The sequence below is a fragment of the Lynx rufus genome, unplaced genomic scaffold (genome assembly GCF_022079265.1).
Source record: "Lynx rufus isolate CCGP_SWC_20201006 ecotype Redwood Valley unplaced genomic scaffold, mLynRuf1.p SCAF_29, whole genome shotgun sequence".
In the NCBI taxonomy this organism is placed as follows: Eukaryota; Metazoa; Chordata; class Mammalia; order Carnivora; family Felidae; genus Lynx; species Lynx rufus.
In genome coordinates this window covers 7,967,006-8,249,074 of record NW_025814844.1, presented here as the reverse complement: position 1 = coordinate 8,249,074, position 282,069 = coordinate 7,967,006, and the positions used below count along the sequence as shown (strand labels likewise).

Genomic DNA, 282,069 nt, shown 5'->3' with positions numbered 1-282,069 from the left:
CTGCGCGGGTTTCTCTGGTATATTGATGCCTTCTCATTTGGGGGTGTGTTTGTTCCCCGAAGCGGTCTTCCTTTATCAGAAGATTCCCCTGAAAATTGTAAGGCTCGTATTATTATCTACTTCTCTAAAAGCTCCCAGAAGTAGGAGTACTAGCATACTCCCATCGGGTAGTTCTTTGGATCTTTAAAAATTTTTTAATTGTACCCTTTACAATTACACTTTATTTGGGAAACTGGAAAAAGGCTTATTTTGGCAAGACTTACCCATAGAACGGAGCCCCAAAGGATAAAATGTCAGGGATTAACAAGTTCTAGAAATAAGTCCACAAAAGCATTAGCTTCGAAGAAAATTTGAAGGTGTAACTAAATCATGGTTTCGCTACCTGCCACTATTGCCCTTTGAGGCCCGCTAGTTCTGTGTCGTGGGGGACTCTTCTGGGCGTGGGAGGCTGGTTAGCAGCCTCCCTGGTCTTTACCCACTCAACGCCAGTAGCACGGCCCCTTCTCCCTCAGTTGTGACAACCAAAGTATTTCCAGACAAATGTCCCCTGTGGGACAAAACCGCCCCTTGCTGAGAATCACTGAAATGCATCTCTTTCATGCATGTGATATCTGTCTGGTGGTATAGTATTCTACTCATGTTCTATTTGTTTCCAGAGAGCAAAGAGCCATATAGATTACTTTCCTTGATGTTATTTTTGTCTTTTTTTTTTTTTTTTTAAGAAAAAGCTTATAAGCTTTGGGAAAGAAGAAAAAAGAAATTTAGATCTGTTTTGCATTCAGAGCCTCTACCATTAGGCTGGAAAATGTAAAAGCGGGCCATTCTGCCCTGTGTTTCTGGAAAGGCTCAAAAGGAAAGTACATTTGCAAAGTATTTTTCACAAGAGGCTTTGTGAACAGCTGTAACTATGAAAGCCCCAGATACTGTTAAGAGGATGATGGGCAGGTCTTACGGATTAATCTGTGAAACTCGAAAGGAGAGATGTAATTACTATTTTAGAAAAATCACTTCACTGTCTGTGGAGACCTCATAGATGTAATGACTGTCACGCAGGGCACTGTACAAAACCATTAACAAACTTATTCCTTCCCTCCAGGAGCGTGGAGTCCCAAATGGATGAAATCATGCACCTATAGTCCGTCCTTCCATGTCCCGCCCTCCTCCTTTGCTGACCGGAAGGGTGTTCACCAATATTCACTTTGGACAGCCTGCTCTGCCTGAGGACAGAATTTGAGATTCTTCTTCCACTTCCACAAGGTCAGGGTCTGGGCTGCTGGGCAGGAGCAGTGGAATGACACAGCTTCTGTACTATCAAAGGCATTAAAAGGTGTTTTATCAGCTCTACATTAGTGGTTAGACCTTTCCCACTCCATCAGAGTAGATGATTGGGATTTGGTACTAGGCATGTCTAATGTTTCCTAACTGCTCTGTTACTGGTGGTAGGGAGAAAAAAATCCTGAATATTAAGCACCCACCTTGCCAATTATAATCTCTAATACAATGGCATCCACTTTGGCAATGCTGATATCCAGAACGAGGCCATTCTCTGAGGCGGTATGAAAATCCAGCGTTGATGTTTACATCCCACTGGACGTTGTAGCTTTTCTTGACAGGCACCTAACAAAGATAACCCTGAGATGAAGTAAATGTAGCTTTTGAAGAAGACACACCCAATCACTGGGGCTGAGCCAGACTAGAGCAAGAACTGACATATCTTTTCTCCTCTATTGCCAAGTAAGCATTTGGTACCCAGCAGAGGTTAGCATTTTTGACAAGTGCCAATCGTCAATTCCAGGACAATATTATTCAAAGTGTGGTCTGCAGGGGTGCCTGGGTGGCTCAGTTGGGTAAGCATCCAATTCTTGGTTTTTGGCTCTGTTTGTGGGATCGAGCCCCACATCGGGCTCTGGGCTGACAGCTAGGAGTCTGCTTGGGATTCTCTCTCTTCCCCTCTCTCTTTGCCCCTTCCCAACCCCCTCGCTCTCTCGCTCTCTCTCTCTCTCACTCTCTTTCAACAGATAAAGTTAAAAACAACAACAGCAACAAAGTCCAACACAATGTAGGCAGAAAGAACAGGAGGAAGCTTTAAGAAATGTGTATGTAATAATGTGATATATTTCCCCAAAGCGCCAGGACATGATTGATGAACTCAACTCATTGAATAGGGTACAGAGCAGTTTGGGTGGAACTTGAGTGGTACATGCATGTGACAGGGGCACAGGAGGACCGCCTCACGCTCCATATCGTTTTAAGATTTGTCAGCTATAATCCAACATCGTTGTTATAATCATTTTGACTTTTAATTACGACTTTTAATGTAAATACACACATATTTGGTAGCTGTACTAGGCAAGTAAATTTGTCTGACAAAGTGCTAAAACCATAATGTGATTTATGGAAAAGTACTAATGAGTCGTGAATGAAACGGATCCTTAAGTGACATTTACTTACCAAACAAATCCAAAACAAAAAAGAAGTCTTTGAGAAAGAGAGTTTTGAATCAAGAGGCTGACAGAGCAGATGTTCCGTATTACACTATAAGCATTAAAGCTTTTGGGGGCTTCACAGAAAATTGCTCCTCAGGTTGCTAAAACTAAAAATCCGCTGATAATTACTGGAAGATTAGCAAATGATTGCATCAGAGATGCTTGCTTAGAAGCATTAGGTGAAACACAGGAAAAAAATGGGGCTCAAGAATCACTTTCCAATCACATGTGTTCAGAAACCGGCTGTTAAGAATTAAGACCAACCATAAAATACATAATGTTGCCTGTTTTTCACTGCAACTCGGCAGCCACACAGATCTTGCTAAAATGAATTAATTTGAACACAATAGTAAAATGGTAGGATTCTCCCCGCCCCTCTCCCCACCCCCACCTAGCTTTATTGCTAAAAACAACCAACTCTGTACTGAAGAAAACCATGAAGGATTACATTGTCAACAAATGTGCTTGGAGTTTAAGTTTTGAGTAGGAACATGCTCTGATGGGACCCCTGCAATGAGAGAAAAGCACTTTTGTAAGAGTTACCCAGATGGAGAGCTTGCAACTGACCATAATCAGTCTCGAACTCCCTTCATGGAGAAACGTCTTGCTATGAAAAATGTCAGCTTCACTAAAAAGTATGCTTAGTTGATGCAGCAAAAACTAATGTAAATTGAAGATTATTATAAAAGTGTAAAATTAAAATTATAAATTAAAATTATAAAAAATGTAATAATATGGAAGTTGAATCATAACAGGTACCACATGCTGAATTAGGATCTTTATGGAGCAAGAAAGTTGTGTTAAGAATGTCTGAACTGTAAGGCAAATTCGTGTCATAGGTTTCTACAAAATAAGAAGCTAATTTGGTTCTAATTTTTTAAAGTGTACATTAGATAGTCTCGCTTATTTGCTGCTATCTTCAGTATTTTAATGGTTTTTATACTTCCATGCAAAGAAGTATGGCAACATGTTTTGCCAGTAAATATCTGATTGAAAGGGAAAAATAAAAGCTTGGAAGAATATACCTTTACAGATTTTTGACATGTTCCATCACTTAATAATGACTGTCAGTGAAGTAGGTGATGAACTTAATATTGCCAGTCGGCAAAGTTACATCTTACAAGTTTGACAAAATGCTTTAAATTTTATCTTTTCATTACAAGAACAGGCATATGTAAGAAAATCATGGTTCTGCCTTTTACTGAAAGGTGATTTCAATAAAAGGTAGTTGAAATATAACTATGAAATAAATTGTGGAACTAGTTGATGGACTGAAAATGAGTTGTGAAAATTTTCATTTTGGATCTAAGTTAAAAATGAGTATCTTGAACTTGCTGAAATTAATCTCCTCTTACACTGCAATCAACATACCTCTATGAGATTAGTTTCTCTAATGAGCTTTCAAAAAAAATTTTTTTAATGTTTATTTTTGAGAGAGAGACAGTGTGTGAGTAGGGGAGGGATAGAGAGAGAGGGAGACACAGAATCTGAAGCAGGCTCCAGGCTCTGAGCTGTCAGCACAGAGCCCGATGCGAGTCTCGAACTCACAAACCATGAGATCATGACCTGAGCCGAAGTCAGATGCTTAGCCAACTGAGCCACCCAGGTGCCCCAAACCCAAATTAATTTTAGATAAATTAGCAAGAAGTAAACACATTTGTGGAATGAAAAAAATGCTACAAGCATAGTAGGGATTCTTTGTCACATCTGTATCCATACTTTCAATGAATGTGCACTGGTTTTAAAATTCTTTTTTTCCTGTTTTATTTATTCTTATGGTTAATAAAATGCAGGTTCATTCTGTGGTCTTTAATTCAGAAAACTGGGTATGTATTATGTCTGTTTTTTCATTTCATTTTTCTAGTAAATCATTTTTATAGTATTTTACGAAAAGATCAGTCCACTACAGATAGGAAATTTTTAAAAATTAAAACTGGTCTTTCATTATAGACAATTTGAGAGACAAATTGCTTAATATTACGTCTTCCCACAACTCTCCTCTATGCCCTTTTTAATCTAGGTCAAGTTTTCATCTCTTTGTTTCTAGGCACCTCCCCTCAATCTTTTCCCCCCCACCTCAAGGGATATTTACATGTTGACAGGACTCTTTTATAGGTAAAAAGGCTACTTAAGGCTGAGAAATTAAGCTATAATAACGAAAAGCCTGTAGGTAGAGTCGATTATTGGAATCAGCAAATCTCACTGTTGGAGTTAGAGGAAATATAGCTCAGTATCTTGCCTAAATTTGGAGTTGTTTCTATAAAATACTGATAACAACAACAAAACCCACAGGATTTAGGTTTTATAGTGCAGTGCTGAGAGAATAGACTCTGGGGTCAGTCTGAATACATTGAGGCCTGGATTCTGCTCCAACCTGCTGAAAAGCCTTGGGCAAATTACTTAACTTCTCTGATAGCAGCCAGAGTCTCTTCATTTGTAAAACCAGAGACAGTTGATGTAAGGATGAAATGAGACTGCATGTGGAAAACCCCTTCATATTCTCAGCTGGGAGTCAGTAATTGTTAGCTCTTGTCACCCTTACTGTGCAAAGCATTTTCACAGCGGCCATCAAAGTCAACCTCCGCCACAGCTATGAGGTAGCAGGGAAAATATCCTTATCAACATTTCAGAAGTGAGGAAATGCAGCCTTGTAGAAATAAATGACCAACTCAAAACCAGAAGCAGAGACACTTCTCATTTCCAAAACCATGCTCTTTCCACCATGGGGCTCATCCTTCCCTGCCAGTGATGGCCTAATCCCAGGAATGGGGTGTTCTGTCAGCTCAATCCTTACCTCCCCAGTCACGTCTAAATTGGTCTCCTCGCAGCTTCCATCTGTTGGGTCTGGCCGTGCCCTCTGAAGCAAGAGAATAAAAAACGTATAGGACACCTCGAATCCCAGAGAGCTTGTCTGCTCCCAACTCCACACTAAACGGCTGGAGCCTCCTGCCGGAGGGGCCACAGCCCAGGCTCCCCACCACCCTCAGCTGCCCCCATCTGCCCCCATCTGGAGACTGGGCGTCCTTTTGCTGCCCACAACCTCTCCCCAAGTTCCCGAGTCTCTGAGAAACTCCCACTAAGAGATCAGGGGGCCCGTTCCAGCGCTGCCTGCACACACTCCTGTCCTCTCTTGATCGCTTTATCTAAGGCCACTCTGGGTAAATAGAATTATTTTTACTCCGCTCTCCAATCTACTGAAAGAGAGATTATGAAAGGATGACAACTAGCTTCACCAGCAATCCCGCTGATGCCTCAGCAATCATGTTCGACACCTCTTGGTGAAAAACCACTGTTTGAAGCTTCTCTCCCCCGCACCTCTCAGGACTCGCAGTGGTCTGGCCTCTCTCTTTAGGGAATAACCACGTTGAAGCAGACCTTGATTGTAGCTTGGGGTGGCTGCGGTTCCCTGCTTTCTACAGAATCGGACACAAGCTTGATATGAATGACCCTGACCCCAGGTGTGAGCCCCAAATTTCACAACCCTCCCAACCGCCGCGCCAACGGCCACCAACCACCGCGCCAACGGCCACCAACCGCTGCAGGTCGACCCGCCCACTCCGCTCAGCTGTCACGCCCACAGCCAGGCTGGCCCCGCCCCCGCCGGCACTGTTTCCCCCGCTCTCTGACCCCGCCCCTCTGGTGCATATAGGCCCCTCCCACTCCCTCACCCGCCAGGCCGATGGCCAGGCAGACTCCACCCTCGCCGGGCGCTATGGTTCCCAAGCCGCGCTCCACGCCCAAGTCCCGCCCTAGCCCTCAGCTGGCGCTGCCTTTCTCCTCATGGCCGGTGTTGGCCAGCCTGCCCGCCATTAACAGCCGGATGGGCCTGAGAGTCGACGCTTCCAGTGCCTGGGCGCGTCCTTGTCCTCGCCTCACCACGGTGGCCCAAACGGCGTGGCTCTGAAGGACTCTGCCCCGTGTTTTCCCGCTCTGTGTGCTTAAAGAGAGAACGAGTGTGCGGGCCGAGAGAACGCCGAAACTGCAGAACCCCGCGGGGCCGCATATTCCTTCAAGAGTCCGAGGAAGCCGACCCGAGGGACGGGCGCAGGGCTGGCTGTGGCGTGGTCGCTGCCGTCGCGCCCCCGGCCGGATCGTGTGACTCCTGAGACCCGGGACCAGGTGAGCAGGCGGACGGGTCGGGGGACGGTGGTACCCCGGCCGCCAGCGGGGCCAGACGGTGGTTCCCGCCCGTGGGTACGGTTCCCGCCGAGGACCATTCAGGGCCTGACAGTGCCGGGGCCGCGGCTGGTGGTGTGAGGGGCAGGCCGGGCTCCGGGAGCCGGGGAGGGGCTTGGGGTGAGGCTGGGCGTCCGTGATGAAACCCGCATCAAAGCGCAGCCACTTCCCAGGCCGAGTGTGGGCCGCCCACTTCCTGCAAGAGCCACGGTGCATGCGGTAGGAATGGTGTGTGTCGTCGAGTGCCTGGGGCAAGTGGGTGAGCCATCCACAGCAGCCGCCCCGGCGTACACAGCCCCCCGCTGCCCAGTGGCCGAATCATTAGATTCGCGCGGTGGCCTAGGCCGGTTAACCTGGGCCCCGTAGACATGGAAACTCCATGGAAGTAAGTTGGAAAAAGCGAGGTGGGAATTGGAGACAGAATTGCCAGAAAGAACTTTCATGTTTGTCGGGATGTGTGGTGCTTTCCCGCCCTCCTCATTTTAGAATCTCATTTGCACAATCTGCCCAGCAACCTTTTAGTCTACCCCCCCCCCCGCAACTCCCGCCTCTTCCCCCTCCACACCCCCCCCCCCCCCCGCCATGCCAGGCATAGTACTTCCTGGTCATCGTTCAGAAATCAACACTTAGCATCGCTTTCTCAAAGGAAGCCTACTCTGTCCCCCCAGAGTACCAGTTAGATCAGGTCCTCCTTTCATAGGCTTGTGTATGTAGTACCCATCTTAGTCCCTCTGGCTCCTGTGGCAAAAATGCCGCAGACTGGGTGGCTTATAAACAACAGAAAGTTACTTCTCATTTCTGGAGGCTGGAAGTCCAAGGTGAAGTGCCATCATGGTTAGTGATGTCCCTGTTGTAGGTGGCTGACTTCACCTTATGTCCTCGAATGGTTGAAGAAGGCAAGGGCCTACCTGCTCACTACTCCCCCTTCCCGGTTCCCCCTGGGGGGGGGCTGTTTTTTTTTATAAGGACACTAGTCTCATTGATGAAGGCTCCACCATGATGACATAATTACCTCCCAAAGGCCCCCACCTCTTAATACCATCACTTTGGGTTAGCTTTAAGGGTATATGTTGGAGGGACACATTCTCTATTTTGTTAGTGCTCTTCAGAGTTTGTCATCATGATGTTTTGAGATTTCTTTTTAAAACTTGATGTCTCACTTATCCCACACCCCACACACAGGAGAGAAAACTCCATGACAGTGGGGGCAAATAACCTGTTTTGCTTAAGGTGGAGTCCCTAACATCTAACCCAGTGGCTGGCATGGGGTAGTTGCTTGTTAAATATTTATTGAATGAATGAATGTAGTCTTTAACACCTTGAAAGTATAATGATAATCTTGTGACTGCTTTTTTTTTTTTTTTCTGTTGTTTATTATCTACATCTGATGATCCCGGAGAGCCATTTATGGACTAAACAAAACTCCCCCAGGAGTATCTTGATTAATGTTGCTTAAAGAAAACTTTGTCAGCTGTGATTAAGGAGCTAGGTTGATGTTTCCAAAGGTCTTAGAACAATGTTCAGGTTACTTATGCTCTCTGTTACTAGGTGTGAAACACTTCATGAAGGATTTTGACACTGAACCTTCCTTCTCTGTAAGATGGGAAAACTTACACTTTTCCTGCTTGCTGCATGAAACCGTTATGGTAAAATGAGATTATATACATAAGAGCATTTTGAAAATTCTGGAACTCTGAACTCTAGAAATTTAAAGAAATATTTTGTTATTATTCTTTTTCAGTAATTGATCCAGGCCCCACTTCTCTACATTATGGTTTGTTTACAGGTTATGTTACTCATAGAACATGAAAACGTTCTCCTTCCTTTTAAATTTTGGTTTCTTTTTTTTTTTTTAAGTTTTTATTTACTTTGAGAGAGAGAGAGAGAACAGAGGAGGAGCAGAGAGAGTGAATCCCAAGCTCCTTCCACACTGTCAGCACCGAGCCAGATGTGGGGCTCAAACTCAGAACCGTGAGATCATGACCAGGCCGAAAATCAAGATTCAGATACTTAACCAACTGAATCACCCAGGTACCCGGGTTTCTTCTTAAAGGTACTTGCAGATGCACCCAATCTTTTTATTGTCTGTGCCAGAGCTAAGCTCTTAATGTTTTATTGGCATGCTATATTAGCATGAAGTGTAATGCGCATTTCCTTTTGTTAGTTACCCCTGGAAGGCAAAAAACAAAAACACAGGTATAAAATGTGCCATTCTTGACTAATTGACACATAATATTTAAAAGCAATTGCAACTTGAAAGTTTCTGCAGAATGCTGACCAATGTTCACCTGATAAAACCCATGAGAAACCTTTACAATCAGGCATAAGTGTTACATTTTTTCTCATTTACATGATATATATAGTACCTGTAGATTTTTCACAAGCCTTACTTCTCCTTTTTTTATACACATTTCCTTACTTTATAATCTTTTAAATGAATATGTGTGTATTTATATATAAGTATACAATCTCATGCTTAGTATGGTAATTAACAGCAAGGGAATAGGGAGAAGTATACAGATAGGAAAACCTCTATTGAAGTTTCGCTCTGGCACCTGCCAGCTGTATAAGTAAGTGCAAGTTAATTTCTATAAATGTCTCAGTCTAAAGCTGCAAGGGTGAAGGATGGCCAGGTAGAAAGTACTGATGTCCCAGAGAAAAGGAGGGGGTGGGGTCTGGGATCTACATGGCTTACACAAGTTAGGGCTGGGAGTTTGTTTGCACTGGCATAGAAGAGGTTAAATAGTGGTAAGAGAAAAAGTAAAAAAAAAAAAAAAGGTCACTGTTGGCTAACCATTCAGCGGGTGGGAGAAACTGGAACCAATAGGAATTAGGCTAAGGTCTGGGTAAAAATAGCTGATGCTAGCGGCGCCTGGGTGGCTCAGTTGGTTAAGCCGCCGACTTCGGCTCAGGTCACCGTCTCACGGTCCGTGAGTTCGAGCCCCGCGTCGGGCTCTGTGCTGACAGCTTGGAGCCTGGAGCCTGTTTCAGATTCTGTGTCTCCCTCTCTCTGACCCTCCCCTGCTCATGCTCTGTCTCTCCCTGTCTCAAAAATAAAAATTAAAAAAAAAACGTTAAAAAAAAAATAGCTGATGCTATTTTCCTAACAAAGACATCAGAACTTGTGGACAAGTACAAAGGAATTTATGTGGATAGTATTACTAAATATATAATTTGTGGTTGGAGAAAATACGGTACTTACAGTAGCTACAGTATGGGAATGATCATCGGGGTAGGCTTGAGGAGACGGCCTTGGTGGTCATCTTCTCCCTTGTCCTTGTACTAATAATACTGCCATATGTTTGCCTTGAGCATCTGTTTCTTTTGAGAATTCACTTATGATTTTCTCATAGTTTTCTTTTCCCAGATACTCTTTAGCCTTTAAATATCCAGAACTTTCTCATACTTCTAAAGCCTGCCCTTCCATGTCTTTATCGTAATAAGACTTTTCTCCTTTAAGCCTCGACTGAGAAATTATATCATCCATGAAAGAACTGAAGTAAGAATTGATGAAGTGTGGAGATGACATCAGAGGTTCACAGTTTAGATGATTGTTTTGTTATATAGGGATATAACTTAAGAATAGTCATATGGAAGAGATGGAGAGAGCAAGTGCCCTCTCCAGACATGCCACTCTCCCCTGCTCTCCACATGTTCACCAATCCAGAAACTCCCCAATTTAAATGTTAATCTCATCCAAGAACACCCTCATTGAAACACCCAGAGTAATAATTGGCCAAATATCTGGGCACACTGTAGCCCAGTCAAATTGACATGTAAAATTAACCATGAAAGCGCCTGAATGTTGTCAAATACTTTCCTGTGTCAATTGAGATGGCGTTATTTTTTCCCTTCGTTCGGTTAATGGGGTATGATATATTGATTGACTTTCATATGTTGATCCCTTCTTGCAATCCAGGAGTAAAGGCTACTTGATCAGGTTGTATAAACCTTTAATATATTGTTGAATCCAGTTTAAAGTTAGTATTTTGTTGAGGATTATTGTATCAATATCGGTAAGGGTTATTGCTCTGTAATTTTCTTGTAGTATCTTTGGCTTTTATATCAGGGTAATGCTGGCCTCTTGGAATGAGTTAAGAAGTGTTACCTCCTCTTCTATTTTTTAACTGTGTGGTTGGTCAAAGAAATGGTAGAAACACAAAACACAACAGGCGCCGTGCCAGAACTAATGATTCCTCAAAGGAGTCATTTCTGATTTTTGCAATCACATATATTGTATCAACAGCTTTTAATTAAGAGTCACTGCCTAAGATTGGGGAAATGACAAAGTTTAAGATGAACAGTAATGCAATTGATAGGGAGCTCTTTGCAATGCAAGAGATACCCTAAAGTAAACCATGATTAATTGCCAGTTGTATAAGATGCAATAATTCAGAAGTAGAGGAGAAAATTAGAAGTGGGCTGGGAGGAATTCACAGAAGAAGAAGAATTTATAATTTCATATGCAGAGAGATAGCAGCTCTAAATTAATGGTGGAAAAGTAGAACAGGCAAGAATAATGAAGAGAGAATGAACCAAGACATATTCATGGACAGCAAAGAACCCATTTGGGCTGGACAGAGGGTTCAGGAGGTAAGGAGTTTGAGATGGTTCTCTACAGGTTGTAGAGGGCTGGAGCTCTAGGAGGGTGGAACTTACCTCATAGAGCTGCCTGAGAGGCTAGAAGAGGCTAAGTGATACGGTCAAGGAGTATTTTTATCAGTGTGAGGTGGCTGCACAGAGCAGAGTCCTTGAGCTGAAAGAGATTGATGCCAAGGTCATAGGACAGATGAAGTCAGGAGGGCATGATTTGGTCTGTTTTTTCACTGCCCTAGTGCCAGTGCCTTTTGTATAGTTGGTGCTTGATATTTATTGAATGAATGAAAAAAGACATAAACTGCAATGTAAATAAAGATGAAAATGCAAAGAACATTTTGAAGGAAGGAACAGTAGTACTGAGTGACTGGTTGGAGAGGAGTATCAAGAGTATCTTAATATTTCAGGGGACCTGAGTGGCTCAGTCGGTTAAGTGTCCACTTTTGGCTCAGGTCATGATCTCACGGTTTGTGGGTTTGAGCCCTGCGATGGGCCCTGTGCTGACAGCTTGGAGCAGGGAGCCTGTTACGGATTCTGTGTCTCCCTCTCTCTCTGTCCCTCCCCTGCTCGCGCTCTGTCTCTCTCAAAAATGAACAAATATTAACAAAAATTTTTTTTAATAAAAAGATTATCTTAACATTTCTAACAATGGGAGGAGACTTTATGACCTACTGAGAGAATGACAGTAGCACCAGTAAAAATTGGGAAATCCAGAAGTGAAACCAATTAGGAGAGCTAGAGGTGGGGAGGATATAGGCCCATTTAGACAAGGTGAGTTTGAGGCACTGGGTGACTTATCCAAGTAGAAAGGTCTAGTAGACAACAGAAACTGGATTTTGAAGAAGCGAGGACTATGAATATTGATTTTTTTAACCTTTCAGAATACTTTGAATCTAGGTTATATTTTAAACTTTAGGCATAGATCAGATCTAACTTAAAAACAGTAAACAGAAAAATAAAGTCAGTGTTGGAAATTTGAGGAGCATCCACATTTAGGTGATTGGAAGTGAAATATATTGAAATTTATGTGTGAAAAACACACCCTGAATGACTACAGAGTGTTGTTACAGCAAAAATAGAATTTTAGTATACATGATTAAAAACATATAATACTAAGAGTGATAGTGATTGATGATCTGAAATGACTGAAATGAGTTCCCAATGATTGAAGATCAGACTTGTAAGAGAATAAAAAATAACTAAAATCAAGAACCATATTTTATTTTCCTGTGGAAAAGTGCCCACATAGCAATAAATATTCTTTTACCCAGCCTTGTATTTACCTCTATCCCAACCCACTCCTTCCAAAATTCTCAGGATTCATCCCCTGGCATAGTCTCCTGGTTTCTGCATGGGTCTGTTAGGTCCAAGTAGAATTCTATTTATTTTAAAAATTTTCTTCCAGAGTGTTTTGAGTTAAATCACACAAGCCTTTTATCTGTTCTTACCTGCTGTTTGTATCAGTTTAAAATGACTACCCTGAGGCTTAGCCATGTACTTAATTAAAAATTCATTTCTCATTGCTTCATAGGTAGGAAATTAATTGGAGAAATCTGAAACACATGGAAATTTGTAGATAATAAACACAATTTCCAATTACCAAGTCAGCACTAATCACAAAATATTTCACTTAATGAAGAACTGTGAACCCTCAGTTCCCTGGTCACTCATGGCATGTGAAAACATTCCCTGTAAGAATATCCACATTCTGCTGTGCCCAGTGTTATCTGCATGCTTTGAGGTATCAAGTTCAAATGTCCACATGGAATTTGGATTGGGCCTGTTGTTAATAGCTAAATAGACTAAAGGGAGAGGAGTGGGGGATGTCACATTTTGGGGCTTTTTTTCCTTTCATTACACTTTTATTTTTTTTGAAGTATACTTAACATACAGTTTTATATTAGTTTCAGATGTACAATAAAATGATTCAACAATTCTGTACATTATCAGTGTTCATCAAGATAAGAACTAGACTTTATTTCACCCATCCTCCCCACCCCTCTCTTCTGGCAGTCACCATGTTCTCTGTATTTAAGAGTCTGTTTTTGGTTTGTCTCGATTTTTCTTCATTTGCTTGCTTTCTTAAATTGCACATATGAGTAAAATCACATGATATTTGTCTTCCTTTATCTGACTTATTTCACTTGGTGTAATACCCTCTAGGTCTATCCATGTTTTCACAAATGACAAGAGCTCATTCTTTTTTTTATGGCTGAGTAATATTCCATTATATATATAATATATTAATTATATATATTATTTATAATTAATTGTTATAATTATAATACACACACACCAGGGATTGCATTAAATCTGCACATTACTTTGGGTAGTATGGGCATTTTAACAGTATTTGTCCTTTTAATCCATAAGCATGAAATATATTTCCATTTTTTATGTGTCGTCAGCAATTTCATCAGTGTTTTATACATTTTACAGTATAGGTCTTTCACCTCCTTGGTTAAGTTTATTCCTGGGTATTGTTTTCTTGCAAATGGGATTGTTTTCTTAATTTCTTTTTCTGCTACTTCCTTATTAGTGTAAAGAAATGCAAGAGATTTCTGTATATTGATTTCGTATCCTGTGATTTTACTGAATTCATTTATCAATTCTAGTAGTTTTTTGCTGGAGCCTTTAGGGTTTTCTAGATATAGTATGATGACAGCTGCAAATAGTGACGGTTTAATTTCTCCCTTATGAATTTGGATGTCTTTTATTACTTTTTCTTGTCTAATTGCTGTGGCTAGGGTTCCAGTACTATGTTGAATGAAACTGGTAAGAGTGGACACCCTTGTCTTGTTTCTGATCTTAGCAGAAAAGCTCTGTTTTTTACAATTGCTTATGATGTTAGCTGTGAGTTTTTTATATACGGCCTTTATTATGTTGACGAATGTTTCTTCTAAACCCACTTTGTCAGGGTGCCTGGATGGCTCATTTGGTTATGTGTCCAACTTCAGCTTGGGTCATGATCTCACGCGGTTCATGAGTTCGAACCCCACCTCAAGCTCTCTGCTATAAGTACAGAGCCTGCTTCATTCAGATCCTCTGTCCTCCTGTCTCTCTGCCCCTTCCCTGCTGATTTTCTGCAAGCTCTCTCTCTCAAATAAATAAACTTAAAAAAATAAAGTTTATGTATTTATTTTGAGAGGGATAAAGAGTGTGTGCATGCAAGTGGGGGAGGGGCAGAGAGAAAGGGAGAAAGAGAATTCTAAGCAGGCTCTGTGCTGACAGCCCAGAGCATGATGTGGGGCTCAAACCCATGAACTGTGAGATCATGACCTGAGCTGAAATCAAGAGTCAGATGCTTAAATGACTGAGCCACACAGACACCCCTGGAGACTTTTTATCATAAAGATATGTTATATTTTGTCAAATGTTTTTTCTGCATCTATTGAGATGATCATATGACTTTTATCTTTTCTCTTGTTGATGTGATTGATTTGCAAATATTGATTGTGGTGAATGATTTAAAACAAATTTTTCAATATTTATTTTTGCAGAGAGAGAGAGAGAGAGAGCATGAGTGGGGGAGGGACAGAGAGAGAGGAGACACAGAATCTGAAGCAGGCTCCAGGCTCTGAGTTGTCAGCACAGAGCCAATCATGGGGCTCGAACACAAGAACTGTGAGGTTATGACCTGAGCTGAAGTCGGACACTCAATTGACTGAGCCACCCAGGCACCCCGGTGAATGATTTTTTTAATGTAATATTGGATTCGGTTTGCTAATATTTTGTTGGGGATTTTTGCATCTATCTATATTCATCAGAGATATTGGCCTGTAGTTTCACTTTTTGTAGTATTTTTGTATGGTTTGGGTATCAGGGTAATGCTGATTTGTAGGATGAATTTGGAAGCTTTCCTTCCTCCCATTTTGTGGAATAGTTTAGGAAAATAAGTATTAACTCTTATTTAAATGTTTGGTAGAATTTACCTGTGAATACATCTGGTTTTGGACTTTCGTTTGTTGGGAGTTTTTTGATTACTGATTCAATTTCATTGCTAGTAATTGATCTTTTCAAATTTTCTATTTCTTATTCAGCTTTGGAAGATTGCATGTTTCTAGGAATTATTCATTTGTTACAGATTGTCCTTTGCTATTTCTGTGGTGTCAGTTATTTCTACTTCTTAATTTCAGATTTTGAGTCCTTTCTTTTCTTTTTTTTTTTTGATGAGCTAGCTGAAGGTTTATCAATTTTGTTGATATTTTCAGAGAACCAGTTCCTCATTTCAGTGGTCTTTTTAATTGGTTTTGTTCTCTTGCTGATTTCTGTTCTAATATTTATTATTTCCTTCCTTCTGCTGGCTTTGGGCTTCATTTATTTTTCTAGCTCCTTTGGGTTTAAGGTTAGGTTTTTATTTGAGATTTTTCTTCTTGAAGTAGACTTATATTGCTGTAATATTCCATCTTAAAAGAGATTTTGCTGCATTTCAAAGATTTTGGACCATTATGTTTTATTTTAATTTGTCTCCATGAATTTTTTTATTTCCTCTTTGATTTCTTTCTTGACCCATTTGCTGTTTAGTAGCATCTTGTTTAGCCTCCATGTGTTTATGGTTTTTGCAGTTTTTTTTTCTTCGACTGATTTCTAGTTTCATACCATTCTGATAGGAAAAAAATGCATAATATGATTTCAGTCTTTTTCAATATATTGAGTCTTTTTTTGTGGCTTAATACATGGTCCATTCTGGAAAATGTTCCGTGTGTACTAGGAAAGAATATATTATGTTGGTTTTGGATGGAATATTGTGACTATGTCTGGAAGGTGTATCTGGTTTCATGTTATTCAAATGCACTGTTTCCTTGTTGACTTTTTGTGTAGATGATTATCCATTGAGGTAAGTGGACAGTTAAATTGCCTACTACTATTGTATTACTGTCAACTTCTTCCTTTATGTCTATTAATAGTTGCTTTATATATTTAGGTGCTCTCATGTTAGATACATAGATATTTACAATTTTTATATCCTCTTGTATTGTTCCTTTTATGATTATATAGTGTCCTTATTCTCTCTTGTTACAGTCTTTGTTGGAAGTCTATTTTGTCTGATATGTATTACTACCCTGGCTTTCTTTTCACTTCCATTTACATGGTAAGTGTTATTCTCTCACTTCACTTTCAGTCCACATGTGTCTTTAGGTTTGAAGTGAGCCTCTTGTAGATGGGTGTTTTTTGGTTTCTTTGTTTTACTTTTTTTGAAATTAAAAAAGTTTATTTTTGAGAAGGGGGAGGGGCAAAGAGAGAGGGAGACAGAGGATCCCAAATGGGCTCTGCGCTGAGGGCAAAGAGCCCAACGTGTGGCTCAAACTCATGAACCATGAGATCATGCCCTGAGCTGAAGTCAGATGCTCAACCAGCTGAATCACCCAGGTGCCCCGCCTGGGTCTTGCTTTTTTATCCATTCAGTTACTGTATGTCTTGATGGAACATTTAGTCCACTTACATTTAAAGTAATTATTAATAAGTATGCACTTATTGCCATTTTTTAGTTGTTTTATAATTGTTTTTGTAGTTCTCTGTTCCTTTCTTCTTCCCTTGCTCTCTTCCCTTGGGGTTTGATGGCTTTCTTTGGTGTTATGCTTGGATTTTTTTCTTGTTTAGTTTTGTGTGTCTAATATAGTTTTTTGAATTGTGGTTACCGCTAGATTTATATATAACATGCGTATAGCAGTCTATGTTAAGTCGATCATTGCTTATGCTTGAACCCATTCTAAAAGCACTAAATTTTATGTATATGATACACTTTATATGTTTTTATTTTGTGAATCCCTTGACTGATTTTTGTAGATGTGATTGATTTTACTGATTTTTGTGCTTTAACCTCTATACTGGTTTTGTAAGTGATTAATTACTAGTTTGATTATATATTTTCATTCAACTGTGAAATTTTTTCCTTTCAGAATTTTCTTATCTCTTGATAATGGCCTTTTCTTTCCACTCCAAGAATTCCCTTGAACTTTTTTTTTGTAAGATTGATTTAGTGGTGATGAGCTCCTTTAACTTTTGTTTGTCTGGGAAATTCTTTATCTCTACTTCTATTCTGAATGATAGACTCGATGGGTAGAATATTCTTGGTTGCACCTTTTTTTTTTTCCTTTTTCTTTTGATCCTTTGAATATATGATGCCCCTCCCTTCTGGCTTGCAAAGTTGCTGCTAAAAAATCAGCTGATAGGCTGATGGGGTTTCCCTTGTATGTAACTGTTTTCTTTTCTCTTGCTGCTTTAAAATTTTTCTCTTTATCATTACTTTTTGCCGTTTTAATTATATGTCTTGGTGTGGTCCTCGTTGGGTTAATTTTGTTGAGGGATCTCTGTGAACTCTGAATCTGGATATCTGATTCCTTCCCCAAATTAGGAATTTTTTAGCTATTATTTCCTCAAATAAATTTTCTGCTGTCTTCTCTCTCCCTTCTCCTTCTGAGATTCCTATAATGTGAATGGTATTACTCTTGATGATGTCTCTGAATTCCCTTAACCTGTTCTCTTTTTTTCTTTTTGCTGTTCAGCTTAATTGCTTCCCAACACTTTGTCTTCCAGATCTCGGATCCATTCTTCTGCCTTCTCAATCTGCTGTTCCCTCTAGTGTATTTTTTATTTTGCTTATTGAGTTCTTCGTAAGTTCTGACTGGTTCTTTTGTATATTTTCTATCTCTTGAAAGATCTCACTGAGATCTTCCACTCAAGTCAGTGAATATCTTTATGACCATTACTTTGAATTTTTTAATAAGGTTTATTGCCTTTAGCTCTTTTGCTGAGCTTTTGTCTGGTTCTTTTATTTGGGACATATTCTTATGTCCTCACTTGCTAACTCTCTGTTTGTTTCTATGTATTAGGGAAGTCAGTTATGTCTCCTGATCTTGAAAGTAGTGGCCTTGTAAAGGAGAAGGCCTGTGCGCTGCAGGGCAATGCCCCTTGTTCACCTGAACCATGTGCTTTAGGGGTGTTCCCTATGTTGCTTGTTGTGCCTTACTGTTTTGGTTGATCCATATTTGTCTCCAGTCCAGTTGGTTGCAATGGCCCACTTTGCCTGAGCAGGGTTTGGTCCCTGTGCTGTTAATGGGTCAATGTGGGACTGCCTTGGGCTTGTAGTCAGACAGTGTCAATGGTCAGACCAGATGCCTTCCCTCAGCCGCTTGGCTGGGGCTGCAGTTCATCAACCTGCAGGGAGCGTTCCCTGTGTTGTCCCCTGGGGAGCTTTTGTCGGTGGGTGGGATGGCCATCGGACTAGATTCCTACTTCTCAGTTTGGGACTGACGGGCAGGGCGCTCTTTCTGTGCTGCCAGCTATAAGGTTCTGCTGCTGTGACTGTTGGTACACTGGTGTGTGTGGTTATTTTCTCCTCTTCTCAGGGCAGGGGTTGCTTTGGAGGAATGGCTGCCAGCTGAGGTGAGTTGGATGGGGTGGATTTGCAGGTACATGAAGGGGCAGGGCCCCAGGTACTAGCAAGATAGGTGGACAGGGTTTGTGCTAATTCCCATAAGTGTCCTGTTATCTAGGCTAGGAGAGAAATGGTGCCCACCGGCACTTTTGTTCTTGGAGTGGTTTTCTGAAGAGCCCTGCACCTCCAGTGCACATTCTGATATTAGTAAATGATTCTCCTCCTTGCATACCCCGGGCGCTTTTTAGACTGCTACTTCTGTGCTGTATCTCAGTGGGGTTATCTGTTAAGCTGTCTCTTTAAGGGTGGGACTCAGTTTCTTATAGCCCTCCAGCTCTCCCAGAGCTAAGCCCACTGGTTTTTAAAGTATGATTGTAAAAACTCTCAAGAGTTTTACTCTCAAGAGTAAAAACTCTCAAATGTTATGTGGACTCATCTTCCCAGTATCTGTTCCCTGTGCCTGGGGTACCTGGTATGGGGTCTGATCCTCTCACTTCTCCGTACTTGTGACGTCCCTCCCGTTTGTGGTTAGTCTTACCTGGGGTTTGATTCCCAACTGTGTCTCTGCCCCTCCTACCTTTTGCAGTGTGGTCTTCTCTCTGATTAACTCTGGAAAGTAGTTCTGCCAGGTTTCGGGTCATTTTGAGAGTTAGTTGTGCTGCTGTGTTTTTAATCTTGGCGTGTCCATGGAACTAGGTAAGCTCAGGATCCCCCTACTCCTCCATCTTCCTAGAACCTGTGAGAACTGATTTTAAACCTGTGAAACTTCTAGAAGAAAACCTATGGTCATGGGAAAAAGATGGAGTCATTCCTGTTCCCCCAGTATAAAGGTGGCTCTGTGCTGGTTGGAGAATCTTCAGAAAGAGCAAGGAAAGAGGCATAGGGGCAGCTGTCTGGCTCCTGGGCTTCTCAAGACACTTGAAGGGTCAGCTGCATCACTGGGCTTCAGGATGCTTTTCGTATTCATTCCACATCAGCAGCACCCAGATCGACAATAATTAACTAAGAAATTCATTTCTTAGTTATTTTTTACAGTTTTATTGAGATATAGTAAGTAAAATTAAATACCAGATGGTTAAGGTGATTATGTATATATACACACACCTATGAAGCCTTCTACTACAGACAAGAGAGTCAGTACTATCCCCCCAAAGTTCCTTCATGCCCGCATACAATCTATTCTCTACACCTTAACCCCAGGCATTTTCTAGCATTTTATGTAGATGATATCATACAGTATGTAATTTGAGTAAGGCTTTTTTCATTCAGTATATTTCTGAGATTTAGCCATGTTGATATATCAGTAGTTTATTCATTGCTATTTCTATGCAGTCCATTATATGAATATACTATGGTTTATTCTACTGATGGACATCTAGAATGTTTCCAGTTTGGGGCTACTGCAAATAAAGCTCCTAAAAACATTTATCTAAACAAGTCTTGGTCTGTCTATTTGGTAAATAGCAAGAACAGAATAGCTGGTATGTATGGTAGGTCTATATTTAATTTTTTAAAGAAATTACTAAACAGTTCCATAGAAGTTATACCATTTCACATTTCCACTGGCAAGGTACAAGAGCTCCAGTTGCTCAAATTCTTGGTGGCACTTTCAGTGTTTTAGAACGTATGTGGTTGGATCTTGTTGTGTTTTTCTTCTTATTATTAAAGTAAAATATTTATTGTGAAAATTAGAATTTACATATAAGGAAATAAATTAAAATATACCTGTACTCTTACCTTCCAGAGTTAACTACAGCTAACTTTTGGGTGTTTATGCATTAGTCAGTGTGATGTGAAAAATAATTATGAGATCTGATGGTATTTAGTTGGGACAGATTAGCAGTCACCTACTGGGTGAAGAGTTGTCATATGGAATAAGGGTAGACATATTCTGTGAGGCTGCAAAGAACCACAGCAAGAAGCAGGAGTTACTGATGAGAGCAATCCAGCAAGGGAATGGAGCTGCCAACACCATGAGGTGCTCCTCAATATTATAAATAACTAAGTCTTGATTGGCAAACATTTGTCAAGAAAGCTATGGGTGGGGCGGCCTGGGTGGCTCAGTCGGTTGAGCGTCAGACTTCAGCTCAGGTCACGATCTCGCGGTCCGTGAGTTCGAGCCCCGCGTCGGGCTCTGGACTGATGGCTCAGAGCCTGGAGCCTGCTTCCATTCTGTGTCTCCCCCTCTCTCTGCCCCTCCCCCGTTCATGCTCTGTCTCTCTCTGTCTCAAAAATAAATAAAACGTTAAAAAAAATTTAAAAAAAAAAAAAAAGAAAGCTATGGGAGAAAATGCCTATGTTGGAGGAGAGGTGAAGCTAAATGACTTCTAAAATTCTTCCTAAATCTCACATTATATGATTAAGAAGTACTTGCTGGATATACACATTAGATTCACAGCCCTTATAAGACAGTTTGTGTTGTTCTATTTTTGTTTTTTTTGTTTTTTTGAGTATAGTTCAAACACAGTATTACAGTAGTTTGAGGTGTATAACAGTAGTGATTTGATAAGCTTCTACATTATGCTTGTTACAAGTGTAGCTACCATCTGTCACTATAGAACACTATTCCAGTACCATCATCTGCATTCCCTATTCCGTACCTTTTATTCCTGTGACTTGTTCATTCCTTAATCGGAAGCCTGTGTCTCCCACTCCCCTTAGCCCATTTTGCCCTTCCCCGCTTTCCTCTGACAACCATCAGTATGTTCTCTGCATCTATCTCTGTATCTACATAGGTCTGATTTTGCTTTTTGTTTCTTCATTTTTTTAACGTTTCTTAGATTCACATTTAAATGAAAAACATAAGGTATTTGCTTTCCTCTGACTTATTTCACTTAGCATAATACTCTGTAAGTCCATCCATGTTGTCACAAATGGCAAGATCGTATCATTTTTTATGGATGAGTAATATTCCAGTGTGTGTGTGTGTGTGTGTGTGTGTGTGTATAACACATTTCTTTAAAAATTTTTTTAATATTTATTTTGAGATAGAGTGAGAAGGGGACGGGAGAAAGAGAGAGGGAGACACAGAATCCGAAGCAGGTTCCAGGCTCTGAGTTCTCAGCCCAGAGCCTGACGTGGGGCTCAAACCCACAAACTGTGAGATCATGACCAGAGCTGAAGTTGGAAGCATGACCTGAGCTGAAGTTGGTACCACCCAGGCGCCCCTTATACCATATATTCTTCTATCTGTGGACGCTCAGGTTGCTTCCATGTCTTGGCTGTTGTAAATAATGCTGCAATAAACATGGGTGCATATATCTTATGAATTACTTTTTTGTGTTTGTTTGTTTTCTTTGGGTAAATACCCAGCAGTGAAATTACTGGATCATACGATAATTCTGTTTTTAATTTTTTGAGGAAACTCGTACTGTTTTCCACAGTGGCTGCACTAATTTACATTCCTACCAATAGTGCGTGAGGGTTCCTTTTTCTCCACATCCTTGCCAACACTTGTTATTTCTTGCGTTTTTGAGTGTAGCCATTCTAACAGGTGTAAAGTGATATCTCATTGTGGTTTTGGTTTGTTTGCCCTGATGATTAGCAGTGTTGAGCATCTTTTCGTGTGTCTGTTGGCCATCTGTATGCCTTCTTTGGAAAAATGCTTATTCAGGTCCTCTGCCCATTTCAATCAGATTATTTGTTGTTTTTTTAGGTTTTTTTTGTTTGTTTTTTGTTTGTGTGTTTGTTTGGTGTTGACTTGTATGAGTTCTCTATTTTGGATACTAACCCTTTACTGGATATATCATTTGGCAGATATCTTCTCCCATTCAGTAGGATGACTTTTTGTTTTGTTGATGGCTTCACTGTGCAAAATCTTTTTATTTTGATATAGTCCCAATAGTTTAATTTTGCTTGTGTTTTGCTTGCCTGTTTCTATGGCTGATGTCAAAGGAATTACTGCTTATGTTTCCTTCTAGAACTTTTATGGTTTCAAGTCTCACATTTGGGTCTTTAATCCACTTCAAGTGTATTTTTGTGTATGGTATAAGAAAGTGGTCTAGTTTCATTCTTTTGCGTATTACTTCTCTCTTGCTACTTGTAAAATTCTCTTTATCTTTAACCTTGACATTTTGTTTATTATGTGTTATGGTGTGACCCTCCTTGGGTTCATTTTGTTTGGAACTCTTTGTGCTTTCTGACCCTGGATGTCTGTTTCCTTTGCTAGGTTAGGATAGTTTTCAGCTATCATTTCTTCAAATAAATTTGAAGAAATTTGCTCCTTTCTTGGTCTTCTTCTTCTAGGACCTCTATAATGTAAATGTTTGCTTGATATTGTTCAAGAGATCCCTTAACCTGTCCTTATTTTTTTAATGTGATTTTCTCTTTATTCAGCTGGGATGAATTCAGCTTTCCATTACCCTGTCTTTCTGATTGCAGATCTGTTCTTCATCTGCTAATCTATTGATTCCCCGTGGTATTTTTTCTTTCAGTTACTAATTTCAATTCTGATTGGTTCTTTTTTATATTTTCCATCTCTTTGTTGAAGTCCTGAGTTGCACTCTTCTCTCCAGTCCAGCGAGAATCTTTAAGATTATTTATTTATTTATTTATTTATTTATTTATTTAGAGATTGAAAGGGAGAGAGAGAGGACACAAATCAGTAAGCGAGGACACAAATCAGCCCCACCTGAAGTGGGGCTTGTGTTTACCCGAAGCAGGGCTCGTGTTCATCTGAAGCAGGACTTATGCTCACCCAAAGCAGAGCTTGAGCTCACCTGAAGTGGGGCTTAAGGTCACCCAGTGTGGGGCTTGAACTCATGAACTGTGAGATCATGACCTGAGCCAAAGTCAGATGCTTAGCAACTAAAGTTTTGTCTTGTTCTTTCATTGGGAGCATATTCCTCTGTCTCCCCATTTTGTTTGACTTTCTGTGTTTGTTTCTATGAATTAGGCACAAGAGCTACTTCTCCTGAGTGTGAAAGAATCATCTTGTGTATGGTTGTCCCCTGTGTAGATTGTGTGTGCCTGGTGACTTTGGCTGTCTGGCTGGAGCTGTGGCTGGTGTATACTAGGGGTCATGTGGCAGTTTGTGCTGGGCTGTCTTTGTGGTATGGCTGGAGCCGAAGTGGGCATAGTCTGCAGTTGGTCCTAAGGATCTCTGCAGAGGGCACCCCAAAAGGACAGCTGTAGCTTGTACCCATGGGCAAGCCAATGGGTCCTGGGTGTCTAGATGCAGAGAGTGCCCTGGCAGGACAGGTATTGTTGAAGTGGATGCAGGTGGGGAACTCTTGGGGTTTACATGAAGAGGGAGCCCTGGCAGGACAGCTGAGGCTGAAGTGAATCCAAGGCAAGAGGTTGCATATAGCTCTAGCTGCAGAGGGCGCCCTGGCAGGATGGCTGAAGCTGAAGTCATCAGGGCTTGGTGTGGTTCCTGGGCTCTCTGTAAACAAAGTGCTCTGGCAGGACAGCTGAATCTGAAAGTGGGTACAATTTGGGCTGTCCTGAGGCTCTAGACACAGAGGGCATCTTGGCAGGGTAGTTGAAGCTGAAGTTGGTGTAAGCTGGGATGTTGTAGGGCTCTCTATACTGAGGGTGACCTGGCAGGGCAGTGGGAGCTGAGGCAGGTTGACAGCTGGGAAGTTCTAGGGCTCTCCATGCGGTGGGCACCTTGGCAGGATAGCTACCGCTGAAGTGGGTGTAGGCTTGAGGGGTCCTAGGGCTCTAAACATAGAGGACACCCAGGCAGCACAGCTACAGCTGAAGTGGGTGCAAGTGGGAGGTCCTGGGGCTCTACGTGCAGAGGCCACCTTGGCAGGATAGCAGAACTAAAGTGGATATAAGTTGCGACATCCCGGATCTCTCCATGAAGAGCATGTTGTGGCGGGAGCTGAGGCTGAGTGTGGGCCAGGGGATTCTGGGGTGTTCCACACAGGGGTTGTCCTGGCTGGAAAGCTGTAGCTGGAGTGGGTGTGAGCTGGTGTTGTCCCTGGGCTCTGTGTGTAGCGGGTACCCTGGAAGGGCAGCTGAAGCTGAGGTGGGTGCAGGTGAGGGTATCCTGGGTTCCCTGGCACGGCAGTTGGAACTGAGGTGGGCACAGGCTGGAGGTTCTCGGGGCATTCCACACAAGGGGCACCTTGGTGGGGTGACTGGAGCCAAAGCACACATCAGCAGTGAGGTCCCAGAGTGCACTGTGCCAGAGGCGCCCTGCCCTAGCAAGATGTCTGAAGCCAGTGTGGTAGGAGTCTGAAGTGTTCTGCAGTGCTTTGTACCTGTGTCACACTGGAATGACCACTGGAGCTTAGTGAGTGCCGACCCAGGGGTTTCCCCATGTGCACTGCCCTCGGGCTGCCTTGGAGGGGAGGGTGGGGCTGGTACAGGGTAGGGACCTAGTGCTCACTGAGGCGGCAGGCCAGCTAAGGCCTTCAGACCCTGCTGCAGTCCATCCTCTCAAGGTAGAGGAGGAATGTAAATCCTAGCGCTCACCAGCTCCTGAAACTTAGAGTTCCAGCAGCTTCCCGGACATTTGGCAGGGTTCTAGGGCTGGATCTTTTACGTACTAGTTGCTCTTTGAAACTGTGGCTTCTTTTTTTCTTTTTCTGTGCCCTAGGGCAGACAGATCTGCTCAGTGTCCATCAGTGCTATTCTTCTCCACTGCAGTTAACATCTTTGTTGGCAGTAGGGTTCCCTTTGTTTCCTTGTTTCTGTCTCTCTTGCCCTTCTCTATCTTCTGTTGTACTGAAGCTGTTAAGTCAGCCTTTAGTTCTTCAGGAAGAAAATACTCCATAAATAGGTGTAGATTGGTGTGTCTGTAGAAGACATGAGTTCAGGTTTTTTCTATGTTGCCATCTTGGACTGTAACTCAGATCTCATTTTGGTTTTAATTTGCATATCCCTAATGACTAATGATGTTGAACATCTTTTCTTCTGCATGTTGGCCATTCATATTTTTTTCTTTTGTGAAATATCTGTTCAAATAAGGTTGTTTATAATATTATTATTGCATTGTAAGAGTTTTTTAAAAATATGTTCTGATGTTAGAGCAGAACTGGTCTTGATTAATTCTGTCTGTTTTCTTTCATCTGAGAATGTCTTTTTTTCACTTTTATTCTTGAAAGATATTTTCACTGGATGTAGAATTCTCGGTTGAGTAAGCTTTTTTACTGCATTAAAAATGTGGTTCTGCTGTTTTCTGGCCTTCATGGTTTCTTTTGAGAACTTCATGGATATTTGAATCATTGTTCCCCTATGTGTAATGTGTGTGTGTTTTTTTTCTCTTCCAGCTATTAGTTGTTATGCTTTGAGACATTGTTTTCTTTGAGCTTGTTCTGTATGGAACTTGCTAAGTGTCTGGAATCTGTAAGTGTATGTATGCCTTTCACTACATTGAGGGAGTACTTTGCTATTCTTGCTAAAGATATTTTATCTATTCCAATCTCTTTTCTTCCTGTGGGACTCTAATTATACTATACTAAATCTTTAGATGTTATCTACGCACTGTTTTATTTTCAATCTTTTATCTCTGGTAGGTTGGAAAATTTATCTTATTGTATATTCAAGTTACTGATTCTTTCTTTTATCATCTCTATTCTGATATTGAGTCCATCCAGTCATTGTTTTTTAAATTTCAGATATTGCATTTTTCAGTTCACTTTCAATTGATTCCTTTTTAGCTTTCCATTTCTCTGTTGAGAATTTGTATCATTTCATTCATTTCAAATGTGTTTTCCCTGACCTTATGAAGCAAAGCTACTTTAATGTCTTTGATAATTCTGTCTTAGAGATTGGCATTTGTTGAATGTTATTTTCCTTTAAGAATTAATCCTGTTTTCCTAGTGGTGTGTACTTTGAGAGATTTTGAATTGTATCTTGGACATTACAAATGTCATGTATTGTAGACCCTGGGTCCTGTTGTAAGCTTCTGAAGAATTGTTGGTGTTAAAATTAACTGGGTTTTGTTCAGACCCTAAGTTCTATCCCATTTTCTGTTGTTATATCAATTTAAAAAAACACACATATGCATATCTTTCCACTTGACTTTGGAGATCGCTTTAAGTGTCAGCATTATTCACTTACTCAGTCACTTTATCAGTTTAGGATTCCTCTCCCCATCCCCCCGCCATTTATTTCAATTCCAATATAACACTTAATGAAAGGGGAAAAAGTGTTCTCTTTTAGGTTTGCCTACTAAGAAGTGCTTTCTTCAGTTCACTTCTGATCTCTCCTGAAATAGCAAAAGCTTTGCATAGAGTCTTCCAATATTGGACATTTTTTTTCCCAGTCAGCCTTAATTAATCCTGCCAGATCATTCCTACTTTTTCTTTGGTCCTTTTCACTTATATTTCTTCTTAAATTCCATGTTCAACTTAATCAAGCTTCAAGGGTGCAGAATTACATTTAAATCACACAGTATTGGGGCACCTGGGTGTTTTATTCGGTTAAGTGTCTGACTTTAGCTCAGGTCATGATCTCACCGTTCGTGAATTCAAGCCCCGCCTTGGGAGCTGTGCTGGTAGGTCAGAGCCTGGAGCCTGCTTCAGATTGTGTGTCTCCATCTCTCTTTCTGCCTCCCACCCCCCACTCGCTCGCTCGCTCTCTCTCTCTCTCTCAAAAATAAGCATTAGAAAAAAAAAATTTTTTTTAATCACACAGTATTAACCAGACTCACTGACTTCCTACCTGCACCTAATTCTGCTTACTTTTCTAGTCTGGTTGCAGAGCCTCAAATCTAACCTCTGGTGTCTCTGTTCCTCACAAGCTCCCACCTGCGTCCTCAACTGATGTTCTTTCCCTAATTGTTCTCTTCTGACCACCTAATAGAGACATAACTCTGTTAGTTATGCATTCTTCAATTTTTACCAAAGCGTTTACTGCTTTTTGTTTATAACAGATCATCTCATTTGGATTTTGAACACATGCTAAAAATTAAATTATTCATGAGATGCTTGATGCTTATAATGGTTCTGGCTAATACAAACTGCCAAAAACTTTACCCTTTCATAGCTATGAAATTCTTGTAATTATGTAAGCAGACCACAGCTCTTCAATATTCAAACTGGAGTTTGTGCTTTAATACTTTATAGCTAAGTAATACATACTACATGTACTGTGAGAAGAAAATATTTCTAAATTGTGTTACAAAAAAAATTTCCATTATGTTCCCATGCAAGGCCTTGCTTCTGAAGGCTGCTATAGGTCCTGTTGCTCAACACTGAAAAAGTTTGAAAGGAACATGGGCTATGTATTTGAAAAAATCCTGGTAGTGTTGACATTTCAGGATATATTAAGCTGAAAATTGCACTACGTATTATGAAAAGTGTTAAGCTTCAAGAACTTCTTTTGGAAATATCTTGCAAAAGAGACTTATCTGCCATTTGTTTTATGTTTATTAGATGGTACAGGGGAATTACATTTGTAAAGTCTCGATATTTGTACAAAGAAATACGCTGCTGAGATACTTTTAGAAAAAATGATAAACTAATGTTCAATAATTATTTGCTAATATTCTTCCACAGGTCCTAATTATGTTAGCTCTGGGAGAAATTCCCAAGAAATGTCAAACACAATATAGACCTGCCCAGAAGCTTTAAAACAACTAGAGGATCACTGAGGAGCACACTGAGGGGAAAATGGATTGTAACCAAGAGCCATTAAAAACAATGACAGGTGGGGCGCCTGGGTGGCGCAGTCGGTTAAGCGTCCGACTTCAGCCAGGTCACGATCTCGCGGTCCGTGAGTTCGAGCCCCGCGTCAGGCTCTGGGCGGATGGCTCGGAGCCTGGAGCCTGTTTCCGATTCTGTGTCTCCCTCTCTCTCTGCCCCTCCCCCGTTCATGCTCTGTCTCTCTCTGTCCCAAAAATAAATAAAAACGTTGGAAAAACAATGACCGGTCCCTAACCAGAGCAGTCACTGCTGCAGAGGGCAGTCTAGGAAGACATCAGAGACATCAGAGACATCAAGTCTATGTAACTGCATAGACTTGAAATTTATGTGACATTTTTGGCATTTGAAAACATTATAAAATAATAACTTGATAGAGAAATCTTAAGGCTTTAACATAATACCTAACTAAAACTGGTTACCACAGGTGTTAGGAGATAGGCCCATATTCACTTTGCTTTTCAGTGTAGTCAAACCTAAGAAAAAGCCCTGATACTTTCTGCTCAGGCTGTTAATGCTTTTTAGACATTTGGAACTGCACTAGAGATATTCTGCCATTAGGAACAAGTGATTCAGAGGCTGATACAGGAATAATTAAGGTTGTAGTTGTGCAAGAGTCCTGGGGTGGGGGCAGGGCAGAAATGCCTCCAGTCATAGTTCCAAGCAAGAGAGAAAAGCCATGTAACAGTGTGTTACCTGGAGGGAGTTTATTATGGCCGAGGAGCAAGCATAAGGATTTTGGTGGGATTTTAAAATATGTAATCAGCCATTAAAGAGTTTCTGCTACTGGTGAAGAAAGGAGAGCCACCAAGTAGCACCATCATTATAAGAAATCTAGTGAGACTTCCTTATTTCTGCATCACTAATTCCCTCCTATTTAAAAAAATACGTATTACCCATAGAAAACGAAACATGTGGTGAGAGAAACCAGTTGCAGAATCCAGAAGACAGAATCCATCCATTCTCTCAATAGCTATTTTATGGAAGAAACGCCCTCAAAACTCAGCAATGCTTTTTAGAAAATACTTATGAACATTGCCCAATGCGAATTTCTTAGCTAGTTTTCCTTCCTTGTAGTCCTAAGGTCAATCTTGATGTTTCCTCAGCTGGGACTCTGGTGGTCTTGGGCACACCTTGGAGGCAGCAGCGCGTAAACCCTCAGCTCATTGGCCAGCTCTGTCCTCACCTTGTCCCAGTTTCTCTTCATCCAACCAGCTAAGACACCCTGCTTCAGATGTTCTCACCGTTTTCTCAAACTCGGTGCATTCAGAGCGTAAGCTTATGATTTCTCTCAACTTATCTCCTGTTCATGGAACCTGCACTCGCAGTGCTCCAGGCTCCCTGCTGAGCCTCATAATCTCTTAGTGGCTAAAGCTAACATGGAGCCTCTAACAATCCTGGGCCGTTCTTTTGTCCTTCTTCACCGCCCTGGTTGTCCGCTACCACTTAGTCTTGCTCAACCGGCTGTGCAGGCTGCATCTCCAGCCAGTTTGTGATTCCAAATGCACTGTCTCCGAACTGAGGGTTGGTGGACCGGAGGTGGGCGGGGCATGGGCTAAATGGTGGTGGGCGCTGGGTGTTATATGTAAGTGGTGAATCATTAAATTCTGCTCCTGAAGCCAATATTGCACTGTATGTTAACTAGAATTTTCCAATAAAAATTTGGAAAACAAAAAGTTCAGATGGTGGTTAAGAGTTTTTAGCAATAAAGTATTTTTAAATTAAAAAAATACATATATACATACATATATAATGAACAAAAAGCACACCGTCTCATCCCAGCATTCCCCTGAGAGAAAACCCTGATGCTTCACAGGGCATCTCCTTCCTTACCTGCTTGACTTGTGGGCTGATGATGATCGGGCCCCATCCACTCTGTTCTCTCTTCACACCTGTTCCCATTGCTCCCAGCAGTCTCCTTTCTTTACTAGACCCATGTATCAAGGTCCCATACTCCCTGCTCTACACCCAACCACCACCATGCATGTGAAAGCAATTTGTAAATTGGGCTCCAGCCCACAAATGCGTCTGTTGTGCATTCCGCCAAGCCTACTTACAGCTATTAAACCTTCCCAGACTGTCCATAGGACTCCAGTCTGTCCCCTGGTACCACAATTTAGCCTTTGATTTCTAGTGTTCTAAAGTGAAAATACAGATGCCTTCTGGGCTCGGAAATTCTAATAGAGCATTTTATCTGTTTTCCTCTCAATTTCTGGTTTGGACACTAAATTATTACTTAATTCATAAGCCTGTGTTGATACATTGTTGTCATATTCAGCTGTGTGTATATCATCCCTGATTACAGTGCATCATTTTAGAGATGGTTGTATAGACAAACAGTACAGGAAGATCAGTAGTGTATTATATAAATTGGGCCTTCTAAGGTTATACCAGCATATTGAATGAGTTGGTTAGTTTTTTTGTTTGTTTGTTTCTGATGGTTAGTAAAACTTGCCTTTAAACCAACTGATTATTGGCCTTTTTTTATGGGCATGTGTGACCAAGGATTAAATTTCACCAAAGTTAATGTTACTAGCTTACCCAGGCATTTTCTTTTCTTTTGAGTCAATTTTAGTATTTCCTAAATATGTACTTCTTTGATATTGGTTCCATAATCCCATTTTACAGATGAAAAAATTGAGGCTTAAAAACAGTCCTGGATGCTTGGGAAAAAGTATGGTGGTTCCTCAAAAAATTAAAAGTAGATTTACCAGGGCGCCTGGGTGGCTCATTCGGCTGAGCATCCAACTTCGGCTCAGGTCATCATCACAACAGTTCATGAGTTCGAGCCATGCGTCGGGCTCTCTTGTCATCACAGAGGCTGCTTCAGATCCTCTGTCTCCCTCTCTCTCTCTCTGCCCCTCCCCTGCTCTCTCATGCACGCTCTCGCTCTCAAAAATAAACATTAAATGATCCAGTAATTCCACTTCTGGCAATATACCCAAAAGAATTGAAAGTAGAGACTTGCACAAATATTTATATACACATTGTCACGAAAGCCAAAAGATGGAAACATTGCCAGCACCCACTGATGGATGAATGGATAAACAAAACATGGTCTGTCCACACAGTGGAACACTCCTCAGCATTACAAAGGGAAGAAGTCTGACCCGTGCCACAACATAGCTGGGCCTGTAGGACGTCACGCTAAGTGAAATAAGCCAGTCACAGAACGACAGGTACTGAATGATTCCAGTTATATGAGGTAATTAGAGTAGTCAGACTCCTACAGAGAGTAGGATGGTAGCTGCCAGGGGCTGGGGTGAGGGAGAATGGGGAGTTAGTGTTTAACGGGTACAGAGTTTGTTTTGTGAGATGAAACGAGTCCTGGAGCCAGAAGGTGATGATGGTTGCACAACAGTGTGACTGTACTTACTACCACGGACCTGTACACTTAAAAGTGGTTGAAGTGATAAATTTTACATTAGCCATATTTTACCGCAATTAAAAAAACGCAGTGATGGATGAAGAGGCAAACTGAGCAAATGCTTGGGCTCCCAAAAATAGGTTTTGAAAAAAATCTGAAATTTCAATAAAAGTATTGTGGAAAAATATGATCTTCAGTGAACTTTTTTGCATATCTTTAAACTATAGATTTTTTTTTTTTTTAATCATGTGGTAGTGAGTGAGGGAAGGAGTAGGCCTTTGGGACTTTATAAAGTGGGGTTGCCAAATTTACCAAATAAATATAGGATGTCATGCAATAGTTAGGACATATTCTTACTAAACGTGGTTCATTGTTTATCCGAAATTTGAATTTAACCGAGTGTCCTGCTATATTTTATCTGGCAACCTAACTCCAAAGACCTGAATTCTGCCTTGCTGAGAGAGGTTAAGGAACCAACATAAAGCCCTGAGGTGAGGCACAGCCAGGTGTCTGATCTGGAGCCCAGGTTCTTTACCATCAAGGGGAGACCTCTAAACCCCGGATGTACTACTCTGCACTCAGTGGAAGCCCTAAGGGGAGAGAAGTGGATTTTCCCGAGGGGATCTTTTAGGAGAGGCCTTGTGAATAGTTCGAACGATGAAAGGCCCAAACCCTGTTTCAGCTCTATTAATAAATGGTGAGGGCGAATGGGAAGGAGGGAGAGAGGGGAGAGGGGGGAAAGGGAATAAACCCTATCCAAGTCTGTAGTGTGCTCTCTGTAGTGGTTTGGATCATTTCCTCCTCCAACATGGTGAACCAAATTCTAGAATGTCCATGCCTTCGTCTCCACTGTAGAGGGTTTCCACAGAAACAAGAACAGAAGGGCCACTCTCGGCATGGTGAGGGGCCCTTGTGCATTTTTGTGCTGAAATGGCTAATGCCTCTTTCCTAATCCAGCTGTCCAAGGAGCTGCCTTGAGACTGCACTTGTCCGCATTCCTTCGGTTGCCAGTTGCTACAGAACAAACAGCTCTGCCACAGTTGGCTGTCACCTTTCTCTAGTATCTTCACACAGATATTAAATTGGGAGGGAATTACGGATTTCAGAGACATCAGCCAGGAGGTACAGATGGCTGCCAGTGTTCAGAGACATGAGCGAGGCACAGAAGAGAGACAGGGACAGGACCACAGTTGCCTTCCTTGTTTATCAAATTACAACCTCTCACAGGAATAGAAGTTGAATCTGTCACTTTCTGTATTGGAAAAGTAGGTCATTGCTAAGTGAGGTAGAGACCTCTTTTCCAGTAAGAATTTGAAAAAAGAAATCATTTTCCTGAAGTGTTTGAGATAGCAGCCATTTTGACCACAGCCATGGCCACAGAACAGAACTAAAATACGTTTGTAGGGAATCAAATAAGACCTCAAAAATTTGGGTTTAAAACTCCTCAGTTCATTTAAAGAATATACAGGTGTGGCTTAAAATTTTTTTCTTTTAAAATTATACACATTCTTCCAGAAAAAGTAGCAGATTGGGGCGCCTGGGTGACTCAGTCTGTTGAGCGTCCAACTTTGGCTCAACTCGTGATCTCGCAGTTCTTGAGTTCGAGCCCCACATCAGGCTCCGTGCTGACAGCTTGGAGCCTGGAGCCTGCTTCAGATTCTGTGTCTCCATCTCTCTCTGCCCTTCCCCCGGTTGCACTCTTTCTCTCTCTCAAAAATAAATAAACATTAAAAATATTTTAAAAATCAAAAGCAAAAACAAAAACAAAATGTAGCTGATCAAGGGGAAAGAATTACACACACACACACACACACACACACACGTTTATTTATTTATATACGTGTGTGTGTGTGTGTGTGTGTGTGTGTGTGTGTGTGTATATATATATATATACATTTTTTTTTTTTTTGGTCCCGACAAATGTTCTTTTAGTTCAGGCCCTGATTAAACAATAGTCTGTCTAAAGGAGGTTCCATCTCCTTCCTTTGCTCCCTTTGTCCTCTTTGTCCCCTATGACTCTCTAGGGCCTGTTTAAAGTCTTCTGCAGCAAACAGCTGGTGCCCTCTGCTGAAATGTAACCAATAGCATTGCTGGTCTGTTGTAGAAATCAGAGCTTAAAAATTTTGGTAAAGAAATGAAAATATTCATTCTTTGTTCTAATCTATTATAGGCTATAGAGATACTTTATTTTTTAATTTATTCTTTTTTACTGAGTCAAAAAATCATTATTTTCTAGGGTTAAAATTAACTTTCTAGAGTGGATGTGCCAGAATGCTAGTCTGTTTAGACATTTGTATAAGCTTTAGACACTTTGAAAATAGAGTTCTTTTTCTCTTAAAAATAGGATCTGGGGCGCCTGGGTGGTTTAGTCAGTTAAGCGTCTGACTCTTGGTTTCGGCTTTGGTAATGATCTCATGGTTTCATGAGTCTAAGCCCCATGTCAGGCTCTGTGCTAGCAGCACAGAGCCTGCTTGGGATTCCCTATCTCCCTCTCTCTGCGTCTCCCCCACTCATGCTGTCTCCGTCTCCCTCAAAAATAAATAAACGTAAAAAGAAAAGAAAAGAAACAGGATCTTATTGGATTGGTTGAAAATGGTTTTTTTTTTCCCCCAGCTCTTCAAATTAAGATGGATGCAGTCAACATTCCTTTGTTTTACTATTCAGTCTTTAAGGGCAGTTTTTCAAACCAATTGAAGTACAGTCGATGTTAGTGTTCCATCAGTTTCAGGTGTACCACATAGTGATTGGATAGTGTACGTTGTGCTGTGCTCACTACACGTGGAGCTACCATCTGGCACCACACAGCACTATTACAGTACCTCTGACTATTTTCTCTACGCTGTTATTTTTTTTTCAATATATGAAATTTATTGTCAAATTGGTTTCCATACAACACCCAGTGCTCATCCCAAAAGGGGCCCTCCTCAATACCCATCCCCCACCCTCCCCTCCCTCCCACTCCCCATCAACCCTCAGTTTGTTCTCAGTTTTTAAGAGTCTCTTATGCTTTGGCTCTCTCCCACTCTAACCTCTTTTTTTTTTTTTTCCTTACCCTCCCCCATGGGTTTCTGTTAAGTTTCTCAGGATCCACATAAGAGTGAAAACATATGGTATCTGTCTTTCCCTGTATGGCTTATTTCACTTAGCATTACACTCTCCAGTTCCATCCATGTTGCTTCAAAGGGTCATATTTCATTCTTTCTCATTGCCACGTAGTACTCCATTGTGTATATAAACCACAATTTCTTTATCCATTCATCAGTTGATAGACATTTAGGCTCTTTCCATAATTTGGCTATTGTTGAGAGTGCTGCTATAAACATTGGGGTACAAGTGCCCCTATGCATCAGTACTCCTGTATTCCTTGGGTAAATTCCTAGCAGTGCTATTGCTGGGTCATAGGGTAGGTCTATTTTTAATTTTCTGAGGAACATCCACACTGCTTTCCAGAGCGGCTGCACCAATTTGCATTCCCACCAACAGTGCAAGAGGGTTCCCGTTTCTCCACATCCTCTCCAGCATCTATAGTCTCCTGATTTGTTCATTTTGGCCACTCTGACTGGCGTGAGGTGATATCTGAGTGTGGTTTTGATTTGTATTTCCCTGATAAGGAGCAACGTTGAGCATCTTTTCATGTGCCTGTTGGCCATCCGGATGTCTTCTTTAGAGAAGTGTCTATTCATGTTTTCTGCCCATTTCTTCACTGGGTTATTTGTTTTTCGGGTGTGGAGTTTGGTGAGCTCTTTATAGATTTTGGATACTAGCCCTTTGTCTGATATGTCATTTGCAAATACCTTTTCCCATTCCATTGGTTGCCTTTTAGTTTTGTTGGCTGTTTTCTTTGCTGTGCAGAAGCTTTTTATCTTCATAAGGTCCCAGTAATTCATTTTTGCTTTTAATTCCCTTGCCTTTGGGGATGTGTCGAGTAAGAGATTGCTACCACTGAGGTCAGAGAGGTCTTTTCCTGCTTTCTCCTCTAGGGTTTTGATGGTTTCCTGTCTCATATTCAGGTCCTTTATCCATTTTGAGTTTATTTTTGTGAATGGTGTGAGAAAGTGGTCTAGTTTCAACCTTCTGCATGTTGCTGTCCAGTTCTCCCAGCACCATTTGTTAAAGAGAGTGTCTTTTTTCCATTGGATGTTCTTTCCTGCTTTGTCAAAGATGAGTTGGCCATACGTTTGTGGGTCTAGTTCTGGGGTTTCTATTCTATTCCATTGGTCTATGTGTCTGTTTTTTGCCAATACCATGCTGTCTTGATGATTATAGCTTTGTAGTAGAGGCTAAAGTCTGGGATTGTGATGCCTCCTGCTTTGGTCTTCTCCTTCAAAATTACTTTGGCTATTCGGGGCCTTTTGTGGTTCCATATGAATTTTAGGATTGCTTGTTCTAGTTTCGAGAAGAATTCTGGTGCTATTTTGATTGGGATTGCATTGAATGTGTAGATAGCTTTGGGTAGTATTGATATTTTGACAATATTTATTCTTCCAATCCATGAGCAGGGAATGTCTTTCCATTTCTTTATATCTTCTTCAATTACCTTCATAAGCTTTCTATAGTTTTCAGCATGCAGATCTTTTACATCTTTGGTTAGATTTATTCCTAGGTATTTTATGCTTCTTGGTGCAATTGTGAATGGGATCAGTTTCTTTATTTGTCTTTCTGTTGCTTCATTGTTAGTGTATAAGAATGCAACTGATTTCTGTACATTGATTTTGTATCCTGCGACTTTGCTGAATTCATGTATCAGTTCTAGCAGACTTTTGGTGGAGTCTATCGGATTTTCCATGTATACTATCATGTCATCTGCAAAAAGCGAAAGCTTGACTTCATCTTTGCCAATTTTGATGCCTTTGATTTCCTTTTGTTCTCTGATTGCTGATGCTAGAACTTCCAACACTATGTTAAACAACAGCGGTGAGAGTGGACACCCCTGTCGTTTTCCTGATCTCAGGGAAAAAGCTCTCAGTTTTTCCCCATTGAGTATGATGTTAGCTGTGGGCTTTTCATAAATGGCTTTTATGATGTTTAAGTATGTTCCTTCTATCCCGACTTTCTCAAGGGTTTTTATTAAGAAAGGGTGCTGAATTTTGTCAAAGGCCTTTTCTGCATCGATTGACAGGATCATATGGTTCTTATCTTTTCTTTTATTAATGTGATGTATCACGTTGATTGATTTGCGAATGTTGAACCAGCCCTGCATCCCAGGAATGAATCCCACTTGATCATGGTTAATAATTCTTTTTATATGCTGTTGAATTCGATTTGGTAGTATCTTATTGAGAATTTTTGCATCCATATTCATCAGGGTTATTGGCCTGTAGTTCTCTTTTTTTACTGGGTCTCTGTCTGGTTTAGGAATCAAAGTAATACTGGCTTCATAGAATGAGTCTGGAAGTTTTCCTTCCCTTTCTATTTCTTGGAATAGCTTGAGAAGGATAGGTATTATCTCTGCTTTAAACGTCTGGTAGAACTCCCCTGGGAAGCCATCTGGTCCTGGACTCTTATTTGTTGGGAGATTTTTGATGACTGATTCAATTTCTTCGCTGGTTATGGGTCTGTTCAAGCTTTCTATTTCCTCCTGATTGAGTTTTGGAAGAGTGTGGGTGTTCAGGAATTTGTCCATTTCTTCCAGGTTGTCCAATTTGATGGCATATAATTTTTCATCGTATTCCCTGATAATTGTTTGTATCTCTGAGGGATTGGTTGTAATAATTCCATTTTCATTCGTGATTTTATCTATTTGGGTCATCTCCCTTTTCTTTTTGAGAAGCCTGGCTAGAGGTTTGTCAATTTTGTTTATTTTTTCAAAACACCAACTCTTGGTTTCATTGATCTGCTCTACAGTTTTTTTAGATTCTATATTGTTTATTTCTGCTCTGATCTTTATTATTTCTCTTCTTCTGCTGGGTTTAGGCTGCCTTTGCTGTTCTGCTTCTATTTCCTTTAGGTGTGCTGTTAGATTTTGTATTTGGGATTTTTCTTGTTTCTTGAAATAGGCCTGGATTGCAATGTATTTTCCTCTCAGGACTGCCTTCGCTGCGTCCCAAAGCGTTTGGATTGTTGTATTTTCATTTTCATTTGTTTCCCTATATTTTTTAATTTCTTCTCTAATTGCCTGGTTGACCCATTCATTCTTTAGTAGGGTGTTCTTTAACCTCCATGCTTTTGGAGGTTGTCCAGACTTTTTCCTGTGGTTGATTTCAAGCTTCATAGCATTGTGGTCTGAAAGTATGCATGGTATGATTTCAATTCTTGTATACTTATGAAGGGCTGTTTTGTGACCCAGTATATGATCTATCTTGGAGAATGTTCCATGTGCACTCGAGAAGAAAATATATTCTGTTGCTTTGGGATGCAGAGTTCTAAATATATCTGTCAAGTCCATCTGATCCAATGTATCATTCAGGGCCCTTGTTTCTTTATTGACCATGTGTCTAGATGATCTGTCCATTTCTGTAAGTGGAGTGTTAAAGTCCCCTGCAATTACCACATTCTTATCAATAAGGTTGCTTATGTTTATGAGTAATTGTTGTATATATTTGGGGGCTCCCGTATTTGGCACATAGACATTTATAATTGTTACCTCTTCCTGATGGATAGACCCTGTAATTATTATATAATGCCCTTCTTCATCTCTTGTTACAGTTTTTAATTTAAAGTCTAGTTTGTCTGATATAAGTATGGCTACTCCAGCTTTCTTCTGGCTTCCAGTATCATGATAAATAGTTCTCCATCCCCTCACTCTCAATCTGAAGGTGTCCTCAGGTCTAAAATGAGTCTCTTATAGACAGCAAATAGATGGGTCTTGTTTTTTTTTTATCCATTCTGATACCCTATGTCTTTTGGTTGGCTCATTTAGTCCATTTACATTCAGTGTTATTATAGAAAGATATGGGTTTAGAGTCATTGTGATGTCTGTGTTTTATGCTTGTAGCGATGTCTCTGGTACTTTGTCTCACAGGATCCCCCTTAGGATCTCTTGTAGGGCTGGTTTAGTGGTCACGAATTCCTTCAGTTTTTGTTTGTTTGGGAAGACCTTTATCTCTCCTTCTATTCTAAATGACAGACTTGCTGGATAAAGGATTCTCGGCTGCATATTTTTCCTGTTCAACACATTGAAGATCTCCTGCCAATCCTTTCTGGCCTGCCAAGTTTCAAAAGGGAGATCAGTCACGAGTCTCATAGGTCTCCCTTTACATGTTAGGGCACGTTTATCCTTGCTGCTTTCAGAATTTTCTCTTTATCCCTGTATTTTGCCAGTTTCACTATGACATGTCGTGCAGAAGATCGATTCAAGTTACGTCTGAAGGGAGTTCTCTGTGCCTCTTGGATTTCAATGCCTTTTTCCTTCCCCAGTTCAGGGAAGTTCTCAGCTATGATTTCTTCAAGTACCCCTTCAGCACCTTTCCCTCTCTCTTCCTCCTCTGGGATACCAATTATGCGTATATTATTTCTTTTTAGTGTATCACTTAGTTCTCTAATTTTCCCCTCATACTCCTGGATTTTTTTATCTCTCTTTTTCTCAGCTTCCTCTTTTTCCATAATTTTATCTTCTAGTTCACCTATTCTCTCCTCTGCCTCTTCAATCCGAGCCGTGGTTGTTTCCATTTTATTTTGCATCTCGTTTAAAGCGGTTTTCAGCTCCTACTGACTGTTCCTTAGTCCCTTGATCTCTGTAGCAATAGATTCTCTGCTGTCCTCTATACTGTTTTCAAGCCCAGCGATTAATTTTATGACTATTATTCTAAATTCACTTTCTGTTATATTATTTAAATCCTTTTTGATCAGTTCATTAGCTGTTGTTATTTCCTGGAGATTCTTTTGAGGGGAATTCTTCCGTTTGGTCATTTTGGATAGTCCCTGGAGTGGTGCGGACCTGCAGGGCACTTCCCCTGTGCTGTGGTGTATAACTGGAGTTGGTGGGCGGGGCCGCAGTCTGACCTGATGTCTGCCCCCAGCCCACCGCTGGGGCCACAGTCAGACTGGTGTGTGCCTTCTCTTCCCCTCTCCTAGGGGCGGGATTCACTGTGGGGTGGGGTGGCGTGGCCCATCTGGGCTACTTGCACACTGCCAGGCTTGTGGTGCTGGGGATCTGGCGTATTAGCTGGGGTGGATCGGCAAGGTGCACAGGGGCGGGAGGGGCAGGCTCAGCTAGCTTTTCCTTCGGAGATCCGCTTCGGGAGGGGCCCTGCGGCACCAGGAGGGAGTCAGACCCACCGGAGGGATGGATCCGCAGAAGCACAGCTTTGGGTGTTTGCGAGGTGCAAGCAAGTTCCCTGGCAGGAACCGGTTCCCTTTGGGATTTTGCCTGGGGGATGGGCGAGGGAGATGGCGCTGGCGAGCACCTTTGTTCCCCGCCAAGCTGAGCTCTGTCGTCCGGGGCTCCACAACTCTCCCTCCCATTGTCCTCCAGCCCTCCCATTCTCCGAGCAGAGCTGTTAACTTATGACCTCCCAGACGCTAAGTCGGGCTTGCTGTCGGAACACACTCCGTCCATCCGGCCCCTCCGCTTTTGCCAGCCAGACTCGGGGGCTCTGCTTGGCCGGCAAGCCGCCCCTCCGCCCTGGCTCCCTCCCGCCAGTCCGTGGAGCGCGCACCGCCTTGCCGCCCTTCCTACCCTCTTCTGTGGGCCTCTCGTCTGCGCTTGGCTCCGGAGACTCCGTTCTGCTAATCCTCTGGCGGTTTTCTGGGTTATTTAGGCAGGTGTAGGTGGAATCTAAGTGATCAGCAGGACGCGCGGTGAGCCCAGCGTCTTCCTACGCCGCCATCTTCTGTCCTACGCTGTTATTTTTTATCCCCATTATTCATTCCATAGATGGAAGTCTGCACCTCCCACCCCCCTTCACCCATTTTCCCATTGCCCCGCCTCACTCCCCTCTGGCCCTCATTAGTTCGTTCTCTGTAGGTATGGGTCTGGTTTTGCTTTTTTTCATTTTATATGTATGCTGTCCACTTTTTCATCCATTTATTTATTGATGGTCACTGGGGTTGCTTCCATATCTTGGCTATTGTAAATAATACTGTAGTAAACATAGGAGTGTATATATCTTTTCGAATTAGTGTTTTTGTTTTCTTTGGGTAAATACCCTGTAGTGGAATTAGTGGGTCATATGTTCTATTTTTAATTAAAATTTTTTTTTATGTTTATTTATTTTTGAGAGAGAATGTGAGCAGGGGAGGGGTAGAGAGAGAGGGAGACACAGAATCCGAAGCAGGCTCAGGCTCTGAGGTGTCAACCCAGGGCCCAATGTGGGGCTCGAACTAATGGACAGTGAGATCATGACCTGAGCTGAAGTCGGATGCTTAACCCACTGAGCCACCAGGCACCCTTATTTTTAATTTTTTTGAGGAACCTCCATACTGTTTTTCACACTGGCTGCACCAGTTTACATTCCCATCAGTAGTGCATAAGGGTTCCTTTTTCTCCACATCCTTACCAACACTTATTTCTTGTCCTTTTGATTCTAACCATCCTGACAAGTATAAGGTTATCTCTCATTGTGGTTTTAATTTGCATTTTCCTAATGGCTAGTGATGTTGAGCATCTTTGCTTGTGTCTGTTGGCCATCTGTAAGTCTCCTTTGGAAAATGTGTGGTCCCTTGCCCATTTTATTTGGGTATTCTGGTGTTGAGTTGTATAAGTTCTTTATGTATTTTGTATATTAACTCCTTATAAAATGTATCATTTGCAAATATCTTCTCCCATCCAGTAGGTTGCCTTTTTGTTTTGTTGATTGTTTCCTCCACTGTGTAGAAGCCTTTTATTGTGGTGTACTCCAAATTTATTTTTGCTTTTTTTGCCCTCACCTAAGGAGACATATCTAGAAAAATGTTTCCGTGGCTGATGTCAAAGAAATTGTTGCTTATGTTCTTTTCAAGGAGTTTTATGGTTTCAGGTCTCACATTTAGGTTTTAATCCATTTTGACTTTATTTTTGTGTATGGTGTAAGAAAGTGGTCCATTTCATTCTTTTGCTGTCCAGGGTCCCCAGAACTATTTGTTAAAGAGATTGTCTTTCCCCATTGTATATTGTTGACTCCATTATTGTAGATTAAATGGGCTTTCTTCTTTTCTTAGTTCCTTTAGGAGTGAGGTTAGATTATTTGAGAATTTTCTTGTTTCTTGAGGTAGGTCTGTACTACCATAAATTTCACTCTTAGAACGGTTTTCAGTTTCTCAAATGAAAATCGAAACACAACAGTTCAAAATCTTTAGGAACTGTTGTGTTTTCATTTTCATTTCAATGTCCTCTTTGAATTCTTTGTTAACCCATTTACTGTTTAGTAGTAGTATGTTGTTTAGCCTCCATGTGTTTGTGTTTTGTGGTGTGCGTGTGTGTGTTATGTGTGTGTGGTTGATTTCCTGTTTCATACAATTGTGGAAAGGATACACAATACAATTCTAATCTTAAATTTATTGAGACTTGTTTTGTAACCTAACATATCCTAATAGTGTTCCGTGTGCACTTGAAAAAAATGTGTATTCTCTGGTTTTGAATGGAATGTTCTATACATACCTGGTTTGTCTTGTTAGTATGTCATTCAAAGACACTATTTTCTTACTGGTTTTCTGCCTGGATATTCTTTCCTTTTATGTAAATGGAGTATTGAAGTCCCCTGCTATTATTGTATTACTGTCAATTTCTCCTTTTATATTTATGTATTTAGGTTTTTCAGTGTTGGGTACATAGATATTTATGTATCCTCTTGTTGGATTGACTCCTTTATCATAATGTATTGCCTTTATCTGTCTCTTATCGTAGTTTTTGTTTTAAAGTCCATCTTGTCTGGTGTGAGTGTTGCTTCCCCCCTACCCCCCCACCCCCATATTCACATGGTATATCTTTTTCCATCCCTTTACTTTCCGTCTGTATTGTCTTTAGGTTTGAAGTGAGTCTCTTTAGGCACCATATAGATGGGTCTTGCTTTTTTATCCATTCTGCTTCTGTATGTCTTTTGATTAGAGCATTTAGTCCATTTAATTTAAAGTAACTATTGTGAGGTGTGTACTTACCGCTATTTTGTTAATTGTTTTCAGTGGTCTTTGTAATTCTCTGTCCATTCTACTCTTGCTCTCTCTTCTTGCAGTTGAGGACTTTCTGTAGTGTCATATTTGGCTTTATTTCTCTTTATGTGTTATGTTTTGGGGTTTGGGTTGCCATGAGGCTCATGTATAGGGTCCTAAGAATACAGCAGTGTATGTTGAGTTGATGGTTATCTAAGTATGAACACATCCTAAATGAACTTTTTTACTCCCTCTACCTTTTATGTATATGCTGTCATATTTTTACATCTTTTTATTCATAATTTTCTTCTGTGACCTTTTGTTTTCCACTTAAAGAAGTCCCTTTAACGGTTCTTATAAGACATGTTTAGTGTCAATGAACTTTAACTTTTGAGTGGGAAACTATTTCTCTGTCTCTGAATTCTAAATGATAATCTTTCTGGGTAGAGTATTCTTGGTTATAGGCTTCTGTCTTTCAGCTGTTTGAATATGTCATTCCACTCCCTTCTAGCCTACAAAGTGGTTACTGAAAAATCAGCTGGCAGCCCTATAGGGTTTCCCTTGTATATAACAGTTTGCTTTTCTCTTGCTGCTTTGAAATTGTCTGTTTATCTTTAACCTTTGACATTTTAATTTTGTGTTTAGTTGTGTACCTTCTTGTGTTCATTTTGTTTGGAACTCTGTACTTTCAGAACCTGGATATCCGTTACTTCCCCAGGTTGGGGAAGTTTTCAGCTATTATTTATTCAAATAAGTTTTCTGCTCCTTTCTCTCTCTGTCATCTTCTTGGGCCCCTATAATGTAAACGTTTCCTTGATGTTGTCCAAGAGATCCCTTAACCTACCTTCCTTTTTTAAAATACTGTTTTCTTTTTTCCGTTCTGCCAGAGTGCTTTTCATTACCCTGTTTTCCAGACTGCTGATATCTTCTGCATCTACTAATCTATGGACTCCCTAGAGTGTATTTTTTATTTCAGTTATTAATTTCAATTCTGATTCTTTTTTATGTTTGCCGTCTCTTTGTTGAAGTTTTCACTGAGTTCTTCCACTCTTCTCCAGTCTGGTGAGCATCTTTATGAATATTACTTTACACTCTATCATGTGTATTGTTTATCTCCATTTCATTTAGTTCTTTCTCTGAGTTTGTGTCTTGTTCTTTCATTGGGAGCATATGCCCCTGTCTTCTCATTTTACTTGACTTTCTGTGTGTGATCCTCTGAAATAGGCGGAGCAGCACTTCTAAACTTGAAGGAGTGGTCTTGTGTATGGTCATCTCCCGTGTAGAATGTGTGTGTCTTTATGGCTTTGGCCGGCTGGCTGGAGCTGTGTCTGGTGCAGGCTGGGGATCACATGGCACTCTGTGCTAGGGGTGCCTGGTGTGATGGCTGGAGCTGGCATGGGTATGGGCTGGGCTGTCCTAGAGTACTCCATGCACCCTGGAAGGACAGCTGAAGCTGAAGTGGATGTGGGCTGGGGTGTCTCAGGGCTCTCCGTGCAGTGGGCACTCTGGTGGGGCAGCTGTAGCTGAAGCAGGCCAGAGGGACCTGGGGTGCTCCATGTATGGGGCATCTGGGCAGGAGATCTGTAGCTGATGGTGGGTATTGACTCAGGCAGTTCCAGGGCTCTCTGGCCAGAAGGTATCCTTGAGGACAGGTGAAGTCACAGTGGGTACAAGCACAGGGAGTGACCTAGTGTGGCGATTAGAACTGGCACAGGTCAGGGAATCCTGGGACATTCTGCCCCGGGGCTGCCCTGGTGATGTGGCTGGAACCCCACGGCAGGCAGGGGCTTCGGGTTCCTGGTCACTCTGAATATTGGCCACCTTGGTGGGGTGGCTGGAGCCAAAGCAGCATGAGCGAGGAAGTCCCAGCATCCTCTTCACCAGGGTGCCCTGGCAAGCAGTCTGGAGCCGAAGTGGTATAGGCATGGAGTATTCTGGGGTGCTTTGTGCCTGTGTCACCTTGATGGGATGGCTGGAGCTATAGTGAGCATTGACAAGGGGTGTTCTAGTGTGTGCTGTTTCGGGGCCTCTTTGGTGGAATGGCTGGGATGGTGTGGGCTAGTGGCCCAGCACTCAGGCAGTAGGACAGCTCTGGTGCCTGGACCTTCTTCCCATCCACACTATCAAGGTAGATGGGGAACGTAAACCATGGCACTTGCCAGCCCCTCCAACCTAGAAAGAGTTCCAGCATCTCCCCCACTGTCTGGTGGTTTTAGGGCTGGCTCTTTTGTATTCTGTTTGCTCTTTTATACCATGGCTTTTTTTGTGTGTGCTCCAGGGAACCCAGTACTAACGTGGCAGGCCAGCTAAGGCACCAAACCCTGCTCCTGCCTGTGCTATCAAGGTGTTCGGGGGAGTGTAAACCATGGTACTTGCCAGCCCTTCCGACCCAGAGAGAGTTCCAGCAGCTCTCCTGTTTGGTGGACTTACAAGGTAGGATCTCTTAGATACTAGTTGCTCTTTTAAACGACGGCTTTTTTCTGTGCTGTAGAGCAGACGGATCAGCTCATGGTCCCTCAATGCTATCCTTCCCCACTGCAATTCACAGGGCTGGGGGTTCCTTTTGTTACCATGTCCCCATCTCTCTGGCCATTCTTTATGTGCTCTGTGCCACAGAAGCCATCCAGCCAGCCCTCAGTTCTTTAGGAGGAACTGCTCTATAAATAGGTATAGATTGTGGAGGAGGTGAATTCAGGGTCTTCCTACATCACTATTTTGGACCAGACTCCATATTTATATAAAATTCAAAATGTAAAACATGAAAAACTGTCAGGTAATCAACAGAATATTCAGTGTTTACAAAGAAAAAGTGAGCCACTTAATTCAATTTAAACTTTAAACTATTTAATAGAGGTATTTGTTGTACACATGGTTTTAGTTTAATATAAGTACAAAATTTCTCTCTGGAAACACTTAACCTGAGTTGAAAATGAAATCAGAACTGAAGAGAGATTTTAATTCACAAAAACAATTCTCCTCCAAATATAAACAATGATTCCCAACTGGGGAGTTGCTCTGAAATTCAGGGTTCAGACCCAGGACAGGAATGAGGGAAAACTCCTTGTAGATCAAAAGCTCTGCTGAAGTCATAGGATTGCACTTGTGGGCCCTTAATCAGAGTGAGCTTTCTCAAGCACCCCCGGAAGGAGGTCTGGCTGCTCAGGCAGTTTTGCTTTACGTCAGCTGTTAAGAGAGAAGTCTTGCTTAATTTTGTTAAATGACATGACTAGCACAATAGGAGCAAAAGTAATTATCAAGTAGTTTCTTCATCACAATTAGAACACTGTTCTCCCACATATGTTGCTTCTGTGATAAGTCAATGAAAACTTTTAATATATGGTAATTTTAAGGTATAGTTATGACTTAAAAGTCATCAAAGAGATGTTTATTTCGTTATTTGTAAAAATCACTGGGAACATCCGAAATGCAGAATTCAAATCCAGAATCGATGTCAGAGGATAAGATCATGTTTCTTTGTCCTCTAAAATGGTTACCTGCCCTAAAATGACTTCCTACTCTGGGGGGTCATCTAAGATGACTTGCCTCGGTAAAGTCATCTCGCTTACTTGACATTGCATCCGGTGTTCTCAGAGTCTTACCTAACGATGAATTTACTTGTGTAGATTATTTTAACTTTTCCAAGAACTTCTAGGTATTTGAGATAGACTTTCTAAAATGTAAAGGATTTGTCACCCAAACCATGTATTTTTCTCAATCCCTATTCTGTATCCAGCTAAACTGACAGAGCTGCTTAAAAGTGAATGGGCAAAGCAGAAACCCATACGTACCAGGGTAGCCGCCCACATAAATGGGATTGTTGGTGTCTGCTGAGGTGGACTGGGTGTGTGGACTTTCAGCGTGAGCTGCATTCCCATCAACAATCAGAACCAAGCGGTGTTTGCTTTTCTGAGCTTGAAGTGTGTGCCATCTTCCATCGCACAGAGTACTGGTAGCTTTGGGTTTATATGTGGCTGTTATCCGACCAGCACCATTGTTAACATGAAACAAGATCTAAACAAACAAGACACAAATACCTTGGTGAATTTTTCTATGTTTAAGGAACACCATTCATTTATATAATGCTCTTGGAGTAGATAAATCCCCCCATTCTGCTAAAAAGGAGGGCAAGCTATGAAAAACAATGATTTTGAAAAATAACCTCATAAAGGATGCAGGTTTCATCACTCCCGAAACTACAGAAAGGATCAATGACCACCTCCATGGGAAGAAGCCCAAGCAATTGCCCTCAAATCAGTACCTTTTTCAGGCCTGCAGGAGCTGATGGGTTTAGAGGGTCAGTTTGTAGCAGATGGCTAGCACCTATGAAGGACCATTTACCGACTCTCTTGTGACAGACTATAGGTGCCCTACCACAGCAAGTTGTAACACACAAAAAAATCTAAGACTTGCAAAAGTTAGCAGGGAATACTTGTAAGAATACTGTTGTAGAGGTGACTCCATGTATTTCGAGGTCAACTGTGATAAATTAAAGATGTACACTATAGACCCTCGGGCAACAGCTAAGAAAAGTTTTAAAGGAAAAATAAGCCAATAGTAGAGGTAAAATATACATCAGAAATTACATTTTTGGCAACTGTTACACTTCTAATAATGTTTCTCAGATGTCATATAAAAATACGCACATGATACAGAATTTTTCAAAATTCTTTTGAAGTCCAGATGAGGAAGCCTTTGGCTATAAGCCACAGTGTAGAGGGGCAAGCGGTATGATGTAGAGGCAGCTTTGTTTAGACATGAAGATGAAACAAGGGGGGAGAAGAGGTGAAGGACAAGAGGTGGATCTGATTTTCTTACATCCTCCTCACCCCCATTCTAGGATGTCCTCGCGGCCGGAAACCCAGTGGGGAAGAAGCAGAAGTACTAGAAATAGGCAAATGAGATTGCAAATAAAATTGGGAAAAATCTAGAGCACAGAGCCTTGTTCCTTCCTTGCAGGAGGCAGTAGCTTAAAAAGAGTCAAGCATCTTAGTTTCAGAGCAACACAAGTTGACCACAGTGCAAGAGAAATGGTGAAAAGTGTAGTTAGGTAGAGAGGATTTAAGAGACGCCTTTCATCCCCATGGCCTGGCAACAACTCCCCAGTTCTCCTGTGATCCTCTGGGGGACGTAGGAGGTGACTGAAGAGACAGCAGTGCCCCTGACCGGGATGGGAAGCTTGATCTGCAAGGGATGTTGGCCTAATAATCTCCAGGATAAGTTCCCACAACCTGGTGATGGCTGAAACTCCAGACCACTCGTTACAACTTGCCAGGGACAACTGGCCTAGTGCACAAAAGACAGAGGCTATGCCTAAGGACCAGGAATGCCAAGCCACACCTCAGCTATTGTCAAGAGAGAACTTACAGAAAAGAAAGGACAAGGAAGACTCTCTTCCCTCACATCTTGCTTGCACCTAGAGGCAGTTTTCAAGCAAAAGAGACTAAGGTATCCTAATTGTTAAGTTCATTTTGTTCTGAACATGGGAAAGACTGGCGACTGAAAAGCAAGAGCAGAATAGTTACAGAAAAAAAAAATATATATATTTTGAATTAAAAAAATTAGACTGTGGTATATCCATCACATGGAATACTCTGCAATAATAAAAAAAGAAAAATGAACCATTGATAAACACAACAGCCCAGATCAATGCCAGGAAATGAGGCTGAGTGTACAAAGCCAATCTCAAGAGGACATATACTGTATCATATCATTTATATAATACTCATGAAATAACAGAGAGCTGGAGAACAGATCAGTGGTTGCCCAGGGCTAGGGAGAGAGTTGGTGTGGATATGAAGGGGTGGGTTGAGAGAGCCTTGAGGTACAATTAAGTATCTTGACTATGAGGGTGGATACATAAAGCTAAACAAAATTGTGTAGAGCTACACACACACATGTACATGTATAACTAACTCAGCTGAAAAAAAACTCTGGATTATGCCAATGTCAATTTCATGGATTTGATGTTGTGTAAGAGTTATGCAGGGACACCTGGGTAGCTCAGTCGGGTAAGCATTCAACCTTGGTTCAGGTCACAATCTCGCAGTTCATGAGTTTGAGCCCTGCATTGGGCTCTCTGCTGACAGCTGAGAGCCTAGAGCCTGCTTCGGATTCTGTGTCTCCCTCTCTCTCTGCCCCTCTATTTCTCTCAAAAATAAGTAAACATTAAAAAAAAATTTTTTTAAGAGTTATGCAGAGCGTCTGGGTGACTCAGTTGGGGAGCTGACTTCGGCTCAGGTCATGATCTCACAGTTCATGGGTTCGACCCCCATGTCAGATTCTGTGCTCAGAGCTTGGGGCCTGCTTCCAGATTGTGTGTCTCCCTCTCTCACTCTCTGCCCTTCCCTCACTTGCAGTCTGCCTCTCTCTCTCAAAAATAAATACGAAAAAAAACTTTTTTAAATTAAAAAAAAGTTATGCAGATGCTAACACGGGGGAACCCTCCTTATATATTTTACTATAACTTGCTATCAATATGTAATTGCTTCCAAATAAAATGTTAACAAATATTAGGGAAGGGAGAGCATCAGGTTGGCAATTTTCAGATGCCTCTGGAGAAAAGATTTCTGTTGTAGTAAGATTGCAATTTTGCTTTAAGTTTAATTTCATTTTTGTCATTTTTAATCTTTTTCAGATTAATTAAACCTTTTCTCTTTTCCACTGAAATGATCATTGGAAGTTTGGATCTAGGTATTTCTTGTTTTTTTGTTTTTTAATTTTTTTAATGTTTGTTTATATTTGAGAGAGAAAAATAGTACACAAGCAGGGGAGGGGCAGAGAGAGATGGAGACAGAATCTGAAGCAGGCTCTGAGCTGTCAGCACAGAGCCCGATGCGGGGCTCGAAGCCAGGAGCCATGAGTTCATGACCTGAGCCAAAGTCAGATGCTTAACTGACTGAACCACCCAGGCACCCCTGGATCTAGGTATTTCTACTGTTTCTCAATTGCTCTGTCTCTGGCACTGGGATAAAGGAGAACCCCATCAAGATCAAGCACTTACCTTGCCATTCACAATCTCTAATCCGATGGCATCTACTTTGGCGCTGCTGATCCCCAGGAGGACACCATTCTCAGAGGTGGTACGAAATTCCAGTGTTATATTTACATCTGATCGGACTTTGTAGCCTTCCTTGACTGAAAAATACAAGGATAACCCCAAGTTAGGGGTGAGCCTGGCCCAGGAGGGTTCAGAGTCGGAGAGGCCGTGGGCTGGCTGGCTGGTTGGTTGGCTGTGCATTTTGGTTCCTAGCTCAGGAGGCCTGGTGCTAGCTCTTTCTCTGGATCCAGCACCATCCTCAGCTTCCTCATCTGTAAGATGAAGTGATGCTATTCAAGACCTACCAGGGCTGAGCCAGACCAGAGCCCAGGCAGGCACATCCTCTCTTCTAGAGAGACATAGGGAAAAAACCAAAAGGGATTTGATATAATCCTATAATCATATAATCATATAATCCCTTCATCATCTATCCGGCAATAGTCTACTTTATTTTCCCAATATCTACATGCTGGGTATGGTGTCATTTACTGAGCATATTCATATCCACACTAGGTTTTTTTACTTGAGGATTTAATTAAATGTATATTTTATTCAAGTGATAGAAAAGCTGAGAAACCAAACTGGGGCTACATAGCAGATGGTTGTTCAGCCCAGGGTTAGAGGAAAATTGGGAGAAGGCCGTGTTACCAGAGCTTCTTGGAAGCACAAGAGTGAAGGAGAGAAGTGTGCTAGCTTTTCCTTTCCTCCCACCCGCCCCTAATCTTCCACCAGGACCTCCCTGGAAGCCAGAGAAATGCGGTTCCCTGTGGTAGAAACCAGAACAGAGGCCAAGAGGAGCAGGGTTGTGAGTGCAAACAGCAAATCAGATGGAGAGGGAAGGCCAGATACATCATTACAAAGGCTTAGTTCTAGGCCGTGAGGAATTTATATTTGAAGGCATTTTAGACATTTAAATTCCTCTACTTAGGATCAGTATTGTCAACAGTCTCAATGGAGTCAATTTCTTCATCAAATCTGACTTGCATTTGGCTGGCTGGTCTAGATATTTTATGTTGATTTTTGTCAAAGGCCTTTATTAACTTGGGCAGAGAGAATGTGGCTCACATAAATTTAGGGAAAGTACAGACAAAACCAGTACCACATGTCTGCCCTCTGCCTGAAGTTGCCGCTCTCCTGGTGGGAACAAGCCTGCAGCAGGCCATCTGGATAGCATGAGGGGGAGAAGGCTTTTACATTAGAAGTTGAGAAATTAGAATAAACTCGAACACTTAACTAAAATGGTCTTGCTGCAGCCTTGTTCAGGGGGTCCTGTCCTATCAGGACATATCACTGGATCCATTTCAGAGTGCAGGCTAAATAAACCCAAAGATTTCTTTTGAGATCATTGATAATACATACCAAGAGCTGCGTATCCACTGCCTTCAAAGAACGTTCCTTCCTGGGCCACTGCATAGCACCTGCTTACTGCAAATGCAGACACTGGGCTGCTTTTGTCCAGCTGTTTGCCATTCAGTATCACCTCCCCAATGCAGGCGGGGACACTGTGGGTGATCTAAACCAAGTGACATGAGAATAGATGCTCTAAGTAGAACAAGAAGGGCAAGGGTAAAATGTTCCTATGCTCAACAAACACGTTAAAATGTTAACTTTTGGTTTTTAAAATCGAATTTCCACAATAGTTTACATAAACATCTAACGGAATGCTACTAGCTAGGAGTATCTTGGCTAGTAATGCAGTAAAGGTGTTTTCCATCATTTTGATTAAGTAGTGTAGAAATCAAGATGCTGAGTTTTCTAATCTGCAAATACAAATCTACTGGACTTTCCTGCATTGTACCAGAGCTAAATGGCTGGGGAAGGGGAAACGTTCATTAACTAACAGGTAGGAAAGGCTGGCTGAGCTTCAAGGGGAAGCCCCAACACAATTTAGGGATGCAGTTTAAAAGGTGTGCATCATGCAGCCAAGCTCCAGTTTCAAACAAGATAATTCAACATAAACTTTTTCTCTTACAAATAAAACCACAAAAGCACAACCACAATAAAGGTAAGACGGGCTCCAAACAGAAAACACAGCTTACGTTTCCAATGTTCCTGGCTCTGTACTCAGAGGGAAGACCTCCTAGGTACAGCTTTCCTTCCACATCCAACATGGTACCATCTCCCACAGCTGTCACCGTGGGGGATTCCTGGCCATCAACTGTCATGAAGCCCTTTCTTTTAAAGTGCTCTGTCTTGACCTAGAGCAAAATGAGAATATCCACAGTTTTAAAGGAATCTGAGAAAACTGTAACAGATGTTGTTTGCAGCATCTGTTCATTATAGCTGTAACAACCTGAATGAGATCCTAAAGGATGGCTCTGATTTTTACACAGTTGGTGTTGAGGAGACCAAGCCTGGCAGGAGGCTGGAGCAGGCACAGGCAAAGCGCACGTTAGAATGGGAAGAACCCCTGAGGCCTAGTTATAAGAAAGCAAATGCCATGACCTAAGGGTTGGCCCACTCATGCCACAGGTAGGCTTGATTTACTTCTCATCAAGGCGAGAACGCTTCTGGTACCTTTCATTCATTCCACCAATGTTAGCTGCTGAGTGCCTTTCAGGATGCAGAAAAGGTCCCTGCCTACAAGAAGCTTATATCTATAGAGGAGATAGTGGACACAAAGCAAGCTAGAAACCAAAGGGGATCACTTCATGACAGTGAACTGGAATGGATACAAGGGATGGATGGAATAAACCTTAGCACGAGGGATTCACCAGCTTCCTGAGGGCATACCGTGTGCCACCTGCCATCACTGATCACTGCAGGGTGGGAGACCTTTGTTCTGCCTTTCCCAAGATCAAACATGAAGTGAAGGTGGCCCCCATGCAGCTGGAGCGTGGCATAATCAACTTGGTTCTGATGAGCCATGTAGTAAATCAGACCGCTGGAGGCAAATGTCCGGATACTTAGCTGAACTGAGAGCCTGGAGGAAAACAAGAGCTCAGGCCTCAGAAAGAAACTTTCACATGTAAAAATAACCTCAAAGAGAGAATCTAATAACTGTTTCAACCTGTGTATTTAACATCTCAGCAGAGTCATTCATTATTCTTTCATTCATTCATCCATCTGTTCACCCAACTAATAGTTACCACATACAGATGTCTGCCAGGGACTGTTCTAGATGCTGAGGCTGGAGCACTAAACAAAGAGGAATGTCCTTTCTCCCGCAAAACTAATACTAGAAATCTATCTGAGATAAAATTGGGTCATGAGAGGCCAACTGGTGGTTTTATTAAAGAGGGCAGGCAGCTCTGAAAAGGTGCTGTTTCAGCTGAGCTCTGAATGGCAGGAGCAAGCCCCACAAAGCTCAGCACTTTGTTTGCAGACAGTGCCGAGTATGCTAAAACAATGGGGTGGATTTGGGTGGACAGCCAGGAACCCCCTACCGGGGCTCCATGGGAGACAGCACCACACAGCAGTGGAGGGAAGGCTGCATCTGGGTATCCTCCCGCAGAAGAAAGCACAACACTAAAGCACTCTGGGACAGGGAGTGTTAAATATCAAGGCAATTTGTGGCACAAGTGTTTGCTCCTCTTGTTAACACTGATGAGGAAGAGGGTGATGGCTCTGAGAGAGGTGATGGGCTCCAGAGGCAAGCAAGATGGGGAGCAGGACCCTTCCTCTGTGGTGCAGGGGAAGAGGTACAAGGGTGGGGGACAAAGGCAGCAGGGGTGCTCTTTTGGGTAATGGACAGATGAGAGTTCTCTGTTCACTGAGGCAGTCATCAACTGGGGCATGAAGAGAGGCTGTGGGAATGCACAGAGTTTTGAGATAAGAGAAGCTATAAAAATTTTTTTAAAAATGAACATAATAGAGAATAGTATTGGCTACTTATGTAGTCTGGAGGTTCCATCTCAAATCAGTGGCCATGGCTTTCAAGTCAAACCAGGTAAGAAAGAGATACGTACTTCTGCAGACTTGACCACCAATGTGGATTCTGGTACAGATTAGTAAGTATGAATTTTTCCTGGGGCCGTGGTGGAAGTTTACAAAGGAGCACCTGTAATAATGGCACTGTGCCCATCTGTGTTGGGGGTAAACTATTCTAGGGGAGCTGTAGAAGGAGGGTTTGTGAGAAAGCATGACAGGTTCAAGGTCTTGATGCAGTTGAGGAGCTGTTGGAATGGAAGGTAACAGTAGATATGAGGAGGACGGGGTTAATAGGATGCTTCAGGTAGAGATTCTGGTTGGAAGTGGGATGGATATTTACAAAGTAGGCAAGGGTGTGTGTGACCGTGGGGAGAATGTGGCTGAGGAAAAGCCCTCTGACAGGAGCCAGAAGACTTGGAAGGTCCAGTGTGGGGTGGCCGAATTCATGGAAAATGATGGCCCAAGTTATGGAACAAAGACACTGAGGCAAGGTCTGAAGACGGTGCCATAGGGGCAGTGATCACAGGTGGCCATAACACCAGGTGCAGTCTGAAGGATTCAGAGGAGAGGAGGAATGTGGAATCCCCAGGCCTCATCTGTGGGATGTGAGCTAGCTTTGTCAAGGAAGAGCCCTTGGGGACAAGCAGGTGTGAGGGCAAGAAGGAATGCGCAGATTGGTGTGGGTGTGGCACCAGGGAGTTTGAAAGGCACAGTGAAAGAGTTTGGGTGGACAATTTGATCAGATTAGTAAATGCTTACAACAGAATGGGGTTGAAAGTCCAGAGGATGATAGATCTAGAGGACTTGAGATTCTAGAACAAGATGATTTAGAGAGATTCCCTACCTATGTGCTTTTCTATATTCATACAGAGGCAGCAGCTAGCCTTCATCAAGAAGGGGTAAGGACAAACCACAGAACCCCACTGGACCACATTTTAAGCATCTGGTTTGCACAAAGGCTGCATTCCTGTCTCTGCCTTTTCACCACTGCCATTTGGTTGCATGTTGAATACTCCATAATAACATACAAGAAGCTTCTGAAAAGACTCATTGCTGAAGAATACCTCCTGGATTCATTTATCGGTGAGACATCTAATAAAGACTTTAGAACAACACCCACCTCTTTCTGACAGCCAGCTGATTGAAGGGCAACACAAAATGGCTGCTTTGCATGAGGCCAAACTGGTGAGCGTTGGGGATGTACTCTGGGGCTCTGTCCACAGCACACTGCCCCTGTAAGACACGCAGATGGACTCTCAGCCACACAGAGCCAGGGCCCCCACTAACATGTCCCAAGTTTTCCATGAAAAAAATATCTCAGAAGCAACTGGATCAGAACACCAATAGCCACAAATACATGTCTGCGCTGACTGATTCTCTGCTTTAAGTAATTTACTTGCTATGTCTTTATCTGAGAAGGCAGTTAGAGCTTCTGTCTTTCACCTCAGTCCCACTCAAGTTTGCTTAAAAGTCCCATGACTATTCATCAGGCCAAAGGGGCAGAGGCCTTGCTGCTGCCCTCCCCTGCCTCCCACCCCAGGCAAGGGCTGGAGGGGATCAGTAGCAGCACATGTACCAGGAGACTGGAAGTGCCCACAAGTGACCAGCAGGGGCTTGAGCCTGACTTCTCCAATTCCTCCCAGACAGAGCAAGTCCAGCTGAGAGGAGCGAGGCTGAAAGGGGGGCTGCTGGGGAACCTGCAGGTTGCCTGGCCGCACCCTCCACACAGTGGCTCTGAACCACGTGAGGCTTCAGACTCACTTTTCGGCTTGGGGTAGGTGGACGCTACCAGGGGAGCTGTCCTGAGCTCAAAGATTGGTCCTGCTTGGAAGGTGCTGCTTTTTGTATGACTGAACCACCATCTAATCAGAGTGCATGCTTTCAACCAAGGAAACAGAGAAATCAGAAAAGGGAAAATGGAAACTAAGAACTGCCATTAAAAATATTTGGCCATGGGGCGCCTGGGTGGCTCAGTCGGTTGAGCGTCCAACCTCGGCTCAAGTCATGATCTCGTGGTTCATGAGTTCGAGCCCCGTGTCAGGCTCTGTGCTGACAGCTCAGAGCCTGAAGCCTGCTTCAGATTCTGTGTTTCCCTCTCTCTCTCTCTGCCCCTCCCCTCCTCACACTGTGTCTCTCTCAAAAATAAACATTGAAAACTTTTTTTTGAAAAGTACTTGGTCAAAATTGGCTTTTCCTAGATGAATCAAAAATTTTTTTTTTTAAGCAATAATGGAATGTTCAATGGCTTTTACATGACTTATTTTCTGTTTCTGACTCAACCCGAAGTCACGATGAGTCCTTATAGAAACTCTGCTACAAATCTTGCTGTACGGCAGTCAGATGAAGATGGCTGTCAGGGCCTGTGGTCTGTAAATGCTGTGCCGTGTCATCAGAGAACTATTCGCCACCCTGCCCCTGCTCTGCTTTTCATCACAGGGATGAACCTTGTGACCGTTCCTAGAGTTCTTTGAAAAATGGCTTCCTCGGGGCGCCTGGGTGGCTCATTTGGTTAAGCATCAGACTGGTAATTTTGGCTCAGGTGATGATAGCATGGTTCGTGGGATTGAGCCCCATGTCAGGCTCTGTGTTGAGCATGGAGCCTGCTTGGGATTCTCCCTCTCTCTCTTTGCCCCTCCCCCCCCCAACAGACACATACACACTCTGTCTCCAAAATAAAGAAAAAGTAAAAATGGCTTCCATCTAGGGGTTTGGAGGGTGGGTCAATGGAAAAGGCTGGAGTGTTTCTCCCTCCCTTCCAGCTCCAGGTGGCCTCCCTGACAGCACCTTTCTTCTCTGTGCCCCAGTACTCACCAGGAGACCCTCTCTGCTCAGACTCACTCCCCCTGTTCCTGGTAGCACCACCTTCTCCCGTGGCACTGTTGTTCCATTGTGCTCCTTCAGCTTTCCCAACACCTTTGTAACAAGGTCCCCGCTTTTGTTCTGAGGTACTTGACTGATACAATTAAAGAAAGCCCCTCTTACTAGACTTGGTAAAGGCTGAGGCTCTGGCGGGAGCTCGCTGTCCTCTCCATGAAGAGCCAGCTTCGGCCTTTCTGAAAGCAAGCAGGTGTCCAAATCTACTTGTTCATAACCAACCGCACTCGTGAAATCCAAATGTCTAGATACAAAGTGTTTATAAAATTAATTAAGATACTATGTACAAGCCAACACAGGAGCCAAAGTCATTTGATTATTGAACACTACAGTCTTATGAAAAACCATTAATGTATAAGTCTTAGTGAAACCAAATTGACCATCTTCCAGTGACTAGAAGTCTGTAAGTCTTATATATTCCCTCATTTGATTCTTCGACCCACCCCACTCCAGCCCCTCCCCGTGTCGTCCTCCTGGCCATCGCTGAGCATCCCTCAAGATTTGGCTCAAATGCAGCCTTGGCCGGGGTAAGAGAATGAGTCTGTCTCTGGCTCTCACACGACTACACACTGGCCTCAGTTAAACACTGATTTCTTTCTTAGAGATTTACACTTGCCAGGAAGTCCTGACCTACACTTTTCATATTCCCTTCACTCTGCAGCCCTTGCAACATGTCCTGTCTGCGTCTACCCTCTTGGCACCTTCTGAGGACGTGGCTGTGAACAGCACAGAAGCATTTCTGCCCTATGGAATTCTCAGCCTCAGGGCTTTCAGTAGTAAGATGCTGAATCAGTTTATTTATAAACAGAGAACTGGGCAAATAAATCAACTGTACAAATAAGTTGTACAAACCAAGGCTCTGACATGATAATCGTGCTGAAACCCAGTGTAATGTTTTATTCTTCCAAAGTCCAAGGACTCCTAAGAGGTTCTTTTACAGGGGACACTGCGACCATCAGAGATCCAAGCCGTTGTTTAAGGTCTCAAGGCAAATGGGCAGTTCAGGCAGGAGGGAGCTTGCTTGTCCTGGGCAGATTCTGGCTCCGCACCCCCACCTGCAAGTTGTAGCCCCGCTTTTGTGCCACCAGCGTTCTTATGCAGGCAGGAGGCAAGTGAAGAAGAAATAAATACCCATGGGCATGTGGGCATGTGTCTGTTCTCTTACTCAGAATGAGCTCCACAGGGAAAACAGACTTCCCGTTCTTAATTAGGCACTAATTGTTTCAGGAGGAGCCATTAAACCGAAGCTGCAAGAAACCCCACCATAAAGGTTCCTTTAAAGCAGTGAGCTCAAGACAGCAAGAAACTTGCATCACAAAATCTCTATGTTCCCTGAAGTGCATGTCAAAAGTGTATTTGACCTCTGATGTTTGTTGATAGTCTGTGGAACTGATGTTCATTTTTTTTTTTTTTTAATATATGATTACCAGATATATCCACTATTCTAATCCAGTAGAAACCATTTGGGAGACCTTTGCAATAGAATAGGGCTCACTTGTTATTCAGAAACTTGTAGGATTTTAGGTAATCTCAAACAGCAAAATTAGATAGCAAGTCAGGGTCAGTACTCAGCTTTAAAAAATTAGGAAGTGCAAAAACATGTTAAGAGCAGTTACACTTACTCCATGTTAAAGATCAGGTTTTTGATACAGCCGTGAAATGATCTTCCCATCTTGAGCACTGATGTCCCCTCACCCTCTGGAACTCCCCCTATGTACAGGCTGGATACATTTATTGTCCTGCTTTCTGCTGATGGGCCCAACTTCATTTCTACAGGATTTGTCTCATCCATTTGGACAGTGATAACGCTAAAAGGTCAAAGGAGAAAAGAAAAGCTTTTAAATGTAATGAAACATAACTATTTTAATACATAATTTCACAAGTTCTTACTGAATGACAGAAGTTCCCTGAAGACAAATTTTAACGACACTAAGTGAATAAAAAGGTGAGTCTTAAAAATTAACACTTACAATTGAACATCCTCCCAAAATGAATCACGTTATTAAATACTATTGAGTTCAATTCACTTGGGGAGAGTATTATTCTTTTACTTTACCTGTGATAAAATGTCCAGCATGCTTTTGAAACATTTGGTCTACCGCTTTGAAGGGATATATGTAGGAATGCTGATACAACACTATTTACTATTTTACTATTTGTTTTCTGTTTACTGTGTTCCTATTTACTGTTTGACATTATTATTTAGTATTGATATAATGCTGTCTACTCACACTATGGTACTATCTGCCACAGAATTAATCTGATGTAAAACATTTTATACTGGGCCCCAGAAAAGAGCAGGGTTAAGGTTTTTTAATTGCAAAAATTCCACAAATATCTTATTACCAAGCAGATGAAATTACTTTTGAGGGAGGTTTTCTAGAAGGGCTCCAGAGTTATTCTGGAGCTGTAAAATCTCTGAATTTACCTGACTTCATCCTAGTCATCCCAATCATTTTACTGCAAAGAGTATCCTAACATGGTTCCTACTGTCGGTCACCAGGGCCTTGTATGTGAATACCTCCCAGTCCTCATCAGAGAGATGGAATGCTCTTGCCCGTCACCATATGTGCCCTTGGGAGCACGCAGGACAGCTCTTCTCAGGTTTGCTCCATCCCCAGAGTTAACGTGCACTTCAATGTGGCCTTCAATCAGCATGATGGAAAAGAAGGGCTGGGAAGGTTGCTGAGAGATTTCCAACAGAAAAAATATTGCCACGTGATTTTTAAAATTATTATGAAGACAATATGAGAGTATTAACAAGCAACTTATTAAGAATATCACCATCTAACACAACTTTTAAATTTTGTATATGAGTTTCTAATCTCTGTTCATATGATTTACATTCTGCTTTATGCTCTTATCATTAACCCTATCATAGATTTCCCTTTCTACTTCATACTTTTTATTGCCACCATATGTACTAACAGATACATATACTGTAAATCATTGACCGATTTATTGTTAAAAATTTAGTTTCCAATTTTTCTTACCATACATAGTACTTTTGTTTTTTGCCTGTGAACACTTTTTTTTTTTTTTTTTTTTTTTTGGCCTAACATTTCTAAAAGTGGGTTTAAAAGGTGGAAGAGTTTGGAAATTATTAAAGCTTTGAGAATTATTTTGCACATTGAAAATTGGTCCACCAGCAGAACGGGAGTGTGAGTGTTTCACAATGCCCTTGTGAGCATTCTGTTTTGCTGAACAAGCAGCAAACTATGATTTGCAAATGGTCCTATTAAGATTGGTGGAGGCAGGGCACCTGGGTGGCTCAGTCGGTTAAGTGTCCAACTTCCACTGAGGTCATGATCTTACAGTTTGTGGGTTCAAGCCCCACATCGGGCTTTATGACGACAGCTCAGAGCCTGGAGCCTGCTTCAGATTCTGTCTCTCTTTCTGCCCCTCCCCCACTCGTGCTCTCTCTCAAAAATAAAGTAACATTAAAAAAAAAATTTAAGACTGGTGGAGGCAAACAGTCTATTGGTTCCTCAAAAAGTTAAACATAGAATTATCATGTGACCTATCAATTCCACTCCTAGGTATATACCCAAAAGAACTGAAAGCAGGTAGTCAAATACTTTGATGTAAATGTTCATAGCAGCATTATTAACAATAGCTAAAAGGTAGAAACAACCCCAAATGTCCATCAGTGAATAAGTTATGTACATATAATGGAATAGCAATTCAGCCATAAAAAGGAAGTACTGACACATCCCACGATGTGGACAAACCTCAAAAACATGCTAAATGGAAGACACAAAAGATCACATGCTGTTTGAGCCCATTTATATAAAATACAGATCATCAGGAAATTCAGAGATACAGAAGGAAGACCGCTGGCCACCAGGGACTGGGCTGCTGAGGGGACAGGAAGGGCCCGCTTGACCGCACAGGCTATTATTTGGGTGATAAAAATGTTTTGGAACTAGATAGAGGAGGTGGCCTCACCACATTGTGAAAGCACTAAATGCTAACTGTTCACTGTAAAATGGTTACTTTTATGTTCTGTGAATTTCATCTCAACTAGGAAAAAAAGAAAAAGATTGGTGGGGCCCATAAACCACTCTGTCATGGTTAGACCTTCGCCAAGTGGCTCATGAGGCACTAGGAGTCTACACACTGGTGTTCCAGTCCTGGCTCAGACATATATCAGCTGTGTGACCTTCAGCAGGTTAACAAGGTTCTCTGAAACTTTTTCCTCCTCAGCAAAAGTAGGATAAGCAGCATTCACCCTGCAGTGTGGCTGTGATCATCACACAGCAATGTCTACAAATAATCTTGCACAAAAGAGGACAGTATGCCGTGACCTCTACTTCATTAAGACCGTAAATTAGCATTCTGTAAAGCCTCTTCGAATTACGTGATATATGCAAGTTTGAGCAAAAGAAAGGGTAAATCTATGCTTTTAAAATGGAATATAAATATGGAAACCCATCAACTTTTCTCTCTTCTACAGCTGCCCCACTGTGCTGATCACAGGCCACATTTCTCTTTCTGCTGACTTCAATCCTATTTGTAGATAAGGAAAATTGTGCTCCATGGAGCAGCACACTAAAAAACTCTACAGAACTGAAGGATTTACTTTCTTAGCCTTAGAATAAAGAGTAGCCACCTAACATGTGGAAAAAAAGCTCTGAATGAGCTTGAAAAGAATGAGGGGTAGACAGCAAGTATCTGCCTTCTCAGTAGTTAGACAAGAAAAATGACTGTGTACCACAAAGAGGTCACTGATTCATAGGGGAAGACATTCAGCGATAGTAACTGCTACTTATTAAAATGCACACTTATAAACGACTGGCCACACTGCTACGATAATGTTCACGACCAAGTCATTTTCCAACTAGTGCTTCTTGAGCTTGTGGCTGAATAACAATAGCATTTGAGCTACTCACCCCGTGGGCCTGCCGATGACCCTGCTTCTCCCCATGCCTGCCCAGGGCAGCCAGGATGATGCCACTGCTGTTCTTGGTGGCAAATGTTGCCAACAGTTCCGATTCTGGCAACAAAGACCTGGGTGACAATTCAACGTAGCCACCTTTCAAGAAGCTAACAGTTCGGATAGGCTGGTTAAAAAGGAGGCAAAAAGAACACCATCAGGACTCCTAAGCACTGAATCGCCCATGGTGGGGTTTACCGCTGGTCTCCCCATCATCTCTTTTCCATCCATCTCACTGTGTTAGATTTTACTACCTTATTATGTCAGTAAGTCAGTGGACATTTGCAAAAACTCATTCAAATATTAATAAAAGGCTTCCCACCTCCAGTATACAGCCTTTTCTCACTCCATAGGAATTTCTGAGTAAATCAAAGGTTGATCTGGATATTTCCAGGTTTTTGATACAGCCCACATAGCTTTTGCTGGTGACACCTTTCCTGTAAGGGAAGGGCACAAGAACAACAACATTTGGATTTTATAACTCCATTTTTGAAAGAAGGAATAAAAATAGACCTACAGGTAAAGAAGATCTGCTTCTATGTGTCATTCTGCAGAAATGTCTAAGTCTCCCACTAAAAAGGATATTGATGGTGAAGATTTTAGGTCTAATGAAGGCTCTCCTTAGGACCAAGGGAAGGGGTTGAATTTAGGGAGTTTGACTAAATGGCTACCTAGACAAAAATGCATCATATTTTAAGGGAAAGTACTGTAGTCACTGCAATTTAAATATACTCATTAAAACAGGCCAATGATAAGAAAGACAGTACACAGTCATAAGGAAACAATAGCACATAGATTGAAATCCAAATCAGTACTATATTTTTCTCTTTTTTTGTTATTTATTTTTAGAGAGTGTGTGTGCACATGCGAGCAGCAGAGAGGGAGCAGGAGAATCCCAAGTAGGCTCCTCACTGTCAGCAGAGAGCCTGACGTGAGGCTTGATCTCACAAACTGTGAGATCATGACCTGAGTCAAAATCAAGAGTTGGGTGCTGAACCAACTGAGCCACCCAGGTGCCCCACTACCATATTTTTCTTAATAGAAGTTGCCATACTGCTGGTTGGGGTGAGGTTGTAATATGATCAGTCTCTCATTTCCAAAATATGGAGATGACTGAACATCTCTAAGTTATATTCTGAAGCATCAGCTAGTCACAGGAGAACTCTGAAGTCACATGGTTTCCAGCTAGAGTCACGTCTCACTTTCCCTCTGTGTTGAGTAGTGAGCTGCAGACCATTAGGCAACTACAAGATTTAGGGCAGATTTTAACTTTTCTGGATATGTTTCTTCCTTTGTAATTGAAGAGGCTGGTCTTGATAGATACCCAGGTCCCTTCTAGCATAAAAGTCTGTTATTTGGAATGTCTTCCTGGAAAGGGGGATCTTTTCTCCATTGTCTGCACAGTGTCCATCTCAGTAGAGTACAGATGAACTGCAGCACAGCTTGTTGCTACAGGAGCACCCACCCTGCTGCCACCATGTGAGGAAACGATATCTGGAATCGGGAATTAGGAGACTGGCTTCCAATCCTGGCTCCATCCTGGCAGAGGGGTAAGACCTGGGACAAGTGACCAACTCCCCCTGAAGTTTAAGTGTAATTCATTTCAAGATGGGGTGTGGGGGGAGGGGGACTGTGACTGGTGACTGTGGTGGTAAGCTGTGTCCCTTGGAACTTTCAGAAATTTCTGGCAAAGAAGAGGGGTGAGGAGTGAATCTGGACTGCTCAGCTTAACAGCAACCAGTGTGGACGCACTTCCGTGCCACTGATTAGGAGTGCATATAAAAACTCAGCTGTAGTTAGTGCGGTAGTAGTAGGGTAGTAGCTGTGCTACTAACTTCTTTGAAGACCACTGGGCTCGGTGAATCAGTTTGGACATTTGGTAGTCCCACTCCCCAGAATCTATCTTGCCTCGACTGCTGGCCTTTGGTATAGGAGGTTTTTGTTTTTAATGGTGTGAAAGAAACTTCAGGCTTCATTTGTCCAGTCCAAAATGACACAACTAAGAACAAAGACCCACAGAGATCTTATGTAAATTATTAAAGTTACAAAGCTAAACATGAATCAGTGTTACAAAAGGATCTCATTGCCTTCTGTGCCACCTTTCTTCCAACTTCCTGATGCTAGTGTTTCAACTTTCACATACGTTATTCATTCTCATCACACAAAGGAGAAATGCAGACAGCATGATTTTTTTTTTTTTTTGCCCTGAAAAAGATTCTACTATTCTGAAATGTTTAGAAGGAACAACTTATGATGGAAAGTGGGGTCTAGGAATACTGTACCATATTAAGTAACAATTAGTAACAATCACTAGATGTTCTAAAGGCAACAAATAGAAAATCATTAATTTTACTGCAGGAGGATTTCTTTACATCCCAATTAGTAGACACACAGTGGTTTGAATCAAGGCAGACGTTAGGGATTAAAATTTGTCCCCCACAAAAGATGATGAAGTCCTAACCCCCAGTACCTGTGAATGTGACCTTATTTGGAAATAAGGTCTTTTTAGATGTAATCAAGTTAAGATGAGGTCATTAGGATAGGTCCTAATCCAATATGACCATTGTCATTATAAAAAGGGAAATTTAGGGGCACCTGGGTGGCTCAGTTGGTTACGTGTCTAGCTCTTGATTTTGGCTCAGGTCATGATCTCGTGATTCATGAGATCGAGCCCCACGCCAGGGTCTGTGCTGACAACATAGAGCCTGCTTCGGATTATCTCTCCCTGTCTCTCTGCTCACATCCAAAAATAAATTTAAAAAGGGAAATTTGGTCACAGAGACATACACAGAGGGAAGACAGTGTAATAAGAAACAAAGAGAAAGCCATCCACAAGCTGAGTAATGCCTGAAACTCCCAGAAGCTAGGAGAGAGGCATGGAACAGATTCTTTCTCACAACCCTCAGACAGAAGCAATTTTGCCGACACCTTGATTTTGGACTTGTAGCCTCCACAGTTGTTTAAGTCCCCTGGCTTGTGGCACCTTATTATGGCAGCCCTGGGAAACTGACACATTTGGCAATTACAGGCATGACAAATGGGCAATGTGATATACCTTACAATTCTTGACCTAGGTAATCCACCCACATAAATTGGATCTTTATCTAGACGATTGAGGTCAGAAGATGCTCCCGGAGTTTCACCTTGCTTCGTTTCTTTATAACTGGTGTTATATGCATCAATAACTGCTAGGAGTCCTAAAATGAGATCAAATAGAAGAGACAAGAAAATGAAAATCACTTTCTGCATTAAAGTAAAACCAAAGTTCATTTATAAAGACATACTCTTTCACATTCTGCACATTTGACCAGGGAGTGTTCTTGACTATTAAATCCTCTGTACAAAAGTCAGTGAATCCAGAATATACAAAACTAAAATGACAGCAGTATGTGTGTGGCAGAAAAGAGAATGGCTTTGATCCTTGATTCCAATTCAGCATTTAATATTAAGTAATGCACCTGGAAACCATAGAAAAATAGAATTATAACGTTTCTCCAGCAAAATGTGAATCCTGGTGTTTAGCATTTCAAAGAAAAAAATGGCTTTCTATTAGAGTATCATTCAAGAATAAAGGAGCCACAAAGTACATAAAGACTGCTGATTTTGGAAGGATTTCTATTTCTATGAGGGTGACCAGTATCTCCTTGCCCTTCTGTGCACTTAACTTGCTTTCGGTTTCTCTGGAAGGCGATTTTATACCAGGTTCCGTTGTTATAGCGTCTGTCTGTAATAAGAGCAAGAGGCCCTGAACCCAGGTCAACTGTAACTCTAACTCTGCCACGCACCAGCTCGATGGATACAAAGTCTTTCTGTGAAGAAGAGAAAAGAGTTACCCAGGGCTATGTCATTCTTACGGATCCCCTTTCCCTCCCAAGGCAAGGATGGCAGAAGTCTTCCAAAGTCAAACTCAGAAAACTGGATCTGGCCTAACAGAGGTCTCTGTTAGGAAACTAAAGTGTCCGGGAAGACTTTCTAGAATACTACACTAATATAAAGGAGAGAAATGCATTGTTGCCCAAATCCAGAACTCAGTAAGAGAAATGGAATCTTTGTATCTTTTTCATTGAGATTACATGGACCAGTCCTAAAAATAAAATTAGAAGATCCAGAAAGATCACATGCACAATAGGATAAAAATAACATGAAATTCCTGTCGATGGAATTCAAAGGCCACAGTGATCGCAGTGAATGTGGAGCAAGATATATGAAAGTCAAAATTTAATAACAAATGTTACTGCTCTCTACAATGATTGGAAGCCTGTTTTCTTTCTACTTGGTACTCTACTGTATTTTCCAAAGGTTCTTTGGTGAATTTATAATACATTTCTTAAAACGGGGAAATAGTATGGCATACATATGTATACATTATATTTGCATATACTCATGAAGCAGTCATTAAACATAAATATCCTCCTAGCAATCTGACTGTATATACACGGTGGAGTCTGCTGTCCCATAAAGCCTCTTACAGTGCCATTTGAAGCAAGGTAGAGAAGAAGCCCGTTGGGTGAAAAGGTACTAAAAAGCATAATTATCTGAGTCACGGTAGCCCGGAGCGTCTTCTCCACAACCGAATAACCACTCCCATCAAAATGGAAGGACGAGTCTTCGTTCTGGGGGCTGCAAAGCAGAGCAGATGAAATACAATCTATTCTCAGGAAGGCAGTTAAGGAGAAGAAATACCTTTACTGAGTTCTCTCCCTCACAAAAACTGGTAGAGCTATTATTTCCATAATCTGATAAGAAGCATAAATCATATCTTAAAATATGCTTGCCATGAGATTATGCAAAACAAATGCCAGTTGCTTTATATGGAAAGGAAAATGTAGGCAGTGTTGACTGTAGTAAAAAGGAATGTCTTCAAAGGATGGATAACTGCTCTAAATATTTCTACTTATCAAGTAGACTCTTTGTTCCAATGTCCTTTAATGTAACTGTCCTTTCTTAATTCCAAAGCTTTCAGAGTAATTTTTATATTAGCATGTTATCACCCTCTGCTGGTTTTAACTAATACATCAGCTAAACTGGAGTAATGATGGAAAACAAATCTACATCAATGTAGCAGGACCACTGTGCAAAAAAAAAAAAATCACTGACATATATATATATATATATATATATAAAATAAAATATATAATATATATATATATATATATACACATATAAATCTGCAGGATGAACTTAGAACAAAGTTATTTAATACAGACCTCAGTACTTCTCAGGTGAGTGTTTTCTGGTCTTCCCCACACCTCAAAAGGCTAACTTTATTCACGCTTTAATTACAAAGTAAGTTTATCTGGAACATGTCCTAATAGGTTTCAAAAATGTTTCTGGGCTTCAGAGTGAAACTCGGACTTTGGTGTGTTTGGGGTAGGAATTTGTACTCCTCCCAGTGGAATAAGCAAACTCAGTGCCGTATCTCCAGGCAGGACAAGTAACCAAACGGTGACACTGTTTCCATCCACAGAACAAACATAGCGGTGCTTTGTGAAACCTGAGGTTTCAAACTGATAGCTTCCCACAGTCCAGTTTTTTCTAAAGATTGCTGTCTTTCGACCTCTTTCAGGAAGTGTATATAACTTAAAGGAAATGCACTCTGCGTAAAGAAACTATAGACAGATACCATATGGTTTCACTCTTATGTGGATCCTGAGAAACTTAACAGAAACCCATGGGGGAGGGGAAGGAAAAAAAAAGAGGTTAGAGAGGGCGAGAGCCAAAGCATAAGAGACTCTTAAGAACTGAGAACAAACTGAGGGTTGATGGGGGGTGGGGGTGGGTGGGTGATGGGTATTGAGGAGGACACCTGTTGGGATGAGCACTGGGTGTTGTATGGAAACCAATTTAACAATAAACTCCATATATTGAAAAAAAAAAAAAACATCCGACTTCGGCTCAGAAAAAAAAAAAAAAGAAACTATGGCTTAATTCTGTTATTTAATTCCTAAAGCTGTGACTTCCTACAAGCATGTTCCATTGCTCTAGCTCTTGGCTGATCAGTTTCATGGGGTTAAGGATGCGGACTCTAGAACCAGATTGCTGGGGTTCAAATCCCAGTCCTTCAATTTACTAGCTGTGCGAACTCGGAAAAGTTACCTAATGTCTCTGCGCTTCATTCTTTTCATCTATAAAATAAGGAAAACAATAGCTCTCAGGAAGGCTGTGCATGATTTAATACATGTCAAGTTCTTTAGACAGTGCTTGGCACTTATATGTTCAGTACATTTAGCTCTGATGATTCTGCTTTGTTCAGAGGTCCCTGAAGGGCTGCCATTTTGCCTCTTAAAACCTGAACCTCAAAATTAAGTACCTTTTCAAAGAGCACACCCAAGAAAATAGTGAAACCAGGTTTCAAACAGAACTCCAGAAATCTGTCTTGTTCCGCTGCACACACCCTCTCCTTCCCCAGAACTCCTGAGTTCTCTGTTCTCAAGAATGTGGACTCTCTACTTCTGGCTTCTCTCCATCAGCAGGGCCTGCCCCAATGAGGCAGCACAAAGAGGGGTGCATTCAAATGAACCAACTTGTGAATGCACGTCTTCGGAGGTTCTTGACCCGGGGTCAGTGACACACTTCTGGGGCTTGTCCCCTTGTGGGTCAGGCTTCCATTCTATAACCATGAGGCCCAGGCGCCTGATCGCAGGTGGGCCACAGGAAGGCAGCTCCAGGCCCCTGCCCAGACAAGAGGCCCCGGGACAAATGAAAGCAGGGTTGGCAAGAGCACTTTACGGAAAGCTCTGTTCCAGACCCAGCAATTCCAGGTGAGAGTCCTGTAGTCAGGCAGGCCTAGAGAGACACTCTCCCTCCCCAGCCCTCAGCCCTGTGAGCCTTAAAGAATGACTAGGCCTCTGGTCCGAGCTCTCACTCATGACAGGGGTAATACCTACTGTGGTACCATCAGCACTCTGGGCAGCTGTTACGAGAGTGAGTGGGGTAGCACCTGGGCCCAGGCCTAAGATGCTGCTTCACCTGTCACCTCCTCCTGCCACAGCACAGAGTACTTTCTCTGTGCTTTCATATGGCTCTATCTCCTATACACTAGGAGATGTTGGAGGAGGTGATGAACTCACGTGACTGACGTTGACCTTGCCAGCACCTAGAAGAGTGCCCTGAACGCAGGCGACTGACCTGTCCCAAAAGTCAGCTACACAGCCTATCACAACATCCACTCATAACTAATACAAGAATAAAGTCCTGTTAATCAAATAAAAAGGGGTTTTTTTTCCATATTTAGGTGAAAACTGTTAGAATCCATGGTTTCTTTTGTAATATCCTTTAAGAATTTAAGAGATTGTTCATAATTATTAACATACATTGATAGCATATAAAGAAGTGTAAATATTCAAGGAGGAATAAAACAAAAAATTCAATTCATTTAAGTTGGTAATATAAGTAAAAGGGGTGCCTGGGTGGCCCAGTCGGTTAAGCGGCCGACTTCGGCTCAGGTCATGATCTCGCCATCCGTGAGTTCGAGCCCCGCGTCAGGATCTGTGCTGACAGCTCAGAGCCTGGAGCCTGTTTCAGATTCTGTGTCTCCCCTTCTCTGACCCTCCCCTGTTCATGCTCTGTCTCTCCCTGTCTCAAAAATAAAAATAAAACGTTAAAAAAAATTTTTAATAAAAAAATAAAAAATAAATTAAAAAAATATAAGTCAAAGTTACAGGTAAATGTTTCTATTGAGAAAATTATCTTTTTAAATCTAAAGGACATCAGTTGACCACACTAATGATTTAAAATGGCAGGTTACACGCAGAGGTGCAAAGCACACTGAATTCTAATCACTGGTCTGCTAAAATTGATTCATTTACTAGAATTAGTTTGTTAATTCTTTGAGCTCAAGTCTTTGTCTAATAGGGTAGGGATGGTTGCCTAAAATGAAGGCAATTCAGTTTACAAATACAGACAGCATCAGCTGTGTCTGTCTCAGCACTTTCCATGGTATGTGTTCTGTGGAACACCAGCAACTCTGGAATGCTGCTTTTTAGAGAGTTTGGGATCAAGTGAGTTTGGGAATGGTGCAACTCCAGCCCATCCCAAGGACAAGGTTACTGCACATTCGCACATTAGGGGCTCTGGATGCCTCACAATCAGGAAATGTACTTAATCATTTAACGCACTGTTTCCCAAACATTTATGGTCAGGACACATCTGACACCCCCACTTTAAAAAAGTATTTATTAATATCCTATCAAACTAATATTCTTTAAAAAAAACACACACACACTCAACATACTTTAGAAGTGGTAGTCAGTATAAGAATAGCCAGTTGATTTGTTCAGTGCCCAGAAAAACATTTAATCAAAACTTTGAGCTAATGAGTCAGTCTGACCCTAAGATTCAGCTGGGTGGTCAGCCTTCCAGCAAAAAAGCCAGTTCCAGAACATGCGTTGGGAGGGTGGTGGCACCTGCCAGTCCCTCCCGAGTTTGGAGCAACCTTCCTCTTTCCCCGGAGGTCCAGGTTGGGTAGACATGCAGTGGGAGGGCAGATCTCAGAAGAAAACGAGTGGCCACATAGAAAATTGACTTCCTCTCCAACAAAAGAAAAGAGCTAGCAATCATCAGATTCACTCATTGCTACAGTTTAAGGTCAGCGGTTTTAAGATAACCCTGAAAATGGCAGGTGAAATTGGGGATACTGTAACAGCTAAAGCACAGGGGGACATTTTCCATATTAGAAATTTTCCATCTCTGTTAAGACTTTCCTTTCTACAAGTAAGATTAATGATCTGGGGTCAATGTGGGGCCCAGAGGTCCAGGGGCCAGAACATTTTTCAAGTTCGAATAACTATTGCTGGGGAAATGTCCCTGCTAGAGAAAAAGCACGAGGAAAATGTGATGGGGAGTTCTCTGCTCCCAGAGTTCTAGAGCTGGTGCCATTACCTCAGTAGGTAATATCATTTTTTATTATATTTGCCAATTACAGAACCTCTGGTTTTCACATGCTTATTGTCAAGAAAATAACTGAGACATTTATCTAAAAAGCAGTGGATTATCACTGCAGAAAGATCAGAGGGAAACAGTCTCAAATTCATTATTTTCACATACATCATGCTAGGTGTTCATCACCCCACTTTTGGGAGGTAAGACAAACATGATTACCATTTTCCTTTTCTGAAAGAAGAAATCAAATCTCCACAAAGTAAGTGACTTACTACAAAGTCACCAAGAGGGATTTTGGTAGGAGAGGGAGCCTGAGTAAGTTAGATTCCAAAGCTATTTTTTTTTTTTTTTTTTTTTTTTCAGAAGGCTCCAATAACCAAGCTTCTGGTCATGACTTTGAAAGCAAGCTGAGTCAGGGGAAAGTAGCAAAGAAAAGGCTCAAACCACAAAATCCCAAGCTCTGAGCCCTAAGAGAAAACAGATCTGACAGTAACAAAATGAAAACTCGCCCACAAGTTTCCAAATGTAATGGGAGTTGCTTCCAACTGATCTTGTCACAGCTCACTGTTAATTACAGATATCTATCTAGACAGAGCAGCCCATTAGATGACAGAATCCTATCAGATGTTTCATTTCTCTAATGGCAAAGGCAATCTATTGTCTTAATTACTGAAGTGCTAGAAAACAGGTCTTGTACATTTACGAAACTGCAATTACCTTTTTAGAAAGTAATGCAGGGAGTGTTGAGCTCAGTGGGCTTGTTATTAAATGCCTGCTGTTACATTAATACCTGCAAGACGATTTTAGGTAGTTGTTCTCCATTGCCAAATGCATTTAATTTCTAGAATTTTAGAATTTAAGAATAGGAAAGTACTTATCCATAAAATCTGGCAGCACAAAGAAAATTCTTATCCTTGGAGGTATTTTCAAAGTAAAGACACACAGGGATTTACCGAAGACTTTGCTGTGGCTCTCTGAGACAGAAGGTTGTTGGAGAGGATGTCTGATGCTTCTCAATTTTATGATCCATGATGAAAAAGCATATGGCACAGTGAAAACAGTACTTTTTAGAGGTTAAAAATGATACCCAAGCTTCTATTAGGACCTACATCACATCCTTAGCGGTGAGATGTCCGATATCACAGACTCTGTACCACCCATGATGTGCTCGTGAATCCTCTAAGCAGCTGCCAGATGTTAATAACATACTGTGTGTTAGATTATAGGGCATGTTACCTTCCGAAGCAGCCGTGGCACTTGCCCTCCCGTTCAACATAGTTCCACAGGCCGATGGACTGTCCGTTCAAGAAGGCCTCTCCCATGCAGCCTTTAAAATGAGTAACCTTCACAGCAGGAGACTTCTAATATAAACAAGCAAAACAAGCACAGCCCACACGTATCAGAAGGAAAGGAATAAATTCTCTATGCACGAAACTCCTTCCTAGGAGCTCAAATCTAACAGATCCAAATTTTGAGAAAGCAACATCCAGAAAAAAGGCCAGGTTGGAATCACTGAATTTCCTTCTGATTATTAAGTAGGATCCTAGAATGAGTGACAACCTGACAGGATCTTAAAGATCACCTCGGTTACCAGGATCCCTGGAGAGAAGCCCCTTTCACAGACGAGGAAACAGAGGCTCAGAGCATGTCAGGTGTGAGGGTCTGGCTGGAAGGAGACCCTTACTCTCATTTCAGAGCACTGAACCAAGTAAGTCCAGGTGACTGAACTTTATTCGGTAAAGGGATAACAGGTATAATAAAATACATACCATAGGCTCCTGTGCTAAACACTAATTAGCATTATTCTACCACGAGAGTTTAGAATAGCAATAAGGGAAACTACAGAAATTAAGGTGGAATATTGAATTTCCTGTTTGAGTATTGGAAAAGAAATTCAAATGGCAAAATGAACCACTGGCTTCTTTTCCATTTATGCTATTTATCCAGCAAGATCGTTTGCTTTCTAAAACCAGCCCACTCTGCAAATTTACTGTCATTAAGCAAAATGATAGAAACAAAAAATATTCATCTGCCTAAGAGATATTCAATAACTTGAACATTAATTTTATATACAGGTAAAAGCAATCAGTCCTGTACAGATGAACATTCTGAATGTTACCTTGATCTGTCCTCCAAGCCCTCCAACAAACATTAGTGTTGAATTGTTTATATCCAGAACTTTAGCTGTTCCAGGGGATTTACTTGTTTTTGTTGATGGCTTTTGAGTTGCACTCATTTCCTTTACACTCAATGAACCAATGTTTCCAAATCTATAAGGGTCACAAAGAATTGCAAAAAGAATACTTTCAGAATTCAAGCCCCTCCACGTACATACACATCTGTTTATAACATAGCCTCTAGGTGTTTCTCCCCACAGTCCCTCAGCGGCTCCCACTGGTCTCCCTCTCCCAGTCTTGCCCACTTTGCCCCCAGTTTACTCCCAAGCTCTTGTGAAGTAGGTAGTAGGTCTTCTTAATCATATACATTTCCTCGTGCTTAAGACAGTTCTAGATAATAAGTTAAATTATATACAATAAAACCTTGGTTTGCAAGCATCATTGTTCCAGAAACATGCTTGTAATCCAAAAGCACTGGTATATCAAAGCGAATTCAAGAACCATCAGCCCAGTTGTGATCATGTCATGTTCAGTGTCACATACTACTCGTATTACAAGATGTCACTCATTTATCAAGTTCAAATTTATTAGAAATGTTTGTTCATCTTGTGGAACACTTGCAGAATAAGTTACTCGCAATGCAAGGTTTTAGTGTATCTGAAACAGTCCACTGCCTTCAGTATTACTCTGTATCTATAAATAACAAAGCAAAAGACAAAAATTTCCAGCCATAACACACCATCAACAATACACTATAATATTATAGAAACGCAAAATGATACACCTAAAGCTCCTTAAAAGGAGTTACCTCTGGAGAGGGGCTTTACAAGGGAGAGTTTTGCTTTGGGTCTGAATTTTAAGAAACCACATTCTCCACCTGGATCCTTGTGTTCTGTCCTCTATGTGTGCACACCACACCCACCAACCACGTGGCATTTCTACCCTGCTGCCTCCCACCCCTCTCTACAAGGAAGAACACAATTTACTAGGTTGGCTGCCTCAGATTTAGACCAAACGTCCTAAAAGTAACAAAAACTTTTAACTTTTACTTCTTTTGATTGTTGACTTTGGTAACAGTTTACTTCTGTAATAATAATAATAATAATAATAATAAGTCCTTATTTCTGTAATGTAAACCAACTATATTTGGCTGCAGTCTGACTTCCCAGAAGTTTCAAAGACAATTACATAAGGTGACAAACACATTACAAACTTATAAGGTACAGTTTTAAGAAAAGAGATGCTTGGAGAGCACTTTCTCCACTACCTGGTTACATAGATACTGTGCCATTTGTTGTCGTCAGCTCGGAAGTCTGGAAATTCCAACCGTGTAGACCCGGAGCCCATATCCCAGAGAAAGGCCACCTTCCCTCGCCGCATCTCCACTGCCAGGAAATCAGACTGGGGTGCAGGCATGAGTTGGGATGAGTTTATGTGCCAGACTGTTTGCATGAGTCCCTACAGCATTTTCTCTACTCTTAAAAACAAACAAACAAAAAACCCTGTCTTTTGTCTTTAAATGTTCCTCTCCCTGGAGCTGGAGCATGACTCAGAGCACGGGAGACAGTAGCCACTGTTGGACATGAGTGCCCCACCACCCTGGCCCACCAGCATGGCCTTCCACAATGCCTTCCGTAAAGTTCCCCCAAGAAATCTCCCGGGGGGTCACCAGCAGCCTACAAGGAGCATGAGGGAAGGCACTGTACTTATCTGCTCAATCTGAAAAGGCAATACATGAACATGAAACACACAGCAAGATAGAAGCCATGAAATCCCACATCACGGACCTGCATGTGTTCGGCACCTCAGCTCCAAAGAAGATGTTTTAGAATTTGTGCTTGTTAATATTTTCTGCTCTAACACCCCTCCAAAGGTTCTGACCCACACATTCCCACTGGTATACCCAAAGGTATCCATGGTCTTCCACAGGGGACTTGCCTTCTGGGAACTACCAGAATGGTGGGTTGAAGAGCTTGGGGGAGGCTGGATAATTCTGATATGCCCCTTAGGGTGCACTCCTCCACTCCTGGTAAACACCACCAAGATCGATTTTACAGACCCAATGCTAGACTCAGTGGCTGAACAGGCTGCAGAAGACATAGGAAATTCTACCCCATAGCTAGCAATTAAGATGGCCGAGGGGAGAGCCTCTCTCCTCAATACCACGGTCCTCCTCGTAGGCATTCAGTTTTGTACTGGGTGTTTTAATCTGATGCCACCAGTTCAGCAAATGCTTATTAGTTTCCTTAGAAGAATTAGTGATTTCACCAAGGCCCTATTTTTTTTTCCATAAAAGAAAAAAAAAAAAAACAACAACCCTGCCGATTCAGAAAATACACATGTTCATAAGAGATTCATTGTTGCTTTCGGCAGGTACACACTCACACTGGTGCTGCTCCCGAGGTAGAAGAGAAGGTTATCGGGTTCACTTGTCTTAACATTTAGTGTTAAGGTGTTATAGTTAGTAGAAGAAATCTGAGGCTGGTAGGCCCGGACACAATCTCTGTCTGCAGACACAGCGACTTTAATCTGTAAAAGGAAAGGGGAAGTGTTCTAATCACTTAGTGACTCACGCTGGCAGCATGCCAAGAGTTCAAAAGTGCTGCTTCCTAACAGACTTTCACTGTTTGGCAGGTTTCCTCTCTTGATGATACGTCACGTTTTGGGTTTCATAAAGTGAGAAATCCGGTGGTGATGAAAATTAGTTTATTTGGTGAACTATTTAACTACTAAAAAATCACTCTTGAAGTTTTAAGAGTATCTTATGTTGGAAAGAGTCTCACTCATGTGAGATTTAATTCCTTAACACAAGGAGCTTCTCCAGATCACCTTGGCATCTTTACACCACGTGGGGAGGATATTTGATAGTCGTCTGACAAATAAATGAAGGGATAATCTATTTATACATTCAGCAAATACTCATAGAGAGATTTTTGTCCTTACTACATATTTAAGTATTTGCATATATTTCTTATATTAATTTTAAAGATTATGGGTTTGTATTAACCAGAGCATTTGGAAATATCTATCAGGCTTGCATTTATTTGGTAACTTTAATTGAAATAAATAGAAACCAGAGCCCAGGTCAACCTACAGCCCTTTTCCAATCACAAGGCCACCCGAAGGAAGGAGAATTCAAGATTCCAGAACTTTTTCTTAACTAGAAGGGTTCAGGCAGAAGAGCATGAGACCAGAGGTCACATTTATCCTCTATAAATCCCCAGTAGTGTGACAACTGCATATTTTGTTGAAAGTATTATTATTTCCCTGAAATGCCTCTCCTTTAGAGCACAACCAGTGCCATGTGCTATGGATGCCTGTAAAACATTTTCTCACGTTCGTACTTTTCCAGCTATCAAGTGTTTTTTGCATTTAGTGACCTGGATTTGTGTGTGTTTAGAGTGTTTTGTTGGACTCCTGGAGGATGAGGCTTATAGTGTGCAAACGTTCTGAAAAGTACTCGGATTATTAACACCAGGTTGGTTAAATGATGGCAATAATACCATACTCAGCTATTGAAACTTAGATGTAAACACTTTGACCACGTTACCAGCTGGCTAATAGTTATAAATTGATACATCTAGGCTACAATTATAAATCTCCATACAGACATGAGATCTCTTTGCTAACAACATTTTGAAACATGTTGAATAAAGCAAAAAAAAAAAAAAAACACAGAAAATGAGACTAATTAAGTAGTATATTTAAATATACTGTCTGGGGCAGGAAAGAAGGTATTTTTGAGACACGGCATAGGCACATACATGAAAGTCATAAGTTGACACTGAAAAAATATATGTATGTATTTAGGTAAATATACTTAACATAAAGTTTTAAATATACTGCAGACAAGGCTGTGAGAAATCTGAGATATAAGAGCTGAGTCAGTGGAAGTCCAGGGGACCAGTGTGACAGTCACCTCCTCCCCAGGAGTTCCCCGAGTCCTGGAGTTATCAAGAGCTCCAGCTATGGGATGGCCACATCCCCAAGAGCCACAGAAGCCCACACTCACAGAAGCTGCTTGTTTCCGGGCCTGGCTGATCAGCAGTTTGATTTCTGATAGGTTTCTGCTCAGGTTCTCTTCTAATATCTTCAAAGGCTTCAACCGATCAAATAAAAGGCTGGCCTGTGTTTCTGCATCTTTAACTCTTCTTCCAGCTAGCAGAGCTAACAAGTTCAAGGTGGCAAAGAGGTTGGTGGTAGGGCGGAAACCAGAGAAATTAGTTCTTCATTACCAGTGCACTGGATCAAATAGAATATTCTAGTAATCAAATCCTTGAAATTTTGCTAACTACAGTTGACCTTTGAACAACGCAGGGGTTGAGGCACTCAAACCCTATGCTGTTGCAAATCTGTAAAACTTTGGACTCCCCCAAAACTTAACTAGGAATAGCCTACAGTTGACTGGAAGCCTTACCGATAACACAGATAATCAAATAGCACGTTTTATATGTTACCTATATTTTATACTGTATTCTTACAGTAAAGTAAGAATAAATAAAGTAAGCTGAGGAAAATGTTATTATGAAAATCATAAGGAAAATATATTTTCAGTACCTATATTTATCAAGTCTGTATAGTGGACCCACACAGTTGAAATCTGTTGTTCAAAGGTCAACTGTATATGAAAAATGCACCAGCAACAGGCACTACCCAAGGCCCTTCTCTTTCTTTATAAATGCAAATCTAGATATCAGTGCATTTTTATTCTTTAAGAATTCTGTTTGTGAACAAGACACCATTGTGCACCTGGCCAGTTCGAAATCTCACGATGCAGACTCTCCTAATGGGAAGGGAGACTGTAACGTACTGGTCATTGAAGAGTCCTGCAGAAGTGTGTTTGTTTCTTGTAAGGCGGCATTAACCCTGGACAAGCCAGTTGATGTATTCAACAGCTCCTTGCTCAATCCCACAACCTTCTTTAGGGTGCTTGCAGCGCTCCGATTTGCAGATGAGGCCAGCTCTTTGATTTTGGCTCCTTTGTCTCTGACACCTGAAATAAATGTATATGCAAGCATGCACTTCAGTGATTAAACGTGGAGAAAACCATAAACCACAAACCACAATAAATGTAACTTTACATGGAAACCTGTTACAGTGTTTCTTACTGGCTGCTGAACACAAAATGGGGCTTCCGGTTTTTAAAGGCAGTATTAAGGCTGCATATCACAATGCCTTACTGCTCCCTTTGAGGGACAAATGAAATAATCTTGGTAACAATCCTCTGTACTGAAATTTTAGTACATAGAGAGATCATGACAACACCTGCTAATTGCCATGTGCTCAGCATCGTCTATGTTTAATAAGCTACACTTCTTTCTTTGGTCTCCCTTCTATCCCTCCCTTCTCATATTCTTTAAACACTTTCTTCGGATCCTTCTGTGTGTGGATAAGAAGGTTAGGGAGTTTAAACTTGTAGGTGAGATGGGCGTGTGGCAGGCTAGAGGAAGTGATATCTGCCCACAGTGTCAACTGGCTAGGAGACATAACAGCACAGTAAAGACTAAATGGTCACAATCAGTAAGGCGGAATTTAGTTATTCTAGAAAATCTGGGTGATGCATTTTTTTTTAAAAAGGCACTAGTATTCATTTTTAAAGTATTCAGTCACAAATGGGACAAATACTAACACTAGAAGAAGGCCAATAAAGAGTAGACAGGTTTCTTTTGACTCTTGTGGCAACTTTTCTGCAAGTCTGAAATTATTTCCAAATAAAAAGATATTTTTAAGTGTTTAATCCACATACATCATGCATCCGTGAAGGAAAGGAGGGAGGGAGGGAGGGGGGGAGGGAGGGAGGGAAGGGGAGGAAGGAAGGAAGAACTGTCCAGATCAGAAAATTCTCCAATGACTTAAGGTTATAAGTCAGTCCAAAGCGCCCCAAGCCCAGGTCCCCACAGTAATCCTCGTGTTTACAAGGTGAACCAGCAGAAAGAACTCTAGAGTTGTTAAGGCATCTTGTAAGACTTCTTAAGAAAAAAAGAGAAGGTTGAAGGAATGGAAGTAATGCATTGCAGCAGGATTCATTTGTAGTACACTTTTAAAAAGTTATCCTATTTCAAATTTTAATGAATAGTGCATTTCCAAACCATCAATATTAAAGTGATTTATGAGCTTATTTTAGAATGCTTTATTGCCTCATGAAGGAAGATTACCAAGCAAGAGTTCTTTAATTGCCCACATTTATAATGAATCTAGCATTTTCCCTTAAAGCAGGAACATTCCCCTTCTTGCTGACTTCTCTGAATGACCCTTTCACTTAAGGGATGTGTCAAGCTCATTTTAAAAGTCAGCAATTCGTATGCTAACATAAAGTCTCCCAAGGCTTTTGTTTTTCAGAGTGTAATTCTAGCATTTCAATGCAAGCGTTCTGGAATTATTTCAAAAACAGTCCTCTTCCTTTCCAAATCATACTCCTCTGCAAGTAAAAACTCTATCAATCTTGGTCTCCTCTTGAGCGAGGGCTCTTAATCAGACTCATGGCAGGACTTCCTCATGCTCAGGTGTAATGGTTTTGAAATGAGAAAACATTAATTAAATCAAGAACCCCCTTTCCACTTACCTTCAGGGAATGCTCTAAGGATGGAGAGTGATTCATTGGTCCGCCTAGTAATTGTATGAGCATTCTCTTGAAATCTGTTTGCTGTATTTTTCAATTTACTCAGTTCCAATGTGATACCTATTTAAAGGGGAAAAAGTGTCCTTTTTGGGGGGTTGGCTACTCAAAGGTGCCTAGGCAACAGTTTCATTTATCACTCTGATCTGTCTACAGAATCAACAGCTTTCTACAGAGACCCCCAACATTGAAATTTTTCCCAAAAGACTTAGCATCACTCATTAGAGAAATTAAGGGTGTTTTTTGCTTGCTTGATCATTTTTTCTATTTTGCTTGTTGCCCTTCTTCCTAATATTTCTTCTTAAATTGCATGTCCAATTAAATTAGAGCTCAAGGTGAAGACTTGTGTTTAAATCACTCAATCTTGATCACTCACTGACTTCCCGTCCACACCTAAATCTTGTCCACGTCTCTCCTCTGGGTTATAAAACCTCAGACATAGTCCTGCCCTGGAATCTTCCCCAGTTGCTCCCCACCTTGCTTCCCTGGGGGAATGACCCTCCCCTTCCTGCACTCTGTCGCCATCCAACACGTAGGAGACTCAGCCTCCTTCAAGTCTGATCAAAGCTGTGGGATCAAAGCTTTTACTTCTAATATTTCTGTTCATAATACACAATCACATCTTGATTCTGGACACAGCGTTAAAAAATGAATTACGGATAAAATCCTTGATGAACACGATGGTTCTGCTTAAGATTTTAATTGCCAGAAAATTCATTATTTGGTGGCCTGTGAAATACCTTTGGCTGTGTAAATGGAAACCACAGCCCATCAACATTGATGCTAGAGTTTGTGTTTAATGTGCTTTATGATCCAGCATTAGGAACTTTCTCTACCGTGAGATGACAACATAAATTTTAAATAGCGTCACTCACAGAGGAACAAAAATATGTGCACGTCCATGCCCCTGGCTGATACAGCTATGGGAGCCAGTACTGGGCATGGCAGTGGTCTGAGTACATGAGCTTTGTTTACAGCCCACCATTTACTCCTACAGGAAAAGACTTGGTGTTTTTGATATCTTAGAAGATATTCAGGTGAAAAGTGTATGTCATAAAACTCCTCTGTTTCTCTTACGCAGCAGATTCCTGCTGCCATTTTGTGTTGTGCTTACTGGATAGCTCTTGATACATGCCAAATAACTGTTTACTGAGACCCTCAGGAAAAACTAACGACATGGGTATTTTTTATAAAATTATGATTTAATTCAGTAATGACTTGAGAAGCGCCTAACGTTACATTAGCTCTGCCTGGAAAAAGTGCCAAAAGAAGCATATACCACACAGAGTACGACTCTTCGTGAACCTGCAAAACAGTGTGAGGTGAAGAGAGGAGGCCCCGAAGCCAAAGAGAACTTGACAGACGCTGTGAAACGGTGACAGCTCATGAGCTAAAGCCACGAGTGGAGGATTTAGTTACCAAAGAAGGCTTAACAAGCCTACGGAAGGTCAGAGGTGCCCGCACGTTAAGAGACAGCACTAAAATAAAAGTTTAAAAATAAATAAAACTTAAATTATAATATGACGTTCCTACATCAGAAAATGGGCATGTCACGGTGACAAAGAAGCGTTCACTTTCAAATTCTTCCAGGAGCGGAGAATGTTCCAGCAGTATGCTCAGAAAAGTGTTTGTATTCACTCTGCTTAGCAATACAGTCCAAGCTAGAAACTGACCTTGATGCTTTCTGCTCAGGCTGTTGCCTTCTTTTAGAAATCTGGAACTGCGCTGGAGAGCCACTTTCCCATTGGGAGCAAGGGATTCTGAGAACTGGAAAACAGGACAGAGTAAACACGGCGGGGGGTGGGAGGGTGCGTGTAGGTGCACTCCCACTGGAGACGGGAGAGCAACTCTATCCGAATAGCCTCCCGTCTAGTTCCAGACATGGGAGTCCACTAGGCAACATGTAGGGACAATTTAAATTGTCCTAATTTATGGCTGAGGAGAAAGAACACAAATCATTTTTAAATATATAAACACAAAAACCACCATTGGACGAATATTCCTCCACAGGTAAGAAACGTTGTCTCAAGTATGTATCAAGAAGCATTATCCTCTTGTTATAAGAAATTGTGAGATTTTCCTCATCTCCACATCACTAGTCCCTGGTCTTTGTAAAGAAGTATTTACGATCTTAAGAAATTAAAACTTACATCACATGATGACAGAGCCAACAGATCCCTCCAGACAAGAATGCTGACAAGCACGAATTTAAGCTACTAGGTCTTTGCTCAGCACCTTCTGGAACAATCTCCCATAGTGCCTAGAAAAGGAAGGCATCTAGTGCAGCCCCGGGGCAGCTCTCACCAGACTCGCCGTTGTCACGATCTTGAGAGCATCTTTTGCCACTTTCTCTGATTCTTCAATCATGCTCCGAATGTTGGAATGGACGTGGGTTGCACTGGTGGCATTCAGGGACACATGTCTAACACTGCCAAGGCCACTACGTAATCGACAAATGTACAGATGTTAGTATAAACTAAGTGGAACTTGCCCACTATTCCTAAAGGTTTCCTAGTTTCTTACGCTTAGAAAAGTATCAACAAGGAATTAACAACGTAAGGATTCTCCTCCAACTCCACATGCGATCTTTGAAAGAAGTAGCTACATTGTCATGAGTACACTCAGAAGCACTGTTTAATGAACACCCAAAGAAGAGACCATTACTGTTGCCCAGCTTTTTCAGCATCAGTTTCCACCAGCTGCCCTCAACATTGTTTCTGTTCAAGCCCCCTGCATGTGTCTGGGGCACCATGCCCTGTTTGCCTTGGTTGTAATCTCTCCAGCTCTGCACTTGTTAATTTTCAAAAAGCTTCCCTAAGCATATATAAGGATGCTGAATCTTGTTCCTCAAAAGGTACACACCAATTTAATGAAATTCACTAGAGGTTGGAGGAGGATCAGATAATATTTCAATCATCTGAACTCCACTCTTACAAGTGGGCAAACCACTTATGAACTTGCCAACTGGTAATGGTGCAATCGCATCCAGGTCACTCTATCTTGAGAATGAAATCTGACAATTGACGTATCTTTGCCTGCTGAGTAACTCACTTCATTTTCTTCCCAAGGTTATCAAGTTGAGGGATGCCCAGACCAGACACTAGCAGTTACTACTTGATTGGCAAAATTTGGTGATTGATAAACAGAAGGTAATAATGTTACTTAACTTTATTTACCATAACAAATTGCTTTTATAATTCGTGCTAGGGAATAAAGGTTTTGTTCTAGTTATGTATGTAGTCAGAGAGTATTTTTTTTTCTTTTGGGAAATAATGAAAGCTGATGAAAAGAGAAGCTGAGTATCGAATTCCGCTTTCTATTACAGATTCTTATGGCATGTGTAGGTGGTAATGCTCCATGCGGCACGTAATTCACACAACATTCTAGCTTCTATCATTTTTAATTGCTTTTGTTGTGTGAGCTAATCTTTGATGGCAGCATTCCTCAAATTGGAAAGATATTTATTTTTCTCCTTCCACAAAACACACCCAGCACACAGAAGCACAAATATTCCCAGTGCGGCCAGACATTTCCTACCTACAATTTGTAACAAATTTTAAAGAAATAAATTTACCAATTAACCACAATACTGTGTAAATCATCAATAAGGCTGAACACTAGTTCCTTCATTTGCTGTACTTAGCTAAGCTGGGATACTTAAAAATATGACAGGGGGTTGGTGCCTGAGTGGCTCAGTCAGTTACGTGTCCAACTTCGGCTCAAGGTCATGATCTTGTGGTTTATGAGTTTGAGCCCCATGTCGGACTCTCTGCTGACAGCTCAGAGCCTAGAGCCTGCTTCAGATTCTGTGTCTCCCTCTGTCTCTCTGCTCCTCCCCTGCTCATGCTTTCTCTCTCTCAAAATTAAATAAACATTAAAAAAATTAATATCGCCATTCCATCCAACCTGACAAAGCCCCGAGTATTTAGTAGGTACTTAACAAAGCTTTCATGGCTTGATATCATAGCATAACATTTGTATTAATTCCCCTCCAGTTCAGTTTGTATTTTTCCATCTATGCAGAAGGACAACAATGTTACCAGATGTGGGAGGAAATCCTTCTCCCCCTGTGAATAAAACAGCAGTCTTCACTTGTAGACCAAAGAAGAGTGACCCAACACTGCCATCAAAAGAGCCGTTCTTATTGTCTCCTATCAATGGATCACCACCCCTGGGACTCCTGCAAGGTCTGGTCTCACCTGTCCAGAGCACCTGCTAGTCTCTGGAGTTCAGCTGCGTGGTCCTCTGCTCTGTAGACAAGGTCAAGAGCTCTCCTTTGGGACATCTGCATGACCAGATCATCTACATGGCGCCTGATTTTGGCAGTCCATAAAAGTAGCTCATCTCGGTGACGCTCTAACTGCTACGGAGAGAAATTCATTTTGTGGCTACTTGTGCATCTATGTGACAGCACACGCTTGAGCATGTGGAGGAGGCGTGTGAAGATGCTTTGGAACCCGTATGTGGCTGTGCTGAGCGGTAACTTACTGCTAGAGCATCTCCTACAGCATCTGCAGGTGCAGTGACAGCGTCTAACAATCTTCTCCCTCTGGCAATCAGCGTGGAGGTCAAGTTTTGCTCTTGCTGAACACGCACAGTCTTATCCTGTGGCAAAAATCGCCTTTGAGGATGCTTCAAAAGAGCAAGTCAGCTGCCAAATGCCGGTGCCTGACACTGTGTGCTGAAGTTAGTACTTGGGGCTCATTTTTAAAGTTAAAAATGCTATTATTTACATAGGAGAATTTGGATCCCAGCCCTGAGAAGGAAAGAGACTGTCCTTATTACGACTCACATTTAGGGGTGCCTGGGTGGCTCGGTCAGTGCCTACTCCTGATTCAGACTCCGGTCACGATTTCAAGGTTTGTGAGTTCCAGCCCTACAGAACCTGCTTGGGATTCTTTCTCCCCATCCCCCCGCCCCTCCCCTGCTTGCGCGCTTTCTCTCTCAAAATAAATAAACTTAAAAAATTATATATATAAAAAAGACTCACGTTAAATTCTCGCAGGTTGGCGCTGACAATGTGCAGCAGGCGGTCGCTCTCCTGGTTCTTCACCTCTGCTTCCCTCACAAGGTCCCTCGCTGCCTGCAGTTCACTGCTGCGTTTTGAAAGAAGGCTGCTTGCTGCTTCCTTTAATACCTCCAACTCTTTCTGTGGCTTCTGGTAATTGTTCTGAATCTGTGACAATAAATCTTCAGCAGCCCTGATAAATACAGACGATGCGCATAGTGAGTAAATGAACAACGCTCACATCATGAAACATAGCGGAAGGATCTGCATATCCACACGCCGCGTCTTGGTGAAACCGCAAATGCAATCACATCATAACCTCTTCAAAAAGGAGTAATTTTTCTAAGACCGCTACAGGCAGGGTATGTGTATACTTTATCCTTAACGAACTATCTTCATTTACAAACTTCCTAACATGTGTTAGTGAAAGACCTGAAAGAAATCATCTCTGTGAATCTGGGGGCAGAAAATTGGGCCCACGGTCTGGGGGCGATGGGAGCTTGTAGTCTTGTGTTATTGTATGGCAAGAAACTGAAAAGAGGCTATTCAGCGATTTGCTATGAAGTTACCAACGCACTCAGAGGACATAAAGGTTTTTCTGCAGCGACTTAAAAAATAGACCTTATAAAAACTTCAAATCCAAAGTGCCAGAAAGATCTAATTTGTACCATGGATACTAGAGCACGCTTTAGGAAATCAAAAGATATTCTTTCCTATTCTTTTGTAAATATGCTATCAAACTGCTTGTGTAAGTCAATTTTGAATCCACAGTTACATAGAATAATGAAATTTTGACAGTATAAACTTTGACAGGGATTAAATATATCCCATGAGCTTCCTGCTTCAGTTTGTTAGGAGAACTTCAAAAGAGTTCATGGAAAAATGCCGTGTGAATCACCCTCAGCTTTCACAGATACAAGATTGCTGGCCGAAGACACAGAAAACATTTGCAAAGGCGCACACTTGAACTCTGACATAAGAGCACCACCAGGAATTACTTGAACATTCTTATGATTTCTCATGATTGTAAGAAGTCACATTATGATACAGGCAACAAGAACTCAAAGTACATGGGAGACACACAAGTAAATCCAATATATCTCTAATTTCTGACCATGGATCAGTCACTTTTTTTTAATATAATTTATTGTCAAGTTAGCTAACATACAGTGTATACAGTGTGCTCTTGGCTTTGGGAGTAGATTCCCATGATTCACTGCTTACATACAACACCCAGTGCTCATCCCAACAAGTACCATCCTCAATGCCCATCACCCACTTCCCCTTCTCCCCTATCTTCCCCCCCCCATCAACCCTCAGTTTGTTCTCTGTATTTAAGAGTCTCTTATAGTTTGCCTCCCTCTCTGTTTGAAACTATTTCTTCCCCTTCCCCTCCCCCACGGTCTTAAGTTTCTCAAGTTCCATATATGAGTGAAAACATGATACCTGTCTTTCTCTGCCTGACATATTTCACTTAGCATAATACCATCTACTTCCATCCACATTTTGCAAATGGCAAAATTTTATTCTTTCTCATTTTCAAGTAGTATTCCATTGTATATATAAACCATATCTTCTTTATCCATTCATTAGTTGATGGACACTTAGGCTCTTTCCATAATTTGGCTGTTGTTGAAAGTGCTGCTATAAACATTGGGGCACAAGTCCTTTATAGATTTTAGATACTAACCCTTTATCTGATATGTCATTTGCAAATATCTTCTCCCATTATGTCAGTTGCCTTTTAGTTTTGCTGACTGTTTCCTTTGCAGTGCAGAAGCTTTTTATCTTGATGAGGTCCCAATGGTATATTTTTGCTTTTAATTCCCTTGCCTTCAGAGATGTATCAAGTAAGAAGTTGGTGCAGGCGAGGTCAAAGAGGCTGTTGCCTGTTTTCTCCTCTATGGTTTTAATGGTTTCCTGTCTCACATTCAGGTCTTTCATCCATTTTGAGTTTATTTTTGTGAATGGTGTAAGAAAGTGGTCCAGTTTCATTCTTCTGTATGTTGCTGTCCAGCTCTTCCAGCACCATCTGCTAAAGAGACTGTCTTTTCTTCCATTGGATATTCTTTCCTGCTTTGTCAAAGATTAGTTGGCCACACATTTGTGGGTCCAATTCTGGGTTCTCTTTTCTATCCCGTTGGTCTGCATGTCTGTTTTTGTGCCAATACCATGCTGTCTTGATGATTACAGCTTTGTAGTAGAGGCTAAAGTCTGGGATTCTGATGCCTCCTGCTTTGGTCTTCTTCTTCAAAATTACTTTGGCTATTCGGGGTCTTTTGTGGTTCCATACAAATTTTAGGATTGTTTGTTCTAGCTCTGAGAAGAATATCAGTGCAATCTTGATTGGGATTGCATTGAATGTGTAGATTGCTTTGGGTAGTATTGACATTTTAACAATATTTGTTCTTCTAATCCATGAGCATGGAATGTTTTTCCATTTCTTTGTGTCTTCTTCAACTTCTTTCATAAGCTTTCTATAGTTTTCAGCATGTAGATCTTTTACATCTTTGGTTAGGTTTATTCCTGGGTATTTTATGGTTCTTGGTGCAATTGTAAATGGGATCAATTTCTTGATTTCTCTTTCTGTTGCTTCATTTTTGGTGTATAGAAATGCAACAGGTTGCTGTACATTGATGTTGTACCCTGCAACTTTGCTGAATTCATGTATCAGTTCTAGCAGCTTTTTTGTGAATTCTTTTGGGTTTTCCATGTAGAGTATCATGTCATCTGCGAAAAGTGAAAGTCTGACTTCTTCTTTGCTAATTTGGATGCCTTTCATTTCCTTTTGTTGTCTGATTGCTGAGGCTAACTTCCAACACTATGTTAAACAACAGCGGTGAGAGTAGACTGGATCAGTCACTTCTCACCATTAAAGTCTCTACGAAATTTTAAAACAGGTCAACTTTTCATCCGTGAAGCGACTTTACCACCAAAAAGTGATCACATGCAGGGATATAGTCATCAGTGACTTGGCAAAGATTGAAAAGAAAACAACAACAAAAAAACTCTGCACTCTTCATTTCTTCCTTCAAAATTTCTTCAACTAATACAGTTAAGCCAGTGTTCCTCAAACTATATTCCTCCACAGCACCAACGCCCCATGAGTTGGAAGCAGGTTCCACGAGAAAGAGTGCCATGGTGAAGTAAGTTGGGCTGTATTCTCTCAGCCCCTCCTGGACAGTCTCAATGCACAGAAGCAAGCATACTAAAAGCTTTGAGAAGAGAAGTCCTTGTCTCTCCTTAGTAGACATTGCCTTTCCCAAACTTATGTAGTCACAGGACGCATTTCTTTAATGAAATATCGTTGGATAGCTCTGGGGACACGAGCATGGAAAACAGCTAGCATATACACCTACAAAGGATAATTGATAGCATGCAGTAAAGGAGTCAGCTATCCTTAGAAAGGCCTGCTGGCAAATCTGGCCCTTGGCTGGCATCTGCAAACATTCCCACCAATCCCTAACTGATAAGAGTGGCTCACTGCCTCGACCATTTGTGCAAACAATGTGGTTTATGTTGAACACTTGCTTTCCTTCTGAGAGTCTGGAATTTGGTATGTGCTTGGTAGAGGGTGCATATGGGACCAGCCCCCCGTTTGAACCTTGGATGCTGAACTTCTCATGGGCTTTCCTGGGTAGAAACATCCCATACATGGTGCCACATTTGCATTGCTGGGACAGTATATGCTGTGACCCCCATGGAGGAGAGAGAGCTTAGGAAAAGTTGCGCGGTTTCCTCCAGGCTCTGCTGTATCTTCTCCCCTATGTATCCAGCTGGGCATACTAAATACATCACCTAAGAAATCTTGGCCATGAGTCTGGAGAGTCCTAGAGTCCTAGTGAAACTCTGAATGGTCTTAGGGACCCCAACACAAGCATGATAAGCAACTGGATGGTGTGATAAATATTCTCACCTATGAGAATGCCATACTTCAGCAGTGGGGCACCTGGGTGGCTCAGCTGGTAAAGCATCTGACTCTTGATTTCAGCTCAGTTCATGATCTCATGGTTTGTGAGACTGAGTCCCGCATAGGCTCCATGCTGGCAGTGTGAAGCCTGCTTGGAATTTTCTCTCTCCCTCTCCCTCTGCCCCTCCCTCTCAAAATAAGTAAGTAAACATTAAAAAAAAAAAGAATGCCATACTTCAGCATAAATGACCACTTTTCTAAGAGTCATAATGAAAAGTTTATACATAATTCATAAAATAATCTGTGAAATTTGAAATGGCATAAACATTCAGGGATTATCTATGGAAAATAAGAAAGAGAAGGCCAGAGAACACATTTTAAACTCTTAAATGTTTTTGGGTCGCCTGGGTGGCTCAGTCGGTTGAACGTCCGACTTCGGCTCAGGTTATGATCTCACAGTCAGTGAGTTCGGGTCCCGCATCGGGCTCTGTGCTGACAGCTTGGAGCCTGGAGCCTGCTTCGGATTCTGTGTCTCCCTCTCTCTCTGCTCCTCCCCCACTCATGCTCTCTCTCTCTCTCTCTCTCTCTGTCTCTCAGAGATGAATAAATGTTAAAAAAATAAATAAACTCTTAAATGTTTTTAAATAAAAGGTATCTTTAGTAGCAATGATTTTACTTACGAGTTGAAGAGAGAGATCAGCAATCTTATGAGTAACTTTACTGCAAATAGAAAAAGCGCCACAACAGCAGAAAAAGTGTAGTGAGGGCCCAGCAGGTGAGAGGGCCGGGTGCCCTAAGGGAATAGGGGAGAGGGGCCACCCTGCCTTCTCCCCTTCTTCCCAAATGCTACTTAGAAAATGAACTTCTCCCATTTGGACTACAAGCTCCTAGTGGGGAGGAGGGCTCTGTTCTCCTTTGTGTCCCCAACTCCCAGCACAATGCCTATCCCCTGGGGACTCAATCCATTTGATGAAGGAACAAATGAACGACTGAACTGACTGTGGTAATAGTGGGAGAGACATCCCCACTAATGATTCCCAAGAATCTCCAGGGGATCTTCATCTTTAATAAGCTCCCCCATTGACTCTGATAGGCAGCTGAGGGAAGATGCAATGAGAGGATACATCATATGTGGATGACAGGAACAGTGGGGCCAATAAGGGAGCCCCAGGAGAGCTGGAATTGAATACATGAAGTTTATAGGGAGCTTAAGGGAGCTAAGGATGGTTGGGAAGCAGCGTTGAGCCTAGAATGGCTGCCTCAAGAATGATGGGTGCTGGTGAGATCTTTCCCCTCCCATGCCATACATTTCAGGTGAAGGGAGAATGCACATGAGAGGTCAGGGTCAGGGAAACATGATTACAACCTAGCACGTCTCTGATCCGAACATTGAAATTCCACCCACCCATCTTTTATGGACTGGGTCTCAAGCGGTTCTTCCTTCCATTGGGTTGGAAGATCATAGGGTTTGGGTGTGTGGTCAGGTTTCATATGATCCTGGAGGTTTAATATTGGGCAAAGTACTTGTAGTCTCTGGGCCCATCTCCCCAGCTGGACTCTCCCCAACCTCACAAAGCAGTGGAGATGACTATGTGACAGGATGAGAGAAGTGAAGCCTGTGCCCTCCCCAGCCCAGAGCAGGTGCTCCAAGATGGCAGCACTCTTCGCCATTTCCCGGGACCTCACCCTCCTCTGATCTCTCCTCACAGCCATTTCGTTATGAGTTCTTGACCCTAACCAATGTTCCAGTGATTATTTTACTAGTTCTCTCTCCAAATGCCATCTGACAGTAAGTTCCTCCTTTTGTTTTCTACCTAACAGATCAACAATGTCAAGTATCATATTCAATGATTTTGACATAAGCTCAAAAAAAGACGTATGTGAAGAAAGACATAAGCTCAACTCTGCAGTGTGTTGCCAGTGGAAGTGTAATGAAATTGTTTTTAAATATTTTAGAAAATAATTTAGAAACACAAGTCAGGAATCTTCAAAATGCAAATTCTTTGGCTACATGATTTCTCTTCTTAATATCTACCCTAATAAGAGATGATAATGTAAGATGTAGGAAAAGATTTTTGTCTGAGACATCCATCACATTATTTAAAATAGCAAAATATATTAAAATAGATTAAATATTGCACTGTAGAGAATAGAGTCTTGATGGCATATGGTGTAACTACTAAGATATTTATCACAACCCGAGAGAGACACAGCTTGTGCTACATTACCTCAAGGAATAATTGTGAAAACACTAAGAAAAAAGCCTGAAAGGAAATACAAACTCCTAGTGAGCATGTCTAACAATTCTTTGATCTGTCACACCACATTGTGGTCTTTAATGAGAGTTTGAACAACTGGCTAAATCATTCTGACATAACGTCAATCTGTCTGAGAGCTTACAGCATGGTAACAGCCACTGACCATATTTTCTTCCATGGGAATTCACTGCATTATACTTAATCTTCAGTAAATATGGTATCATGAGGTTCTTTTGTTTGTGCTAGGTGGAAATGTTCCAGAGTCACTAAGAAAAACAAAACCTATGACACAAAGACAGATACTGGCATTGATTATACTCCCTCTATTGGGAGTAGCTGGCACCCGTCTCTTCATTTTTTTTTTTTGACAATAGTGCCCCTCTCTTATGACATTCCATCCCCAGTGAGAGCATCCTCTCCCTCCCCTGCTCCCACATGCCTCCTTAGCCCTCAGTATTCAAGCTCCTACCGCTAATTGATTGTGTCATGAATGGTATTTAGAAACTTACTTGAGTTCCAGTATGGCTTTCTGTTGCAACTGCACGAAATGCCTTTTCTGTATGACTTCTAGCAAAGATGTAATATTCTTTTGCATATTCTGAAGAGTAGAACTGGGTAGTTGGAAGTCTTCATCCAAGGTCTGATTTAGAGTTGCTGCTTTTTCAATAATCTCTATGGACAACAGTCATCAATCATTCAACAGGTCTCTCAAAGTGGACAGCACTAAAATGGAAAAACTTAGAACCTTCTTCAGTGAGGCCAGCTTTGTTCACCTAAATTGGGTTGAACCTCAGGCCAAGCCAGGCCAGCCCACATATCCCAATTTACTCCAGTTGCCCCTTACTAAAATACTCAAGAACTTGAGATTATTGGTTTATTTAATGTTGGTATTCCCCAGTATCCATAAACTCATGAGGGCAAGGGCTGTGGCCACCATGTTTCCCTCACCATTTCCTGCACCTGGCACAAACATTTGCACATAAAGCTCTCAGTAAATATTTACTGTATGAAGGAACCAAAACTCAACACTACTCTTTTTAATAAACAAATTATTTGTTCTAATAATTTCCTTACCTTTTGCCCTATAAAGTCTAATTTATATTGGATTTAATAGTTTTTATATCCTTAAACTACAATCAAACAAGAAAAGCAAGAATATGTTTCTGGTAGCCAGAAAACTGAAAATAGCACTCCTAAAGCCAGATGAGACATCCCAGTTGAGCAGGACTAAATTATTCTAATACTGTGGGTATACATTGAAGCCCCAAATCCTATCAGCTCCTATTCTGGGCAGAGGGGTTGGTGTTGAGAGTTTAGCTCTCCTGCTCCATGATATTGCTGCCTTGGCATCCATTTTGTTTGGCCAAGCAGCCTGCAGTGACCTTGAACTGACAGTAGTCCCTCATGCAAGCCCATACCCCAGATAACAGCCCCAGCAAGGTCAACAAGCAAATGTCAGTTCTTGTTAGGACCTCCCCAGCAGCCCTTGTGACCAAGTCCCCCCTGCTTCCCAGGGCCTTCTCCTTATGGGCCTCTTTGATAAGATCTCCATGGGCCTTACCAATGCCCCCCCCCATTTTTGTTTGGATTGACCAACCTAGCCTTAGCCTGGGACCCCAAAGCACTCCACCAAAAACTTCAATAAAAGAATATGCCTCAGGGCCTGTCTGTCTGTCTCTCTCTCTCTGCCTGCACCCCACCTTTACCCCCCTTGGGTGGCCCCTCAAGGCATGGTGGGTACTTCCTCCTAGACCTGTGAGTAATAACCTTCTGCATCTCATGTTCTCTTGGGGTCTGTTGCGGGGGTTTGGCTCATCATCCGGGCCCTCTGTGTTCCACTTAATAAGTGTTAATTTGACAAACTCATAATAAATGGGGAGGCACCATACTCACCCGATAGTTAGGAACTTACAAGGAATTACGAAGACAATAAAAAAGAAAGCATTCATTTTTCTAAAAGACAAAACTCTCAATGAAAGTCTATGATCTTTCCGTTCAGGACTCAGGATCCCCAACTATGGAATATTCCAGGCCTTTGGTTCTGGGCAGGCTAGTACAAGTCACACACATCTATTCATACACCGAGTAAAGTGAATGGAGACCTTCCTACCAAATAAGCACAGGCGAGACACTGAGCACACTACCTTGGATAGTTCTCTGCAGCTTCTCAGTAAATGTCATGAGGTCTTGGCTCTTGTCAAGGATTCCTTCAGTCGCCCTGGTTACATGTTGGCTACTCATTAACACTCTAGTGAGCTGACAGAAAGTCAAGGTCTCAGGTTAGTTTGACTTTGAATGACACGCAAGCTTTGCTGTTCCAGTTGTCTCTTTTAGGCAACAAAATATATCCCAGGGTATGGAGTAAAGCTATCCACGGCATCATGGGAGCCCAGGTTAACATTTCAGGGTTGGAAACTAAGTGGTTAGCGAAATAATTTACTACTCAGTCTGTGGGGGAAAAGATGGATTTTTTTTTTGTTTGAAAGAGCCTAATTGGCTATTAAACCACAAACTCCCAAGCATGTCTATTGCAAAGACTCTATATTCACTTTAGGATGCAAGTATATAGAGTTTCGAAAGTAAAATCTCACTAATTTGCACTGACCGTGAGAACTCGGTTCAGGAGTTAAGAACACAGTCAGGTGCAAACGGGGCGTTAGGCCATCAGCCTTGTCGGGCTGGAGACCTAGTACTTAACCATCTCCTGGCCTCATCGGTAACATGGAGTAATATTAACCCTTACCTCCTGCGGCCTTATGAGGATACAACGCCATGATGTCTGTGAGGCCGGCAGCCCAAGGGCAGAGACCCAGCTGCCCTCTGCAGGTATTTTTATTAGGAACGTTATAACTTGTAAAGGGAAAGGTTGTTTGTGATGTTCAGGAGTGTGAAGTAACTCAGACTGGTTCTGTAAGTGTTTTCTAGTCAAAATCCAAAGAGAATCTTCTTTAATGGGTAGAGAGAATTATTTTAATCAGCTTATCATTTCCTACCAAATGTTTGCTCACTGAGGTACTTAAAAGCCACATTTAAACCCTTAAACTCTTCCCAAATCATCCTTAATTCTAAATTAACAGGCCAACCTAATACTTTAGGGTACATGATTGTGTGTGTGAATACTGACAGGGACTAGATACAAACATGCACGAGATGATAGATACACTATCGTACACATATCTATACACATATGTCCACGTGCATATGCACACATACACACACACACACACACACACATGAAATCCAAAAGTGAAAATTATAAATTTGACAGTAGGCCTCCCCCACCATCTGCAAATGAGATTTTTTTTGGGGGGGGGTTCACTAAAAACCATTCATCTGGAATGGGCTGAACAAACACATCATTCCTGCTGACATCAAAACAGGCTCACTTGACATTCAAGCTGCACGAGTCAGAAGCACGCGGCCCGAAGCCTGAGGGTTGCACAGACACCACACACCCACCCGCCCCTCGGTTCACCGGAAGGAATGACAAGACCGATGGCACAGAGACTTGGCCAAGTCCTCACTCGGCAGATGTGACAGGAGAAATTAAGTCAGGAGTCTCTTCCCGCTAAAGCACAGAAACTGGCAGAGGGTTAAAACCAATTTGATGACAAGGTACCTGGAGCACAGCTCCCGGGAGAAAGAGCCTGCCCTGATTTAATAGAACCTTCCAGACCAGCCCGATGCAATTGCTTTCAAGGGCTGGGTGGGAAGCGGGTCTTCTGTGTGAAGCACTTACCTCCCTTAGCAGGTGGTCTGTTTGTTTTGCAACATCTTCAAGCTGATCTTCTACCAGGTCCCTACGTGTATTTTCTTTTAATAAAGCTTCCTAAAAAGGACAAAATAAACAAATTGCTGGTTCTTAGTCCAGAGGGTCTACAGTGAGTGGAAAAGAAATTTAAACATTGCTTTCTTTTTTTCTATTTTTTTTTTTTTTGGAGAATATTTTTACCTTTCAAAAACATTTTTTTTTTCCATTTCAGGAGAAATAATGTGAAAAAATATCTCTGAGAGTTCCCTAACCTTTCTTTATGGCCATTATGTCTATAGAGAGAAGACGAGCAGATGGGTGAAGCAGCCAGATTCACAAACACACGCCTAGGCTTTTATCTAAAAACACAGCATTCAGGAATGACAATCCTTTTCATTACCACATGACACAATAAATTGACTATCTCAAACTCTAACGTGTAGGTTTTAAGCAAAATTAAGAACTGCACTTTTTCCAATTAGAATTAAAAATGCTACTGGGGCGCCTGGGTGGCTTAGTCGGTTGAGCATCCGGCTTCAGCTCAGGTCATGATCTCACGGTCCGTGAGTTCGAGCCCCGCGTCGGGCTCTGTGCTGACAGCTCAGAGCCTGGAGCCTGTTTCGGATTCTTCCTCTCTCTCTGACCCTCCCCCGTTCATGCTCTGTCTCTCTCTGTCTCAAAAATAAATGTTAGAAGAAAATTTAGAATTAAAAATGCTACAGTAGCAAGCTGTCCACTAAGCCAATTTCTTAATTTCCCATTCCTTTTTTTGACCCAGATCCTGTCTGACTAATCATAAAACTATGATTTACTCCCAGAGATGTTTAGATACCTTCTGGGGAAGAGAAACTTTTGTGCCCCACAAACCCAGTTAAGAATAATACATTTACATCGGGCTCTATGCTGACGGCTCGGAGCCTGGAGCCTGCTTCGCATTCTGTGTCTCTGCCCCTCCCCCACTCACACTCTGTCTCTCTCAAAAATAAAAATAAAAACATTAAAAAAATTAAAAAAAAAAGAATAATACATTTACAGAAAACAGTTGATCATCAGCATATTCCAGCATTAAAGAAGATACGTCTAGGTTTATTTCCTGTATTTGTATCAGGACAGCTGCTTTCAAATATCCAAAGGTCTGTCATAAAGAGGAGCAAGTGGACTTGTCTTCTCCCAAAAGGCAGAAGGACCATGGGGAAGGAATTTTTACGGAGGCATTTATGGAACAAGTCAAACAATTTATTATTTATTTATGTATTTATTTTTAATTAAAAACATTTTTTTAATGTTTATTTTTGCGAGAGACACAGAGTACGAGCAGGAGAACAGCAGAAAGAGAGGGAGACACAGAGTCCGAAGCAGACTCCAGGCTCTGAGTTGTTAGCACAGAGCCTGACGTGGGGCTCAAACTTTTGGACCGTGAGATCATGACCTGAGCCCAAGTAGGACACTTAACCGAGTGAGCCACCCAGGCGCCCCACAAGTCAAACAATTCACAGTGGTCCCACAGGGGAACAGGTTAGCGTGTGGATGATGAAGTCCCTGATCACACTGTAGGAAGCCTAGATGCCAGGAGCGAGACTCCCACACTGATGAGGCAGACAGACAGAAGGACAGAATAGTGACCCCACCGACTCTCCCATCTCTCAGTGACATAGGTTTTCTACCCATCTCCGTATTCCCAGTACCTACCCGGAGATATTTCGTTGTATTTTCCAGGTTTGACAAAATTCCAGATGGGACAGGGATAACGCCAGTGAGGTTCACGGAAAGGATGGCGTCCCCAATATTATCTAAGTCATTTAGCAGCACACCCACACATTCATCATCACAAGCTAGAAGAAAAAGAAAGTTGAAGTTGATGCACAGCTGTCTGCACGTTTTCTCATGGATCTGCACGAGCCATTCTGCAGTTATGACATCCATGGGCAGAGGACATTCTCCCTTCCGCCTGTGTGATGGGAGGGAAGCAAGAAGTGCTGAGCCCCTATTCTCAGGCAATGCCTTTAAGCCTCAAATCAGATCGGTGACTCCCCTGGGGTCACACAGAAAGGAACAACTGATGCCCAGCGTGGATCCCAGGCCGGGCGCATGTTTCCTTCTACTGCTCCAAACTTCAGAGTGCGTTTGCTTGTCTTTGACTTGGACCGATGGCAATGAATGCCAAATGTATTTCCTTTCGGAGTCCATCTGTCATTTCCTCAGATAGCTTGCAGACACGCCTACTTTATCCTTGCAGGTGCCATAAAAGGGAAACATTGGAGAGAGAGAGAAAAACCTTTAAAGGTTTAGAGGAAGAAAATACCCACAAACACAATCGCTTTCCAGCAGAATGTGCCTCGGTTCACATTCCTCGCATCGGAGCCCTGTGGCGCCTGGCCTGCAGACACACTGCCCAGACCTGCGGTCACAGTCACCGTGGACAGAGCCACTGGGGCTGCAGTCACACCGCTGGCAAGTGCCACCCAGCGCTCGAGGGTTCCCGTGATAGCCTGAGGAGCACCTGCAGAGAAGTACAGACAGTAGTTTCAACAGCAGCAAGTTGGTATATTACACCAACTCTTGTTCAAGGATAGCGGTCATTTCTGCCAAATAAAATACAAAGGACGTGGGCCCATTTGCCTCATTCTACGTTTTACGTAGATGCTGTTTTGGAATAGTAATAAGGTCCCGTATCAGTCACGCCCATCCAAACTGATAACACCTCCCAAATCCCATTAGTAAATACGCCCTGTACGCATCAACGGGGCAGACGCGCCTAGCGATTTCCGCACGGTAACCAGCCCCCACCCCGGTACCTTTCGCAGTACTGTCCTTCGTAGCCCAGAATGCAGGCATCACAGCGGAAATCGTGATCACCTTCCAAGACACAAGTGGGACTAAAACTAGAAGAAAAAACATAGTTTTTTGAATTCTTAGATCCACGGCTTCAAATCTGCCTATGGCACTTATTCATAAGTCTTAGGATACTCCATATTGCTCTGAAAGTTAAGTGATTACACCAGACAGACAACCTTTTTAGGGCTTAAAATCTACTGGGGGCAAAAAGAAGGGAAACAAATATGTGACCAACACTATCGCATGCATCTGTCACGTCCAAAAGATATTCCTCGCACACCCAGCCAGTGACAATCGTGTGGGCGCAGAGGCCAAGAATTGACAGATTACAACGAATCTGTACGATCACACACATTACAGCAAATTAGTCACCGAACAAGAAAGCTTTCCAGGTGAAAAGGGTCTTGTTCTGAGGTTGAAGGGCATTATCACCTGGATTATTACATGGAAAGGGGACTGGAGAGAGCTGTGCAAGACCCTGAGCAAGCACGGGAAGATGCAGCCTGACAGGTGCCCCGTGACGGTAATTGACTGGAAAGGCAGCAAGGAGGAAAAGCAGGGCAAGGTCTGCACATGGGGGAGGGCGCCATCTGAAAATAAATGAACCCGAAGTAGGGAGCCATGTGATGGGCCATTAGAAGCAAAATGACAGAGCCATTCAAAATTTAATAATCCTCTCAGATCTTCTCAGGGATTTCAGCTTTTGGCTCCTTCCTTTCCACAACCCCTGCCTCCACATTTTCAATTATCCATGCCCCTTGCGCCACCTACAGGCTAAGATGGGTACTTGCAACCCACTGGAAAAAAACCTCTGGGGTAGCCTGTGTTTTTGACCTGTGGGAGTTTCCGGAATGAGTGACAGGGTTCAGGGTCAGCCCCATTTCAGTTCGGACTTGTTTTTCCTCCTTAAAGACTAAAGGAGCAGACTCAATGGAAACAAGATATAAGCAAAGTAAAGCATGTATGTGAGGGTCTCTCAGATGCAGAGCTCACAGAGATGTTCACACCCTGTCTCTTACTACTGTGCACCTTGGGGTTAGGACCTTTTTAGATTGAAGAAGTAAAATATTCAAAAGTACGCAAATGTGCAAACTAGAAGGAGCTAGTTTGGATATGGAAAGAGCTATCCATATGTATATGGATACACACGTAGATATGAATTTTTTCCAAAATACCATATTATACATTGTTACATAGATTTTTTTAATATTTTTTAATGTTTATTTGTTTTTGAGAGAGACAGACAGAGCATGAGCAGGGGAGGGGCAGAGAAAGAGGGAGACACAGAATCTGAGGCAGACTCCAGGCTCTGAGCTGTCACCCCAGAGTCCCATATGGGGCTCAAACTCACAAACCGTGGGATCATGACCTGAGCCGAAGTCAGATGCTTAACCGACTGAGCCACCCAGGCGCCCCCAGTTACATAGTTTAATTGCTCGTTTTTCCAACTCAGTACCTACAGATATACCTTATTCTTTTCTCAGTGTTTGTACACTATTTCACTGTAGGTGTGTGCCACGATATATAAAAATCAGGTCCCTGTAAGTAGATATTTCAGTTTCCCCTGTGATTGCTTGTGAGTATAAGCAATGCCAAAATATATCCATCTTTGCACACATATGCAAATATTTCTACAGCTCTGATTACAGAAGTAGAATTAATGAGTTAAAATTTATATACATTTTAACCCAAAAAGTTTAATAGTAATAACTATATGCATGGTAGTTTAGAAGGGAGGCTAACAGCACCTCTCATTTGTTACTCACCGTCAAGCCTCACTTACTTGGGGACAATAAAAGAAGATGCAAGCAACGATTAAAAAAGAGAACTTCATTTTAGCCTACCAAAAGTTGGTATTCAATCTATACATGTTCAATGCCTTGTCAAACATTCTAAGCAATGATGAAATGTTATTTATGAATTACCATTTCATATAAACCAAAGAGGTCTCATAGATATTCCAATTTCCACATAAAACCTCTGGTTCTTTTTTGTGTTCAGATAATTCCAATATGAGCATCACGAGTTCAGGCAGAAGCTAGCCTCAGTCTCATTACTAAGGAGCATTTCTGCATTTCATCATTTCACCAGCATATACAGATTCTAACCGCCCCCCCTTACATTAAGCAGGAATGGAATTCTTCATATCGACATTCATAAAATTAATAACAATTCATCTCCAGGTACGCTGGATACAGAGGTTGGAGGCTATAATTATTCTTCAGAAAATAAAACCTGTGGCACAAAAACAGACACTCAGATCAATGGAACAGAATAAAAAACCCAGAAATGGACCCAGAAACATATGGCCAACTAATCTTTGACAAAGCAGGGAAGAATATCCAATGGAATAAAGACAGTTTCTTCAGTAAATGGTTCTGGGGAAACTGGACAGCGACATGCAGAAGAATGAACCTGGACCACTTTCTTCCACCATACACAAAAATAAACTCAAAATGGATAAGAGACCTAAATGTAAGACAGGAAGCCATGAAAATCCTCAAGGAGAAAGCAGGCAAAAACCTCTTTGATCTTGGCCGCAGCAACTTCTTACTCAACACGTCTCCAGAGGCAAGGGAAACAAAAGCAAAAATGAGCTATTGGGACCTCATCAAAATAAAAAGCTCTGCACAGTGAAGGAAACAATCGGCAAAACTAAAAGGCAACCGACAGAATGGGAGAAGATATTTGCAAACGACATATCAGATAAAGGGTCAGTATCCAAAATCTATAAAGAACTTATCAAACTCAACACCCAAAAAACAAATAATCCAGTGAAGAAATGAGCAAAAGACATGAATAGACACTTCTCCAAAGAAGACATCTCGATGGCCAACCGACACATGAAAAAATGCTCCACTTCACTCATCATCAGGGAAATACAAATCAAAACCACAATGAGATACCACCTCACCCTTGTCAGAATGGCTAACATTAACAACTCAGGCAACAACAGATGTTGGTGAGGATGTGGAGAAAGAGGATCTCTTTTGCACTGCTGGTGGGAATGCAAACTGGTGCAGCCACTCTGGAAAACAATATGGAGGTTCCTCAAAAACTAAAATTAGAACTACCCTACGACCCAGCAATTGCACTACTAGGCATTTATCCACGGGATAAAGGTGTGCTGTTTCAAAGGGGCACATGCACCCCCATGTTTATGGCAGCACTATCAACAATAGCCAAAGTATGGAAAGAGCCCAAATGTCCATCGACGGATGAATGGATAAAGAAGATGTGGTAAAAAAAAATACACACACACACACACACACACACACACACACACACACACAATGGAGTATTACTCGGCAATCAAAAAGAATGAAATCTTGCCATTTGCAACTACGTGGATGGAACCACAGGGTATTATGCTAAGTGAAATTAGTCAGAGAAAGACAAACATCATGTCTTCACTCATATGAGGACTTTAAGACACAGAACAGATGAACATAAGGGAGGAGAAGCAGAAAAATATAAAAACAGGGAGGGGGACAAAACAGAAGAGACTCTTAAATATGGAGAACAAACTGAATGTTACTGGAGGGGTTGTGGGGGGGGTGGGCTAAATGGGCAAGGGGCACTAAGGAATCTACTCCTGAAATCATTGTTGCACTAGATGCTAGCTAACTTGGATGTAAGTTAAAAAAAAGTAAATTGAAAAATAAATAAATAAAATAAACAATAAAACCTGAAAGTATTTTCTTTCGTGGGTTCCATTTTAACACCCCAATACCAACACAGATACTTTGCTTTTGGAAAGATTCTCTTCAAATGCTGTAATAATGAACACTTTCTCTTAAAATCAGCCTTTCTCAACACACAGAGAGTATTAGTTAAAAGCCTGGAAACCAAGGCCGAGAATGGAAGCAGCCCCAGCTTCCGGGCACAGTTGCGCGGGCTCACCTGGCAGGGTGGCTGCGAGGACAGGCGCACACAGAGCAGTCGCTGGCTGAGCCAGTCACCTTCCCGAAGTACCCAGGAGCACACAAGTCACAGTGGTCACCAGTGGTGCTATGGCTGCAGTTCTGGAGCCCCGCGTTTCAAAAGGAGAGGAAAATCATGGGGTAATTGTTAGAAATCATCCTTACCTGGTAACACCTAAGTAAGCCACTGTCAGGTATTATTATTATTATTATTATTATTATTATTATTGAGAGGAAGAGCATTTTTCATCACATATTTTTTTAATATTTATTTTTGTTTATTTTGAGAGAGACAGACAGTGAGGAAGAGGGGGGCAGAAAGAGAGGGAGAGAGCAGGCTCCACGATGTCAGCACAGAGCCCAACCCCACAAACCGTGAGATCTAATCTGAGTTGAAATCAAGAGTCAGATGCTTAACCGACTGAGCCACCCAGGTGCCCCTCTTCATAGGTTTTAAATCCTGGAAATACTGCCAGCTCTGGCCTGTATTCGTCATAATGAATATAGCCTAGGAATTATTAATACATCCTTCTTATAGAAAATACACACACATACAATATGTATGCACACACATGGCTTCTAGAAGCCACCAACTTTCAGGTCCTTAAAATGTGGATCTAGGAGCACCTGGGTGGCTCAGTCGGTTGAGCGTCCAGCTTCGGCTCAGGTCATGATCTCGCAGTCTGTGAGTTCGAGCCCCACGTCGGGCTCTGTGCTCACAGCTCACAGCCTGGAGCCTGCTTCCGATTCTGTGTCCCCCGCCCCCCTTCTCTGCCCCCGCCCCCACTCATGCTCTGTCTCTCTGTCTCAGAAATAAACATTAAAAAAATTTTTTTTTTTAAAACATGGATCTAAAATATATACTAACTCAAAAAAAAAAAACATCTGAAGCACACTGGTTTTACACATAGTTGGGGTTCATTGATCACAGGTGAGAGGCTGAAAGAACAGAAGTAAAGAGACGATTTAGGAAACGGGGAAGAAACTGCTGAGCTTTAATTTTTTTTTTTAATGTTTATTTATTTTTGAGACAGAGAGAGACAGAGCATGAACAGGGGAGGGTCAGAGAGAGAGGGAGACACAGAATCTGAAAGAGGCTCCGGGCTCCGAGCTGTCAGCACAGAGCCCAATGCAGGGCTCGAACCCATGGACCGCGAGATCATGACCCGGGCCGAAGTCAGACGCTCAACCGACTGAGCCACCCAGGTGCCCCAACATTTCTTTAATGTTCATTTATTTCTGAGAGACAGACAGAAACAGAGCATGAGTGAGGGAGGGGCAGAGAGAGGGAGACACGGAATCGGAAGCAGGTCACAGGCTCTGAGCTGGCAACACAAAGCCCAATGCGGGGCTCAAACTCACGAACTGCAAGATCATGACCTGAGCTGAAGTCAGACACTTAGCCAACTGAGCCACCAGGTGCCCCGAAACTGCTGAGCTTTAGAGCGCCACCAGGAGATTCTCGTAACAAGCAATTCATTTCTAATTAAATTTTATGTCACCATTTTGATGACACGACTTATGATCCTGCCATTAAAATAGTTTTTGAAGCTACAAGAGAAAATAATTGTTGAGATCCATTTGCAAGGTGAAATCTGCTTTGGCCAGTTCCATCACTGTCCGCCCAGGCCCTGGGCACTGGCTTCCGTGTGGGGTGTAGGGAGAGAAAGACAAGATGCGGAACACTGGCAAACAGAAGCAGACTTTCTTCTTGGCAGCCAGAGAGGATATACAAGGACACCTTTTTAGACCTTTGAAACGCTATTTTTGAAATCCTTTTGATTAAAAAATATGCCAGTATTTTCTGTTTTAAAATTACATTCCTATTTCACCTGGTGAAAGTAGATTTTACTGGGATCCCCCAGGCCCCTAAAAGCACTATCTCTTTAGGAGGAAAATTTGCAACCTCGCTCTTAAAAAGAACATGTGTTAAGTACTTGTTTTAATGATACCAAATATAAATCTGATGAACAATAAATAGATGATGAACAAGTATGGACCCGATTTTCTGGTTTTCATTGCTGACACCAACTCCAGCATTTAAAAACTCCCCAAATCCACAACAGATCATGAGCTTCCTGGTTTCCAAGATCCTAGAGAACTGAAGACAAGCTGCCCCTGAGAGTGGTTGGGAAGTGAGAACCTGTTCATGTCAACCGATCTGGAGGATGAGTCACGTGCTTTGGAAACTGCACAGACAAGGCTGGTCAGTTTTTCAACGGTAAAAGCGTTAAGGGTTATCTCCTGGAAGGGAGTCCCCAAGGAAAGGAATTCCCAGGATAGCTTGGTGTTCCTCAGTCTCCCCACCCCTTTCCAGGTCACATGTCTGACCAATGATTTTTAGGATACTATCGAAGTCCCAGTGACATGAAGAGGGGGGACACTATATGCTGAGCGACTAAATCAGATCCAAAATGGTCTGGATGCCCACCTACGTAATAATCCACAGGAAGTGCTTAAAAGAGATTTTGTCAACTAGAAGTGCACTGTTGCACTAAACCACAAAAGAGACCTCACAAGATGAAGACTGAAGAGGAAAGATAAGGTCCCAAGTTCAAAGAGCAAGGACTTGGTGTTAAACATGTGGACAGAGTGTAAGCATCTTAAGTCAGCTCAGCAGAGGCAGCAGTGGCCAGACTGGCAAAACCCACGGGCTGCCTTCATGGGACACCTAAAGTCAGAGAGAGAGACGCCCCACCCATACCTGGAGAAAAGGTGCTGGGCTGTGGGCATGATACTTGAACCTCAGGATGGGGAATGGACTCAACCATTCCATAGATACATCAGGCATATAAACTAAGGATATTTGACCAGGAGGACTGGAGATTCAGGGCCTTTGATATGTGAAAGAGGAAGGTAATGTTTTACAAGTTATGTCTTAAAACATTGCCATCTTTCATGAACAGATTTGAGCTACTGGTTTGTCTCAATGGCTCCAAAGATTAAAAGTGCACCAAACGGGTAGACAAGCCAGGGCACTAAATTCCAGGAATAATCAGGGCTGCCCAAAGATGAGCTGAGCTCCCCATTGCTGGAGGTGGGTAAACATACGTTAAACAACTGCGTGGTGTGAATAGTGTAGTTCAGACCTAAGTCATCTTGGAGCATACGTATCCACTGTTGTGGACTGCAAAACTTAACGAACAAATCCAGGTGTGAGCTCTTATGGGTTCCAGGTAACATCTGGCAAACGTTTCCTCCCAGAGCGGGGGAACTGTCCAAAAGCTATCTGTCTTTATTGATACTGGTGACACTCTTCACCACAATCTTTCCTGGATTGGGTTAAGCAGGCTGTATTCTTCCTTGGGTACAAATCAACCGGTCATTTGCTCAACTTTATTCTGGTGAATTTGGGCCAGGAAAGGCAGGGTAATAATTTAACGCCCTAAAAGTGCCTAATCTTGTTAAAATAGTTAGCTGTACCAAGGAAAGATACAGCATGAAAGAACTGATCAACTTTAAAAAAAAAAAAACTTTTTTTAATGTTTACTTATTTTTGAGAGAGAGACAGAGGGAGTGGGGGAGGGGCAGAGAGAGAGAGAGAGGGAGACACGGACCCTGAAGCAGGCTCCGGGCTCCGAGCTGTCAGCACAGAGCCCCACGTGGGGCTCGAACTCACGAACCACGTGTCCATGAGACCTTTGTCCCCGTGACTGGCCAAGGGACCTTCCCCGCTAATTGCGTCTCGATTTAAGTTGCCTGAAATCAATCCTCCTTAAATCCTTAAATGAGATTGTCTCATTTTCTTGATTAGGACCTTACTTTTGCCTGGAGCATGAGCTGATTAAAGTGAATAAATTTTTTTTAATAGTGTTGCAGCTATTTGCATCTTCATTAAGTCCATTTTACCTGGTAAAACTGGAACAATTCTTTAATTCCACATATATAATGAAGTCAGCAAAGGTTAATAGATACCTTTTTAATTGAGGAAAACCCTGCTGCGCCTCAGCATCGAAATTCACCTGCACACTGCGACAGTTCAGCAGCGTCCCTAGTGCAAATGACCTTTACAGGCCACATACGAAAAAATGCTTCCAAACAGAAGACAGGTCTAGAGGGCTGCAGGTCGGCTGGGAGCCCCCTGTCCTAATTTCCCTGTCCTGTTCCTTGTGATTAAGCCACACCTGGGACCTTGACGGCTTCAGGTATGTCTTTCTCGGGGGGGGGGGGGGGGGGGGGGGGCAGCTCATTTCCTGTCAATGAGTTATTTTACCCGAGGTAAGTTAGTCTTGGCGCAATTTATACGAGTAACCCCTGTTTCTCCAAGAATTATTATTTTAAAAATGAGATTTCCAGAGTGGGGAAAGAATATCAGGTTATTCTACGCTATCAATAAGGCCTTGTCAGCTTAAGCGAAATCACAGACACAAGAGTTTGTCCTCAGCAAGGCCTCAAGACTTCCATCTGGCCCATGTGTTCCTTTTCAGTGACCAGAATTCTCCTTAGGTTTCCGGGACCGATCTTGGTCTAGGCTGTTAAAAAGAGAACCACGGGCCCAAAATGGCACCACTTAGGCCAAGATGCCAAACTGGACCTAATACCTAGCCTGACTGCAGCTTCAGTCTCCCCCAGAAATGTATTTAACCAGTCAGTCGGGAATTTTCTCATCAGCACCAGTGAGGTACCCTGTCATGTAGGTCCGTCTCTATCCCCAAAAAGGAAGAGGAGGTGACCCACCTAATCAGACTCCCTGCCCTCCCCCCAGTGGAAAGTGACCTTGCCTCTGGAGCAATCCTTTCTTTTTGATAATAACTTCCTTGCCCCACCTTCCCTCCTAAAAAATTTCTATTTTGTATAACTCCTTGGAGCTCCCCTCTACTCAACAGATGGGATTGCCCCCCCAATTCACGAATCCCTCAGTAAAGCCAGTTAGATCCTCAACTTCTGAATTTTGAATTTTGTGTGTTTTAAAAACAAGGGAAAGGTGTCTCAGAACCAAACGCATACGAAGACATCCAAGAAATTAAGTATTATTAGTTTTTTTTTAAATTGATCTTTGAGAGAGAGAGAGACAGAGCACGAGCAGGGGAGGGGCAGAGAGAGAGGGAGACACAGAATCCGAAACAGGCTCCAGGCTCTGAGCTGTCAGCACAGAGCCTGACGTGGGGCTGGAACCCACAAACTGCAGAATCATGACCTGAGCTGAAGTCAGATGCTTAACCAACTTAGCCACCCAGGCGCCCCGAAAATAAGTTTTTAAAAAAAAAAATTGCGAGGAGAGAAATAAATTTGCGATATTGGCATTAACTTATTTTAAAACCTCCAGGTGACCCTCCCAGTTCTAGGACACAAAGGTCTCGTCTACTTTCACCATAACCACCAGTACTGCAAGTACATGTAACTAATTCCCCAGTTGGTAGCCACACACAAATTCACAGAACTAAAACTTACACAAGACTTCGCACTGACAGCATCAGACCTCTTAGCTAATAAGCCTTTTGGAAGGAAATTTACGTGTAGTTTACACTAAATATAAGCTCCCTCTAAACCAAGATCTTTATAGGACTCTGGACCAGAAATTCAAAGACTTGGTGCCTCCTCTAATCACCCACACAAACACACGTACCAGGCACTTCCCAGTTTCAGGGTCACAGGCATCGCTGTGGTTGTTGCAATTGCAGGGCACACAAGGAGCGAGCAGAGGGCGGGGTCCTCGGCCACCACCTTGCGGCAGCTCCCCTCTGTGGTAACCAGGTGCGCAGTCCTGAGCGGATGCAAAAGGAAATGAACATGATTACACAATGGGTGAAGGACTTTTAGCGACTCTGACACCAATTCCACTTCTGAGCCCCAGCTCTGATCAGTACATTCTGTGGCCAGTTCTTTGTGTGGGTTTGTTTTTCCCCCACACCAAGCAACGTTTGGACACCAGCTGGGTGTCTGACAATTTAATTCTCACACTGCCTACCTGGAGATAGCATCAGATCTCACAGGCTAAGGGCTCAGTTCTGGAAGTCTGCCCCTCCCCCCCCCCCCCACTACAGACGCCAATCACAAATCCAGGCTGTCACCTGTGTTCCTGACAACCAGCTATAGATTGGAGGCTCCAACAACTCCCTCCTGGAGTTTAATTAATTTGCCAGAGTGGAGTTCAGAACTAGATCACTGGTTTATTATAAAAGAATGTAACTCAGAAATAACCAGATGGGAGAGATGCAGAGGGCATGATACGGGGAAGGGGCTTGGAGCTGCCATGCCCTCTCCTGGCTCACCAAGCGTTCACAAACTAGGAAGCTCTCTGAACTCTATCCTTTTTTTTTTTTTAATGTTTATTTATTTTTGAGAGAGAGAGTGAGCAAAAGACAGGGTATGAGCTGGGGAGAGGCAGAGAGAGATGGAGAGAGAATCCGCAGCAGCTCCAGGCTCTGGGCTGTCAGTACAGAGTCCGACGTGAGGCTCAAATCCACGAACCATGAGATCGTGACCTGAGCCAAAGTCAGACGCTTAATGGACTGAGCCACCCAGCGCCTCTATCCTTCTGGGTTTTTATGGAGTCTTCCTTACATAGGCACGATTGAGAAAATCACTGGCCCCTGGAAACTGATTCAACCTCTAGTCCCTCCCCTCTCCCCTGAGGTCTGGGGGTAAGACTGTAAGTCCTCCAACCACATGGCGGGTTCTTCTGGTGACCAGCCTCCATCCTTACATGATCTAGGAGCTTTCCAAAAGTCACCTCATTAACATAACAAAAGACACATTTACAGATCTCATCACTTAGGAAATTCCAAGCATTTAAGAACTCTGTGCTAGGAATAGGGGATAAAGACCAAATACATCTTTCTTCTGATAAATTACAGTATCACAACTTGACTAAACATTTCTCCAAAGATGATACAATGGCTAATAAGCACCTGCAAAGACGCTCAACCTCACCCATCATTAGGGAACTGCAAATCAAAACCACACTGAGATACTACCTCACACCCACCAGGAGAACTACCATCAAAAAACCAGAAAATAATCAGAGTTGTCAAGGATGCGGAAAAAGTGGAACGCTTGTGCACTGTGAGTGGGAATATAAAATGACGCGGTGCTGTGGAAAACAGTATGGCAGCTCCTCAAAAAAGTTAAAAACAGAATTACCACATGACCGAGCAATTCTACTTTTGGGTATAAACCCCAAAGAACTGAAATCAGGGTCTTGGAGAGATACATGTAGCCATATTCACGGCAGCATTATTCACAACAGGCAAAACGGTCAACGCAGTAGCCATCAGGCTAGCCAGTCATAAATGAGAAATACTGCAGGATTCCATTTAAATGAAGGACCTAGTGCGGTCAAATTCAGAGACAGAAAGGTGATTGCCAGGCTGTGGGCAGGGAGACTGGGGAGTTCCCGTATGATGGGTACAGAGTTTTAGGTCTGCAAGTTGAAGAATCCTGGAGGTTGGTTGTACAGCGTGAATGCACTTAACACTACTGAACAATACCCTTAAAAATGTTTAAGACAGTAAAATTTGTGTATGCGTATTTAACCATAATTAAATTTTTTTAAAGAGAAAAATTATACAATACATACAAATTCTGATCATCACTTGGAGTTGTAACAAGCAGATTTCCACTCAGAACCAGGTAGTGGGTTTTAAGCACCGTCTCCCTAACTGACAGAAGGACCCAGCCGTGTGCCCGACGACAGAAGGACCCAGCTGTGTACCTGACAGGAGAACCCAGCCGTGCCAGGAGGACAGACACACTTCTCTAAACGGGATGCCGCCTTCTGTCCCGGCCGCAACTTGTCCGCCTTTTTGCCAACCTCCATGGAAATATTTGAGATTCTGTGAAACCATGAAGTGTGAGAGGGGACATTAATATTTAAAAAGACGCTTTCTAGAGACCTAGCACATTACCTAATGAATTTGCTCATGTATTAAATCAGAGCTTTCCTGCCGGTTTGGGAGTAGCTCCTACACGATTATAAAGGGAATGTGTAAAAGCCCATCATTACTGTCATTACACGGTGAAGGTCCCCAGCCAACATTTTAGACCTTACAAACAAGGTTCCAGAAAGCACACCCAGAACTGGAAGGAGTAGTTTGGCCATAACTGAGCAGCTTTCTTTATGGGATAAGCACTAACTGAGCAGGTGACAGCATTCTTGATGTTATTACAAAGAAACGTCATCTCAGTTCAAGGGCAGAACAGAAGATGACAGAACTGTTTTGTTTTCTTTATATTTCATCCTCAGCTAAGATTTCACCATTATGTACTCGCATTTTATATCCACATTAATTGGAGGATGGATAATCTAGGTCATTTCCCACACATTTCAGAACATTAATATTTAATAAAGTTTTGGTGAGGAACACAAATATATCTAGACTAATAAATATAGGAAGTAATAAGGGTGAATCAAATCTCTTCAGTTTGGTTTCAAATTAAAACTATCTGTTTTTCATTCTAGAAGATTCCAAGTACCTGCTTTGCTGTAATCCCTGACCATAAGATGCTTTGATGAGGATGTACTCAATGTTGCTAAGAACAGACATAAAATCGGAGCGTGTGACAGGTTTTTCAGAAACAGAGTTAAAATATCTCCAAAAATTCTGTGGGGGAGAAACACAATTCAATTACATTCAGGTTACACATCCTCAGGGGCTTGTGAACTTAGTAATTCTCTGGTCAATTTCTCCGGAAGTGAGCCCCGTCCCGCGCAGGAGAGCGAACATAACGGAGGCAGCTCTGCGGTCACCTCCCAGGCGGCAGGGACGCCAGCCTCGTTTGTCAGCAGACAGGTGTCACCTACGGCAGGTGAACAGTGAACCGTCCACAGACCTCCACCAGGCAAGTGGACACGCACCTGCCAGGTCCAAGCAAGTCCAGAGACTTCACGCCATTACATCCACTCAGATGGAGACATGGGTATCACAATGGAGGATTTAGGGTGCAATCTGCACCAAGGTAACACAAACCTAGTATACAGTTCTTGAGAACATGAAATTTGGATTGTTTTCACAAATCTTACCAAACCCGCTGGGATTTTAATCTCCAGGTCTTCTTGCTTGCTCTCGTATTGGCAGCTTGTCATTCCACTGCCCCCAGAGCTAAATTCACACCCTTAAGGGACATGTGTGAAAAGGGGACACCGTCACCTCTTTCATCCCCACTTCTTGGTCTTGTCGCACTCCATTCTCCGGGGCTGGCACATCCACGTAGATGACTTGCTTTCTGGTCCGGCCTCCTTTGATGAGCACTTGGGGTTCAAGATTGAAGGTGCCCATGCCATTGGAAGAATAGAAGGCCACACTGTACTTCAGTCTGCCACCGTAGGCCAGGAGCTGTGGGACAGGAAATGGCTTACACCTCTTATGTGCGCTGGTTTAAAGCTTTCACCACAAGCCTGCTGCCACTTGAAAGAAATCACACATCACATGGGTGGGATAGGTTGTCTGGAATTTCCTTCCTTTTAATTCTACCTAATTATGGATTATTACGTTGACTCAGGCTATAGTTTTTTTGTTGTTGTTGTTTTGTTTCTTAAGTTTACTTATTTTGAGAGAGAGCAAGCAACAAGCAGGGGAGGAACAGAGAGAGAGGGAGAGGGGGAGAATCTCCCAAGCAGGCCCCGCACTGTCAATGCAGAGCCCGACTCGGGGCTCGAACCCACAAACTGTGACATCACGACCTGAACCAGAATCAATAGTAGGACGCTTAACCGACTGGGTCACCCAGGTGCCCTAGTTTTTTTGGTTTTGTTTTTTGTTTTTTTAAAGTTAGAGATGTTTTATAGGTTCCTTTTTTTGTTTGTTTTAACTGAGGCATGTTTGGAATATAAAAAGCTGTACACATTTAAGTTGTACAACTCCATGAGTCTGGGGATGAGTATACACCTGTGAAGCCACCACCATCATCAAGGCCACCACAGACAGGTCCATCACCTTCCAGAATTTCCTCTTGATGGCACCCATGGAGGGCAGCACCAAAGTAACAAATCTGTGTGGTAATGATCCTGATTATTTTCAAATTCCTTTGAATTAAAAATAACCTATAGCTATAGGAACACTGGATACATATTTGCCAATTTTAAAGATCTGGGTGAATTCACTCACACACTCAAATTGATTTAAACAAAAATGCAAGTGAGGCCTTCAATACTCTGTTATAGTAGGTTTTTACAGCCCATCCCCCTCCCCAACCAACGACTGGCGATTTCTTAAGAGGAAACACAACATCTAGGTTTGCACTGAGCTTACATTAAGAACAATGAAAAATATTTGTGAAATCAGAGAGAGAGAGAGAGAGAGAGGGAGACACAGAATCGGAAGCAGGCTCCAGGCTCTGAGCTGACAGCTCAGAGCCCAATGCAGGGCTTGAACCCACAAACCGCGAGATCATGACCTGAGCTGAAGTCAGATGCTTAACCGACTGAGCCGCCGAGGCGCCCCATGGGGGGATTTTGCTAAGTGTTAAACTTCTCCAGCCCCACTTAGAAGAGTGAACTAATAACCCCCTCGGTTACTAGTAGGCTAACACAGTCCATTGTGATTTCGGACGAGACCCGAGTCTCCCAGGAAATGAGAACCAGTCCTAGGCTGGGCGTGGGCCTCACCTGGTCTCCCTGGAACCGCTCTGGCAGTCTCCAGTAGAACGGCTCCGTGTGAATATGCTGCCTGACAGTCACGGCGTCCAGGAGGACATCAGGAGCCTGGTAATACACCCCCTGGGTCGTGCCCCTGAGGTTGCTCTGAGAAACCACACGCAGGAGCGGCTGACCCGAGCCCAGCGTTATCTGGTCATGGAAGGAAAGGAAAATACACCTCAGGACACGAATTCACACCTCCCCTTTGATTTGTCAGATTCTACTATCGTTTCACAGACGAGATAGCTTCATTATTAAAACAGGAGTAACACAGATGTTTCCTTCAAACTCAAACCTCTGGGTTAAGGTGAAAACTGCACGTGTTTTACACTATTGCGTTTTGGGCCAAGCTACTGCTACGCTGGGGCAGGATTCAATCCTATGAAGGAGGCTGTGGTGCATTGCAGTCTTATCTTCTCGCCAAGTAAAGCTTTTGACAGATTAGCTAAGGAGCGACACAGGGTGCCTTCCCGTCCTCGCTTCATTTCTTTCCTCGGACGGCAGAAAACAGAGCTCCGATTCACAGCGAACCCGGGTCAGCTTCCTGGAATTTCTGATGCCATCAGAGCAAAGTTTAAAGTACTTGACTGTCTCCCCCACCATCACCCAACTTCCACGGTGGGGAGGGTGTTGAAAACAGCACGCTTTACCGCGCGCACCACTCACCGGGGTCCTCACATAACCCTCGAGCTCTGAGCAGACTTGTGACAGCCCGAAGCAGAAGCAGGGGGTGCACCCCAGAGGGTCGTCGGCGCGGAGAGCATAGGTGCCGGCTCGACACTCGCTGCACTGCAGGCCAAACACATTTTCCTAAAGAAGAAAAAGCAACAGACTCGTCTGTTGTTACCTAAAAAGAAGAGGTGTGATTTCAGAACAGAAATGAGAGCAGACAGCAAACTCATTCGGGGGCAGCACACGTCTCGGAAATAGCCGTTTCCTTGGGCAAAGCAAGCTCCCTGACCTCAAGGAACACCCGCCCTCTGACGCCATCAGTGATTCCCAAACGCAGCTAACCATCAGCATCACCTTGGAGGCCTTGGCAATATATAGATTGCCTGATGAGCCTTTCCTAGAGCAGCCAGGGAGGCCTCCCCGAGGCCCCAGGTGACTCTGATGGCCCGTCAGGTGGAGAACACAGACCAGGTGATCACTGAGGCAGGCCCTTCCCGTCCTGTTCAGGTGAAAGTTGCCGTCACCTGTGTGGTAAGCCAAAGGCATATTCACTGGTGTTTCCATTGCTCCCGGGCCGTAGTATCTGCATGGGTGCTCCCTTCCTCACCCCTAGTCACTAGTCAGCCCACTACCCTCTCTCTCACCAGCCCCTGAAAAGGATCAGAGGAGGTAGCCAGTCACCTCCTAATCACAAGCACAAGGGGGAACCCAGTGGAAACACACAGAGTTAAACATGATGTTGAAATCTTACCTGCTGGGAAAACAACAAGCACAAACTGCCTTCAGTCTGGCCAGCACATACCAAAGAATAATTATCAGCTATAAAATCACATCCTCTTGAAGCCCTGGGTTACCCGTTTTGCCTGAATATTCAAGACGCACTGGCTACTCAGCCAACCGGAACACGAAAGAAAACTCCGCGTCTTTCAGTTCAGTTCCATCATCTGGCACTTGCAATAACCAGTAAAAATTCCACTTTAGAGAAGTGTTCTAGAAGAGCCTACACCGAATTGCAACTCAAACCTAGAAGGCAGTGAGAACCATGCCAAGTGTCTAAAACCTAGCTGCTGATGTAAATACAGTAAAACCTTGGATTGCAACTAACCTGCTCGGTGAATGTTCTGCAAGAGGAGCAAACATTTCTAACAAACTTTAGCTTGATAAATCAGTGTCTCTCAATAGGAGTAGAACCTACTCCTAGTAGTGATGCCGAATGTCACGTGATCCCAACTGAGCCAATGTTTCCTCTCTCTCTGTCTCTCTCTCTCTCTCTCTCTCTCTCTGTCTCTCACTGCTGGATTGTGAGTGATCATCCATGCAGTGCCACATTTCTGCGAAATCCTCCAAAGGAGGCAAAAGCAAGTGTCACTGGATAGGTTCCTTGTGAAAGTTGCCCAAAAAGAAAAAAATCCCATTGAGCCAACAGGCAGCAGTGATCCCACTGCTGATAAAGTCGTCCTACACAATAACCCTCCTTTCTCTTGTCTCCCTCACACCAGCCACAAGGGTTTTCAAAGGCAAGTGCAGGTTAGTTTGTTTACTTTTCTTGATATTTTGTATTTTCTTTATTATTTTGTATTGTACTACAGTATTGTGATCATTTTTATATGAATATTTTTTGGGTTGTGGAACGAATCACCTGAGCTTCCATTATTTCCTATGGGAAATTCGCTTTGATGTACAAGTGCTTTGGATTACAAGCATGTTTCTGGAACAAATTATGCTCACAAACCAAGGTTCTACTGTAGTCAAAAGCCCAAAAGTCCTAGTGATGCACGTGAGAGGGGAAGGCAGTGGAACGCTGAGGGCCGTTACCTTGCAAGAGCAGATACCGGTTTCCTCTGCACAGCTGCAAAGACTCTGTTCCTCATCACAGGTGTCTGCCGAGGTCCCTCTTGGGTCACAGTCACAGGGCACGCAGTCTGGAAAGTCTCTGTACCCCAGGGAGCACTGGTGGCAGCTCGGTCCACCGAACGCTGGCTTACATTGGCAACGGCCAGTGAGCACATCGCACTGATGACTGGCTGACCCAACAGCACTGCAATTGCAGGCCTGGAAAAACAAACTAACTAAATAAAAAGGTACCTTTTACATTTTCATAATGTACCCATGTGGGGATTACAGAAGAACACTGAGTGTGGGGAAGTGGTCGGGATGAGTGGGCCTCTCCCAATATGGCTCCATGGATTCACTCTGCCAAGAGCCAACGGGAGGAGGTGACTGCCATGCTGGACGGCTGTGCCCCGTTCAGCACATGCGCACTGGGCCCAACCTGTGACCTGAAAGTCAACATCATCTTACAGGTCAAAGTCAAGTCTGTTTTCAAAACACAACCTCTATCTAAGCTTCACTGAGGAAAGCTACATAGAAAACAGAACCAAGGAAGACTGGATACAACCCTCCAACAAAGTGACTTATGTCCTTCTCCTGGAAGATAGTGTACGTGCAGAATACATTTAAAGGGCACTAAAATAAAGTTTTCCAGCCATTAATTCCACAGCCGGTTCTCGAAGAAAATGTAGAATGATGTACTTTAAAGGTGCTGCTTCAGGTGATGCCTGAACCCGTACTGAGTTTTATTTATTTATTTCTTTTTTAGTTTTGTTTTTTTTAACGTTTATTTATTTTTGAGACAGAGAGAGACAGAGCATGAACGGGGGAGGGTCAGAGAGAGAGGGAGACACAGAATCTGAAACAGGCTCCAGGCTCTGAGCGGTCTGCACAGAGCCCGACACGGGGCTCGAACTCACGGACCGCGAGATCATGACCTGAGCGAAGTCGGACGCTTAACCGACTGAGCCACCCAGGCGCCCCACCCATACTGAGTTTTAAATGCAAACCACAGAGCCGTTCACCAGGTTGAGGTCAAGCGAATGGATGACAGAGAAGGAATGTAATTTGCTCCAGCAAAGCGCTTCTCGGTTAAGAAAATGCCGATGGCAGTGCGCACCTGGCATCCGAGCTCTGGGTCGCGGCCCCAGTATCCGTCCTCACATTTGTCACAGGATGCGCCCCGAGTATGAGGAGGGCAGATGCACTGCCCCGATTCCGGGTGACAAGTGTGCTGCGTGTGGGCGCAGTCACAGGCTGCAACGAAGACAGACAGTGTTGTAACACATCAGGACCACCGCGCGACAGAAGGCGTCTGAGTTGATGCCACAGGTCATCTCCCTTTTATTAATTCTCCAAACCATTCTAGACCATTCTTCTAGTTCCTAACGGAGACCTCGTGGTTCCCAAGACCCATCCGTGTCTCCCGGGAGGTGGCTGTTCCTCCTTGTCAGGAGCTGCTGCTGGAAACGGGGTAACCGGGACAGAGAAACAGAAGTAGGCGGGAAGATACAGCCAATACTCACAGGGCATTTATTGTGTTCCAAATGCCTATGCTCAACATTTAAAATAACTCCTGGGTAGAGATTACAATCAGCTTCTCTATTTTACAGATGAAGAAACGAAAGCTAATCCAAGTTCACATCATTATTAGTAAAGCCTGACCAGAGATTCTGGGCAGATGAAAAACAGGGACCAGGAAACAGAAAAAAAGGTATGAAATCCTACACACTCAAAAGAGAAAAAGTGAAGGAACTTAACAGAATTAGAAGTCAAAGGAGAGCTCCAAGAAAAGTCGGGAAATTACTATAAAGTCTCAGATAATGAATTCCAGAGCTTACGTGTACAGCCGCCGTCCTGGAATGCATAGAAGCCACGTGCACACCTGTCGCACTTTTCCCCAGCCACACCTGGCACACAGTGACATCGGCCTTCCTCCGTGCAGTCATCCGACAGGGAGCCTGGCGTGCTGCAGTTACAGGGCAAGCACCCAAGCCCTGTGTCCAGCCCATAATAGCCATGCTGTTTCACAGGAGGGACAGAATTGTGGAAGCCACAGATACATTTTAGTTAGCCACTAATACTCATGAGGCTGTTTCCCAAGTCAAACACAGGATGTTTCACAGAATCATAAAGTGCTCACGACGTCATTCCACCCCCTTACAGACTGAACACTTGGCCCACAGGTAAGGACCCACAGCATTCACCAGCTGTGTTTTGGGCATGAGCTCTTTCCGGCAGTCATGAAGTCCATTTCACTGGGAACCAATGTTCAGGTATCGATTACAGACCTCGCTGACACATACTTTAATTGTACGCAATGACCAGCAGGCCTCTTACCGAGCACCGGTCACACTGCTGTCCAGTCACATGCGGTTTGCAGTCACAGACTCCAGTCTCCAGATGGCAGACACCAGAAAGGGAGCCTTTTCCATGGCATTCACAGGCTAACACACACAAGAGACACATTTGTGCCCATTTCTGGGTATAGCTGTAATAAGACCCCTTAATCCCCAAAGGCAAAATTTTAAACATTCATGTTTCAAATCCTAAAGCTAAAATAAATCACTTTCAAATGACTTTTAAAATTTAGTATTTTTCTGAAAAGTAGGCCAAATGGGGTTGGTGGAAGGAACCATCACACAGAAAAACCACTGAAGCTATGATGATAGCAAGTAGCAAACGATCTTAACCAACTTCATGAATTCCTTGAATCTGTAAAAATGAGCCACCGATGTTTATTAACAAATCTTCATAAGAAACATACGACGGAGATTTCAAAATCAACTGAGTCGCCTGCTCTCATTCCAATCATGTAGATATTTAATATTTTAAAGCTCCGTTATAACAATCTAAACAGCTAATATTACATTTCATAGTTTAATGTGACTTATTTCCCTGTTCTAAGTCACAAGTTATTTGTAGCTCTAGCGTACTTAGTTTCAGGCCAAACACTTCAATTTTATCTATAGTTATAGCTATTGATGTTTTATCTACAGTTATAATATTGATGTTTCAAGCTACCAAGTCCCTCACCTTTTCGGAGTGATGCAATTTAATGGCTCCAAGAAATGTTTGATTGGTATTTATAAACTAGCCATCAATATGCATGTCCTTGAAAATATTTAATATGTTCACTGACAAAATACCCCAGAAATGCACACGGCTTATGAACGCTTGCACTCAGGGAATGCGCACTGTCATATGGTGTAATGAGGTAAGAAGAGAAAAACTTCACAGGTTATCTCACTTGTGCCACTGCGTGTGGCACAGCAGTGGCAGACAACAGGACACTGCAAGGCTGAGGCTCAGAGGAAAGGCAGCGTAACTGACTGCGGCCAAGGCACTGAGGTGGTGTTCCCCAGCGGAAGTGGATCCATGATGCCCCCTGCAGGAGGCTGGGGAAGCGTTAGGGGCCCCACTCGCCGCTGCCCATTCCCTTGGCTCAGCTGTGAACACTCGACTCACTCTTTGTATTACATGTGCTTTCTGGGGCCTTGGACTCTGGAGACACCGCCCTTCCCAGGGCTAGTCAATGTCCAGAAAGAATAAATAGCTTGCCAGCCAGAACGCCTTTCGCGTGCAAACGAACCAATCCGGAGCCCACACCCACAAAGGCCTTCTTATTGGGCCTTCCCTTCATTTGGGCTTCACCTCCACCGTCCCCAGGACCTTTCACCCCAGGGCCATGCCTCAGACAACTAGGGATGGCTCCCATGCCCCAGAGCCTGCTGAAATTGTTTAAAGTAGCCAATCCTAAACCCGTTTACTCTGCCTTGCCCTTTCCTTCCTGAGGAAACCACAACAAAGGCTCTAAAAGCCACATTTCCCCTCCTGACCTACATGGGTGCTTCCTGAGTGCCCTCCCCACAATGCCTTGGTGTGTCCCCTCCTCCTGGCATCTGCTGGCCTTGCCATACCTAAATAACAATACACCGTGTGTGTGCGTGTGTGTGTGTGTGTGCGCGTGTGTGTATATATATATACATATGTATGTATATATATACGTATATATATACGTATATATATATATACATATATACATATGTATATATATATATACGTATTTATATATACAGCTTATTTATTTTGAAAGAGAGCACAAGTGGAGTAGGGGCAGAGAGAGAGAGGGAGAGAGAATTCCAAGTAGGCTCCACACCATCACTGCAGAGCCCCACATAGGGCTCGAACTCACGAACTGTGGGATCATGACCTGAGCCAAGATCAAGAGTCAGATGCTTAACCAACTGAGCCACCCAGGCGCCCCATAAAACCTGTATTTTAAAACACTCCTCTGCATCTATTTTCAATTGTCGCCCATAGAAAACATCACACACCCATTTACTCACATGCACACACCCATGTGCGTGCGCACACACACCACACGCATGTAAGTCCATCTGAGGTTCCATCTCCTGATCCCACTAATTGTCCCCCGTCTCCTTCCAACTCAATTTTCGCCTGCCTCTTGCCTCCTGGCTGCTAAAACTGCTTCCTCCTAACATCTCCCAGGACCTCCCGGGGCAAATTCAATGAGCACACTATGGGTCTTCATCTGGCTGTATCTTCCCGTGACATAGACTCATCGCCCACTCCCGCTCACCAAGGTTAGGGACACCCTTCGGTTTCCTTCTCGTATCTTGTGTCTCTCCCTCTGGTGCCTGCCCCTCTGTGTCTCAGGGAAAGCCTCCCCTTCCTCTGGGGAAAGGTCAAAGTTCACCGTATGACCACCATCAAATATTGACGATAATAAATTGTATTTACTGTCCTGTCAGTTTGCACCCGTATCACATTACAGTAGCTCTCATTCGACCTGCGTAACAAACTGAGGAGAGACGCGTTATAATTGTCTCTGTTGTCCAGTGTGGAATCTGAAACTTAGAGACATTGTGTAAGTTGCCACAGGTCACACAGCTGTCAGTAGTTGTCCTGCTATGGTAACAATTCTAATAGGAATTATTACCAAAAAGTTTTTTTTACTGTAAATAATACTAATTTAAAATAGTTGCCATTAGGGGCGCCTGGGTGGCTCAGTTGGTTACGCTTCCGACTCTTGACTTCAGCTCAGGTCATGTTCTCACAGTTCGTGGGTTCGAGCCCCACATCGGGCTCTGTGCTGATGGTGCGGAGCCTGCTTGGGATTCTCTCTCTCTCCCTCTCCCTCTCCCCTCCCCTGCTCATGTGTGCACGCTCTCTCTCTCTCTCTCTCAAAATAAATACACTTTAAAGAAAATAATACAATAAAATAAAATAAAATAGGTGCCAATAACCGACTGCTAGGTGCTTTACATATAATTCTCATAAGAAGCCCATGATATCAAAATTATACCCACCTAACATATTTCGTATAAGGTGCCTTGAACAGTAGAGCTTGGTGGGGTTCCAGTGCCCCCGGGCTGTCCTGCAAAACCATTCCAGAAGCACCAATTCTGCTACCACACCAAAGCTGATGCGTCTCTGAGCTCCATTTCCTCCCTGATTCCTGCACACCTGAATATCCAAATGCCTTCCCAACAACCCCCTAGGAATTCCCATGTCAGTAATACTGAATACTGGGATTCTCATTGGGGTTAACCTAATAAAACAGTAGCATATTAGCAGGTGGGGCCTCTGGGAAGTCCATGAGAGGGATTCTATCATAGCCTGGAAAGATTTCTTTTTTATTATTATTCTTTTTTATTATTTTAGAGAGAGAGAGAGAGAGTGAATATGCAAGCAGGGGAGAGGGGTGGGGGAGGGAGAGACAGAGAGAGAGAGAGAAGCAGTTTCCATGCCCAGTGTGGAGCCCAGTGTGGGGCTTGATCTCACAACCCTGGGATCATGACCTGAGCCAAGATCAAGAGTCAGACGCTCAACCAACTGAGCCACCCAGGCACCCCTGGCCTGGACGGATTTCTAGTGAAATATCCAGAAATAGTAAGAATTCATCTCCTCAAAGCTGGGGAACAGGAAAGAGGAAATGAAGCAGGAATAAACCTTACAAATGCTTGGAAACTAGAAAGAACCGGGACAGTGTCCCTCTATAACCAGTCCAGCCGCCTGGGCCACCATCCTGCCTGTCCTAACCCCTCCCTGCCTCCCAACCTCCAGCGGTCACGGAGCTTCTTCACTTTTACCCCATGACAAAAGCTCTGCTGGAAACCCTCATTAATTCTGCCAGCAAGTTTCTTTTCTGGCCTTGTCTGTCTTCTTGTCAACTCCGTCCTCCACAGCGGTTCCAGAGTGACTGTTCAACACAGATCCGTTCAGGTGAGCTGGAGTCCGGGACAGACGGTGCTGTGCGGTCCACACTAGATGCAGTCTGCTTTCCGCCCGTAAGCCGAGGCTCCTGCCCTGGCCCAACCTGCCTTTCACTTTCTAGCACACTCTTTCCGGACTCTGCTCCTCCGGCCTGGACGACACTTTCCCACCACTTGCCAGCCCACCTGGTCACCTCCTACCCATCCTCCTAGACTCACATCAAGTGGCATTTCCTCCAGAGGCAGCCGTGGATGGCCCTGGGCCCTTGCGGACCTTTGTGCGCACCCCAGGGATGGTCATTTATCACCCTAGATAAATGTCGTATCTGTCTGTCATATCTGCCTGGCGCTACGTGCACGTGTCTCCTGAGCCCTGGGATGTGGCCGATGCAACTGACCAGCGAGATCTCAAATTTCCCTTAAATTAAGACCTGGGCCAACAGCTCGGACCCAGACCCAGATCCTATATGTTCTGACCCTCCTCCCCACTTCTGTTCATCACCAAGACCTATTATCTATGCAAAATACCGAAGCAGTTTTGTCAATGCAGATGCAATATAAAGGAAAATGATTCTTTTTTTTTGGTCACAATGAAAAACTTTGAAATATGTTTGAATAACTCGGGTATGTAAATTCCCTTTTGCAGCTATGAATTTTATGTCATCTAAATTACAGATCAAGTGTTTCTTAGGAAAAGTTAGCATCCTAATTGAAATAGGCTATAAAATATGCACTGAATTTTGAAGGCTCAGTCTTAAAAAGGAAAGAAAATATCTCATTAATACTTTAAAAAATTTGATTACATGACAAAGTGATACTACTTTTACGTGTTGGGTAAAATAAGATGTATTATTAAAATACATTTCATCTGTTTATTTATGTGTTGACAAGAAAAGAACTTCTAAATGTTTATTTACTGGTTTTTGAGAGAGAGAGAGAGCACACCCAAGTGGGGGAAGGGCAGAAACAGAGGTACAGAATGTGAAGCAGGCTCCAGGCTCTGAGCTGTCAGCGCAGAGCTTGACGCGGGGCTCGAACCCATGAACCATGATACCATGACCTGAGCTGAAGTCGGATGCTCAGCCAGCTCAACGCTCCAGCCACCCAGGCACCCCGGTGACTAGAAACTTTAAAATTACTTGTGCGGTTTACGTTTCTACTGGATGGCATTAATTATAGAAAAATAATAAAAAGTATCATTTTTATTATTAGCATTTATAACAGCTACCATTTATTCCATGTCCAGAACTTTGTTATCTCACTGACGTCTCACATATATGTGTATATACACATATATATGCCTATGTCTATTTTATGTGTAAGGAAATAGTGGTTCAGAGAGGTTAGTAAATTTGTCTATTGTCACCCAGCTGGTTGTGACCAACCCTGAGCTCTAACCCGCATCAGTCAGACTCCAAAGCCTGAGACCCACATCTGTGCTTCACCTCCACACCATTACATGCAGCTCCTTAATAGACCTGGGTCGGGGCGCCTGGGTGGCTCAGTTGGTTAAGTGTCCGACTTCGGCTCAGGTCATGATCTCATGGTTCGTGAGTTCCAGCCCCGCTTCGGGCTCTGTGCTGACAGCTCAGAGCCTGGAGCCTGTTTCAGATTCTGTGTCTCCCTCTCTCTCTCTGACCCTCCCCCGTTCATGCTCTGTCTCTCTCTGTCTCAAAAATAAATAAACGTTAAAAAAAAATAGACCTGGGTCATAATTTTTCGAACTTCTACGACAATACTTAGTGACTGCTTAATAAATGATGAATGAACAAACAATGAATCATCAAGGTTTGCAGTAAAGATGAAAAGAAATGGCATGAGTGTAGTGAAAACATTCTGTAAACTTTGAAGCTTTTCACAAATACCAGGTATCATAATTATCCTCCTATGATAACCAATCTAGGTGGCCTTGCTGATCAAGTCGACTGGCCCAAGGCTACAAAGCCTTACCTGCCTGGGAAAATATCTTTTCTGTATCGCTAGCACCCTCTTGTGTCCCCATGTTGTAATAGCATAGTAGGACTGGACATAGGAAATTATCAAAAAAATTTAAAATTGCCATTTTTTCTCTTTCACACCTTCAAGATCTGTGCCTAGAAATCTGAGGGCTGTATTACCAACTTGTATTACAAGTTGGTCATCTCAGGTATACGAAATTCTGCTTTCCTCAATGAATGATTCTAAGTGATCCGTAATGTCGGGAAGGAAGCATAGCCCTGCAGAGCAACGTGAGAGTCAGTAGTCCGGGCACAGACCTCTGAGACTCTAGGGTTGGAGTCTTCCCATTTCCCACCCTGTATCTGGAAATCCCGTCCGACTCAAGAGACCCCTGAGCCTGTCCTCACAAACACTGCAGGCTTTGACACCACTCTGCCTTCGCCACGGTCACTGGGAGCACTTGACCACTGTCAAGTCCCACTTTCTCCCCCAGTGGAAGGGCACTTATTTGCTAGACCATCTGACCTCGTTTATAGGAGCTGATCGAGCTAAGGCAGGGCAAGCAGGGAAGACATAAGTCTTGGGTCTACACTGGCATTAACACAAGCACCAGTTGAGATAAAGTTACCCCATAGGCTGAGCCCTTTGTGACACATGTAAGTAGATGGATGGAGACTTCACATGGCGATTAGTAACGGCTCTGACTTCGCAGCCCACACACTCACCGCGGCAATTTTTAGCAGTCACGGCATCCCCATAGAAGCCGTCTGCACACCTCTCACAGTGGGCACCAGCCGTGTTCCCAATGCATTTCAGGCACTCTCCGGTGACGGAGTCACAGTGACCGGCCTCTAAGGGATCCACATTGCCGCTGCAGTCGCAGGGAACACAGGATTCCCCGGGCACTGTTGGGTTTCCATAGTAACCGTCTGCGCATCTGCAAAAAGGGTGAAGGAAGGATCCAGCTGAATGCAAATACTCTAGACATGACCCCACCATCCAGGGATTCTCTGAATGGTTAATAAGTCAGACGGAACTCTTTTTACATAAGATTTATTGTGGAGTGCAACACTGAGTTCGGGCGTTCAGATCTCCTCACTTGTTGTGAAGACAGAGAGTGCATCCAAGAATGAGCCATACATCCGAGTGGATGTGCACTCAGCCCTAGGCCAACTGTACCTGGATGCCACGGCCACGGGTATGGTGTGGCTCTCCTGGGGACTTTAGCCATAGCCGGGCGCTGATACTTACACGTGGGAAAAGACAGCGTTGGCTTTCAGGTGCCAGAGGATGGCTGTTAAACTACCCCTCACCTCTGAAACTATCCAGGGTAAAGGGAGATTTCAATGTGTGAACAGTAAACACTGGCTCCTCGCTGTGTCTATTGTCACTGACGAGAACCCATATTAGCTCAAGGAGGCCGAATGCCGTTCTTGAAAATTTCCCAGGGAGTTTTTCACACTAGTTTTTTAATCGGCATACTGGCTTTTCTCTATAATTATGTGAAATAATAATCACACCCCAAAGCTCTAACATCATACTTAGCTACACATTTAAAAGTAAACACGTATAACTGATATTGAAGTAACAAAAAAAGTCTGATGCAACTTTTTCAAATCAATTGAGTGATGCAGACAGAGTACCTCTCGCACCAAGCTCCCGAGTATCCCGGTGCACACTGGTCACAGACCACTTCGTCCCCATTTTCTAGGTGGCAGGTGGGGCTGAAACTGTCAAAACACTACAGATTAACACAATTTTCCAATGGGTGGGGTAGAATTTCTAAACATTTAAAGTGTTCATCTTTTAGGGGCGCCTGGGTGGCTCAGACGGTTAAGCATCTGACTCTTGCTCTCGGGTCAGGTCATGATCTCATGGTTCATGAGTTCGAGCCCTTCATCGGGCTCTGTGTTGGCAGTGTGGAGCCCGCTTGGGATTCTCTCTCTCTCTCTCTCTCTCTCTCTCTGCACCTCCTCTGCTTGCTCCCTCTCTCTCTCAAAATAAAATAAACATTAACAATTTTTCAAAAACAAAAATAAAAATAAAATGCTCATCTTTTACCACTCCTTACAAACTTTCACTAGGTCTTTGCTCCAGAACCCCGGTCCCCGACCATGCAGCCCATCTCACTGGGCAATGGCTGCTCACTGTTCCCTGTTCCTGCTTGTCCCTCAGCCCAGAGGGCACTTCTTCCCCTCTCTGGCTGGGTTCATCTTATCCCCCATCCCCAACTCAGCAGCCACCTCCTCCAGGACGCCTTCTCTGATGGCGTCTCCTCCTGGCCAAGCCAAGTTCCCCTCTCTGGGTTCCCTGTCACTGGTCTGCTTGCCTCGGAGCCCTCGCCACACTGGCCAAGAGCGAGCTCGAGCTTGTACATGACGGCCCATCAACATTCTCCAAAGGACCCCCACGGCTGACAAAGGTCCCTTCAACCTCTGTTCCTGGGTTTTGGGGGGACCTGTGAAGGGAGCCATGGGGGCAGCTGAGAGTCTCCCACGATTTCATCCGAGTAGCCCTGCCTGTATCTGTTTTGCATGGTGCAGTTTCAAATAAAAATCCCCATGGGGGAATTCCCTGGGTCATGAAGGAAGAAGGGTCCTAAAGGGAAAACCAGCAAGAGAGAAGCAGGTTTTCAAACCACTGGCCTGCGAATGAGGCCATGTTCACCACTGGCCCCTTCTACCTCCCCTCACGCTTTGTGCAGCAGGACCAACTGTGATTTCACAGATGAGATCCGCTCCTTTGTGCTACCACGCCTTGGCATACTCAGTTCCTCCTGCCCAGAAGGCCCTTCTCTGCGGCCCTCAAATTCCTTCTCATCCTCAAGCCTCAGATCAAAGGCTTTCTCTGAGTCATTCCTGGCAGATTCACACTCTCCGGACAGTGGACATACCTCCACCGAGTCATGACCACAGTGCGGGTTCCATGGGACCAGCAGCCGTGGATGAACACGTTGAACCAACCATGATGCTCAGTAGGCACTTGATAAATATCGGTTGAATCATTACGTGAGTTCAGCCCATTTTCAACGAGCCTCATATTTACCTATTTTGGTCATTATATCAAAAACTCCTTAAGGCCAGGAACAAAGTTTTATTTATTTCTGTGTACCTTATATGTCCCAGACCACTGGTAGGTACATACCCTATACATTAAAAGAATTAACGAGCAACGTTAGACCCAGAGGAGCAAACCTGTGCATCTTTCCTTGCCATCACATAACTTTTCTTATTTAATTTAATGCACCAAACTTGTTCTTTTTTGTTTTTTTTTTTTTTTAAAGAGAATCCAGGGGCACCTGGGTGGCTCAGTTGGTTAAACGTCCAACTTCAGCTCAGGTCATGATCTCACAGTTCGTGAGTTCAAGCCCCGCGTCGGGCTCTGTGCTGACAGCTCAGAGCCTGGAGCCTGCTTCAGATTCTGTGTCTCCCTCTCTCTCTGCCCCTCCTCACTCATGCTCTGTCTCTCGGTCTTAAAAATAAATAAAACATTAAAAAAAATAATAAAATAAAATAAAATAAAATAAAATAAAATAAAATAAAATAAAATAAAATAGAATCCATTCCTCCACCTTTAATCCTACTTAATTACCACTGGGTTATCACACTCTCGTCACACACAAAGTCTGGCTCTGAAGAAATCAATGCACATCTGAATAGACATTGTGGCCGCACCGGGTGGAGCCCACCAGTGGAGTTGCCGGGCTTACTTGTTGGAGGCTGTGGAGAGGGGGCAGGCACACTGCTGGCAGTCCCTAGGAGTCCCTCGGGAAGGCAGCCCGTAGAAGCCGGGCGCGCACTGCTCACAGTGGTCCCCGGTGGTGTTGTGCTTGCACGCCTAGAACACGTGGAATGAGGAGAAGACTCAGTTCAGGTCTCCTTAAAGGACTCTCTGATTCATCTACAAACAACTTGAAGTCAGAGTGGGAGAGGAAAAAAAACAAAAAAAAGATCAAATGCTCAAACAAGTCACCAAACCCTGTCATATGAGGAGGGGTTGCCTGTGTCCAGATAAATGAACTAAAAAATGTAATTTGTGCAATCTGTATAAATGAGAAGATTTCACTTCAGCCCATGCTGGAGGAACTGCTACCAGACTTGCCCGCCTGTGGGAAAGAACTAGAAAACTGGAGCAAAACATATCGAACAACTTCTTTCAGACACTGGACCACAGAGGGGTGCGGAAATACCTGAGACAAGGGACGTGATGGGATGAACCCACGACCACATGTCTTTCTGCCCGGAGACACTTGCCAAGCTGGCAGGGAGTTGTGGGGGGCGGGGTGGGCAAGAAGGTGGTTTTGCTGAGTTGAGGAGACGGAGGTCAGAGTATGGGGAGGCTGGAACTGCAAGAATTTGGGCAGAGAACCAGAACTTCACAGAATAAGAGCTCCAGAAATCCCCACGGGAGACCCCTTCAAATAGCTACTGAATACTAAACTTCTTGTGTGTAGAGCGCGTTTCCATGAGGTCAGCTGAAAAATTCAGAACTCACACAGAGCCCCAGGGACACTAGAATTGTAACCGGCCAGTATGGAGAACCTTTGTCAAACACCCAGAGCGCCCAGCAGAGACCCCAGGAGAAAAACTCATTTGCAGAAGGGTTAAGCCTGCCCTAGAATAGAGGTTATTTTAGACCCACCCTAACAAAACTTAAAAACAAACCTGGAGACAATCAAGCTGCCCTATGGTAATTTACTGCGTGCCAAAACAAACTCTGACATTCTTTAAAGGAAAGCGACAAAATCCAAAAACTTAACAATGCACAATGTTCATCATGCAATCAAAAACTACTGGGTAGGGGCGCCTGGTTGGCTCCGTTGGTTAAGCATCTGACTCTTGATTTCGGCTCAGCTCATGACCCCAGGGTTGTGTGTTCGAGCCCCGCCTCGGGCTCTGCACTGGGCGTCGAAGCTGCTTAGGATTCTCTATCTCCCTCTCTCTCCCTCTGCCCCCTTCCTCTGCTCTCTCTCTCTCTCTCTCTCTCTCTCTAAAAAAAAAAAAAACCAAAAAACAAATAAACAAAAAAACCCTACTGGGTATGCTTCCACTAGTCAAATCTGGGAAAATTTGGAATCCATGAGTCCAGAGAGATAATCAGTAGGTAAATAAGTAAACATAAGAAAGGGGTTTGGGGTTCTTGCTTAGAGTGGAGGCTGTGTGCCAACCAGCAAGCATGGGGGGAGTGCTGGAGTTGGAGAGCTACCCTTTTGCAAACATCGTGGTGGTGGGGCCAGAATCATCAGCGACTGCTACATCTAAGGGGAAAATTTGATGATGATTATGTCCACTTGCAAAATAGGTATGATATGATTTTTTGCTCAAAGGGCCAGAATGGGGTTTTCTTTTTCTTTGGGAAAGCCATTATGTAGTTCTGCTAAAAAACCTACTAAGGGTCTGTTTTTTTCTTTTCATTTAAGATTCTTTTTTAATTTGAAAGAGAGAGAGAGTGTGTGAGCAGGGGAGAGGGGCAGAAGGGGGAGAGAGAGAGAGAGAGAGAGAGAGAGAGAGAGAGAAACTTAACAGGCTCCACGCTCAGTGCAGAGCCAGATGCAGGGCTCAACCCCACAACCTTGGGATCATGACCTGAGCCGAAATCAAGAGTTGGATGCTCAGCCGACTGAGCCACCCGGGCACCACTACTGCCGGGCCCCAAGTATCTGTTTTAATGCTGTCTCAGTCACCATCGCTTTAAGTGACCAGCCCCGTTGGAGGAGCTGGTATGTTAAGGATGAGAATGTTCATCTCCTTGGGAAGGAAAAACATCTTCTCTTGATTGGAAAAGAAAAATAACTTCACAGTGGAAAAACCCGACTGTCACCACCTTATCCGGCTGTCCCAGGCTAACGTCCCCGGGAAGAAGACCAGACCGCATGCTCCTGACAGTGTGCACCGAGAGGGCATGTCACCTTCGCGTCTTCTTGCCTAAAATGCTTGACACTGGAAAGGAATGGGACATGAGTGGAAAACCTGACGAAATCGGAGTGAAGTCCGCAGCTCCGTGGATGGAATGCTGCCAGCGTGAATTTCTTAGTTTCAGTCACTGGACTCTGGTTATGCAAGACCATCAGGGGATGATGTGTGAAGGTTGCACAGGGTCTCTCTACACTGGTTTTGTAAGCCTTTCTGTACATCTAACATGGTTTCCAAAACTTTTTCAATGATAAAAATCATTATCATTTATTATATTTAGAACTTGAAGGCCAGTGGCTATCAGCATCTTCGCTTTAACGGGGGTATATCTATTTTTATATTTTGTCAATATATATTAATAGAAGCCTGTGCAAACACCCTTTCAGCTCGCCTGTACCTTAAGTCATCGGTGCCACAACCACGGTCTGCCGACCACCCCTCGCTATTGGCAGAGGCCCTTGGAAGGCTGGCCTCGAGAACGCACGTGGCAAGGCAGAGGCATTTAAAAAAAGCAGCGACCTCATCAAACTCTGGGAAACGATCCTGAGGCACTGAGTGTGTGTGCAAATCATCATTTTGTGCATTTCCTACAGACACTTGCATTCCCAGAACAAAGAAAGGAACAAAGAACAAAATGAAAGCTTTACTTACAGAATCAAGAAAAACCAGGCTCTAGAGAGAATAAGCAATCCAGGGCATCTCCCTGGGTCTGATAATTAATTTTCCCTAGCCCTAGGACTCAATCAATCTCTTTTGGAAAGAGTATGAAGGTTTCCCTGCGGTGAATCAGACTCAGCTGATTAACATATGTGTTCACTCCATCTACGTGCAGTAAATCCATTAGAACCCAGGAGTATGGCCTGGCTTCCGGGCAAAAGAACCGAAAAGAATTTCTGATTGAAGTTAAAAAACAAGTCTTGCCCTGTATCTGCCCCAAAGTTCATTCTCAAGATTAACTGCATATTTGTCAAGCCATGTTTCAACTCATGTTGCATGAAAGAAGCACTTGTTTGAAGAGTTTATCCAAGCTAACAACTATGAAGCATTATATATTGTACAAATGAGTGTGATTATCAGAAGTTTTATTATCCCTTTTATGATATACTGTGTAATATGTTAAAAAATGCTAGCATTTTCATGTAAAACACCTGATCCTTTTAATTTAATTGGTGGATAATATTTTCTACCTGTATATAGCTTTATAATCTTACAAAGTAAGTTCGTTGTTCTAATAAAAAACCCGCAAAGAAATTATATATCCCTTTTCCGTTTTCACCAAAGTAACCTTTTTTTTTTTATTTTTCAAAAAAGAGTGTGTGTGGCAGGGGGAAGCAGGAAACATTTTATGACATGAACTTAAGTCTGCAAATTTCCTTTGGAGTCTACAAGGGCAGGGATAATCTCCTGTGAAGGAAGCATTTTGTTCTAAACCACTTCTGCATAGCAGATGGCTTTGGGATGGGTGGGAGGGGGCACTCAAGGTTTTAGGAACAGACTCACAAAGCAAACGCCGTGGATATCGCATTCAGTTGCATGGCCATGGCATTCACAGGGTTGACAAATTCCTCCAAAGAGTATTCCATCCACACGATAATAGCCAGGGAGACAGGACTGCAAAAGAGGGGCAGGTAACACACACCAGTGAAGGCAACCTTGGACATTATCGAAATCAGCATCTTTTTTTATTATTATTTAAAAATTTTTTTAAGTTTATTTATTTATTGAGGGGGAGAGAGAGAGAGAAAGAGCGAGCATGAGTGGGGGAGCGGGAGAGAGAGAGGGAGACAGAGAATTCCAAGCAGGCTCCACACTGTCAGTGCAGAGCCCCACACAGGGCTTGGAATCAGGAAACCTCGAGGCTGTGACCTGAGCCAAAATCAAGAGCGGACGCTTAACCAACTGAGCCACCCAGGCGCCCCTCATCTTCTTTTCAATACGTTAGAAACATACACGGCTCCATTTTCTAGAAGTAGAGAAACTTCTCTTTTTCCCCTCAAACTTCTTTATCGAGGCATCATCTACGTGCCATAAAATGCTCCCATTTTAAGGGCACGGTTCAATGAATTTTTTAGTAAACTTCCCAAAGTGTGCAACCGTCACCATAAATCTAGCTCCTTATTTATTTTTTGTTATTATTTATTTATTTTTAATTTTTAAATTAAAAAAATGTATATATAATTTATTGTCAGGTTAGCCAACATACAGTGTGCAAGTGTGCTCTTGGTTTTGGGGGTAGATTCCCGTGATTCATCACTTACATACGACACCCAGTGCTCATCCAAACAAGTGCCCTCCTCAACGCCCACCACCCACTAACCCCTTATTTCTTTTTAAAGGTAGAAGCACGCACACCCAAACCTGGTGGCTATACAATGGGTCCGCATGTACTTCAGCGGTATCCCACTGCAATATTATTAGAAATCATGTGGGGCGCCTGGGTGGCTCAGTCAGTTGAGCGTCCAACTTCGGCTCAGGTCATGATCTCGCGGTCCGTGAGTTTGAGCCCCGCGTCAGGCTCTGTGCTGACCGCTCAGAGCCTGGAGCCTGTTTCGGATTCTGTGTCTCCCTCTCTCTCTGACCCTCCCCCGTTCATGCTCTGTCTCTCTCTGTCTCAAAAATAAATAAACGTTAAAAAAATTAAAAAAAAAAAAAGAAAAAAAAATCATGTAACACTCAGCCACTTAACCAGTGTTTCGATCAAGAGGGCATTTTCCTCTCAACTTGATTTTATTTTCTTCTGCTTATAACTCACTAAATATTACCATCAAAGTCTTCAAGCGTAGGTCGGTGTCAAACAGCATCAGTTTAATGGAGCAAGCATGACAGGTGTGCTTTCTGAAGTATCCAGGGCCATCCCCTGCCTGTGAGGAGCTGGGGACCGCCCCGGACACAGTCACCCATGTCATAATTCTCATGATGACCCTGAGAAATATTCTGTTTGATAGACATGAAATCTGGAACACAGAACAGTTAGGCACCAGGCCCACTGTGCCAGTGGAGCGAGTAAAGTCGCCACCCAGACCCGTGGCCACAGGGCTGCCCGGGGCCACACCAGACACAAAACATGTTCAGAATGCAGACTGGGGAGTGATGACTTTGGAGGCCGGCATACTCCCGTGGGGCCACGGATGAGGGATGTGGATTTCGTTTTTATTTGTTGTAAAAAGTATTAAAACTGCATTTTCATTATATAAATAATATATACATGCATTCATTCACACTGACCTTGTGAATGTCCTCTAATACCTCCATGCAGCCATACTCCCCTCAAGGGCAATGGGCTAGTCTACAGGTGGGCACCGACTGGGGTGGGGGTCTGTGTGGTCCCTACAGTGCTATCAAGAATTCCATTCCTGGGGCGCCTGGGTGGCGTCTGACTCTTGATCTCAGCTCAGGTCCTGATCTCAAGGTTCGTGAGTTTGAGCCCCACCTTGGGCTCTGTGCGGATGGTGCAGAGCCTGCTTGGGATTTTGTCTCTCCTTCTCTCTGCCCCACCCCAGCTCGTGCTCTCTCTGTCTCTCAAAATAAATAAATAAACTTAAAAAAAAAAAAAAGAATTCCATTCCCCACCAATAGCTGCCCGATTCCTTACGTCAGCTTTTGATTAAAGAATTCGTTCTTTTGTCTGACAAAAACACTGAAACATTTGTGTTAAGCTTCGTGCACTTGCTTGAGCCATCATCGTAGGCACATCAGTACTTTTCTCTCCAAACCCAGTGGACTTTTGAGTTCTGCAGCAGCAACTGCTCACTGCTGCCCCCTCTTGGTCTAGCTGGGACAGGCTTTTACTTGATCTGCCCGCTTTCCTATTTCCACATCCCACACTCTATAAGGTAGCCTTAAGGTCATTTACCCGTTAAATATTAACTACACAGGCATTAGGACCTACAGACATTTCCTTGGCCTAAGAATAAATGTTTCAGATCTAAAAAAAAAAAAGTTCATTGGATCAAAAAAGAAACAACTCTGCAAAAAATTTAAAATAGCAATAGAAATATTTAATTAAATATTTACATCATGAAGCATGGGCCAGCTTTCTTAACTGCAATGTTTATAATTGATAAACATCCATAAAAATGAATCATAAATACAGTGTTCTCACTTTGTAAAAATGATTGCCAGACAATCACAGCCAATGACAAATGTTCATAATTATAGTCAGTCTTGAACACGGGAGAGGCAGGACCGTGGGGTGGTTAACAGCACAGATGAACTTGAAACCTGATGTGACTACTTCCTAGCTCTTTCCTACAGAAAGAGGTTAGGATAGTGCCAAATACACAGAAAGTTATCAATACTTATGTCCAAATCATTTCAAAATATATTTCAAAGAAAAAATTTTTAACCAACAGATTACTTTTAGTGATGATTCAAGTGCATTTTCTCACCCTTCATTGTGGGATGGAGCTCACCTAAGTTAACATAGCTGGGGGCCATAAAAAAGTCTCAAAACGGGCCTGGCTTGTCCAGTGCTTTCTAGATTGCATGCCGGTGAGCAAACATTCAGATACAATCAAGTTCAGTCCTCCTTAGAAATGCAAAATATGGCATGCAGTTTTCCTTCCAGATGACTAAGGCAAGAGGGTAGACTTAATTCGGAGCATTTCCAGGTGCTCCAGAACCCCCCTCTGCAGGCGGCACCAGATTTCTTTAAACATTGTGTTTGCTAATATTCCTATAGCCTCTAAAAGTCTGAGCCAAACATGGGGTTTCTAAAGTTAAAAACCAAGTGTGGGCCACTGTATTACCTTCAGGGTGCTTTCTTCCCCTTAGGAAAGAACAAAAGGGAGGGGTCAGGAAGGGAATAAGAGAAGCCTTACCTCACAGGAGATCCCTGCATAGCCTTGGGGACATTCGCAGTGCTCCACCTCCGTGGCCAGTGCCAGGTCTATAACGTTAGGGCTGGCTGTGTCCAAAGAGACAGAATCCAACCTACCGATAGATAGGAGTCATCACGTGACTTAGATACCCACCTGCAAATGACATCTAACACCTTGAGGAAGGTGGATTCTTAAAAAAGGCCTGTTCAAGCAAAACGGCGAAGTGACTTTTGTAAGTATAGATTTTCACACCAATATGATTTCTGCAAGCCATCAGTATTCGCTGGAAAGCCTTTGCAACATTTGGTGGAAAGACATGTGATTGCCCAGACAGCTGTGGGAAGGATCTGATGCTGTCCAGTCTGAGCTGAAGTGCTTCAGAAAAACGAATCTATTCAATAATTCTATCTTGAATACAGAGATTGTCCTTAAATGTATAATTCCGTGTTTGCTTTAGCTGTAGCCAATGTTTATACTTAGCCTGGCATTGCCAGAAATTGCCCTTCTAGAAGCAATAAAAAGACTAAGGATGGGAACATTAGCTTAAATAGACAGTAAAATCTAAGACCATTAACATCGGGAGGGTGAAAACTAGATAGATGCAAGATGGTCCAGCCAATTGTTAACTTGTCAGCAAGTTCTCAGAAAAACACCCTAAATGTTTCTGATCCTGACGTCAAGACTATCTCCTTACTGAGACACACATTTGTCATGGACAACTATTCTTACATCTTCCATAAAATTATAGTACTAAAAATATTTTTACAACAGCTGGTTCCATTAGGTGTGCCCTTAAAATAATCAAGTAAAATATATTATGCTTAAAATGCATAATAACAGATAAACACAAGATTAAAATACCTTCACCAAAACCCTTCCCTCTCTTTCAATACCCACCTGTAAAGAGCCATTTTTGCAGAATTATAGTTGGCTCTGATCAGGAGATGTGTCACATTGGCAAGGACAGTCATCAGTTGGTCACGATCTATCTCCTTTTTGTTATTAAAATCTCGGAAGTTCTCTGGCACAAGTCTGACCACATTTAAATACTCTTCATAGGGCTGTAATGACAGGCCCTCGGCCTGGGTGCTTAAAGTGAGTCCATTTCCCTAACATTCAAAACAAGAGGAAATATATTTGTAATTCAACTTCACGGCCAAAAAGTAAAAGCAAATTTGTATTCAGCAACATGGCTTTTCATTTGTGCTTAGGTTCTCAGGGTAAACATGTAATTGTGTCTATAGCTCTTGGTCCAGAACAATCAGAGGAAAGGTGTTTCAATGTAGCACCCTCAGAGGGAATCAGACTGTAAATCTAAAGACGGGGTCCTTCCCTGGGATCTCAGAAAAGAAATGGCATATATTCACCCACAATTTTCCTCAAAGCAATCAATCTGACACACCTAATCTTTTTTTTGAAACTTTTAAAAAATGTTTTCATTTATATTTGAGAGAGAGAGAGAGAGAGAGAGAGAGACAGTGTGTGAGTGGGGGAGGGGCAGAGAGAGATGGAGTCAGAATCCGAAGCCGCCTCCAGACTCTGAGCTGTCAGAACAGAGCCCAAAGCGGGGCTCGAACCCACGAGCTGTGAGATCATGACCTGAGCTGACGCTGGACGCTCAACTGACTGAGCCCAGGCGCCCCATGACACCCATAATCTTTAACTGAAGAACAAAAGTAGAAAAAGTATGTAAAAATACCTCTAGCTTTCATAAATTGCCATTCACAAAAATGCTTTATGTCACACGGTTCCCACCCCGAGCAGGCTGGACAGGGAGATTTCAGTCATTAAAGGTGCAGTGGGTTTCTTACCTTTGGGAAAACTACCGGGGAGGCTGAGCTGGGCCTTTTGGTGACGGGGAAGGAGAAGAGTGAGGGGACAGGATTAGGGACAGAGGCCGAGAACAAAAATGGCACCACATGTCCTGTCCCCACACTGCCAGGTGCTGTCACCTAACCATTCATATGGGGGCCAACGTGGCAGGAGGAGACAGAGGGAGTCAAATGGCTGGCAAGGCAGTTCCAACATCAAGACAAACACCTGTCTCCCTTTTAAATGTGAAAAGATGTGTCAGCTTCCAGGATCCAGGGAAGAGCCACGCGTGCTCCCCTGAGGCAGTTCCGGAAATGGACCCGGAGACACTCAGTCTGGTCGGTTTCCAGATGAGGCAAAGCACTGCTGAATGGCCACCCGGCCAAGCGCTCCTTGCTACTAGAGGTTCCCTTAGCTACTCGGAGTCACAAAACTGTCACCCAACTAAGCCCTTGAGCTCCACAGCAAAGCAGCGTGAGAGCACCTACCTTGATGATGACATCGGTGTGCGACATGAGGTCGCCATCCACTGTCTCCACTGGAATATCATAGGACACTGTGTACTTCAGGAATCCACCGAAAGCAGTCAGCTGAAACACGTAAGCGAGAGTGAACACCAAGGGCAAATCATCACAGCCCCTCAGCAAGAGAAAGTGGTGGCTAGGATCCATCGGGAAACAACCAGGCGACAAGGTGTCCAAGTGGCCACAGTATGTAAGGAGGTTCACATTAAGCCAGTGAAAAGAAAGCATATTACAAGAATATTTTGATTGATATTACCATAAGGCAGGACATAATTTTTTTAATGTTTATTTTTGAGAGAGAGAGAGAGAGAGAGAGAAAGAGGAGGGAGGGACAGAGAGAGAGGGAGACAGAGGATCTGAAGCTCAACAGCAAAGAGCCTGATGCGGGGCTCGAACTCACGAACCACAAGACCATGACCTGAGCTGTCAGATGCGGAACTGACTGAGCCACCTAGGCGTCTCGATGCAGGATATAATTTAAGTGGACAGAAGAAAGATGTACTCCTTCTTAGAGACCCTAAGATTAAATAGCATAAATAAACTCCTGTGAATCACACAATAGACATGTATTTCACTTAAATCCTCTAGGATTTAGGAGTTAAATCCATGACAATAACCCCAACATTCTGATCTCACTGCCTGATTGTAGGAGAACAATAAGGAACCTGTCTCATCTGCCAGAAGAAAGACAAAAGCTTTATCTTCCTGGTCATAGCCTCTAATGTAAAGTGGAGATTTTCTTTGCGACAGGTATGTTACAACAATATCATGTTCAGAATCTAGTCTTTGCACCACAGAATCGGAGAGGCGATCTTAGCAGAAAAAAAGAAATCACTGACTATTGGTAATAAGATCACATAAACAGAGTACATCTTCTAGGATTATAATTTGATGGGAAAAAGGAAATCATTTTCAAAATAAGCACCACTTAAACCTAAATCTAAGTAAAACAAAATCTAAAATTAAAATATAACCAACAAATGAAACAGAAGCTTACCAAGCTAAAAAACCTACACTACGATGAAACATACCATTACTTTATTTTTTTATTTAAAGAAGAAAAATTTTTTTAATGTTTATTTATTTTTGAGAGACAGAGACGTGGCACAAGTGGGGGAGGGGCAACGAGAGAGGGAGACCCAGAATCCAAAGCAGGCTCCAGGCTCTGAGCTGTCAGCACAGAGCCCGACGCGGGGCTCGAACTCACGAACTGTGAGATCATGACCTGAGCTGAAGTCGGCCGCTCAGCCGACTGAGCCACCCAGGCGCCCCAACATACCATTACTTTAAAACCAACTGAACGCATGGCAAAGGTGAACACGGAGCTCGTGTTACTGAGATGGAGTCCACTGAGTATATTCCCAGGTCATCCGAATCTGGGGAGAAGGCTTTATTGGTGAGGAGGAAGGGGACAACAGCCTTGAGGGCAGACTTAAGTCACAGCAACCAAATTTCTGCCTCACGGAACCACCATTTTGCATTTTCTTCAAATGGAAAGTACTCTATCTGTCGCTGACTGTGGATGTTAGGCGAGAGACAGTCTGTCCTGACGCTGAAACCAGCAGTGCCCCAGCCTCACAGCGCAGCCCTCCCTGCCTGAGTACCTCCTAAGTGCCAGGCTCACTACCGTGCCATGGGGCCAAGGTATGTACAGGGCTAACCAGACAAAGCAGGAATGTGACCGACATTTCACACAGGCCCACGTGATCCAGGAACCCAGAGCAAAGTAGAAAGTCTGTCAGGGGAGGAGGGGACCAGGCTTCTTACAACAGACTGCTTATGACCGATATGGCCGAGTAAAAAGTCCGTCTTTTAATGATGTAATAAAGTCAAGTAAGGATAAGCAAGACCATGTGGGTCAGGCAAGTGTAAGCAAATGCTGTATAATTTTCTGTCAAACCCTCAAGTGACCATAAGATGACTTAAAGTGCCAAGTTATGTTCTTTCTTAACGTGCCTTGAGATCTTTGTCCAAGCTGTTACTTCCGATGATGGCCCTACCTTATTTCCGAGGTAGGCCTCTGGTGCCGACCAGTAATACTTGGAAGTCAGCCTCTGCGTGGCCACCGTGTTGTTGATGCTAATCTGATGACGCCCACCTAGTGCGTCTTGCTGAGATGGGATCCTGCTCGGACTGATCAGGTCGGTGACAAGCCACCCAGACATGTCTTTCACCTTAAAAAAAGATTCAGAATTTAGGAATACGAAATAGAAGTCATCTTAGGTTTCACCCAGAAATCCTCACGGTGAAGAAACAGATCCAGAAAGCTTAGCTAGGGACAGAGCTAACACACTGTGGCCACAGAACCACACGACCCATGACCCTTCTACCTGTCAAAGGGCCGAGAAGACCTGAGAACGAGTCAAACACTCCTCAAATCCAGATCAATTACAGCCAGGTAGGTGAGCAAAACTGTCAAGGCCACGGATATATATCTTAGATTAAAAAAAAAATGGCAAAGACCTTAGTAAATGCATTGAACAAAATGTCTTTTGCTAACTCTGATTTCTTCATCATTGCTTCCTGTTTTTTACCAACAAGCTGAAAAGTATATCAGTATAACCTCCAGATCCTATCCTCCCAATTTGTCACCTACAAAGAGAGGACAAGCCATCGCACCAGCATGGTGGCCACAGGGATTCACCTTCATTCTCAGGTACTGACTGAGATTCCCACTCCCTCCCCTATGTGGTTCCCACTCCTCCTAACCTGCCAGTGATGGAGGGAGGGGAAAGGGAGGTCAAGGAGAGTCAGGGACTAGCAACCCCCAACCCCTCCCTGAATACCAGTCTCCCGAGATGGGCCATGGGGAGGCAAGGTGGTTCCCATGGATGAGCCCTATGCCCTACAGTCCTCCCTAACCCCAGCCATCACACTGTCCTCCCAAGGCACCACGTGGCATCCCCCTAGGACTTCCTACTCCCAGAACAACTGAGGTTACCTTTCCTCATAATCCCTATGTCACTCACTGTTGTTCCTACCCTCACCAGGTTCTCTGAACTAGAAAATTCTGCATGACCCCTTGTCCTGATGTGCTTCCTGCCCCGAGACCAGTGTGGAGCAGATGCGGTGAGATCTGACCCCACAACCTGATACATTTCCCCACAGGAGAAATTTAAATGTGATACATTCTATGATACCATAATATCCTATTGTTTGGATAGGGAAATGTATGTAGGAACAAACACATGACCAGGAAAGAAACTTTTGTGACACTTTAGTAGTAAGCTGCCTCTGATCTATGCCAATGTCATTCCAAACTGCCGAGAGGGGTATTACAGGGAAAGACAGCCTCCATGCTTTAGAACACAGCTCCCAGACAGCTCATTTGAGACGGCTCGCTTCTTAAATCCTGGCTCCGGGAAGGTACCCGCACCTGACTGATGGACCAAGAAAGGCTGTCGCAGACATCAGAAACGCCAAAGCAGAAGCACTCCGAGCAGCCCTCAGGGTTTCTCTCCTTCAAGTTATAGAATCCTGGCTTGCAGAGGTCACAATTTTCCCCTTCAACATTTTCCTGCACGTTAGAGAAAAGATTAGCTTTGAAACCAATGTGTTCTAGGTAGACGGAATTAAGTGACATTAACATGACATTAACAAGAAAGGCATTTGGTGATCCAGAGAAACAGGTAAATAAATAGATGCTCAAAGTAAATGTAAAGCCTCGTGACGTCATTAATTCCAGGACACATATTTTGAAATAATCACCATTTAATTTTGTAGTCAAGAATGAGGGTCAGGATCTCAGAGCTTGGTCATTATTTTGAAATGGCTTTTTTCGTATTGTTTTGTTTTAAATCTCCCATTTTTGCTAGTCTTTAAAGAATCTTAAAATCTGAAGAGTGCTATATGATTGTCTTATTGATAAATGCTCAAGACTATTTTCAGTCCCTTATAACATGTGCCTAAGACTCTGATTACATAGGAAGAAGCACATAAGATACAATGGGAAGTCCTACAATTATGGTTATCATGAGGAAATGGATATTAATATCAGATAGCAAAAAACTCTACCACCCTGGTACCCAATTAATGTGTTTTTATCACTGTCTAATTCCTTTTTTTTTTAACTTTTTTTTTAACATTTATTCATTTTTAAGAGACAGAGACAGAGTATGAGTGGAAGAGGGGCAGAGAGAGGGAGACACAGAATCTGAAGCAGGCTCTAGGCTCCGAGCTGTCAGCACACAGCCCAATGTGGGGCTTGAACTCATGAACCGTGAGATCATGACCTGAACTGAAGTCAAACACTTAACTGACCGAGCCACCCAGGAACCCCTCCAATCCCTTTTTTTAAAGTTTATTTATTTATTCTGAGAGACAGAGACAGAGAAAGAGTGAAAGAGTGCACCATGAGCAAGCTCAAGCAGGGGAGGGCAGAGAGAAGGAGAGAGAGAATTCCAAGCGGGCTCCATGCTGTGTCAGGGCAGAGCCCAACTCAGGGCTTAATCTCACAAACCATGAGATCATGACCTGAGCCAAAATCAAGAAATCGGATGCTTAACTGACTGAGTCACCCAGGTACTCCTGTCCAACTCCTTTTTTAAAATATTTATTTATTTATTTTGAGACAGAGAGAGACTGAGTCACCCAGGTACTCCTGTCCAACTCCTTTTTTAAAATATTTATTTATTTATTTTGAGACAGAGAGAGGAACAGAGGGAGAATCCCAATCAGACTCTATACTGTCAGCACAGAGCCTGACGTAGGGCTTGAACGCACAAACTGTGAAATCACGACCCGAGCTGAAACCAAGGGTCAGATGCTTAACTGACTGAGCCACCCAGGCACCCCCCCCTGTCCAATTCCTTTTTAAGAGAAATCTACAATAACGTATCTGCCTTTAATTTATGTTCTTATACATTTAGTATTTACCTGGTTCTCCTCTAAACATTAAGCTGGAAAAGGATGTCATACACGAGGTTAATGGCCCAGGCTTCAGAAATGCAGTATTTGGTTTCATCTTGGAAGTCACAGAAATACCTCTGGACTATGTGGCCATTGCCCAGAAGCCACCAAAAAAAACCCCAAACTGGGCATGCCCATCTAAGTCCAAGGACATGGATGTGACATAACCTCATGCTTGTCAGGAAGGTGCGGGGAAGGAGAGTTCTATTTAAATCTTGCTGCCTTGCTCAAGAACTGATCTTCTGAGCCTGTGGAATGTGTTCCTTTCTTGCACACCTCAAAGGAAACTCAGGGTCACCTTTAACCCCCACACATACCTTGCAGAGACAGGGCTCTGAGCATGGGTCCTCGTTCACACTGCCAGCCCGGCTACACTCACAGCGGACACAGGCTGGGTAAGCCTTATAACCAAATTGGCAGTGATCACATTTTTCTCCTGCGTAGCCTTCCTTGCATGGACATTGACCTGGCCACTTCCCTGGGAAGAAAAGGATAGTGATGGCCCATCAGGAGGGTAAAAAGTAAAGTAGGGGTTGGCAAACTATTTCTGTAGAGGGCCAGACACGAAATATTCCAAACTTTTTGACCAAAGGTTTGCTGTTGCAATTACCCAACTCTGCCATGACTGTTCCTTTTTTTTTTTTTTTAACGTTTATTTATTTTTGAGACAGAGAGAGACAGAGCATGAACGGGGGAGGGGCAGAGAGAGAGGGAGACACAGAATCAGAAACAGGCTCCAGGCTCCGAGCCATCAGCACAGAGCCTGACGCGGGGCTCGAACTCACGGACCGTGAGATCATGACCTGAGCCAAAGTCGGACGCTTAACCGACCGAGCCACCCAGGCGCCTCTCTGCCATGACTGTTTCAAAGCAGCCATGCATAATACATAAACAGATGGGCATCGCTCTGTTCCAATAAAACTTTATATACAAAAACAGGCGGTGTGCCAGCTACAGCACTTGGACCATAGTTTGTCAACCCATGGTTTAAAAAAAGAAAACAGAGATGAGAAACAGAGGCTAGTGAGAAGGTAAAACGGTGCCATGACTTTGGAAAACAGGTTCGGTACGTCTTCAAAATATTAAGCAGGGAGTTACTCTATGACCCAGCAATTCCACTCCTAACCTTTTACCTAAGAAAAATGAAAACATACATCCACAAAGAAGTTACACAGGGATGTTTGTAGCAGCATTATTCCTAATAACCAGAAAGTGGAAACAAATGAAATACTCATCAACTGATGAATGGATATATAAAATGCGGTATATAAATGCAATGGAGTAGTATTCAGAAAAGAAAAGGACCAAAGTACTGATAGATGCTACAACACGGATAAACCTTGAAAACATTATGTTAAGAAGCCAGTTTCAAAAGACCATATATTGTATGGTTCTATTTATATGAAATGTCCAGAATAAGCAAATCTACAGAGAGAAAGTAGATTAGCGGTTGCCTAGGGCTGCGGTGGAGGGTGCGGAGGGAAATGGGGAATGATTACCAACAGGTAACAGTGATGAAAATGGTCTAATATTAGGCTGCCTTGACAGCTGTAATCATGAATATATCAACCGACACTTTAAATGGGTGAATTGTATGCTAGTGAAGTGTATCACAATACAGCGTTTTGTTTTGTTTTGTTTTGTTTTGTTTTGTTTGTTTTGTTTTGTTTTGAAAGCACAAGACAAATGGTAAAGGGCAGTGAGCAGTATCTCTGCTTTAATGCCAGCTTTGAAACTTTCTAGTTGTGTAACCTCAGCCAAGTTTATTAACTGCTTTGCGCTACAGTTTCCTTGCTTATAAAATGCGTTAAATAATTTCTGCTATGGTTGAATGCTTAAATGATACATTTTTTAAAATGAACCCAATCAAGGGTAATTGTCGCTACAATCAACATCACCCTCATTAGCATTAGGTTCCCATCACCAGTCACATGTAGGGATTAATTCAGTTCTGTAAATTACCCTCCACATTTCGGGCCCCACAGTTGGCACATGCTTCCCTGTGGATCGATATCCATTTTAACTGCTAGTGACTGGGAATTGGATAAGGTCACAGAAATCTTTGAAAAATGCAACCTTTTCAGGAGATTCTTGTATTCGCAAGTCCTTTGCCAGTGTTTGAAACAGAAAGAACACTGACATTTGCAAAGTTAGCAGGAGAATTTGTTTGCTCTGCCAGATGATGTATGCAAAAGCCTTGTGAGTGTATTCTAAGGACTAAATAGATGCATTGCTATTTACTGTGTTCCCATTTGGCTTTAAACTGAGCCTTATTTCTTCCCTCATCAAACGCGCAATTATCTGCTCAAATGTCATTTCATCACCCAGCGTTGCCCCCTTTACACCTCATCCTCCTCCAATCATGATTCCTAATTTTGCTTTACACCCATAGCATTCATCCCTACCTGGAGTTACATTACGCATGTACTTGTTTGTCTACCTGTGAGCAGGAATTTTGATCATCACGTTCAAGTACATATTCCTGGGTTCTAAAAACATCACCTGACACATAGTAAGTGCTTCATAAGTGTTTTGTGAACAGAATAATTGATAGAGGATCATATCATCCAATTGCTATCCAAAGGTAACAGTTCCACCAGGTACAAATCTCACACACACACACACACACACACACACACACACACACACACACAATCAATTCAAGCACAAAAACGAATCAAGTACTTACCTTTGTGTAAGCCGGATTGAGGCTTATCCTTAATACAGACAGAACTGAGGGACCCAAAAGGGTCACAGTCACAGGGACGACAAGGGTTGTCATCATAAGGAGATACCTGAAAGGCAGAGTTTGTCCTGGATTATCTCACTAAAAACAATAGCGATATTAGCAATAATAACAATACCAATGACAAGGGATCGCCTTTTTATTCAAGATGTGACCATCATGATTTTGTGTACCCAGGGAGAGTGTGTCTCAGGAAAATAAGGTGAGTTCAAGCCAGAAAGCCCCAGTTTTGCAATGGGACAGGAGCTAGTATCATTAGTGGAGTGTCATCCTTTCCCGTGACCACGGCTACGCGGCTGCCCATGCTCCGCTGTCTCTCTCACAGCCATACAGAAGCATCACCCAGACCAGACCGCCACAGGGAGCCAGGTCGTAGCTGCCTATCAAGTCAACCAGGGAGGCACAGGCAAGATACAGCTGTGATAGTTCTTGGCTGACTCCACATTCACAGTTAGTGTTACAAAACCAAGATGACACAGCCAGTAGCCCCCGCCGATCCAAGTTAAATAACAAGTGACCATCCTACTCTGAGCAAGAGAACAGGACAGATCGAGTAGGAAGCTGATATCTGAAAAATGCTACTGGCATAAAAAGAATATAAATGAAACATCCCAAAAGGAAGTGAGTTTCCAATACTGAAGACGACACTTGGTGAAGTCTCTCTTCCACCTTGACAAGGCAGCGAAATTCAGCTATGGCGAAGAAACACTCTTACGTCGTGTGGTCTGTAATATCCATCGATACAGGTTTCACAGTTGATTCCCATGGTGTTCTGCAGGCAGCTGATGCACACCCCGCCTCCTCTGAACTGTCCCGCGGTATTCAAGCTTCTCCTCTGATTTGCAACATTTCCATCGTAGTAACAGTCTTGGGCTTTATTGTGACAATTACACTCTAGGAGAATTTTAACATCTCAATTCATATATTTATTATGTCTTATATAAAGAAAACCCTTCCCTCCCTAAGTTTCCATGACTGCAAATTAAATTAAAATTCCAGAATAGGTCATTTTAATAGGATATGGGAAATCTTATGGAGGACAATGGAAGTAGCTGTCAACACTATAAACATGCACACCCACTGGACCCCTCACCCTATCTCCCGGGATCGTATCCTGCGGAAGTACTTGGCGCTTACAAATGACATATATAGGGCTAATTGCTGCACCACTATTGGTGTTAACAAAAGACTGGTAACACCCAAACTATTCATGGACAGGTAGCTATTTTAATTATGTTGCATCCATTTAATGGAATTCAGTGTTCCTGTTTTTAAAAACAGCATTGATAGCGAACAATGTGATGGTTCTGAGAGTGGAGGTGGGTGGGGGGGACGGGTGAAATAGGTGAAGGGGATCAAGAGCTCACTCATCATGATGAGCACTGAGTAACGTGTAGAATTGTGAATCACTATATTGTACACCTGAAACTAACATAACGCTGTACGTTAATTACAGTAGAATTAAAATAAAATAAAATTTATAAATGAGAACAGCATTTCATATTGCATGTATCGTTAAATAGAAAAGCGATATGGAGAATGGCATGCATCGCATGTCAGGTTCTGTGTCCACACTAGGTTGGGGGTAGGAATATGTTGATGTAGGGTTTATTTGCATAAAAATTCCAGGAAGAACAAGTTAGGAAATAGTAAAAAGTGGGAAGGATGGGGCTCCTGGGTGGCTCCGTCCGTTAAGTGTCCGACTTCAGCTCAGGTTATGATCTCACAGCTCGTGAGTTCAAGGCCCGCATCAGGCTCTGTGCCGACAGCTCAGAGTGTGTGTGTGTGTGTGTCTCTCTCTCTGCCCCTCCCCTGCTCATGCTCTGTCTGTCTGTCTGTCTCTCTCTCTCATGAATAAATAAACATTAAAAAAAATTTTTTAAGTGGGAAGGATGGAGATGGGGTGGAAGTAATACTTTCCACCACATATTTGTGTATATTGGTAGATGTTGGAACCGTGTGAATAAATTGCCTATTTAAAAATTAAACCCAGGGGCGCCTGGGTGGCGCAGTCGGTTAAGCGTCCGACTTCAGCCAGGTCACGATCTCGCGGTCCGTGAGTTCGAGCCCCGCGTCGGGCTCTGGGCTGATGGCTCAGAGCCTGGAGCCTGTTTCCGATTCTGTGTCTCCCTCTCTCTCTGCCCCTCCCCCGTTCATGCTCTGTCTCTCTCTGTCCCAAAAATAAATAAACGTTGAAAAAAAAAATTTTTAAAAAATAAAAAATAAAAAATAAAAATTAAACCCAAATTAAGGGCCATCTGGGTGGCTCCATCAGTTAAGAGTCTGACTTCGGCTCAGGTCATGATCTCATGGTTCACGAGTTTGAGTCCCACATCGGGCTTTCTGCTCTCAGCACAGAGCCCACTCTAGATCCTCTGTTCCCTTCTCTCTCTCTGCCCCTCCCCCACTCACACTGTCTCTTCCTCAAAAATAAATAAACATTAAAAAAATTAAACCCAAATTAATAAAGAATAAATTAATTTATGGGAAGGGGAACTTTAGATAAAACAGCAAATCCCAAAAGATACACGTAGGCCTTAACACTCAGTTGTATTAAGGTAATATGTAGCTTTGGGAACTATTTGAAGATTTCAGGAAAGGGGTTATGTACTAATTACAAATGTCAGGTCATCATAAAGTTATTAAGCATATTAAGCATATAAGCATAAAGCATATTAAGAAGGAAAACAGGGGCGCCTGGGTGGCTCAGTCGGTTAAGTGTCCGACTTCGGCTCAGGTCATGATCTCACGGTCCGTGAGTTCGAGCCCCGCGTCGGGCTCTGTGCTTACAGCTCAGAGCCTGGAGCCTGTTTCAGATTCTGTGTCTCCCTCTCTCTGACCCTCCCCCATTCATGCTCTGTCTTTCTCTGTCTCAAAAATAAATAAACGTTGAAAAAAAATATAAAAAAAAAAGAAGGAAAACAACGACATTCTTCCAATCCTCAGTGGACTTACTTTCACACGTGTTACCGGAAGAAATGGTGCCGGGCCGCCACGGCTGCTGGTGGTATCCCGGACAACACCTATTGCAGCTCTCTCCACAGGTGTTATGTTCACACTGACACTGAAGCTTCTAGAAACAGGGAATACAAAACTGCACCTGAAAATCAACCTGTATATATTTAACTTTATTTTACAAAGAACTTACCACCGTCAAACATGTAGCATGACGGTACACGAGAGGACATGTGGCTAGATCAGAGCATAGTGGCATCTGATTTTTAGAGAAAAATGTACACCCATGGCCTGGTGACAAACAGAAGCGAGGAGGGATACAAAGCTAAAAATAAAATGGGTCCACGAACACAAAGTTTTCAGAGTAAGATGCACTGATGTTAAGGGTTTATAAGTTCCTATTAATAATTATCTTGATCTTCATAGTTTTCATCCTCAAAAGAGGATAATCCTATTCAAGAGTCAGAGAATTACAGAGTGGGGATGGGGAGGGTGTAACAAGTCATTTCATATACGTTGTTGAAGAGAAGACAGGGTGTCAAATTATTCACTTAGTATTATGCTAACATGGGCAAACTTGATTTTCCCTTGGAAAATCACAAAATGGAAGAGGGAGAAAATGGGAGGAGGGAAGCCATTCTTTTAAAAAATATAAGCATAATTTATAACTGTAATGGCTTTTTGCTTGACAGTCTTATAGAGAGAAGAGCTTCAAAATTCATAAGGCCACTGAATTGTATACTTGTAAATGGTTAAAATGGTAAATTGTATGTTAAGTATATTTTACCACAAAAAAAAAATTCCTAGCAAATACTTAATTAGAAGTACATCTTCCAAACAAAAGATAAATAAAATAAATAAAAGGCATCCAAATTGGAAAGGAAGAAGTAAAGTTCTCACTATTTGCAGATAACCTGATACTGTATATGGAAAGCCCTAAAAACGCCACCAAAAAAATACTAGAACTGATCAATGAGTTCATTAAAGTCACAGGATACAAAATCAATGTACAGAAATCTGTTGCATTGCTATACACTAATAATGAAGCAGCCAAAAGGGAAATTGAGAAAACAATCCCACTGGGGCACTGGGTGGTTCAGCAGGTTGAATGTCTGACTCTTGATTTCAGCTCAAATCATAATCTCATGGTTCATGGAATTGAGTCCTACTTTGGGTTCTGCACTGACAGAGTGGAGCCTGCTTGGGATTCTCTCTCCCTCTCTCTCTGCCCCTCCCCCACTCATGTGTTTTCTCTCTCTCTCTCTCTCTCTCTCTCTCTCTAAGTAAATAAACATTAAAAAAAAGAAAATGATCCCATTTACAACTTCACCAAAAACAATAAAATATCTAGGAATTAGCTCAACCAAAGAGGTGAAAGAACTGTCCTCTGAAAACTATAAAATACTGATGAAACAAATTCAAGATGATGCAAAATAATGGAAGGAAATTCCATGCTCATGGATTGGAAGAACAATTAGTATCAAAATGTCTATACTATCCAAAGAAATTTGGGTAGATTTAACACAATCCCTATCAAAATACCAACAGAATTTTTCATAGAATTACAACAAATAATTCTACAATTTGTATGGAACCACACAAGACCTCAAACAGTCAAAGCAGTCTTGAAAATGAAAAACAAAACTGGAGGTATCACAATTCCAGATTTCAAGTTACATTGTAAAGTGATAGTAATTAAAACAGTATGGTACTGATATGAAAAATACACACAGAGATCAATGGAGTAGACTTAAAAACCAAGAAATAAACCCACAGTTATTTGGTAAATTAATCTTTGACAAAGGAGGAATGAATATACAATAAGAAAAAGACAGTATCTTCAACAAATGGTGTTGGGAAAAGCTACATGCAAAAGAATAAAACTGGACCACTTTCTTACACCATACTTATAAACTCAAAATAGATTAAAGACCTAAATGTGAGACCTGGAACCATAAAAATCCTTGAAGAGAGCACAGGCAGTAATTTCTCTGACATGTCTCCTGGGGCAAGGGAAATAAAAGCAAAAATAAACTATTGGGACTAAATCAAAATAAAGTTTCTGCACAGTGAAGGAAACAAACAACAAAACTAAAAGGCAACCTATTGAATGGGAGAAAATATGTACAAATGACATATGCGATAAAGGGTTAGTATCCAAAATATATAAAGACTAATACCACTAACACCCGAAAAACAAATAATCCAATTTAAAAATGGGCAGAAAACATGAACAGACATTTTTCCAAAGAAGAAATCCGGATGGCCAACAGACACATGAAAAGATGCTCCACATCACTCATCATCAGGGAAATGCAAATCAAAACTACAATGAGATATCATCTCACACCTGTCAGAATGGCTAAAATGAATAACACAAGTAACAATAGGCGATGGGGCGCCGGGTGGCTCAATTGGTTAAGCATCCGACTTCAACTCAGGTCATGATCTCATGGTTCACGAGCTAGAGCCCTGTGTAGGGTTCTGTGCTGATAGCTCAGAGCCTGGAGCCTGCTTCAGATTTTGTGTCTCCCTCTCTCTCTGCCCCTCTGCCCCTTGTGCTCTGTTTCTTTCTCTCTTTCTCTCTCTCAAAAATAAAGAAACATTTTGTAAAAACCCAACAGGTGTTTGTGAGGATGTGGAGAAAAAGGAACCCTCTTGCACTGTTGGTGGGAGTGCAAACTGGTGCAGCCACTGTGGAAAACAGTATGGAGTTTCCTCGAAAAGTTAAAAATAGAACTACCCTATGACCCAGTAATTGCACTACTGGGTATTTAGCCCCCAAAAACAAAAACACTAATTCAAAAGGACATGTGCACCCCTGTGTTTATAGCAGCATTATTTACAAAAGCCAAACTATGAAATCAGCCCAAGCGTCTATTGATAGATGAATGAATAAAGAAGATATGGTGTATATATACACATTGCATATATATATATATATATATATATATATATATATATAATGGAATATTATTATGCCATAAAAAAGAATGAAATCTTGCTATTTGCAACAACATGGATAGATCTAGAGAGTATAATGCTTAGTGAAAGAAGACAGCCAGAAGAAGACAAATGCCATATAATCTCGCTTATAGGTAGAATTTCAGAAACAGAACAAATAAGCAAAGGGAATAAAAGAGAGAGACAAACCAAGAATCAGACCCTTAATTATAGAGAACGAACTGATGGTTATCAGAAGGGAGGTGGGTGGGGTATAAGAGGATGGGTGAAATAATTGAAAGAGAATAAAGAGTACACTCATCATGATGGGAAAAAAAAAAAACACTGCTTTGTGCTGGACATAGTAGGAAAACAAACAAACAAAAAAGAAATATATCCTCCAAACAAAGTGAAATAAAGTTGTGCAAAAAAATTAAACCAGTTAAATTATCTGAAAAATCTTTTTTTGCCGTGTGATTTTACACCTTTGGACATCTGACTTGAATAAAAAATACAGTAAGGCAAATATTATAGCTATAACTTCTATTTGGAAGTTTTACTACACTGTAAAATACTAGAACTCACCTTTGTAGTTTCATCCCATGGGCAGCTACTGGCATGGCCATAACAAATACACATTCCGCCAACAGAAATGTCTTTGATTGAATAGTAATACTAAGGAAAACGAAAGCGACAAAAGTTAAGGCCTCTTCTGTTTCAGTTAAAAGAAAATGTTGGGCTCACCAACAAATAGCTCAGTTGTTATCAGTAACCTAAAAAAATAATTAGATACACATCTTAAATTATATTTCATGTACAAAGAATCCTTGTGTTCAAGTTAAGCAAATAATGCTCAAATGAGTTCATCAACAAAGACCAAAGGCGTCTAAAAGAAATTCTTATACCAAGAAATTCTTATAACTGCACCTCATACCAGGCAGTCATATTCAAAACTCATACCACTGAAAACCCTAAGAAACATTGCTACGTTGAATACAGCACCATATAACTGAATATAGTACTTGACACAAAGCATAATAACTCATGACCAAGTAGGATTTTCCCCCAAAATGCCATGTTAGTTCAACACACAAAAATCAGTAAATTTAAATCACCATCTTAATAAATAAAGGAGAAAAAAATCATTTGATCGTTTCAAATAGATTCACAAAAAGCATTTTACAGAATTTAACATCATTCATTAAAAAAACCTGGCAAGCCAGTAGAAGAGAATCTCCTCAACCTAATAAAGGGAATCCAGGAACAACCAAGAGCTTGCAGTGAAAGATTAAGTGGTTTCTTCTTACAATCTGCTCTCACCATTTCCATTCCACATCTTTGGGAGGTGCCAGCCAGTTCAATAATGCAAGAAAAAGAACTCAAAAGTGTAAAGAATGTACAGTAAGACCCAACACTCATTATTTGTAGATGATGTTATTGTGTACTTAGGAAAAAAATCTAAAACAAACAAACAAAAACTACTAGAAATAATATGTGATTTTAGCAATGTCTTAATATGAAAATTAACAAAAATGGACTGTATTTCTATACACTAGCGATGAACAAATGGAAAATAAAATTCAGAAAGCCATCTATGAAGACTAACATGCAAAAATGTGTAATTCTTAAGAATAAATTGAATAGGGGCGCCTGGGTGGCGCAGTCGGTTAAGCGTCCGACTTCAGCCAGGTCACGATCTCGCGGTCCGTGAGTTCGAGCCCCGCGTCGGGCTCTGGGCTGATGGCTCAGAGCCTGGAGCCTGTTTCCGATTCTGTGTCTCCCTCTCTCTCTGCCCCTCCCCCGTTCATGCTCTGTCTCTCTCTGTCCCAAAAATAAATAAACGTTGAAAAAAAAAAAATTTAAAAAAAAAAAGAATAAATTGAATAATAGATGTACAAATAAACAAATAATAAAACATTGCCGAGAGGAACTACAGAAGACCTAGATAAGTGGACAGTTATAACATGTTTACGGATCAGACGATCCAAAATTGTCAAAATGTCTTCCAAAATCCTTCCCAAACTCATTTATGAAACCAGTGAAATCCCAATGAAAATCTTAGCAGGATTTCTTTTGACAATAATGAACAAACTGATTCCAAAATTTACAAGGAAACACAGTCAACCTAGGATAGCCAAAAATATTAAAAAAATAATTCACTAGGGCTATTATAGTACCTGACTTCAAGACTTACTCTAAAAAACTATGGAAAGAAAGTTTATTATTAGCCTAAAGACAGACAAATAGATCAATAAGCCAGCATGGAGTGCAGATATAGAAGTAGACAATAGTAAAGTCAAACAATTTTCAACAAGGCACCAAAACAATTTAATGGAGGAAAGTATTTTCAACAAATGGTGCTGGAATAATTGTATGTATAGACGGGGAAACAAAGAGCCTTGACCTTTACCTCACACCAAACACAGACATTCATTTGAAATGACAATAGATGTAAAAGTTAAAACTATAAAGCTACTAGACAGAACACAGGGTAATATCTTGGCAAACCCGGAATAAAAAACTTTTTCAGAAAGGACACAGAAAGCATTAGGTATAACATTAAAAATGGTAAATTCGACTTCATCAAAATTAAAACCTCTTAAATGTCATGGGAAAGTGAACAAGCAAGCTCCAGACAGAGAAGATATTTGCAGTGTAGACATCTGACAAAGGACTGGTATACAAAATATATAAAGGTCTTTTAAAGCTCCCTAATAAGGGGACGAAATGATTCGATCAGATACTAATAAGCACCTGTTCAACATGTGTGGTCAGGGAAATCCAAATTAACATCACAAGGAACTGTCACCATATGCACATCAGAATGGCTGACGTGGAAATGGGGACAACCCACATCTGTGACAGCATGTCGTGCGACAGAACTCTCACACGTTGCTGGTCTGCAAAATGGTACAACTTTCCAGAAGGCTTAGCAACTTCTTAATACTAAACACACAGCTACCCTGTAACTCAGTAATTCCACTCCTCATTTATCCAAGGGATTTGAAAATGCTTGTCCATACAAACCTTGTACGTTTACTGTAACTTAAAATCTGTACCTCCCCTTGAATATAAATTATAACTCAAATTTTAAAATTTCCTTTTAAGTGGAAACAACAACAACATCTTGCTGAAGACCACATGTGGAGCCAGAGCAGAATGTGAGAAACAAATACAACAACATTCGCTAAATTATGGCATTATGGGATGGGGGGAGGGGGCTTGAGGACACGAGGTCAGAACCATCCCCCAGCTTAGAGGTGGCACGTTAAACAAAGCATATATAATGATCTTCAGTGAAATAAGGAAAAAAACCCGCCAATTTGCGAGGAAAAGGCCAACCAAAAAGAAAAGTCTATTTCTCTTAAACAAAATAAACTTTTCACAAGGGGCAGGAGCCCTGCCATACACTTACTCGTCTTGTAACAATAGGATCGAGGTCTTTAGGGTCTCGGTGGCTGAGGGTCATAAGATCGGCATTGAGGGTTCTGATACGCTGTAAGCGAAGGCGGATATATCGTGCGGAAGTAAACTCCAACAGCTTGGGTGAGAGATCATCAGCGCTCGGTCTGCCGTTGATTAGCGATGTATGAATCTAAATATAAAGACATCAAAATAAACAAATGTCAACTTTAACCATGCAAAAATATAGCCCTGATTGTTTACCCTGAAGATGTAATCTTTACTGATACTATCTAAAATCAAACTAACCAACTAGATTCTTGTAGAAATCCAGCATTCGTTAATTACTACCTGTGAACTACCATGCTCACAAAACATCTTCAATGAATTTCACGTTATGAATTCCAGCATCTCAGCGGCTGCCGGAAGACTTAACGGAACCCCTTCTCTCAGGGTGGTGAGGGTATTTTAACATGTTTCATTAGGCTATGACTTCTCTGAAACAAAGTCTAAGTGCCAGGAACAGACTGGGAGAGTGAGAGAGTGAGAGTTTCTCTGTTAATCTCTGCTCTTGAAACGAGGCAGGCTTGCTGCCGAGTTCCTGCTGTGAAGAGTGCTCAGGAGGGGTCTCGTAGTTTTATCTCATCAAGCCAGGTGCCACTAAAGAACGGTGTGTTTTTTATTACACTCTGACTCTAATGAAGTGTGTACAGTCTGGGTGTGGTGAGCATTGAGCTGAAATACTTTGTGAGCCATCTCTGACGCTCAACACCACCAAAGAGGAGAACTCCACAAAGAAAACTAGAAACTACATCTTTTAGAGGCATTTCAGTCCTCTCCTTAATATTTCCACAAACGTTCTTGAGCTGGTGTCACGAAAGATGCTCTGACAGTTATTGAGTTACAGCTGAGTGACCAGGGGCTCTCCTGGAAAGGACGAAATCAATACGGTGAAATGTACGGGTTACGACATCAATCATCAGCAGACACCAGTCAATACCTTAAACACAGCTGGAGAGTTAAAGATCTCTGTAACCTGAACTAAGATCTATTTTGAGTGTTCTGGTGAAACACCACATGTCACTGCGGTGGGCACAGTACCTCTCCGTGCTCAAGCGGCACCAGTCTGGAATAGTAGGAGGTGCAGATCACTTCATCATCAGCCCTGTAAGTGGGTGGCCCCCGTCTTGGAGTGATATTGTAACGGGTCAAACACTCCGTGTCACTGACTGCATAGTACTGCCAGGGGCTGAACTTGGTGCCATCCAGAGAACGCTCCAAAATCCAGTTTCCGGGTCGAGGGGCATTAGCAGCTTTGATGATGACGTAGGCAACTTGAAAGACCTGAAACGAAGACACTGAAAAATCTCAAACGAGAATCAGTAGCAATTACAAAAAACAGTTCCCTTGAAAGAACTATTAGACGATGATCACCAACGTCTCATAATGTAATTGCATAGAAGTATTGATCAGAAATATGTCTTGTGAATGTTCTCCTGGTGGCATTGCTTTTCCAAATAAACTCAAAAAGGACTCACAAATAAATTTATATTACTATAATTATTATCAACAGTATTAATATTAAATCAGTGCTTGTGCTCTTGTTTCTAGTGTCTTTCCATCTGGATTCTGGATGATAATAGTGACATTATATTTCATAAATAGTAGCCTAAATATATTTCTTTCTTTCTTTATTTTTGAGAGGGAGAGAGAGAGAGAGAGCACACACGCTCACTTGCAAACGGGAGGGGCAGAGAAAAAGAGAGAGAGAGAATCCCAAGCAGGCTTTGTGCTGTCAGCACACAGCCTGATCGGGGCTCCATCCAACAAGAGATCACGACCTGAGCCAAAATCAATAGTTGGATGCTCAACCGACTGAGCCACCAAGGCACCCCTTAAGTGTATTTCTTATAGTAACTTGGAAATAACACATCTGAATATGAGGGGGGGAAGTCAGTCCACTAAGCGTGTGCCCGTTTGAATGACGTAAATCCAAAGCACGAACAATCCTGAATGCTGACAAGACATGGAACAACAGGGAGTCCCATTAATTGCTGATGGAAATGCAAAATGGTGGCTTTGGAATGCAGTTTGTCAGTTTCTTACAAAACTAAACATATTCTTACCATAGAACCCAGCAACTGCACTCCTTGGTATTTACGTAAGTGAATGGAAAACTTCCACTGGTGAATAAACAAAGGGTGATACATCTCCAGTGATAAAAAGAAATAAGCTCTCACACTACAAAAAGATATGGAGGAACCTTAAATGCATGTTGCTAAGTGGAAGAGCCAATTTGAAAAGGCTACATATGATATAATTCCAAAAATGTGGTGTTTTGGAGAAGGTAAAAATACAGAGGCAGTAAAAAGATGAGTAGTTGTCAGGGGCTAGGGGCAAGGACAGATAACTAGGAGACCAAGAGGATTTTTAGGGCAGCAAAGCTACTCTGTATGCTACTGTAATTGCAGACACATATCATTATACATGTGTTAAAATCCATAGACTGTGCAACACAAGAGTGAAACAATGTAAATTAAGGACTTAGTTAATAACCATATATCCACATCGGCCCGTCAGCTAAAATGAATGTTTTACACTAATGCAAGATGTGAATAACAGTGCAGAGGAATGAGGGGGATATGGGACCCTGTACTTTACAGTCTTTTTTCTGTAAGCATAAAAACTGCTCAGAAAGATTAAAAACTATTCATTTAAAAGGAAATAAAATTAGAAAGTGTAGAGGAGGACTAGAGGGGAAAGGGGGATGTTGATGACCACTAGCCGGACGAGGAGACCGGCCAGGTAAATCTTGGGTTTGGAAGGGGCTCTTGTAGCTATGTAGCCCCAAATTCAGCACTAAAAAGGAATCATGTCTCCACCAACCAGCCTCTCTTGGAACACTGCAGTGGCAGGAAATTCATTTGCTCTGAAGATAGTTCTTTTGTTTTATGGAAATTTTCTCTGTTAGGGGATCTTTCCCTGTATTGATTCTCAAGGTGCCTCATAAATTCCATGCCCCAGAGCTTCAGAAAAGATGCTGATTCCATTTCCTGTAACTCTCCTCCAGACAGTCAAACATGCCAATCATATATCACCTCTGGAATCCAAAGTTTTCAGCGTCAACTTTCTATTTACCTGAAGATATTCATCACTTAACAAGACCTCATTGCCTTGTCGTGATGCCCGAAATACAGCCTTACTGTAAAATGCAGTTCCCATGAACTGAATACAAAATTTCGAATGTTTTCTGAATTGGGGAAAACATAGGAAAGATATTATGCCCTTTGTTCTTTAGCAAGCATTCACTCTTCTGTTAGTAAACTTAGATTAGGGTTGCAAGCAACAATACAAAAAAATGCCTTTTTCCGTGTAAACTGCTATTTGCCCCAGATTTCCTGTAACCCAGATAGTTAGAGGTGATTTTTGTAAACCAAAGTGAAATATTTTTTATTTTTAAAATATATATGTAATATACGCATATAAATGTGTACACACATATAGCATTTATGTGTATATATATTTGTGCGTATGTACATATATATATGTGTATGCTTTGGGAAGAAGTTATAATTTGCTTATTCTGAGGCTTATTGCCTCTGCGTTTTTTGTTTTTGTTTCTAGCTTCTCCATCTTAGCCCTCACCAATTCCAGGAACACAAGAGCTCCTAATGTTAACCCACCATAAGCCATATAATTTTACATTCACCTACTGACTCATTCTCTGGGAGAGACAATTCTATTTCATTATAGTAACTCTCTTCACCTGCAAGAAACATCCTCCAACCAAGCTTAGTCTGCAAGTGATAGAAGTGTGTCTGATATTTTGATGACCCGTATTCATGTGCTATTTCCTTTTAAAATGCAACCACTGTTTCTAAAGCACAGTAGACGTAAAACGATATTCTCAGGTTTCAGTAATGAGGAAAATGAGGAGCTGTGTATCTGCTATTCATGCTTGGAACGGGAACTGAACAGGCTATGTTGACAAATCTAGAACCATTTTTATCAATAAAGACCACCTTTAAACATGAAAATGATGCAAAGACTATTTTGTCCTGGCGTAAACATCTCCAGAAAACTCACCCATGAACACAACTTCATGATTTTTATTTGTGGTGATTGCAAAGAACCCTTTCCCCCAATTTTATAATTCATATATTTCATTATTTATGTAATGCTCCCCTGACTTACTATATTTTAATGTTACTGAAATACCGAACCCTTCTGAGAAGTACCTGCCAATAAATCTTACTGTCTCCTCTAGAACTAGTCCCGAAATACATCCAGAGTTTGTTATACAGCTTGGTGGCGGGCTACTTCCAGCTTCTCAGAGATCCAGCGCTCTCCCGGAGCATCCTGACAGATTTCTGCCTTCATAGGTTCCTCCTGTTTTTCTTTCTTTTTTTTTTTTTTAAATTTTTTTTTCCAACGTTTATTTATTTTTGGGACAGAGAGAGACAGAGCATGAACGGGGGAGGGGCAGAGAGAGAGGGAGACACAGAATCGGAAACAGGCTCCAGGCTCTGAGCCATCAGCCCAGAGCCTGACGCGGGGCTCAAACTCATGGACCGCGAGATCGTGACCTGGCTGAAGTCGGACGCTTAACCGACTGCACCACCCAGGCGCCCCTCTTTTTTTTTTTTTTAATTTAAACTTTAGTTAGTTAACATACAATACCATATTGGTTTCAAGAGTAGAACTCAATGATTCATCACTTACATACCACACCCACCATAACAATACCCATCACCCATCCTCCTTAATACCCATCACCCAGCCAGCCCATCCCCCACCTTCTTTCCTCCACCAACCCTTGGTTTGTTGTCTATCCTTAAGAGTCTCTTGTGGTTTGGTTCCCTCTCTTCTCTACCCCCGCCCCCCATCCCCATATATTCATCTGTTTTGTTTCTTAAATTCCACATATGAGTGAAATCATATGGTATTTGTCTTCTACTGGTTTTCAGAGCAACGCCCAAACTAATTGAAGGGAGAATATCTTCCTCTTTACTCATTACCTATCCAGTTGCTTTTGCAAATATTTCCATCATAGGAGTAGAACTCCATGATCATGGAACCTTGATCCTTCACCACTGGTGAATATGTTAAACTAGACTTTAAAAAATGGAGGTGCCCAGTGAGACAGTGTGATGGGGCAGCCCATTTGAGAGGGATAGAAGGAAACGAAATTCACAAAGACAGCTGAAATGAACTGTATTTACCTTCAGTTTTCCAGTTCCACATTTAAAAATGGAAAGAGCTAATAGGATGACTTCATACATTTTAAGAGCTTTATGTGTGTCATCTCATTTAATTCCAAACAATTCCTTGAATTCCCAATGATTGTTGTTCCCAGTTAATATATTTTTTTCAAAAGTTTATTTATTTTTTTTTTTTGAGAGAGAGGCAGAGAGAGAAGGAAAGAGAGAGAATCCCAGGCAGGCTCCACACTGTCAGCGTGGAGCCCGACGTGGGGCTCGAACCCACAGACTGCAAGATCGTGACTTGAGCAGAAATCAAAAGTCAGATGCTCAACCAACAGAGCCACCCAGGTGCTCCCCCTTCCATTTTACATATTTAAAAACTGATGAATAGAGGGGCGCCTGGGTGGCGCAGTCGGTAAAGCGTCCGACTTCAGCCAGGTCACGATCTCGCGGTCCGTGAGTTCGAGCCCCGCGTCAGGCTCTGGGCTGATGGCTCGGAGCCTGGAGCCTGTTTCCAATTCTGTGTCTCCCTCTCTCTCTGCCCCTCCCCCGTTCATGCTCTGTCTCTCTCTGTCCCAAAAATAAATAAAAAACGTTGAAAAAAAAAATTTAAAAACTGATGAATAGAGACGGTAAGAGACCAACTACTGAGTTGTAGGTTCCAATAAGAAATCAGGCAGATTTCAGGTAGAAATCAGGCTGACTCCAAAGTCAGCCACCACACCTCCTCCAGAGCACTGGTCCCCGAATGATCACACATACCTTAGGTTGCTGAACTTCCTTTTTATGATACAAAAATGAAAGATTCCTAACATTCACTTGGACAGTGCATTCATATCTAAACAAGTGCCGTGGAAGTTGTTCCAGTTAACTCTGGCATTTCTGTCGTGAGAGTCCTGGATGAGCCACGGGAGGGTACGGAGAATGTGCCAGAACCAAAAATTAATGACAGCTCATGCTTAATGTAGCACTTACTGTGGCCCAGGACAATGCTAAAGGCCTTATCAGAATTATTAATGCTTCATTAGAATCATTAGCTTTTCTAATCCTACCACTAACTTCTTCTTATGAAGTACATGCCGTTATTTCCACCACTTTACAGATGAGGAAACCGAGGCACCACAGAAAGGTTGTGTAATCTCAAGATCTCACAGGTACTCAAATGTGTAGCACAGGGCTTTGAGCCCACGCAGTCTGTACTCAACCACTATGCCACACTGCCACAGCTGGCAAGGTTCCAGGCTGGGGCAACTGGTGGGTCCTAGCCTAGTGTTTCCATTATTTCAATACCATGTTCTTGTATTTTCATTAAACTCTTTGTCAGCTTTCATACGGAGAGCTTAACCATAAGAAAAGGACACCAAATGGAAGGAGAACCAGAGGGGAGAAACTTCAGGACAATCCTTCAAGGAAGGAAACGTTTAACTCTTATCTTGATCAAGACCTTGGGCTGTGAAGCTAGGCATTGTTCTCACAATCTCTCAATAAATAGTCCTCAAGGTCCCCAAATTGGAGACAAAAAACAACAACAACAACAAAAAAAAAACAACCAGCCACAAACCAAGAAAGGGACTGGGAGCTATAAATCTGCAAAAGAGGAGAGGAATGCATGAAGCATTTAAACACAGTCTGTCCTTAAGCTGTGTTATTGACTGAATTGTGTCCCCAAAACTCATATGCTGAAGTCCTAATCCCTAGGACTGCAGAATGTGCCTATATACGCAGACAGGGTCTTTAAAGAGGTAATTAAAGTTAAATGAGGTCATATAAATGAGCCCTGATCTAATATGCCCAGTGACTTTATAAGAAGATTAGGACACAGATGCACACACACCGAAGGGGGACCATGTGGGGACACAGTAAGAAGCCATCTGCAAGCCAACAAAATAAGTCCCAGAAGAAATTAACCCTGCCAACATTTTGACCTTGGACTTCTAGCCTGCAGAACTCTGAGTATATAAATTTCTGGCATTTGTTTGTTTGTTTTTTACTGTTTATTTATTTTTGAAGAGAGAGACAGAACATGAGCAGGGAAGGGGCAGAGAGAGAGGGAGACACAGAATCCGAAGCAGGCTCCAGGCTCCGAGCTGTCAGCACAGAGCCCGATGCGGGGCTTGAACCCACAAATCATGAGATCCATGACCTGAGCTGAGGTCGGACGCTTAACTGACTGAGCCGCCAGCACCCCTAAACTTCTGTTGTTTAAGCCACCACGTCTTTCGTATTTGCTATGACAGGCCTAGCAAATTCATACAAGTTCTAATTCACGAACTGTGCCTTGATAAACAGGACTTAACACATAACATAGAACAAGTGAGGGATTCTATGTTAGTGTATAGAATCTTAAACATTTGCCCTAATGAAATCTGTGATAGTCCTGTGTTTCTTTAGGGTTTTTTTTGTTGTTGCTTTTGGTTTTTTGCATGGTTGACTAAACTGCCTTTTGTCTCCACGTAAGGTTGGCTGAACACAAGCTGATGAAGCAGTTTTCACCAGACTCAGAGCCACTGCGGTCTTGCCAAACCTGCAGCTGATACAGCCATTTCAAAATCCACCTTCATCACGGTTTTCCGCCAAGTGGCCTTTGTTAATGATCACTGGAATGCACATAAACAGCGTCACATAAATAAAGTAGACGTACATCAAACACCACTTTCTACAGAGGAATCCAGACAGGAATTTTCACGTGGGCCGCCATCTTAAACATATTAAATCCACCTCAGGGACAGGCATCTGAAAAATACAGAGAGCCTAATTCTCCAACATTGGAGGTTAATTTCCAGCGTACATGGAGAAGTGAAGTATCTCATCTCCACAGAAAGCTCAACTTCTCTCTGTTGGGCCACATAATCCGCAGGGACCCAGATACCGCGCAGGATCCCCTCTGGAAATTCTCCATACAAGCACTGACCTGCCTCCGCAACGGTCACTACACAGTGAACGGAGGAATGTTTTCTTTCTAATGTGATGGAAAAGAGCTTTTTGCCGACAAAAGAGTTTGGGGTTATGGGTTAAATTATATTTTTTAAAAGTTAAGTGCATTTGATAAGTAATATTGCTCAATTATCCCTCCAAAAAGTAGTGAATTTGTGCTTGGTAAGCTTTATTTCTTGGGACATTATTAGGATACGAAATTCAGAATGACCATTTGAATTAGTATTTACCACTCAGGAATAAAGAGGTTATTATTTACCAGAAGGCTGACTACTACCGCAGATATGAACCTCTGCTGGTTTTAGAATATCCATCACTCTAATTGATAATTAGATTATCAATCTAATCAGTTGATAATCATGGGAAGCAGCAGGGGGAGTTTGGGGCTTAGGTTACTTGACACACAGGATACGTGCGATGCACTTTTTAGGTAAACCTCTTACGGGCAATCACCTTACAATGTCATTTCTACCGTATTTTAGTTGGCTGTTTTACTGATCTCTCTTCATTTTAGGACCTGTATACAAAATTAACAGACAGAAGGAAACAGCGTTGTGAATGAGAAGAGCATTCTGGAATAAAACTAGATTTCTTTTCCTTTAAATTTGGTGCCGTCATTAGAAATGCAAAATGAACACATCAAAATCCCAATCTGCCCTCTGCTTTCTTTTCTTTTTTGCCTTTTCTTTTCACTGGGATGGGGGGACTTGGCTACCGGTAGTGACAAATTTAAATCAAGTAGGTTTCCTTCCTTAACTTTAAGATGCGTGGCTCAGAAAAACGAGGAATGGCCCACTTTTGAACCAAGCCCAGATGCTTCAAGTAGACACCAAGGAAAAGCCAAAATAATAAAGATGGTCACCAACCAATGGAGGGCACCGAGATATGAGCCTGTCTAAAAAGGAAACGGTAACTTATAACCAGCAATCGGAGGATGGGGAAGCGATACTCAAAACATCTGTCAGAAGCAGTTCTGTGTTTCATCAACTAGAAAAGCTACTTTAAAAAGGACAGTCAGTAAGCTGTCCCATGTCACAGTTTCCATTTAAGGACGACTAGCAAGTATTTCAAAGGAAAAGTGTCATACTACTTGAAGAAGTCAAAACTGGAAAGTAAGATGTTAGTTTTCATTCCCTGTGTCAGTGCATTCCTCCACATAATTGTTCTCAGTGCTCAACGTTGCCAAGTGTTCTGGAACGCTTTTGCTAAATTTTGTGGAAGATTAGTCGGAACTACCTCAAAAGCACAACGAGGCATGTCACCCAATGCCCTGCGTGGAGATCTTCACCCTTTTTCCCACTCTGTGTCCTGTGACGGCCCGGCACCCCTACAATGAGACAAACCCGCTTGTGAGATGCACGTACTGGTCACTCTCAGACCTAAGAAATACAAAAGGCACCTTTCCTATCCCCTGACTCCTACCCTCCACCAGTTTTTCACCTATGAATCTCATAGCCTTCAAAATTACATTAGGCTTTTCCCCAAAATGCAGCCTCCCGTTGATTTATGTTGGAGCAGAAGTGGCAATAAATAATTTCCCTTTCTTCCCCTACTCACTGCGAAGTAGGCTCAGAAATCTGTCACAGAAACTGAAGAAAGAAGTCAGCAATATTCCAGAAAAAGGGAAAAAATGGAGGTTGCAGCTTCAATGGGTAGCTGTAGTGGTCTGTGTGGCTCTGCGTCACGGGCGGAGTGGACATGTGCACACCCGCCCCGTGACCTTGCCCTGCGGGTCAGGAACCTGTGTCCTATGAATAACCTGCCCAACAAGAGAAGAATAGGGATGTGGCCCTACCTGGGTCAGCTCTTCAGCCAGCTAGACAAACACCTGCTCCTCTCCAGGGGAGGAGGAGGGAGAGGCAGAGAAGCAGAGATGTCATTCTCAGAGATGCTCCCCATAGGGACACATGAGGACGGGAGCAAGGAGTGCTCCCTAACAACGTTTCGCTGGAGCTTCATTCAATAAACACTGACTGAGTGTCTGCTTTGTGACGGGGACTGTATGGGGCAGGTGCAACCAGTACAGCGGGGAAGGGGAGGACATGGTTAGCGTGGCTGGATGCCCTGATGGACAAGACAGAGGTTGGCCAAGTCCCCAGGAAGACAGAAGGTGTTGAAGGTGTCTGGCTGTGGCAGGGGAGGCCAGCCTAAACTGGAGAAGATGGGGTGGTCGGGGAAGTCTTCTCTGAAAAGAGGGGAGGCCTGAGGAGGAGATGTCGAGGTAAAGCAAGAGAAGGTGCAGAGGGACAAGAAGTGAAGACCCTACGGGGCCAGAGCACAGAGTGGTGTAGAAATGGCAGGAGGCCAGGCCAGCTTGGGTGTAGACAGAAGGGGGGAGACGGGGAAGGACACCATGTTCAAACTTTTAGACCATTAGAGGACCTTGAACCAGGAGGCTGCAGAGTCAGCAGGGGTGAAAAGATAATGGAACTGGATGTTGGTGCTGGGAAATTGGGAGAGATGGTGACACTGATGTAGTGAAGGCCAAGACCAAAAAGAGAAAAGGTCAAGTGGGTCTTAAGGAGTTTTCTTTTTCTTTCTTTTTTTTTAACGTTTATTTATTTTTGAGAGACAGAGACATGGCACGAGTGGGAGAGGGGCAGAGAGAGACACACGCACAGAATCGGAAGCAAGCTCCAGGCTCTGAGCTGTCAGCACAGAGCCCGACACGGGGCTTGAACTCACAAGCTGTGACATCATGATCTGAGCCGAAGTTGGACACTCAGCCGACTGAGCCACCCAGGTGCCCCTCTTTTTTTTTTTTTTTTTTTTAAGTTTATTTATTTTGAGAAAGAGAGAGCATGAGCGAGGGAGGGGCAGAGAAAGAGTTAGAAAGAATCCCAAGATGGCTCCATGCTGTCTTCACAGAGCTGGATGCAGGGCTAGAACTCACAAACTGAGATCATGACCTCAGCTGAAGCCAAGAGTCGGATACTCAACTGACTGAGCCACCCAGGTGCCCCAAAGGGTTTTCTAAAAAGTCAAATATAGGGGCGCCTGGGTGGCGCAGTCGGTTAAGCGTCCGACTTCAGCCAGGTCACGATCTCGCGGTCCGGGAGTTCGAGCCCTGCGTCGGGCTCTGGGCTGATGGCTCAGAGCCTGGAGCCTGTTTCCGATTCTGTGTCTCCCTCTCTCTCTGCCCCTCCCCCGTTCATGCTCTGTCTCTCTCTGTCCCAAAAATAAATAAAAAACGTTGAAAAAAAAAATTTAAAAAGTCAAATATAAGTTTGAAGAAAACACAAAGAGGTCAGGCAGAGCTCTCCAACTCTGGCAGGACCCTCTATCCACCTCTGGAAGATGGAACAGGTCTGTCCCACATGGCCCCACAACCCACACTTTCCCCTTCTTTCCTCAGTCTCAGAAACTTCTGGCTACAAACATTTGGAAATCAACTTCTTTCCACTTCATCTGCTAGAACTCCCAATGGCCTATGTTGCCCTAGTCGTTCTCGCAATGGTTTGCGTGCTTCCTATCCCTTCTCATCACTAATCATGAGAAAACAGTGTCATCACACCCTATGAAAGTAAAAGGGGCTCCTAATCATTAAGCCTCCCAAATCCAACTGGCGATACCATCCAGAAAAGCTGTGTAAATCTGCACTTGACTGACTCCACTAAACATTAACCTATTAGTTACACATTTACAACTCCTAGAAACAATAATTATGTGTTTCTTTCCTTTGGTCACGAAATCTAGCTGAATCGTTTATAGTTTTAGCACTAGAGAAATTAGAAAGCATTTTATTTTTTGTTTTTGCAAGATTTCATTCTTTGGTCTATGTCCTATTTAAAGATTGTCATTTTTCTTTAGATACATCTAACTTCACTGAGCATCTATCACTTGTCAGGCATCAAATGGATGGTTATCACATTTAAATGATCACACTTAAAGCTTTTTTTAAAAAAAATATCTAAATAAGTGTCTCATGCAGGATGGCTTTTGTTTACTTAAGAAAAATGTGGTGAAAATGTAAAATGGTGCAGCCATTATGGAAGACAGTATGGAAGACAGTCCTCAAAAAATTAATCATAGAATTACCATATGACCAAGCAATCCCACTTCTGAAAGCAGGGACTCAAAGAGATACCAATATACCAATGTCTATAGTGGCACTACTCACAATACCCAAGAGATGGAAATAACCCAAATATCCATCAGTGGATAAATGGGTCAACAAACCTTGGGATGTCCCTATTCAGCCTTAAAAAGGAATGAAATTCTAATACATAACACAACATGGGTGAACGTTGAGGACATTATGCTAAGTGAAATAAACCAGATGCAAAGGATAAATCCTGCATGATTCCACTCATATGGGTCACCTAAAAGTCAAATTCATAGAGACTGGATTATTCACCTAGAGGTAAATAGTGGTGATGATTTCACAACAGTGTGAATGTACTTAATGCCACTGAATGGCATGCTTAAAAAAAAAAAATGGTTACGATGGCAAATTTTATGTATATTTTACCACAAGAAAAAAAAAGGATGGGAAAATAGGGAGAGAAAAGTAAATGGCATGAAGATTCAACTTTTCCTGGAAGATGGAGGTTTCTAAATTGCATGTGAGTAGAACACATTATTTCCAGTCAGGGAACTCTGGAGAAGCCCATGAAGCCACGTGGAGGTCAAGCAAACAGCTCAGAAGGGACATCGGGAATCTCATCTTTCCCATGACCTTGTTTCTGTCATGATGGTACTTCACAAAATATAAAATCCAAGCCCCAAACCACTCAGGTTGGAGAAGGGAAGGAGGCCCTGGCGATGCCTTGACTGAAGACCCACAGTTCAGACAGACTGTTTTCCTCCCTGGAGCTACTTCCTGAACCACGAGCTGACTTCTGGGAAGCCCTGTTTCCTGCCTGGCCCGTAGGTAAATCTGGTATAAAGCAATAAATAACCCTGAATAGTGGCCACCTCAGTGGAGGCCTACTGCCTGGTTACATTACTGGCTTTCTTGTGCTTCTACTGTATGAAGAACAAAGGTAAATATCCTCGGATAACAGGCCATAAAACACTACAGAAAAGAGAAAATTTTAAATCATAAGACGGATGACAATTTTCAGTCACCCTCTACATATGAGGGGGAAAGTTCTTAGAAACTTGTGAATATGTACTACATCCGTCACTTGATTTACTTTTAAAAACTATGATTAAGAGTCCAAAGTTAATCAAAAACTATTATAGAGGGGGGTATATGGGAACTCTTATACTTTTCACTCAATTTTCCTATAAATAGAAAACTTCTCTGCAAAATAAAGTCTATTACTTTGTCGAAAACAAACTATTTACACATGACTATCGTAGTTATCACTCTAAGAAAGCTTAAACCACCCCAGTTGGCTAATGGGTGGTTTTTAGACTTCACCAAATTTCTCAGGATATCTGGTGTGGACAGCTGTGACTCCCCAGCTAATAATCTGCAGGTTTTAATTTGATCACACAGCTTTTCCAGACTTCATTTCCGTACCTTATGGCGCATAAAGGGCAGGCCAGAGGGAGCCAGTGCCCTCCAAGTATCTGGATACAAATCTCAAAGGGATCCCAGGCCTCAGGAAGTGCACTGGCATAAACAGGCTGCTGTCCGGGTCACTAGGGATTTTCTACCTTTATCGCTCTGGCAACTTTGTCTGTCATCTCACCAAGAATAATGCTCACAGAGCAAGACTTCCAGATTCACTCTCCCCCAGGTAACACATTTTAGTTTCTTACCATCTAGAGAATTATAAAACTAGATTTGATGTTTTACACAAGTCAGGCTTAAAATGATAAATCCAGAGCGTGTTCTATTGTCCCACTGCATTATTCACGACGAAGAAAGCGAATACGAATCGATACGTTCTTTACTTGTTCCACATTGTAAGTGTAGCGTGAAATAATGCATAGGAAAACACTTTATAAGATGCTCACTATGGCTGGAAGGTACCACTATCAGAGTTTTTGTTACTTTTCTCAAGTGCCATAGTGATTCTTCTGACAAGTGGTACCTCCCCAAACAATGATATTTAGAGTTAATTCAACGTTTTGCTGGTTGATTACAATAGGAGTTGAAAATTCTGTCCTGTCTCTTGCATGGATGTTCAAATATCTAAGAGTGTCACTACCATGTTACAAGCAATTTGATGGCTCCTGTAGAGATGAATAATCATAACATAATTTATACCTGTGAAGATAATAGACAAGGATAAATAAACATTGTTTAAGCATCTGAATTCAGCCCAGTGCCCCCAAATATATGTCCAATACAGTGACATAAATCAATAAGTATATGTTACATCTGAATAAATGCATTAACAAATAATAACAAATAAACAAGCAAATAGTAGACGCTCTGCTATTCGATTAGCAGAGAACAAAAATCTCTGAGCTGCTGAGGGGTTGTGAGACACACACACTCACTGTCAGAGAGCATATAAAATAACAAATATTTCTGAAAAACTAAGGCAGTGAAGATCACATTTGAGGGGCGCCTGGGTGGCTCAGTTGGTTAATATCTGACTTAGGCTCAGGTCATGATCTCACGTTCATGAGTTCGGGCTCACTTCAGGTGAGCTTGAGCCCTGCTTTGGACGAGCTCTGCTTCTCTCTCTCTCCCTCTCTGCCCCTCACTCACTTGCATTCTCTCTCTCTCTCTCAAAAAAAAAGAAAAAAGATCACATTTGAAAGATGTTTAAGCTCTTGGACCCAATAATCCCATTTCTCGGAATCTACACTAAAATATAATCAGACCTTCAGTCATAAAAATATCCAAACATTTGTTGCAGCATGACTTTATAAAATTGGAAATGCCTTATATGTCCAACAATGGGAACAGGTTGAATAAATTATCATGTACCCAGATGGTGACCTATTATTCTGTCATTAAATATTGTTATAGGAATTTCGAAGATGACCATGAAGAAGAAGTTGGTACTGCCTGGCCCTCCCGGAGTAAACAACTAGAAAACTGGATAAAGTATACAAAAGAGTGGTTCTAAAAAATTAGGGAGGCCTGAGTGGCTCAGTCAGTTAAGCACCCAACTTTGTCTCAGGCCATGATCTCACGATTTGTGAGTTCGAGCCCCACATCGGGCTCTGTGCTGACAGCTTAGAGTCTGGAGCCTGCTTTGGATTCTGGGTCTCCCTCTCTCTCTGACCCTTCCCCACTCATTCTCTGTCTCTCTCTGTCTCAAAAACAAACATTAAAAAGTTTTTAAAGAATTGGACAGCAGGAAGCACAGGACAGTGATTCCGGGGAGACGAGGTTATTGCCTGGAGACACTTTCTGGACAGTGGTTTGTCAATGTCTTACAGTCAAATACTGACATATCCTCTGGCTATGCAATTCCAATCCTAGAGAAACAAAAACATAGGTCCAGAAAAAGATGCGTATGAGAATGTTCGTGGCAGCTTTATTTACAGTAGTCAAAAACTAAGGCAACTAGTATACAAATGAGTTCTTCGATCTAAGGCATAATACAGCGATTACAGTCCACAATACTTTATAATAAACTTCAAAGTCACTAAGAGACTACAGCTTAATTGTTCTCAACACGAAAAAGACATGATAGTTACATGACACAATAGAAGTGTTGGCTAACGCTGCTGTAGTAATCATACTGCGATAAGAAATATATCAAACCAAGTTGTGCATCTCAGACTTTTACAGTGTTGTCAATTACATCTCAATAAAAAATAAATAAAATAAAACAGGCGTTGAGAAAAAGAACTGGAATAACCCAAACAACACAACAAGAGGATGGATAAAACAAATGTTGGCATATTCACGAAGTAAAATACTACCCAGAAATTAAAGAACAAGCCACCAATACCAGCACCTGTGGCTGCGTCTCACAGCACGCTAAAAGAAGCCAGACAAAATGACACACTGTTTAATTCCATTCGTGTATTATATAACCGGAAAAGCTAATCTAAAGTGAGAAACTTGGGGTGCCTGGGTGGCTCAGTCGGTTAAGAGTCCGACTTCAGCTCAGGTCACGATCTCGCGGCCCGCGAGTTCGAGCCCCGCGTCGGGCTCTGGGCTGACAGCTCAGAGCCTGGAGCCTGCTTCCGATTCTGTGTCTCCCTCTCTCTCTGCCCCTCCCCCGTTCATGCTCTGTCTCTCTCTGTCTCAAAAATAAATAAACCTTAAAAAAAAAAATTTGTTTTAAATAAATAAAGTGAGAAACTTCCAGAGGAGTTGGTGGTGGGAGGGGGAGGGGCTGGTAGAGCGCAGACTGGGAAGGCACAGGGGGGGTGGTGGGGCCGTGGAAATGGTCTGTATTTCGATAAGGCTGTGGCTTACACATGTGTCTGTAGGTGTCAGAACCCACCCAACTATACCCTTACGACGGGTGCATTTCACAGTGTGTAAACTGTATCTCAATCAACAGGAAAAATGAAAGAAGACATTTATTACAGGACTGAATGTACTATTTTAGCTCCATAAACATGCCTTTCCCTAGCTGCTCTCCTGTGTACCCTTCCTCATTCCCTGCTCCCTTCCTTCACTCCCTTCACTTGGGTTGTCTCCCTGATTCCCTAAGCTTCCCTTCCTTATGTTCTCCAAGCACCCTCAACCCCTATTCCACAGGACCAAAGAGGTCTGCTTACTTGCCCATTTCCCCCACGACCAGAGGCCCTGAAGGCCAGACTCAGCCTTAAGTAACAATCAAAGCAGCAGTGATAACAACCAATATATAAGGAAGCTACTGTTTGTTGCGTACCTTCTCTGCGCTAAGGGTTTTCCCCAAATGCCATCACTGTCTTGTTCATCAAGGAATCCTGAGGCCCTAGCACCCAATAGGCAGAGATCATGAATTATTAAATATATACCGTGTTCTCACCTAGGATGGAATAGATCAAAAGGTAATTCCTAAGGCACCTGGGTGGTTCAGTCGGTCAAGTGTCCGACTTAGGCTCAGGTCATGATCTTATGATTTGTGAGTTCAGGCCCCGCGTCAGGCTCTGTGCTGACAGCTCAGAGCCTGGAGCCTGCTTCGGATTCTGTGTCTCCCCCTCTCTCTACCCCTCACCTGATCACACTCTGTCTCTCCCTCAGAAACAGATAAACATTAAAAAAAAAAAATCTAAAAAAAAAAGGTAACTCCTGGTAATTAATATCACAAGTGATTTTTTAGAAACTTTTTGCCTTGTATTTTTTTGTATTTAAAAAATTTCCACTTCTATATCAAAATAAAGGATGTTTCTGCACAGGGAAAAGGTCAATTGAGGACATTGAAAACACAAGAGCTATTTTGAGGTATAGCTGAGGTATTCATGAGCTCCTTTGTTTTTTTCTAGTTGTCCCAGCTTTATTTTTAAGGATAAAGATGCTGCAGTTTGAGTAGATCACTAAGTAAAAAGAAAGAAATAAAAACCCAGCAAACGCTAGAATGGATTCCAATGGCACCATATTTTCCAAAGAAGTATTTCTTCAGAAATTAAAACTTATCTTTATAACAGGAAGAAATAATGATTTCAGAACAGACCTCTCTCTTTCCATACATATACAAAAAAACTGTATTTTGAAGTCAAAATAATTGGGGACAAGAAAAGTATATTGAGACAGGGTCTCAAAACCTGCACTGATTTCCCAGAATCCTCACCAAAGCCCAATCTAAGAAGCCCTGTTGTGTAAAACATACTGTATTAGTGAGGCCAATCCTCTGACTTTCAAAACAAAATAAGGGGCAGGGGATGCTAAACGAAATGTGCTAAATGGCAATATGCTTATGCTTGACTGTTCAGCAAACTATTGATAATACATAAATGATAAAGCTCAAAAATAAATCTTGTCAGGGCACCTGGGTGGCTCAGCTGGTTAAGTGTCTCACTCTTGCTTTTGGCTCAGGTCATGATCTCACACATCCCGAGATCGAGCCCCGTGTCCGGCTCTGTGCTGACAGTGAGGCGCCTGCTTGAGATTCTCTCTCCCCCTCGTCCTCTGCCCCTCCCCCACTCACGCTTGCTCGCTCTGCCTCCCTCTCGCAAAATAAACAAGCATTAAAAAAATAAATCTTGTCAAGAAACAGAAGTCTGTACAGTCCTTGAAGCCTGGTCTCAGTTAATTTCACTTATTCAGCGCACCTGCCAGGAACATTGAACAATTCAAGGTATAGTATTTGTGTCCCCATTTGATCCTATAGCTCTTTAGGACACCAAAAGATAAAGGCATGGCACCTAAGACGAGCTGTGGGAGGCTGGCAGAAGAAGCCCCTCAGAGACAGGCGTTGTCAGAAGTATGAGGCAGTCACAGTTTTACAACAGGCCTCCAACTGTTTCCCCCTCCCCCGCTGACAGGCTGGGGTGGTTCCATGTTTCCTCTACTTGAATCTCCCATGACTGCAATGACTGGGTGGCCCATAGCGCCCAGGGAGGTGCTGCCACGTGACTCTGGAGGCCAGGTCTACGTGGGGACACGACTTCTGGAACTTTCTCTGGAACATTTGTGCTGGAGCCCTGAACTGCCATGTAGGCATTCTGCCTTAAGGCTGCCATGCTATGAGGACGCCCACACCAGCCCACATGGAGAGACCACACAGAGAGGTCTTGAGACCACATGAGGCCCCAGCTGCCCCAGCACCCCCTTCTCAGCTGCCCCAGTACCCTCTCCCCAGCTGCCCAGACCCCTCTTCCTAGCTGCCTCAGCACCTCCTCCCCAGCGGCCCCACCTCCAACCCCCATGCCTGCAACCTTACCCTTAGACCCACTCAATCAAGCCCTTCCTGAAATACTCACCCATAGAAACTGGGATAAATATAATGAATGCTGCTGTTTGAAGGCATAAAGGTTTGCTGTGATTTCTTACACACTAGATACACAATAGATAACTGGAGAAGTTGCATATGAAACAATAAAATGAGATAATAAAAATACGAAAACAAAAGAAAGACCTAGCTACCAGAGTAGCAGTTTCACAGAGAACAGGACGAAAAAGATAAAAATGCCTGAAGGACAAGGATTTTGTGTGGCTTACTTCAGACCACAATGAAGAGCTTAAGATTTCTTCCAATCTATTCTTTTTGCCAAACAAATTCAAGAAAAACTTAACATGTGAAATTGGTTGAGTATAAAGTAACAGAAAATTGAAACAGAATGAATCCTTTTGAATCAATGCAAGTATACGGTTAACAATAATTCCTACCACAGTTTCCAGGAAGGGTCTTTGCATGACCTCTTTTAATGAACAGCCAAGACTCCCCTGCAATGAGAAACTCCAACTTACATGCAATTCTTGTTCTAAAAATCTTTCAAGATTTTCCCCCTGAAGACTGTGAAATCTGCCTGTTCTTTTCTTATTTACCCTGTGAGTGTGCTTAGCAAACACCTTCTATTTGGATATGACACAATAATAAACCTCAATCTAGTTCTGGTCAATTTTTCAGAAATTTTAGGGAAAAAACAACAGACATCCAAATTAATGAGGTTTTATAAAACCCGGCAAACAAGCAGCTATTGTTTAAAGGTTCGTATAAAACAAAGGCCCTTCTGTGATTATGTTCCCACAACAAAGTGCCACTTCCTAATTAAACCTACACAGAAAATAAAAAGCACTGCTTCAAAAGGCAGTTTTATTTTCAGTGCTATAGGAACCATTTCCTTTTTTTACGAAACATATTTTATCTTCTAAACGAACGTTACAAATTTTGACTCACAAATCTGACCACCTCCCAGTGACAGTTTTTTCCCAGGTTTTAAAAATTTTCGAGGGAGAGTACAACACATTGGTTCATTTTCCTGCTTCTTGGCCAAAAAACACATGGCCGCTAGCACCCAAATCTACCAGTGACCGTAGGGAAAGGACCCCCTGAGTGGCAACATGAAGAAAGAGAAACAAGGGAAGGGTTTAGGAAGACCTTGAACTATCCCACATCAGGAGGAAATTCTATGAGATCCAGCCAGTCTCCCCGTAACAGGAAAACAGTGATAGGAGACCAGGAACAAATGAGGTGAGACAGTAGCATAGTGTGGAAGGAACCAGAAGTCCCGATGTCCAATCCCAGCTTCAGCACATACAGCCACTTAACCCTGGGTGAGCCAGTGAACCACTCTGTGCTGCAATGTGCTTACCTCCAAAGAGACCATCTGTATTCCAGGACTTTTGGGGAGAGCAGATAAAATAATATGGATGAGGAAAAAAATGCTTTGTAGTCTATAACCTATACTTATGTTAGTATGTACACAAATATAGATTCCTATATATATTCATTGTATATAAGTACACAATACATAGATATGTATACAATATATACATGTATAGATTTAATATGCCATATATAGATTCTATACCTACTGTATATAATTCTATATTATATATTTTTATAAGTTCTATATGATTCTAAATTCTATATGTTATCGATAAGGCTTCCAGTCAACAGCAGGTCAGTAGTTGACTTATACATGAATTTTCAACTGCACAGGTGGTCAGTACCCCTAACCCCCACACTGTCTAAGGGTCAACTGTGTAAGTCCTACACATACATATCATATATATACATATATATATATATATATATATGTAAAATACATATATGTCCATATGCAAGGTATATGTATAGATTCCTATACACATACAGGCAATATTCCTTTTTAATGGGATCATCAAAATAAAACTAAACACAAACTTGCAGTATGAACCTTGAAACTGATTTGTATTCACCGTATTACTTCATTAGCATACATATGAGATCACACTCTTTTTTTTAACCCAGTTATTACCCATAACAGAAACAGAAAATAACTAAAATGTCAGGCATGGGGATTCTTATGCAAGTGATGGGTAAACCATGTAGAAGAATATTAATGTACTTTCAAAAATTATTAATAATGAGTTTTAGCTATGTTGGGAAATGCTACAAAGTTAATAAAACATCAGGACACAAACATATATGTCAAAAGTTTCAGGGATCGTATTGCCCATTGATGAAGACAGAGCCCAGGCTCTTGAACCCCAGTGAGTTCTACTCTTGAGCAAGTTACCTGAACTCCCTAAGTCTCAGTTTTGTCATTTGTCAAAAGGAGATCATAGTAAGACCAAACTCATAGTGTGAGTATGAGGATTTGATGATGTAACACCCATAATAAATCTGTTATACATGATAGCATTATTGCAGCATTATTAAATACACAGAAATCCATGCAAAAGCCTAAAAGCAATATGCTGATGTTATTTTGGTTGCTTTGGAGGGAAGGGATTATAAGGTTTTCTGCCTCTTTACACTTACCTGAACCTTCTAATTTTTCTACCATGAGGCCATGTACTTTTCTAACTAGGAAAAAAAAAATCGTTTTTGACTTATGAATGTATTTCTCAACATCTGCATAATTGCATCCTTCAGCCTTCTGCTACTAGCTAACTCCAACCAGATTATATCAAGTTCTTGGTTAACCTTTTTTCGGGTGATATCTAAAGATCTTTGGGACTTCAAAGTCACTTGTGGACTACAAATATGACAGGAGGAAAGGAAGCTCACATTTATTTAGTGTGTGGAGTTTGTCAGGTGCTTGACTAGGAACAACATTTCATCCTCAATGCTGTGACCTTCTACTTTGTAAATTATGAAAGCATAGTGCCCAATTACACTTTACACATCTCCATGGCACCACACAATCAAGAAGTAACAATAAATACATATATAAATAAAGGAACTGCCTCCCTTTTCCTCCACCACTGTCCTTCTTAAAGTCACGGTACCAGGGTATCACCCTGTATGGTCTCTAAGCCAAGATCTAAGGACACACCCAGTCTGTCAATGTATCAAAAGGCACTCCATGGTTTGCCCATGAAAATTCCAAATTTTGCATTTTTATTCCAAAGCTGATCTAAAAACTTACTATAAGCATATTCAGGATCTGGCCAACCACGGTGAAACTACTGTTCCAGGGTTCAAGGCCGTGTCTCTGTGTTTACATGGTTGCAATGGCACAAGTGATGACCTACTGAGAAGACAGTCTCTGTGCTGGTTGCAAAGCAACCGCAAATCCACCTTTCTATACTCTGCTTTGGGGGGCTTTGAGTGGAGGCAATAGTAGGAGGCCAGAAGACTGGAAGGCAGCCTCCCCCACGCCTCTAGATGCCAATAACCCAGTCGCCTCCCCTGGTTCCCCTTCAGCCATTAGCATCCCCGAGTTCCCTTGGTACTCTCTTCCCCAGTCCTCCAACACTGTTTAACCTGTTCCTCGTGCTAGATACATCCCTGTAAATAACTGGTGTGGTTTCTGATTTCCTGATTGGATGGACCCAGCTGATACAAAACAGCATGTATTTCACAGTATACCAACTTTCAAAAGTTGTGGTAAAATATACATAACGTAAAAAATGACCATTGTAGCCATTTTAAGTGTGCGGTCCATTGGCACGAAGTACATTCATATTGTTGTGCAGCAATCCCCGCCATCCACCTTGAGAACTTTTTCACCTTCCCAAACTGAAAGTCTGCACCCATGAAACACTGACTCCTCAGTCCCTCCTCCCCTCAGCTCTGGCAGACATCATTCTCCTTTCTCTCTCTCTAGAGAGAGAACCACTCTGGTGCTGCATAGAAGTAGAGTCATGCAGGGTGGCTGGGTGGCTCAGTCGGTTGAGTGTCCGACTTCGGTTCAGGTCATGATCTCGCGGTTTGTGAGTTCGAGCCCCGCATCGGGGTCTGTGCTGACAGCTCAGAGCCTGGAGCCTGCATCCAATTCTGTGTCTCCCTCTCTCTCTGCCCCTCCCCCGCTCATACTCTTTCTCTCTCTCTCTCTCTCTTCTCTCAAAAAGACAAAAAAAAAGAAGTAGAATCATGCAGTATTTGTCCTTCTGTGTTTGGTTTATTTCACTTAGCATGTTTTCAAGGTTCATCCATGTTGCTGCATGTATCGGAATTTGCTTTCTTTTAGCTCACCAAACTCCACACCCGAAAAACAAATAACCCAGTGAAGAAATGGGCAGGAAACATGAATAGACACTTCTCTAAAGAAGACATCCGGATGGCCAACAGGCACATGAAAAGATGCTCAATGTCGCTCCTCATCAGGGAAATACAAATCAAAACCACACTCAGATAGCACCTCACGCCAGTCAGAGTGGCCAAAATGAACAAATCAGGAGACTATAGATGCTGGAGAGGATGTGGAGAAACGGGAAGCCTCTTGCACTGTTGGTGGGAATGCAAGTTGGTGCAGCCACTCTGGAAAGCAGTGTGGAGGTTCCTCAGAAAATTAAAAATAGACCTACCCTATGACCCAGCAATAGCGCTGCTAGGAATTTACCCAAGGGATACAGGAGTGCTGATGCAGAGGGGCACTTGTACCCCAATGTTTATAGCAGCACTCTCAACAATAGCCAAATTATGGAAAGAGCCTAAATGTCCATCAACTGATGAATGGATAAAGAAATTGTGATTTATATACACAATGGAGTACTACGTGGCAATGAGAAAGAATGAAATATGGCCCTTTGTAGCAACGTGGATGGAACCGGAGAGTGTGATGCTAAGTGAAATAAGCCATACAGAGAAAGACAGATACCATATGGTTTCACTCTTATGTGGATCCTGAGAAACTTAACAGAAACCCATGGGGGAGGGGAAGGAAAAAAAAAAAAAAGAGGTTAGAGTGGGAGAGAGCCAAAGCATAAGAGACTCTTAAAAACTGAGAACAAACTGAGGGTTGATGGGGGGTGGGAGGCAGGGGAGGGTGGGTGATGGGTAGTGAGGAGGGCCCCTTTTGGGATGAGCACTGGGTGTTGTATGGAAACCAATTTGACAATAAATTTCATATATTGAAAAAATAAATAAATAAATTGTCTCTAAAAAATAATAAATACTGAAGTTAATGCCAAAAAAAAAAAAAAAGAATTTGCTTTCTTTTGAAGGCAGAATTATATTCCATTCTATTTACGTACCATACTTGGTTTACTCATTCAGTTATTGACAGACACTGGGGTTACATCCACCTTCTGGCTATTATGAATAATGCTGCTATGAACATGGGTGTGCAAGTATCTCCTTGAATTCCTGCTTTCTGTTCTCTTGGGGATATATCTAGAAGAGAATTGCTGGAGCATGTGCAAATTCTCTGTGTAACTTTTTGAGGGACCACTACACTGTTTTCCACCACACTGTACCATTTTACATTCCCCCCAGCAATGGACCACGATTTCAGTGTCTCTGCACCCTCACCAACCCTCGTTATTTTCTGTTGTATTTTTGGTAACAGCCGTGTCAGTGGGTGCAAGGTGGTATCTCACCGTGGTTTGGATTTTTGAATGTCCCTATTGATGAAAGATTCTGCCTGGTGTCTAAACTTTGAAAGTAGTGGGTCTCAAACTGGAAATCCTTGGGTTCTTCTACTTGGGTTCCTTCTACCATAAGGAATACATTCAAGTGGAATCAGCAGGGCCTAAAAAAATGCTGACAAGCATTACATTCAAGATACATCAAACGGTGTGCCTGGGTCGCTCACTTGGTTAAGCGTCCGACTTCGGTTCAGGTCATGACCTTGCAGTTGTGGGTTCAAGTCCTGCGTCGGGCTCTGTGCTGACAGCTCAGAGCTTGGCTCCTGCTTCGGATTCTGTGTCTCCCTCTCTCTCTGCCCCTCCCCTGCCCATGCTCTGTCTCTGTCTCTGTCTCTCTCTCTCTCTCTCTCTCTCTCAAAAATAAATAATAAACATTGAAAAAAATTAAAATTAAAAAAAGATCCATCAAATGCACATGCTAGTTCTCTTACTCAGAATGACTTCTTTAAAATTTTAAGTTGTCACAAAACTGACTCAATTCAGGGGTATAGTGCTGAAGACTAAGCTCCGAAGTCACTTGATAGTGAGCAGGAAGTAGTTTGTTATGTAGACTACTCACATAGATGTTAGGATTAACATTTGTTAAAGTGAATCTTAAGCTTTCTTTTTCTTCCTTCCTTCTTTCCTTCTTCCCTCCCTCCTTCCCTCCCTCCTTCCCTCCCTCCTTCCCTCCACTGAGGTCATCATCTGGCTGTTCCTGAGTTCAAGCCCTGCATGGGGCTCTGCACTGACAGCATGAAGTCTGCTTTGGATTCTCTCTCTCTCTCTCTCTCTCTCTCTCTCTCCCTCTCTCTCTCTCTCTCCCTCTCTCTGCCTGACTCCAGCTTGTGCTGTCTCTCTTTCAAAAATAAACATTAAAAAAATAAAATTAAAAATTAAAAACCAGTGGAGAGCAATGCAGATTAGAAGAGATTTAAGAAGTCTAACAATCAAATGTGAGAAGTGGTTTTAATGGATCCTGGTTTGAAAAGGAAAAAGAGCTACAGAAGACATTGTTGGATAAACGGGGAAAGTTCGATACGGATGGTGAAATAGTTATTAGGGAATTGCTCTTAATTTTGTTAGGGCTGCAAATGGCATGGTGTCTCTTCAGGACAGATCTCTTAACTTTTTGAAGCTACAGAAAATATTGTATTGGTACAATATCATCATGACTGCCATTCGCCTGGAAACTGGGAAGCTGAAATCAAGATTGCAGAATGTTTAACAATCTCTGAGGCTCAGGGGTGGGTATGTGCATGCTTACTGTAATATGCTTTCTCCATATTAAAAAATGTTCATAATAAAAAGGCTCAATAAATAAATAAATCTGAGAGAGATTTGCATAATGCACTTTTTAAAAAACTGAGAGCATGACAAAAATTTTACACTGTCTAAAAAAGGTAAAGAGGGGCGCCTGGGTGGCTCAGTCGGTTGAGCGTCCAACTTCAGCTCAGGTCATGGTCTCGCAGTTCGTGAGCTCGAGCGCCGTGTTGGACTCTGTGCTAACAGCTCAGAGCCTGGAGCCTGCTTCAGATTCTCTCTCTCTCTCTCTCTCTCTCTCTCTCTCTCCACCCCTCCCCTGCTCATGCTCTGCCTCTCTCTGTCTCTCAAAAATAAATAAATGATTTAAAAAACTTTAAAAAAAAATAAATTAAAAAAAAAGGTAAAGACATTTCTGAGTACCAATTAGTTTAAGTAATCTTAATTTGGAAATTTATCTAAAAAGCACTAGAAATTACCTAGAGGTCTATAACTATGTAAACATGCCTATTTTTGAAATATGCTTTAAAGACCTAAAACTGATGAGCCCCCTTGAATTCCTCAAGCCAACTCAGCTCAACCTAAAGCAAAAGAGATCCCTTCAGAGTGAAATCAAATGTGACACATTGCACGATAAATGACAGTCTAACATGGATCTGAAATCCAAAAGTAAAATGTCCAGCTGTTAGTTTGCCTCTACACTCCATATACTATCACATTTCTGATGGTGAAAACGGCTGTATTTTTCCCCTTGAAGATAGAAAATAAACTGAAAAGGCGATGGGAAAACCAAGATCTCCTGCAGTAGAGGAAGAGATTCAATTTCTCACCATTGAAATAAAAACAGGCCAGGCCAAAATGGGGGTTCTTTTCTCTTTTGCTTTAGGGAGGTTTACAAATATTAAGACATGACATAATAACGCAAGACATACGGCTGAAAACAACTGAAAGTGTTATTTTACTGAAATACTATGAACCTAAACATGGGGAAAAATCTCCTGAGCCTCACCTTTTGCTATTTTATTTACTGTTATTATTAGAAATAATACATTTTCTAATAGGCCCTGATAATTCCACTTGAATGATTCCTTATGGTAGAAGGAACCCAAGTAGAAGAACCCAAGGGTTCCCAGAAGAACTCAGATACATTAGAAATAATACAAAAGTTCCTTGTATGTGAATATACACACCATCACCTTGCCTTCTACTTAAACGCCTACACATTTCAAAAACTATTACTTTTTGGGGGCACCTGAGTGGTCTGGACGTTCGAGTGGTCGACTCTTGATTTCGGCTCAGGCGATGATCTCACAGTCATGAGACTGAGCCCCACACGGGGCTCTGCGCTGACAGCACGGAGCCTGCTTCAGATTCTCTCTCTCCTCTCTCTGCCCCTCCCCTACTCACGCATGGGTACACTCTCTCTCTATCAAAATAAGTAAACAAACATTTAAAAAAACCCAAAACTAATACTTGTTCAGAGAATTATAAATCTTTGTCATTAAATTTTCACAACTCCTATTTCAACCCTGCAGTGCATATTTCAATGATTTGTCTCTTTGAGCTTATAGTTAACATGATATTGATGAGTTCTAATGTAAGAGAAATTAAATGGAAATAAATAAGAATGTCATGCAATGGCTTTTCTGGAGAACTCAAATTCGAGATTTTGACAATAGCCCAAAACACCTGCCATCTCTCTTTCATTCCTTCCTCTCAGATTTCTTTCCTTTTCCTTCCCTTTCCCAGAAACATCGGGACAACCAAGACCCATATCATATTTTTCTCCGTTCTCCTATGTAGTCTTGAAGCAAAGCAAGAAGATACGGGCGTGGCTGGAGCCATTTATACCTTGTCTTTCCCAACTCGTACTGAAGGCTTGCTCACAGAAGTAAGGACAATCCATTACTCTGGGACTCACCGACGGCATGACAGGGCCGGAGCATGGCCAACAGGAGTCACATCATCCCTTCGGTTTCCTAGCCTTATTTTCTACATACAACCCTTATGCAATACCTTTGCACAGTGATAATAGTAAGCCAATAACCTCAAAAGGAACTCTGCGTTTTGTCCCCTCACCCCCAGGGTGTCTGACGACATGTAGCACACAGCTTGATATGGTATCCCAAACAGGTGAGCGTGCCCCGCTCACCCAGATTCCAAGAACACCAAACCACGTGGACACAATTTCACCCATATTCTCGCAGATACCTGGGAATGATAAATGCGACAAGAAATAGACTACTTCTGTGTATCACTTGAATTCACCTGGTGGAAAACAGTCTGACCAGAATGTAAACATGCTGACACAAGCCAGACTTTCTGGAAGGGCATCGGGAGAGCACAACTCAGCAATCCATAGACATCCTTCAGTGCTTCTGGCCCGACCTACCTGTCTTAAGTCCAGAGTGATTGTGACCCAGTGATATTCTCTCCCGTTTTGAATACTGGGGCTTTGCCACCAGTTGTTGGTCCCATCGATTGCATGTGATATTGGGTGGCGTTCTGTGAAAAGAAAAAATATAGGCGTTCCTCTCAGCTCTTTAAAGTTTTTGACTTCCCAATGGCAAGGCTAGTGGACATGAGTGGCAGTGAAGGTGAACACAACGTTCGTGACTCCTAACAGAAGCCTTCAGTCATCATTTCTAGAGGTACCAGTCCCCAAGGGCACTTCCAAATAGGAGCGACACTTGCCTTTGGGGTTGGCGCTGTCTGCGTCGCAGATCCGGCACTGTGCGTTGCGCACGGGTCGACCGGGCACGTGCTCCACAAGCTTGCAGGACATCTCGGGCCCCCGCTCTCCACAGGTGGCGTTGGTGCTGATGTGCGCGTTGCTGGCAAGATTGAGAATGGCAGGAAACAGCCCTGAAAGTCAGGATTCACCAAGTCAGCTCAGCCACTTGAAATCGAAAGAATGGGATTACTTCACCTCACTCTGCAGGTGACTCAAAAAGAGATTTTGAAGTCTGTGCGCTGAGGGAAGGAAGCCTTACACCGAGCAGCACATACGGCGGATTCAATTATATGAAATTCTAGGACAGGCAAAATTCATCTATGAGGAAACAATAGGAACAGGCAGTTGCAGGGGGTGGGAATTGATGGGGGGGTGACACGAGGGAGCTTCGGGGGGTAATGTTACATTCTACATCTCGATAAAGGTTTGGATTACACAGACATGCTGTCATGAAAAATCACAGAAGGCACCAGTCTACAGTGTGGGTAGGTTTGAGTATTTCACTGTATGTACACCTTACCTGAAAAACAAAAAAGAATCAAACAAATATTGACGTACGTGCTTAAAAGTTTAAGAGCAGGGGTGCCTGGGTGACTCAGTCGGTTGAGCATCCAACTTTTGGTTTTGGCTCAGATCATGATCTCACGGTTTTGTGAGCTCAAGCCCCCAAGTTGGGCTGTGTGCACTGATCACGTGGAGCCTGCTTGGGATTCTCTCTCTCTCTCTCTCTCTCTCTCTCTCTCTCTCTCTCTCTCTCTGCTCCTCCCCCACTCATGCCGTCTCTGTCTCTTTCAAAATAAATAAGTAAAGTTTATTAAAAAAAAGTTTAGGACCAAAGCATACTGATGCCTAAACTCACTTTGAAATGCATCAAAAATGAGCTGGGTTGATGGATAGAGATGGGATACAGGTGGTAGAGAAAGAGTAAAATGTTCATTGTAGGATCTGGGTGGGAGGAGAGGTGTTCATCATACAATTCTTTCCACTTCTCTGATTGAAAATCTTCACAATAAAATGTTGGGAAAATAGGTGTCAAGACAAGTTTCAAATGATCCAATGCATGTATCTGCCAATGAAATTCAAACACCTTTCACTTAAAAGAAGGGCACCCATTCTCTGTCCGCCTTGTTCCCGCTGCCTCTGCCAGAACTTACCTGGTCTTTCCCGTAATCATCTAGGATTTTCCCTGCCTTCTCCTTTTTCTTTACTGCCTATTTTTGTTGGTGAATAAGAGTTTACAACACTATGATCCAGGTTTCAAAATTCTCCTCAGTTCAGTAATAATCTTTGCCTTTGTACACTCCTTTTTGTCTTGAGTGATTTTTATCTTTAAGCAACTGGTCCAAACTATTCAGAAAACAATTTTTGGATGACTGTGGGAGGCAGAATTGCTTTAGGGTCTTTGGAAACTTGGCTGTATCTTGTTAAAAGAAGATAAGAGCAGTGAAGATTCCATAAAGATCGAGAAACAATGGTGTACAGGACACTGAAGAGGCATTCTACCTAAATGATTTTGTGTACTGAGACACAAAACTTCAGTGAGGGGGCAGGGGGGTGTTAGCTAAGGGGGGTTTCTCTAATTTACTCAAGGTTGATCTCAGATCACAGGAGATAATCTTTTCTTTATAAAGAACAAAGAGTCAATGTTTTCTCTGCAATGTTTCTTTTCCAGTAAAATCTGAAAAAGCACAATATAATCTTAGTAATATAGAAGGAGTTCATGTGTTCAATTTTTATTGTTTAGGTAGTGCCTAATGTTTTCAATGAGCTTTTCTAATATAGATATTGTAATCACTGAAATTACAAAATTCAAATGGTGTTTTTGGTAAGAGTTACTGCATTAAAAATAATTATTATGCATCTATTTAAAAAATAGATGCCACAGGGGCATCTGGGTGGCTCAGACAGTTGAGCATCTGGCTTCGGCTCAGGTCATGATCTCGCAGTTCATGAGTTCAAGCCCAGCGTCGGGCTTTATGCTAACAGCTCAGAGCCGGGAGTCTGCTTTGAATTCTATGCCTCCCTCTCTCTCTGCCCTCCCCTGCTTGCTCTCTCTCTCTCTCTCTCACTCTCAAAAATAAATAAATAAACTTAAAGATAAATTAAAAAAAAAAAAGATGCCACATAAAACAGAACTACCTATCAATAGTGTTCTATCCCAGGAGAATGGCCTTGTTCAAGTCAAGAGGCCCTTAGCCTCTCAATAGAAAATAGTTATTGAATGTTTATGTTCCAGATCATTACTCCTAATTGTGAAACACAATGCACACTTATATCCTACACAATATTTAATATGTTATATATTTTTTCACTGTGAACTTAAAGTTGGTTATTTTTATCATATTCCTTTAAAGGGGATTCTTTTTTAATTAAAAAGGCTTTGTGAAGAAACTGATGAATTGTTATGTGTAATTATGCAGTTCCCTAAAGTATTATTCTTATCCACCAGTAGTTAGACACTTACATTTTATGTACTGATCTGGTTCCTAAACCAGATTCTTGCGTGTGGTATTTACATGGTAGGAGGAGCTGATATTTATTCTGTTTGGTGCTGAGGTAAATACTCATTTTCTCCATCCTTTAGGAGATTACCATTAGAATTACCATTTTAGTAATCTGGTTTGAATGTATTTTAGGAGGCATTTAAAATACAATATGGCTGGGGCGCCTGGGTGGTTCAGTCGGTTAAGCATCCGACTTCGGCTCAGGTCACGATCTCACAGTCCGTGAGTTCGAGCCCCGCATCGGACTCTGGGCTGATGGCTCAGAGCCTGGAGCCTGCTTCCGATTCTGTGTCTCCTTCTCTCTCTGCCCCTCCCCCATTCATGCTCTGTCTCTCTCTGTCTCAAAAATAAATAAAAAACGTTAAAAAAAATTTTTTTGTAATACAATATGGTTTGGGGTCCCTGGGTGGCTCAGTCAGTTAAGTGTCTGACTCTTGATTGAGGCTCAGGTCGTGATCTCACAGTCATGGGATTGAGCCCCAAGTCGGGCTCCATGCTAAGCATGGAGCCCGCTTCAGATTCTCTCTCCCCCCTCTCTCTCTGACCCTCTCCCCTGCTTTTGCGCTCTCTAAACAAACAAACAAAAATTAGAAAAAGAATAAAATGCAATATGATTTTAAACACTGGTGTTTTATCCCTAGAGCTAAAACGATATTTTTCTGGCTCTATACCACATGTATGCATTTAGATCTGCAGTACAATCAACTCTATCCATTCCCTTGGCACAGATTAGAAAAAGAAAAAGAAACCAAGGTCATGGGAACTGATTTAGCGATGCGTTTCTCTATCAACAAATACTTCACATGTTGACTTAGCAAGTGCTCCCACTTCTTCACCCCCCCCCAAGTGCTCCACATCAAGAGAACTCCCCGCTTCCTGCCCAGGGGCCCCTCCCACTCTGGAGAACCTCGGTGGCCTTGAGTTACAGGGGGCAGCTAGGAGTGGTGAGGGCACATGCTCTCTGTACTCAGAAGTCCCTGCTCCAAGTCACTGATGCAAAGAAGCACAAACCTTGTGAAGGTAAACTGAACAGAATTTGGTTGAATAATATCTCAATTATAGTAATCAGCATCAGGTAGTTCTTTGTACTAGATAGGCTTTAAATTTTTTTCATGTTTATTTATTTGTGAGACAGAAAGAGACAGCTTGAGCAGGGGAGGGGCAGAGAGAGAGAGAGAGAGAGAGAGAGAGAATCTCAAGGAGGCTCTAAGCTTTCAGCACAGAGCCTAATGTGGGGCTCGAACTCATGAAATGGTGAAATCATGACCTCAGTTGAAGTCAAGTTGGACGCTTAACTGACTGAGCCACCCAGGTGCCCCTGTACTAGATAGGTTTAAAGAATTTCTGTATGTCCTTACCTTGCTGGTATCATACATACACTTTTAATACAAGAAAAATAAATTCCTTCACTAGTATGTTTGAGTAGAAAAACCTTTAAATCATTTTAGTGCCATAAAAACATCCTGGCTGGGGCGCCTGGGTGGCGCAGTCGGTTAAGCGTCCGACTTCAGCCAGGTCACGATCTCACGGTCCGTGAGTTCGAGCCCCGCGTCGGGCTCTGGGCTGATGGCTCAGAGCCTGGAGCCTGTTTCCAATTCTGTGTCTCCCTCTCTCTCTGCCCCTCCCCTGTTCATGCTCTGTCTCTCTCTGTCCCAAAAATAAATAAACGTGGAAAAAAAAAAAAAAAATTTAAAAAAAAACATCCTGGCTGTCTTTCACTAAAACTAATCTTTCTTCTCAGATAAACTAATGTTTGAAGAAAAAAAAAACAAAAACAATTCACTAAACATTATTCCTTGCATGAATACATTTGCTTTCACTTCACAGTTATAAAATAATTACTGTTCCCTATTGCATATGACCACATCTGCTAGAAGAAAAAAAGGAATACACACTAGAAAAAGCATGTGTTAAAAATAATTTTTTTAAGGGGCACCTGGGCAGCTCAGTTGGTTAGGCATCCTGACTCTTGATCTCGGCTCAGGTCTTGATCTCAGGGTTGTGGGTTCAGACCCCGTGTTGGGTTCTATGCTGGGTGCAGAGCCTACTTTAAAAAAATAATAATAATTTTTTTTTTTTTTAAAAAACACCTCAGGTTGCTGAATCATTTCAAAGACGACTGAAATACCTCAGTAAAGGGAAACTACCCAAGCTTCAAGTTGGAGGAGGGATAGGAAATCAAAGGGTGAGAAAGGGCCTCGGGATCAAGAATTTAGCAAGAGCAAACGTTTGATTTTATGCATAAAAATCAAAGGCAGAATGAAGGCTACAGTAGGATACGTATGTTACACAGTTTTCCCATTCCCTAGCCATGGACTTAATAGACTATACATTTTTGTTGAGAGACATTATTTACTTTAGTTAGTGTTCCTGTAATACTAATCTGTATTTTTCTCTCATTCAATGGGACACACAATGGAATCATTTCTCTATGTGTGTATTTAGCCAGTAGCTAATATGAAGCCAAACTCCACTGAGCATGAAATAAATTCCTTCTCATTCACCAGTGGTTTTTTTTTTTTTTTAATTCCCTTTCCTCACAGCCTGAGTACATATGGCCTTCTTAAATGCACTTTAGGACTTGTCAATCTAATGGAGGTTTCTAGATGTTTTTCTCAGCAGCAAATATTGTTGCTGCCTTAAAACCAGAGTATCTAAAATGCTGACTACCCTGAAGCTAATTGCAACATCTGTTTCATCAATATTTCTCAAATGATTCAGGGTCGGTGGTTGAGGGCCTTAATGCATTTGTGTGTAAGAAAAGCATGAGTTTTTCCAGTGAGATTTGTTCTCTGTTTTGGAAAAAGAAAAAAAAAACAGTTTTGAGTTCTATATAATGCTAGTATATGATGCTATACTAATCCATACTCAAAACCAATGTGATATCCTGAAAAGAAAATGATCTGCAATTCTTAGTTAAGGAGTCTAGGGCAATAATTTCAGATCCTTTTCTTCCCCAGAATGGAATTAAAAATTATGAAAATCTTATGGGGTTGAATAATCAAAGTGGCTTTTGCTGTCAGGAGTTTTTATTTTGAAAAAATAATCAAAGCTATTTATTCGATCATGGAGAAATTTGGAAAAATAAGAATGTAAGTTCCTGAATTGAGAAATTTGTGATTTTTTTTTAAAAATTCAAATCCATTTTGTTCTCCATTTACTCTAACCTCACCCATTTAACCAAGTAAACTTCTATAAATAAATAAATTAGAGAAGGCTAGTATTAGAAATAAACCACTCTGGGGAGCCTGGGTGGTTCAATTGGTTAAGCATCCATGTTCGGTTTAGGTCATGATCTTGTGGTTCATGGGTTTGAGCCTCACATCAGGCTTTGTGCTGACAGCTCCGAGCCTGGAGTCTGCTTCTGATTCTGTGTCTCCCTCTCTCTCTGCCCCTCCCCTGCTCATGTTCTGTCTCTGTCTCTCTCTCAAAAATATATATTAAAAAAAATTTTTTTTTAATTAAAAAAAAGAAAGAAACTACTCTGTTTGCCAGCACTCTTTGAATCATGGTAGTTGCCTGGTGGACCAATAAAAACAGCACCTCTAACAACGACAAATGGCATCATTCAGAGAAAAATTCTGGAAGGATCTAACACTATTCCAGGATAATAACATCAATGTATTCTAATAACTTAATATCCAGGTTAATAGTATTAAAGTATTCTAATGACTTGAATTTTAGGGAGATGGTGATTTCACTTTTAGTAATGTATCCACATGAGTCCAAAGAAGCAGGTGAGGATGTTAGGTTAAGTTCAATAAACTTTCTGTGAGAATCTCTTAGGATCAAAGCACTAAGGCAGGCACCCCCTCTGAGACACCAGGATGCCAGATCTGGGCTGTTCCTAACCCTGGGGCTCTCACAATCACGAGGGAAAAACAGGCATCTACTCACAGATTCTAGTAAGAATAATATTTAAAATGCAGCAATATTTTAAAACATATTAGAGGAGAGAGTCTAGAACAAGAAATGCAGTTAGGGATAATCCAGGCAGATGGATGAGGGTGTGTACCCAGGCAAAGGCAGGTCTAAAATCCTTTCCCAGCTCCTCTTGTTAGTTTTCAAATCAATTTCAATTTCCTTCCCTTTGCATATTTCATATAACCCTTCACGCCCTACTCACCCTTCAAGCTAAGCTCTGATCTTTCCTGAATCCCAGGCTAATATAGATGTTCTTCTTTTGTCCTGTTCCCATCTGCACTTAGCATTTACACCAGTTCCCATCTCCCTCCCATTTTTCTCCCCTCACTATCCATTCTCTGAAAAATAAAAACAACTCTGATCAATCTGTGGGTTACTTTGGGTTAGAACCATATCCTACTTGCCCTAAGTTTGCCTTTGGCTCATGTGAATGCCCAATAAAGTCTGAATGGAAGAATAAATAAATGAAGGAAGGAATGCTCTCTCACTACTAAGTGCACAGAACTGGGAGACTAAATCTAGACTCTTTTCCTGGTTGCACTTGAACATAAAGACATGCCTTTATGTCTTCAGGCACATCAACCTCTCAGAGCCTCTATTTCTTCAACTATTTTTTTTTTACTTTTTTAAAATGTTTATTCATTTTTAAGAGGCAAAGAGAGACATAGCATGAGTGAGCGGGGGTCAAAAAGAGAGGGAGACACAGAATCTGAAGCAGGCTCCAGGCTCTGAGCTGCCATCAAACAGCCTGACACGGGGCTCGAACCCACACACCGTGAGATCATGGCCTGAGCTGAAGTCAGATGCTCAACCAACTAAGCCACCCAGGCGCCCCTTCAACTATTTTTTTTAAGTTTGTTTATTTATTTTTGACAGTAGGAGAGATAGGATGCAGGTGGGGGAGGGGCGGAGAGAAAGGGACACAGGATCCCAAGCAGGTTCTGTACTGTCAGCACGGTGTCCAACATGGGGCTCCATCCCATGAACTGTGAGATCATGACCTGAGCCAAACCAAGAGTTGGATGCTCAACTGACTGAGCCACCCAGGCATTCCAATTTCTTCAACTATTAAATGAGTATTTTTATGAGCCCTTTTTTCTAAGTTATTATGATTCTGGAATTTTACCTCAATAGATTATCAGGTAAATTTGTCCATCATTCTCTTTCCCACTATTTGGAAAATGAAGTAAGAAAAGAGTTTCTCCATTCAATGTACAGAAAGGCAAAGAGAAGTAATTTGGTAATTCTTTTATCATTTTGGATAAAATAACCAAAAAGAGGGCCACCTGGATGGCTCAGTAGATTAGGCATCCAACCTGCATTCAGATCATGCTCTCATGGTTCGTGGGTTCCAGCCCCCACATCAGGCTCTGTGCTGACAGCTCAGAGCCTGGAGCCTGCTTCGGATTCTGTATCTCCTTCTCTCTCTGCCTCTCTCCCTGCTCACACTCTGTCTCTGTCTCTCGAAAAATAAATAAATGTTAAAAAAAATTTTTTTAAAGAAATTTTTTTTTTCAACGTTTTTATTTTATTTTTGGGACAGAGAGAGACAGAGCATGAACAGGGGAGGGGCAGAGAGAGAGGGAGACACAGAATCGGAAACAGGCTCCAGGCTCTGAGCCATCAGCCCAGAGCCCGACGCGGGGCTCGAACTCACGGACCGCGAGATCGTGACATGGCTGAAGTCGGACGCTTAACCGACTGCGCCACCCAGGCGCCCCAAAAAAAATTTTTTTAAAGAATTCAAAAGAAATATAAACTGGCTTTCTTTTTCTTTCTCTCTCCCTTTCTTTCCTTCTTTCTCTTCTCTTCTCTTCTCTTCTCTTCTCTTCTCTTCTCTTCTCTCCCTCTCTCTCTCTACTTTCTGCTTTCTTTTGCTCCTTTGGGAGTCACTCCTCAGAGCTTTGGCTCTCAAGAGGAGAAGGAGAGAAACAAATGATGTTTCATACAACCTTGATCATAAGTCAGAGAACTCACAGAGGCTGGCTTTGCTTCTGATCTATGCCTATGACAATAGCACTTTCTTGACTCTTGCCTACTCCCCAGTGTATAAATCTACATCATGTGGAATTTTTCCAAAACAAGTTCTACTTAATATGGCATGTTTAATGTCGAACTGGTACACGTTCAGGCTTAAAATGGAAATGTCCACTCCAATCATGTATTTTCTATCAATTCTATTAGAATGGAAAGTCTATCACAATCACCACTACTTATGAAAGGCAGTGTTTGGGTAAGGAGAAAGAACATGGACTTCTGTATCACAGCACCATGGATGTGAATTATAAGTCTACCAGTTGCCAGCTGTGTGGCCATGACTGAGTGGCTTTACGTCTCAGTGCCCTTATTTGTGCAATGAGAAGAGCAGTGCCTAGGAACTTCTGTGAGCATTGAATGAGATTATGGGTAAAATATAATGTATTAGGAGCTCAATAAAGAGTTGCTCTTATTATTTGCATATTGTAAGTGGATACCACTAATATCAGTTTCCTCAAATATAGTTAGACTTACATGGTTATAATTCATGTATTTGAGTCTCTGTTTCTCTGATTTGATTTTTAGATGAAATAGTAGGCTTGTCTTCCAGGGTCACTGAGTATGAGAAGTATCTGCCTTTAAACAGAAGAGACACATTCAGCCCAGAGTGATGTGCATCCTGAATGACACACGGAGGAAAGAAACCCAGACTCTCCAAGGCAGGGACTCACTGCACAGAAGGCTGAGTAGGACTGCTCACTCTATTCACACTTGACCCCCTTCCCTCCTCCCTTTCTTCCTTGCTTACTGTTCCTTCTGATGTTGCCTTTGCGACACTGTGTGGTCATAAATCCCTGTAAGTTAAATGTACATTTGTAAATCACAATCTTCTCTCATTGTCCTAGGAGGTGACAAGGGAAGACGTCTCTGAAGAGGTGACGTTTGCACAGTTACACAAAACGTGAAGAGTTAGCCATGCTAACTCCTAGGGGCAGCGCTATACTTTAATATACTTGGTTTTCTTTGTAGTATGCTTTTTATGCACTTAAAAACATGCTAAGAATAGGCCCGTTGGCTTTGCCAAAGGGACCCGTTGGTACCAAAAGGCCAAGAGGCCAGGATGGGAAAGTGCTCCTACTAAAGTGTTGTGAGTCAGGGGCTGGTGGCATAGGTCACTCTTAGTCTCTTTTCCCCACCTCCTCATCCCCGCATCTAGTCCATCTTTGGACAAAGACAGCCAGGAGGTTTCCTGCCCTTCTGATCCAGGTGGGTCGTGAAGGTGAGTGAGAAGAGCCCCGGCCAAGCCAAGAGTTAATGTCCTGCTCAGGCGAAGTCCCAAGTGACCTGACCAGGTGGGCCTGACATGGCGCCCGCCTCCAGCTCCGGGGCACTGAGTGGAAAAGGAGTCCTTAATGTCATCCAGGCTGCCTGGGCCAGGAGATGAGATGCCCTGAGGAAACCAACATAAGCTTTCCTGACATCTTTCCTCCCTACGAGGGAACGAACCCACCCTCATACAGTTATCCCGTGATTTCTTGCATTTGCCATCGGAGCTTATTTTCAGGGACACGTTCTCCGATGCTGAGGACCGTGGGCATATGTGAAAGAGTGGGGGAAAGAGTGAAGAGGGTTTAAGTTGAAATTACTTACAGCAGCACATCCCCAACCCCTAAAATATGTTCAGGAGGCTACTTATCAGTTGTGGCAAAATGCACCTCACCTTAAATGTTTTTTTTTCCAGAAAACAACACAAACACCCCTGCAGGTTATGAATTAGTGTATATGAAAAATAAGCATACGTGAAACTATTTCCCCACTTTTACTTGTGACTTATCAGCAATTGTCAGAGGCTCCTTAGAACAACTGGTTCCTTCCTCTTCTGTTCCTTCTGTTCCTTTCCCCCGGGAAACCTACAACCATGCTTTCGTAACAGGAACACACCATTGAAAGAAACTCTATTTCAAGTTATTTATCCTAAATTACAAATCATTTTAATCACTAGTAAGTGAACTTGTTTTGTATACGAAATACCGTTATTCTCAGAACTTTGAAATAATATACCATCATGGCTAAAGTTGAAATGTGCAAAAGTCTTGCTTGCTTAGTGTTAAACAGGGCTTTTGCTTCCAATGCGAATTATTCAAAAGTGACCAGTTATCTTATTTTCTCGAAAATCTCACACTTGGGAGCATTTTTAAATGAAGACAACTTGGGGTCCTCCCTAGGCTGGGAGCCTTGTCAGCTCAAGACAGAAACAGGGCAAATGGCTCCCCGCCCACAGCTCCTCCTCCTTCAAAAGCAAATACTTGGGTTTTGGACTACACCAATTTAATCATTGATGGCTGTTAGTAAAAGAAAAGCTTTAAGATATTCTAGAGATTCCAAGGCCCTTTCCAGCTCAGTGGGGGAAAAAGAGGGGGAGGAGCGGACAGAAGGAGAATGAAAAAGAAAGACCCTACATAATCAGTGAGGGAAAAGTCAAATCCAAACTCCTGGGAGCTTGGCATTTAACACAGTTGACTTTTTTTTGTCTCACATGGGAAGATGAAGAGACGTTTAATCTCAGAAAAACTAGAGGGGGTGGTGAGCTAAAGGCCTTCTCAGGGTTTTGCTGAGTTCCATTTCCATAGCAATGGACTCAAGGTGTCCTTGACAAAGACAGAGGTTTTCACTGTTAAGATAAATAAGCAGAATGAACCAGCTGGCACAAACACCCTCGGCAGAAAACAGAACCTTATCAGGATCCACCCACTCCTCCCACAAAGGCTTGTTTAATGCTTATATTCCATGACATTGTGGTTTTTGATTCAGCCTAATAGTTCAGTTGCAGAGACAAAAACTAGAATTCATTCATCAGGAAGTGTTTTTCTCTTTGGCTGCCAAGGTCAGCAACTTAAATACCTGTGGAAAACATTATTGCATTTAGGCAACACACAAAAGGTCCTCAACGCACACACATATTTTGAAATCTTCTGTCTGGTTCCCACTGCCCTGGAAAGGCACTACCACTCCTCCTCTCCTTCCAGATCCTTAAAGGGGTGAACTGACTGAAAGGAAAGTCAAAAAGCAAGTATGGCCTTTAAGTTCAATATTGCCAGCCTGCTGAATTAAAATGCAGTCACATTATACTTTGCTTATTCACATATAATGTGTGCGAGGTTTATATCATTTGTTTAAGTACCTAAAAACATCAATTAATGCAACATTTTCTCACCAGCCAAATGCTTCCAAAACCCATCAACTTTTCTACAAACACTTCGAGGTCTTAATTATTTCTTTCTCCTTCTTCTGCCTCTGCTGCGCTCTGGGATACAAATTTTCCTTGCTTCTGCTTTAAAACTTTGGCAAGTCTGTTGAGGAATGTGCCCCCAGTCACTTCCAGGATGTGTGATCAGTGCCTTCCCCCCTGGTTTAATGCTCTGCTGAAGCCATCCTGAAAGTTTTCAGAATTTAAACAAAGAGCCCCCTATTTTCATTTTGCCCTTACTCTCCATGGGCCCAGCAGTAGCATCAATCGAGGCTTGTCCTCACAAGTGTCCATGTACCTGTGATGAAACTATTTGGCATTCAAAGCCACCACCTGTAACTGAACACCAGTACGATGACCCCAAAGTGGCTGGATCCACCAGATTACAGCTCTTTTTATTCCAGTACATTCCTACAGGGACATCTCACAAACAAAGAAATCATTTGAGATATCTCCCACCTTGGAGACCAACCAGAGACAAATACATTTAACACCCAGAGTAAACACTCCAATCAAAAGTACACAGACTTTCATGATCTTGGTAGCATTCTCACTGGGATTGATAATCCTGTGTTTTCTCAGGTCCAGTACCATTGTTTGTTTCTGAAATCAGGCTCTTTCAATAGATGAAATCATACCTCTTTCAATAGATGTATATGTTTAAAGTGATCATTTCTCTCTCTCTCTCTTTTTTTTTTTTCAAAAAGCTGTTACTAAGTCAAGGATGTGTATAAGAATTTCATTCACTGTCTCTCCTGTTCCTTGCCTCACATTTGTTCTTCACTCTCCTTGAACTGGGATTCCGTTCCTTGAAGTCATTAAAAATGCCCTTTTCGAGGGCATCAACTTCCAACTCTGCCTGCAGTTCACCTTCAGTTTACTTGACCTTGTAGGAGCTTCTGCCAAAACTGACCTTCCCCTCTTCCTTAAACCCTATCTTCTTTTGGCCTCCAACCTACTACAGACCCCCATTCCCCCTGTGTCACGGCAATTTGGTCACTCTCTGCGGGTTATCCTAGTGCACCTTAGGAACTGATTTCCTATGGAAAGCCCAAGATGGCCCAGGAGCATTCTCATGGGGAAAAGGGGGAAGCAGTGTACTTTCCCAAAAAGCTACCTTGAAAAAAAGAGAAGCAACCTAAAGTATATTGAACTGAGAGCAGATACTTGGGTTTTCCACATCGTGTTCCCAATGCTTCCTTGTTAACGTTATGAATCCTAATTGAGATATTGATATAAAAAGGCATCACATATATGGGACATGAATACGTGGGGTTGTGGAACGAGTGGAATCTCAGGTGGCCAAAATAAAACCAGCAGAAGTTTAATAGGGATAAATGTAGGACCCTGCACTTTCCCCCCCAAAATCCATCTGCAAGTATGGGATAAGCTTGGCGAAGGTGGAAAAGATATTATGGTTCCTTGTGATAGGTATACACAATATGAAAACAGTACTCTGAAAAACGTTACCAGATCTAAGGTTGAATTAATAATGCCATGTTATTGAAGACAGAAGAGAGGGCACCTGGGTGACTCAGCTGGTTAAGCATCTGACTTGGTTTCAGGTCATGATCTCACAGTTTGTGGGTTTGAGCTCCGCGTTAGGCTCTGGGCTGATAGTTCAGAGCCTGGAACCTGCTTCAGATTCCGTGTCTTCCTCTCTCTCTGACCCTCCCCTGCTCATGTTCTATCTCTCTGTCTCTCAAAAATAAAAAAACGTTAAAAAAAAAAAAAAAGACAGAAGAGGACCCTTAGCATCCGCAAATGTGATCATTATAATTTAGCTATGCACGGGGCGCCTGGGTGGCGCAGTCGGTTAAGCGTCCGACTTCAGCCAGGTCACGATCTCGCGGTCCGGGAGTTCGAGCCCCGCGTCAGGCTCTGGGCTGATGGCTCAGAGCCTGGAGCCTGTTTCCGATTCTGTGTCTCCCTCTCTCTCTGCCCCTCCCCCGTTCATGCTCTGTCTCTCTCTGTCCCAAAAATAAATAAACGTTGAAAAAAAAAATTATAATTTAGCTATGCACAAGATATTCGAAAGCCATTCTGCACTGGACTGTGCAAAAGGAGTTGAGAATTACAATAGTACTTCTCCAGCTTTTACATGCATAGATCACCTGGAGATCACCTTAAAAATGCAGACTCCCACTGCAGATCTGAGGTGGGTCTGGGATGCTTCATGGCTGAGCATCTCCGGGGCTGCTGTTCTGGATTCAAGAGATTAAATGATCTCTTGGGTTGTTTCTAGCTCTCATACCACTCTGGGGTTGGCTAATTCAGCCAAGCCTTGGCATAAAGATCAGCAGACTAATTAGTAAGATCATGTTTCCTCCAGCAGTTTTCTGTCACGACTTCAACAGAACCCCAGACTCCCCATCCTGCATTCACGTCTTGGAGACGCTGAGCAGCTATTTCTAGAGGGAATGGGTGCTTCAGTTAAACAATGGCTTTTGGCTTACTGTAAAGAGAAGCAGAATCTTCAAGAGTTCCCCAACTGAAGACACAACAGATGAACAAAAAAGTTCAAATGAGCATCAACCAGTGAAAGCTATTAAAGCAAACCAGTGGCTTGCTTTCTCTGCCCTGTTCCATGCGAATAATCTGCCACTGGCCTGCTTCAGTCATATTGCAAACGATATGTTGAAGACACAGTGAGATGCTTACAATATAATGTTAAAATTTTAAAGAAGAGGGGGGCCTGGGTGGCTCAGTCAGTTAAGCGTCTGACTTCGGCTCAGGTCATGATCTCACTGCTCGTGAGTTAGAGCTCCGCATCGGGCTCTGTGCTAACAGCTTGGAGCCTGGAGCCTGCTTCAGATTCTGTGTCTACGTGTCCCTCTGCCCCTCCTCTGCTCAACCTCTGTCTCTCTCTCTCTCTATCAAATATAAATAAACATTAAAAAATTTTTTTAATTTAAAAGAAGGATATTTACTTGGCATGGTCTAACTCTGATGGAGAGTCACCCTCTAAGCCTGAATCCTGCAGGTTACTGGGCACTCTGACCAGGTGTCTTTTCACAGAGGCCTGTGGGGAGGGCTTTGCACAAGGTGGGGAGGGGTGGGTTGGAGAGGACAGTGTGACATCTCTTCCCTGGCTGCCTTGGAACCTTGCATTTGAGCTTCCGGAAGAAAATGTAGGTCTAGGTGACAGAAGGATCTGGAAGAGTTTTCAAGAGCACCTCCGAAGGCACAGGCAGGACCATTCAAAGAAGGTGGGGCCAGCTCCCCATTCCGGTGAAGAAAACAGGTGGAGATAGGTAGGGAAGGTCAAGGAGACACAGTTCATCACTACAGCAGTACCCTTTTTTGAAAAAAGTTTATTTAGTTTGAGAGAGAGAGTGTGTGTGTGCATGAACAGAAAAGGGGCAAAGATAGAGGGAGAGAGAGAATCCCAAGCAGGCTCCACGCTCAGTGCAGAGACTGACATGGGGCTCAATCTCATGAATCACGGGATCATGGCCCGAGATGAAATCAAGAGTCAGATGCTTAACTGACTGAGCCACCCAGGTACCCCATATTAACCCTTTACTTTTTAAGTTCTTCTCTATATTGTATTTTATCATGATATTACAGGCAAGGAAAATTTACTTTATTTCTACATGTTAGTAACGAGGAAATCAGAACCCAGATTCTGGGTTAATAGACTACTACTCTCAAATAAACCACATTGATATACATCTTCTGTAGCACATTTTCTTTTAGAACAAATGAGTAAAAACCAAATGGCCCATCTTTACTCTCCACTGTGGCGTACACAGGTTTCCCATTCTAAGTATCTTGGTTCAAGCTCAAGTTGCAGGGTCCACACAGTTTTCCGTTTCCTCAGCCCTCACCTTCTCGGTCCTTCCCTCCTCTTCCCACACCTTAGCACAGACCTCCCTCTGTGTTTCCTCCACACCTCTGGCTCTCTCTCCAAAGAAGTTGGCAAGTTTAGGGGGCCTCATTTGTGTCAGGAGAATGTTAGCCCTTCTTCCAACTTCTGGGACCACGCTCCCAGGCTGCCAATACAGCACTTCTTTAAGTGTGGTGTTCATTTCCTCGTGGGGATTGCATTTCCCAGAGTTCCCTTTCACTTGCATATGCTGACAATTAGTCAAACTGAGGATCTAAACTGAAGTTTGACTCACGATGAACATCTACTTAAGTATAAATGGTAACAGATCTAATATCTGAAATTTACTTTAAGATACTTCATTATAAAGACTGAGACAGTGTGTGTGTGTGTGTGTGTGTGTGTGTGTGTGTGTGTGTGTGTCTTAGGTTAAACTACCCAGATGCAGCTAGTGTTAAAGTTGGTGAGGTTCCTCTGGGGGGTAGTCAGCTCGTACTCCAGTCAGGAAGACTGCTCATATTCCAGAGGTGCCCATCATAGATAGTGTTCTGTTATCTGTCTCCATCAACACCAGCATTTTGCTAATTAACAAGAAGTACATCAGAAATGGACAGAAAACTAGTGGGTTGCTAATGGCATGATAGGTAATAGAAATGGACTCTCAGGGCTCCTGGGTGCCGAGTCAGTTGAGTATCCAACTCTTGAATTCGGTTCCGGTCATGATCCCAGGGGTGTGGAAAACATGCTCCGCGTGGAGCCTGCTTGAGATTCTCTCTCTCTGCCCCTCTCCCTTCTCCCACTTATGCACATGCACGCTCGCTCTCTCTTAAAAAAAAAAACAAAAACAAGCAAGCAAGCAAGAAATGGACTCTCACTGGTGGTGAGAGGAATCTATAAAAGTTAAAACATTTTAAGAGAGACTTCTGGCAATGGCACAATAGAGAGGTTGACAAATCCTCCCCCGAAAAAAAAATATGTAATTGGACAAAATGTTTAAAAACAACTGTTTTAGGACTCTGAAATCAACCAAAGACCAACAACAAATTGAGGAGTTGTTCTTTATGAAAAGCTGCCAGGGTTTCAGGTTAAGACCAGCGGGCAAGATCAGCCTTCTGCCCGGGCTGCTGAACCCTTACCCAGCTCTTCACCACCATGGTAGATTACCAGGGCAGTGCAAGCCTGGGCATCAGCAGCTTCACTGCTAGGGACTGACGGCTGACCCCATTTGGAGCAGAGAGTGGAAACACAATGATGTTGTCATAAAAATAGTAAATTCAACAGAAAACATATAAATGAATGGGGATTGCTTGAGGTTTTGCTGGCGTGTGATTGCAGTCCCCGAAATGCAAGCTACATTGAGCTGACCAGCCAAACACCTAACAGGGATGTCCCGGAGACATGAGTGCAAAGGAGGACTTGATCAGCTCTCCATACGTCCCAGATTTTTTTATTCGCAAAGAAGAAAATACTTAAGAAAATAATTTTTTTTTTTAATTTTTTTTTTTCAACGTTTATTTATTTTTGGGACAGAGAGAGACAGAGCATGAATGGGGGAGGGGCAGAGAGAGAGGGAGTCACAGAGTCGGAAACAGGCTCCAGGCTCTGAGCCATCAGCCCAGAGCCCGACGCGGGGCTCGAACTCACGGACCGCGAGATCGTGACCTGGCTGAAGTCGGACGCTTAACTGACTGCGCCACCCAGGCGCCCCTTAAGAAAATAATTTAACAAAAGAAATTTAAGACCAACACACTGCAAACTACAAAACATTTCTGAGAGAAATTAAAGAAGACCTAAATGAACAAAGAGACGGTTCATTTTTTTTAAGTAGACTTCATGCCCAGTTCAGACCCCAATGCAAGACTCAGACTCACAACCCTGATATCAAGACCTGAGCTGAGATCAAGAGTTGGACGCTTAACCAACTGAGCCACCCAGGCACCCCTGAAGAGATGTTTTTTATTCATAGATAGGAAGACTCAATACTATCAGACAGCAATTCTCCCCAAATTCATCTTTAGATTCAATCCACTTCTTATCAAAATCTCAGCTGGCATCTTTTGTAGAAATTGACAAGCTGTGGGGTGCCTGGGTGGCTCAGTCGGTTAAGCATCTAACTTCGGCTCAGGTCATGATCTCGCAGTTTGTGAGTTCGAGCCCCACATCGGGCTCTGTGCTGACAGCTCGGAGCCTGGAGACTGCTTCAGATTCTGTGTCTCCCTCTCTCTCTCTGCTCCTCCCCCACTCACACTCTGTCCCTCTCTCTCAAAAATAAATAAGCATTTTTAAAACTTTAAAAAAATAAAAAGAAATTGACAAGCTGTTACTAGTGGAAATGCAAAGGACCTGAAACTCTCAAAGCAATTTAGAAAAAGTAAACAAAATTGAATGTCTTACACTACAGATTTCAAAATTTACTATAAAATGAAAGTAATCCAGACAGCATGGTGTTAGCATGGGAAAATACATATGAATCAATGGAACGAAATACAGTCTGGAAATATACACTCATACGTACGGCAAATTGATTTTTGGCAAAATGCCAAGGCAACTTTGTCTTTTCAACAAATGTTTGGGACTGTTGTATATCCATATGCAAAAAACAAATTTAGATACTGTCTCCTCACTGTACATAAAAGTTAACTCAAAATGGATCATAGACCTAAATGTAAGAGCTAAACGTTAAAACTTCTAGAAGAAAATAGAGGAGAAAATCTTGTGACCTTGGATTGGGCAAAGAATTCTTAAAAAATGACACCAAAAGAACAATCCATAAGAGGGAAAAAAAAGATAAAATGGACCTAAAATAAAATTTTAAAAACTTTGGCGATTCAAAACACACTATTAAGAAAATCTAGGGGCTGGGTTAAATGGGTGATGGGCATTAAGGAGGGCACTCGTTGGAATGAACACTGAGTGTTATATGTAAGTGATGAATCACTGCGTTCTGCTCTCAAAGTCAAGACTACACTGTATGTTAACTAACTTGAAAATTTAAAAAAAAAAATTTTTTTTAATAGCTAGGGGCACCTGGTTGACTCAGTAGAGCATGTGATTCTTGATCTCAGTGTTGTAAATTTGAGTCCCATGTTGGGTGTAGAGACGACTTAAAAATAAAATCTTTAAAAAGATAAAGACAATAAAAACCAAAGACAAGTAATAAGCTGAGAAAAAATACTTTCAAATCACATTTCTGATAAAAGACTTGTATCCGGAAAATATGAAGAACTTTTATAACTCAATACTCCAAAAACAGAAAAACCCAATAAAAACTGGGCAAAACGCTGGAACAGGTATTTCACCACAGAAGGTATATGAATAGCTAGGAAGCACATGAAAAATTCTCAATGTCATTAATTATGAGGGAAATGCAAGTGAAAGCACAGGATACCAGTTCACAGCCACAAAAATGTCTCCAATCAGAAAGACAGACGATGTGCAGTGTTGGTAAAGATGTAGGGGAGCTGGAATTCTCATACACCACCGGTAGAAATGTAGAAATGGTGCAGCCACTTTGGAAAATAATCTCAGTCTCTTTAAAAAGTTAACATAAACTTCCCATATGACCTATATTCCGCTCTTAGCAATTTCACTCAGGAGAAATGAAACATGACTACAGGAGGACTTGAATGCTCATGTTTATAGCATTATTCCTAATAGCCCCAAAATAGAAATAATCAAAATTTCCACCAACTGGTGACTGGATTTAAAAAAAAATGTGGCTATGGGTGGCTCAGTCAGTTGAGCCTGATGGCTCCTGATGGGTGAGCCTAGGTGGCTCAGTCAGTTGAGCGTCCGACTCTTGATTTGGGCTCAGGTCGTGATCCCAGGGTCGTGGGATAGAGCCCTGCGCTGGGCTCCTCGCTAAGCATGGAGACTGCTTAAAATTCTCTTTCTTCCTCTCTCTCTGCCCCTTCCCCCACTCATGCACATTCTCTCTCTCTCAAAAAACAAATTAATGAAATTAAATTAATGTGGCTATCTGCAAAATGGAACAGTATTCAGCAATAAAGTATAACAAACTCCAGATTCACCCCACAATCTAGATCAACCTAGAAAATACCATTTAAACAAAAGAAGATAGACATAAAAGAATATACACCGTTATGAAATTTCCAGAAAAGGCAAATCAAAAAGTACAGAAAGCAGATGATTGCTTGGGGCCAAGGTGAGGGTGAAGGTGGGGACTGAGTGGAAAGGAGCCTTTTGAAGTCTTGGAAATATTCCACAACAGATTGTGGCAATGACAGTACGACACTCTAAATTTACTTAAAAAAACACTGCACAGTACACATCCCATTGGTAGAATTTTATGGTATGTAACTATACCCCAATAAAACCATTAAAATATGTCGGAGTGGCTCCTCACCTTTGCATGTACAGGGTATAAAATCATGCAGTCTGCAGCCTTCATTCTGAGGATGGTGATGCCACCCGAGGACTGATCCCTAAAATGTCCTGGATCCAGACAGAGGCTTTGGAAGGTTGCATATTGCTTGATGCTGATTCAAGGAAGAAATCTTAACACCCCAAAGGACAGAAAACTGTAATTCTATCAGATTCATTGGGTATGGCATTTTTTCTTACCTGACTGCTAATTACGGTATGTTAATAATGTATAATGTATAAACTGTGCATCTGACATCATCTAGTGGGTTAGACTGCAGGGAGCAGTGAATTCTCGTGTATCTCAGACTTCTCAGTGGGTACCATCATTCACCGAAAAAGAACCTAAGCATCTTGTGTAACAAAATCAGCGTAGGGAAATTGGTAACAGAAACCAAAGTGCTGCAAGTCACCCTCTTCAAAAGAAAACCCGGTGCAGCAGAAATGTAGTGGTGAATCAGTTCTCTTTCTGCTTATGGTGATATTATTCTAAAGCCGTAAGATGAGTTATATTGGCATTTGAGGCGTTCAGAAACAAAAATCTCTCCCAGATCTGAGCTGAGGAGCACACGCAGCAGGATCCGTCGGGTATTTCTCATGTTCATTTGACTACAAGCACTGGGGGTGCAAAAACCCCGGGTCACTGATGTATGGAACATTCTAGAAATCTGAATACTTTTTGCCTGTGTGTGTTAATAAATGGCTGCCTTGAGATGCTTAGGAGGTAGTAACTCCAAATCTATAAGTAAGACTTTGTTAAATATAATCAGGGTTTTAAAAATCTGTATTCAATATTCACCATCAGTCATTATTTTAATTATAAGAATGTAATCCATTTTTGCTTTGTACTAAATTAGTAGATAGAAAAAAAAAAAGCCCAGATTAATAATCTTTTCAAGTTATTCAGCACCTTCTAATTACTGGATTCTGTGGCTCTTCTGTCTCCATATTTGGATGCCATCTGTGAACACGAAAAGTATCTGGATTTCTTATTTCAGGTTGTCCCTGATCACGTGTTCTGGTTTAGAATGCGAGCTCAGCTCTTGGTCCCCAAAAATGTTTGTTCACCCTCCCCCCGCTCCATTTCATTACCTGAATTCTTCCGTGCTCCCCATCCTTGAATCCTGCCATCCAGCCTTCCTGAGATGGCACCCTGTCCTTTCCCTGCCACTAATGATCACTCTGCTTGGTGACTTCCCTAATCCCAACTGCCTGTGTGCCCTGATCCCTAAGTAACGCCCACCAGACTCCTTTGCACTCCTGTTGCTTGTCTGCACTGGGACTTCCATTCATTCACCCAACTAGTATTTACAGAATCAACACTCAATGCCAGGCACTGTGCTGGTTATTGGAAATAAGAACAAAATCTCTACCCTCAAGGAGAGACGGACAAGTTAACAAACAGTTACAAAACGATGAGCCCGGCAGGTGTATGAACAAACTGCTATGGCAACGAGCAGGCACAAAGCCTGAATGGGTGGAGCCGGGTAAGTCAGGGAGCCACGGGTGAAAGAAATGCCTTTCCACGTACTAGATAGAACAGTGTGCTCAAGGCTCACAGATGCAAGCCACCATGTCCCATTGTGGGAACCTGAGATATCTCAGAATGGCCAAAATAGGGTTAGCAGTGGGAGAAGAAGCTAAGGAGGGGTCTGAGCACACAGCCCTGGAAGTCCTGCTCACAGAGAGTGAGAAGCCATTCAACAAGAATGGGATGAACATGGCCAACTTCACAGTCCCTAAACACATGGGGACTTAGCTTTCTGGGCTCTTATTGGCTACATCAGATTTCATCTCAGCACCTGCAGCTGGGCTGGTCCCTCCAGCAGAATTTGCCCACCCCTCTCCCCATAAGATGGGCCCAGGTCCAGACTCTGGTTCTGTCGGTCTGAGGTTAGTTAGTACAATACCTCTCCAGGTATCTTTAGCTGGGAGCTGGTCTGCAAGGTCAAGACAGAGGTGTGTGTTTGGTAGGCAGTGTATGTGGTGTATAGGTGGAGGGAGGGAGTTTGGGTGGAGCTAGAAGGGAAATATTAAGCCAAACATTGGAAAAAAAACACAAATTTCTGAAGGGAAGCAGGAAGCAAATGCAAAATGGATCATCAATTAAAGACAAGATCAGAGAAGGACAGGGAAGCAGGTGAGTAAGGACAGCTGGACTTTGTTGTCACCGGACCTGAGAAGGTGCAGATTGGATCTGGGGAGAAGGGGGTGACCCAGATAAACACAGAGAAAAAGGCACCTGTGGCTTGTCCTTCTAAAGGAGTTGGGAGAGAGGGATATGGCACCAGACAGTGCCCATATATGGGATGGATTTACTAAATTTTTGATGGATCCTGTAAAGACTGAAAATAATCCATCAATCAACTGTTGAGCCCTACAAGACCAGATCTTGTCCCCAGATGGAAGGGAATCTAAATGTCATATTTGATCAGGAAGGATTTAAAAAAATTTTTTAACATTTATTTATTTAAAGAGAGAAAGAGGCAGATGTGAGCCAAGGGGGCAGAGAAAGAGAGGGAGACACTGAATCTACAGCAGGCTCCAGCCTCTGAGCTGTCAGCACAGAGCCCGACACGGGGCTCGAACTCACAAACCATGAGATCAGGACCTGAGCCGAAGTGGAACGTTTAACCAACTGAGCCACCCAGGTGCCCCCCTATCAGGAAGGATTTTAAAGAAAGAAGGGCCTTTATATGTGACTAAGTCAGCAAACGGAGACTGAAACTGCTCATTTAAACCAGAATTGCAGCAATTACTATACATCAGCTGAGCACTTACTGGTGACACACACTTGTTGAGGGGCTCCTGGGACACAAAGAAGAATCTGTTTCTCTGAACAACTTTAATGACACAGGCTGTGAGCGCGGGGATCCCTCACAACTTTGTGGTGTTTAGTATCATCTCCACTTCCCGGTGCAATGGGAATCACATGAAACACACATGAAGCGAACAAGGATGGTGCTTGGGTATAAGCGCTCAGTATCCGCACACACAAAGCATTAGCCTCCCAGCTATGGCAGGCTCAGTGGGGTCAGTGTCCCTGATCTGCCTCCGTGGATAAGTTACCAAACCTGCATTGCTGTATGATTGCATTTCACTGGCGCGGCTGAGTTTACGACATTCACATAGTGCCTTTCAACCCTGGCTACACAGAGGAATCACCTCTGGAGCATTTTTAAAGTGCAAATGACCGGCCACCACCCCAGACCCCATAAATTATAATCCGTGGGGGCAGGACCTGGGCGTTGATGTTGTTAAATTCTAATGTGCAGGCCGGGGAGAGAACTGTACTAATTGTGCCTCTTCACCTGGAGCACAGAGAAGAGCCAGCCAAACAGGTGAGCTCTGAGTTTCCCACAAAAGGAAGCCTAAGGAAACAGACATCACCTAACAGGGTGTTTGGTGTACAGCTAACGCTGAACATTCTCTGCCTCACGATCTCCCGCCTTTCCCTGCCCCAAGACTCAGCCTGCTCAGGTCATGGTGAACCGACATGACTAAAGGAAACAAAATATAACGGTAACATCTACAAATGAGACCTTAATCCCTCCATTTCTTCTCTGCCCATTATTTCTCCTGGAGAATTTTTTTTTTTTTCTCATATGCACTTTTCAATTCTGTGGACTTCAAAAGCAAGTCTACCAACATCATCAAGAAATGCCTGGGATTGCAGCAAGGAAGGCAGCTGAGAACGGGGTCCTCAAGAGACATCGGGGTCCTTTGTACAACGGGGTCCCAGTGTATGTTCCTTGCATGAATGGATAAGTGAATTAGCAAACACAAGGACAAAAATTAATATGGAATAGAAATAGCTATCTCACAAGAAAATATTATTCCCTACCCTAAGAAGGTATTAGCTATTTAAAATGCTAACTCCCTTTAAGAAAAGCTACGGAAGCTTCTAAAGGCATTTCGCATGTTTGTGAATATCTTGAACTCCCCTCCACCCCACACTTCTAAAATGAACAAAAGAATACCCACGAATCCAGGAGTACAGTTGTCAGGAGCTGGGAAAACTAGATTTTGTGCAAAAACAGAGATGGTGTTTGGATGGAGGAGGTCAAAAGATACAAACTACCAGCTATAAATAAACAATTCCTGGGGAAGTAACATGCAGCATGGTGACCATAGTTAATAATACCCTGTTGCGTATTTGAAAGTTGCAAAAGGAGTAAATCTTTAAAAAGTTCACAAGAAGAAAAATGTGTAACTACATATGGGAATGGATGTTAACTATACTTATCATGGTGATCACTTTGTGATATATACAAACATCGAATCATTATGTTGTACACTTGAAACTAATATATGTAATATGTCAATTATACCTCATTTGAAAAAGAAAAAAGAAATGCCAAAATTAGAGGTTCAGAATAAAGGGGCTGGAAAGCTAGACAGGGGAATTCTGAGGGTGGGGAAAGAGTGCTAGCCGACCATAGTGCATAGTAACGGGGACAGAAGGTAAGCCAAGTGGCAGAAAGAGTTGTGGAAATAACTTTTCTTTTAAAATTTTTTAACATTTATTCATTTTTGAGAAACACAGAGAGATAGAGCGTGAGTGGGGGAGGGGCTGAGAGATAAGGAGACACAGAATCCGAAGCAGGCTCCGGGCTCTGAGCTGTCAGCACAGAGCCCGACGCGGGGCTCGAACTCACAGACCACGAGATCATAACCTGAGCTGAAGTCGGATGCTTAACAGACTGAGCAACCCAGGCGCCCAGGAAATAACTTATTTATTAGTTATTAGCCAATCTAGGGGCTGGGTAAGGGTTTTATGGTTGTTAAGGCAACCCCACCATCTCTGGAGCATTTGTGGGCAGTGCCACCCCCCACTGCCAATGGTTCAGGTCTGAGCACAAGAACCTCATACCCTCAAGTTATTTGTGTATTACATGAAGTGCAGGGAGCTAAGGTTTTGATCTTTGCAGGAAAAATACCCCTTCTTTTTGACCTTGGCTGACAAAATTCTAGGCAAGCCATCCAAAAAAGGATCAGAAGGCAACTCTGGCTGGGTGGGATCCCTAACTCGTCACACACACACACACACACACACACACACACACACACACACACAAACATGCAAATCCAGACACAGAACAGTTGATACAGGGCATCGTAACAAGGCAGCAGTAAGCTGCAGGCTGTGCTGGGTGGTCAGGTTGGGTTTTAGGTAAGAAACGGGGGTGCAATTAGGGTAAGGGGGTAATGCAGACCAATCAGACAATTGGAAGTCCATACACTACTTGCAGTAACGGAGGAAGGAGGCGTTTGGGATAGACAAAGTTGTGGATAAGGCTAGGTAGTCCTGACTGAGCCAGACGGGCTATGGAGGGCCATGGCCGTGGCAGGAGTTGGAACTGGATGGGCCAAGGGGGCACACGATGACAGCAAGGCTTCAGCAGCACTGGCCTAACGGCAGTGTTAGAGCACATTAGGAGAAAGCATGTGGGCATCAGACTTATTAGAAGTGGCTGGGGGAGCCCTTGGGTGGCTTACTTGGTTGAGCATCCAACTTCAGCTCAGGTCATGATCTCACCGTTTGTGAGTTCGAGCCCCACATCAGGCTCTCTACCATCAGCACAGAGCCCGCTTCAGATCCTCTGCCCCCCTCTCTCTCTGCACCTCCCCCACTTGTGCTCTCGTATTCTCTCTCTCAAAAATAAATAAACATTTTAAAAAACGGCTGGGGGGCACCTGGGTGGTTCAGTCAGCTAAGTGTCCGACTCTTGATTTTGGCTCAGGTCATGATCTCACACGAGATCAAAGCCCACACTCTGGGCACTTGGCAGCACAGAGCCTGCCTCTGCTCCTTCCCTCCTCTCATTCTCAATCTCTCACTCTCTCAAAATAAGTACATTTTTTTTTTTTTTTAAAAACCTTAAAAATATATTACAAGTGGTTGGTCATAGTTAGTTTAGACAGCTGGTGACTATTTGCAGTCAAACAAGGAGAAACAAATTTTTTAAAAAAAAAAATCAGGGAATCGTTTAAAGGAAGGAACAAAAATTCAGGGAGACAATCTGGATAAGGGGATACAAAAAAAAAAAAAAAAGAAAGAAAAGGTAGACGCAGCCAAAGGAACAGAAAGAAGGTCAGAAACTAGGGGAAATCCTGAGGGAAGTGATTGTAAGTGCTGGGCCTGAGGTAACAAGATAATCGCTGTTAGTCAAATTCTGTCACTACAAAAACGTTGGAAGACATTTAAAAGTGTGTGCTATGTAATAATCAGCATTATGACGTGAGGAGGTCCCCCCTCCCCCCAAATGTTCTCTTTTAACCAAAAATGATCTGCTAAACTCCAGCATCTTCTTTATTGTTGCAGAGAATTTCCTGAGGTTCTGACAGGAAATTAGGGAACGGTGCAACAAAATGCAGGAAATACTTCAGGGAATGGGGAACGATGGCATTTGCTATAAATACCCATTGATCTAAATTTGACATTCCCACCAGCAATGCAGGAGGTTCTCTGGCACAAGAATTTGAGTCCCACTGCCTGCTAGGCCAAAAGATCAGACTTCAAAGATACTTCAGGAATGAAGAGATTCAAACTTCAAACAGTAGATTCAGAAAAGAAAAAAAAAATGAAAAAAAAAAAAAATAAATAAATAAATAAGGCGCGCACACGTGCCGAAGCCAGGATTTTATGAATTTCCACACCGCAGTTTCTGGATGAACACTCTGAGGTAAATGCTTACCCAGGCAAGAATGTCATCCACTGGGTTGATTTGGATTCTCACTGCCTCCATTGTCTGTCTCCTGCCCCCAAGCAAGACACAAAATCACTGGGAACAAGTTAACCCAAAGAAAGCTCTCCTGACCCAGCCTTGAAAAAAAAAAAAAAAAACAACAAAGACTCAAGTGGAAGGATTCTGTGCTATTAAATGGTTACTCTGGGCACTGTCACCCTCAGCATAAATTTAATTAAATTTTAGGGAGCTCCTGGGCGGCTCAGACAGTGGAGCTTCTGACTCTTGATTTTGGCTCACGTCATGATCTCACGGTTCGTGGGAGTCCCAAGTCAGGCTCCGAGCTGACAGCACACAGCCTGCTTGGGATTCTGTCTCTCCCTCTCTCTCTCTCGGTCCCTTCCCTGCTTACGTGCATGTGCTCTCTCTTCTCAAAGATAAATAAACTTAACACAATTAAAATTTTCTGTGTCTGCCATAGGTGTTCCAGTAACAAATCATACTTAGTTGGTGAAATAATACACCATTCTAAACTTCTAATAGAATTATCCTCAAACTTGACTTCTTTACATCATAAATCTCCTACAGTATACTTTTAAAAAGAATTTACTGCTTAAGGAATAGCTTGTCAATGCAATGGTAAGTGATACTTTCAGAATGAGTACAAGGTCATGGAATCGATTGGTGGCCGGCTTTTCAAATTCCAAAAGATCTAGGGAACACGGCTCCAATACCTTTCTGTCAGACCATGTTGGAAGGGACAAGTTGAAGGTGACAAGCGTCAACTGAAGTTCACAAGTATGTACATTCATTAAGTGATGTATTAATTCCCTGCAACAGGTGCACTGAAGTAGGAATGGGGAGCGGCAGTGGAGAGAGGAACACTGTTCATGTTCTGTCAGGAAATAACTGGGTCCTCCCTTATACCATTACAGAAGAAGTAGGTGTCATAAAGTAGCTTGCTTTGAGGAGTTATGTGAAGAAACATCTACAGAAGAATACACAAGAAACCAAAGTAGTGCTTGCCTCAAAGAAGGTGACAAAAGTCAAGGCTTAATCCCTTTCTATATACCCTTTAGTACTCTTTGGATTTTGTTCCATGGGCATGGATTATCTATACAAAAACTTATTTTAAGTTGATTGATTCGTAAGTAAAGATATTGATTTCAATTTGGCTCAGCAAAGTTGGGGGCTGTTAACTGCGAGGAATGTTGCAAAGCAACGAACATACAGATTATGAATAAAACTGTCCCTGGCCTCAAGAAGTTCAAGTCAGCGGGCGAGACAGGTTGGTGAGACAATTGTTTACACCACCATGATAAGTAGGTAAGTATGACAAGTGCACTGAGCAGAGAGACCCCTGGGAATTCAGGGAAGAGCATCTAAGAAATACTTCCGCGTCCAGGGGAAGGTTTTCCAGGATGTTGGAACCTAAACAGCAGACTTGCCTGACACTTAACAGCCTGTGTGTCAGGAAATACTGGTTGACTATGAGGAGGTACAAGTGTGCCTGAAATAACGGCCCTTAGCTCTGGGACAACAGGCCAGCCGGAGTCCCATCCTCCTTGGTTTACCCCCAGTGTGATGTCCCTGTTATTTTGTGTATACATGAGAAACAGCGAGGGGTGCGGGCACCAGACCAAGCCCATAAGGTGGCGTTTCTAGAAAAATCACAGAGAAGGCAGTGTGGAGAATGGAGAAGAGGGGAGGAGGGAGGTTTGGTGAGAGAACTATCACAATATTTCATGGGAAAAATAAACAATTCCTGAGCCTAGTCAGTAGTGGGGACAACAAAACAAAACCAAACAAAACATAACGTGGAGACAGATTTTCAGGGGGTAAAATCAACAAGTCTTAATGACCAATGAATGTGGGCAACGAAAGAGGGAGGTAGGCACACACGACAGGCGTAACAGTAAGAGCCGTTGTCACGGGTTATATGCCTGTGACACGAGGAGGTGCCCAAGGCCACACCAATATTTCCATGTGTTATTGAATCACATGAATCCTATCCATTTTATAGACAGGAAGACTGACATTCAGAGATGTTAAGATGTTAACCAAGGTCATGGCTCATCAGAGGGACAGATCTGGTACTTAAAGCCCAAGACTATTTGCTTCCAAATCCAGACTCCAAATTGTGAAATGATTATGCATCCCAGAGAATACAGCTAAGAAGAGGGCCTCCCTCATAAGTTCTATGTAATATAGTAACAACGATGCTTGTAGATTACCTACTTTAAGGGCTAACCCTGCACTAAACACTGTTCCAAGCGCTTTTCTTGCATTGTTTCATGTCATCATTAACAGCCTCTCCAGGGAGGCACTATAATTTATTCCCATTTTGCAGATGGTGAAACCAAAGCACAGGACATTAAGTAACTTGTCCAATTCCACCCAGCTAGTAAGGCCAGAGAATAAAACATCTAAAGCTTAAAGATCTATCTTGTCACTCCCCAAATTTGCTGCAGATGATAATGAATATCCATGGGACTTTATGAATGAATTATTATAAAATGGTAGTGTTTCGAGGATGATTACCTTGAAATAAGTGGGTATATCAACATTTTATGATACGTGCTTATATAGCAATACAATTCTAAGAGTGGCACAAGACTTCACAAACCAGTACATATGTTCATTTCACCTCTTTGTGGCATTTGAATTCTTCATCACGTCATATTAGCTACAGTGGTAGGCTTTATATTCAATGTCTGGAAAAGAGGAAGGGAAAAGGAGTGGGCTGAAGTCCAGGATATATAGAAGATGGGCAGTGATGTTTATTACACACATCCTTGTTCCCAGCTGCTAAGACCAATATTTTTTATTGGCCCTTACCTGGGCAATACAGCTCCAGAGAAAAGAAAAATGTGCCTGTGAAATTCCCTAAGTCACACGTATGTTACTGTGAGTACATACATGCTAAATTTGAATGCTATGCCATTTTGATGATCAAGTAAATGTTCTTTTATTCACACAATACATTTTACCCCTATGCTTGGAAATACCTATTTTTACTTTTAAAAAAGAAGGACTTAAAACAGAAAAGCTGATGAGCCAACCCACGAAGCAATTTTAATTCTATGTAATTGCTAGCTGTGGACTTAACCTTATTTTAAGAAACACACCACCTTTTATTTTAGACTTAGGAATAACTCACTTTAAACAGGTTACATTTCAAGGTAAATGAGCCACTGGGTCCTATACTGTGAGTTGTAAGGTGATCCAGAGAGAGACTGCAGAAATTATAGAGAACTGCTAATAATCTAAGGGCTGTTAGATAATGATCATTTTCAAAAATGCAGGCACCAGATAGCTAGCTCATCAGCGATACAGGTCAGGATTATTTTATTATGACCAAATTATACCATTACATGCATCATTTCTGCTATATATGTAGGGCACAAATTATTATTTTTTAAATGAAAACTCCCTTTAAAATGCCTGTTAAGAAGCACAGTGTTGGTTGATGGGGTGGAGACCAGCAAATGTGGACGGCGGTGTGATGAAAGATTCAAAGGCTCCCGCTGTGGGTGGCTTCCCACAGCATCTTAAGCAGGAAAGCCCCATGAGGTCCCACTTTCTCCAAACACCATTCATAACCTCTGGAGCCAAGTGCTCGGCTCCTAGGGGCAAGAAAAACATTCGGGGCATCTCCTCCATCTAGAACTTTCAATTTCTGAGAACAATAAAACTGAGCCAAGCTGCACTCTGTGCACTGTGTGGGAAACTGGGACTTGTTCACTTTCAACAACCCCAGAGAAATGAGTTGGGCTTGCGGCGCCCTTTCTTGCGGCTCCTTTCTAGCACACAAAACTATGTAAATTCCCTCTATGTCCCAGCCCAACTCCCGGCAGAGCAGGCGCCTGGCATTCAAAGCTGTGTTGCCAGCTCCGGTCTAGTGCGTTCATCACGAATGCCTGAATGAATGAGATGGACACGTTACTGTGGAGTTCACAACTCAGCACAATGCCCAAACACACAGTTTTCCCACGAGGGTATTTCGCATTCCGCCTACCTACTTTTGACTCGTACTTTTTTTTTTTTTTTAATGAAATGTATATTTGTGGGACTGTGCCCATGGTCATATGTTGCACCATTACGATGCATTCAACAAATACTGTGACCGCTTAGCCAAGTAGAAGCGACGCTGGGAAGACTTAACCCTAGGGTCGAGTGGGGGGGGGGGGGAATGGAGTGATCCGCAGAAAGGGAAAGAAGGATTCTGTTTCTCTCCCGGCATTGATAGAAGCCTTGAAAATCAGCTTGGGGTTTCCGTTCTCCGCAAACCTTGCCCAGGGAAGCACGGAACCCTGCAGCGAGCGAGCATGCAAAGTCCTCCGGTCGTCGCCGGCTCCCTCACCCCGCGGCCTAAATTCGCGCGGGGAATGAGCTGGTTTGGCCACTTCGGGGCGGGGGGCGGCACGTAAAGCGCCCTTTCGGAAGGCGCAAACTGTGGCTCGGACGCCGTCTGCAGGGCCGCGCGGGCGAGTACTCCCAGTCCAGGACAGCTGGCGGGGGGCGCGCTTCTCACTATGGCTTGTCCCCACTAGCCCACCTGGGCCGCGAGTGGCTCCAAGGAGCCCGCCCTTTCCCCGCCGCGGACTAGCGGGCTTTCCACTGCAGGACAATGAGGGCGACTCGGAGGATGCTTTCCCATTCATTGCCCGCGCCCGGCCAGCAGCCTGGGGCTGCGAACTGGGGACCGCTGCAGGGTCCTAACGAGCCCCCACCCCCCCGTCCCGTACCCCCCGCCCCACTCCCGCCATCCCCGCACCGCTAGCTTCAGCGGCGCTCTGGATCGCAGAAAACAGAGCGGGACCTCCCCGGAGCCCGAGGAGTTTCAAGCCCAAGGGTCGGACGAGCGGGCTGCGTCCGTCCCGGGCGGCGTCACCAGCCCTCTCTGGCTCGGCCAGGGAGACGATTCCCACGGGCCGCGCGGGAGACTCACGCGTGCTATCCCCCCGGGCCGGAGGTGAACGAGGATGAGCGCACCGACCCAACAAGCGGCAAAGCGGCGCGCTTTGTCCCGCAGCCGCCCCCGCCCGCCGGGGGACCGGAGACCAGGTCTCACCTCTCTGCTGGCACCGCGCGGCGACCCAGAGCAGCGAGGCCAGGAGCGCGACCCCCGCGCCACCGCCGCGCATCTCGCAGCCGCCGTTCGGGTGGGCTCCGGGAAGAAAGGCGCGGCCACGCGCGGGGTCTCTCCGCAGAGCGCGAGTCCGCCCTTCCCCGCCGGGCTCTGGCCTCCCGCCCGCCGGCCCCTCGGACACACCCCCCCGACCTCCGCCGCGCCCGCCCCTTCCCGCCCCGGCCCGCGCACACCCCTCCCCCACGGGGCCCCTCGCTCGGCCCCGGCGACCCGCGGGGACCGGCCGCTCCAGCTGGCCGCCCGCCCTGCGCGGTGCCCCGAGCGTCCCGGCTCGGGGGTGTGACCCCCCCCCTCGGAGCGGGAGAGGTGGGCGGAGAAAGTGTCTGGGAAGGAGGAGAAAAATCTGCTGAAGTGGGTCCGGGCGAGTGGATTCCGAGAAAGTATTTGCCCTGCCGACCCTTCCGGCCCCACGGCGGCTCCGCGCCCAGGCCGGGCCCGGGAGCCGGGAGGACGCGCCGCTGCCGAGACCGGCCTTACCTCGCAGCCCGCGCCCCCCGGCGCCCCCCGGCCGGCTGCGTGCCTCAGCCTTCGGAAAGCCCCCCGGAGTGTAACTGACCAGCGCCCCTCTCGCTCGCAAGGTCGCCGGGCCCCGGGCCGCCAGACTCCTTTCCAGGCCGGGACTCGGGGCCTTAGCTGAGGATTTTGTGAAGATTTTTCTGAAAATGAGTTGTAACTTGTTTCCCACTTCGTGTAAGGAAGGCAAGAGGGGTCACTTGGACTTAATTATTAGTTTACCCTTACTTACAGCGGGGGAAAAAAGATGTCCCTTTTTTTTTTTTTGGGAAGTTAGTCTTAACACGAGAGTTCAACTGCTTTGTTCTTTTTTTTTTTCTTTTTAACTACATCTGGTCCTTGTTAATTTTTTTTTAATTTCCTCTGATTTTTTTCTATTAAAAGTATTCACAACATTTTGCAGATCTCATTTTCTCACAGTGTAAACCCATGAGATCATAAAAACCCCTTAGTACCTTCCTTCCCCCATCCTTCCCCCCCCTTTTTTTTTTTTTGCCTGATAGGGAGATTTTATCTCATTGTGTCAATTAGTTTGACACCCCTAGCAATTCCAGTTTTTCTAAAGACACTTCCTTAAACACTTAATAAATTATTATATTAGCGATTATCTTTTAAAAATCATAGAGGTAAAGAACAAAAAGGTAGAATTGGGCCCTTTAAAAAGGATTTGTTGGGGCGCCTGGGTGGCTCAGTCGGTTGAGCATCCGACTTCGGCTCAGGTCACGATCTCGCGGTCCTTGAGTTCCAGCCCCGCGTCGGGCTCTGGGCTGATGGCTCAGAGCCTGGAGCCTACTTCTGATTCTGCGTCTCCCTCTCTCTCTGTCCCTCCCCCGTTCATGCTCTGTCTCTCTCTCTGTCTCAAAAATAAATGTTAAAAAAATAAAAAATTAAAAAAATAATAATAAAAAAATAAAATAAAAAGGATTTGTTATGGGACACCTGACTGGCCCAGATTAGGTAGGGCAGGAGACTCTTAATCTTGGGGTTGTGAGTTCTGTCCCCATGTTGGGTGTGGAGATTACTTTTAAAAATCTGAGAAAAAAAAAAGGATGCAGTATGGTTGAGTGAGAAAGCGTTCTTCACAGCACCAAATTTAAAATACAGTTGTTTTTAACTATTAGAATATTTAAGTATTAAAGAACTTATCAAATAAATGATTACATAAATTCAGTATCTAAAAACTAATCAAGTACTAAACATGTAAATATTAAAATACAGAATTGAAAGTATTTCTGCACTGAAATAACTTTGGACACACATGCATATATGTCTTTTAAAATGTCTTACATGCATTTACATGGATTATCTGTTGTGATCTTCCGAATTCTGTAAGATTCTGCAGAGCAGCAGTGGGGCAGAAGGGCCTGCCTTGTGTGAGATGAGGTAATGAGTTCATGGGTTAAGGTCCTAAAGTGAGCAAATGTCCAGTCGATAACGAGACCCCAGGTCTGGTTTCTGGTCCAGAGTTCCTGAGGTCATTGCACGGAGACCATGGAGGATGAGGTCAAAAGCAGCAGGTGGAATCATAAAGGGTCATCTGTCTCCCTATGTCCTGGGTTCCTAGAAATTCCGTTCAGACTCCAGTCAGACCTTATCTTTGAACTGCAGACAGAGAACTCACTTGTGATGTGAGGAAGCAAAGGGTCAACACATTTGGGGGAGAAATAGGAAGCGTCAAAATTTGCAAGTACGCACAATTTGTCATCGCTCAAAATTGAGCAGAAATAATGCAGGGAGAGAAGAGTTTCCAAACTTCCAAGGAATAAGATGAAACAGTAAAAATGTCACAATTCTGAGCGTCTTATAAAAATAAAAAGCAATCGCAGTAACAAATTTTCCCATTCTTTAGCATGGTTGGATAAATTGGCTGTAACACCATGCAAGTTCAGGGGTGGCCCATTCAAGGTGAAAATGAGATAAGAATTTTTACGTTTTGTGAGAAAGTAGAAACTCAGCTCAAGTAAGCACCCACAGATGCTTGGTTCAAAGTCACCGATAAATAATAAACAGTGACAATAACCTAAATGCTAAGCAATACTTGGTTAAGTAGTTCATAGTAAATCAATGTGATAGGCTATTGTGTAGCTATTTTTAAAATATAAAACTTAACGTTTGCAAAAAGCATTGTGATATGTTAAGCGAGAAAAGCAAAATTCTAAACATAACGGGCATTCTGAGTGCCATTGTATAAAATAAGCACTCATGCAAACAAGAATCTAGAAGGCAGCACACAGAAAATACAGTTGTGTTCCTCTCATGAAAGGGTGAAGGGTGGTGTGTGGGTGTTAGAGGTAGTGATAGAGGGCTTTGATCAGGCCCGGAGAAGGCTCACTGTTCCCCCTCACTTACTGAAAGCAACATCTTGGGCAAGTTCCCTCATCTGCAAAGTCGAGATAATGGAAGACAGACATATTATGGTCCTCATCTTTGTAGGACATTCAGCCTGGCAGTTAAGACAGAAAAAACTAAAAGGATACCTGGGTGGCTCAGTTAGTTAAGCGTCCGACTCTTGAATTTGGCTCAGGTCATGATCCCAGGGCTGTGGGATGGAGCTCTCTGAGCATGGAACCTGCTTAAGATTTTCTCTCTCTCTCTGCCCCTGCCCCCACTTGTTGCTCTCTCTCTCTAAAATAAAAAGACAGAAAAAAAGTTTTTAAAAAAAGTTATATATACGCAGTCGGTTAAGCGTCCGACTTCAGCCAGGTCACGATCTCGCGGTCCGTGAGTTCGAGCCCCGCGTCAGGCTCTGGGCTGATGGCTCGGAGCCTGGAGCCTGTTTCCCATTCTGTGTCTCCCTCTCTCTCTCTGCCCCTCCCCCGTTCATGCTCTGTCTCTCTCTGTCCCAAAAATAAATAAACGTTGAAAAAAAAAATTAAAAAAAAAAAAAAGTTATATATAGGGGCGCCTGGGTGGCTCAGTTGGTTGAGCGCCCGGCTTTGGCTCAGGTCATGATGTCACCGTTCGTGAGTTCAAGCCCCGCATCGGGCTTTGTGCTGACAGCTCGGAGCCTGGAGCCTGCTTCAGATTCTGTGTCCCCCTCTCTCTCTGCCCCATCCCTGCTTGTGCTCTGTCTCTCCCTGTCTTTCAAAAATGAATAAACATAAAAAATTTTTTTAAAAGTTACATATACATACATATATATATATATGTATGTATATGCATAATGAAACATCAGACTTCAGAGAGAGAAAATGGGGAACCAAGCATTGACCGGGCAGCCTGGGAAGGTTTTACTGAGGTTTGCCCTAAGAACTGAATGGGCTGATGTATGTAAATCACCAGCGCTCTGCCTGGCCCATGATAAATGCTCAATAAAGATGAATTATTTCAATTTCTTCCAGTACTATTCCATTTTCCAATTAAAAGGCAAAAAAAAAAAAAAAAGCTCAGTTATGAACACTTTCATAATGAGAGAAGCCACTCAAGGGAGCTTGTTGAAATGCAGATTGTAATGCAGTAGGTCTGAGGTTAGAAGTTTGAGTTTCTGTATTTCTAAAAGCTCTCGGGTGATGCTGATCTGCTGGTAGGCAGGGCACACTTTGAGCAGTAGAATTGCTGGTTCACTTGTCCTTGATCTTGCCCGCAAAGTGGAATCGATGGAGTTTTTAATTTTTTTTTTTTATGTTTATTTATTTTTGAGACAGAGAGAGACAGAGCATGAATGGGGGAGGGTCAGAGAGAGGGAGACACAGAATCCGAAACAGGCTCCAGGCTCCGAGCTGTCAGCACAGAGCCCGACGCAGGGCTCGAACTCACGGACCGCGAGATCATGACCTGAGCTGAAGTCGCCGCTTAACCGACTGAGCCACCCAGGCGCCCCTTGATGGAGTTTTTAAAAGTAGGCTGGTTTATACCCCCAGAGATCGTTTCAGTTGGTACCAGGTGTGGCCTGGATATCGAGATATTTTAAGGCTCTCCAGGTAATCCTAATCTCCTGCAACAGAATTTGAGAAACACTGAGCTAGACTTTACTGACTCCTGCATGGAAGGCAATCTAGGTCCGGCTATTGGCGGCTGGACCCACCAGAGGAGCCAGCCTCACAGGGGTACGGTCACAGGCAAGAGGAGGAAGTCTACCCTAGCAAGTAATTTTCCTGCGTGGTCTGATACCCACATAGCACAGACCTGGCCGTGATACCCAGAGTATGGGGCAGGACTGTTTCTCTGGAGGCTTGCTTTAGTTCTAAAGGACCTGAGGTTCTAGACAGGGACTCGGGCTCAGGAGCATCACCCTAGGATCTAGGAAGTAGGCCTGGCCTGGAGTACAAAGCCGGGGGCTTGGTTACAACGAAAGAGGCGAGAGGTCAGTTTCTAAAATTGGGTTTTGGTGTTAGAGTCTGATCCAGGACAAAGCTAAGGAGGCTGAGTATAGGCTAAGCTCCTTAAGGGCCCATGGCAAGAAATAAAGTGATTAGGAGACTTAGGCTTAGGCAGCTTGAGAGTTGCAGGACTAGGAGACAAAGTAGGCAAATTAGGAGAAGTACACAGAATAATGGCACCCCAAAGATGTGGTCAGAACCTGGAATATGTTCCATTGCATGACAACGTGGGCCTCACAGATGTGATTAAATAAGGATTTTTCCCCCCACAAATACATATATATTTATTCACTCAGAGCCCCAAACTGGAACCAAGCTATGCAATGTGTCCATCAGCAGGAGAATAGATTTCAAAATTGTGGTGTAGTTTACAATGGAATATTACTTGGCAATAAAACAGAATGAACCATTGACTCACACAATGTGAGGGAATTCCAAAAACATTGTGTTAAGTGAAAGAAGTCAGACACAAAAGGGTACCGTATAATTCCATTTATGTGAAGTTTAGCAACAGTGAAAACTGGTCAGAAGAAAACAGTGGCTGCTCATGGAGAGCAGGAACACTGACTGGAAGGGGACAGAAGGGAGTCTGGGGTAATGAACATTTTGTGTCCTGAGTGAAGTGTTGGCTGTATGATTATAAACATTTATCAAGATTCTTTCAATTATATAGACTTAGGACCTATGCATTTTTCTGTATAAATAAGGACCTTGAAGTGAGGCGATTTTTCTGGTTTATCTGGGTGGGCCCTTATGAGTAAAATAAGGAGGCAGGAGAGCCTGAGGCATTTGACATGAGAAGGACTCAGGTGGCCGTTGCTGGTTTTGAAGATGGAGGGATGGGGACTGTGAGTCAAGGAATGTGGCAGCTTCAGCTTCTAGATGCTAGAAAGGCAGGGAAATAGATTCTCCCCTACAGTCTCCAGAAAGAACCAGCTCTGAGAACACCTTGATTTCAGCCAATGAAAGGCCATTTTGGACTTCTGACCTCCAGAGCTGTCAGATAATAAATGTGTGTTGTTTAAAGCCAGTGAGTTTGTGGTCATTTGCTACAGCAGCAATAGGGCACTAATACATTAGATAAACACTGTCTCCCAGAAATCAAGTGGAGATGATGTCAGGGAGGGAAATCATAAGTAGCTACAGCTGCCTTCCCACTGTGTCCACACATGACCTTTCCTCTGTGCGTGCACAGAGAGAGAAAGAGAAAGCTCTGTGGTATCTTCTTATAAGGACGCTAATCCTATTGGATCAGGGCCCCACCCTTATGACCTCAGTTAACCTTAATTACTTCCTTGGAGGCCCCATCTCCAAATACACTTGGGGGTGAGAGCGTCAACATATGAATTTTGAGGGGACACAAACATTCAGTCGACAACAGACAACAGACTCTGACTAGTTCAGGCCAACAGGATGTGAGCAGACACGAAGTGTGAACTTCCGGCCCGTTCCCATGGAGGAAGACTCCCTTGCCCTGAATGATGGGCCTGTCTGTCCCCTTTTCACCAGCTTCACCTCACGCCTTCCACCGTGCCGCTACAATCCCACAGATGCGAACCACTCGGGGAGGATGGGGAAGCAACAGAACAGAGGATAAATAGAGCCCGCTTGCTGCCTGGACCGTGTTATGGAAGAAGGAAATACAAGATCGTCTAAGTTAAGCCACTGTTTTTTGGAGTCCTTTGTATAGGCAACATAGCCTTACACTAATATATCCTGTAATCTGAAAAACCAGGCTCTCCTCTGCGTGGTTAACAAAAATAAATTATCATGACTTGTGCCAGATTATTTTGAAATTAAAAATAGAAACTGATTAAGATGGCTCAGCTTGACTGATGAACTAGTTACTCCACAAGAGTCAGTTTCAAGATAAAATCAAATAAATACTGCCTCAGAGCTGAATCTTACCCGGGAAAGATTTTCTAACTCATTCTGAATTTCACTTTTGATCATTTTGATTCACGTATTATATCCTCCCTTCAGTATTTCTCACAAAAGTTTTCTCTTTTTTTTTTTTTTTTTTTTTTTTTGCCTCAAATATTCTGTCTTCTATCTGCCTGCATGTCAGGGAAATTTTTACTTTTCAAAGTCCTATTGCTACTATTTCTTTGTAAGAGCACGGAACTACCACACGAGTAAAATTATGACTCATGTCAGGAAACTATCATGCCTGGCCCAGAATTGCCTTGTCAAATGAAAACATTTCTCACCATTCAATTCAGGCCTTACCTTGGACAACATTTCTTAGAAATCACTTCTCAAGGAAATTTCTTAGCTTTTCCATTGTACAGGACATCTATGTCCCACATACTTTCTGAGAATTGCCTTCCCATGGCTCTGTGGTTACCACAAGAAGACGCTGTTTGTACCACTTGACCTGACCTTATCCTACCCACCCCCACACGCAGGCCACTACCCAGTGTGGGTTGGCCAAGCATAGTCATTGTCTGAGACCCTGCCTAGGTGGTATACCTGACCCTTGACACCATTTTGGCTTTTCAGCCTTCTTTTTTATCCACATGATGAACTTTCCTCTTTCTTTAACCATTTTTAATTGGGTTTTTCTCACTTGAAACTGAGTCCTAACACACACTTTTTAAAAAAATTTTTAACGTTTATTCATTTTTGAGAGAGAGAGAGAGAGAGAGAGACAGTGTGAGCAGAAGAGGGGCAGAGAGAGAGGGAGACACAGAATCCGAAGCAGGCTCCAGGCTCTGAGCTGTCAGCACAGAGCCCAACACGGGGCTCGAACCCATGAACCGTGAGATTGTGACCTGAGCTGAAGCCAGAAGGTTAATTGACTGAGCCACCCACGCCCCCCCACACGCTTTTTATATTGACATACCTCCCATTACTGGTCACAGAGAATGTTGGGTAGTATCTGCTTTCTGATGCTGAATTGTTTTCCTAAAGTTATTTATTTACTTTGAGAGAGAGAAAGAGAGCGCACAAGCCAGGGGAGGGGCAGAGAGAGAGAGAGAGAGAGGGAGAGAGAGAGAAAGAAAGAGAATCCCAAGCAGGCTCCAGACTGACAGCACAGAGCCTGACGCAGAGCTCAGACTCAGACCATGCCCTGAGCTGGAACCAAGAGTTGACCATTTAACCGACTGAGCCACTCAGGTGCCCTCGCTTAATGGTTTCTTAAAGGACTTAAAAGTATTTTATATTTGCAAATCTAAGTTTCCAGAGCATTACTTAAAAAAAATACATTTAGGGGCACCTGGGTGGCTCAGTCGGTTAAGCGTTCGACTTCGGCTCAGGTCATGATCTCGCAGTTTGTGAGTTCGAGCCCCGCGTCGGGCTCTGTGCTGACAGCTCAGAGCCTGGAGCCTGTTTCAGATTCTGTGTCTCCCTCTCTCTCTGACCCTCCCCCATTCATGCTGTCTCTCCCTGTCTCAAAAATAAACATTAAAAAATTTAAAAAAATACATTTAAGTGGAATTTAACAAGAATTTCACACAAGAACACGTAGTGGTAAAATACTGAAAGAATCCAACTGAAACCAACTACCAGCTCCCACATTTTACTTGACTGGATAATCGTTGGAAAATGATTCAACTTCCCTGTCCTCACTGTCCTCATCTGGAAATGGGAATAAATACAAGACCTATGCCCAAAAGTGAGAATCAAGATTCTTAGCATACATAGCCTGACATCAAGTAAATACCGAGCAATAATTTTCTTTGATTACAGTCATCACCATCATGGGTGGATGAGGAAGCAATATTGTCCAGCTACTATAAGACTGCAAGGTGAGCAGATTTGTCGGCGCATGCCTATAAAAGGCAGCTAGACGCACGTGAAGAGATAAACTATCATTCACCTTCTTATTTCTATGCAAGCAGTGCAGCGGACCCTGAGGGGGAAGTCAAGCCAGGAGAGAACATCTTCCTGAAACCCAAGTAGAGATTAAGATAAAATAGTGACCAGTGGCAGCAAAACCCAAAAAGATTTTTCAAAATATTTTGGCAGGGAATCAGGCATGAGGAGACTTGGCAGGTGTGTGTTTTCTTGCATCAAGGAAGAGGAAGACGAATTGGGGAGAGTCTGGAAGACAGCTGTTCGCAAGGACGAGTCAACAGCATTTGTCCCCGGGACCCCCTGCAGAATATCCTTGCCTGCTGGGTATTTGTAACAATAAAACCCTTCAACAGGAAAGTTAGACTTTGAAATCGGGCTTTCAATGGTCGCAGCAAACAAATTTATAGCTGGACACCAGTTATCTGAAAAGTAAGATATAGATATTTATAAACCTACTTGTCACTGTGTCATTGTCATCCTCCCTGGTTCAGAAGAAGATGCTTATAAACTATCACTTTAATGATGCTTCCTTCTGTTTTTTATTAAGTTCTCCCTCTCTTCACTCTGGATGGAGGTAAACATTCTACACCGATCTGTGTTTTCAGTTTTCCAAGCGCTTCTTTTCTCCATGGTTGTGTTCAGATCCCCATCTGTTGTCATTTTGTGATTCCTTCTCTAGACTTTTCATCAAGAAGCCAATTTATAGTTATATAACTTGTAAATCTGGCTATGGTTTAGTGATGGAGACAATATTCATATATGAGGAAGAAGAAATTACTAAGAAATAGGATTTGTTGTAGGAATGGACAGTATTCTTTTATCAAAACATCCTTTCCAGGATATAGTAGTTCATCTTGGAAGGCAACATTGGATACTAGAAAGTCCGAGGTCCTGAGATTGTGTGTAAATAAAGTTGTGTTCTATTTACGTATTTATTTATTCATATTTAAAGTTTTAATTCTATTTATGTTTAGAGAGAGAGAGAGCAAGCATGAGTGGAGAAGGGGCATAGAGAGAAGAGAGAGAATCCCAAGCAGGCTCTGAACTGTCTGTGGGTAGCCTGATGCGGGGCTAGATCCCAGGAACCATGAGACCGTGACCTGAGCCGAAATTGAGATTCAGATGCTTAACCAGCTGAGCCACCCAGGAGCCCCTAAAATTATTAGCTACTTGACCCTTGGACAGATCAATTGCCGTCTCTGAGGCTCAGTGTTCCTCTGCTGTAAAATCTGAAGACGAGCATCTCCGACTAGAAGTGGTAATGACAACAATAACAGTAATAGCTGCTATGTGTTGAGTGTTGAAAGCATGCTGTACATCCATTATCACACTTATTCTACTTAAATCTCCACCTCCCCCTGTCCCAGGACTGCACCATGGCATCTGAAGGAGGCTGGAGAACCATGCTGACCAGTCTTTCCTCAACTCCTGTTCACACTCATTAAAGATGGCCTTTAGAATTGCCTGGCAATCACACGACCTGCTCCAAACTACCCACTTCCCACCGAGCAAACCATCCTTCAGAGCTCAGCTACATCTCCTTCTGCCAATGACGTCCATCCCTCTTCCCACCTGTTAACTTCCTGGTCCTCCTTCAAGACCCAATTCAAACATCTCCTCCCCTAGGTGGCCTTCCGTGATCGTTCCAATACTCATGGACTGCTCACTCCTTTGTGCCACCAACATACTTTGTACTGAAATCTCTGTTGTGACTGTTCCGTTGATTTTATTAACGTTATTTTTCACAATGAAGAAGGAACTCATGGCAAGGAAATTGGAGAGGTATCAGGGGGCAGGGAGAATGAGATTCACAGAATCCACGGGAACATGGAGGGCAAGGCTTCAGACCACACGGGAACCAAGAGTTGCAGGTGCTAGGCAGCAGAACCGTAGCCAAGGTCACCCACCCAAACAGCAGAGCTGAAGCAGACTACAGAGTCCAAAGCCTGGGGAACCAGTAACCGATTGGCTGAGCTTAAATGGTGTGCGCCCAAGGTGGGGGTCAAAGGGACACTGATACCTTCTCCTCCATTTTATGGTACGAATCGGGAGCGAGGAAGGGGAAGAATGTTTTACACGATAGGAAATCACCCCCTGCCCAAGGAGAGAACCGAGTCCTAAGAAAATGGACAGAAACCGAAACAGCAGATGTCTTCCATAGGCGGTTGGAAGGAGCTTTATGGAAAGAGTGGAGCTTCGACAGTCACTGAAGAAGCAGCCTGACTCAGAAAGGCAGAACAGAAAGTAAACGACTGTGGAGAATAGTCCAAGCAAGGAGACAGCGTCAGGTTGGGTATGTTTGGATGGGTGGGGCCACCGGCAGACCGTAAGGGACACGAGCTGGTGTGTCTCCTCAGATCCCTTCCGTGCTGGACCAACCACGCCCTGACCATGGCTTTTGACCCTCCACTCTGGCCTCTTCTACAATTGCTGGAGTTCTGGCTCCTCCTTACACTTTCTGGCCTGGGCAGAAACCACTGCACTGTGCCAGTTCTGGTACCTAAAATAGCTCCTGAATGGGACAGATGATGAAACCCAGAAGTGGGGGGGGGGGGGCAGCTTACACCCCATGGGCGGAATTTTCATGGATGAGAAATAGAAGACAAAGGAGCCAGACAGAAATTCCTCCTGTTTCTCTCTCCCATGCACTACTTGAAGGCCCAGCCTCTCCTCGAAGCTGGCCGAGAGGAGACCAGTGCGTGCACACAACTGCCGAGCCCCTCGAGAGCCCCTTTTGGCTCATCGTGAAACAGAACCGGCACCTAATGCCTCACTCTGTGTTGCCTGCCTCTCCCCTTCCTTCTCTCCACATCCTCCTCTCTTCTGCGGCCACGATTTCACTTTTCAAATAAAGCATCAGCATCTTCTGCTTCGCACAGCATCTATTTGTGGGAGACGGGCTAATAGCGGCCCCTCTTGAATGGAGCAGTTAGCGGGGAGCGGGAAACAGGTTTAGATACTGCAGTGGGACCACAACGCGTAGGCAGAGATTGGAGTGAGGAATCTGTCCTTGAAACACAGGCGATGTAGAAATTTTACAGGTTCTTAAGCAGAGAAGCAGCAAGGCCAAAACCTTAGAAAAATCGATCGGCTGGCAGTTACTAGAAAGAGTGGAATCGAGACATGGAAGGCCGGTGACTAGGATCATAATGGGGGTTGAGGTGGGGAGAACATTGAATAGATGACTGGCACTGGGAACAGAGAAGAAAGAATACAATGAGATTTCAAAGGAGAAACATGACTTAGTAACTAATTGGAAACAGACAATAAAGGAAATTGGGGATTTAAAACTTTCTCTCCTAGAATGAAAAAAAAATAGGTTAGATGGGAAAGGTGAGCCAACGGGAGAGGAAGTAATGAGTGCCGTAGACTGTTGTAGTTCAGACATGATCAAATCGGTAAGTGGAGACGTGAGAGAAACAGCTGGAAATGCAAGATGGACAGAGAGTTGAGTCTTCTGTGCTTGATCATAGAGTCCCGGACACGAGCGAGCTCACGAGGTGCGACGGCTCAGAGAGAAAACCAGGCGAGGAAAGAGCTCCTGGCAGGTGGGGGAAGCCTTCTGGGAAGAGGAGCTGTGCAATTGATCCGTTGAAAGGACCCCAGGAAGTTATAGAGGGCGACACTCACTTTACTGTGCCAGCTGCTTAATCCTCATCTGCAAGATAAGTAAATAGTATCTCCATTTTACCAGTAAAATGATAGAGGTTCAGAGAGATTCAGCAACTTGCTCAAAATCGCACAACCAGAAGGTGTGTGGGTTTTTTGCTACATCATAAATCACCCAAACTCAATGACCAGAACGATAATTATTCTTTTCCTCAAGGTGATACTGTGGGCTGGAGGTTTGGGCTGGCTCAGCTCTGTGCTTTTCCTGCTGGCCTCCCCTGGGCTCATTCGTGTGTCCACAGTCAATGTTAGGTTAAGAAAGTACGTGATTTAAGGAGGAGCCATAGCTGGGAGTTACGGAGTTAAAATACAGGAGTCGACCATAGTCAAAGGATGCTATTAGATTTAGTGGATTAGGAATTAGAACGAAGATCAGGGTTAGAACAAAATATTTAAAGCAACAGCGATGGAGAGCAGATCTAAGAGTATGGTAGAGAGCAGTTGGTAATCGTTAGAGCTAACAGCTATCGAGCTTTCGCAATGGGCCAGGTACTGCTCTAAGGGCCTTTGTGCACTATCTCACTTAATCTCTGCAACAACCCTATGAGATAGGTATGGTTCTTAGCTTTATTTTTCAATGAAGAAACAAGCACAAAACACTTAAGTAGCTTGACCAAGATAAATCCAGGTAGGCGGACCAGGAGTTTGAAATTTGGGACAAAGGCCAGACTTAGTGATCTCAGCCTTGGCGTGGAGGCCTTACAATAATGAGTTCCAGGATACGACCCTGCTGGATGCTGACTGATATAGAGAAAAAAGTTCTAAAGACAAGGAAGGCAGGCACTACAGGTCTAAGATGCGGCAGGTCATAAGCGTAGATGTTGAAGTCAATGAGAATAATGGTGGATAATAAGGCATAAAATAAAAGAATGCAAACCAAGTTCTGAAAGCTCCAGTGAAATGCAGGATGTGAAAAGGCTGTACAATACTGAAACAGAAAAATAAAACACAGACACAGGAGAGGACATAGCATCAAGACATGCTAGGTTATACCACAGGAACAAACAACTTCCAAACCTCAGAAGCTTAAATCAACAAAGATATCTTTCTTGATCATTATAAGTTAGCAGCGGGCTCCATTCACTTTTGTGACTCAGGGGTCCAAGCTGATGCAGTGACGGAGGCTCATTTCAACACATGCTTCCATACTCACTGAGACAGCAACAGAAGTAAATCACACACTGGCTCTTAAACTTTCCACCGACATTCCACTGGCTAAGGCAAGTCATCTGGTCGTACCTAACTTCAGGGAGATCCCATTGTGTGCCTATCAGGGGGGGGAGGAGAACCAGAAATACTGGGAGAAACAGTGCTAATGACAACCACAGAAATTCTAAGACATGGTGGGAAGACACATATGAACGAGAACACAGGTATAGGGATCCCAGCTGAGCGTGTAAATGAAATGGAAAACAAGAGAGACAGAGGTGGGTGGTAAGGCCAGGTTAGGGTCTAAAGCACAGCTAGGATTGCTCCCCAGAAGGTCATTGTGCAGATGAAGGATGCTGTAAACAGGGAAGCTTATTGGAAGAGACCCTCCCCACCCCCAATCCAGGAAACTCAATTCTGTGTTAGGATGGAGAAGCTCTTTTTCTTCTGCTCCAGACTTTCTCCAAGTCTGTCCTGGGACAAAGCACGACCAATTCAAGGAGTGGAACGAGAATTTCAGTGGGCATGTGCTCTGGGCAAGGGCTCTGACCGAGACTGTTTGAGAAACCAAATGTTTCAGCTGTCAACAGCTTTCTAAGTTAGGCTCATCATTACAATTCTTCAGAAAGTTTAGCTTTTACATTTCCCAAGACGAAAATCAAAGTGCCTATGGGTACACAGCTTTTGTTTTCTACTAAATCTGCAGAGGTGGACATTTTAGCATAAATAAAGCCTTAATTTATTGTTGGTGAACTTTAGAACATAATGGACGATATGTTTAGGTACAGGGTTTTAAAAGCCAGTGCTTTTTTCAAACAGAGTCTTCTGTTAACCTTCTTTAGCGCCCAGGGCACAGCTTCACATCTGTAACTCGGGCAGGGCTTTTATGAAGCGAAGGGTTATAGAGATAATGAGCTCAGGTTTGTTTGTTTTTTGATTACCTACATTCCAAAGGTATTTAGGACCTGAAGAATCTAGAAGAATGCACCGATTTTTTTTTTTTTTCTAGTTGATTGTCTTACTTGAATATCAGATGTTTCAAGTGAGCTCGTAGCAGACCTGTCAATTTAGGCCTGAATTCTCTCACAACTCTGGGTAATGCATCGTGAATAGCAGCAGGCAAGTTATGCAGGGCTCTGTAACTCACCCATAAAAAGCCCTGGTCCTGAAATCTACGTAGAAACAGGGACCAGCCCAGGCCTATTTTAATGAGAACCACCCTGGAAGGCAGACTTCTTCAATTTCAGCACAGACATTAGAGAAGGAAGCAAAACATATGTAGTGGGGAAAAATAAACACATTTCAAGAGCACAACAGCATACGTCTTTCCTCTCTGCGAGTTCAGCCAAAAACGTCCTCCCTTCAAAGCCACAAGGACAAGCTAAGCAGCCAAGGATAGAAAACAAAATACCCCATATGAAGGGACGGAAAGAGGAGTTGAAGGAAGGTCACATGCCACATGTGCCGGTCACAATGTCACAGGGCGTTCGTGGGGGGCATCGTCTTCTCTTCCGTAAGTTGCCAGCTCATCGAGCTTGGAGGATTTGCTTCATATGTGTCCTTTAATGGGAGAGCTATTTTTCAGGAACATTCTAGACGGTTTTGGTGGGCAGGAATGGCTCGATAGGTGATGATTATTCATGAAAGGCTGGATTTTACTTACAAAATGAAGATTATTTATGGCTAATTTAAATAAGGACGTTATGATCCTGAGCAGAGGAAACTGTTGGTTGTAACCCCACCTTTCTTCCTACTAACAAACCCCCATTTTATCCAGGTTTGAGATGGTCTGTGCTCGAGGGAAGGAGGCTTTTTCCCACCTGAAAGTGAATCTTGATAAATGCAGTTTGATCAGAGTAATTCCACTCTAATTGCCAGAGATTAGCTTAGATACAGGCTCTTGACTCAGTTTTTTTCTTAGTCAGCATTACTGAAGTTTATATGTGAAATAAAATAAAGCAATTCTAAGTGTGCAATCTGGTAAGACTGACGAATGTAAACAGCCATGTAACCATGGCCACATTCGTGACATAAAACATTTCCTCACCCCCCAAAAGTCTCCTGCCGTCTTTTCATCGTTATTTCCTTCCCCCATTTTCTGGAAACCACTGCTCTGCTTTATTTCACTACGGAATCAGCATCTTCTAAGTTTCCATATAAAATAAATTATACGGCGTGTAGTTTTTATGTTTTTCTTCTTTTGTCTAACGTAACGCACTTGAGACTCCTCCGCACTGTCATGTGATTCAGCAGCCTGTGCCTTTTTAGCCAAGTGGTTTCCCATTGCACGGCTACAGTGCAACGGATTTATCGACTTGGATGACTTCCGTTGACTCCTACGCATAAGGTTGCTGAACATTCAAGCACAAATCTTTCTGTTACCATTTTCTTAAGTAAATATCTAGGAGTGGGATTTGCTGGATCATAGGATGAACATACACAAAGTATATATAAGCTTGAAGAAGCTGCAAAAGTGCTTTCCAAAGCAGCATTCCCATCCATATCGTGTAAGATTTCCAAGATTTTCCAGTTGCTCTACTTTCTTCACTTACATTTGGTATTTTCATCCTTTAAAAACATTTTTTAAATGTTTATTTATTTATGAAAGAGAGACAGACGCAGAGCAGGAGAGGGGCAGAGAGAGGGAGGCACAGACTCCCAAGCAGGATCCAAGCCCTGAACTGTCAGCACAGAGCCCGATGCAGGGCTTGAACTCACGAACTGTGAGATCATGACCTGACCCAAAGTTGGATGCTTAACGAACTGAGCCACCCAGGCACCCCCATCTTTTTTTTTTTTAAGTAGTCTTCACGCCCAGCACGGAGCCCAACTCGGGGCTTGAGCTCAAGACCCTGAGATCAACACCTGAGCTGAGATCGAGTCGGACACCTAACCTACTGAGCCTCCCAGATGCCCCTGTCATCCTTCTTAATTTTAGTGGAGTTCTCTCAGTGTAGTTTAATATACATTTGCCAATGATAACAAATGATCAGATATGATGAGCATTTTGTTGTGTTTACTTGCCATTTTCAAAGATGTCTTTTTATCTCTTTTTGAGAGAGAGAGAGACAGAGACAGAGACAGAGACAGAGAGGGAGAGAGAACACAAGTGGGGGAGGGGCAGAGAAGGAGACACAGAACCTGAAGCAGGCTCCAGGCTCTGAGCTGTCAATGCAGAGCCCCACTCAGGCTCGAACCCATGAACTGTGAGATCATGACCTGAGCTGAAGTCAGACACTTAACCAACTGTTGTCTGCATGCTGTTCTCATGATTAGATTGCGGTTATGGGTTTTGGAGAAGATTACAGAAGTAAAGTGCCATTTTCATCCTATCACATTACATGATGACATTTTATAGGCTCATGATTTGTAATTATTTTAAGGTTGCCATTAATCAGCTGGCTGAAGGAGTGTTTGTAAGGTTTCTCCAAGTCAAGTTATTCTCTTTCCCCTTCCTATGTTGTACCCTGTGCAAATCACTGTGCACGGCCCACACTTAACAGGGTAAGACTAAGTTCCCCCGTCTGTAAAGTAGAATATCAGTATGTTCTCCTTTAGGTTATAATCCAGCACTTTATTTACTTATTTTGTTTATTAATTTTTTTCCAGCTTTGGCCATTGAGTCCTCTTTCAGTTGGCTCCTTTGACATATCTGCCATCATGGTGAACTTGGTATTTTGTTCTATTTTGTTCATTGAGCATTTGCTTACTTTCTGGCCGTACAAGGTGCTCTGGGCTCATATCATATATTCCCTGACCCAGACATAAAATTAGCAGTTTCTCCAAGGAGCCCTATTTCCTTTTTATTGGAGAGTGGTATTAGAAACTGAGATACTAACTAGCGTATCTACAGAAATCTATAAATATCTCTATGCCTTACCACTTGTATGGATGTCAGGGTAAGCATGAGTAGTTACCAGTGTCTCCAATTGTAATCCAAAACCACACAGATCATTCTAGCATTCTCCCCTCGATCTCCCCAGATTCACACTCCAACAGTTAGAAACCTACCTACCACCATTTGTCATTTATTTACTTAATTGTTTGACTCCAGTATACATGTGTCAGAATATATATGTGTATCAGCAGTATCGGAACTGTTAATTGCTTCCCCCGTGGGAAATAACGACATCAACTAGAGTTTGAGTGACGTTCCTTTCCCCTTTAGTCTTACAGACTACATTCCTGTCCAAAGTTACTTAGGTCAACACCTTTGTCTCCCACCACCCTCAGTGAGGTTGTTTCCCACCTACATAGTACATTCGATTCTCTTGTCACAGTCTACATTCTTTCTTGGACTCCCCCAATCCACTAAAGAATTATTTTAAATTTTCATACACTAAGGTTCACCCCTTGTGTTATTCAATTCTATAGGTTTCTGCAAATGCAAACTGTCACCTATCCATCATTACTGTTTAACACACAATCGTTTTATCATAATAGTGACTCTTAAAGAACAAGTTTTAACTTTCAACAAAGTTCAAATTGTCGATTTTTTCTCTTACAGGTCGAGCTTTTTGTGTCCTGCCTACGACATCATGCTTAACCCAAGGTCACAAAGTTTTTCCTATGTTTTATTTTAAGTTTCATAGTTTTATTTCCTGTATTACTTCTTATGAAGTAAGAGTTGAGGTATATTTTTAAAAATCTGGATGTTTAATTGTTCTAGTACTGTTTGTTAAAGAGAATATTCTTTCTCCACTGAATTACCTTGGAACCTTTTTAAAAATCAATTGGCCATATATGGATGAGCCTATTTATGGATATTTTATCTTGTTCCATTGGTCTATATCTCTATCCTCATGCAAATCCCACAGTCTTGATTACCATAGCTTTATATTAAGTACTGCAATCAGATCAATATATTTTGTGAATTTATTCTCCATTTTCAAGTTTGTTTTGGCTAGTCTAAGTCCTTTGCTTTTCCACCTACATTTTGTTTTATCTTATTTTATTTTATTATTACTTTTTTAATGTTTATTTATTTTTGAAGGAGAGAGAGACAGAGTGTGAGTGGGGTGGGGGGGGGGCGGGAGCAGAGGGAGAGAGAGACACAGAATCTGAAGCTCTGAGCTGTCGGCACAGAGCCCAACGCAGGGCTCAAACCCGCAAACCGTGAGATCACGACCTGAGCTGAAGTCAGACGCCCAGCTGACTGAGCCACCCAGGTGCCCCTACACATACATTTCAGGATGTGTTTGTCAATTACTGCATGCACACAAAGCCTACATGGATTTTATTGAGAAGGTGTGGATCTATAGATAAGTTGTAGGACAATTAACATTCATAAAGTCAAGGCTTCCGATCCATGAAACAGCCTGCCTCTATTTACAGAAGTCTGTGATTTCTTGCAGCAATGTCTTCCAGTTTCAGCGTATAGGCTTTGCACGTCCTGTTTTTTGTTAAATTTATCACCAACTACGTTATGGTTTTTCAATGCTATCACAGATGGGTTTTTTTTTTTTCAATTTAAACTATTTATTGCTAGGAACACAAATGATTTTTATTACCCTTGTATCTTGAGAGCTTCCTAAACTCACTTATTAATACCAATAGCTTTTTGCAGATTCCATAGGATTTTCTACATAACCAGCCATGTCATCTTAAAAAAAAAAAAAAAAACAGACAGTTTCGCTTCTTTGTTTCTGTCTTAAAGCCTTTAATTTCTTTTTCTTGCCTTGTTGCCCAGGTTAGAAGCTCTAGTACAATGTGGAATAGAAGTGATGAGAGTGGACGTCTTTGCCTTCTTCATAACCAGGGAAAGCAGTGTATCTTTCACCACTGAGAGTGATATTAGCTCTCACTAGTAATTAGTAGAAGTAATTTATGACGTTGAGGAAGTTCTTCCTTCTCCTAGAGAGAGAGAGAGAGAGAGAGCATGCAAGAGAGAGTGAGTGGGGGAGGGACAGAAGGGGAGAGTGAGTTGGGGGGGGAGAGAGAGAGAGAGAGAGAGAGAGAGAGAGAGAGAGAGAATCTCAAGCAGGTTCCACAGTCAGCACAGAGCCCAATGCAGGACTCGATCCCATGACCCTGGGATCATGACCTGAGCTGAAATCGAGTCTGATGCTCAACTGACTGAGACACCCAGGTGCCCTGAGAGTTTTCACATATAAATGTTGATTATTCTGAAATACTTTTACTGTAACTATTGAGGTAATCATACAGATTTCCTCCCTTTTTTTTTTTCGTCTTCCACTGTATTAAACTCATCTTGCATTTCTTGGGGAAACCCCATGTCGTGTTAAGGTATCACCTAATGTGTCACATTTTACATATTTCTGGATTTAACTCGCTGAAATTTGCTGAGGAGTCTCGTATCTGCTCTGGAGGGACATCAGTGGGTAGAGTTCTTTTACTGTACAGGAGTTTTATGGTGGTGACATTGGGTTAATGCTGGCCTCCTCCTATCTAGAACTCTACCCCACAACCCCTGCAGTGTCTACACCCCAGTCTCAGTCTCCTTAGATGAGCGAGGCCGGCAGACTCTTTTTCGGCTGCCTTCCTGGGCCGTGTCCTGGAAACTATCTCCATGCAGTAATCTTGGGCATGTGGAGGGCTCACTCTTTTTATTTCCTCCCTTCACGGATCCCAGGTCCGGACTGCCCATTGTTAAATGTCTTAAAATGTCACATCTTTCACATATTTTGACCAGTTTTCTAGTTGTTCGATGTGGGAGGTTAAATCTAGTCTCTCTTACTAGATCAGAGCAGAAAAGGACATCCTGAATTTTGGCTACGGAGACACCAGGAAAACTCTGCTCTAAGTTTCACTCCATTTTCATCAGTCTTAAAAAAGGACAGAAGGAAGGGGTGCCCTCTCTATCGGCCTTTAGACATCACTGTGTGAGAATATGGTACCTAGAATTGTGTAGCCACCCTGTGGCCACAAGGGCTGACGTACTGAGGAAGGTAAATAAAAATAAGCAAAGAATCTGGGTCCTTGATGACACTGCCGGGCTCCTGGCAGCCTGGAGTCAGCTACTTCCAGACTGCTTGTTATGTGAGACCCATTTCTGAAAATTATTTAAACAAATTTTAGTTGTACTTTCTGTTACACCCAGCCAAAACCATCCTGACTGACATGTTCTTTTAAATATATGTATCGCCAGATTCTTAAAAAAATTTTTAATGTTTATTTTTGAAAGAGAGAGAGAGTGTGAGCAGGGGAGAGGCAGAGAGAGAGAGAGGGAGACACGGACTCTGAAGCAGGCTCCAGGCTCTGAGCTGTCAGCACAGAGCCTGATGTGGAGCTTGAACCCACAAACTGAGAGATCATGACCTGAGCTGAAGTTGAATGCTCAACCGACTGAGCCACCCAGGCACCCCATGTATTGCCGGATTTTTGCCAGCTTGGTTCCCTTAGGTTGTTAGGTCATTTTGATTTTTTTTTTTTTTTTAAATACTGAATTGAATAAGGATCTATTGAGTGAGACATTGTGCGGAGAATTGCAAGAGATAAATATTACCTGGTCCCCATCTTTGAGGCACTTATATCCTTGTACAGGAAAAACAAGGTAACAAAGTAGTGTCTACACTAAAGAAACAATAGAATACATGTCATAAAAGGAGAAAACAAACAAAGGAAGTGGTTAATAAACCTCCTGAGTGAATAGTTAAATGAATCCAGTTGAATCTTCAGGAATGTCTGCGTGAGTCAAAATGTTAGGTGACATTAATTGACTTGACTTCTAACAAGCCCCTTCTTGTGTTATCTGGCATATTCTATTAAATATTGTGCAGATTTAAATTAAACGAGGGAGCAAAATGAAACAAAAGAGCAAAATCTTCCCAAATAATAAGTTCTGCAATAATAATAATAAATTTCCACTTCAAATATTGGCTTAATAATAGTTTGAAATATCTATATAAGGCAGATATATAAGATTATCTATCATCTATCTATCAATCAATCATATATATATATAGAGAGAGAGACAGAGACAGAGACAGAGACAGAGACAGAGACGGGGGGGGAAGGATCTGGCTCAAATGTGTTTCCTACTGTTGCTACTACCCTTTTTTTTTTTCTCCAATTGATAGAAAAATCCTAAAGAGATTCTTCACTTTCTGGAAGCAAATACACACATTGTTATTTCAGAAGATATTACTGTTACCCTATTGTTTCCTAAATTAGGTATGGTCAAGAATTTAGGGAATTCCTTTCTTGGAAAAAAATCTGCTTGACGAATATGAAGAAGTTGGACTTTGTTCATCCTGAGAACCTATTCATAACAATGCTGTTTCCTGTCCCATTATGTGTATAACTGGTTGAAACATGTCTATGGATGTGCATTCAATGATGTGGAAAGTGTGACAGAAAAACAACCAGAGTCATAAGTTAAATGGGACTGTCTCTGAACCCCCAAGGGCAAGAAGAAAGTGTAACCAATAGCCATGAAACCCAGAGAGCCTTGGATTTAGGCACAAGAAGGCCTGGTGATGGCCAAAAGGGGAGATCTGGACAGTAATGCCACAGGATACACGGAAGTAGATGGTCGTCAAAGATCATCTCTGACGCACAGACAGTTAAATTTCAAGGAGCAGGACAATCTCCCGCCTACATTTTTTTGAGGGGAGAAGACAAAGCGTTGAGAACAATGTACTTCCCGAAGATTCTCTAACTCTCTGATATGATTTATAGTCCAAATACCTAGAAGAGCTGTCTGCCTTTGGAAACAGGAAATAGAAATGAAAATACAGGATTGGTCGTCCGTCACCTCAACTACAATCTTCACACTGCCCTTATCCTTCCTTGGAAAAGTGTTGAAACCAGGCCAACTGGGCCCAGTTCAAGTACATGCTCAGTAATAGCAACAAAAATATCAACTTTGCAATATACAAAGCTCCCCCCACCCCATAAACACTATCTCATTTAAGCCACACAACAAACCCTTCTGGCATCATTGTCCCTATTTGGTAGATGAGAAAACTAAGGCTCAGTGGAATCCCACTGAGCTTATGTTCTTTGGATCATAAGATCATTATATTAATTTTCTATTGCTGTGTAACTCATTACCACAAACTTTGCAGCTTAAAACAACACTAAGTCATAGTTCTGTGGGTCAGAAGTCTGGATAAGTTCAACTAGATTCTCTGCTTAGGGTCTCAAATGCTGTAATTTAGGTGCTGGTCAGGCTGGGCTCCTCTTTGGAAACTGTGGGGAAAAATCCACTCCCAGGCTCATTGAGTCATTGGTTGAATTCAGGTCTATGTGGCTTCAGGGCTGAGATCCCTATTTGCATGCTGGACATTGGCTTGGGATCACTCTCAGTGCCATAAGCCACTCTCTCTGGTCCTCACACATGGTCTCTTCCACCTTCAAGCCAGTGACTGTGCACCATGTTCATGCTTCAAAGCCCTCTGACTTCCCCTTCTATGTCCAGCTTGAGGAAACTCTACTGTAAGGACATGCATGATCAGATTAGGCTCGCCCATGTAATCTCTTTTTGGTGATATAACATATTACTATCACAGGAATAATACTTCATCATAGTTACAGTGTCCATCAGCAGGGGCAAGGGTCATTGAGGATTATACTTAGACCTCTGCCTGCCACAAGGATGGGCATTCTCAGATTGGGAAGAGAAAGGGGAAGAGAGAGGAATTGACCAGTCCTTGAGGACACCTAGGCTTGGGTTGTCTTGCTGATACAATAAGCAGAGAGTTCATGGAGGAGAATTAGCAGAAGAGAAGGTGAAGAAAAAAGAGAGAGAGAGAGAGAGAGAGAGAGCAAGGAGCTATCTGGGTCTTCCCTAAAACAGTTTTAAAAATTTTTTTCTTTTAATGTTTATTTATTTTTGACACAGAGAGAGAGACAGAACATGAGCGGGGGAGGGGCAGAGAGAGAGAGGGAGACACAGCATCCGAAGCAGGCTCCAGGCTCTGAGCTGTCAGCACAGAGCCCGATGAGGGGCCTGAACTCACAGACCACGAGATCATGACCTGAGCTGAAGTCAAAAAGCTCAACCAACTGAGCCACCCAGGTGCCCCTTCCCTAAAACAGTTTTAGGAGTTCAACCCCACCATGGGCATAAGGCTTTTTCAGGCCCAGTGCCCCTGCTGACCAACAAATGTGACCTTTAGCTATGGGCTTAGCATTTCCTGTCCTGTGAGGAAAGACATAGACAGAGAGGTGGATGGAGAGGAAAAAGTGTTCCTCTTTCCTTAACAGGGGAACCAAAACTTTTGAAACCACATTTCTTCTATAATCATCTTCACCTGGAAATGTATCTTTATGTCCAGGACCCTCTAGAGATGGGCTTGCTATTTGCATTTCTTCAAAAGCTATGGCTTGTCTACACTCCCATGAATGGACATGTAGACTGTTTCCAAAATTTGTATCTTAAAAAAAGTCTGGGATAAACATCCCTTAACACATATATTTACAGACTTTTCCAAATACAAGTTACTTAGGGGTAATCTATATTTGAAACTTAAATGTTTGTAAGATAATACTAGCCAGGAACAAATTTCTCATTATTCTAATACTTCTCATTATATGTCAATACCAAATGCCTACCTGCTTACCAAAATAAAACTAAAAGATAGTAAAATGACTATATTAAATTATAAAATACAGTGGCACCTGGAATCAGGCCCAACTTGAGAAGTTAAGGATGCCATCCTCCATAAGACTGCCCTCCCTCCCCGTGCCAGCCAGTTTCCACAAAGTGGAATCAACCCAAATGTCCACTGATGGATGAATGGATAAACCATATATGGTCTCTACCGATAGTAGAACATTTTTGCGACTTAAAAAGGCAGGAAATTCTGACACATGACACAGCATGTGAAGATATTATGCTAAGTGAGGGAAGCCAGACACAGAAGGACCATTATTACAGGAATCTACTTATATCAGGTACCTTGAGTGGTCAGATTCATAGAGACAGAAAATAGAATGGCGGTTACTAGGGGCTGGAGCGGGGAAGAAAGGGGAAGTATTACCCCTGCTGCTTCTCCTCAGGGCCTTCAACATTTCACTGTATTCCTCTTGCCCCAGGCTGCCTGTTATTCTCATGCACCCTGAGGCTCACCAGGGCTCTTACTAGCCTCCAAACTGATATCTGAACTATGCCACTGTTCCCCTTTCATCTCTCAGTTAGTCAACATGGAAACCAGTTCCTCAAGAAGCTCCCTGAGAAGCCTGAACTTTGCAAACAAGTTCAACTCTTTTCCTTCTTTCCTCAGGGAGGAAGGGCACAGGAACTGTGTCCCCGCTAAGCGTGCTGCCCTATGCTGGGTCAGGAACTGGCTAGACGCAATCAAAAAATCCCACAAAGTTTCCTACTGTTTTGAGTGTGCTTTTTCTTCATTAGGTATTTGGTTCAAGGTGTTGGTGTAAGCATTCACTTTCAGATGAGTTAGGTAAATGCCTGGGACCATGAGCCCTGAGCTGTATGGTAAGAGGATGTCTAGCATTTTAAGAAACTGTCCAACTGTCTTCCATAAGGGTGCCATTTTGCCTTCGCATCAGGAGTCAGAGTTCTTGTTGCTCTTCTGCTTGGTCAACATTTGGTATTGTCAGTTTTTTGGATGTTCGCCATTCCAATAGGCGTGTCATGATATCTTCTTGTCGTTTTAATTTGCATTCCCCTATTGATGAGTGATGTTGAGTATGCTTTCATATGCTGACTTGCTATCTGTGTGTCTCCTTGTGTTTGTGGTCCATTGAGTTACTTGACTCTTGGTTGATATTTTCCTCAGTTTTAGAAAGTTCTCAGATGTTATCTCTTTGAGTATGTCTTCTCTCCTAGTATCTTTCTTCTTCAAGAAGTATACGTATACAAAGGTGCCTAGGTGGCTCAGTTGGTTAAGTGTCGGCTCTTGATTTTGACTCAGGTCATGATCTTGTGGTTGTGAGGTACAGCCCGGTGTTGGGCTCTGCACTGGAAGTGGAGCCTGCTTGGGAATATCTTTCTCTCCCTCTCTCCCTCTCCCTCTGCCCCTCTCCTTCTTGCTCTCTCTCTCTCTGTCTCTCAAAAAAAAAAAAAATATATATATATACATACATATATAATTATACATACCTTAGACCATTTGACTGTGTCCTTGTGTTTCTCATGCTCTTTTCTATTATTTCTATTCTTTTTTCTCATAATGTTTCAATTTAGATATTTTCCACTTACCTTTCTGCAAGGTCACTACTCCTATGCTTTGCTATGTCCAGTTGCTTATTAATCTCAATGAGTTATTAATTGCAGTTGGTTGGTTTGGTTTTTTGGGGGTTTTTTTTTTTTTTAGTTCTAAAATGCCCACTTAATTTTTTTTTATAAATCTGGATTCTCTGTCGGGGATTTTCAATTTTGGCCACACTTACCTCTGTCTAAAAGAAATGTGTTACTTGGATTAGACTTGGTGCACTTCTGGTTTGGGATGTTAAGATCTATTGCACGTTCCATGCAGGGCGAACCTGTCTCTCCCAAGCCAAGTGAGGCCATGGGAGAGTTTGCTCTGCCTTTCCTGCTCAGCCCTATAGCCTCACATGCCAGCTTCACACTCAGGAAGTGGAAACTCTGCCAATCATTGTGTTCTCCTCCAGGTCTAAATCTGTCGGGCCAACTCCTATGGCCCTAAAAACTGCTTCCTTGCCTTTCCCGCAATAAGTCCCTCTGCCTTGACCAATCCTGTGCCCAGTCTTGACAAAACACCTGTTAAGTAAACCTCAGCCCACACAGATGGGGTTCTTTGCTCTTTAGAATGTAGTTCCATTCAATTTGCCTTTTACATTTACAGCTCTCCAACGTCTGGAAACAGGCTGACTGGGTTGGAATGTGACTCTTCCACTTATGGTCTGTGTGGTCTCTGCAAATCATTTCATCTTTCTGTGCCTGAGGGTCTTCATCTAGAAAATGAATGTAATAGCAGTACCTACTTCACATGGTGGTGGTGGTTAGTGTAGACGAAACATTTAGAGTTGTGCAGAGCTATCTACCTGTTAATCGTGATGGTAATGATGATGAGATAGCCCTCTCCTAGCTTTGAGAGGCCAAGCCAAAAGAATTCTATGAAGATGCCGCCTCACAGCTGGAGCTCTGAAAGTCTCACTGTTGCCCCCAAAAAGTTACAGCATATTCAACTCCCACACAAAACCCTTTTCCTTCAGGCTAGATACCTGGTCCCTAAACCATTCATCTCTCCTTCCATGCTCAGGCACTGAGTGGTCCTGGGCTCCTGGGACCCCACTGTTCCTTCTACACCCTGGCCTCCATCAAAGTCCACTCAGCCCATCAGACAATTTTGTTTAAGTCTGAACCCCAGTGACAGGTAAGTTCATGTCTTTTGGCCAAGGTGGCTCTGTGGCCACTGTGCGAATACGAGGGTGCAAACATTTTGCCCCAGAGACAGAATGCTGGCCAACCTCAATCTCTAGAAGCTATCCTACAAAATTGAAAATTGGAGGAAAATGGGACCAGGGGAAGGTCCCACTCATCTAAGAGGCTCTGTTACAAAAGAATGTGGTTACTCGGTCTGTGGATTTTGCTGGGGGCATTCAGCATTTCAGCAGCTTGCACAACATCCTGGAAAAGTATAGATACTAGAAACCATCAAAGCAGTCTTCTTCTGAAGGCGCCTACAGCTCTCCAGTGATTAGGGCCACAGGTCTAGGCTTACATGAGTTGATGGATGGACAGCATTCAGCACAACGATGGGTGCATGGTAGGAGCGAGCTCAGTGCTGGTTACTGTCATCTCCATGCTCGCCATCATCATTCCTTATCTGGACGCTGTGGGAAGGCACGCCAGTCTCACCACAGCCTCAGTCCCGCTGCCAAGGTGTCTGGAGTTTCAGGCACCAGTCATGTGTCCCCCAACCTCAGGGAACACACTTTCGGTCCCTAAGTCATGGTAGTCATTAAGGGCAGTTCACATATATTCCATTTCTCCTTCTTCAGGGACTACGGTGGCATTGCAATTCCTTATCTCCTGATGTGGGCAATGAAACAGGGCAGAAATGACCGTGTCACTTCCAGGTGGACGTTGGAAGAGGCCACGCATGAGTCACTATAGCCACTCACCACTGCTGCGGTGATGACGAGCCTGTGTGTTGAGATGGAGGCTCCATCAGCCAGGACCCTGAGAGATGGCAGTGAGCTGAGCCTCAGCATTGGACATGCAGTGTGAATGGAAACAAACCTTTACTGCATCACGTCCCTAAGATCTGGGGACTGTTGGTCCCTGCAACATAACGAGCCTCGCTTGAATAACATGCCTCCTAACCAGGCTTGAAATAAATACGGTAGCACCCCATACACACGCCTGGGATGGGGGAACGGTGGGAACTGAAACTTACACTCAACCCTCAAGTCTCCACAAAGTGACCCTCTAGGTCATCTCAAGTAGGCATGAGTGATGGTCACGTTCTCCTCAAACTTTCTACACACTCTCAAGCCTGTTTACGGTTTGTTGTTCTTTGCATGTCTGCCTACCCTCTCCGACTGTTAGCTCCAAGAAAGGAGCAAGTGTGTATTTTTACCTGACCATCCAATGAGATTTTGATTAACTTCCCTAACACCCTTGTGTCTCTGTTTCCTCATCTATAAACTGGTAACAATAATAGTACTCAGCTCCGACTTGTAGTGAGAATTTGATTAAATTAAGTGAACCAACATATTTATATGGTGGTTATACCACTGTTAGAACAGTGCCTGCCACATAAAATCCACCAAGTGAGTGTTGGCTCTTATTTTCTTTTTCCTGCTGGGGGTACCCTGCTTCTGAAAATTACTCTTGGGAAATTGAGGGGGAAAGCCCTGATTTGTAGTGTTTGCCAATTTTCATGGTGGAAATGCTCCCACAAGGGCTGATTTCAGGCTATCAGCATGACCATCACTAAATGCAGAATCAAGAGGTGTTCAGGGACACCTTGTACCACACAATACAGTAGACACAGTGACTTCGAGTGCATGGATAATACGTTAGGAAATGATAAGCTGTGAGTATTTAGCAGCTTTGTTTTTAGTGGGATTTATCTGATTTTAAGTTTATAGAATTTAATTGTTTAAGTGTTTATTTTTCAGAGAGAGAGAGAGAGAGCACATGAGTGGGGAGAGACAGAGAGAGAGGGGGACAGAGGATCCAAAGCAGGCTCTGTGCTGACAGCAGAGAGCCCGATGCAGGACTCGAACCCATGAACCGTGAGATCATGACCTGAGCCGAATTTGGACGCTCAACCGACTGATCCACCCAAGCACCCCATAACTTAATTTTTAATAAGGTCAAGCTTAACAATTAGTTTGCAAAATTCCAGCTTGAGCCAGCTTGAGCACACTGAATATGTACTGCCTACCCCTCCCATTCCCAAAATAGATAGTTGCAACTCACTGGGCTCAGTTACGCAACTGGACATCAGCCTCTGAATCCTCGCCAACACCGAGCACAAAACAGCTCGCACCCATCTACTGAAGTTGGCAACCTAGCTGACATCTCTCTCTTTTCCATTGTGTAGACTCCCACATTAGAGATACTGCACGCTTTTCTACTGTAAACATTTAGAAAGGATGTTTTATTATGTTATTTTTGAAATTATTTGCCCAGAATTCACTCGTTTAATTTGTAATAAGCTCCCATCCCTCGCAAGTCAACTGCCATATTTACAAGTTCTTACAAAGAAACTATTAAGAAGAACAAGCTTACAATGTTAATGCAGTCAAATATTTATGAATAATAACAACTTCTGAAGTTAACGTGATCAAAGTTTGGTCATCATTTACACACTTATTCATTTCTATTTTAAGACAACTTTTTTTCCTTGTTCAGCGAGTACACTGACTGGAATCGTGAATTATCAGATTTATTTGTGTAAGACTTTGCATTCCCGGAGGTCCCAGCATTGTGCCTAATGGTTGTAAGAGGGAGATAAGTCAAGGACGGACAGAGCCAGGATCTCCACTCGAGGGATGTGGTGGACACCACGTCAACCAAAGAAGACAAAATGGATGGGAGGAGGAACAGATTTAAGAAGGAACTGCATTTGGTGTGGACATGTTGAGTATTAGGTGCCTGCAGGCCATCTAGGGGGAGATGAATGGTAGGCATCTGGAAATGTGGATTTGCAAGTAAGACAAGAGATCGGGGAGGAGATGTAGATATATGAGTTGTCAACAGAGACTTGACAGTCATGGGGCTTGAGGGGCAAGGACCGAGGTCAGTCCCCGAGGGGGTGCCTGTTGCCGAGGAGGGAAGAAGAGAAATGAGCCTGCCATTGAAATGACAAGGATTACGTCTGGATATCTCAAAATAAAAAGTATTAAAAAATGAGTAAGTTCCTCACCTATCAAGAAAACGGACTTTTGAGTGTTCTAGACAACTGTATACAAGCTTCTCTCCCTCTCAAATTTCTTTAAATACCCATGTGTGAAACAGATTCCCTAAAACATGAGAGTGTGCACAAGTGACTATGAATGACCCGTACTGCATCGCATGAGAGCAGGGTCGTGCCCATGCTGACCCCCACCGTGTGCCCAGAGCCCAGTACCTGGTAGGTACTCAGTAATATTTGTCAAATGATAAAATATTGCTGGAGTTAAGATATTGTTTCCTCCTTTCACTCATTCCAAACGTTTTACATTAAGGGCTTTATAGCCATGCTAAAAGCATTGTCTCATTCAAATTTTATCCTAAGCTGGAATAAACTGCACTGAACACATGCAGAATAGAGTTTTTGATACGAAAGAGGACCTGACTCTTGAATAGAGTGTTTGATACAAAAGAGGACCTGATTCTTGGTGTCCCAGACCACCAACACTTTGCTCAGAGGCCACTAGATGGCGCTGCTTATCCACCCAGCAGGAGAAACCAGCTCTCCGTGGAGCTAGATTCCCAACATCACATTCAAACGTGACAAGTGTGAACTCCTGTATGGAATCATAGAGCGATTCTGCCATTTAACTTGTCTTTGTAAACACTGTATCACTAACGAAAAAAACCCACTATCTCCAGATCGTGTGTAGCACACTCAGAACATGCCCAACCATCAAACCCCATCCTCACCTTGGGATCTTCTAAGGATTCCAGGAAAACAGTAGGAGCAAAAGGGCTCCTCTTTCCCCCCTAGAACTTCCTTCTCTTCCTTCTTTCCCATGTACTTCCTTCTTCCTCGCAACCCTATAGCTTTAAAGTAGCCAGAACCGCTGACCTCTTACTCCAGGGACCTACACCTTTCATTGGCTGCCTGCCGGACCCCCCCCCCCCCCACCCCGCTAACACTTGCCCTAACTCTGAAAGTCCTCATCAGACACCTGGAGCTGAAGTTCAGCTCCTTCTCTTTACCACGTGGGAGTGGGGGGAGATCCTATCACGTCAAATCTTCTTTCAGATAAACACTGTTTGGCCAGTTGCCAAATGCAGTGTTTTATTTCAACTAGGCCAGGGATTAAATGGATTTTGAGGAGCTCGTGGAGAACACAGCCACCGATCCTAACAATCCTATCATTTAAGGAGCCAAAAATCTATAGGGGATGATTAACAGAGCTACAAAGGGATCACAACTAGTTAAGGAGGATTACATGTTGAGTGCTGCAGTGGAGCTCTGAAGAAAACAGTGGGGCACAGGTGGTTCATTCTTGCCCATGGCGGAGGGCTGGAGGAGGCCCTACAGAGGAAGTGATCTTGAGCTCGAAATGCAGAGTTCGCTCAGCTGAGGGGGTGGGGAGGCGACCATCACGTGCAGCCCACTGAAACGTTCACAAAGCTTGAGTGTAGAGTGAGCGAGACTGTCCGACCCTACGACTGGAAGGGACAGCTAAGGATGGACCATGAGGGACAATGAATGTGCCGCTGATGTTTAGACTTGAAACATTAAGCTATGAGGAGCCAACAAAGGTTTTCCAGGTCTGTTATGGGTTGAACTGTGTCTCCCCAAAAAGCTAGGAGATCTTAACCTCAGTGCCTGTGCAGTTGACCTTATTTGGAAGGAAGGTCATTGCAGATGTAATTGGTTATGGTAAGATGAGGTCATACCGGGGCAGAGTGGCCCCTATGCCAACAAGCCTCATAAGAGAAGAGACAGGCACACGGGGAATGTCATGGGACAACAGGGGCAGGCACTGGAGTTATGGGACACCCAAGGGACAAGTTATGAGCCAAGGGACATTCACCAGAGCTGTAAGAGGCAAGGCCTCTTACACATAAACCTCCAACACCTTGACTTTGGACTTCCGGCCTCCACAACTGTGAGACAACACAGTCCAGTTGTTTTTAAGCCCCTCAGTCTGTGACACTTTGTTACGGCTGCTCTAGGAAAGCAATTCAAGGTCCTTTCTCTGCCCCTGCTTGCCTGGCATCCAGCCACCTGAGCCTGGCTTGGAAGGCACACCCTGACCCTCACCTCACCTCACCACACCCACAGCCCTTCCTACCCATGCTTCAAGGACGGACTCAAAGACTACCTCGTCACTGCCCCCTCCAGAGATCAGCAGCGTCACACGTCCCCAGCTGGGCCTGGTGTACCTGAAGAGCCCACAAGAGCACCTCAAGAGCCACACGGTCCTCATGGGACCACTGCCGCATCGGGGAGGGTGTTGATACTCCACCAGCAGCACCTATCCCTTTCCATCTGCCTAACCTCCCGCACCTGCTGCAGGGCATTACCCGGCCTGCCTCAGGCCTGAGTTCTGGGAAATTCTGATTGGACAAGAGGGACGTACACTTTGAGTCGTGAGGGTCTGGGCCTTCCCAAGGTCTGAAAACGAGACCGTTCTAATCCTTGAAAGTAATAGGGAAGGATTAGGGCATCTTTCAGGCCTTGGTCTCTACAGGTGTAGAAACAGTGGGGGAGAAAAAGAAAGTTCCTTTTTTCTTGTTCCTCACAAGGTCAGGTCCTCCAATAAACCAGGTAGACATACAGAATGTTTTCTCCCTACTGACTTGATTATCTTCGGTTTTTGAAGAGTTGGCATTTTAAATGATCCTAATGACACTGAATCTATCTTCATTATAAACTTTCCTCGTGGGGGCACAGAGTTGTCTATGGAAGAATTTTCTAAATTTCTTAATTAACCTGCAGTGACTTTATTTGGCCAAAGATTGTGCTCTGAAACCATTAGGAGATACTCTCTACGATGCAATCTCAGAATAGTTAAAAACAGCAACAACAACGACAGCAAAACCACCATAAAACAAAACAAAACAAAGAAACCTTATAACACTAAACCACTCATCAATGAAAGGTCAGAAAGACTAAGAAAATAGGCAACAACTAGATGAAGAATTTGAAGCTGTAAGGTTGCAGAGATTAATGTTGATGTTCTGCACACATCACTTCCAAGGGAATGTTTGAAGATGAATGGTATTTTTTTTTAGCCTGCTTCAAATCTAATTTCTGATGATGAGGGTTTTACAAGCGAGCTGTAATTCATGAATACGTGGCTTTTTGCTATCTGCTTTACCTTTAAGAGAAAGTGGTTAATCCTTCCTCTAGACAGAGACTGTATCTCGAGTCTGATAGAATTAGCCGAGATGCAATTGGGAGGAAATTCATTATTTCCCCAGCTTCCTTTTTATTTAGTCCCTTCCAACACAGGAGGACTATCCCAGAGTTGAAGGGAACTTCAGGCTTTTTGCTCACGTCCCTTGTAAGGCCCAAGTAGGAGCCGACAATTTCTCCACATGGCCATAAACGGCATATCCGGTGGGCAGAATTAAGATACAATGAGTCAAGAGCATCCTATCTTTTGGCTTCAACTTTCCCTTTCCAGAATTTTCTTTGGGTCAAGTGGTACTGGGGAGACTGTGTGCATTTTGGGACCGAACTAAGGCAGAGTTGGGCTGTTCTGGGCTCAGGAGATAGAAGTCTGAGGTATTGGAGGAACCTCTGTGTTAGGCTGGTTTTGCGTCAGGCACTGGCCCTGGGTTGCTGGGACCATAGGTCCTGGGGCTGCCTGAGGCCCACACAGCCTGTCTTGCTGAGCTTGGGGGATGCCCCAGTGCCCTGGCATCATCAGCCCCCACCGCCTACACTCACACACACATACCTTGGGCTTGGGCCTCTCTCCACTGCATGGCTTCTAGGCGCCTCTCCTCCTGGCCCCCATGGGAGGCCTCCTTGCTCTGCACCAAGCCCATGGCAAGCCTCCTGGGCAGACCACCCGGATCCTTGTCTGGAACCTCTGCCATGCTCCTACAATCTGGAGATTACCATGGTTAATGCTTTCCTGTGTATGCTCTTCTGGAACTTGCCCTCAGAAGGTCAGGGGTGGGTGGGGGGTAGGGAGCAACAGTTCTTTTCTTTGCTTTCTGAGCTTCCATGACAGGGGTTATTAGGAGATGTCTTTTTGTTTCTTTCTAGATGTCTCTCTACTAGCCTCCCTCGGAATAAAGTGTGGCTCTCCCCGCTAGCTCATGTAATGAGGGCTGACATTTATTAAGTGCTCACTGGACAATGTATATTAACTCATTTAACCTTCACAGGTATTTTATCAAGTGATTTAATATTATCCCCTTTCTATGGATGAAGAAATCCAGTAGCTCAGCCACCTCCCACCGTCCTCCGGGCTCATAAACCCAGGGGACTTCTCTAAGTCGTGCAGGTTTCCTTTCCGGTTCCGTGCTAAGCAGAGCTGGAGGCATTTGGAAACTCCTCTCTCAAGACAACAGTCTGGCTTTCGAGCCACTAATTTTGCTGGAGAAGGAGACCCGCCCTCTGGAGCCTTTTGTGGATGGGAAGGGAAAGTGCGTGTAAGTTTTGGGGGAAAATTAAAGCATCAGTTTAATATTTCCCAGGTTCAGAAAGCTTTGGGGGGAAAGGTAAGTCCAAGTTGCATTTGGGGATATTTCGTTTTTTTAAACGATATGATCTTCTGGAGCCCAGGTCAGTTTTGGGGGAATTCTGTCGGTGCAGTACTGTAGACAATCAGATGCTGACTTCTCTGATACTCTGGCTAAGGAGGGGACAGCTCTTGGAAATCATTCAGCTAACATGACATATTGAGATCGGCACTCCACCACTGGCCCCAAACAAGAGGGTGCCCGGGAGGCAGGATCCTGGGACCCTCCCTGACATCTACCTTCTCGGAACAACTGAGAGTGGATAGTGTGTGTGTGTGTGTGTGTGTGTGTGTGTGTGTGTGTTATGGCTGAGTTTTTACCACTAAAGGTTCACCCTTTGGGTCAAAAAGAAAATAAAATGGTAACACAACAGGGGCTGGGGACTTATCAGACCATCTGCAGCCCAAGGCCTGGAGGCCCAGTCAGGTGACTTTGGATTTGGGGAATGCGTGCAGAGTGAATTGCTGCCATACAGGATCCTGGGAGGAGAGGGCAGGAGGGAGTGAGACTGGAAGGGGCCTGGGGTCCCCAAGGTCAGCATGCATGCATATGGGTGCAAGGGACTCCCTCTTTTTCCTGAGGGAAATTAGGGGGGTTTTTTAATGCTTATTTTTTTTAAATTTTTTTTAATGTTTATTTATTTTTGACAGAGAGAGAGAGAGAGAGAGAGAGAGCATGAGTGAGGAGGGGCAGAGAGAGGGAAACACAGAATCTGAAGCAGGCTCCAGGCTCTGAGCTGTCAGCACAGAGCCCGATGCAGGGCTCGAACCCACGGACGGCGAGAAGGTGACCTGAGCCGAAGTTGGATGCTCAACCGACTGAGCCACCCAGGCGCCCCAGTGCTTATTTATTTTTGAGGGGGCGGGGCAGAGAGAGAGGGAGACACAGAATCCAAAGCAGCTCCAGGCTCTGAGCTGTCAGCACAGAGCCTGACACAGGGCCTGAACCCATGAACCATGAGATCATGACCTGAACCAAAGTCAGATGCTTAACTGACTGAGCCACCCAGGTGCCCCTGGGAATTATCTTTTTAAAGAAAATAGCCCTTTACCGTTACAAAGCATGTATATACACACATATGTATGTTACAAAGCATATATATACACATATATATAGTATGTATATATTAGAAACCTATATATGTATATGTTTATGTTATGTTCTAACATATGATAGAAAGCACATGTAAGCAGAAATTAGGAAATAAAATGCCAAGTTTACACCAATCCAGATTTCTACTGTTAATGTTTTAGGGTGTATTGTTTCTATAGATAGACATTTTTTACCCAAATGAGCTGGTTCTATCCATGTCATTTTGTGACCTGCTTTTTTCCACCTCTCCATGGATTTTCACCTCATCCACCACTCTTCTGTATTCCGATTTCCCAGGTAGTACCCCAATGTCCTTCATAAGCAGTTCATCCTGACCCAGCCCCAAAGCGAGCATGCTCAGTGCACTTGGTTCTTACATTCTAGGTAGAGGCCCTGCCAGGGGTCCTGTAGAGCATCCCCCTAGGATGTGTCTGGGGGTCACTCCATGGGGATACTTTGCTCTTCACCCCTGGCATTTCCAGCAATTGAGAGCATGATATAAAGGCTTGGGAAACTCGGGTGCCTGGGTGACTCAGTTGGTTGAGTTCAACTTTGGCTCAGGTCATGATCTCATAGTTAGTGAGTTAGAGCCCCGCATAGGGCTCTGTGCTGACAGCTCAGAGCCTGGAGCCTGCTTCAGATTCTGTATCCCTCTCTTGCTCTCCTCCTCCCCCGCTCATGCCGTCTGTCTCTCTCTCAGGAATAAATAAAACATTAAAAACATTTTGAAATCTGTTGCTAGATTTTAGCACTGAATTGATACATTCTTGGGTCTTCCCTGATGGTCTGTGTATCCGGGCACACCTAAAACAAGGAAGGTCCCGGATCAACCCAGTCCTGCTGAATATGGTGAAAACCCCTCTCCTGTGGGAGATGACTTGCAAGTTCATCACCAGGCAGACTGTTACAGAGACCAAGGAACAGAAAGGCTCCCCGTGGCTACATCAGTTTTACAGCCAGGACGAAAAGCAGGGAGAAAACAGAGAGGGGTAGGTAGCGCCCCGAGGACAGGTGTGACTTGGGTGGAGAGCCTGCCGCCCCACTCCCGTCCCCCTGCTCCCACCACCCCACCACTCGCCTTTCTGGAGGGCCATTGTGAGGGTCGTGTGGTCCTGGGGCCAGAGCAGAGTTGGGGAGCAAACGCGCACTTGCTGCTGGACAGACACAGGGACTGCGTGCCGGGCAAAGCTGCGTGGGCAGAGGGTCCGTGGGGACAGGGCTTGCAACGTGGGCACAGTAAACCTCCTGAGCCCCGAGCCTCCTGAGTGCAAGGAGCCTGGAGAACGTGAGTGCCTGCCTGGCCCGGCCGCCTCTCCCGGCAGTGCTTAGCACACACAGGCCTGCACACTTCATTCACACCTGTGCCTCCTAAGCTGCTTGCTGCCACATTCAGTTTCATGGCTATTTGCTTGTTTCTCTTATTTTCTGTAGCTGAACTGACTATCTTTAAATCATACAGCAAAGATGCCCTACAACTCCTAGACTGCCCTTCGAGCACATCTCCCCTCCCCACCCCTCCCAGGTTCACATCTCCCCCTCCCCCCACCCATCCCAGGTCCACTTCCCCACCCCCACCCCGATCCACATCTCCTCCTCACCCCTCCCAGGTCCACATCTCCGACCCCACCCCTTCCAGGTCCACACCTCCACTCCCGCCCCACACACCTCCCAGGTCCACATCTCCTTCCCCCACCTCCCAGGCGCTCATGTTCTTATGGTTCTTATGTTCTAGGTAGAGGGCCTGCCAGGGGTCCTATAGAACATCCCCCCAGGATGTGTCTGGGGTCACTCCATGGGGATACTTTGCTCTTCACCCCTGGCATTTCCGGTAACCGAGAGCATGATACAAAGGCTTAGGAAACTCAAGGGCGCCTGGGTGGCTCAGTTGGTTAGGCGTTCGACTTTGGCTCAAGTCATGATCTCATGGTTTATAGGTTTAAGCCCCGCATCGGGCTCTGTGCTGACAGCTCCCAGGTCCACATCCTCCCCCTCTGGAGCCCACCTGGACCACAGGCCCTCCCACTAGGCCTCCTTTGGTCCTGTCTGCCGAAAGCTCTCTTTCCTTCCTCCTTTTACAGGGAGAGCTCACCGGTACCTCCGGTGGCTCATACCTGCTGCCTTTTAAAGAAGGATAAACTAGTCCAAAGGAAGGCTGCTCATAGGAAAGACAGAGGCTGTCTGAACTCTGCCCTCTTATGAGAGCTCCTCCTCATTCCCCACTCAACGGGGCCACCGGCCTTGCTGGCTGAGTTTAACCCAGGTGGGGAACTGAGCTTGGGAGGAAACTGATGCTACCAATCAATGAGGCTAACAATGTAGAACTGATGAATCTTCTCTCTGCTTCAGGCGATCCTTCCTTAAAATGTCATACTAGAGCACTCCCGGAAGATTATAAAAATCTAGAAGGAAACATTTCTTACCTAGAAGAAACTGTTGAGGGCCAACCCAACAGCCGGTCTCCTCCTTCCTGGTAGCAGGAGGCTGATGTGGCCTAGGCCGAGGAGGGCAGGGAGGGGCCCAGCACCCCAGGTCTAAGCCGGCCCTGCCGGGCTCCCCGCAGTGGGTGGGGCTGGGCCACCGTTCTGGCAAAGGCCTGCAGTGTGGGCAGGGCTGCGGTGGGCTTGCGTGGAAGTTCAGGGAGTGGCTGTGTTGCCCGGGAAAAGGGACTTGGAGAAGGCAGTCTACCCCACTCCCAGTGCCTACACGGCAACACGCCTCAGACACCACACATGCCATATACGACACATACCACAGACACAACGCACTGCCTATGCGACCCACATATACATAACACATGCCACACACAACGCGTGCGCACATCTACACAAAGTACACAACGCATATACGCATCTATACACTAGCACAACATAGACCACACAGAGCCTCCATGTGCGTACGTCTAGGTACACACCACACACACACACACACACACACACACATCGCACATACACAGACACACATGCAAACTCCCCTTCCTCCCGCTCTTGGATGCTGTCAGGTGAGTCTGTGTCTGCAGGCTTCGCGACCCTGGAGCAACCATGAGGAAGCAGTCCACGAAAGCACAAAGAAGCCGCTCCTGGGTCCGGAACCTATTGATCTTCTGAATTGGACAAATTCTGCACCCCCCTGTCTCCAGACTTCCTATTCTGTAAAAGAATACATCTCTGTTTCCTAAGCAATTTTTTCATCATATATTCTGCTCTTTGCAGCTGAAATCAGCCTAACATATTAGCAGACCAGATTATAAATCTGTAGGACTGTGTCTTACACATTATTCAATCCTCTACAGCACCTGGTGGATGGTCTTTTACAGATCGGATGCTAAGGGGATGTTGGAGGAGTAGGTAAGTGAGTGAAATGGGGGTCTTGACGCAGGGCAGGGGGAAGAGGGCACATCCTGTGCACCAGGCCCGGGGGGAAATATTCCTAGTGAGTATATAGTCGCTGGCATAAATGCTTTACATGTACTGATTTATTTGATCGTCACAAAAACGGGGTGAGACAGGTGCTATCATTGCCACCCCCATTTGATACAGGGGGAAACTGAGGTGTGGAGAGTGGAAGTGACTTTGCAGAGATCACACAGCAAAGGATGTGGCCGCAGGGCTGGGACCAGGGTGAGGCAAGGGAGGCTTTGCTCACCTTGGAGCAAAATGAAAGGAAACGTCCCAAACGCTTAGGAATCAGGACAGACCGTGGTTAATGCCATATTTTCAAAATAAAAATGAATGTACAAAGTCAGGATGAACAAAATATTAAAATCGTAAATAAAGATGGGGTTCAACCCTGCACTTGTACAACCTGGTCTCACTCTCCTCACCCTGATCTCGGCTCTGAAATAAAACATTATGTGCAGAACGAAGCGGCCCTCCTGGGGGCCATAGTTTGTTGATATGATTTTTAAATTAAAAAATTTTTAAGCTTTTAAATGTTTTTATTTATTTTGGGGAGAGTATGAGTGGGGGAGGGGTGGAGAGAGATGGGGTCAGAAGATCTGAAGCCGGCAAGGCACTGACAGCACAGAGACCGATGTGGGGCTCAAACTCATGAACCGCGAGATCATGACCTGAGCCGAAGTCAGATGCTCCACTGACTGAGCCAGGTGCCCCGATATGATTTGTTTCAAATACTGCATGGAGATACTATCTATCTTCATTGCTGAGTTTTTTGATTACCCCTTAAATTTTGTGCCCAATTTGAGTGCCCCACTCCTCTCACCCCAGTGCTGGCCTCAAGGCCAGGATTTGAACACGAATAGCCTGGCCCTAACCTTGTGTTTTCAAGCACTGGTTTCACCTTTCTCTAAAGGAGTTGTGGGAAAGAGAGTCGGGTCATCCTCGAGGTGGTTCTTACTGTCCCAGAAGGTGGTTCTTACTGTCCCACAAGACTTTGGGAGGTGAGGGACACATACATTCATTTGCCCATGCTAATTGGAAAAAAATACCTCTACACCGCCTACACTATGTTCATTAAAAAACAAAAAACAAAAAACAACTTTTTAAACTAGGCTCATTTTTAAGATGCAGAAACAGATCCAGTGACATGTGGAGTAATTCGCCTCAGTTTACACTGCTGGTAAGTGGATGGATGGGCCAGGGTTTGATCCCAGGATTCTGCTTCCAAAGCAAAGATCTTCCTATGGCCCCTTGGCATTTCTGCATAGATGGTAAGCATATTTAGTATAGTCAACTGAAACTAGACAAATGTAGGCCTGGAACAAAGATTTCAGCCTGAAAAGAAGCCAGAGGTACGTGAGGGGGTAAACTGAGGCACAGGTGGGGGCAGGGTGGGTATGGGAGTGGAGGAGTAAGGAGCTGGCAGAGGAAAAGAGAATGCATTTTTTAAATGCTTATTTATTTTATTTTAAGAGAGAGGGCGAGAGCTGGGGCAGGGCAGAGAGAGGGAAAGAGGGAGAGAGAGAGAGAGAAAGAGGGAGAGAGAGAGAGAGAGAGAGAGAGAGAGAGAGAGAGAATCGCAAGCAGACTCCATGCTGTCAGCACAGAGCCCAATGTGGGGCTCGAACTCACTAATCGCGAGATCATGACCCAAGCTGAAACCAAGAGTGGGACACTGACTGAGCCACCCAGGCGCCCCCAGAATGCATTTTCCAGGGCACGCCTGAGGGATGTGGGGAGAGGAGAGGGCAAATTGCAGGGGAGGTCTTGGAAGAAAGCTGTCATTAGCACATTGCTGTAGAACTGACTGTAAAACGCCATGTCTCAAGAACCACCCTATGAAGTACCCAGAAGAGCTACCGTAGTCGGGAAACTGGAGACTGCATGTTAAAGGACTTGCTTGCCCAAGGTCACGTGCTCTCAGTTGGGATGCCAGGACCTGCCGGGAGCAGGCCCCAGTGCTCTTCCGCCTGTGCTGCTCTTCCTATGGCCTCAGGTGACTGCACTGGGGAAGGAGCACGGTTGGAAATAATGTGCCCATCACAAGCTCAGTCGGGGCCTAACATGACAGGCCATTGAGGAAAGAAGGAATAGTGCCGCAGACAGTGATGAATCCCAAATCAGGTGAAGACACCCCCCACCATGTCCTGTGACTTCCTAGAGCAGCTAGAAATCTCTCCTATTTGATCTGTTACTCCCATTTGTGTGCGTATCTGGAATGTCTACAAATGCTGATGTTCTTGGAACGGCTGAGGAGAGACTGAGATAACGTGAATAGCAAGAACTTTCTATCTCTCAGGCACTCGCCCCAAATCCCTTACACCGCAGGCACAGAGCCAGGGCGCATGGGCAGAACCACACGCACGTGCCTGTACCGGAGTGCTCACCATACAGGCAGTCCTCAGATTGAGACACGGAGTCACCCCCACACACAGCAGCACGGCTCGCTGTCAGCATTAATGTGACAGCACTACTCCACTGTCTTCCTCGAGGTAAGTTTACTCTTCCAGAAAACTCTTGCCCAGAAAGTTGCAAATTACTTGGTCTTTCCAGAACCTTCCTGAAATACCCATCAGCCTTTCGATAGAAAGCATCACAGATAGTTTACACCCCTAAGACTCTGTCAACCCCTGCTTCAAAATCATTGCCTTGCTGTGCCCCCTAGTCCTACCCGTGGACGTTATTGTTCTTACCTCCTCCTAATCAAGGCCCCTGAAGTTGAAAATCAACCTTAGACCAGACCTCAGAATCTTGATGAAGATTCCTGGCATTGGCCTCCTCCCTGAGTCTCCTCCCTTTGCACAATAAGGGTAAACACAGCTTTGTTTGCTTATCAGCAGATTATTTGGGTGATATTTTCAGGGAGCTGGAATTTGATAACAAAGTAAAGAGAAAAAGAGGTGTAAGAGAAGAGGGACAGCGGGGACATTCGTTAGGGACAAGTAGGGACATTCCAGGGCTCAGCACCCATGTAGTACATGAGCCTTGCGTGGCGAGCCTTATGGTGATCAGCTACATGGTATTCCGGGGTGAAATTTGCTGCCCTCGTGCCCCCTGTGTCGGCAGCTTGCAAACTTGGTTCCCAACCCCCAAGTAGAAGGGAAGGGTACATTTGCTAAAGAATCTTTCATTGCCCTTTGAGGAAAAGCTTCAATGTGTCAGATTCCACAACCCATGTCTTTCCCTTCCCAAGATGGTGTCCCGGTTCGCCAAGCTCACTGAGCCCTTAGGGCTGCAGCCAGGGTCCCCACCGCCTCTCAGCAAGGGCCACTCCTCACTTACTGGCCACTTGAGCCAGGCCTGGGGCTGCCCCCTGCTGGCCTTGCCTCTGTCCAAGAGGCAAGAGGTCTGACTGTGACCCCCATGTGCTCCCCTGCAGGGGGTACACTCAGCCGGCTTACCTGCCAGGTGCAGATTTCTCCCTCACAGCAGCCACTGTGCACCCAGGGGGTCCTCTGACATGTGAGCGACCTTCTGTGGCTTCCATGAGGCCCGCACACGTGTGAGTGACCTCCCAGTCACTTGTCCTTCCATGCCCAACTTTGCTACTTGTTGCATGCAAACTAGACACGTTGGATCAAGGACTCTGAGGTGTTTTCCGCCCAGAATCCTACACGGGATGTAGCGCGGAAGACCTGCTCTCCATGTCCCTTCGACCTATTCACAGTTCACCTTTGTCCGTAACATCAGCCAAGAGAAGGAAGTCAACTGCTGTAACCGAACAGCACAGGCTGGGGGACTTAGCCAACAGAAATATCTTGTCTCACAGTTCTGGAGGCTGGAAGTTGGAGACCAAGGTGTTAATAGGGTCGGTTTCTTTTGAGGCCTCTCTCCCTGGCTTGTACAGGACTGTCTTCTCCCTGTGTCTTTACATGGTCTTTCCTCTTTGCCAGTCTGTGTCCTGAGAGGGACAGACAGAGCATGAGTGGGGGAGGGGCAGAGAGAAAGGGAGACACAGAATCCAAAGCAGGCTCCAAGCTCCAAGCTGTCAGCCCAGAGCCCAACGTGGGGCTTGAACTCACGGACTGGGAAATCATGACCTGAGCTGAGGTCGGACGCTTAACCAACTGAGCCACCCAGGTGCCTCCCCCTCCTCGCCCTGAACTCTACTTCTTATAAAAACCCCACTCACACTGGATTAGAGCCCACCCACATGACCTCATTTTGCCTTAATTACCTCTTTAAAGGTCCTGTCTCCAAATACAGTCACGGTCCGAGGTACTGGGGGTTAGGACTTCCACATATGAAATTTGGGGCCATGGGGAGGTGAGGGAACACACAATTTAGTTCATCAGGGAGCCCTTCTTCTCTGTTTCCCACGTGCTCCATTCAGTTCTCTGCGCAATTCCCACGGGCCAGAAGCCCCAGTTATGTGCTTCCTTTTCCTTTCTAGGTGGGAGTTTTCTTATTTTCCCTTTCTGATATACCTTCTCCCCTTCTAAAATGGCAAAATGCTACTATGGGACAGTTTCCAAGGGGAAGAAATGAGAAATCCGTTAGTTTAATATTTTCAAAGTATTATCTTCCTTACCTTTATGTGGAGGTTATGAATAAGCCTGGCAAACTGGGAAGGAAGTTGATAAAACTGACTTGCATAAATCCGGGCACCTGAGAGCCCACATGCTCAAGGAAGGGTTGCACAATGGGCTCACCAGCCTTTACACCCCGGGGAAGAAAGACCCCCGTACCATCTGAGAGAGTTTGCTCTCTGACTCTGTAACTATTTGGACCCCAGTAAAAGGCAAAACCATAAGAGAAGAAAGAAGTCTTTTACCCAACTGGAGAGGCTCCCTGGGGCTCTGAGATTCCAGAACAAAGGGAGGACTTCTAAATGGGGCCAAGATTCTGGGGGCAAAATGGGTTTAGCAAGCTAACAAACATTCAGATCTTGGTGATGATAGGATCTCTTTCATACCCTCAAGCTATGAGGCGTAGGAATATCCAGATTCTTTGAATTTGATCGAGAAAGAAAAAAAAAGTTGAAAAAAAAAGAGGGCCTGGTTAATTGACAACATTTTCATGGCCGTTTGTTCTTCAATAAGCAGTTTTGAGACCACTTAGCAAGTAACTTTTTACCTCCAATCCTTTTCAACTTGAATGAAATGTGTTTCTTGTGTGGAATTTTTATAAGTTTACTTTCTGTATTAGAGGGGTTGTCAGTATTTGATGATGAGCCTGGAGCCAGCTGAACATTCTTTAGAAGTTTTCAAGGTATCTGATTGAGTTTATCAGCTTCTTTTTTCATAGCTTCTTTACTGCCTCTCCGAGTGATTAGAGAGTTCTTTCAAAATTGTGCCAAGCTTGAAGTGATAATGAAACACTGCTAATCAAAAAGTGGTTGTACAGTCATGGACGATAGGATTGCTGGTTTACCAAGTAATGAAGGACCAACAGCGCCGCCTGGTGGAATAACACGGGTACTAAGTGTTTATGCCAGCTAAGAGGAACTCCATAAAATCAGCACAAATTCAGGGTTAAGCCTCGTTTTATTGCAGATTTTCACAAGTGCAATCAAAAACTGTAAGTGAAAATTCTAATAATCTGTTAAGAAGAAGTTAAAAAGTATATCGATTCCTATTTTTGTAACTCAAAGAATGTATAATATCATGCATTTGTTGAAATAGTCTTGAGCCTGAAAACACAGATAAACGCGACTCTAATGATACCAGAACAAGCCTTCATCTTAGCTTATCAAAACATAATCACAGTGATTTATCAAGAGCAGATATTGCTATTCTGTCGGTAAGACCAAAATATTTTGACTGCATTTTCATGAGAAGTTAATAAATATGGTTAAGTACTGCCACTAATACATTTGGGAAAAATTCTAAACTGCCAAGAAAGGGACACATATTTAATTTTTATTTTTTCAGAATTTTCTCCCAAGTGTGAACAATGCTTAGTAGAGATTGGTGATGTTCATTACTGTCTTTCCTAGTTGCCTCATTCAGCTAAGTGGAAAATTATTCTGCATGATTTTAAGTTAATGTACAATGAGAGAGAAGAGATTCCCAGAAGATTTTGAAAATTAAATGAAAGAGACCCACAGGCCAAAGTTACACAGACCCACAAATTGCATAGAGAAATCAAATCCATAAGATTTGACAATCTAATGGAAAAGTCTTGACAGAAGAGAAATCTTCTTGAAGAAATCACTTCATTCGGACTCTCCTGGTCATTGAATATGAGCCTGTATTAGTGATATTTGTTCACAGTCTAATTGCATTCACTTAACAGGTTAGAGGCAAGCTATTATCAAATGAGATTTTAAAATGTAAGCCATAAAGACTTGGTTAACATTTAATATAAACCCATCCCTTTTTTTTTTTTTTTTTTTTTTTTTGCATTTAATAAAATGAACAAAGAGACAATCAAGCTTTGAGCCAGGAAGTGAAACGTTCAAACTTGTTTGTACTTTCGGGCAGAAAGTCCAAATCTGTTGATTCATGATCAGCTACAGAGTTTTTTGATATCAACACCTAGAAAAATGAGTTTCAGGGAAACCAGTTTCCATGAACAGAACCTGATGGGTCAAAAACCAGTATCTCTATGTGTGTGTAATTTCTGGAATGGGATCTAAACTTGAAGTCCTGGTTTTGTCCAGCAGTGGTTATCTGGGTCCATCTATCCCATCCAGGCCTCTTCAAGCACACCTGTCCCAACCACGGAAGTGCCAGGACAGAAGCTGAGCTCACTCCTCCCCGCTCAGGATGTAGGAGATCCTATCTCCCAGTTGCATGCTTTTAAAACGCTCTGTACCTCCTTAATGACCTTGGTTTTTCGATTCTGGTTTTTTTTCCCTCCCTATGTATATGCTCTCAAACACTTAGCTATGAGGACAAAAAGAAAAAAAAAAGTGTATTTTCCAACAGTGGCATCTTTTCAATCACTGTCAATGAGACTATGTTGACATAATATGACAATTGTTAAGGATAAGGTGAAAAGACCGTAGAGAGTCTGTGATTTTGTGATTCCAACAGTCAGGGAGCAGATACCCTGACCAATTGTTCTACTTACATATGCTAAATATGCTAGGCTATGAAATCGGGAGGGCATATTGATATGCCTACAAGCAGTTAAGGCAAACACACAGGCCAAAAGCAAAGTGAAGCTGGAACCTGAGATAGAAAGTAGACAGGAAGCAGGTTTTAGCCTCAAGGACATTTCCCAAACCTTGTGCCTTGGTCTTTGGTTTTCAAGGCTGGTCCAAGAAGAAAAATCTAACAGGAGACCCCCTTGTATTTTTTTTTTTTTGGTGCCACAAAAGTAGTGTTATATTTTTTAAAAGGAATATGTATAATTACACACATTCACACACACACATATGTGACTTTAGGGAATGACTGATTTGATAATCTCAGACTACACATATATTAAATCTTCTGCAGTTGAACATTGTGATTCTATTAGCTGTCAATTCCACAGAAACAGTCAAATTTGTTTTACAGTGATGAATAACCCTACTCATTATTATTACTTGTTAATTTTGTTTTTTTATTTTTTTAAATTTACATCCAAATTAGTTAGCAGGAGACCCCCTTGTATTGAGTTGGAACCTCAAACAGTTACCCACTTGGTGTTGGTGTGGCCTAAAGGCACTGACCCCCTACCCCCAGGGCAAGGTCAACGGATCAATTTGAATCCTTGAGCTAGAGAAGGGGAGCAAATCTTCCCGAAAAATGCTCACCACCAGGTGGCCTTATGCAGGTTTGCACCTTGGTGCTCCGGAATTTCTGGAGCCATGATTTGGTTTGCAGTCACCCAGGGTTGTCGGGGGCCTCAGATAACTGGGAAAAGCAGACCAAAGTGATCTCTGAAAGCATTTACCTTCAAGTAACCTCTAAGAATTCCCTCAAAGAAAATTCCAGAAAATATGACGTCAACCTTAAAAATCACAAAACACACAAGGAGTCACGGCTCCACTATCGAGAGCTGACAAAAACAAAGACGGCGGAACTAGACTCATGAGACTGCAGGTAATGGAATTATCAGATACAGAACGTAACATAAAAATGTTTAATATGGGGGCGCCTGGGTGGCGCAGTCGGTTGAGCGTCCGACTTCAGCCAGGTCACGATCTCGCGGTCTGCGAGTTCGAGCCCCGCGTCAGGCTCTGGGCTGATGGCTCAGAGCCTGGAGCCTGTTTCACATTCTGTGTCTCCCTCTCTCTCTGCCCCTCCCCCGTTCATGCTCTGTCTCTCTCTGTCCCAAAAATAAATAAAAACGTTGGAAAAAAAAATTAAAAAAAAGTGTTTAATATGTTTTAAAGAATGAAACATGAGAGCTTAAAATAGTAATAAATAAAGCAGTTTTAAAAGTAACTGAATAATTTCTGGACAAGATCTGCATAATAATTGACATGAAAACAGTTGACTGGTTTAGCAGCATTTGTTACCTAAAAGACAGTTAGCAAAATGAAAGCTAATTCTGAAGACATTATCCAGAGCGTGGCACCTAAGACCAGCACCTAATGGCAAATCTGACAGGTTAAATAAAGACACAGTGGCTAGAGACGAAAGGTCCACTAAGTGAATGTGTCAAAGGTAACATTTGAAGAGAGAATAGCTGTGGATTTCTCAAAGCTGATAAAAAGAAATCTTCAGTTCACAGACTAAATCCAACAATTTCCAAATACAATTACAAGAAAAAGAAAAAGCCGTGCACGTTTCATTGTATCATCGTGAGACAAACAGACCTTTGAAAAACCTAGAGAGAAAACACGAAGTAACGACAATTGCATGACAGTTCTTCTGAGATCTGATTTTCCCATGGGCAACAGTGGGAGATTGAGGACACGCTATAGTATTTTTAGCGTGCTTAGAGAAAGTAGATGTCAACGTAGAATTGTATTCTTGGCAAAAACTCTCTTTCAGAAGTGAATGTAAAGAAAAATCATTTTCAGAGCAATACAAACCTTTGTTAAGGACATTTGGAAGGATGGATTTCATGAAAAGGAAAGTGACCCCAAATGTAGATCTGAGATACAATGAAGGGCTGCTGAGAAAAGGTAATGTATGCAAGCCCTGGCTGTTGAAATTGATAGCAATAGATCCTGTAGGATGACACAAAAACAAGGGGAAAATGCACTACCAAAGGAATCATCAAAATTACAGAGTTTCAAATTCCTCGTCTCATTTAAGAAAACCATAAAGATATCCACTGACTCTAAACTTGGTTAAGTTAAATAATATATCAAAATGTCTGGGGTGACTATTATGCCAACCATGTGTCAGAGGCTCCGATGTTTGTATTTTTCAGTCCAGACCTCTGCCCGGCACTCCAGATGCATATATCAGACTGCTTATGTGACATCTCCACTTGCATGTCTATTGGACAACCCAGATTTACCCTCATCTGCAACCCCCGCGAGCCCCCCAGACAAACCCTGTCCTGCTTGTAAGCCTTCCCATGTCGTGATTGCAACGGCATGCTTCCACTTGCTCGATACAAAAACATCTTTTTCAGTTTATCGGGATGACTGAGTGACTCTATCCTAAAACTATTTCCGGACCACCTCGTGTACTTCCTGCTGCTAACATCCTGCTCTGACCCAGCATCGCTTCTCACCTGGATTACTGCCATCGGCCTCTGTCTCCCCACCTCTGCCACTGGCGCTTTAGATTCTGTTTCTCTTATAACATCAGGGTAATCCTTTCAAAATAAGTCAGATCATAACAACTCTCTGCTCAAAAACCTGAAATGGCTTCTCATTTCAACCTAGAGTGAAAGCCAAAGGCTTCGCGACAGTCCTTACAAAAACCCACGTGTGACCTCCTACCCTGCTCCCCCTGCTCCTCTCTTCCCCCCCCCTTTTTAATGTTTATTTATTTTTGAGAGAGAACACAAGCGTGAGAGGGTCAGAGAGAGAGGGAGACACAGAATCTGAAACAGGCTCCAGGCTCTGAGCTGTCAGCACAGAGCCCGACGTGGGTCTCGAACCCACGAGCTGTGAGATCATGACCTGAGCCGAAGATGGACACTCAACCGACTGAGCCAGCCAGGTGCCCCTTGCTCCTCCCTTCCTTTGCTGCTCCGACTTCATCTCCTGTCTGCCCCACTGGCTCCCTATAATTCCCGGAGTGCCAGGCACACTCCTGCCTTCTACAGTGCACTGGGAGTTTCCTCTGCCTTGAATGCTCCTTTCTCAGACATCTGCGGGACTAATCCCTCACTGTCTTCAATAGTTGCTCATATGTTCCCTTCTCCATGAGACCCACCCTATTTGATATTGCAAATCCGTCCCCATTCCTGCCATCCTGCACTCCTGACCTTATTGCCCTGCTCCATTTTTTTCCCTTTTCTCTAGTATTTATCACTTCTAATATACTATTTAATTTGATTATTTATTGTATCTACTGTTTATCGTTTCTCTCTCTCTTTTTGAGGGAAAGAGGAGGGGTGCCCTTGAACTCTAAGTCACTGCCGCTGTAAGTGGCTGTAAGTCACTCTTTTTGAGAGAAGAGAGACAGAGTGACCGGGGGAGAGACAGAGGGAAAGGGGGACAGAGAATCCCACGTGGGCTTTGTGCCGATGGCAGGGAGCCTGATGCAGGGCTCGAACTCACAAACTGTGAGATGATGACCTGAGCTGATACCGGATGCTGTACTGACTGAGCCACCCACGCACCCCTATTGTTTTTCTCTTGATTTCTCTCTCACATGCCCTGAAATACAAGATTCATAAGGATAGGAACCTTCTCTCCTTCCTTGTGTACCAGTCTACTCAAGCATCTATGACCTGGGAAGTTACCCGGTGGTGTGAGCCCAACTTTGCTCCTGAGGAGACTGCACCCTTGGCAATCACCCCTTCTCAGTTAAAGAGTGCTGCACTCTCTATCCACAGTCCCGATGGCAAGACAGGACTTGAGGATCCCTCGAGTTCCACACGGTGTCCTTCCTGCCCCACTGGGTAAGAGCAGCTCTGGTTCCACTGGGTAATCAGATGATTCCTCTGCCTGCCTGTGTGTCCCCCAGGACAAGGAGCCCAAAGGGGACCCCTGCTCTGTCTCTCAGAGCACGTGTTTACACAAGCACAACATGCGTCATCCGCAAGGACACAATTTTGAACAAAAAAGGGTCACAGCAAAATACATGTAGTATGATTCCAATTTTATGTGTTTAAAAACAGTTTATTATATATATGTACAATGTAATATATATGTAATATATATTTATATATATAAATTTATGTACTATATACAATACATACAATAAAAAGGTATTTGGCAATGTGAACATATATAATAAAATTATGTAGAAAGCATGGGAATTATCAGTCGAAAATGAAAAATCACCGTTCCCTCTAAGTGAAGAGCTAAGACAATGGGACACACGCCAGACTTCAAAGGTCATGGTAATGAGCCATTTCTTAATCTAACACTGTGGGCACATAGTTGGAACTATGTCTATGTTCTTTTCCCTGACATGTCTTTGTGTCTGTTCATTTATTGTTGAATTACCCAGGTGGGAAGTTTTATATGACATAGAAAGTTGTGTAAAATACAATAGTGCCCTCAAGGAACTTGCTGTCTAGTGAGGGAAATGGACATGCCCTTCGCTGATTATAGTACAAAGCAGAGATTGAAAAGGAAATAGGAATGTTGCAAATAATATGGGGCCAGAGAGCTAAATGGAGCACATTAAATGGCCAGAGAAGGTTCATAAAAGGAGCAGCACTGGAGATGGAGCTTGGAGGAAGAGTTCATGGTGATTCCAGGTGAGTCCTGGTGACGAGACCCCTGCACAGCGCTGGAAGTCATGTGGAATGGGCAGAGGAGAGAGCAGACAGGATTCCAGCTGAAAACACATGGAAGGGATAGACATTTGTCTAGTTCTCAGATTTAGACTGTAACCATTTAGGGTAGGAATTCGAAAATAAAAGCACCAATTGTGAATGGTAATTTATACACATTTTTTTATTTCTTAGCAAGAGTCTATGGGAAAGACAACATTGTTCTATACTTACACATCCCACGGAGCAAGTAACCTGCCTTTAGATGCAACTTGAAAGCTGGTGCTCAGGTGAAGGTCTCATACGTGGCTGGTGAGGCCATGGAAGGTTATGCTTTCTGTGTGCTTTCCAACCCTACAGTGCAGAGCTTCGCACCGCAGGAGCAACCCATGTCCTCCAACGGCTATCAGGTGTATTTCAGATAAAAGAAAAAGTCAAAGATATGTGTGGAAGGAAAACATATCCCTAGTAACAACGAGATTGTCACTAGGAATTTGGGAGTGTGTCATTTACAAAGAAAACTCTTTCATGGACTCCTGCTTTTCTTGGGAATTACATGTGCTCTGTGATGCAGTTCTCAGTCCGGAAGCTTCCACGGATCTGCAGTGATTACCCAGCATGATCGGGAAACTGGCCCATAACTCACTCGGGTTGGCTGGAGTGTGATGTGCTTTGCATTTTGTGATCGAGAATCCTTTCAAACGATCACTTGTAGCTTTGGTTTTATTCTAATTCTGGTAACACATTAAAGCGTCATGATTTGGGGGATTTACTGGTTGAATATGGGCCGATAGAAACCGAGTCTCTACTAGGCCAAGTGCAGTGTTTCCCATGAGACTTGGCTACTACACAGAGCAGGTTTTGTGATTCGTCCAATAATCGGAAAACCTGAATTGTAACTTTGGATCTATCGCTGCTTAGGCATGGGCACTCAAACAAAACACCTCGCCTCTCTGAGATCAGAATCGTTTTCTAAATAATGGAAAGAGCACCACTCGGCCTCCCGACTCCACAGGGTCCTTATGAAAAATCAGAAAATCAAAGTGGTATTTGTTTGAAAACTACAAGTTTCCACACACACACAGAAAGATGAATAGTGTTTTTCCTAATAAAGCAATTTAGAAAATGAATTAACTTTTTCAGTTTTATTAATGTAAAGTAATATGAAATAAATGTTCATGTTTCAAAGACAACTTGATAAATTTTGGCATTATATGTATACATACACACACACCATATACATACACCCCCCAAACTTTCTTCATACCCCTTGGTAATCTTTCTTGTTCCTCTCTGCCACCATAGCACTAGGTTATCAACAGTGTACTTTCTGTCACAATAGATTGTATATTCAGGGATTGTGTATAAACGAGATCATAAAGTATGTACATTTATATGTGTGTGGCTTCTTTCACTCAGCATCATTATTTTCAGACACTTCTATCTTGTTATGGATCCCTAGTCTGTTACTTTTTATTGCTGAGAATTATTTTTATTGCTATGCATTATTCCATTACATGCAGGTAGTACAATTTGCTTCTCTGTTCACTTATTGGTGGACGTTCGGGTTCCCAGCTTTTGGCTGTTATGAATAAATCTCCCATGAATATTCAAGTATAAATCTCTGTGTAGACATACGTACTCAATTACCTACACACGAGTAGAATACCTAGGAGTAGAATGACTAGATTATGGGGTAAGTGTGTGTTTAAGTTTTTAAGAAACCGCCCAGGTGTTTTGCAAAATGTTTACACCATTTTACAGTTCCACCAACAGTATATGAGAGTTAAAGTTGTTCCTTGTGCATGCCAACACTCAGCATGGTTAGTCTTCTGAAATTCAGCAATTCCAGTAGATGTACAGTGGTATCTTATTGTGGCTTTGATTTCCATTTCCTTGATGACTAACGATGTTGCACATATTTTCACGTGCTCATTTACTATGCACATATCTTTTTGGTGAAATGCCCCAACATTTGCCCATATTTTCCTGGGTTGTTTTCTTATTACTGAATTCTAAGAATCCTTATGTAATCTGAGTACAAGTCCTTTATTGGATATGTGATTTGCAAATATTTTCTCCCAGTTCATAGCTTGTCTTTTTATTCTTTTTTTAAAAAAAAGTTTATGTGTTTATTTTGAAAGAGAGAGAGAGAGAGAGTGTGTGTGTGTGTGTGTGTGAGCAGGGGAGGGGAAGAAAGAGAGATGAGGAGAGAGAATCCCAAACAGGCTCTGTGCTCTCAGCGCAGAGCCCGGCACAGGGCTTGATCTCATGAACTGTGAGATCATGACCCGAGCCGACAATGGATACTTAACCGACTGAGCCACTCAGTTGCCCCTTTCTATTCTTGTAATAGTGTCTTCCAAAGGGTAGATATTCTTCCTTTTTATGGAGATTATTTTATCAGTTTTTTTTCTTTTAGGAGTTGTGTTTTGGTGTTATCTAAGAAGTCTTTGCCTTACACAAGATCACGGAGATTTTCTCTTATGTTTTCTTCCACAAGTTTTATAGTTTTACATTTTACATTTGAGTCTATGATGCATTTTTATATATGATGTGAGGTTTGGATAGAGATTTTTTTTCTCTTTTCTTTTCTTCTTCCTCCTCCTCTTCTTGTTCTTCTTTTGTGTTGTTCCAGCATCATTCGTTGAAAAGATTGTCCTTTCGCCATTAAATTGCACCTTCATAAAAAAATCAGTTGGATATATGTGTTTATATTTGAAATATTTCTGGACTCTCTGTCTTTTCGTGTGTCTGGTGGCCATCTGTATATCTTCTTTGGAGAAATGTCTGTTCATGTCTTCTACCCATTTTTTAAAGGAAATAATCAACAAAACTAAAAGACAGCCTACTGAATGGGCGAAGACATTTGCAAATGACATATCCAGTAAAGGGTCAGCATCCAAAATATGTAAAGACATTGGGGCACCTGGGTGGCTCAGTCGGTTAAGTGTCTGACTCTTGATTTTGTGAGACTGAACTCCACATTGCACACTGTGCTGGGTGTGGAGCCTGCTTAAGATTCTCTTTCCCTCTCCCTCGGCCCCTCCCCTGCTTGTGCGCACTCTCTCTCTCTCTTTCTCAAAAAGAAGATAAAAATATATAAAGAACTTATACAACTCAACACCAAAACAAAACAAAACAAAACAAATAAGCAGGTCTCATTTTAAAGTGTTTTTCACCACTGAGGCAATACCTTATGAATACTCAATATGAGTATTCTATAATACCTCTATATGAGGTCATGTAAGCTACGAGGTTTTTCCACTCTGGAACACAAACTCTTGCTGGTCCTGTGTGATTTGATAACAGTTGTTCCTGGTCTTGGGTCGATTTATCACGTGCATACACTGGTCAGTCTTCAGTTGCAGACTGGAGGGGGCCATTTCAGAACCCCAGAACTCTCGGTATATAGCTCCCACCTCTCTAGTTTTTTGCTTCGTAAACTCCAGCCCCTTTGGTCTCCCCATACTCCCAGCATCATCTCCCGAACTCAGCAAGACTGCCCAGCTATTCCTGGTTGCCTCTCTCTCCAGCAAATGAGAAGGCAATGGTGTGGGTTACCGTGTTTGTTTCTTTTATCTCAGGACTCGTCATCCTGCCTCAATGTCCGATGCCTGAAAACCACTGCTTACGTATTTTGTCCCGTTTTTCAGACATCCCATTTTGACTAGAAGTGAAAATCTCAAATGTACTATTGATACTAACTTTGATTTCCACGATTCTGTCTTTCCTGCTTGCCTTTCAGCTTCCATGTTAGGATTTCATGAAGCCAAAGCCTTATTAAACAGGAATCCAGGGCTTGGAGGAAAGAAGGAACAGGGGATTAATAAAGTTAAAGACAAAAATAATGCAACACACCTTCACTGGGCTCCTTCTATCTTTGAGGCACTGTGCCTGGAGGCATGCAGGTATTAGACATTTGCATAAGCCACAGTCCCCCACAGGGACTTCTAGAAAGACTTCAGGATTTCTCTGTGAAATGGAGGATACGCCTACCCATTGCTTTTGTTCTTTGCTTCTCCCTCCATTCATGTCCCAAGCCTCCTATAAAAAATATTTCTTCAACCAGACAGCCTGTGTTTGCTGCTTGCACGTTGTGGGTATCTGTGATCTTTTCCTAGTTGCTATGGGTTTCCTAAGGCTGCCTGCTCAACCATTCAGCCTGATTTGAGAAGAAACGATAAAGCCATTAGTTGCATCCACTTAGGGATGATCTTACAAAACCTGACTCTTGTCCTCATCTCAGTTCAATTATGTGTTGTGTTTTCCTGAATTTGCTGATGCTTTATTTATGTTGGGCACGCGGGCAGCTGTGCTGGCCTTGTTAGAGCGGTCTGCGCCCTTGCAGGAGCATTCCGTTCTGCTACATTTGTGTCACACATTTGCTACACAATGAAAAGCTGAAGCGGGGAGGTTCAAGGAAATGTCAGCCTGGGATGGGTGTGAAGCTCCGGCTGTGCTCTTCCATCTTCTGGGGGAAACGTTACTTTAAATTGATTTGTCATTTGCAAAACCACAATCCTAATAAATATTTCATTAGAAGGTACTACCAGCTTTTACAGGACACTGCCAATCTCTGCAGGCTCCAAAGCTGATATGAGTTAATTCTTAGACTTTCGCTCATTTTTTGAACTGCCAGTGGAATCGAATGGCACCTTCTTACTAGAAGTCTAGCCAAAGAAAGGGCTATATATTCCCCATAAGCATAGGCATGATGCCACTCATGCCATCCCGTGTGAAAGGGAAACCCAGGAAGTTGCTTGGAAGGAGTAGAAGAACCTTCTAGAAGGAACCTTGTAGAACTCCTCTTAGAAGGAGTGAGAACCTACTAAGTATATGGACCAAAGATATAGAGAAGAAAATTCCTTCCTTCCCCATCTGTTCCACACTGGGCTACCATTCGGACTCGATCTTTAATTGCATTCCTTTTATTTGTGTACCTTGTCTGTCTCTTCCTTGAGGCTGAACAAGAATATGTGGCATGGTGTGACTGGTGGGGTGCCGGAGCCGTGGCTCGCACACACAGCATTGCTCAAGGGAAACCCACATGGCATCCTCTCATCTGTCTGCACATACCGTCTCCTCCCCTGAGCCAACCCAGACACCCATTTCAGCTCTTCTTCGAGTTCAGGTGCAAAGTGCTCTCTCAGCTATAGAGCTGCCTCAGAGTTGCCTCTCATCCTTCTACCAACCCATATCAGCCTCTCTGCCTTCTCTCCCCTCACTCCGAGAGTTCTTAGAGGGAGTTTCGAATTCCTTTCTCTTCTAATCTGGAAAGGTGGACAGGACTTCAGCACTATACCAGCAACTGCCTTCCAGATTTGCACACCCAAACTTATTACTGTTACTCCCCTAAACTATGAGCTGTCCAGGTAACAGATTCCAACTTCTTTGGAAGGGATTTTGATGGCCATTCTTTGTAACATAGTCTTCCATTTTGCATCTCGCTTCTAACCAGGAAGATTCTCAAAGTAGTATTTTCCAACACATACAGTGATTCCAACAGAATTCTGATGGAATAAATCTCCATCACTTGACATCAGAGTACAAAGTATTGGGGCAGATCACTAAGAGATGGAACCATCAGACAAGGTTACAAAGAGAAGGTAGGAGTGGAGTTGGACCTTGACGCAAGAGTAGACTTAGGGCAAAGATAAAAAGGGAGACCATTACAATCTATTTTCTAACTTCTAAGTTATTCTTAGGTTAACTTTTCCTAAATAAAAGCACGTCAGAAAGAGCAGGATATTCTCATCACATTCTTCACCGAAGTTGGCTATGATGATTTCTTAGTCATTTGGGAAGATGCCGAATCTTCACTTCAGAGGAGATCTGGAACAGAACATGGGAGAGAGGGCATGGAGACATGGGTGTGTGTCCTGTGATGGTGGCCATTGTGGTAAAGGCAGTCATACTAACATGCATGTAACATAGGCAAAAGTGAATTAATATGACCTGGGGTTGTAAGGCATAAGAGTCCCAAGCTGAGATATATATTTCTTTATAAATCAGGTATCAATTTCATGAAATAAAATTCACCAATTGTTAGTGAATTTTGATAAATGTATTTTGTCATGTAACCACCACTATGATCATGATATAAAATATTGCCAGAACCCAAAATTATTCCTTTGTGTCTCCTAACAGTCCATCTTCCTGCACACTCTGGGCCCCAGCAATCACTGATCTGCTTTCTATCACTATGGCCTTGCCTTCTAGATAAATGGAATCACACAGTATGTAGTCTTCTGGGGAGATATGAGTCAGAAAGAAAGGGAAAATTCTTGAAGCAGCAGGCAGAGCTCTCTGCTTTGTATGATCAGGGCAGGCTACAGGCATCACGTTTACAACTGGAGGGTCCAACCTTTGCCAAACACTAGTTCTACACAGGAGGAAATGCACAGAGACCGACAGTGACCTGCCCGTGGTCATAAAGAAGTCTGTGGGGAAAACACAGAGCAAACAACCAAGTCACAATTTCTTTTAGAATTTGACAAAAGTATTCTTTAAAAAAAATATCACATTTATTTTGAGAGAGAGAGAGAGAGAGAGAGAGAGAGAGAGAGAGAGAACGAGCAGGCAAGGGGCAGAGAGAGAAGGAGATGCAGAATTCAAAGCAGTCTGAGCTGTCAGCACAGAGCCTGACGCGGGACCTCAACCTACGGACTGTGAGATTGTGACCTGAGCCAAAGTCGGACAGTTAACCGACTGAGCCACCCACGCGCCCCCAAAATTATTCTTAATTTCACCTTAAAAAAGTAAATGCTCTACAGTAAACATGCAAGCCACCTAAGACAAGCTATTTGATTTCTCCGTCTTGGTCTCCTTGTTGGTCAAATAGAAGATAACTGTATTTAAACAAAGAGTTTGTGGGGATTAAAATAGGTAAAAATGGAAAGGTCCCGGCTCAGAGTAAACAAGTAGATGTGAGTTATTCTGTTATTAATCGTTATTACTATTCAAATATTGCAACCATCCCAGATCTTTCCAGTTTCTAGAACATGACATATTCTCTCATTTCAAGTTCGTCTCACATGACTTTGTCAGGAAAGCTCTGTCTCAGGCCCTCACCTGGCTTAATTCCTTAGATCAGCTTTACTGCCAACAGAACCCTCCCTTAACCTTGTCAAACCAAGTTAAATATACCTGTTACTTCTCCTACCGTATGGTAGAGTTACATTATATATGGGAATCAAATCATATTTGCTTTTGCAAGGCAAAAATTATGTAAGTATAGCCAAATACCACGTACAACTACATACACACCCACACTCACACACATGCTTACACACTCACATACTTGCACTGACTCACTTATACTCAGACATATACACACAAACTTTAATAAGTTACCCTAAATATGTCCAACACGACTGAGTTTTCCTGCAGCATTGGTACGGCGATACAAGAACACAGGAATCAAACACATGAATTCAAAGCATGGGGGCCAGCTAGTTACCAAGCAGTACTCTCCTTTCCCCCGGCACAAGTGTCCTGAAATTTATTCCAGGGCGTTCAAGTCCAGCTGAGGCAAACAGCTCCCACCCCACTCCAACTTAGCACATTAACCAGGCACATGAGGTCATCTGAAATTTGTGTTTAATGGACTTCTCCCACAGGGAATGCCAAGAGATATAAAAAGCCCAGATCATTTTGAATCAGGAGGAAATTGTTTTCTGTTTATTAAATCGTACTGGGATAACCAGATAGCTATTTGGGGGAAAAAAAAAAATACCAACTTGGATTCTTACCTCCCACCTAATATAAAATAAATTTCAGTGGAATCCAAAATGTGAAGGTTTCAAAAGTTAAAACTGAAACCCAAATGCACTAATATTTTAGAAGGAAATAAGTGGAAAAATTTTGTGGGAGAAGGAGAAGGAAATCCTACCAACAAAATAGGATCCAGGACATGGAACCCACAAAAGAAAAGACTGCTCTAACATGCTACCGATCTAGAGAGACGTGTCATTTCTCATGAACTCTTGTACCTCTGCCTTGACCTTCTCCTTCCATTTCTTCTATCCCAAGTAGTTTCACACTAAAAGAATATTTGCTTCTTGGGGGTTCTCAAGGCACAAGAGGTCAAAGATGGAGAGCGTCTTAGTAACCTAAGGTCACACAGGTCTCATGGTGCCCCTGATCTTGTAAGCAATCAAACAGTACAAATTAGACCACTGTTCAAAGGATTTGTTTTATCAGTTTTATTGAGATATAATTGAAATATAGCATGGCGTAAGGTTATGGTGTGCGGTGTGTTGATTGGATACGCTTATATATTGAAAAATGATTACCACCGTAGCGTTAACTAAAACCTACATCACATCACCTAATTCCCGTTTCTTTTTTGTGGTAAGAACATTTAAGGTCTACCGCCTTAGCAACTTTTGAGTCTATAATACAGTATTGTTGACTATAATCATCATGCTTTATAATAGATCCCCAGAACTTATTCATCTTACAACTGGAAATTTGTACACTTCGACCACATCTTCCAATTTCCCCCACACCCAGCCCCTGCTGACCAACACTCTAGTCTCTGTTTCTATGAGTTTGGCTTTTTTAGATTTCACTATAAGTGCTATCATACAGGATTTGTCCTTCAGTGTCTGACTTATTTCACTTAACATAATGGCCTCAAGGTCCTTCCATGTGGTTGCAAATGGCACGATTTCCTTCTTGGTCACAGCATATCTTCTTCATCCATTCATCTGTCAATGGACACCTAGGTTGTCTCCATATTTTAGTTATTGCGAATAATGCTTCAATGAACATGGGCGTGCAGATATCTCTTCAAGATCCTGTTCTCGGTTTCTTTGGATAAATACCCAGAAGTGGAATTGCTGGATCCTATGGTAGTTCTATTTTAATTTCTGAGGAACCACCATACTGTTTTCCATAGTAGCTACACCAGTTTATCTTCCTACCAACAGCGCATGAGGGTTCCCTATTCTGCACGCCCTTGCCAACACTTGTTATCTCTTGTCTTTTTGCTACAAGCCATTCTGACAGGTGTGAGGTGATAGCTCATTGTGGTTTTGATTTGCATTTCCCTGATCGTTGGTGAGGTTTGTTTGAGGACATCTAGCCTCCATTGTTTAATTTATGACCTGTACTCCCGTGAAATTCATCCACTTAACATGCTGAAGTCCACACAGATGCTCTTTTCCTTGGTTAGCGCTGCTTTGCCCTCTTTGCCATCATTCTGATCTCCAGCCTTGTCCCATCAGCCACTATTTATTTATGCTCTTCCTTCCTCGTCTCCATTTCATAAATTTTTTGAAATACTGGCTTTGACTTCTGACCTCTGTTGCATACCCACAAAGCCCTTAACTGTTTCTTTTTAAAAGCTAGTGAGGAGTATTAAAAATAATATTACCAAATAATGACATAAAATAGAAAACAAATACCAAAAGCAGTCAGGTAAACCAAACCACAAAAACTTTTGATCCAAACCAAAACAGATCATGGCAGGTAATTTCTAAAACACAATAACAACCTTTACTTGACTGCTTGGGTCTTAATGAGACTACAAAGTTGGCAGAGGCGGGGAGGGGGGCAGGGAGAGGAGGGACATTAGGATGGGGATTGGGGGAACTGGAGGGGACCCAACTGAAAATGTGAACATTCCTGTTCAAGGGAAGATCTGTGGGTTTGGGGAGAGTAGCCTAAGAAGGGGCAGGGAGAGGAGAACCTTCCCGGTGGGGGTGGGGTTGGGAAGGGTGTGGTCACTGGAGGAACTAGATGGTGCCCTGGAGAGAGCCAGGGGAGAAGGAGGAGGGGCATGCAAGGTCCAGCCTGGGGAAGGACTTTTGTCTTTATTCTCAGGGCACAGTTGAGGTTTGGCGGCCTGAGTAGCCTTGTGATGAGTGCGTCTGAGCTGCAAATGCACGTTCACATTTCATTCCAGCTGCCACAGCACACTGTGCCCATCACTCCCACACCCCTGCAGCAAAGCGCCAGCATCTTTTCTATATGAAGAAAAGATCATACGCATAGGTGAGCGCACACCCATATGCGCCCGGCCCAGAAAATTACAGGGTGCCAACTTGTTAACATGTCTCAAGAAATTCCATACTTGCCCTGGTACCCAATATTCAGATGAAAATATCCATATTAGAAGCAAGGATTGACACATCCATGTCTGTATCTCCATCTTTTTCCCTTTAGGACTGCAGTTACCTATAGAAAGTCACGGAGTAATGCTTCATCACCGCCACAATGTCCAGTCTAAGAAGATAAGGAGGTCTTTCCACTTAAACTAACCAGGTAATAAATCTCCAACTTGAAGAATGTATCCAATCAAATGATATGAATACAGCTTTATATTCCTAATTCCATTTTATGAATTCCCCAATTATACCGTACAGAGGTCCACTAGACCCTGCTGTGTGCTGAAAAGTGAGGTTGAGAGGGAAGATTCTAGAGCGGACGGTAGAGATGAGCCAGGCGGGTCTCTGATCCTACAACTTTCACAGCGTGGGCCAGAATGGCATCCGATGCTAGATGCCACGGAGTAACCCAGTGCATGGACCACGAGTGTATCCAAGACTCCCGTCTGCTTGGCCCCATGACCAGCTCAGCCCTGCATCTCCTTTGCCTTTTAATCCTCAGGACCAAATTCTGTTAGTTCCATGGGGAAGAGAAATCTTAATTTCTTTGGCTGATAAGCTTAGTTAACGTTTTGAGGGCAGTTAAGCATACGGCAGGCCTTGTACTAAGCATTGTGTGTGTGCTAACTCCCTTAACCGTCACACTGGCTTGACAGGTGGTTTTGCCATCTTCATTTCACACAGGGGGAAGCCAAGGCTGAGAAAGAGTAAATAAGTTGCCTAATGTGCTATCAGACAAAAAAATGGTAGAACCAGGATTAACATTCAGTTTTGTCAAGTGCCCAAGTCATTTCTCTTTACTAATGAATGTATACTAACCTGGTCAAACTAAACCTGGTCAAATCCATCTAAGCATTTGTTAACTGGCTATATAGCAAGGATCAGAATGATGAATTTCTGAAAAAGTGCATTAATTAATGGTAATAATAATAACTTAAATCTGTGTGGTCAAGTATGGTTTATAATGAGTGACCACACCTGTTATCCCACTGAACCATTTCCATAACCTTCTGATGTAGACGGCATATGTCTCTACTTGAGGTTCAGAAGCTGAGCGAGAAGGCAAGTTCCCTGGGCAATCAATGGAAAAGCTGCTTCTGAAAGCCAAGTTTCCCCACTGCAAGTTGAATTTTTTTAATCCAGCGCCCAATGTCATGAAAATATCCATATTTGACGTACCCAAATGTGTCGACATTTCCGTCAGCGCCTTCTGTGTGCAGTAGGGAGGTCACCAGGCTCCACACTGATACTCAGTGTTCTTTTTTTTTTTTTTTAATTTTTTTTTCAACGTTTATTTATTTTTGGGACAGAGAGAGACAGAGCATGAACGGGGGAGGGGCAGAGAGAGAGGGAGACACAGAATCAGAAACAGGCTCCAGGCTCTGAGCCATCAACCCAGAGCCTGACGCGGGGCTCGAACTCCCGGACCGCGAGATCGTGACCTGGCTGAAGTCGGACGCTTAACCGACTGCGCCACCCAGGCGCCCCTGGTACTCAGTGTTCTGCAGGCCACCCAAATTCTCCTCTTCCTCCCTCAGAGCTCATCTTAATTGTATGGAGAGTAGGCAGCTATTCTCTTCATGGGTCGATCTCAGAGGCACAAGGCAGGCCACACTGGTGACCAGAATAATTCTACCTACTGACTAAAGCCTGGAAGTCAATCATTTACAGTCTCAGTCCTGTTATTTTGAGGATTTGATTCTGGCTTAAAATATAACGTCCCCAAGAAAGGTAGTACTTCAACATGTTTTCAGGAAAGGGCCATGTAGGAGAGCAGGTTGTTGTTGAGCCTGGAGTCAGGACACCGGGATTCAAGTTCAGCCTGTGCTTTGCCGTTGGCAGGGATCTGGGGGCATCCCTCGATGGAGCCAGATCTCTATCCAATTATCTACAGATTCAGAGGCAGTAAACCAGAGACCTGGGATTCCCCGCAGCTTTAGCATGATAGATTTTTCAGCTTTGTTGTATGTCCTTTGTTGACGTTTAGACCTTTCAACTGTTTTGAATTATGAGATTCAAATCAACAGTGGAAGAGTACAGACTCCTGTTGATGACATACTTTAGGGAGTCTTTAGTGTCTGCTGGTTAAAAATAATTTGCTTGGCTCTAAAAAGATAGTTGTGAAACTTTCTGGCAGGACTTTACATGGAAGGGCCTGACTATGGCTAGCCCATTTCAAGCGACACTTGTTGAAGTTGCTGAAAACAAAATCTTCCTTGAATACCCTTCCAGAAAAAGGTGATGCTGCGTCAACTCAATCCTGAGAGCTGTCACTCTCCTACAATCATGTTCAAGAGGATCACCTTCCCAAACGCTTCCCAGCTCTTCACCTCAGCAGTCACTAAACCCCATGTTCTTTTCATAGTTTCTTTTTTTTTTTTAATTTTCTTTTAATGTTTATTTATTTTTGAAAGAGAGGGAGAGAGACAGAGTGTGAGCTGGGGTGGGGCAGAGAGGAGAGGGAGATACAGAATCCAAAGCAGGCTCCAGGCTCCTAGCTGTCAGCACAGAGCTGGATGTAGGGCTCCAACCCATGAACCGTGAGATCATGACCTGAGCTGAAGTTGGACGCTTAACCGACTGAGTCACCCAGGTGCCCCTCATATTTTCTCCATGTACTTTCTTTATTCTTTCCATTTTTTCCCCCCTCTCAGTCCATCTATTTTCCATTCTATTCACTTTTGCTGTCTATTCTACTCTTTGGAAAAATGCCTAGAGCTCAATGTCTTATAGACTTTCGGTAAACAGAAGAGTTTTATTGTGTAATTGGGGCTAATCTAGCTCCTTGATAGATCTGCTGACTCTGTTAAACCTGCAAAATGTCATTCTTGGGATTATGGTGAATCCTGTAATTAGTTAATAAAAATTACTACACTGCAGAAAGTCTATTCAACCTTCCAGCTGCAAAAGCCCTCCCCCATCACCCCATCTTCCTCCTGGCTGTGGCTCAAGGGCAGTGTCCATACCTCGGTGCCTCCCCCATAGCAGATGCCAAAGGGTTCATATGTAGCAGTAATGCTGGATTGAATAAGAGACTGACAGGCACATACTGGTACTTCATGTAAATACACAGAAACAGATTGGAAAGGGAAGAGGAAGGCAAGGTGAAGCAGATTCTCTTTCTTTCTTTCATCGAGTTTTTAATTTGTATTCCAGTTCATTAACATAGTGTTATATTAGTTTCAGGTGTACAGTATAGTGATTCCACATTCACTTTCTTTGATGCTGACTGCCTGATTTTCCTGATGTGCTTCCTGTTGTCCATTATACCTGCCCCGATTTCATTTAGATAAGCCCCCCTCTGTGTTTTCATATGGGAAGGGAGAAGCCAGACACTGAAAATGAGAGCAGCTGTCATTTATGGGCATGTCCTACGAGCCAGACTCTGAGCTGAGGCTCGCCCAGTCCTTACAGAAATTCTCTAATTTGCAGAGAGAACCCAAGGCCCCCAAAGCAGGACCATTCTGTCATTGGCAAAGCCGTTTCTCTTCTGCTTTTTTGGAAGGGAAGTAATTTTTTTTTGAATTGGGAATCAATTTATAGGTCGGTAATTCTCAATGGTGAGGAAGAAAACACAGGCATTTATATGTATTTCAAAAGAATCAGGGTTTGGGAAAGAGCATAAAAGAAACAGAAATGTAATTCCCAAGCTACTGCAAGAAAAACACTAGACTCCCCAGACTGGAAAGAAAACGTTTCCAATGATATGTAAAGAACATTCCCCCACTATCATCCCTAGAACCTCCCATTTCCACCCCCCTCCCCCCCCCCCCTTCTGACTAAAAGTCCACTCAACATTTTGAGGACAAACATGGCAGCAGGGTAGGAGGAGTGGGGGATGGGAGGGTAAATGAGAAAGGAGGGGCTCACACAGTGATGGCAAGTCACTGTTAATAGCAAGGTTGTTTCATAGCAGGACATGTGGGAATTTGTCTGGGACCTGAGTGAAGAAATGATGCAAGTTGTTGCCCTGGTGAACAACGTCCTTCACGTGACAATCTAAGGTGCAGCTTCCCTTGCTGTTGGGGCTCCGGCATCTTCCCACGGAGGTGGCGCTCTTTGGGTCTGTTGCTAAACCCTTCCCACCTTCCCAAGATGTTACCTGGAAGCTTTTCTACTTAGCAATACACTTTCCTTACTTAGCAAATTAATCCTTCCAGATTGCAGAGGAGAACTATGGCCCCGGTTCTGAATCTCGTACAACAGCTTCCTTCCCCCTCCCCCACATCCTCCTCCTCCTCCTACTCTGGGCTCTGTGGACTCACTTTTCAAATCTTTTCCCTTTTCAAATGGGCGCTTGTCTTGAAATGCGCTTGGAACAGCACAAGTGTCAGTCAGGTTGGCCCCGGGTCACCTCGTCCCTCACCCTGCACACTGCCTTTCAAGCTTCTCTCTCCGCTCATGGGGACAAAGTAGCTCTTGTGAGATCCTGGATATCATGTACTTGAGTGCAAAATGCACCAGATGAGGCAGCGGGAGCCCCAAGGTTTTGACTCAGCTTTACCTCTACTGACCTGTTTGACCTTGAGGGAGTCACTTTGTGTCTCTAATTCCCAGGCTCCTCGGTTTAGATGGATGGTCCTCAGAGTTCTGCCAGCTCTAGAATCCTCCTCCTCTGGGGCGCCTGGGTGGCTCAGTCGGTTGAGCGTCTGACTGTTGGGTTGGGCTCAGGTCATGATCTCACAGTTCATGAGTTTTTACACAGTTGATTTTTTTTTTTCAACGTTTATTTATTTTTTTTGGGAAAGAGAGAGACAGAGCATGAACGGGGGAGGGGCAGAGAGAGAGGGAGACACAGAATCAGAAACAGGCTCCAAGCTCTGAGCCATCAGCACAGAGCCGGACGCGGGGCTCGAACTCACGGACCGCGAGATCGTGACCTGGCTGAAGTCGGACACTTAACCGACTGCGCCACCCAGGCGCCCCTACACAGTTGATTTTTTAAAAGCCGCAATGTGAACACGTCACTAGTGCCTCTGAGGCACTCTGGGCAAGGGAGGGAAGTCTAAGCTGTGCCAGCCTCACAGTCAACTCACCTCTACCTGAGAGTTCACCAGTAAGAGAACGCCTCAGGTGAGAACAGAGATATGGCTCTTCTAAGATCACAGGTTCGGGGCACCTGGGTGGCTCAGTCGGTTGGGCGGCTGACTTCGGCTCAGGTCATGATCTCGCGGTCCGTGAGTTCGAGCCCCGCGTCGGGCTCTGTGCTGACAGCTCAGAGCCTGGAGCCTGTTTCGGATTCTGTGTCTCCCCCTCTCTCTGACCCTCCCCCGTTCATGCTCTGTCTCTCTCTGTCTCCAAAATAAATAAACGTTAAAAAAAAAAAATTTAAGATCACAGGTTCATGCACATGGAACCAGAAGCCTCTGAAAAAGATGTGGCTCTATATCTGAGGATTTCAAATGCTTACAAAACAGAAAGACATTTGGGAGGCATAGGAACCATCCTAGACTTACTCTTCTTTGCTTCTCGAAGGGCAAATACGTTGACAGGGATGTGAACCTGACCGAAAAGCCAAAAAGCCAAGAAGCAAAACAGAACAAAAACCTGCTCCAATTTGCTGAACAGCAGAACAAATTGAATCCAAATACACACACTTTTATACAGCCACAACCCACGGCAAAGTTTGATTTCTTTCCCTTTCAAAAAAACAAGACAAAACATGTTTTGCTTTCTTTCCCATAATGTTTTCATTAATTTCGTTTTGGAATTTTCAAAAGCTCTCTAGGTATAGTATGCATGATTTTCAGCCAAACTGAGCTGCAATAATAATAATAATAATAATAATTTTCTCATTTTCTTGTAACTAAACTTCAATCTGTCTCATGCCCTCATAGCTGCCCAGAAACTGAAAACTCACGCAAACTCATCCATATAAATACAATTTAAGTCAGTGATTTTGTAGTAATTTTTGGTTTAAACTCAATCAAATTAAAAAAAAATGTTTCCTCCCCACCCCTCAGTTGGTTCTGAACTGGCTGTGGGACTTACCACCCACTGGAGAACAAGAAGCTGGAGGCACCATAAGAATGTCCTGAAGGAAAGGGACAGAGCAGCAAGAAAACTGAAAGCAGTTTCATTCCCAGGACGGAAGGCTGCCGTGACTGCTCGTTCTCTCCAGAAGGACATCATACGGGCTCCAGGCCTGGGATAAGAATGTTTTGTCTGGTGCCAGATGTACTCATGACCCAGTATGGAATATACTGCAGGTGCACGGCCTGTCAAGATGCCAAATACTATGTTGTACGTGCTCGCTGTTATCAGGTAATTTGCAAAAATAAAAGAGGCTTGAGCCAGGGGACCGATGCTTCGGCTCCTGGAGAGTCTTAGCCCCCTGGTTTCCAATTCTTTCGTCACCAAACCTTTAGGACTTGTCTCTCTGCAACCACCTAACTGCCTCTCAGGGCAATGAGACAGGCAGCTGGGGAACCCGCTGCCTACTCTTCCAGCATCTGGACTGGCTGGTGATCCCATCAATTCTCAGCACCCCAAGCAAGCCCCACCCTCAGGAACTCGTGGCAGGCTGCACAGGAATTTGCAAAGGCTCCAATCCGTGCAATGTGGGCCTTGATGTGGGGCCAGCCTGGTGAGCATGAGAAAAAGGCCTACGTGCCTGAGTGGAGCTTGCAAGGGGACAAGCACGGGAGACAAGACTATGCTACCACGGGAAACGTGTTAATGTAGACATAGAGTTTACTCTAGAGTTAGATGTGATGTATAACTGCAAAAATTATACAGCATTTGCAATATTTAAGACTTCTTTCTATTCTTTTTAATTATTTTATTTTATTAAAAAATTTTAATGTTTATTTTCAGGAGAGAGATAGAGACAGAATGCAAATGAGGGAGGGGCTGAGAGAGAAGGAGACACAGAATCCAAAGCAGGCTCCAGGCTCGGAGCTGTCAGCACAGATCCTGTCACGGGGCTCGAACTCACAAACCGTGAGATCATGACCTGAGCCGAAGTTGGACGCTCAACTGACTGAGCCACCCAGGGGCCCCCAGAGAGATTTTTTTTTAATGTTTTGTTTATTTTTGAGACAGCGAAAAATAAGAGCATGAGTGGGGGAGGGGCAGAGAGAGAGGGAGACACAGAATCTGCAACGGGCTCCAGGCTCTGAGCTGTCAGCACAGAGCCCAATGCCAGGGCTCAAACTCATGAACTGCAAGATCATGACCTGAGCTGAAGTTGAGCCACCCAGGCACCCCTATTCTTTTTAATTATTTTAAAGAGATATTTAGAATCTATTACAATATTAAGTCATTAAATCTTGCAAATACCTAGATGCATGCTCATTCGACCCTTGGGGACTGATAGCCAAGGCCACGTATTTATTTATTTTTTTTAAGTATGACACCAGAGCAATGACGTCCTCTTCAAACTTACATTGAGCAGAATCATCATTATACAAGACAGGTCTTTAACTCTCAAGTCAAATAACTCTTTAAAGGTGATTTATTTTGAGAAAAGCGACACTCAGGGGTGCACTTCCCATTTCTTTTCTGTGATACTCAGTCTCCCTACCTTCTCTCTGCCCCACCTGCCGCTGCTCCTCCCACCTGATTGTATCCACGCCTCTATTCCAAAGTGCTGGCAGGTTCTCCTGCTGGAGCCTCCTCTCGCCTGGCCCCACCATGGCCAAACCAGGCTCCTGCCTCCCCTGAACCTTTCTGCACCTTCCCATCCCTCACAGAGCTTCTTCGTCCTTCTGTCTCTTCCCAGCAAAACAGATTTCTGCTACAGCCCTCGTAACCATGCATAGAAATATTGTGTTACACTGAGAGTAGGAATTCAATAGGAACTGAGGGGACTTGGCTTTGATTTTGCTGTTCCCCCAGTGGCTTTCCCTTCTTTGTGTTCCTAGGACCTCACACCCAGCCTGGTACCCAGCGAGCACTTCATTAATGCTTGTCCAATGAATGCAGGGGATGCTGTGGCATGAACACACTTGGGCTTGACCCGGATTACTTTGAGCCAGCCAGAGTGAAGTTTTCAGTTGAGCCAGACCCTTTTTCCTCGCCTGCTTATTCCAGGACAATTTCACTGTCTCGTTCATGGTTTGTTTTTTTTTTTAATTTTTTAAAGTTTTTTTCTTTAAGTTTATTTATTTATTTATTTACTTATTTATTTGAGAGAGCAGGGGAGGGGAAGAGAGAGGGAGAGAGAGAGAGAGAGAGGAGAGAGAGAGAATCCCAAGCAGGCTCCATGCTGTCAGTGCAGAGCCTGATGCAGGACTCCATCCCACGAACTGTGAGATCATGACCTGGGCCGAAATCAAGAGTCAGACACTGAAGTGACTGAGCCACCCAGGAGCCCCTGTCTCATTCATTTATGAAAGTTAATACAATTGGCAACAGTGCTGACTTGAATTTTCCTTCATGACTAAAAAAGGTATTATTAATTGTCGAAAGGGGCTGATAGGTATATGGGGATTTGTTGTGCTTTTATACAATAACAGATTTTTAAGGTATTATTATTACCCAGTTATAACATGAGTAGAATCAGAGAAAAAGAAAAAAAAACCTTCATCCACATGCCTGACACTGTAACAAATCAGTTTCTACTCTTTCCTGCTTTCTTTCAATGCGCCCCATGTGCTTATGTAATTTGTATACAGTTGCCATCATTTATGTATACGTTTCTAAGCTAAGAGGCATCTTAACTCCCTTTCTTTCAGCTTCTGCTCACTTAAAAGGTGCCTATAAGACAACGATGTCCATGATGGCACTGGCGGTGATGGCTGTCCCTTAATGGAGTTCCAGCCCTGGGTCGTTACTGCTTATGTTCTATGTCTGATCCGAGAACAGACTCAGCAAAGCTGCAAACTTGTCTAGAGTCACAAAACCAGTGGAACAGTAATAATACTTGTCATCATGAATGCTCAGCAGTTACTTTACTCTATGCCCGGCCCCGGCTAAGCAGTTTACCTGCTTTATTCCATTGAATCCTCAAAGCAATGCCACATTATTATTATCCCCTTCCCCCAGAGGAGGAAACTGAAGTTTAGAGAGCCTAAGTCAACAGCCCAGATCACACCACTAGAAAATGGTAGAGCTGGGAATTGATCCTAAGCTCTCGGACTGCAAAGCCCGACTTGTAACCAAGGATTTGAAACTGGATGTGGACTCCCTCAGACTCAGGGCTTCCTCCCCTTAATATTCTACCTTATCATCTTGACAGGGAGGGAGGTTCCTTCCTGCTAACCATTTAAGCAAAATATGAAGTGAGAACAGTAATAGGTAGTTGGGGGAGGGTATTTTTTTTTTAATGTTTATTCATTTATTTTGAGAGAGAGCGAGAAGGCGAATGCACAAGTGGGGGAGGGGCAGAGAGGAGAGACAGAGCCCCAAACAGGCTCTGGACCACCAGCATAGAGCCCAGTGCGAGGCTTGAGCTCATGAACCATGAGATTGTGACCTGAACTGAAATCAAGAGTTGGATGCTTAACTGACTTTGCCACCCAGGCACCCCAGTAGTTTTTTTTTTAATGTTTATTTATTTATTTTGAGAGAGAGAGAGAGAGAGAGAACACACACACATGCACGAG

The 282,069-nt window shown here is 43.1% G+C and overlaps 1 protein-coding gene across 1 annotated transcript; it reads right to left on the bottom strand.

Annotated features, from left to right (window-relative positions):
* Nucleotides 1–45,628: 45,628 nt before the first annotated feature.
* Nucleotides 45,629–181,238, bottom strand: LAMA1 (laminin subunit alpha 1). Its single transcript, XM_047090312.1, is given in 64 exon segments — nt 45,629–45,789; nt 46,395–46,617; nt 49,607–49,740; nt 51,002–51,155; nt 51,682–51,840; nt 52,376–52,565; nt 54,633–54,745; nt 56,495–56,630; nt 58,009–58,194; nt 58,908–59,071; nt 61,279–61,449; nt 61,645–61,759; nt 64,378–64,521; nt 64,989–65,131; nt 65,792–65,942; nt 71,439–71,563; nt 72,322–72,472; nt 73,587–73,720; nt 74,705–74,848; nt 76,332–76,486; nt 77,130–77,312; nt 78,882–78,998; nt 80,609–80,702; nt 81,240–81,375; nt 83,135–83,298; nt 83,424–83,540; nt 83,926–84,136; nt 90,621–90,783; nt 92,256–92,367; nt 93,851–93,940; nt 95,552–95,694; nt 96,169–96,362; nt 96,658–96,744; nt 100,601–100,722; nt 106,187–106,324; nt 108,275–108,395; nt 109,036–109,163; nt 109,710–109,895; nt 111,167–111,346; nt 111,863–112,006; nt 113,684–113,920; nt 114,819–114,955; nt 115,540–115,720; nt 116,039–116,145; nt 122,601–122,812; nt 123,519–123,605; nt 125,585–125,712; nt 129,288–129,398; nt 132,608–132,719; nt 133,505–133,716; nt 134,908–135,009; nt 136,944–137,117; nt 138,320–138,460; nt 140,169–140,329; nt 142,541–142,646; nt 143,313–143,491; nt 145,553–145,670; nt 149,081–149,170; nt 151,911–152,090; nt 152,999–153,241; nt 179,928–180,040; nt 180,230–180,400; nt 181,129–181,222; nt 181,224–181,238. Coding segments are annotated over 64 exon segments (9,294 nt in total).
* Between the last annotated feature and the right edge of the window lie 100,831 nt (nt 181,239–282,069).